This window comes from Stegostoma tigrinum, chromosome 7, assembly GCF_030684315.1.
Source record: "Stegostoma tigrinum isolate sSteTig4 chromosome 7, sSteTig4.hap1, whole genome shotgun sequence".
Classification (NCBI taxonomy): Eukaryota; Metazoa; Chordata; class Chondrichthyes; order Orectolobiformes; family Stegostomatidae; genus Stegostoma; species Stegostoma tigrinum.
Genome location: NC_081360.1, coordinates 11,341,751 through 11,630,108, shown reverse-complemented (window position 1 = coordinate 11,630,108; position 288,358 = coordinate 11,341,751). Strand labels below are relative to the sequence as shown.

Sequence of the window (288,358 nt, the reverse complement as noted above, 5' to 3'; positions counted from 1 at the left end):
ATTAATTTACATTTCCATATATTTATTTCTTTCAATTTGTTATGGCAAGTCGTAAATTTTAAGGCATTTTCCACTGGAATGCACAAGAGCAAAAATCCACACAGATACACTTGATATGGAACAATTGTACTATGATTCCCATTACAACTAAAGCTAACACTGGCCATTGGAACTGTTTTCCTGTGTGTTTCCTTCCAAGACACTCACCATCCTGACTTGGAAATGTTTTGCCGTTCCTTCGCTGTCGCTGGGTCGAAATTATGGAATTCCCTCCCTAAGTGCATTGGGGGTCCACACTTATACCACATGGGCTGCAGCAGTTCAAGACAGCAGCTCACCACCACCTCCTCAAAGCCCAGTCAGTGATGCCCACATCCTGTGAATGATCTGACAGAGATCATAGGGACCAATATCCCAGCCTGTGCTGCAAGAGCGATGCAATTTTTCTGTGGGCCAAGCTCTGTTGTTCGATTTGAAACTATAAGCTACATCACTCAAAGTCAAGAGTGCTTCACCCTGAATCAAGCCGTTTAAAAATAATTGAAGAATCACATTTGGTAATGGGGAAATGAACATTAGCCAGCAATTCCTCCACATGAAAATACCCAGAATTATTATCACACATTCCCATACATGGTTGGATTTCCTGCACATGAAGCCTAGAAAGAGCAACAGATATGGATATGGTGCCCAGTGGCTCTTAAAGGGCTGTGGGTTGCCTTTAAAGGGATGCTGTCATTTGTGGTAAATAATATGGCTGCCATAACAGGGATTAAATTAATCTTCCTTCCCAAGAGAAAATGCGGCAATATGGTTGCTTGAATTGTCCACTGTGACTCAATACATGGATAGTACTTTTGCTTATCAGTTGTTTGCTCAAATCTCAAGCTCAAAGCATGGGAAAAAAATGATATCACAAGACTTGAGGGAGTACTGCATGGTCAGAGGTACTATCCTGTGGTTGAGCCTTTAAACCAGAGCCGCATCAGGCATCTTGGGCAAATGAGAAAGATCCCACGCCACTATTTCAAAGAAGAAATGGTAGTTCTCCCTGGTGTCTAGGCCATGATTTATCCATCAACCAACACAAATTATTTGCTCGTTGCCACATTTCTATTTGTTGGGCTCCATCGTTGACCAATTGGCAGCCACATTTCCGACAATACAACCAGGCATCAGTCAGCACCTCATTGGCTGGATAGCTGGGATGTCCTGAGGTTGTGAAAAATGCTACTTGGAGGCAGGTCAGTCTTCATTGCCGCATTTTCTCTCAGGAAGGAAGGTTAATTTAATCCCCACTGATACTGCGGTTTAATTCTTCCACATCTTATATCCACAAATTTCACCGAAGGGAAGGTGAATTGTGAAAATTCTGCAGCTGTCACGAATGATCAGAGTCAGTGAATTATGAGCTTTTCTATTTCTGGACATGAAGCCGGAAACACCATGGAATTAGTGTTTGCCTTTGCCTGATGATACACCCAAATACAAAACGCCTGTTTACTTGTCTACTTGATATTGCATCAACAATGTGACGTCAATTGAATGGGTTAATGCAATGGAGCATGAGACCAACCCTTACAACACAGTTGCAGACATATGACCCAATTAGCAAGCAGGTTATGATAATTTGGCAAAAATTGATTGACTGATTCATTTACTGCTGTCACACATAACGGGAAACAGTGAAAAGCTTTGTTTTGCATGCTACACAGGCAAACTGTGCAACATAAAGTGCATCAGGGTAGCAGAACAGAGCACAGAATAGTGTATTGCAACCGCAGAGAAGGTGCAGAGACAGAGATCAGAATGACCATTTGATATGTCTGCTCAAAAGCCTGATAACAGCGGGGAAGAAGCTGTTTTTGAATCTAGTTGTATGTTTTCAAACTTTTGTATCTTCTGCCCAATGTAAAACGGTGGAAGAGAGTATAACTGGGATGGGAGGGGTCTTTAATTTTGTTGGTTGCTTTCCTGACACAGTGGGAAGTATAGATGGAATCAATGGATGGTTTGCGTGATGGACTGGGCTGTGCTCATGACTCACTGTATAGTCTCTCGTGGCCTTGGGAATAGCACTTGCCATATCATGCTGTGATGCATCCAGATAGGACATTTTCTATGATACATCTATAAAAGACGGTAAGAGTCCTTGTGGACATGCTGAATTTCCTTAGCCTCCTGAGGAAGCAGGGATGCTGTTGTGCTTTCTTGACCTTCGCGCCAACATGGGTGGAACAGACAGATTGTTGGTGATTGTCACTCCCAAGAAATGCTCTCGACCATCTCCACTTCAGCCCCATTGATGCAGACTGGAGGGTGCCCTTCACTCTGCTTCCTGAAGCCAATGACCAGCTCCTTCATTTTGTTGACATTGAAGGACAGTTTGTTGTCTTCACACCATGCTGTTAATCCTGTAACCTGTCTCATCATTGTTTGAGATCCAACGTACAACAGTGGTGTGGTCGGCAAACTTGTAAATGGATTTGGGGCAAAATTTGACCGCACAGTCGTGAATGTACAAAGAGTACAGTAGGGGGATGAATATGTTGCCTTGTAGGGCACTAGTGTGGCGGATTATGGTGGAGGAGGTGTTGTCGCTTATTCTTACTGATTGTGGCCAATGGGTCAGAAATTTGATGATCCAGTTGCAGAGTGTGGAGCCAGGACCTAGGTTTCATAGTTTAAAGATTAGTTTGTTTGGAATTATGGTGTTGAAGTCAATAAGTAGGAGGAGCCTGACATAGGTATCCTGATTATCTAGATGTTCCAGGGATGAATGTAGGGCCAGGGAGGTGGCGTCTGCTGTGGACCTGTAACGCCAGTAGACCAACTGTGAAGGATCGAGGCAATCTGGTGGGCTGGAGTTGATGTGAGCCATGGCTAACCTCTTGATGAACTTCTCCACTTCTGACCTTATGATGGAGAGAAGGTCATTGATGGAGGTCAGAATAACTAGGCGGTAGTCACACTGCATGATTTTTCTTTGGCACTGGGATGATGGTGGGTTTCTTGAAGCAGGTGGGGACTTCAGATTGTAGTTTAGGAGGGGTTAAATATATCTGCAAATACTCCCACTAGCTGGGCCTGTAACCCACATAGAAATGAACTATGAAACAATGAGAAGAGCCCAGTTAAGGTTTAGCAATCTAAGTTTTCTCCTTACTGTTTCTTTCACCCTGTCTAAAGATCTTTGCATGTAGTGATACATGGACAATGTAAGCCCTTTAGTCCAACAAAACAGTCAGTGTGTATGTCATCTCATTAACATTTGTTCAATCTCTACCCAGTTCCCTTTGATCCTTTTTCCTACACTAACCCATTCAATCGAGACTCGAATGCTGACACAATTTATACTCGAAACACTGGAAGTGAATTTTACACCCTCACCATTCTCTCTGCAAAGAAGCTGGGAGGATTCAATTGGGACGAAATTTTCTCCAATACAGAACAAAAATGTTTGGTTTCAGAGCTGCATCTGAGGGGTCTGGGGTACCCTAAGCAGCACTCCTGCCCCCCCAAGCACCATAGAGATTAATTTAGAACCTATCCTTCATAGGGACAATTAAGTAACATCTCTGCTTAATTTGGGCCAAGAATGGTAATGGAAGCCCTATTTTTTGTCATAGGACTCTGACTCCCACATCAGAAATGTGTCTGCACATAGTGTTGGTGTGGCTGCTGACATTTCAAGGTCAGTTAAATGCCATGCAGTGGTCTTAACTCCACTAACTACCCTGCTTTATGCCACAGAGAATCCAACTTAAAATCAGACCTGCTATGTCTTGCTACGTTTTGACCATGGGCTGCTTCAGTAACTGAGGAGTCACGAATGGTGCTGAACATTGTGCAATCATTGATAAACTTTCCCACTTCTGACCCTTTATAATGGAGAGATTGTTGATGAAGCAGCTGAAGATGGTTGGGCCTTGGACACTACCCTGAGGAGCTTCTGTAGAGATGTTCTGGAGATGAGATGACCGACCTCAAACAACCACAACCGACTTCCTATGTGTCAGGTGTGACCTCAACCAGTGGAGAGTTTGCCTCCTGATACCCATTGATTTCAGTTTTGCTAGGGCTCCTTGATGCCACATTCAGTCAAATGCAGCCTTGATGCGAAGGGCCGTCACTCTCACTGCACCTCTGGAATTCAGCTCTTTTGTCCATGTTTGAACCAAGGACATAATGAGGTCAGGAGCTGAGTGGTCCTGGTGGAACCCAAACTGTGTGTTACTGAGCAGGTTATTATTGAGCTGGTGTGGCTTGATAGCGCTTTGATGACACCTTCCATCACTTTGCAGATGATTGAGAGTACACTGATGGGACAGTAAGTGGCCGGGTTGGATTTGTCCTGCTTTTTTGTACAGGACATACCTGGGCAATTTGTCAGATAGATGCCAGTGTTATAGCTGTACTGAGGCAGCTAGACTGGGGATGAGCCGAGCCTGGGACAGTACTGTTGCTGAAATGTTGTCAAAGCACGTGAACTTTGCAGTATCCAGTGTCTACAACCATTTCTTGACATCATATAAATTGAATCAAATTGGCTGAAGACTGTTAATTGTGATGCTGGGGATCACTGGAGATGGATCATCCACTCAGCGCTTCTGGCTGAAGATTGCTGGGAAAGATTTCAGCCTTATCTTTTGCACTGATGTGCTCTGCTCGTCCAGCATTGAGGGTGGGGATATTTGTGCAGGCTACTTCTCTAGAGAGATGTTTAATTGTCCACAGCCGTTCACGACTGGATGTGGCAGGACTGCAGAGTTTAGGTCTGATCAGTTGGTTGTGGGATCGCTTAGCTCTGTCTATCACTTGCTGCTTTCACTGTTTGGCATGCAAGTAGTCCTGTTTGGTAGCTGTACCATGTTGACACCTCATTGTAAGGTATGCCTGGTGCTGCTGTTAGCATGCCCCATGCTCTCTCCATTGAAACAGGGTTGATCCCCTGGCTTGATGGCAATGGTTGAGGGGGATATGCCAGGCCATGAGGTTGTAGAACATGTTAGAGTACAATTCTGCTGCTATAAATACTTGTAAGGACATGGATTGTTATCAACATTTGTTATCATAGGCAAGAAACTAGTCGATAAATGTCACTGATAATTGTCAGCAAGATGAAACCTTTTCTTCCACTCATTGATGAATCCCCGAAATGAGCCCCTAAACTAATTAACACAGCTCACAACAAACATTTGCCGCTCAAATTTTTTGGCTTCTTTCATACTCCAGATGTTCCAGAAATCCCGGAGTTATGGATGGATGTGTGATTACTCAACAAATTATCAGCTGAAACCGATCCTTTTCTTAATACTTCACACAAATATATTGACAAGGAAAGAGGTGTAGTGAACATAATGAGGGATAACTATTTCAACACTGTCCCAGCATTGTGCCCTTGAATTAACTGCAACCATACCAACATGGCATTTTTCACTTGCCTCAGCCAATCACCATTCCAGCTTCTCTGACTGAGATAACCCCTCTGGGTTGCAAGAGTTGGCCTGCCTTCAGCTGGTGGGTAGGTCTAATTGAAATTTATTTCATGAAGGATTGCCACCGACAATGAAAACTGTCATTACATCCTGTCACTTTATAGGCAATAAAGTCCCTGAGGGGTATAGTTGCTGCTCCAGCCAATTTTCATAAAGTCCCATAAACAACAGTGCCATAAATGACTGGATAATCTGTTCCTGTAATGCTGAGCGGACATAAAATATGAAAACCAGAACGCTGAATTAACCCCTCTGCACTTCTTTCAAACAATGCCACAGATCCAGCCAAGACAAGGGAGTGGTGGTTTGTAGGGGAAATGGAGTGGTGGGGGCGGGGGTTGGTGCGGGGGGACAGGAGGAGGTGTAGGGTGATGGAGAAGGTGATTTGCTGAGCTGGTTGTTTCATGTCTCATAGTGCTGCTCTCCTTCAGTTGCACTTGAGTATTGGCTTTTGAGCTCAAGCCCTAGAGTCGGAGCTGGAAACCTGAAGTAGAAGTTAAGTGCTTTCATGTGGAATTATAGAATGTAGAGAGGTGCAAAAGGGAATATTTTATTGCTCTTCTCTGTAAAAATCAACTAACTGAAGTGCAGGTATTGTGTAATGTTATAACATAATAACAGAGTGTTTCTTCCTGACATGATGTGGAGCTGTACTGGATGTCTGCCAACATTATGGTAAAGATTGCTGTTGATAATCGAGGTCTCGGAGCAAAATACCTCTCGAAAGTTATTGAGGCGAGACATGAGTGTATGGTGAAAAATGATGCTGGAGGTTAAATGGTCGTATGAATCACTAGAGCTTTGCTCTCACATTTATTGATGTCACCCGACTCTCTAACCAAGCATCTAACACCTTGCACTAGGCATTCATCCACCAGTTACTTTTACGTGAGGTTGCATCTCTGTCACCTCATCCAGCTCCACATCTTTCAGAGCTCTGGGCTATGCACATCCCTGGTTTCCTACTCTCTGTCATTGACAGCCAGCTACCTAGGACCCATGCTCTGGGCTTCCCTCCTATAACTTTGCTCTGTCTCCATTCCCCTTTCCTCCTCCTTAAAATGCAATTCCTGGGGTAAATTTTAGATCTGAAAATCTCTGCGCGTCTGTGTAACATTTTAAATGACAATCCATCCTGTGCAAGGCTTTGGGATGTTTTATTGCATTAAAGGTGCTCTAGAATAGAAGTTGTTGTTACTATTTATTGAAAAGTTGGTGAGTAGGCCATTGAAATAGAGTCAAAGGCACAAGATGTTAAAAAGCCATTCATTGAAATCACAGGCGTCACAGTCAAGATGAACACTGTACAATACAATGGATCACAACACTGACAATTTATAGAAGGATAAAACAATTCTTGTTAAACTTTAACATTTTTTGACTCTTTCATTTTAATTTATGTGCGGAAAGATATTGAGAGTCTGTCTGCATGTTTGCTTTGTATTAGATATTAGCTGTGCGAATATTCTCACCGTAGTGTGTAATTTAAACTAGGTTTAATTTTAATATTTGTTGGCAAACATCAAAAAGGTGCTTATTAGATTGCAGATCCCCCATGTCACTCCTTACCTCATCCCAGCTGTTAACATGCTGAGGAGAGCTGGTAGCAACAAAATGAATGTTCTGCTGTCTAATAGAAAGCTTTTGCTTGTAAAAGTGAAGCAAAGGAAAAATGGATACCATGCCATGAAGTGTAAATGAAAATAACTTTAGATCTTGCAGAACTAAATTTTTGCCTTTGCTGTGGCAAGGACTGCAAAGTTGAGCCAAATGTTAAATGAAAAGGTCTACTCTACTAAAACCTGGCCTTACTGTTGCTATAGTAATGAAGCCTTTGTCACTCACTGCAAATGAGTTTTGCTCACACACTGAATTTGTGCCGTTTGTGTTCAAAGGATAGATTAAACCAATAAATTTAAAGACTTGAGAAGTTTGTATTGATCCGGTCCACAGATCTCATCCATAAAATGTAGAACATCATCCTATAACTCTAACTTAGTCATTTGCCAAACTCACTGAACTTTTATTTCACTCTTCTATATGTTTACTGCTTCCATAATATATCTTGCAGATTTATAAACTTGCTGTAATCAATTTAATGCCACATAAACCCACGCGAAGGTACAAGATAATTAAAGTCTTATGGGGAAATATTGGATACAGCCAGTAAATGGATGGGGATTAATCGTCCATCACTGTTAGCCTGACTGCTCATTCCAGGATACAAACTCCTCACATCTTATATCTCATCCTACATTCTCTTGGGATTAGCAAGCTGCAGATGGTGTGAACGTGCACCTCATACTTTCTTCCCTCCTGTAACCACGACTGTGGAGTAAGGAGTTAACTATCCTTCGGCTTCTGGATACATGTGTAAGGAGCTATACCACTATGACATCAGATGACAGGGACCTGGAACCTGGATCCATTAAGTTCCAGAAGGATGTCCTCACATCTCCCTTGTATATGGAGTCATACAGCACAGAAACAGACCCTTTGGTCCAATTTGTCCATGCCAACCAAATATCCTTCTAAACCGTTTCTATTTATACACCTGTCCAGATGCTTTCATAAAGCCAGGTGTTGTTCATTCTTGAGTACAGACCTGATCTTAACTACAATACTTGCAGTATTTATTCCACTTTTTTGAGGCTTCTCATCAAGTTTGTCTGCATTTCAGCTTCACCCTCCCAATCTTTGGCCCCCTGGTATAAAGAGAGTTGGCCACAGAATTGTACAACACAGAAACAGACCCTTCGATCCAACTCATCCATGACAATCAGACATTCGAAATTAATCTCGTCCCACATGCCAGCATTTGGCCCATTTCTCTCTAAACCTTCCTATTCATGTACCCATCCAGATGCCTATTAAATGTTGTAATTGTACCCGTCTCCACCATCTCCTCTGGCAGCTCATTCCATACACACACCGCCCTCTGCGTGAAAAAGTTGTTCCTTAGGTTTCTTTTAAATATTTCCCCTTTCACCTTAAACCTGTGCCCTTTAGTTTTAGTCTCCTTTAACCTAGGGAAAGACCTTGACTGTTCACCCTGTCCATGCCCCTCGTGATTTTATAAACCGTTCTAAGGCTACCCCTCAGCCCGAGCCGATTCAGCCTCTCCCTGTAGCTCAAACTCTCCAACCCCAGCAACATCCTTATGAATCTTATCTGTACCCTTTCAAGTTTAACAACATCTGTCCTATGGGAGGGAGACCAGAATTGAATGCAGTATTCCAAAAGTGGCCTCATCAACGTCCTGGTCAAGGTAATGTAGGTCTGTGCCTAGTACTGGCCCTGGCTAATGATGGGCATGAATACAGAGCAAGCTATGGATGGGGGTCCTGAAATCTAACTTTCTGCCTCTCCTGCAGTGAGGTTCCTGCCCAGGTGTCCCTGGCATAGGACATGCTTGGGCCTTCTGCGATCACTGGGCCCCAGAGGGCCTGGAGGGCATCATCTCCGTAAACAGCCAAGTTTGATTTAAATTTTCGGAGTCCTTTGATGATTTGATTTTATCTACAGCTCCCTTTTAATGGACTGTTCTTTGTTAATTTGGCTCGATGTAGGTTTATTGAATTGGGTTCAAGGAGATAGGCCATGATGCAAGAGTGGATTCAGGTGATGTATATGTGCTTCGTTTCCGTCTGTGAATAAATAAATATATTTTGAGTAAAGACTTGTTTATTTTTCAATTATCAACTGACTGTCAGAGTAAAATTGGTAGAAGAGAATGGTTGCCTAAAAACAAAGGCTTGAAACTAAGGAGGAAAGAAATATTGAAACAGAATTTTACAATCCTAGTGTCCACAGTGGAATAAGGTAATAGACAATAGACAACAGACAATAGGTGCAGGAGTAGGCCATTCGGCCCTTCGAGCCAGCACCACCATTCATTATGATCATGGCTGATCATCCACAATCAGTATCCTGTTCCTGCCTTATCCCCATAACCCTTGATACCACTGGTAGAAAATAGGCATAAATTTTCAGGGTGTAATTTCCTCTGACAGTCTCCAAGTCTGAAATGTATAACCTGTGGAGGAAGAAAGTAGACATACAGAGAAAGTTCATGACCCCACTGAGGAGAAAACAGGATTTGGCCTCGAATTTATCATTTCCGAACAAAAATAAAAACAGAAGCAAAGTATTTTGTGAGCTCAGTGCCCATCAGTTTGATACAAATGAAGATTTAGATTGCCTGTTAAGGTTCATAGATGAACTTTCCAAGAAAGATTTTTTTTATCAGATTCTTCCAAGACATGATCAGATTTTGATAGATTTGAAAAGATTGAGGATCATTCCCTGAAGGAAAAAAATCATAGGTTTTGACAGGCTATATGAAAAGTTGTTGAAATTCAATGCCGAGATCCCTGCAGTATTAGCATTTACATCAGTAGATTGTGTTAAGTTGTCAAGTATGGGCAGCCAACTGGTTCTCGTGTTTGTTTCTTGCAGCAAAACTCCTTGTTAGATCAGTTGTGCATTCCCTCAAACATTTCCTGGTGAAGCAATTATTTCCAGCAGCTTTTATGGAACCAACAGTGCTTTGCACAGTGTCACAAAGTAAATGACTGGCGCATTTTGAGATCTCTCAAATACAGGATATAGGTATCAGTAGGATGGAAGACCTATGGACTGGAAGATTGAGGATGAAAGCATTATTAGCAGATTTGGATATCACAGCAGAAGCTGGGTTGGAAAAAAAAATAATAGGTGAATGAACCACAGCAACGTCCATGGAATTATTAACACGTGCTTCAGATTTGGCTCAAAATACCATCATGTCATGACCTGCCAAACCAAAAGGCAGAGGTTCTGAAATGACACCGAGAATTCTGAGGCAGAAGAAAATGATGACGATCACTCGCAGAAAAGTATGCTAGCCAAATATTCTTCCGTGCTGTGTTAGGTTGCACCTTTACAGAGTGTGGAACAGTTTAAAAGGTGTTACCTATATTCACATAGTAGCAAGGATAGTTGCAAAGTTAACAGGTATGAAATTTCTACTTATTTTAGTAATTTTAGTAATTAAAAAGACATTGACATTATCAAAGGGAGAGGTGATTACATGCCAACAGAAGTGCGTAAAAGTGCAGAAGATTTGAAGTAAGCCACTTTATCAATACAAATGTCGTTTTCAGTAATATATCCACACTGTTCAATAAGCCTTCCATGGAAAACGTTTAAAAGACCTGGACAATGATGAGGAAATTATAACAGAAAGCCTCAAGATCTGCGGCTTACACAATCAGGGCAACAACAGTTCCTGAAATTCCTAATCAGTGTATCTGGTGTCAAGAGTCCAGGACAAAATGAATTAAAATCACATACCTCACTCAAATTTCTTGACAAAGATTTAAAATTCTGCTAAAAAGATGGAGTGGTTTTAAATAAAGAACATGCATAGTTACAGCAGATATTAGTGCAAATGCCTAAAGATATACAACAGAGACAAAAATATTTTTATTGTACAGTTTATGGACTTGGCAACCAGATTTAGCCTTTTTACAATTATGTACTGTGAGGACAGAAGGGTGATTATGGACAAAGACATAATGAATGGATAAGGACTGGATCTGAGGCAATGGCTAAGTTCCTGACTGGCAATGGAAGGGAATTTGCTAACGTTGAGACTAGATACATGTGAAACTGTGAACATTGTAGAAAAAAACACCGCTGCTGAAATGTTTCAGCAATGGACTCTGTGAAAGGAATCACACATTGATTGATGAGTGGCTGCAGAGAATCTTAACAAATCGACCAAACTGCAAATTGACAATTGCACTGGAAAGGGGTGTTCAGTAGGAATGTGTAGTTTATAATGCCTACCTCTGGTCTGTTTGAGAAATCAAGCTGTCTTCTGTGATGGATGATAGTCCTCTTCCTCTAGAAGATAGCACAATCAGCTTTTGCTGCACATTTGTGTGTTTTACATTAGGAGGGAGAAGGGCCTTTATCAAAGTTGACATTTTGGAGAAGTTCAGAAAACCCTATGGCATCATACAAAGTCATCCGAGGTAGACTTCCACTCAGGAGACTTGGTCTTACACATGAGGAATGAAAAGGTCATGGGTTGTGATGGTCAGATGGTAAAACTCACCATGGCATCAAACCATTAAGTTTCACTCCTCGTGAATAATTGGGATTAATTGCAAAATTTTCAGAAACTCAGCTGACGGGGAGATGATGACCTAGTGGTATTATCGCTGGACTATTAATCCAGAGACCCGGGTAATGTTCTGGGGACCTGGGTTCAAATCCTGCCAGGCAGATGGTGGAAAAATCCGGAATTAGGAGTCTAATGATGGCTTTAAATCCATTGTCGATTGTTGGAAAAAACCCCAATTGGTTCACTAATGTCCTTTAGGGAAGGAAATGTGTTAACCTTACCTGGTACTTAGAACATAGAACATAGAACATAGAACAGTACAGCACAGAACAGGCCCTTCAGCCCACAATGTTGTGCCGACCATTGATCCTCACGTATGCACCCTCAAATTTCTGTGACCATATACATGTCCAGCAGTCTCTTAAATGACCCCAATGACCTTGCTTCCACAACTGCTGCTGGCAACGCATTCCATGCTCTCACAACTCTCTGCGTAAAGAACCTGCCTCTGACATCCCCTCTATACTTTCCACCAACCAGCTTAAAACTATGACCCCTCGTGCTAGCCATTTCTGCCCTGGGAAATAGTCTCTGGCTATCAACTCTATCTATGCCTCTCATTATCTTGTATACCTCAATTAGGTCCCCTCTCCTCCTCCTTTTCTCCAATGAAAAGAGACCGAGCTCAGTCAACCTCTCTTCATAAGATAAGCCCTCCAGTCCAGGCAGCATCCTGGTAAACCTCCTCTGAACCCTCTCCAAAGCATCCACATCTTTCCATAATAGGGCGCCCAGAACTGGACGCAGAATTCCAAGTGCGGTCTAACCAAAGTTTTATAGAGCTGCAACAAGATCTCACGACTCTTAAACTCAATCCCCCTGTTAATGAAAGCCAAAACACCATATGCTTTCTTAACAACCCTGTCCACTTGGGTGGCCATTTTAAGGGATCTATGTATCTGCACACCAAGATCCCTCTGTTCCTCCACGCTGCCAAGAATCCTATCCTTAATCCTGTACTCAGCTTTCAAATTCAACCTTCCAAAATGCATCACCTCGCATTTATCCAGGTTGAACTCCATCTGCCACCTCTCAGCCCATCTCTGCATCCTGTCAATGTCCCGCTGCAGCCTACAACAGCCCTCTACACTGTCAACGACACCTCCGACCTTTGTGTCGTCTGCAAACTTGCTGACCCATCCTTCAATCCCCTCGTCCAAGTCATTAATAAAAATTACAAACAGTAGAGGCCCAAGGACAGAGCCCTGTGGAACTCCACTCATCACTGACTTCCAGGCAGAATATTTTCCTTCTACAACCACTCGCTGTCTTCTGTTGGCCAGCCAATTCTGTATCCAAGCAGCTAAGTTCCCCTGTATCCCATTCCTCCTGACCTTCTGAATGAGCCTACCATGGGGAACCTTATCAAATGCCTTACTGAAGTCCATATACACCACATCCACAGCTCGACCCTCATCAACTTTTCTAGTCACATCCTCAAAAAACTCGATAAGGTTTGTAAGGCATGACCTACCCCTCACAAAGCCTACATGTGACTCCAAACCCAAAGCAATGTGGTTGACTCTTAACTGTCCTCTGAGCAATGAGAGAATGCCAATAAATGTGCTGAATGGATTTTAAAAATGTTATTAGGAGGTGACACTCTACCTGAGGCATGCTTATGTTTTGTCATCATGGTGCGAGTGAACAGAATACAGATCGTGTGGTGGATTGTGGTAGGAGAATGATCATGAAATGCAGGTCTAGTGCATCCAAACACCAGTTGCATTGTGTAAGAACTTGGGGGACACAACATTCCAGGGGTAGGGGGTGTGCTCGTGAATTGTGGGACATGCAGGAAAAGAACTTGGTCGGTTTAAATGTTAAATGTAGAGCTGAATGAAGGTCAAGAAGTTAGGCTGATGGGTTAGCAGATTGGGTAAAAGAATGGAAATAAGAAAGTGCAGCTTTTTGCATTAGTGAACAAAAATGTACTGAAGAAAGAGTCTCACCTTGTGACAGAAACAGAGATCTTACAGTCGTAGTCCCAAAGACAACATAGTGGTTGAACAGATTAAAGAATGGAATGAGAGCTACAGAACAGTGTCAAGATAGAGACTCTGCTTATCATCTTCGTGACTGCAGCATTTGGATGCCTCCAAAAAAAAACTTGAGGGCAACAAAATACGAGAGGTAACACAAGAAGGCTGAGCTAATTGGAAGGAATTTGGAGTTTGTTCTGAAGTACCAGATTGGCATCATTCAGCCTTGTCACACAATGGATTTGTCCTGAAAACCCTTTGTAGGTGGGATTTAAAAGGCTCAGTGAGGCTAGTTGTTCAGGGATTTTCAATGTGCAACTGTGCGATTTAAATATTAGATGAAATTCTCTCATGGTATGAACAGAAGATTTGATTTCTTTAACTCTTTTGACCACATTTTTGGAACTGTGGATCAAATAACAAAGAAAAGCCATGTTTCTGCAAGGTGAAACTTTCACAAAGAAGTATTTCTGAAAGAGACAAGTTTTGAGAAAGGGAATCAATTGAAACTGAACTAATCAGTGGACGGACTGAATATTGCCTTGTAGATGTGTATTGTTAGTTTCCGATTTCATGAAAATAGGCTGTGTTCAATTAAAAGTGGATCCTGCAATGACTCTTTTTATAAATTCACTCAAGGAATATGGGCATCTCTGGTTGGACCAGCATTTATTGACCTCCCCTAGTTGGCCTTGAGAAGGTGGTGATGAGCTGTCTTCTTGAACTGTTGCAGTCCATGTGTTATAGGTAGGCCCACAATGCCCTTAGGGAGAGAATTCCAGGATTCTGACCCAGCAACAGTGAAGGAACGGCGACATACTTCAAGTCAGGATGGCAAGTAGCTTGGAGGGGAACTTACAGATGGTGGTATTCCCATGCACCTGCTGCCTTTGCCCTATGACATGGAAATGGTCATGAGCTTGGCAGGTGCTGTCTGAGGATCTTTGGTGAATTTCTGCAGTGCATCTTGTAGATAGTGCACACTGTAGTTACTGAGTGTCAGTGGTGGAAAGAATGGATGCTTGTGGATATAGTACCAATCGAATGGACTGCTTTGTCCTGGACACTGTGAGACAAGTAGGGAGTATTCTGTCACATTCCTGACTTGTGCCTTAGATATGGTGGACAGGATTTTATGAGTAGGAGGGGAGGTACTCCCTGTAGTACTCCTAGCCTCTGACCTGCTTTTGTGGCTGTTGTGTTTTTGTGGTGAGTCTAGTTGAGTTTCTGGTCAATGATAACCCCAAGATGTTGACTGTGGTGGCGGCGGCGGCGGGGGGGGGGGGGGGGGGGGGTGGGGGTTGGGATTCAGTGATGGTACTATCATTGAGTGCAAAGGAGTGGTGGTTAGATTGTCTCTTACTGGATATGGTCATTGCCTGGTATTTGTGTGCCAAAATGTTGCTTGCTACATTTCAGCCCAAGCCTGGATACATGGAGTTCTGAGAGAAGGTCACTGAACCCGAAATGTTAATTCTCGTTTCTCTCCACAGATGCTGCCAGACCTGCTGAGCCTTTCCTGCAATTTCTGTTTCTGTTCCTGGATATACGTCCTTGCACTGTGCCATTAAAATTCAATATAAGTGAGCCCATAGGGTCATTGTTCAAACATTGTTTATGAAAGGAACATGCATTTCTCCGATTATTATTACAAGCAATAGTACCACTGGTATCAGATAATGGGAACTGCAGATGCCGGAGAATCCGAGATAACAAAATGTGGAGCTGGATGAACACTGCAGGCCAAGCAGCATTTTAGGAACACAAAAGCTGACGCTTTGGGCCGAGACCCTTCATCAGAAAAGGGGGAGGGGGAGAGGGCTCTGAAATAAATCGGGAGAGAGGGGGAGGTGGATTGAAAATGGATAGAGGAGAAGATAGGTGGAGAGGAGACAGACAGGTTAAAGGGGCAGGGATGGAGTCAGTAAAGGTGAGTGTAGGTGGGGAGGTAGGGAGGGGATAGGTCAGTCCGGGGAGGACAGACAGGTCAAGGGGGTGGGATGAGGTAGGAAATGGAGGTACAGCTTTAGGTGGTAGGAGGGGATAGGTGAGAGGAAGAACAGGTTAGGGAGGCAGGGATGGGATGGTTTTGGGATGCAGTGAGTGGAAGAGATTTTGAAGCTTGTGAAATCCACATTGATACCATTGGGCTGCAGGGTTCCCAAGCGGAATATGAGTTGTTGTTCCTGCAACCTTAGGGTGGCCTTGTTGTGGCACTGTGGGAGGCCCGGGATGGACAAGTCATCTAAGGAATGGGAGGGGGAGTTGAAATGGTTCGCGACTGGGAGGTGCAGTTGTTTATTGCGAACCAAGCGTTGGTGTTCTGCAAAGCGGTCCCAAAGCCTCTGCTTGGTTTCCCCGATGTAGAGGCAGCCATGCTGCATGACTACATAAAATTGAAAAAAACTTGCACCCTTAGATGATGAAAATCTGCCTTTGAACTTTGTTAATGGAGCTCTTATCCTTCACTTAGTGATATAATCCTGTTTGGGAGGATCATGGCTCATAGCTCATCTCTCTTCAACTGGGCCGTGTTAGCTGCCACTTCAACCGCAGGGGGCGCACTCACCACCCAAGCAGTCTCACTGCCTGTGACTTCACAGCCTGTAGCAATCAATAGAACCATCTGTAATACTGAGCAATTTGAGGGTTATTTTAGCCAGCACAGCATCAATAAAATACGTCCTTTATAATTGCTTCCCTTGATGTACAGAACTTAAATGTGCACAGTTCTGGTTGCCCTTCAATAGAAAGAGCATTGTTAAAGTACAAAGAGTGTAGAAAAGATTTTCCAGGATGCTACCTGGACTGTAAGGTTTGAGTTCTCAGGTGAGGTCGGATAGGCTGCCACCTTTTCTGTCTGGAACATAGGAGACTGAGGGGTGACCTCATTGAGGTCTATAAAATCTTGAGAGGCATAGATAAGGTAGATAGCCAACAACGCTTCCCAGTTGTAGGAGGGTCTAAAACTAGAGGGCAAACGTTTAAGGTGAGAGGGGATAGATACAAAATGGTCCAGAGGGAGAATTTCTTTTCACTCAAAGGGTGGTGAGCATCTGGCACAGGATGCCAGAGGTAGCAGTGGAAGCGAGTACAATTTTATCAATTAAGAAATGCTTAGACGGGTACATGGATGGGATAGGTATGGAGGGATATGGGCCCAGTGCAGGCAAATGGGACTAGTTTAATTGTGAAAACTAGGCGGCTAAATTGCCCGTAGTGTCCAGGGGTGTGTGTGTGTGTGTGTTATAGGGGGATGGGTCTGGGTGGGATACGTTGAGAGGCGGTGTGGACTTGTTGGGCCAAAGGGCCTGTTTCCACACTGTAGGGAATTTAATCTAATCTAATATTTTTTGTTAAATTATTTATCCCCATTATGTACCAGTCTGGAGTATTTTAATCTGTGGTGTAAGTAATCCAGCAGTTGGACCCAGGGTTCAGTCAGTACAGTGCAATCAATGGATGTCTTCAGCTGTTGCCATGGAGATGACAAAAATGTCTGAAGGTTTTCCTTGACCTCAAGACTCTGAAGGGTGATGTGTTCATTCCCAGATTTCATCCAAACTGTTCAAACTCCGTGCAAATCATGCCAAAGTACATAAGTCAAAGAAACACCACTTTAAATTGGAGGCTAGAGTGGGCAGGGAGGGATACAACATTGAGGAGGATTTCATTAATGCCTATTTCTATTAAATTAGGTTTCCCCGGATTATTGACCTTTATTCATGTTGTATGATTGACACAGATTTTCTGTGAACGATGACAATGAGGACACAGTACAATTTCAAACCCTTGGAATTGTAGCCCAGCCGGAAGTTAATAGTTTGTTGGACTGTGTCAGCTATGGCTCAGTTGGTAGCACTCTGAGACACAGGTTATGTATTTCTTATGTCCCACTTCTGGAATTGAGCACAAAAATGAAGATTAACTGACTCCTCTGTGGATTACAGAGGGAGTGTTGCACTGTAGAAGCTGTTGAATGTTGAACCAATGCACCAATTGAACTCACAGGTGGACCTGAACAATTCCATGGTACAATTTCCATGTTCAATTCCTCAATCGATATCACATAACTAGAATATCACAGAGATGTGTGTGGGGATTTGCTGGGTTCAAATGGGTTGCTGCATTTCCTGTATTACAGCATTAAGTACACTGTAGAAACACTGTAAAGTGCCTTGGAATATCTCATGGTCAAGAAAGGAGCTACCTAAATGCAAGTCATTCCTTTTTCAAGTGTTGAGCATGGATGGACAGTGGAAACAAGGTGAAATAGGAGGTAAGGAGAAACAACAGGATAACTGGAAGAGTTATGTATATCTTTACTGTTTCAGACGCTAATCCTTTTGATCACAGAAAAGGAATTGATTAACACTTTTCATAAATTTGGCACCTCCTTCATCACAAGATCTTCAGGGTTTACGGTGAAATTCCTTGGTATCGTAAATATAAAATATCGGCTATCCAGCTATAAATTGTATTTGCTGTATCCACCACATCTTTTATACACGAGTGAGAGTGTCTCCTCTGGAAGATGATAAATCCTCTGCTATAACCATTTGATGTTCTCCAGTAATTGCATTGCATAAAACTGGATTTCTTTAACGTGGTTTCAAAAAAAATCATGTCGTAAAAACCACAACCCGTGAACTTGAACTTTAACACATTCCCCGTTGTTGTGCAGAAGATAATGGTTAGTAAAATGTCAATGCTCAGCTAAAACTGATGAATGCCAGACCAGTATGCCAAGCGAGCTTCTCCGGTGAAAGCCTCCAGTGGAACTTTGGAATTCTAATACTGTACATGAGCAGATCCTTTGACCATGAAATAAAGAGATAATCTGTAATTCTTCGACAACTGCGTCAATATTGCACATAATTCTTTAGATTTAATACAACCTTCTCACTGTATGTTAAGGTACAAAATAAGTAGTTTATTTTATCCTCCTGCAAATGGTTGTTTAAATATTAAATTACTGACTGCTGTAGAATAATTATTTCAAAATTAATATACCAATCGTACATTAGTAATCCTAATTTCTACTAATTGTTAGTTAATCAAGCTACAGTGATTAAAAAGCAAAAAAAAATCATTTTGATAACACCTATGCAGACTTCAGGGCTTCCCATAGCATTTTACAATTAATGAAGTGCTATTTGATGAAGTGTTGTCTCTATGGTGATGTAGAAAATGTTGCAGCCAACTCGTCACAGCAAGGCTTCCCACAAATAGTAATGACTGGATAATTATCTGTTATGCTGGTTGAAGGATAAACATTGGCCAGAAGCCCAAGCAAAATCTTCCAGTTTTCCTTCGGAATTCTACCATTGGATCTTTTGCGTTCATTGGATAAAATGGAAGAGCCTTCGTTTAATATCTTATTTGAGAAAAAAGGTATATTCACCTGTCCTCCACTGGGATGTTAGTCTAAATTTTACACCCAACTTTTCTAGAGCTTGGAACATGAATCTGTAACTTAAGGCAACAGTATTACCCATTGAATCATGGCTGACATCTATTAGTCATTGAATAAGTACAGACTGAGTAACCATTTTATTTTGGATCAATAAATTTCAATAAGCTTAGTAAGACCCTGAAAATTATTTTAATATATTGCACATCACCTGTTCTTCAGTGCAGTAAATGAAGATTGTAATGTACTAATTAAAGCTTGCGGTATGACACAATGTGTCCTAAGCATGGATATGGAGCAAGGCAACCAATCCTTTTCCTTTCAAAAGGTTAAATCGTACCAAAAGATGAGTACATTCACCAAGAGCACTAACATCACATTGCCAAATAAACACTGAGTTTGAGAAGAGGGAATAGAGAAAGACCTTGTTGTATCAACTGACATTCTGTATCGTTACTCTAATTGGGAAATGTCTACAAAAGAAATATTTCATGTGGTTGTATGTTCATATAGCTTTCATCTTTTGTGACGATAGATACAAGCCAATCAGAGGTTTGAAGAAGTTGGACAGTAATGGCTACTCTCGAGTGCATGACAGTCCTGACCCTGAACCTGAGCGTTCATCCTCTGTTGACAGTTCTATGGGGGACCGAGGGAAGTCTTCCTACTGCATATTTACAAGTGTGTTTTTTTTCAAATAATCCCATCAACTAACAGGCTTTTAGATGGGTTTTGAATACCGAAAGAAGGAGATCAGTGGAGGTCTCCCAGTGGTCTAACTAAAGTTTCATCTCAATAATCAATACCAGTAAGAATAGGCCATTAGGTCATTTATCTCATTGCCGTTTGTGGCAACTTGCTGGGCACAGGATGGCTCCTACATTACAACAGCAACTTCACTCACATGGTGCTGTTGGTCACAGATCTCCAGGTTTTGAAGCCACGGAGAGCTCCAACTACACCTTGGGGTGGCACGGTAGCTCAGTGCTTAGCACTGCTGCCTCACAACACAAGGGATCTGGCTTCAATTCCACCCTGGGGCCATCGTCTGTGCGGAGTTTGCACATTCTCCCCGTGTCTGTGTGGGTTTCCTCCGGGTGCTCTGATTTCCTCCCATAGTCCAAAGATGTGCAGGCTAGGTGGATTGGCCATGAGAAATTGTCCCATTGTGTCCAGGGATATGCTGGCTAGGTGGGTTAGCCCTGGAGAATACACTGTTAAAGGGATTGGGTGGGTCTCAGTGGGATGCTGTTTGGAGGTACAGGTTGGGCTGAATGGCCCGCTTCCACACTGTACTGTTGGGGTTCTATGATGCACCTGCACGCAGCAGACTCAACCATTGGTTCATGAGTCACTATATGGGGGTGTGGGAATGGACGCAAAGTATAATGTCAGCTGAGTGCCCACCACCAAGTCCCCTTCCACTATTGGCTTTTTCATGGCCCAGCTGCTCCCACTGCTCTGCAGTTAACTTTGGTATGGCCCATTGCACTCTGTCAGGCCAAGAATGTCATTCTACCTGAGGGGACAGAAATGTCATTTCCAGTAAAGGTCAAAGCCTTGGTGGACTTATTAGATTGGCGGGTTTAATGGTGCATGGAATAGGCCCTCAGTTGTCCCGGGAAGACATTATGACAATACCCTATATTATCATCTCACCATTGCTTAGAGAGATTGGAGAGTGTTAGTGCATCGTGCATACACTGCTGGGCCCCCACTCTGATGGTGCCTCCTTTCATTATTGCTGGTAAAAGAGGCACAGAGAGATACTCTTCAGAAAAAATAGAAGGAAGAAAGCTTTCCCACCACAATGGACATAAAACATGATGTGCCCAAGAGGATAGAAGCAGGAGCATTATGCCACACTCCTGGATTCAGGAACTACTTGAATGACTTAACCCGATCAGGAAATATGAGTGCACTGCAGACTGACCTACATCCTGCGTGTGCTTCAACTCATGTTCATCGATCCTCCCATCTATTAACTGCATCCTGTGCCCAGCTGGTGCTGCACAGTGAGTGCTGTGCCCTCTGCTGTAAACGCTGCACTTGTGTGCCCAGCTCCTTCGCTTTTATTCACTTGTGAATTATGAGTTACTGAGCTGAAAAGCATGTCTACAAGGGCCCACTTGGTGTGTGAGCATTAAGGTTGGAGTATGGCAAACACGGACCCCCACGCTCATGTCAGAAGCACTCAGCTCCTTTGAGGCTTTGACAGTCATCAGGTCCATGGACTCCTGCTGCATGCCAGAACCACCTCCTCTGCAACCTCAGGGACAGCTGTGAAATTTGTGAGGGGTTCTTGCAGTTCTCGGCCTCACCATTGTGTTCCATTCTCTCTATTGATTCGACAGGTGGGAACACAAGTCTGTGTTCGCCTGGCAGAGGCAGTGCATTTGCTGAAGATGAGTTTCATCTAGAGGCAGGAGATTGCGTGAGGGTGAGGGTGAGTGGGAGTAGAGGCTGGATTGATCAGGGTGGGCGGGTGCGCAGAAACAGAGGAGAACAAAGCAATAATGCAAAGCAAGTCCTTGCATGGATTCACGTTGGTTTGATGAAGCGAAATGAGATGAAGCACACGCAGGATGTAGGTCAGTCTGCAGTGCACTCATATTTCCTGATCGGGTTAAGTCATTCAAGTAGTTCCTGAATCCAGGAGTGTGGCATAATGCTCCTGCTTCTATCTTCTTGGGCACATCATGTTGTATGTCCATTGTGGTGGGAAAGTTTTCTTCCTTCTATTTTTTACTGAAGAGTATCTCTCTGTGCCTCTTTTACCAGCAATAATGAAAGGAGGCACCATGAGAGTGGGGGCCCAGTCTTTGGCCGTCCTGCCGTGTAATGCCTTCTCTTGCTTCCAACTCCTTCACATTCCTTCTTCGGCCTGTCCCTTTAAATAGGGAAGTCGGGATCACATCATGAGTGTCTTGATGAAACCGGCTGCAGCGTACTGGATGCCTAAACAAGCAGTGGAGTGATAACGCGGTGGCTGTGTTAAAATGTCACTGACAGACACGTTAAACTTACCTCAGGGCTCTCCAGGTACGCAGAAGCTACACTCCCAGTGTGTAAATCAATATTAGAGCCATAGGGTCTGTTCCCTCTTCAACTGACTATGGGCTGAGGGCGCAGTGCAGTCTCATCAGAGTTACAGGGTGAGGTCATAATAACTGGACTTGGTACCTTGAATAAAGAAGGCAGTGGGGTGAAGCAGAGGCAGCTTAAACCTGAAGAAATAAAGGTGAAGAATGCAAGTATAAAAATAAATGTGAAAAGTATCAGTATTCTAGTCAGAGCTGGAGTCATCTCCCTCTGATTTTCAGCTTGGCTCTCACTGCATTGCAGTTTGCAATCCTTCCACCAAATTTATGTGCACTGCCTTGAAAAACAGATTTGAAATATTTATTGCCACCTGAATGACAGTGGACAGTTTTTAAAATAACACTGGAGTTTCATTTTGTTTCCACCTTCCCTACAACATGCCCCTGCTCCTTTGCTACATGAAAAGTGCAGCCACTGGAAATTGATAAAACACTGACAATAACTTTTAACTTTCACCGTAAGAAACAAGGAGCAGGAGCAGGTCATTCGTTCCTTTGAGGTTGTTCCACCATTCAATGAGATCATGGATAATCTAACTCCATATAACTCTGTAAAACCATTGTCTCACAGCCCTTACCTCTGGTGAGGAATGAGCCATCAATCTCAAATTGGAAATTACCAATTGGTCAGCAAGCAGGTGCCATTTGCAGAATAGAGTGCCAAATTGCTACTACTAGTCTTTTCAAGAAGTGAATTTGGGCAGGGAGTAGCTCATCTCCACATTGTAACCCTGTCTGTGATACAACTTCTTTTATGCTCCCCATCCTGATTTTAATTATAGAGTCATAGAGTTGTACAGCATGGAAAACAGACCCTTTGGTCCAACACCAGCAACTTCATGATGACTAAATATTCCCTAAAATGACTTTGTCCCATTTGTGTGGATTCAGCCCATATCCCTCTAAACCTATTCATGTAGCCATCCAGATGCGCTTTAAGTGCTGTAATTGTACCAACCTCCACCATTTCCTCTGGCAGCTCATTCTGTACATGTGCCACTCTTTATGGGAAGACATTGTCCCTTAGGTCCCCATTAAATCTTTCCCCTCTCTCACCTTAAACCTATGCCCCTCTGGTTTTGGACTCCCCTACCCTGGCAAAAAGACCTTGGCTATACACCCTATCCATGCCCCTCATGATTTTATAAACCTCTATAAGGTCACACACTCAACCCCCAATACTCCAGGGAAAGTAGCTCCAGCCTATTCAGCCTTTCCCTGTAGCTCAAACTTTCCAACCCCGGGAATATCCTTGTAAATCTTTTTTGAATCATTTCAAGTTGCACAACATCTTTCTTCCAGGAGGGAGACCAGAATTGAACGTAGTATTCCAAAAGTAGCCTTTACAGAGTCAGGTCATGCCTGGGAGCCGCGTGGCAGGAGCTGAATGTGTGGGCCGTACCCTGCAGCGACGGCCGATCGAGCGTGGGCCAGAGTGAAGTCGGCAGCGAGAGGGGACCGGTGAGGCAGGAGCGGTCAGCAGCAAGAGGGGGCCGGTGAGGCAGGAGCGGTCGGCAGCGACGGGGCCAGTGAGGCAGGAGCGGTCAGCGGCGAGAGGGGGCCGGTGAGGCAGGAGCGGTTGGCAGCGAGAGCAGTATGATAAGATGGTGACGGTATCCTAACGATTGGAGCAGTGCCTACACCATTGTGGAGATGAGACTTGGGACTCTCAGATCTGGACATTTCTTTCTCGCCTATTTTTGGCTCTCTTAATTTTTAAAATTCTGGTTTTTGTAACCAAGTGGGTGTCGGTGAATGGTGACTTTGTGCCCTTTTCGCTGTACGTATGTATTCCTATATTTAGTACCTGACAAATAAATAGATCTAAAACAAGATCTAAAATCCTGGTAAATCTCTTCTGAACCCTCTCCAGGTTAATAATACCCTTCCTGTAACAGGGTGACCAGAACTTGACACAGTACTCCAGATGAGATCTTACTGATAATTCTTCATACTATCCACTGGATACATCCCTGGAACCATTCCAGTGAATTTCTTATATACCCTCTAGAACGCCTACACATTCTTCATAATTTGTGGGACACACAGTTTTACACATATTTCCAGTGTTTAGACCAGTATTTTATATTTTAGTGTGACCTCCTGTCTTTCACATTCCATGTCTTTATTTATAAAGCCCAAGATCCCATACATTTTAGCCCATAAGTGTACAATCTACTAGGTTCACTGTAGACATTCACCAAAGGTCCTTAGAAATCACCTTTCAAACCCAAGATCACCTTCATCTAGAAAGACAAGGGCAACAGAATCAAGGGAACATGAACATCCGCAAGTTCTTCCAAACCACTCGCTATTTTGATTTGGAATAATATCACCGTTCCTTCACTGTTGCTGGGTCAAAATCCTGGAATTCCCTCCATAAGGGCATTGTGGGTCTACCTACAGCACACAGAGTGTACTGGTTGAAGAAAGCAGGTCACCACCTTCTCTGGGGGCAGCTAGAGACAGGTAACAAATGCTGGCCCAGCCAGCGATGCCCATGCCTTGCAAGAGAATAAATAAAAATCAGTTTCTTGATGAACCTTTTTCTGCCACCTTCAAATATCTGTGCACAAGGACCCCTGGGTGTCTCTGTTCTCACCCTGGTACCTGTTAATATGTACTGTCTCATATTTTCATCCAATCAAAATGTATCACCTCACACTTTGCTGCATTGCAGTCGGTCTGCTCTGGGGTGTACCCATTCCAGCGACATGTGCACATTGTCTTGATGTCTATGACAATCCTCTTCATTGTCTGGTATGGTTGCAAGTTTCATGTGGTCATCACTTTGACACAGTGGACTGTAACGTGAAATGTAAGTCATTAGTACATTCTCAGAAAACGGCAGTAATCATAGTACTGAAGACTGGAAATTCCATGATGTATCTCCATCTACTCCAAAAAACAGCCATTCATCATAACTTCTTGTTTTCTATCCCTTAGCTAAATTCAAGCGTGTCAATTCTAGGAGTGCCACATGGAGAGTCAGATGCCTCCTGTGGAAGTAGTCTTGCCATTGTGATGTTTTGTGCCTTAACAGGCGATAAAGATTGGTGTCACTGAGTGACTGCATCTTACCACCATGTTGTAGACTCGTACCTACAGCTACGTCTTACAATGTGGGAAATTACCACATTAGTAGAGGCCGAGTGTTTGCTGTAGCCAATTGTTTTTTCACCAGTGGCTGATTTTCTCATTCACTGACTTCAATATGGTTTTGCAAAAGGGCATTCATCAGATTATGCACATTCCCACACCTCTACCAAACAGTGCAGATGAGAAGCTATCCCCTATGAGCTGACATCTCGTAATCTTTTTATAGCAACATTTCTTCATGTTTATTATATAGCCTTGCCTGTGACGTATAACAGCAAATGGATGCTTGAGAGTTTTAAATTTCAAAAATGCTGCATCATGGTTCACAGTCATAGTAAGTGTACCTATGAGAGACATGCTCATGATACTGTTTCAACTGAGAGGACAGGAATGCAACCAGCAATTGAGCCCTGCTATATGATGAGAACAAAAAATTGTGTTGATTCAAACGTCAACATGGTCAACTGTTTCTCTTTTATACCACAAGGGTCTAGGCCCGAAACGTCAGCTTTTGTGCTCCTGGGATGCTGCTTGGCCTGCTGTGTTCATCCAGCTCCACACTTCGTTATCATAAAAGAAACTTCACCAGTTTTACTTAATGAACTCAAAATAATCCATCTTTGATAACATAAAATTTATGCTTAAAACTGAAGGCAGAATCTAACAGACACATTTCAGGAATAATCCCAAATTTCAACTGCAATTTCCATTTAATCCCAAGCAGACACATTCGCACAACACAAAAGATAAGAGACTCTGCAGAGATAGTAGGAACTGCAGATGCTGGAGAATCTGAGATAACAAGGTGTAGAGCTGGATGAACACAACAGGCCAAGCAGTATCAGAGGAGCAGGAAGGCTGACGTTTCAGGCCTAGATCCTTCTTCAGAAAATGAAAGAATTTCTGAAGAAGGGTCTAGGGCCGAAACATCTGCCTTCCTGCTCCTCTGATGCTGCTTGGCCTGCTGTGTTCATTCAGCTCTACACCTTGTTATCTCAGACTCTGCAGAGATTATTTTCAAAAATGAGGGGCAAGATGGAAAAGAGCCCTGTTGTTCAAGGTGTGAAAACAAAGCGTAAAACTTGTTTAATTTTCATTGCTGGCCAGGTTTCTTATTGACGGAATCAAATTGCTCACAGCTGTAGATGTATGAATTCAATTCAGATTGAGATCATGCTGCGTCTGATTCTTTGGAAACTGGCCACGGTTCAGCTTTTCAGGTTATATAAGGCAGTCAGAAGTAAAAAATATTTACAAACTTTATCAGGTTTCCGAGCACCTCTGCTGAGAGGAGCAAGACAGGCAGACTTGCCAGCTTTGGGTTTTCTTCCTGACTAATAACCTAGGTCTGTGAAAACATAAATCAAGTCAAGAAAGGGTTGCCGGGCAACCGTTAGTACAGAAGCCACAGAGTATTTCCCAAAGCCAAGTTTGCCACCAATGAACCCCAACTCTTCTCTCCCTAAAAGCTTTGCTTGTCCTTCTTCTCCGAAGTCATTTGATTTTCTGTAAACAGTAGGTAAACCAAAGCACCCTTTAAGCTGTTGATTTAGTCTCCAAGGAACCACATGGTTGAAAACCTGTCTCAATCCAGAAAGTGTCCAGACTGCTCCATCCCTTCCAGTTTTCAAGTAAACCATAAATACACAAAAGAATGAGAGACAGCAACCAGCAGTAAGACAACCAAGTTGTCAAAAAATGTGCAACAAAAAACGATATCAGAGATAATGGGAACTGCAGATGCTGGAGAATTCCAAGATAATAAAATGTGAGGCTGGATGAACACAGCAGGCCAAGCAGCATCTCAGGAGCACAAAAGCTGACATTTCGGGCCCAGACCCTTCATCAGAGAGAAGGATGGGGAGAGGGAACTGGAATAAACAGGGAGAGAGGGGGAGGCGGACCGAAGATGGAGAGTAAAGAAGATAGGTGGAGAGAGTATAGGTGGGGAGGTAGGGAGGGGATAGGTCAGTCCAGGGAAGACGGACAGGTCAAGGAGGTGGGATGAGGTTAGTAGGTAGATGGGGGTGCGGCTTGGGGTGGGAGGAAGGGATGGGTGAGAGGAAGAACCGGTTAGGGAGGCAGAGACAGGTTGGACTGGTTTTGGGATGCAGTGGGTGGGGGGTAGAGCTGGGCTGGTTTAGGGATGCAGTAGGGGAAGGGGAGATTTTGAAACTGGTGAAGTCCACATTGATACCACTAGGCTGCAGGGTTCCCAGGTGGAATATGAGTTGCTGTTCCTGCAACCTTCGGGTGGCATCATTGTGGCAGTGCAGGAGGCCCATGATGGACATGTCATCTCGAGAATGGGAGGGGGAGTGGAAATGGTTTGCGACTGGGAGGTGCAGTTGTTTGTTGCGAACTGAGCGGAGGTGTTCTGCAAAGCGGTCTCCAAGCCTCCGCTTGGTTTCCCCAATGTAGAGGAAGCCGCACCGGGTACAGTGGATGCAGTATACCACATTGGCAGATGTGCAGGTGAACCTCTGCTTAATGTGGAATGTCATCTTGGGGCCTGGGATAGGGGTGAGGGAGGAGGTGTGGGGGCAAGTGTAGCATTTCCTGCGGTTGCAGGGGAAGGTGCCAGGTGTGGTGGGGTTGGAGGGCAGTGTGGAGCGAACAAGGGAGTCACGGAGAGAGTGGTCTCTCCGGAAAGCAGACAGGGGTGCGGATGGTAAAATGTCTTAGGTAGTGGGGTCGGATTGTAAATGGCGAAAGTGTCGGAGGATGATGTGTTGTATCCGGAGGTTGGTAGGGTGGTGTGTGAGAACGAGGGGGATCCTCTTAGGGCGGTTGTGGCGGGGGCGGGGTGAGAGGGATGTGTTGCGGGAAATACGGGAGACGCGGTCAAGGGCGTTCTCGATCACTGTGGGGGGAAAGTTGCGGTCCTTAAAGAACTTGGACATCTGGGATGTGCGGGAGTGGAATGTCTTATCGTGGGAGCAGATGCGGCGGAGGCGGAGGAATTGGGAATAGGGGATGGAATTTTTGCAGGAGGGTGGGTGGGAGGAGGTGTATTCTAGGTAGCTGTGGGAGTCGGTGGGCTTGAAATGGACATCAGTTACAAGCTGGTTGCCTGAGATGGAGACTGAGAGGTCCAGGAAGGTGAGGGATGTGCTGGAGATGGCCCAGGTGAACTGAAGGTTGGGGTGGAAGGTGTTGGTGAAGTGGATGAACTGTTCGAGCTCCTCTGGGGAGCAAGAGGCGGCGCCGATACAGTCATCAATGTACCGGAGGAAGAGGTGGGGTTTGGGGCCTGTGTATGTGCGGAAGAGGGACTGTTCCACGTAACCTACAAAGAGGCAGGCATAGCTGGGGCCCACGCGGGTGCCCATGGCCACCCCCTTAGTCTGTAGGAAGTGGGAGGAGTCAAAAGAGAAGTTGTTGAGGGTGAGGACGAGTTCAGCTAGGCGGATGAGAGTGTCGGTGGAGGGGGACTGGTCGGGTCTGCGGGACAGGAAGAAGCGGAGGGCCTTGAGACCATCTGCATGCGGAATGCAGGTGTATAGGGACTGGACGTCCATGGTGAATATGAGGTGTTGGGGGCCAGGGAATTGGAAGTCCTGGAGGAGGTGGAGGGCGTGGGTGGTGTCACGGATATAGGTGGGGAGTTCCTGGACCAAAGGGGAGAAAATGGAGTCCAGATAGGTGGAGATGAGTTCGGTGGGGCAGGAGCAGGCTGAGACGATGGGTCGACCAGGGCAGGCAGGTTTGTGGATTTTGGGAAGGAGATAGAAACGGGCCGTGCGGGGTTGGGGAACAATGAGGTTGGAGGCTGTGGGTGGGAGGTCCCCTGAGGTGATGAGGTCGTGAATGGTGTTGGAGATGATGGTTTGGTGCTCGGGTGTGGGGTCATGATCGAGGGGGCGGTAGGAGGTGGTGTCGGAGAGTTGGCGTCTGGCCTCGGCGATGTAGAGGTCAGTGTGCCATACTACCACTGCGCCACCCTTGTCTGCGGGTTTGATGGTGAGGTTGGGGTTGGAGCGGAAGGCTGCCCGTTCTGCGGGGGAGAGGTTGGAGTGGGTGAGAGGGGTGGAGAGGTTGAGGTTAATGTCTCGACGGCAGTTGGAGATGAAGAGGTCGAGGGAGGGTAGGACATTAACCGCCTCAACCTCTCCACCCCTCTCACCCACTCCAACCTCTCCCCCGCAGAACGGGCAGCCCTCCACTCCCTCCGCTCCAATCCCAACCTCACCATCAAACCCGCAGACAAGGGTGGTGCAGTGGTAGTATGGCGCACTGACCTCTACATCGCCGAGGCCAGACGCCAACTCTCCGACACCACCTCCTACCGCCCCCTCGATCATGACCCCACACCCGAGCACCAAACCATCATCTCCAACACCATTCACGACCTCATCACCTCAGGGGACCTCCCACCCACAGCCTCCAACCTCATTGTTCCCCAACCCCGCACGGCCCTCTTCTATCTCCTTCCCAAAATCCACAAACCTGCCTGCCCTGGTCGACCCATCGTCTCAGCCTGCTCCTGCCCCACCGAACTCATCTCCACCTATCTGGACTCCATTTTCTCCCCTTTGGTCCAGGAACTCCCCACCTATATCCGTGACACCACCCACGCCCTCCACCTCCTCCAGGACTTCCAATTCCCTGGCCCCCAACACCTTATATTCACCATGGACGTCCAGTCCCTATACACCTGCATTCCACATGCAGATGGCCTCAAGGCCCTCCGCTTCTTCCTGTCCCGCAGACCCGACCAGTCCCCCTCCACCGACACTCTCATCCGCCTAGCTGAACTCGTCCTCACCCTCAACAACTTCTCTTTTGACTCCTCCCACTTCCTACAGACTAAGGGGGTGGCCATGGGCACCCGCGTGGGCCCCAGCTATGCCTGCCTCTTTGTAGGTTACGTGGAACAGTCCCTCTTCCGCACCTACACAGGCCCCAAACCCCACCTCTTCCTCCGGTACATTGATGACTGTATCGGCGCCGCCTCTTGCTCCCCAGAGGAGCTCGAACAGTTCATCCACTTCACCAACACCTTCCACCCCAACCTTCAGTTCACCTGGGCCATCTCCAGCACATCCCTCACCTTCCTGGACCTCTCAGTCTCCATCTCAGGCAACCAGCTTGTAACTGATGTCCATTTCAAGCCCACCGACTCCCACAGCTACCTAGAATACACCTCCTCCCACCCACCCTCCTGCAAAAATTCCATCCGCTATTCCCAATTCCTCCGCCTCCGCCGCATCTGCTCCCACGATAAGACATTCCACTCCCGCACATCCCAGATGTCCAAGTTCTTTAAGGACCGCAACTTTCCCCCCACAGTGATCGAGAACGCCCTTGACCGCGTCTCCCGTATTTCCCGCAACACATCCCTCACACCCCGCCCCCGCCACAACCACCCTAAGAGGATCTCCCTCGTTCTCACACACCACCCTACCAACCTCCGGATACAACGCATCATCCTCCGACACTTTCGCCATTTACAATCCGACCCCACTACCGAAGACATTTTTCCATCCGCACCCCTGTCTGCTTTCCGGAGAGACCACTCTCTCCGTGACTCCCTTGTTCGCTCCACACTTCCCTCCAACCCCACCACACCTGGCACCTTCCCCTGCAACCGCAGGAAATGCTACACTTGCCCCCACACCTCCTCCCTCACCCCTATCCCAGCCCCCAAGATGACATTCCACATTAAGCAGAGGTTCACCTGCACATCTGCCAATGTGGTATACTGCATCCACTGTACCCGGTGCGGCTTCCTCTACATTGGGGAAACCAAGCGGAGGCTTGGAGACCGCTTTGCAGAACACCTCCGCTCAGTTCGCAACAAACAACTGCACCTCCCAGTCGCAAACCATTTCCACTCCCCCTCCCATTCTCTAGATGACATGTCCATCATGGGCCTCCTGCACTGCCACAATGATGCCACCCGAAGGTTGCAGGAACAGCAACTCATATTCCGCCTGGGAACCCTGCAGCCTAATGGTATCAATGTGGACTTCACCAGTTTCAAAATCTCCCCTTCCCCCACTGCATCCCTAAACCAGCCCAGTTCGTCCCCTCCCCCCACTGCACCACACAACCAGCCCAGCTCTTCCCCCCCACCCACTGCATCCCAAAACCAGTCCAACCTGTCTCTGCCTCCCTAACCGGTTCTTCCTCTCACCCATCCCTTCCTCCCACCCCAAGCCGCACCCCCATCTACCTACTAACCTCATCCCACCTCCTTGACCTGTCCGTCTTCCCTGGACTGACCTATCCCCTCCCTACCTCCCCACCTATACTCTCTCCACCTATCTTCTTTACTCTCCATCTTCGGTCCGCCTCCCCCTCTCTCCCTGTTTATTCCAGTTCCCTCTCCCCATCCCCCTCTCTGATGAAGGGTCCAGGCCCGAAACGTCAGCTTTTGTGCTCCTGAGATGCTGCTTGGCTTGCTGTGTTCATCCAGCCTCACATTTTATTATCTAACAAAAAACGATATGTGCCTCTTCAAATAGGTATATGGTCACCAGGTCTGGATAAGTTGCCAAACCTCCAAACTGTTACATTGCAGTTTGAAAAATCAATCCTGTCAAGCTCTGTTCACAACCCGCAACATCTACTTATTTACCACCAGAATCTCTTTTAAGGTTTACAAAGATGGACAAGAAAGGATAGGATAGAGGGAGTAACTGTCAGACCCAAGTGTACTGTCCAGTGGCTCACATAGGTGATACTGGAAACTTGGTGAAATACCTCATGTTTTCTGAATAAAGCAAAGGTAAATTCAACTGCTCGCAAAGGTATTTACTGACATCCAAGGATGAATCAAAGTGAGTAGTTGTAGCTAGCTTGTAGTTGTGTTGAAAAAGCTCAGGGTAGGCCCCTTCTCAGTGACGAGATTAACATGTTTGTGTTAGCCCGCCTGGAACCAGAACAGAGATCAGTAGTGGCGGTATATACTTGAAAGGAAAAGTTTTGCAAAGCTATAAAGGAAGGGGAGCCAGTCCTCGGAACATTATCAGTGGCACAATTTTAATTTGGGAACAAACAAGGGAGAATGTACCCTGACATTTCTGGAACTGACATTGTTTGTGCTGATTTAAATTCAAAAGTGGGCTTTTGACAACAAAATACCTAAGCTTGACACTAAATAGATGCCATTTATTTTCAGTGCAGGCAAGGCTGTAATTTGACAGCAGAACATGTCGAAGGACTAATGTGGATCTGTGAAACTTATGACAAATGTAAACCGACTTCAATGCAATCGTTAAGTAGCTCATTGGTTTCTCATCTGTGGCATAGTCTGTGACCATGGGTGGGAGATGACAGATGATTGTCTGATCCATTATCTTGTGCTTTCAGTACAACAATCTGCGCTATTATTAAGGGTGACATCTCCACAGTACTCAGCTGATACTCAAAGTGGGATCTTGGTAGTAATCTCCCCTCCCCCCACACCCTCCCCTGATTTGGAGGGGTGCCACCACTCCACCTGATCTCGAGATCATGAGTGAGGCACAATTTTGCTCAAAGATCTTGTCACTGTCTACCAGTTTTCCAGAGTTAGCAAATCTGTTTCTCTGGATAACATACTGCTGACATTTTAATTCATCCACACTTTCTGCCTTCATAAAATGTTGCAGGCCCTGTCCCTCTGCCAACTGTCCATACATTATCAGAAAATCTTCTGACAATGCAGTGCTCCAGCAGTGCCTCACTGGGAATGTCAGCCTGGAATACATGCTCAGATTCCGAAGGTGAGTGAGTCATCTACAATCTTTTGAGTTAGGGCTGAGAATTGACACAGCATAGGAAGCCATTCAGCCCACCATGGTCTATCTAAAAGATCTATTCAATTACTTATAATGGCTCCCCTTCCTTTATAGTTTTTGCAAAACTTTTCCTTTCAAGTATATACCGTCACTACCGATCTCTGTTCTGGTTCCAGGCGGGCTAACACAAACCTGTTAATCTCGTCACTGAGAAGGAATGAATTCTTCATTCATCGTGTACACTTCTTTACTCTTTATTCTACTTTATTCATCTATCCCTTCCGGTTTGTACAACAAGGTTAAATTAAAAAGAATCCTTACCCCTGTGGATACCATTCCTCCAGATCCAAACAAAGTTATGTTTTAAAAGGAGCCAATTTAAACAGACATTCTGGAATGAGTGAAAAGTGTGAGCTTATTAAATACTAACTGCAAGATGACATGCTAATATAGCACTCCTACAGATTGCAAAAAAGAGGTGAACCCAAAAGGATTAAAGATTTGTTTCTCTAAATACACGTACAGGCCAGTCTGTGAATTGTTCACGAAGAATGGATGGTTGAACATTGTTGTGGGGCTTACCAGTGGCGTTGATGTTGACAGTTGATTTTTTAAGGTTCTCGGTTTTGCAGGCTGACTCTTTGTCCTGGTTCCTTTTGTTAAACTACCTTCCAGCTCTAAGGTGATAGAGGGTCTTCCATTTGTTGTCCTGCAAGCTAGCTGGCTTCTAGCACTCAGTGTAGGAGAGGGTCTTTATCTGGAATACGGGAGTAACTAAGGATAGCTCATCAACTGTGACCTTCACAGCATGCTGCCGCTTAACCACAGCACGATACACCCACGAGTGTTCAGATCCACAAGTCCCCTTCAGAAGAGTTGAAAATTCCTTTTGAATACTGATCCTTGCGTATTCCTGGAGGGTAAAACAGATATGTCTGCTAGAGGTGGCTTTTTGCTGAGAGGGGAAAGACAGTCATACTCCTTACTACCACTTCTTGTCAGTTTCTTCCTGTTTGAAGTACACCTGACAATTTACAGGCATAGAGAGAGCATGTCAGATCTCACAACTTGCTCTGTCCAATTTTCTTATCAACCCTGGATGTTTGTCAACTATCTTAAACCTGTGTTAATATTTCGGGTCTAGTGACCCTTCTTCTGAATTAGCACTCAGAGGAAGGGAGGGTCTTTACCTGCAACAGAGGCGTAATCAGGGATAGCTCTTCAACAATGACCTTCACAGCATGCTGCTACTCAAGTTCAGGTGGGTACACACAGGCGTGTTCGGATCCACAAGTCCACTTCAGTAGAGTTGAAAAGTGCCTTCTGAACCCTGTCCTTATTCTTGGAGGGTAAACAGCCATGTCTGCAAGAGGTGCATTTCTGAGTGCTAGTTCTGTAAAAGGGTTACTGGACATGATGCATTAACTTCAGCAGCAAAAACAAAGTTGCTGGAAAAGATCAGCAGGTCTGGCAGCATCTGTGAAGGAGAAAACAGAGTTAACGTTTCGGGTCCTGTGACCCTTCCTCAGAACTGATGGTGGCTGGGAAAATGTCAGTTCATATTCAGAAAATAGAGAGATGGGTGGGGTAGGGAGTAGACAATAGGATAGAGCCCAAAGAGAGAGATAGACAATTAGACAGACAAAGGAGTTGGGAGGGTGACTAGTTATTAATGGGTACTGTTTGTGACTAACAACAGGGGGTATGAAATGGCAGGCTATATGGTAACAAGGCCTGGTGTGTGGGGTAGGCGGTTGGGCCATAGGAGAGTTTAGGCCCTAATATTATTGAAACATTAACTTTCTTTCTTTCCACAGATGCTGAAAGAGCTGCTGAGATTTTCCAGCAATTTCTGTTTTTGTTTCAGATTTTCAGCTTCCGCAGTTCTTTCTGTTTGTTAACTTAACTCTGTGATGTTTTGCTCATGACACTGCACGTTAACAACAGCCCTCAGACCTTTCTGCTTAAGGTTCTTTTTTTGAATAGCCTCTCGTTGTAGTGTATGGCTTGATGATTTGATAAAGAAAGGCTTTACTTACCATGTGCAGATCTACATTGTCAATTTTGTTGGATCATAGGACTGTTCGTCCTCAGATAACAAATATGTAAACATATATTTTAGTACATTAGAATCACATAGGCCTTGGGTTCCTCTTAGGAAATTGATAGGTGATGCCACTAAAGATTCCTTTGTTACTTGAGAGTTCGCTATCACCATTTTTCTGGTATCCAGCCAATGAGGTAGGTTAGATACTATATCCTGGCAAAGCCACATTTGTGATATAGAGTCAGGGAGTAATACAACATGGAAACAGGCCCTTTAGCCCAAACTGGTCCATGCTGACTACAGTGCCCACTCAGCTAGTTCCAGTTGACCACATTTGGTCTATATCCCTCTAAACCCTTCCATCCGTGTACCTATCCAAACGTTTTTTTAAATGTTGCTATTGTACCTGACTCAACTACTTTCTCTGGCAGCCCATTCCATACACGTTTCATTCTCTGCATGAAGAGGTTGCCCCTCAGGTCCTTCGATTGACACGTCAAGCGTGCACTGCAGATCAGCTGAGAATTGATAAGCTTGCATGAAGAGACTGACAGTGGACACGTTTCGGATGTATAAAATTCTGAGGGGCTTAGATAGTGTAGACAGGAAGAAACTTTTCCCCTCTAGTGGAGGGAGGCATAGATTTAAAGTAAGGGATTTAGAGGAAACATGAGCTAAAACATTTTCACCCAGAGGGTGGTGGAAATCTGGAACACACTGCTTGTAGGGGTGGTACCATCAGAAACCTCCACAACATTTAAAATGTATTTAGATATACTCTTGCGATGCCAAGCCACACAAGGCTATGGGCAGTATTGGAAAATGGTATTAGAACAGTTAAGTGCTTGCTTTTGACTGGTGTGGACAAGGTCAGCTAAAGGGCATTTTACTGTGCTGTAGACCTCTATGACTCTAAGTCCTGGTCACTCATTAGCACTGCACTCACCCACCTACACTGCCTCCAAGTTTGATGAAGTATTAATTTTAAACTTCTCAACCCTGTTTTCATATTCCTGCATAACCGAACTGTTCTCTATATCCAGCAGCTCCTCCAGCCTATAGCAATTCCCACTTTAATTCCACACTGTCCAATGCCCTAAACTTCCTGCCTGGTGAAACATCAATTCATTTGTACTCTTTTCAAATTAATATATTGCATTCACTGCTCACGATATGATCTTCCCTGCACTGGGGACAGCAAAAGCAAATTGGGTGATTGCTTTAGCAATACCTCTGTTCAGCCACAAGCTCAATCCTGAGCTCCCAGTTGCTTGTCATTTAAACCCTTTTCCCCCATCTCTCTCCTCAGCTTTCTATTTCAATGAAGCTGAACATAAAGTTTGAGGAATAGCACCTAACCTTCGATGAGGTCTTTACAGCTTTCTAACCTCAACGTTGAGTTCAACAATTTCAGGTCAGAACCATTGCCTGCTTTCCCAATCACCCATTCCTACAGCCATATTTGTTTTTGCTTTAAAAGGCCCATCACCACCCCATTTGTCATTTAACCTCTTTTGCCTTCCATACCACTCACACACCTTCCCTTTGCTTTTGCCTCTGAGCTGTTACAATCCTTGTCTCGCTGCTTATTTTAACCCTGTCAATTTGCACTTGCTTTCAGTATTGATAACAGGTCATTGACCTGACCCTCAGACCTGCTATTTGCTGCATTCCCTTGTTTCCATTTCGTATATGCAGCATCGGCAGTATTTTGCATCTACAATCCCCTGAGATGTCTGCATGCCCCCTCCATTCACTGCTCTGCCTCCAGCTGTCAAAGCATAAAGCTCTTAGATTCTCCTCCAAACCTCTGCACCTCCTCAAGTCTCTCTTCCTTTTCAAGATTCCTTCGACCATATGGTTTGGAGAGGCTGCAGAGGTTTATCAGGATGCTGCCTAGTCTAGAGGTTTTTCGGTATGAGGAGGGATCGAATAAGCTCAGATTGTTTTCACTGGAAAGTCGGAGGCTGAGGAGCAACCTGATAGAAGTCTACAAAATTATAAGAGGCATGGATAGAGTGGTTAGTCAGAGATTTTTTTTTCCCAGAGTAGAAAAGTCAACTACAAGTTTGCACAGTTTCAAGGTGAGAGGGGGATATTTTTCATACAGAGAGCGGTGGGTGCCTGGAACACTTAAATGGAGGAATAGCAAAGGCATATGGGCAATAAGTAGCTGGTCTAAACAGGGGTTAGGAATTGGCACAGTCTTGGTGGGCCGAAGGGCCTGTTCCTGTTCTTATGTTTCTGTTTACCTGTCCTAATATCACCACACATGACAAATCCCTGCTTCAGATTTTGTCTGATAACTCACCTGTGAACTACTTGGGATATCTGACTTTGTTAAAAATAAGAACTAAGGAATGAGAGTAAGCCACTTAGCCATTTGAGCCTGCCATGCCATTCAACATGATCATGGCTGATCTAATTTTAATCTCAACTCTACATTCCTGTATACCCCAGGTGATCTTTCATCCCCTTCGTAATTAAGAATCTATCTACATCTGCCGTAAAAATATTTAAAGGTTCTGCATCCACTGCCTTTTGAGGAATGGAATTCCAAACCCTCTGAGAGAAAAACAAGGTTCCCACTCTCATCTCCGTATTAAACAGATAACTCCTTATTTTAAAATTATAAAACCCTAATTCTGGATTCGCACACAGGGTGAAACATCCCTTCCATGTGCACCTGGGAAGGACATTTCCCTTTAAAAGTTGCTATATAAATGCAAGTGTTTGTTTTAGAATGTAGGTTGGATAGAATCCTGCATTTGCATGCGAGTCTAATTATCACAAAAGAAAACTTAACTACTGGAAATGATTGAACAAGATTCTTGTTAATGTGGTCGCAAGTTGCACTGTGTCTAAGCTGATACATAAAATCATCCAGGTGAGTGAATACATAAGCATTAGGTTTTTATGCTGATTTGGCATCTGAGTGAAGGTGACAGAATAAGCCCTGTGACATTGCTCATCGGTAGCTGGAAGAAGGCACTTGCATGGAATCTCAATGCTGTGAGAACCTGCAGTTCAGCAAATTGTTCTTTTGTTTTACTGATGAGATGATGTGCGAATTCAGGCATGGGTAAGGAGGAGAAAAGGTAGGGATCAGAAAGCTTGGGTGGAATGTTCTGAGCATGACAGACCTTTCCCGTGCTAAAATATTCACATTGTCTTTTAAAAGGGAAGGAGTCAGATTGTGACCAGACACAAAAATAAATGTACTCACCTCACCCTCAATTTTCTTGAGTGACCTTCCAACAGAGTATCCACCAGCGCTAGCTCAGCACCTTGGAGGTATCCTTGGAGGGAGCAGCACAAAACATTTGCCCAGAAAAGCAGACCGTTGTCAAACTTAAATTACTCACTGGTGAGGCCACTTTTGCAGTACTGTGTACAGTTCTGTCTGCCCTGCTATAGGTAGGATATTATTAAATTGGGGAGAGTTCAGAAACAATTTGCCAGGATGCTGCTGGGACTGGACGGTTTGCATTATAAGGCGAGGCTGGGACTTTTATCACTGGAGCGTAGGAGCATGAGGGGTGAGCTTATAACCACCACTTCTTTTGGCAGTTCATTCCACACACCAGCCACTCTCTGTGTAAAAAAGTTGCCCCTCATGTCCTTTTTAAATTTTTCTCCTCTCACCTCAAAAACATCTCCCCTGGTTTTGAAACTTTGGGAAAAGACCTTTTCTATTCACCTTATCTATGCCCATTATGATTTTATAAACCTCAATAAAGTCACCTCTCAACCTCCTACGCTACAGTGAAAAGAAATCCCAGCCTATTTTTATAACTCAAATCCTCCATTTCTGGCAACATCCTGGTAAATCTTTTCTGAACCCTGTCCAGTTTAATAAATTCCTTCCTATAACAGGTCGATCAAAACTGCACACGGTATTCCAGAAGAAGCCTCACCAATGTCCTGCTCAACCTCAACATGATGTTCCAACTCCGACACTCAAAGGTCTCAGCAATGAAGGTAAGTGCGCTAAATGCCTTCTTAACTACCCTGTCTATCTGTGATGCAAATTTCAAAGAATTATGCATCTGAATCCTTCAGGTCTCTCAGTTCTACCACACTACCTGGGCCCCATACGTTCTGCGCTCATTTGTCTTACCAAAATGCAATACCTCGTATTTATCCAAATTAAACACAAGTTCATTTAGGTTTGGAAGAAAGATATCTAAGACAGGAGGGGTCTTTTTTCAAATTAACCTTGTTACAACCAATTAAGGGAGTGGGTGAATGAAGAAGGGATGCCAGTTCATCCTTCATTACCCTGGGTGGCTCAGTGGTTAGAACTGCTGCCTCACCGTATGAGGGACCTGGGTTCGATTCCATCCTCAGGTGACTATTTTCCCTGTGTGTTTGTGTGGGCCCGGGAGCTCCAATTTCTTCTTACAGTCCAAAGATATGCAGGTTAGGTGGATTGGCTGTGCTAAATTGCCCATCATGTCCAGGGATGGGTGTGTTGGTGCATGGTAATTGCATGGTTAGAGGGCAAGCTTGTGGGTCCAGATGAGATGCTCTTTGGAGGCTTGGTGTCACTTGATGGGTCAGATGGCCTGCTTCCACACTGTAGGGATTCTACATGGGAGCTTAACAGTTTGGGGGTATCCTGTCTGGAAACAGAACCTCACCTGGGATCTGGTTGTAACAATACTACAAGGATCAATCGATAGAATGGTTGAATCCCTACAATGCAAAAAGAGGCCATTTGGCCCATCAAGTCTGCACTGACCTTCCAAGCAGCATCCCAACCAGACCTTGTGCTGCTGTTATTTATAATCTATACTAAAAACTTCAAATCAATTTTAAAAAATCAGATCAGGAAAAAAGAAAAAATCAAATTTAATTTAATGTCTGGTGGGAAGTCATTTTGGGTACATTATTGATTTTAAAAACTGCATGCAAATTAATCTTAAAAATTTACAAGAGTCTGACTTTAATTAGATATGGTTAAAATTGTTCCAACATATTAAATTAATCAGTCATCGAGCTAGTAAAACAACAAAATTGACAAGGCATGCAGATAGGAAAAGGCATAAAGGGGGAAAAATTAATCTCACCATGAGGTGCGTATCATCATTCATTCATCAAATCATTCATCAGCTCCTGTTGAAAGTTTTTTAATATAGAGGCATGAACAAATGAAGAACCAGTTTGTCCTATATCTAAGAGATCTTTTTTTCCCTCCGCGCATCCAGCAATTATACTGAGACAATGGGCAATTCCCACGGTTCACAATACCAGTTTTTTGACAAGATTCTTTAAAAATAGATTTTGTTGAGAATCATCAAAACCCCTTTCTTCAATAGTCTCTGTACACTTGTAAAATCTCCTTTATAAATGCAACAGTACCAGGGGAGATATCCCAAATGTTAACACTTCCAGCTACAGCCATAGGGAAGTATTTCATCGACAAAAATAGAAATTGCTGAGAAGCTCAGCAGGTCTGACAGAATCTGCAGAGAAAAATCAGAGTTAATATTTCATAATTGTTGAGCTACTTGAGGTAGTAGAAATCCTTGGCTACCATACCTTTTCCCCCAATTTAACTTCACATCTACTTTGAAAGTTAGTGGTCTTGTTGTTGTGCTATTTCATGAAATTCCCCAGAGTTCCTATAGCTTACTTTGTCATTCCTAAATGAGGCCCACAAATATTATACCATGAGCATACTTGGTTATGTCACGATGCTCTGATCAACAGTTCTTAATGTACAGGATGAAAAGCAAAGGCGAAACTTCCCAGTTCTGAGGTGATGCAATATTCATCGACATGAGCTCTGAGTGAATCCACTGGATCCTATTGCAAGGGAAATCACTAATCCAAAATAAGACAGTAAGATTAACATCAATGTTTTTCAACTTCTCAATAATCTTGAATGGCTGTATGATATTAAAAGCTGAAAAAACTCAACAGAGGCAGTGTGAGCATAAGTGCCTAATCCATTCCTGTGCTATTGAATGAAATGGACCAAGATCAGAAGAGCATCATTGACTAACTTCTGAGGTTAATTGGCAAACTGGAACTGATTGATTTGTGGAAGGGGATCTTAAAGACCCTTTGATACAATGTACTCAAAACACTGCATGACTATCAATTACAGTAACATCACAGAGATTATCAATGAACAGAGCAGGGTCATTTTTCTTTTGCAATATAAACATGACATTTAATGTGCAGACCTTAATGCACTTAGAATTCGGAGATGACTGCAGCACTTCCAACCTCACTAATATTCCGGAGTTGGTGGTGGAGAGGAGTGGGGGGGAGCGGTGTGCAAGAATTAAACTGGGAGAAGGATACAAAAAGCCTTGTTAAACCCACAACTGGGCTGTGTAGAGTTTTTGCTTCCTGAACTGCAGAAAGATACATTTCCCAGAAGGAGCAAACCGTGGTTCACAAGCTGATCCTTGCTTTGAAGCTAGGCTAGCCGGATATTCGTTAGGATTTAGAAGAAAGTCGGGTAATTGAATTGAAAGACTGAAATCTATAAAGGACTTTTCAAGGTTGATATTGGAACAATGGAACTCCTGGGAAAATAATCTAAGTCTAAGGATCACTGTCTCTGAATAAAGGGGGTTGTTATTTAGTGCTGAGATGAGGAGAAACTTCTTCATGACGAGGTTTGTGAATCTTCGAGGGCTGTGGAGGCTCAGTAATTGGGTATGTCCAAGGCCACAGTTGACATCTTTTTGAAAACAAAGTAATTTAAACAATATGGGGGTGGGAATGATTGTAACAACAACAACTTAGGTTTACATATCTCCTTTCACTTAATAAAGCGTTTCCCAGAAGCGTCAACAAATAAAACATGATGCAGTGCCACATACAGAGATATTAGGACGGCTGATGCTAAGCTTGTTCAAAGACATTGGTTTTAAAGTGAGGCTTAAACGAGAAAAGTGAAGTAGACAGATGGAGAGGCGACGAGGTGCTTGGGAGGAAAACACAATCAACAATGACAGAACAATTAAAATTGGGGATGCTCCAGAGTTAGATGAGAGCAGACGTCTTATTCTGAGTGCTGTAAGGTTGGTGGAGGTTAGAGAGATAGAGTGATCTGATATATGTCCTCATCAGGGTCCACTGAAAAATGTATTACTGAACTAACTATCATCACATTGCCATCCTATGGATACTGGCTGTGTGGAGATTGCCTGTTCCACTTTGTACAATAACACAGTGACTACACTTCAAAACTTCAGGGCGTCTTGAGGTCAATGTAAGTTGTTACAGAATAATTCAACAATGAGTAAAACAATGATTCTACTTTTCAAATATGGCATATATGGGATGCCATTTATTTATTTTCCTATCTAACTTTGATTTGAAACATGCTTCAATGAACTGTACTCCTGTCACACAGACATCTCTAAGTCTGCCTTAAAGGCTCCCCACAGCTTCCTGTCATGGCTGTGTTAGATAAAGAATTCTTTTGAACTCATTCATTGCTTAGCAAGCAGAAAAATCCCCCATCATAATGTCCTATCTAATGCCACACTTCCATGACCATTATTGTCAGAATGAAAGATCCACTCCACAGGATATCCATGATGCAAAAATATCATCTGATTATACAAGAACAATGCTGGCAGAGGAGATTGCAGCAACTACAGAGGCAACCTGTTCCCTAGCCTCTCGGAGAAGGCCTTTACTAGGGTCAAGATTAAAAGACTTTAGTTCAATTTCTGCGCTGGCTGATCAACAATGGACATAAACTTCTTTATCCATCAGCTACTAGAGAATTTGTAGGAAACAGGGCATATCTCTACGTGCTCCTCTTAGAGCTTTCACCAAAGCATTCAATACCATTAGCAGGGCAGAACCTCTACAAGTTTTGGGGGAAAATTGGCAGTCCTCCAAAGCTCTTCAGTCTCATCTGCTCCCTTCATGACAATGATGTTTAATTTAATCTCTTATAGTTTCAGGGTGAGGAATGGGGTGAAACAGGGTTGTGTCCTAGCCCTTACTCTGTTGTGATCTTCTCTGTGCTCCTTATGTTGCATTTCCAACAGTTACACAAGAAGAATGCCCACAAACTTGATCGGACAGCACGTTCCACACTTCATCCAGACTGCAAGTAAAGATAGAAATAGAGCTAGTCTCAGTCAGAGCACTCCTTGGTGGTAGTGATGCTGTGCAAGCTACTCACATGAAAATTCAGTGATGAAGACTGATGGATTGTTTCCCACATACCTATACCTCCCATGTACCTTGCTCCCCCGCACTACAAGCATCAAGACAAGTTTGGTGATAGGGTACGATGTCACATAGAATCAGGCTATTCGACCCTTCTAGTCCACACCACCCCTTTGAAGAGCATCCTACCAACACCCGTCCCTGAACCCCCGCCTCCCACCATCCCTGTAACGCTGCATTTCCCATCCACTTAGCCTGCACGTCCCTGGGCACTATGGGCAATTTATCATGGTCAATCCTCCCGACCTGCACACCTTTGTACCGCAGGAATAAACAAAGGAAACCCACGCAGACATGGGGAGAATGTGCACATTCCACACAGACAGTCACGCAAGGCTGGAATCGAAACCAGGTTTCTGATGCTGTGAGGCAGCAGTTCTAACCACTGAGCCATCACGCCACCCTTGAACATTCCAAATAACACCCTGGTGGATGCAGTTAACAGTTTCTGCTCCCTTGAGTCCACGGTGATGAACAATCCTTCTCTTGACATGGAATCTGGTGAACAACAAAGCTGAACAACCATAGATCAATTCCTGAATTGCAGAATAACATCAATCCAACAGTTGGGACCAAGCTGATGATTTGGAAGGCTTCAGTTCTCAGCAGTTTGCTGAATGGCTGTGAAACCTGGATGACTTTTTGAAATCAAGAGATGAAACTTAACAATTTTCATCTCCACTGCTGGTGGTACATTCTGGGTATCTTGCAGAAGCTCGAAATTGTGAATGTCCATACAGTGGGTATCCAAAGGCAAAGGCCACTGTATGTTGGTATCCTTCAAGCACAGGCAACTTTGCTGGCTCAGACATGTTTGCATTCCCAAGGATTTTCCGTACAGGGAGTAATCTGAGCTAGAAGAGCAAAAGGATGCTTCTAACTGTGACACAAGGGACTGAAATATTGGTTATCACTCCTGTCCTGGGATACACTAACAACAAGAGGAAACTGCAGCATCTGCGGGCTGGCATGTGCCACTGTGATGACCGGTGGCTAGGAAACTGGTGCCAACATTGAAAATAACAAGCTGCAACCACACTCTTGGTAAACACTTTGCCTGTGGCACTTGTGGCAGATCTTGCCTACTATGGCTCCCAGCAAATGTGCAAGGCTACACGTCCACTATCTCAGGCAGGATGCCAAATTCAACTTCGAGCTGTAACATTTTGACATCGACTGTGAAAACGTCAAGCACTGTATTTATAAAGATAATTGTCTATCGAATATTTCGTTTAAAAATTTAAAATTTAAAAATTTAAAAATTAAAAATTTAAAAATAAAATTCGATCAGGCTGGAACGGTGAATAGTTGTTAATGCAGACTATTAATGACTAACAATACATAGTGTGTAGTGGCAAGTTATGTGGTAACAAGGCCTGGTGTGTGGGTTAGGGGGCTGGAACTTGGGAGAGTTTAGGCCCTAAAATTATTGATCTCGATATTGAGTCCAGAGGGCTACAGTGTCTCCAAGTGGAAAATGAAAATTTTTTTCTGAAGAAGTCTGTTGACCAGAAGTGTCAGATTTCCTGGTCCTCTGATGCTGCTTGGCTTGCTGTGTTCATCCAACTTCACATCGTGTTACCTCAGATTCTCCAGCATCAGCAGTTCCTACTATCTCTGTTGTTCTTCCAGCTTGTGTTGACTTTTGCTGGGACATTTAAGTCAGTCAGGGACAGAGATGTTGACCAGGGAGCAGGGTGGTGTGTTAAAGTGGCAGGCAACAGGTAGTTCAGGGTCTTTTTTGCGAGTAGAGCGTAGCTGTTCTGCGAAACGGTCACCCAGTCTACACTTCATTTTCCCAATGTAGAGGAGACCACATTGTGAGCAGCAAATGCAGTAGACTAAATTCTTGGATGTGCAGGTGAAGTGTTGCTTCATGTCGCTGGTAAACACTTTGCCTGTGGCACTTGTGGCAGATCTTGCCTACTATGGCTCCCAGCAAATGTGCAAGGCTACACGTCCACTGTCTCAGGCAGGATGCCAAATTCAACTTCGAGCTGTAACATTTTGACATTGACTGTGAAAACGTCAAGCACTGTATTTATAAAGATAATTGTCTATCGAATATTTCGTTTAAAAATTTAAAATTCAAACCACAAAGTGCTTGACAGACTTTTTTTTTGTAATCACTGGTTCTTGTTTTGTACAATTTGCTCCAGTGAAACCTAAGGGACTATGTTTCTAAACAAATCTTCAGCTGCTACCTCACTTGCACCTGCATAAATCTGTGTCTGGCAGATTCTGAGCCTTCTAGCTCAGGGACTGTTTGTAATTATAAATGCATGAGAATGTTGCTATTTTATTCCTAACTATAACTAAGCAGAAAGCACTCCTCATTCCAGCTTCACATTTAGTGGCATTGCTTAACTTGTCATATGGTAAATTGAAACAGGAAACACATCCAAATTACTAGCACTTACGTTAGAGCTTAAATGTGAGGTTATAATTATAATTGGATAATATTATTGATGCCAAGAAGTGAAAATTTAAACTGGTGTTAAGACAAATTTTAATTTACTGCCCTTTAATGACTGCTTATTGAAATAACTCCACAGAGGCCGGTTTTCTGTCACCATGTCACCATCTATTTAGACCTGGAGAACCCTTGACACCGAGAGCCAGCTCTCAGAGTGAACAGAACCTCTGACACTCCTGTTCTTTCCTCAGCCGGGGCTCCCTGACTGGGCCAGATTAACGGCCCCAATCAGGGAACTCACATTCTGTGAGGTCCTTCTGGCTGACCTTGTTACAATCACTTCAAACTACAAATCATTTATTGGTGAGTTTACAGGGTGGCAATTGAAAATCTCTCACTCAATAACAACTTGCATTTGTAGAGTCCCTGTCACATTGTAACAGCTCCTTAGGCTCTTCACAGAAGAGTTATCAGAACACGGTTGTTGCTGAACCACACAGGGAGACTTTTAAAACAGAACATGGAATTATCCCAGGCTCTAAATGTCGTGCGCAATGGCAAGGCAGTCGGGAAAATATGATTAGATTGGAAAATGAGATTGTCAATGATAAAAAAACAGACTGACTATTTTGCATTAAGCTTTGATCTGTGGGCTGAGAATCTTGCTAGTGAGCAGTGAGGTGCCGCGTTTGCGAACATTTACCTCTCACTATTCCTATTCTTGCATCATACGTGTGCAGTTTGCTGCTCTCCCCATGCCGTAAAGAAAATTGACAGTGACAATTCCTGGCAATGGAAGTTAGAGCTGGTACTTGGCAGATCAAGCTTGTCATTTTCTCCTCTGGGCTGCCTCCTTTCTTTTTATATTTGCTCATGGGATGTGGGTTGTCGCTGGCTGGGCCAGCATTTATCGTCCATCCCTAGTTGCCCTTAAGGAGGCTGTGGTGAGCTGCCTTCTTGAACCGCTGCAGTCCACGTGCTGTAGGTTGACCCACTCCCGTTAGGGAGGAAAAATCATGGGCAACAGCCCCAACAACTCAGAGTATGCTCCTTGGGCACGACAACCTGCCTCCCTCCTGTCAGTGGAGGTTGGCATTGCACATGCGCCTGCCTCATCATGGCACACCTCCGACTCAGTTACAATATAGATTTCCACCTCAATTCTGCACTTTGGAGTACAGCACACCCTTTCTAATGCTGCTGTCAGGGCACTTTGCACTCATCACATGGTTTGGAGTAAGCAGCAGTGCAGCTTACTCACTTGGATGCTCACAGCCTTCTTTGCCAATGTATTGTCTTCTCTTTTTTTGTGCTTTGTCACCTCATTCACAGCAGCTCTGTCATGCCTTGCCTTTTAATATGGACACAAATCCAGGTGGTTTGACATGGTTGTCAGTAGTGATCAGTCAAAGGGAGTGGACGTGGCACTGTGCTACATCAATCTCACACCTATGCCATGTGCCAACAGCAAATGCAGCAAACACAGGAGGCTGATTTTCCTTGCTCAATGACCTCATTTGCTTGCTCAGAACAATGCTGGCCGCACCCTCAGCTGTTCTGCTCTCATCCTCTCTTTGCCTGACTCAGGTGAAGAATAGGTACAGTGCAGGCCATTCTTCCACCTCGGATCACATGGAGCAATAAATAGGCCCCTGGAAGATGACGTTCAGCATGATAAGGCAGCCTAGGGATTCTACAATCTATCCTTTCGATATGTCTGTGCCAGGCAGTAACAGCAGGGTTTGATCAGTCAGCCAGAATCAGCACCAAATGAAACTAGCTGGGCAGGATTTGATTAAAGCCCACTTTCAATATTTGTGAATTGAGTGAAGTAAATGCAGCTTTTTGAGCTTTTGTTGCCTTTGCCTTAACTGTCCAAAAATATCAACTTTTCAAACATGTGACGCACATTTAACAAGTTGTTGTTCTACAGGGAGAAACAATAACTCTGGCAGACAGAGTTTTAATGTAGTATGGCAGAGAAGACAGGTAGCCTGTGTTGTTTGATTCACGTAGCCGCAGTTACAATGAGAGTGGTGACAATGCAAAAGTAGCAATACACTTATAAATATGAGCTTGTGCTTCTGTTGAAGAGTCACCTGCGCCACACTTGGCCCCTGAGAAGCTGTTTTTTGTTCATTTCCCTTCCGCTGTCAGGTACTGTGAAGGGGTGCTTTCTTGGCTGTCAGAGATTGACCTGGTATACTGCTGGTGCCAGTGGCAGAAATCCCAGCAAGTAATTCCACTACTGCTGAACGCAGGGTGACACAAGATGTGCAGTAGAAAACATGGTGCATACATAACGAAATGAGCAGTGTAGAACTGCATGAGAGAACTCCTGGGACTCATAACGAGAAATATGGCCTGAAATTTTCTATAATTGACACCGGGCAGATTTTTGATGGAATTCAGATTCCCAAAAGCCTGGTCAAAAAGGTAGATCTTGGAGAGTCTCTAAAGAAAGCACTGAGTGGTAGAGAAGTTGCTGGTCAGCGTCCCAGACCATAGGGTTTTCACAGCTGAAGTCACAGCCACCAATGTTGAGGCAAAGGGCATTAGATCTGTTTCCACGTTGCCTCAAACCTAGACTGACTAGCACCACAAGAGTCACAAAGTTATCATGGCGTAGCAGGTCATTTGGCCCAATAACTCCATGCTGGTTCTCCACAGAGCAATCCAATCAATGCCATTTCCCCTCTCTATCCCTGTAGCCTGCTAAGTCTAGTGCCGTACAGGTCAGTACCACTTACAACAAAATCAGGCCCTTTCTTTCATCAATTTCTGCATCCTACCCTTTGATCAGTACCTTTATGACCCCTAATCATTATACCATCGGTGAATAGGAATTGCTTTATCTACTTTATCTAAACTGTCCCCAATCCCATACGCATCCATCAAATTTCCTTTCAATGTCTTTCGTTCCAAAATGAACAAAGAACACTATTTCTTACAATGCAGGATGAGAGAGTTGCAAGCTGGATGTTCATATTTACAGACAATGCATTGAGTGAGATGTTAGAACACCCTGAAGAAGGGAACGTCGTTCAAGCAGAGCTATCAAAGAGATAAGCGAATATCAGTGTATTTAACATTCCAACCATACTGTGAGACATTTAGGCTTGAATGACACTGCACCAAGTAGATGTCGATGAAGACTTTAATCTTAGCAACCAGGGTGCATTCACCAATATAACTACATTTTTGACATTTTATTCAGTACATTTTTCAAGTTATTTCTGAAGTAGATGTTTTCTTTCAATAAGTAAATATTTTATGATATTATTCTAGTTCACGTGGCATGGGCCAGTGTTGGAGGCAACGCAACTTGCAAAGCTGGGAAGGAAGTTGAAGGAAGCAAGGGAGGAGATATCAGGCACCCTAGAAGCAATTTTTGGTGAGATGCCAGAGGTCAGGAGAACTGCTAATGTTGTTTCATTATCAAAAAAGGAAGGGAGGAGCAGACCAAGAAATTACAGACCAATCAGTCTAACCTCACTGGTGGGGAGGTTATTTAGAAAGGATCCTGAGGGATAGAATATACCAGTACTTGGAGAGACATGGATTAATCAGGGCTAGTTGGCATGGACCTGTTCAGGGAAGGTCGGGTTTAACAAATTTGTTGAGGTGGTAAGCAGAAGTGTTGATGAGAGCAATGCATTTGATGATGTCTGCATGGAATTTAGCAAGGCTTTTGATGAGGTCCCACATGAAAGACTGGCCAAGAAAGTAAAAGCCCATGGGATCTAAAGCAAGGAGCACTTTTGATCCAAAACTGGCTGAGAGGCAGGAAGCAGAGATGACGGTAGAGAGATATACCCGCGATTGGAAATCTGTTTTGACTGGGGTTCCACAGGGCCCATTGCTGTGGTCCTTGCTGTTTGTGGTATGTGGTGTACATTAATGACCTAGTCTTAACCGAAGGGGTTGTGATCAAGAATTTTGCAGCTTACATGACAATTGGTCGACTGGTAATTAATGAGGACAGCTTCAGAATGCAGAAGGATAAAAACAGACCAGTCAGCTTGGCAGAATAGTGGCAAATCTGGAATTCAACCTGGAAAGTTGTGAGGGAATGGGCTTGGGAAGGCAAAGGATTACATTTTGAATGGTAGGACCTCAGAAATTACTGAAGATCAAAGGGACTTTGGTGAGAATATTCACAAATCACTGTAGATAGCAGGATAGGTGAATAAGGTGATGAAGAAGGCATTGGAGTACTGGCATTTATTATTGAAGCACAGAATACAAGAGCAAGGAGATTATGCTGTAACTGAATAAAGTGCCGCTAAGGCTTCAACTGGAAAACTGAATGCAGATCTGGTCACCACATTACGGGAAGGATGTGATTGCACTAGAGAGGAGACAGAGGCTCTGAACTATGTGGACAGATTGAATAGTCTGGAGTCATTTCCTTGAAACAGTGAAGTTGAGAGGGGACCTGATAGAGGTGTATAAGATGATGAGGTACATAGGGATATAGGTAGATGTGTTTTCCATTGGTAAAAGGGTCAATAACCAAGGAGCATAGATTTGAGATAAGAGGCAAACGGCTAAGAGGAGATTTGAGGAGAATGTTTACTTTCCTCAGAGGCTGCTGTGAATGTAAAACTATCTATCTGAAAGGGGAAACTCAGAAACTGTCACAATATTAAAACAGAATTTAGATATTCACTTGCATTGCAGAACCTCTAGGGCTATGATCCAAAAGCTGGAAGATGACATTGTATAGTCAGACTGAAAGAAATTCACCAAAATTTCTCAGGTAGCATCTTCCCAACCCATGAGGACTCCCATCCAGAAGTACAAGGGTAGCAGATATATAAGAAGAGCTGCAAATTCCCATCCAAAACCATTCACCATCCTGACTTGGAAATATATCGCCGTTCCCTTAGTGTCTTTGGGTCGAAATCCCCTCCATAACAGCACTGTGGATCTACCTATAGCGTGTGGATTTCAGTAGTTCAAGAAGGTAGCTCACCAGCAGCTTCTTAAGGGCAACTCGTCATGGGCTATAAGTACTGGCCAGCAGTGACATCACGTCCCACCAGTGAGTTAAAAAAACTTTATTGACTGGAGCGGACACAATGGGCTAAATGGTCTCCTTCTGTGCTCTAATCATCTATGACTCTATGGATTTAATGAAAGAAAGGCTACTTGGTCTTCTGAGTACACAAGACACTGTGTTACACAAAAAGCAAGACAAATCAAAACTGATTAATTCTTCCTCAGTTTACTTTCGAACATCAGTAAAATGATGGAAGGTGTTATCAACAGTGCCAGCAAACACATCTAGCAAGATGCCACCACCAGACGCATAGTCCCTTTCCCTCCGTTGTCCCTTTTCCGCAGGGACTGTTCCTTCTGGGACACCCTGGTTCATACTTCCTTCACTCCCAACACCCCCCAACAGGCCTATGGCACCTTCCCAAGTAACCGGTGAAGGTGTAACACCTGCCCATTTACCTCCTTCCTCTCCATCATCCAAGGGCCCAAACATACCTTCCAGATTTATGCAGGTGCAAGTGAGGTAGCAGCTGAAGATTTGTTTAGAAACATAGTCCCTTAGGTTTCACTGGAGCAAATTGTACAAAACAAGAACCAGTGATTACAAAAAAAAAGTCTGTCAAGCACTTTGTGGTTTGAATTTTAAATTTTTAAACGAAATATTCGATAGACAATTATCTTTATAAATACAGTGCTTGACGTTTTCACAGTCAATGTCAAAATGTTACAGCTCGAAGTTGAATTTGGCATCCTGCCTGAGACAGTGGACGTGTAGCCTTGCACATTTGCTGGGAGCCATAGTAGGCAAGATCTGCCACAAGTGCCACAGGCAAAGTGTTTACCAGCGACATGAAGCAACACTTCACCTGCACATCCAAGAATTTAGTCTACTGCATTTGCTGCTCACAATGTGGTCTCCTCTACATTGGGAAAATGAAGTGTAGACTGGGTGACCGTTTCGCAGAACAGCTACGCTCTACTCGCAAAAAAGACCCTGAACTACCTGTTGCCTGCCACTTTAACACACCACCCTGCTCCCTGGTCAACATCTCTGTCCCTGACTGACTTAAATGTCCCAGCAAAAGTCAACACAAGCTGGAAGAACAACAGAGATAGTAGGAACTGCTGATGCTGGAGAATCTGAGGTAACACGATGTGAAGTTGGATGAACACAGCAAGCCAAGCAGCATCAGAGGACCAGGAAATCTGACACTTCTGGTCAACAGACTTCTTCAGAAAAAAATTTTCATTTTCCACTTGGAGACACTGTAGCCCTCTGGACTCAATATCGAGATCAATAATTTTAGGGCCTAAACTCTCCCAAGTTCCAGCCCCCTAACCCACACACCAGGCCTTGTTACCACATAACTTGCCACTACACACTATGTATTGTTAGTCATTAATAGTCTGCATTAACAACTATTCACCGTTCCAGCCTGATCGTTATCAACTCCTTGTTTGTCCAACTGTTCTTCTCTCTCCTTAGGCTCCTTTTCTCTTCTTAGGCTCTTATCCTATCATTTGCTCCCTACCCCATCCCCCTCCATTTCTTCTGCATATAAAGTGACATTTTCCCAGCCACTGTCAGTTCTGAGGAAGGGTTGCCGGACTCGAAAGGTTAACTCTGCTTTTTCCCCCTCACAGATGCTTCCAGACCTGTTGAGCTTTTCCAGCAACATTTTTTTTGTGTGTGTGCGCGTGCTATCAAGCAGCGCCAGTTCAGCAATAAGCTGTTCTCTGACACCCAGTTTGGGTTCTGCCAGGGCCACTAGGCTTCTCACCTCATTCCAGCCTTGGTCCAAACATGGGCAAAAGGGCTGAATTCCAGAGGTGAGGTGAGAGTGACTAACCTTGACACCAAGATTCCATTTGACCTGGTATTACATCAAGGAATCCTTGCAAAACTGCAGTCAATGAGAATCAGTAGGAAGACTTTACATTAGCTGGAGTCGTACCAAGCTCTAAACAAGATCCAGTTCCAGATCATTCCCACAGGAGTTCCCAGAACAGTGGCCATACCCCAACTATTTTCAGTAGCATCATCAATGACCATCATGAGGTCAGAAATGGGGATGCTTGCTGAGCATTCCAAGTCCCAAGGCTACATGCCCTCGACAATATTTTCGCCGTGCTTTGAGATGGTGAATACTATTTGTGCTGCACAAGGGCCAGATGATGGCCATCTCCCAAAAAAAGCTAACCATCTCCCATTGACATTCAATGGTGTTACCTTCACTGAATTCCCCCAGCATCAACAGCTTGGGAGGGATTATGTTTGACCAGAAACTGAACTGAACCAGCCATATAAATATGGTGGCTTCTAGAGCAGGTCAGATGCTAGGATAGCTGCAGTAACTAACTCACCTCCTGATTCCCAACAGCAGTTTACCATCGACAAGTCACAGATCAGGAGTGTGATAGAATACTCCCCGTTTGCCTGAATGAATGTAGCTACAGCAATACTCAAAAAGCTCAACACCATCCAGGAAAAAATAGCTCATTTGATTGCCTCCACACCCATTATCTTCACCATTCACTCTCTCCACCATTGAAGCTCAGTGACTGTCAGGTGTACCATCTACAAGAAACACCACAGTCATTCGATAAGGCTCTTTCCACAGCACCTGCCAATACTGTGACCTCTGCCATAGAGAAGGACAAGGGCAGCACATATATGGGGACACCACGACTACCTGCAAGCTCCCCTTCAAACCACACATGATCCTGAACTGGAAAAGCATTCCTGAGTGTGTCACTGTGTCAAATTTCTGGCACTTACCCCAAGATAGTGAGGTGGGAGAACCTGCAAAAGGTGGATTGCACCAGTTGAAGAAGGCAACTCACCACCATCTTCTCAAGGGTAATTAGGGATGAGTGTCAAAAAGTAGCCTTGTTATTGCTCATGACAACCGTATTTCAATGAAGAATGGTAAGAAAAGTGAACACTTCAAAACTATAACAGTTGGCGGGCAACATCATTACTCCTTCCGGCCTAACGGAAGGGCTGTCAGACTGCAACCCTGGACTGTCAATCATACGCAAACCCCACCCCCGGCCTGTCAATCACTGTCAGTCCCCGCCCCTCACCGTGTAGTCAAATACATTCAAACCCGCCCCCAGGCTGTCAATCACAGTCAGGCCCCACGCCCATCGCCAGGCCGTCTCTCACACTCAGGCCACACGACGTACCAAGCTGTCAATCACAAAGAAAACGTGCCCCCCCGAGAATGTCAATCATTTTCAGGGCCCCGCCCCCGGGGTGAGTCCAATCCCTGGCCCCTCCCCCGGGTTTTGAGGTTTTGGCGCGAGTCGAGTGGGTCTGGGAGCCGTTGGTGTCGGTTGGACGGAGCGGGATGTCGGAGGCAGATTGCCCGCAGGAGTGGGCTCAGACGGCGGGAGCCCTGGCCGCACTCGAGGGGCTGCTGCTGTGCTCGGCCTGGTAAACAGCCCGAGCTCACACTCTCTGGGGCGAGGGGTCGGGGAAAGGGAATGAGGCTCAGAGAGGGGCGGAGAATGTGTTCTGTGGGGAAGAGGTGTTTGGGGGTAACGGTTTGAGGGGAGGTGTGGGAGGGTAGTGGTCTGTGGGTAGGGGGTGGGGGTAATGGGCCGGGGGAAGGGTGTGGCGGGGGGGTAATGGGCCGGGGGTAGGTTGTGGCGAAGGGGGCAATGGGCCGGGGGTAGGGTTTGGCGGGGCGGGGCGGGGCGGTAGTGGCCCGTGGGGCCGGGGGTAGGGTGTGGCGGGGTGGGTAGTGGCCGGTGGGGCTGGGAGTAGGGTGTGGTGGGGGGGTAAGGGCCGGGCGGTAGGGTGTGGTGGGGGGGTAAGGGCCGGGCGGTAGGGTGTGGTGGGGCGGGGGGGTTAGTGGCCTGTGGGGTCGGGGGTAGGGTGTGGTGGGGGTGGTAATGGCCTGGCGGTAGGGTGTGGTGGGGCGGGGGGGGGCAGTGGCCTGTGGGGCCGGGGGGTAGGGTGTGGCGGGGCAGGGGTGGGTGGGGCGGGGGGGGCAGGGGTGGGTGGGGCGGGGGGGGCAGGGGCCTGTGGGGCTGGGGGGTAGGGGGGGGCAGGGGTGGGTGGGGCGGGGGGGGCAGTGGCCTGTGGGGCTGGGGGGTAGGGTGTGGCGGGGCAGGGGTGGGTGTGGCGGGGGGGTTGGGTAATGGCCAGTGGGCCGGGGGGTAGGGTTTGGCGGGGGGGGTAGTGGCCCGTGGGGCCGGGGGGTAGGGTTTGGCGGGGGGGGTAGTGGCCCGTGGGGCCGGGGGGTAGGGTTTGGCGGGGGGGGTAGTGGCCCGTGGGGCCGGGGGTAGGGTGTGGCGGGGTGGGTAGTGGCCGGTGGGGCTGGGAGTAGGGTGTGGTGGGGGGGTAAGGGCCGGGCGGTAGGCTGTGGTGGGGCGGGGGGGTTAGTGGCCTGTGGGGTCGGGGGTAGGGTGTGGTGGGGGTGGTAATGGCCTGGCGGTAGGGTGTGGTGGGGCGGGGGGGGGTAGTGGCCTGTGGGGCCGGGGGTAGGGTGTGGTGGGGCGGGGGGGGGGTAGTGGCCGGTGGGGCGGGGGGGGGGTAGTGGCCTGTGGGGCCGGGGGTAGGGTGTGGCGGGGGGTGATGGCCAAAGGGCCGGGGGTAGGGTGTGGCGTGGCGGTGTTGGGTAATGGCCCGGGGGCAGGGGTGGGCAGCGGCCCGGGGGCCGGAGGTGGGGCGGGGGCAGGGTGTGGCGGGACGGGGGTGGCCCATGGGGCCGGAAGTAGGGTGTGCCGGGGCAGGGGGGTAATGGCCCGGCGGTGGGGGCAGTGGCCGGCGGGGCGGGGGTGGGTGTGACGGTGCGGGGGCAGGGTAAGGCGGGGCGGGGGTGGCCCGTGGGGCCGGGAGTAGTGTGTGGCGGGGGGGTATTGGCCTGGCGGTAGGGTGTGGTGGGGCGGGGGGGGGCAGTGGCCTGTGGGGCCGGGGGGTAGGGTGTGGCGAAGCAAGGGGTGGCTGTGGCGGGGGGGGGGGTTGGGTAATGGCCAGTGGGCCGGGGTTAGGGTGTGGCGGGGCGGGGGTGGGTAATGGCCCGTGGGCCAAGGGCAGGGTGTGGCGGGGGGAGGTAATGGGCCGTGGGCCGAGGGCAGGGTGTGGCGGGGGGAGGTAATGGCCTGGAGATAGGGTGTGGCGGGGCGGGTAATGGGCTTGGGGTATGGTGTGGCAGGGGGTGGGGTAATGGGCTTGGGGTATGGTGTGGTAGGGGGTGGGGTAATGGGCTTGGGGTATGGTGTGGCCGGGGGTATGGTGTGGCCGGGGGTATGGTGTGGCCGGGGGTGGGGTGGTGTGGCGGGGGGTGGGGTAGTGGGCCGGGTGGTGTGGCGGGGGGTGGGGTAGCGGGCCGGGGGTATGGTGTGGCGGGGGGTGGGGTGGCGGGCCGGGGGTATGGTGTGGCGGGGGGTGGGGTGGCGGGCCGGGGGTATGGTGTGGCGGCGGGTGGGGTGGCGGGCCTGGGGTATGGTGTGGCGGGGGGTGGGGTGGCGGGCCGGGGGTATGGTGTGGCGGGGGGTGGGGTGGCGGGCCGGGGGTATGGTGTGGCGGGGGGTGGGGTGGCGGGCCGGGGGTATGGTGTGGCCGGGGGTATGGTGTGGCGGGGGGGTGGGGTGGTGTGGCGGGTGGCGGGGGGTGGGGTAGTGGGCCGGGTGGTGTGGCGGGGGGTGGGGTGGCGGGCCGGGGGTATGGTGTGGCGGGGGGTGGGGTGGCGGGCCGGGGGTATGGTGTGGCGGGGGGTGGGGTGGCGGGCCGGGGGTATGGTGTGGCGGGGGGTGGGGTGGCGGGCCGGGGGTATGGTGTGGCGGGGGGTGGGGTGGCGGGCCGGTGGTATGGTGTGGCCGGTGGTATGGTGTGGCCGGGGGTATGGTGTGGCCGGGGGTATGGTGTGGCGGGGGGGTGGGGTGGTGTGGCGGGTGGCGGGGGGTGGGGTGGCGGGCCGGGGGTATGGTGTGGCGGGGGGTGGGGTGGCGGGCCGGGGGTATGGTGTGGCCGGGGGTATGGTGTGGCGGGGGGGTGGGGTGGTGTGGCGGGTGGCGGGGGGTGGGGTAGTGGGCCGGGTGGGGTGGCGGGCCGGGGGTATGGTGTGGCGGGGGGTGGGGTGGCGGGCCGGGGGTATGGTGTGGCGGGGGGTGGGGTGGCGGGCCGGGGGTATGGTGTGGCGGGGGGTGGGGTGGCGGGCCTGGGGTATGGTGTGGCGGGCCGGGGGTATGGTGTGGCGGGGGGTGGGGTGGCGGGCCGGGGGTATGGTGTGGCGGGGGGTGGGGTGGCGGGCCGGGGGTATGGTGTGGCGGGGGGGTGGGGTGGTGTGGCGGGTGGCGGGGGGTGGGGTAGTGGGCCGGGTGGGGTGGCGGGCCGGGGGTATGGTGTGGCGGGGGGTGGGGTGGCGGGCCGGGGGTATGGTGTGGCGTGGGGTGGGGTGGCGGGCCTGGGGTATGGTGTGGCGGGCCGGGGGTATGGTGTGGCGGGGGGTGGGGTGGCGGGCCGGGGGTATGGTGTGGCGGGGGGTGGGGTGGCGGGCCGGGGGTATGGGGTGGCGGGGGGTGGGGTGGCGGGCCGGGGGTATGGTGTGGCCGGGGGTATGGTGTGGCGGGGGGGTGGGGTGGTGTGGCGGGTGGCGGGGGGTGGGGTAGTGGGCCGGGTGGTGTGGCGGGGGGTGGGGTGGCGGGCCGGGGGTATGGTGTGGCGGGGGGTGGTGTGGCGGGGGGTGGGGTAGTGGGCCGGGTGGTGTGGCGGGGGGTGGGGTGGCGGGCCGGGGGTATGGTGTGGCGGGGGGTGGGGTGGCGGGCCGGGGGTATGGTGTGGCGGGGGGTGGGGTGGCGGGCCTGGGGTATGGTGTGGCGGGCCGGGGGTATGGTGTGGCGGGGGGTGGGGTGGCGGGCCGGGGGTATGGTGTGGCGGGGGGTGGGGTGGCGGGCCGGGGGTATGGTGTGGCCGGGGGTATGGTGTGGCGGGGGGGTGGGGTGGTGTGGCGGGTGGCGGGGGGTGGGGTAGTGGGCCGGGTGGGGTGGCGGGCCGGGGGTATGGTGTGGCGGGGGGTGGGGTGGCGGGCCGGGGGTATGGTGTGGCGGGGGGTGGGGTGGCGGGCCTGGGGTATGGTGTGGCGGGCCGGGGGTATGGTGTGGCGGGGGGTGGGGTGGCGGGCCGGGGGTATGGTGTGGCGGGGGGTGGGGTGGCGGGCCGGGGGTATGGTGTGGCGGGGGGTGGGGTGGCGGGCCGGGGGTATGGTGTGGCGGGGGGTGGGGTGGCGGGCCGGGGGTATGGTGTGGCGGGGGGTGGGGTGGCGGGCCGGGGGTATGGTGTGGCGGGGGGTGGGGTGGCGGGCCGGGTGGTGTGGCGGGGGGTGGGGTGGCGGGCCGGGGGTATGGTGTGGCGGGGGGTGGGGTGGCGGGCCGGGGGTAGGGTGTGGCGGGGGGTTGGGTGGCGGGCCGGGGGTAGGGTGTGGCGGGGGGTTGGGTGGCGGGCCGGGGGTAGGGTGTGGCGGGGGGTTGGGTAATGGGCCGGGGGTAGGGTGTGGCGGGGGGTTGGGTAATGGGCCGGGGGTAGGGTGTGGCGGGGGGTTGGGTAATGGGCCGGGGGTTGGGTAATGGGCCGGGGGTAGGGTGTCGCGGGGGGTTGGGTAATGGGCCGGGGGTAGGGTGTGGCGGGGGGTTGGGTAATGGGCCGGGGGTAGGGTGTGGCGGGGGGTTGGGTAATGGGCCGGGGGTAGGGTGTGGCGGGGGGTTGGGTAATGGGCCGGGGGTTGGGTAATGGGCCGGGGGTAGGGTGTGGCGGGGGGTTGGGTAATGGGCCGGGGGTAGGGTGTGGCGGGGGGTGGGCAATGGGCCGGGGGTAGGGTGTGGCGGGGGGTGGGTAATGGGCCGTGGGTAGGGTGTGGCGGGGTGTGGGTAATGGGCCGGGGGTAGGGTGTGGCGGGGGGTGGGTAATGGGCCGGGGTTAGGGTGTGGCGGAGGCGGGGTAATGGGCCGGGGGTAGGGTGTGGCGGGGGGGGGGGTAATGGGCCGGGGGTAGGGTGTGGCGGGGGGGGGTGGGTAATGGGCCGGGGGTAGGTTGTGGCTGGGGGTAATGGCCCGTGCGCTGGGCTAGGGTGTGGCGGGGGGTGGTAATGGGCCGGGGGTAGGGTGTGGCGGGGGGTGGGCAATGGGCCGGGGGTAGGGTGTGGCGGGGGGTGGGCTATGGGCCGGGGGTAGGGTGTGGCGGGGTGTGGGTAATGGGCCGGGGGTAGGGTGTGGCGGGGGGTGGGTAATGGTCCGTGGGCCAGGGGTTGGGGTGCTGGGGCAGGGTCAAAGGTGAATTGAGCCGACACTGCCCAGGCAGTTATCAGGGTGAGGGTGCATGATGTTGGGTGCGAAATATGTAGGGGAAGTGTCTGAGGTGGGGTGAGGTTGGCAAGGAACACAAACAAAAGTTGTTGGAAAAGCTCAGTGGGTCTGGCAGCATCTGTGAAGAAGAAAAAAAAAAATCAGAGTTAACGTTTCAGGTCCGATGACCCTTCCTCAGAACTGAGGTTCTGAAACGTCTTATCCTTCTTCTCCTTCACACGTGTCGCCAGACCCGCTGAACTTTTGCAGCGACTTCTGATTGTGTTCCTGATGTGCAGCATCCACAGTTCTTTTGGTATTTATGAGATTGATGAGGGCCGGAGCTATGGGGAGGGGATGAAAGGTGATGAGTTTTGGTTGGGCTGAGGGTATGACTTCATGGTGGGCTTTCAGCGGTGTGATGGTTTGGGGATTTTTATGGATGCTGTGAGCGATTAGAAAGGGTAATGGCCCGATGCAGTGTGGATTTGGATGGAGTAGGGATGTGAGGCCGGAGGATGTGGCTTTGGGATGCATTGGTCTGATCTTAACAGATTGGACCACTCTTTGTCAGTACAGGCTTGGCCCGTGCTGCAGCCGCCTTAGAGCACCCAGTCAGCAGCGGGCTGATTCGTTGGTGGACAAGTGGATGCTGCTCAGTGACATTGGAGTCTAGCCATTTTGTTTGCAAAGTTCCCTGATCCAGTCCAAATTGTCATTGCTTCGGTGTTCCTGACTCAAGATCTTGAAACTCACTCTCTAGTTGCGTGGGGGTACTTACAGTGAACAGTGGTTCCAGAAAGCAGCTCCCCACCACCTTCTCAAGACCGCTAAAGATGAGCAACAAACACTGGCCTGGACTGCGAAGCCCACATCCCGCAAATGAAAAAGCAAAACTAGGGATAATGTGTTGATGTGAATTGAGGATTACATACAGGGCTGAAAAAAAAGAATTGGACCATTTTCAGGATGGCATGTGGTAACTGGTGGAATATCATAAAAGCTCAATGCAATATATCTAAGTTTACTGCCAATACAAAGTTGACAAAATAAACTTTGAAGAGTATGAGGGAAGGTGGAAAGGGATATATTGAAGTTAAATGAGTGGGCAAGAAGGTAGCAGATGCAGTGAAAAGCTATCCAATTTGGTAGACTGAATGGAAAAGCAGAATAATTTTTAAAAGATAGGCTAGTGAGTACAGATTCAGAAGAATTGGGCATTCGGGTTTAAGTCTGAGTTAAAATGCAACAAGAGATTAGGAAGTGTGTTGCAATGTGGTGGTAAGGAAGATTTGCTGCAACCCTTGGAAGTTTTGGTAATGCTGCGGACCTTGTGTATGGTGCATAATTTTGGTTTCCATACCAAAGGGGTAATAGGTATTTTTACTAACCAACTCGTTCAGACATCTGGTCTCCTGGGGGGTCACTGTACCACAAGAGCCATCCCAGAGAGGAACATACTTGCTGAAATGAGCTGGAGTGAAGGTTCATTCCATTGATACCTCGGGTGAGAGAGCTGAACATGAGCAAAATGAGTTTGTATTCTGTTGAGATTAGAAGAATGAGAGGTGATGTAATTTGAAACATTAATCATTCTTTGAGGGAATGACTGGGCACATCTGAGAGACTGTCCCCTGACTACTTAGTCCTGATTTCAGGTCAGAGAGGTAAGGAGTTAAACATTTTGAACAGAGTTGATGAGAAAGTTCTTTACTCAGAGGACTGTGAAATTTTAAATTAACCTATTCAAGAGGGCTGTTGATGGTTAGTGATCGAGTACATTCATGGTGGACTTGGGATTTTTGGGTACTAGGAAAACCAAGAGATAAGGGAACAGGATGTTAATATGAAATGATGTAAGGGTTAAACCATGGTTAAGGAAGGCTGAGGAGACTTGAAAGTCTGTATAGTCTATTCCTGTACCTGTTCCTTTTGTTGTGTTATCACACATTGAACAACCCAGGTAATCTGGTCATTACTTGCTATGTTTGGTATCTTGCTGAGCTTACTGCAGGTTCCCTGTTCAGTTGAGTTTCTTTTTCCTGAGTGGATAACTAAACAGAAAAGCATAATTCATTTTAAATTTTTTTTATATAAGCTTCCTGTGGTGTCTTCTGCTTTCAATAGCTGTTTGAGCTCCTGGACATGGAGAGCAACAGATATATTTAGTATTACACAGTACATGTCTTGATCATTCAGGAATGTTTTTCTGTTTCAGTTGCAAACTGCTGCAGGAGCCTGTCTGCCTTGGAGGATGTGAGCATGTATTTTGCCGGTAAGAGTACAGTGTAGGATGGATTGTCAAAATCTGACTACTGGCAATTAAAATTACTGCCAAGAATGCTGTTGTCTTATTCATGTTATTGTAATACCATGTATGGGAGCTGCCATTCATGATAAATTTTCAGTGAACTAAGGGATCCCACAACTAACTAATCAGGGCAATGCTCTGCAACCACCAAATATTGGTGGATGATTTATTAATTGTTAAGAAAGTTCAGTGACTGCCCCCCATGTTGAGTGATGGCAGAGCCAAGCATGTGAGTGCAGAAGACAAAGGTGAAGCATTTGGAACTGTCCTTTGCCAGAAGTGCTGAGACAATGATCCTTCTCTGCCCTGCAGCAGGACTTAAAATAATAAGGAATGACCGGTGAATGTGCCCCCAAAATTCAATCATTGGTCCTTCAGTCAGAGAAAAGTTCCATTCTCGCTCAAATCAATTTCACATGTTTGATTCTCTAATCACTGGCCGGTTGTTGTATTTACTGCTGATAGTTTTACTCAGTGAGCCTAATCGACAACTAAGACAGGATAGAAGTGGCCTATGATTGGATGAACAGTGAGCAAGTTGGTGGAGAATCTTTTGGGCTGGGCAGCTGGGGTGATGATTTTTACCAGGGCTTGGAGCTGTTTTTGCAAAAGAGGCTGCAAAAGGCACAGATTGCATTTGCTGTTATGGGCTTCAGGGGGGTGGGTAGGGAGTTTCCTTTGTGAAAGGGGTCCAAAGGTAGGAAGATGGAATCTTCAAAGGTGAGAGCAGTTTGAATTTATACACAACAGTTTGAATTCAATCTGTTAACAAAGGAATACACTGATACCTCGGTGACAGAAAAGCCAGAAATCACTGACCACGTTAAATTTAAATCCGAGATTGCTATGGGATGTCACTAAGAGACAGGTTAAAATCTTCTGGGTTTGCACATGTGCATTTGAAACATGTTGGCTTTGACTTCACCACTCTGTGGAATGTGTGAAAGCCTTTGTGACTTAAAATGCATCAGTTATTTTGTTAGTGAGACTGAGGTTGACATAAAAATGGGTGCAGGAGTAGGCCATTTAGCCCTTTGAGTTTGAACAACCATTCAGTATGATCGTGCAGTGTCAGTAACCCATTCCCATTTTCCCTCCATATCCTTTGATTCCTTTAGCTGTGAGAGCCATGTCTAACTTCCTTTTAGATATATCTAATGTGCTGGCCCTGACAGCTTCCTGTGAGAGAGAATTCCACAGGTTCACAACTCTGAGTGAAAAAATTCTTTTTCATCTCAGTCCTGCGTGGGTTACCCCCATTCTTAGACTGTGGCCCCCTAGTTCTGGACTCCCCCAACATCATGAATATACTTCCTGGATTTAGCTTGCCCAATCTCATCAGGATTTTAACCCCTGGGCTCCCCAAAACATTCTTGTAAATTCCAGTGAGTCCAAGCCCAGTTGATCCAGTCATTCTTCACATCTCAGTCCTGCCATCCCGAGAATCAGTCTGGTAAACCTTTCCTGGATTCCCTCGATAGCAAAAATGTCCTTTCTCAGTCTAGGTGACCAAAACTACGCACAATAGTCAAGGTGTGACCTCACTAAGGTCCTGTATAACTGCAGTAAGGCATCCTTACTTTGATACTCAAATCCTCTCTCTATGAAGGTCAGCATGCCATTAGCTTTCCTCATCACCTGCTGGACCTTCATGCCACCCATCAGTGACTGTTCCAGCATGACACTCAAGTCTCATTGCTCCTCACCTTTTCCTAAACTGCTCCCATTCAGATAATAATCTGCCTTCCTGTTTTTGTGACCAAAGTGGATCACCTCACGTTTATCCACATTAAATTGTATTTGCCCACTCAGCCATTCTGTCCAATCATCCTGCAGTCTCTTAGCATCCTCCTCACAGCACACACTGCCACCCAGTTTAATGTCATCTGCAAATTTGGAGAAATCGCATTCAATTCCTTTGTCCAAATCATTAATGTGTATTGTGAAGACAAAGTTAATCCATGTGTGGCACTAAAGAGCACTGTTAAAAATTGAAATTGGTGGCGATAAGGTGGAAAATTCTCTGCCAGTCTTCACCTAATTCCGTTCATTTCCTGTGATATCAGGAATCACTGAAGGCACTGAACACTGAAAAGGTTATTGGCCCTGATAGCATTCTGCCAGAGTATTGGACATTTGTGCACCAGAACTAGCTGCATCCTTAGCCAGGCTTTTCCAGCACAGCTGTAATACTGGCATCTAACTGAGTGGAAAATTGTCCAGGTATGTTCTGTCCACAAAAGCAGAATAAATCCAGTTGGGACAATTAACACCCCATGATCATCAATGAAAGTTTGGAAGATTTATCTTCTGCTTTATTCTTTCATGGAATTTGGGTATTGTTGATGAGGCTAACATTTGTTGGCTAACCCTGATTGCCTTTGAACTCAGTAGTTTGCAAGGGCTGTTTCAGAGGGTTGTTAAAAGTTATATTTGCAGTGGGTCTGATTGGGTAAGGATGGCAGATTTCTTTCCCTTAAGGGCATTAATGAACCAGTTGAGGTTTTATGACAAATTATAATGTCATGGTCAGAACAGAAACAGAAAATTACGGGAGAAGCTCAATGGGTCCAGCAGCATCTGTGCAGAGAAAGCAAAGTTAATGTTTTGAGCCCAATGACCCTTCTTCAGAACTGATTGTAGGAAGGATAATGTTAGTATAAATGCTGAAGTTGGGGAGGGTGAAAGAATAAATGATAGGTGGAGATGGAGCCCGGAATGAGTGAGAGGGAGAGCAATTAGAGCGACACAGTGATTAGCACTGCCGCTTCTCAGCGGCAGGAACCTGGGTTCAATTCCAGCCTTCAGTTGACTGTCTGTGTGGAGTATGCCCATTCATCCCGTGTCTGCGTGGGTTTCCTCTGAATGCTCTGGTTTCCTTCCAAAATCCAAAGACGTGCAAGTTAGGTGGATTGGCCGTGGTAAATGAGGGATTGTGGGGATGGGGTGGGCAGTGTGGAGTTGGATGGGATGCTCGTAGAGAGATTAATTTGGCTTCATGGCCTCTGTGCACTGTAGGGATTTTGATTTTATGAATTATGCAGCCAAAAGAAAGGATAAAGACCAGCCTTGGAGAAACCTCAGCTCCTAATGGGGACAATTATTAGCTGAAAGTGGGTTGGCCCAGGTGATGATAGGACCTGGTGTCTGAGAATTGAAAACACATGCAACAGAAAGTTCAGAGTCTGTTCAGCAGACAGAACATAAGCGTTGTGCAAACGGTTGCCCCATCTGTAATTAGTATCCTCAATCTAGAAGAGACCACATTGTGAGTAGCGAATACAATAGACTAGATTAAGTGAGGTGCGGATAAATTGCAACTTCGCTTGGAATTTGTCTGAAGCCTTGGATAGCAAGTAGAGAGGAAACATACCGACAGTTGTTAAACCTTCTGTGATTGTATGGGAAAGTGATATAGGGGTGTGGTTAGATTGTATCTTATTGGACATGGTCCATTGCCTGGCATTTGTGGATTGAGTGTTCACACTACATAAGTCCCAGTTCTTGACACTTTCTAATGAGAGAGAATCTAGCCACCTCCCCTTTGCAATCAATGTCAATAATGTGAAACCTCCACTATCGACATTTTATTAATTGCCATTGACCAGAAAATGAACTGAATCAGCCACATGAATATGATGGCTGCATTATCAGATCAGAAGCTTGAAACTTTGAGGTGTCCGACTCACCTTCTGACTCCCCATAGCTGTCCTCCATCTATAAGGTGCAAGTCGGGTGAATGATGAAATACACTCAAAATACTGAAGGCAAAGCAACCTGCTGGATTAGCATCCCATACACCACCAACATTCATTCCTGCACTACAGATGCACAATATCCGCAGTGTGCCATCTGCAAGATACGTTGCAGCAAGGCAGTAAGGTTCCTTAGGCAGCACCACTCAAACCCATAAACTTTACCACGCAGAGGGACAAAAGCGAAAGATGCATGAGAACAACACCCCTTGAAAATTCTTATTGAAGTCACACACCATCCTGACCAGAATTGTATCACCGTCCTTCCCTGTTGCAAGGTCAAGATTCTAGATCTCCCTTCCTATCAATGTGGTGGGTGTCCCTACATCACATGAACTACAACTGTTCCAGAAAGTGGCTGACCAATGCTTGGTAGGGCCAATTAGGATGAGTAAGAAATACTGGCCTAGCTGATAATACCATCAAATGAATGAACAAATAAATAAATTTTTAAAACAAAATCATCTGCCATGTATCTGTCTGTCTAGTCTAGCTTGTAGCCAGTATGCTACTTTGGGACTACAAGGAATAAAATAATCGTGTATTAACAAAGTACAGGTTTATACCAAATCAGTAGCCTTCAACCTTTTATTGGAAAATTCAAGCTATTTTGATTCAGTTGTGACCTTTTGTCCGCATTTGTGCATGTTTAAGTGGCAAAGTAATGTTCGTGGGAACACCTTTCACTGAGCAAGTGAGAGCTATGAATCTTGAGCAGTAACCTGTACAGCCAAAGGGAAGAGGAGGTTACTAACAGGTCATTTTTGATTTCTGAAGGCCTACATCACTTCACCATTGAAAAATTATGGAGGAAACTTATCACCACCTCCAACCACTACAGAAATTTATGGACTAACTGTTCAGCAAATCTCTGTTAAAAATCTTGAAGTAAACTTGAGTAGTGCTAAAAAATGTGCTGGATCAGTTAGCTTCTTCAAAGGGCATATGATGTTTCGACTTGAAACCCGTGTCCAGAGTAGATGAAGAAAAAGGGATCAACAGCCGACAGTCATCTTGTGCTCCTTCGTCCCAAGACCTCTATAGTCAATTAAGCACTTAATTTCTGCAATCACTGCACAATATATGTATTGAAATTTATCAGTGACTTTTGAGGAACTGTCTGAGATGTAGCCATTTATTGATTTTTGTTTCAGCAGTGGAGAAGAGCCAGAATGGGCCTAAGCCCAGGAATAGTGGAATTGCCGAACAGCTCTATCTTGAGACATCTTGTGAAGGGATGTGTCATTGATTGGCTGAAGTCTTCTCTGATAGTCACAGTGTTTATAGCTGAATCTTAATGTAACCATGATTCAAAAGACCCAATTGGAACCAACCAGTTGGTTCTTGATTTTATTTGTTTGTTCTTGGGATATCAGAAACACTGACAAAATGGTGCTTATTATTGCATTAAGGGTCAGTCATGAAATGTGAGACTGGAATCAAGTTGTACGCTCTTGATGTTTTTATCTCGTGTACCAGAGAGAAGAAAATAAAGTATGTTTCACTCCTACTTGCTCATCTGTCTTGTATAAATGAAAACAGTTGATTCTAAGCCTGAGTAAAAGACACTCTTATAGTCTGTTGGGAATGTTATGCTCTTTGCATTTCTCTATTTCCTGTGATGTTAAGGGGACAAAGATGACTTTTTATTTGCAGGACCCTGTGCTGAAGTTGCCACTGAACTGTCAATCCAAGATACTTTAAGCATATAAACTCAAAAATTCAACTCAAGATTCTAATGTGACAACCTGAATGTTGAAAACATACCGTCCTTCACTCGGTTCACTGCTTTTGAAGTGAAATGCTGGTTAAATGTGGCACAGTGATTTGCAATGTGACATAAACTACTTCAAGGTGTTTTTCTCAATCAAAGAATGGGGTGTAGTAATGAGTTTGTTTTGGTGCAATGTCCAACACTCTCTGCCTCAATCAAGAAATGAGCTGATTGTGAGTTTCACTGCGCTTGCACAAATCATAGTACAAAGAAAATTTGTCAATGTCTGCCAGCTCCCAGTTTTTTTAATGATTGTATGTGAAACCTTTTGAAGTGTTTCTGAGATGTGATAAGATGCTTCATAAATGCAAGTCTGTCTTAACATTATTGTAATTGAACATAATTCTTGATAGAAGTGAGGCAGATTCCTGCCTCCATAGGCAAATACCCAACTTGAGATGATTTATTAAGCCCTCAATCAGTTCTTCAGCAACAGTGGGAGGGCAGTTTGGAATCCTCATTAATATAAATGAGAGTTTATTTTCTTCTCTCTCTCATCTATCTCTTTTATTTACCGTCCTCTTTTTCTATCTTCTTAAAGTACTATGCCTGTCTATTTCATTCCAGTGTGAACTATACTTAATGTAAGGATAATTCTTCTGTTCTCCCATGTTTGACCTGCTGAGTGTTTCCAATTTTTTTTTTAGTTTTTAGAAGATTTTTAGCATCTTTATTTCACTACTTAACCACCTGATTTTCCATTGGCTGGGTGGTTGTTGGGGAGAGCAGCAAAGAGGTCAGATTGCTGCCACATGGAGGAGGGGGAAGATTTTGGATGACACCTCAGCCAGTATGATACTGGGGCATCATCACAAATCTTTGCCATTTTTTGTGTGTCATGATGAATTGAGAGAGAGGATTAATGAACCTAGTGATCTGTTTGAAAATTGAGTATGAATCGTTGTGAACGTCTGCTCTTATTTACAGAGTTTGTATTGCTGATTCCCTTGGGAAGAGTTGTCCAGTGTGTCACACACCAACCTGGGTGAAAGACCTGCAGCCAAACAGACAGCTGCACAATATTGTCAACCTGTGCAACCAGCTTCGAGTTCACCTGAATGTCAGAGGCTCTCAAGGTAAGGCTGGAACTTGACTGTGGTGTTTGCAGGTGTCGCTCTGATACTGATTTATGTTCAGCTCCAACAGAAATAACTGCTACTTTTTAAAGATTATTTATGCTTGTGTTGACTGAATTTCTCAGAATGATTTTGTTTCATCATAAGAGAATAGATATATGAAATCCCACCCGGCCAGCATCATCAGTAAACCGATGGAAGGTGCCATCAACAGTGCTATGAAGCAGTACCTGCTCAGCAATAACCTGCTCATTTTACATTCTGCTAGGGAGAGTCACCTCCTGACCTTATTTATTTTTGTTCAAACATGGACAAAAGAGCTGAATTTCAGAGGTGAGGTGAGAGTGACTGCCCTTGACATCAAGGCCACATTTGACCAAATGTATCATTAAGGATCCCTAGCAAAATTGGAGTCATTCAGAATCAGGGAAAACTCTCTGGAGTGGAGTTATATCTGCCACAAAGGGACATATTTGGCTGATTGAAAATCAGTCATCTCATATCCATGACATCTCTGCAGGTGTTCTTCAAGGTTGTGTGTTAGGCCCACCACCTTCAGCTGCTTCATCGATGACCGTTCCTTTGTCGCAAGGTCAGACGTGGGGATGTTTGCCAATGATTGCACAGTGTTCAGTCCCATTCTTGACTGTTCCGATATTAAAGCAGCTCGTACCCAAATGCAGCCAGACCTGGACAATAACCAGGCTTGAACTGATGACTGGCAAGTGACACTTGTACTGCGCAAATTGTAGCTCCAACAACACCTGATGCTTGACACCGTCCAGCTCAAAGCAGCCCACAGGATTGACAGCACATCTGCAAACATTCACTCCCTTCCTCGACTGACACACAGTAACAGTAGTGTGTACCTTCTACAAAATGGCAGGAATTTGCCAAAGATCCTTAGACAGCACCTTCTAAACCCATGACAATGGCCATCTAGAAGGGCAAGGACAGCAGGTACTGGGGAACCCACCCTGCAAGTTCCCTTCTAAGCCTCACACCATCTTAACTTGAAAATATATTGACGTTCCTTCAGTATCATTGGTTCAAAATCCTGGGAATGCATCCCTCAGGTCCTTCCTGTGGATAGGAATGTTTCAAGAAGTCAGATCACCATAACCACCTTGAGGCCACCTAGGGATGGATAATGTGCTGGGCTTACCCTTGGGCACTGCCTTAAAATTAGAGGGGGTAAATTTAAAATGGAAATGAGACGACATTTCTTCAGCCAGAGAGGGGTGGGCTTGTGGAATTCATTGGCACGGAGTGCAGGGGAGGCCGGGACGTTCGATGCCTTCAAGGCAGAGATCGACAAATTCTTGATCTCACAAGGAATCAAGGGTTGTGGGGAGAATGCAGGGAAGTGGAGTTGAAATGTCCATCAGCCATGATTTCAATGGCGGAGTGGACTTGATGGGCCAAATGGCCTTGCTTCCACTCCTATGTCTTATGGAAAACAGGGAATTTTCAGGCTTCTTATACATTGCTTCCATATTATTTAAAGACATACTGAATGTATTTGTGATACTGATAGTGTAAACTGCTCAGTTGTTCAATTTGATTCGTCTCTTAATATCCATCTGCCTAAGTAGTGATTGGCACGAGACTCTCTCAGAATAATTTGAACCATTTTGTTCTACATGTGTGTTGCAGCCTTGAAATGTTGCCTGTTCTTGACACGGGAGTTGGTGGGGGCCAAATTTCTTAATTGTGGGTAGCAGATGAATTGTTGTATTGCAGTTGACTTATGAATTTGTTGCATTAGAACACCCCAGACTTTGTTAAAATGGAGATTGTGTTTACTCTGTGGCATTTTTAAAAAATATTTTGCTGGTCTTGGGTCTCATGTTGGAGAGTGATGGATGGCTGACTCTTGAAAGCTAATTGCAATGAGCGGAGGTGTTGTGTGAATTGATTTGAACCACAGCAGCAGTTGTTTTCATTTCACTGAATTTCGCATATAACGAAATGCCCTGAGTCTGTATCGCAGTTATGAGATATACCTGTATCTCGGCAAACGTTTCCAGGGTCAGTAACTAAATATAATGACGTGTCGTCGGTGAAGATACATGATTGTATTGTTAGGAGTGTTTGTAAAGCCAAAGGCTTTGTAAAAGTCTTTATAAAAAAAAAGCCAGGAATTATGGAGGTGGGCCCAAAGTGGATATCATATTAAGCATGCTACTTCATTTAAAATCAAGCTTCTAGCTTGTCTCCTTCCTTCTGACTAAATTGAATGGCAGACAGGAATAGAACACTTGCTGTAGGAGGCCAGAGTTGGGTTCTGTGGGCATAGTCTCTGACAATCTGAGAGAATGGAGGTGATCGAGATGGGTGCAGATAAGGCAGAACCTACAGAGGATTCAGTGGTCATCAGGTCAGGGTAGGCTGGCGCAGTGGAGGTCCATGGATTCCCTGCGGAGCTGAGGAGAATTCCTGCTTCTGGTCCACAAGGAATTTAGACTAGTTTACATTTTTGAAATTTACTGAAGCTCAGCTGCCATTTTGGATCTTCCTCTACCGTTACATCTGTGCGCTGATAGGACATTACCCAACTGAAACACTGCAAAGATTATATCAGAGAGCAACCTCAGGCCAATTTTAAGACCCCATCATTGTCTCGCTTTCTGCTGGCAAGAGTTATTAAGATTCTGTTCCCTGTTGCTGTGTCAAATATCCTATGGCAGAGTTATCAAGAATTCGTATCACAGTGACTTCTGCACTTCCTGCAGATGGTTTCTCTTTCTTGCTGCGTCTTGTCTTCTGATGGAGACTAAAAAAAATCGGCTGTAACAGTTGTGATTGGTGGATTATATCATTGTGCGTTTTCCCCACAACAATGTGCCATCATTGCTGTAGAAAGCTGAAGCTCAAATCTGTTTATTGGAAGGAAGATTATTTAAGTTTATCATTGCAGAATTATTTAAAGTTGATTTGTAGCAGAGCCTCTAAATAGTGGTTGTTCTTCATTTGATTTTATTAGCTTTCAACTTGGAGAAATTGTTGGACACTGAACATTGATTTGTTTTTAACGTTTCAAGCATGTCAACCAGAAACTACAGACCTCTTCTAATAATGTAGATACACCTCAGGGAATATACTTCCCAAATAATTTTACTTCTCTGTGTGAAAATAGCATCTGATTTCTGTTACCTTTTCTGAAATCAGCAACTTTGTGGAATGTAAGAAGTTAACTATTAATTGTGTAGAATATTGTTACAATCTCTTTAGAGAACTGTAGCTTTTTAAAAGAGATGAATTTCCCAATAATCCATGTAAAGAACCAAAATGGGGATTTCACATACAAGCTAATATTAACATTGATGAAACATTATTTAACAGCCAACTAATACACTAAATTAAAACACTCAGAAATGTGCCCAAAATATTCCATTACTGTGTGTCACATATCTGGCAGATATATAGCCTTAATAGTCACTATTTTCTATCCAGCAGAGATTCACTTCTCCACCCACCCCATGCCAGGTTGAAACTTCTAATATCCCTTCAGTAGTCTTTCCACTTCACATGAATTTTCACGAATATGATTATCATCAGTTATACATACTTCATTAAATCCCCAATCCTTAAATCCTTGAGCTCTGTCTGTTCTGTTTCCTTCCTGTTAAATAGAGGCCGAATTCTTGTAGGCATCCTGCTTTGTCATAAATAAAAGACCAGTTACCCTGCTTCCAGCCTTTTGGTGTCTCAAACGGCAGCTGTGTCAAAAAGAAGAAAGGTGCTAAACTGTCACCCCCATCTCAGTGGGTGTCTCTTTGAGATTTCTGCCTCTTTGACAATCAAATCACATAGGCATTTTTCTGAATTGCGCTGTTTTATACAGACATGTCAAAATTTCAGCATTCATGACAACTTAGGAACAAGAATAGACCATTCAGCCCCTTGAGTGGTTATATCATTGTCAATTCGTACCTAAACGTCAGTTGCCTGTTTTGCTCAGATGACCGTAACTATTCATATCTAATAAAAACAATCAATTTCAGCTTTGAAAATTTCAATTAACCTGACAAACACAAACTTTTGGGAAATGAGTTTCTGACCTCAACCGTCCTTTTATGATGAAACATTTATTGATTTCACTTCTAACTGGACGCTCACTAGTTTTAAGATTGTGCTCTCCTTGTGGACTGGGTACAGAATATCTCCTTCTGTTAAATCCATTTTTTAAAATCATTGTACATGTATCCAATTAGAACACCTGTCAGCTTTGTAAACTGTAACAGAAAAGAAATGCATCAATGCACCCCATCCTTGTAACTTAACACTGCAGCTATGATACCATACTCGTGATGCACTGCTGTGCTCCTTCCTCGGCCATTATATCTTTGCGGAGATTCAGTGCCCAAAGCTGAATGCAGTCTTTCACTTGCAGTTGCGCAAGAATCTGTACAGCTGAAGCATCACTTGCTCATTCAAAAATCCAATATTCTGTTAGTCTTGTTGATTACCTTTTGTGGACCACTTTCTAATGTTCTTGTGTACATAGACTGTTAAATTCCTTTGACTCAAACAGCTCACAGTTTCTCACCATTTTAAAAAGAAATTTGATTTCTTCATTTTGGATTCAAAGGAAATTACCTCCACTCTTGCCCTATAATGAACAGCATCTATGTCAGTTTTTTGCACTCACTCAATCTTTGTTATTTACTGTGCCTCCCACTTCAGTATCATCTGCAAATTTGGATACATGACTTTCTATTCAACCATCCAAGGAACTGCATTGTATTGTGTACATTTCAGTCAAATTTTTAGGTTTGCTTGTAGAATGCTTTTGATTAAACTGCATGTTTGTTTTTTGATTCCTTCCTAGCTTCCTGCACTTGATTGTTAGGCACTTGTATCTTGGAGCACTCCCACTTCCCCAATGGGTTCAACGGCCTTGATGTTTAGGCTTTGAGCAATATCTAGGTCTACAATCTGTCTACAATTTTTGTTAATCTCCTGGAGCTACACTTTAATTTGCAAAAATTCTGTCATGGCTGTCTCTTTGTCCTTCAGTTTACACATCTGTAGACTTTTTATCAAATTTCCTTTATGCAAAGGAAGGACGTGAATAACTAATATACATTTATTTATAAAAGAAATCTTGGCAATTTCCTAAGATGAAAACATTGCAATCCAATTCTAGAATAATTTTACATGTATACATTTTAAAAAAAAGCTTCTAAACTTTGCAGGATTCTTTGAATGCTTTTCTGGAGAATTCAAACTCTGGCTGCCTCTCAATTTCATGCAGCACAGCTCCCTAGAAGCTAAAGCTGTCGCTGATGTTCCCTGTATTTTTGAAAAGCTATTTACATTTAAAAATAATTGGCTGGCATACATATAACAGTACACTTCATAGTTTCCACTCGTTTGAAAGTTGCTGTCACCCCTCTGTGAGACATTAATAAGCAAACTAAAATTGCATTGAACCAAATTTGGTGGATTTTAACTGTCAGCGAATTGATTCCTCTGTAAGGAGAGGTGCTCAAATGCCACCATTCCACTGTGATGTGGAACAAGCAAGACTGGTACAGTAAGATTACCAGCAGGAGAAGATTGCAGAGTCCTTTCCCAACTACTAACTTCCAAAATAAGTTGGCAAGGTGGTATCAGGAGGGACTCGGAGAATGGATCTGGGGCTTGGTTGAGTGAGCCGTGCAGAGGAATGGATGGAGAATGCAAGGGCGTTCTTGCCTTGTCAGGAGAATTTTTGGATTTGGTTGAAAAGCTTATTCTGTCTTCAGATCAACTGTAGTCCTGTGCCTGTGTGGATTGAAGGCTGTCACTCCCTGTCTGGTTGCCAGTTATTTGGCAATTTACTGGGTAAAAGGATACAATTTTGAGGTTTTCTTGCCAACTTTAGACAGGTATCTCAGCTATGTGGAAAATCTGCAGGTTGTCATCAAAAATGATCAATGCTTAAAATGACAAGTAAGCCTACTGGTTTTAAACTGCTATAGCTGCCTGGTTATGACCAGATGGGTAGGGTTAAAAGAAACTCCTTTATACTCTGCATATAGGAAAACATAAATTGTTTCACCTTTTTATTTTGGATGGGCAGAAGTTTCTTTCTTGAGAAGGCAGAAGCGTATTACCTTTGTTCCCATTTCAAACATTGTTCTTTACCTATTGCCTTCATCCCTCTTTCTGGCATTTGTCTTCAGACCAAACCAAACTATTCAGGACACATGCGTCGCATTTTACCACGACATTCCAAGTCTGAGTTCACTTCTTGTGTAGCTCATTTGCTGATGAAACTCACATTCATGACTTTATTACGTTCAGACCTAAGTGGTTCAATGCTCTGCTGGCTGGCCTTTCATATTCTGCTGCGTGTAAATTTGAGCTAATCCAAAACGGTACACGTTCTTGCTCACAATAGGTCTGTTCACCCCTTCATTGGTTCCCGGTCATATATCATCTTGATTTTAAAACTTGTTTCTCTCATGGCATTTCTCGTTCCAACGTCTAACTACTTCCAGCCCCACAATTGTCAAAGATGTTGGAATTCATCCAGTTCTGGCCTCTTGACCATCCCTAATTATAATTGCTTCATTGTTGGTGGGCATACCTTCATTTTTAAAATTCTCAGACTCTCTACTGTTAGAAACAAATCAGGAGAGCTGACTGGATTCCTCTCTACACTGCACTCCTCAGTTGGTTACAACAGAGTTCAAATTTAAAAGGATGTGCTATCACTTGGTGTAAGAAAACTAGCCAGCCTAGTTCCTTAAGTTAACAAGCAAAGAGTTAGTTTTATTCTGAAGACTCATTCATGCAATGTTCAAGAACTTATAGAGAAAAAGTTTCAAATGTGCATGTGTAACCAACCACCCACTAATGTAAAATACACAGTCAAGGGCTCCTGGGCACGAAAAAGAAAGAGTTAAACTTTGCAGAGTATCAGATTTTAAAACATGGCCAAGTAACAAGTAAAGTCAGGAAAGAAAATCAATTGCTACTTGCTTAGAGAGTTCTTTACTAGCTTACTTTACGTTGGCTGCTGGAGCTTTTTTTATTTAAGCAGTCACTCTTGTCTTGGCTAGGGTGATTTTCTAGGGGACCATAGAGTTGGTCCCTTAAAACCTTTTTGGTTGCAGTTGTGAAAATGTCTGGTACATTGTCAAATCAGCATCTCTGCTTTGATGAGAGTTAATTTGAACAACGAGCAGGATGGATAAAACTGTTTCACTTTTGTCCTGTGCGGTCTTTCTGTCTGACTGTTAAAAAATCCAGCAGCCTTTTCACACCCTGAGAGCTGGGTCATATGACCTTTCTGACAGCTTTGTAGAAACTACGTTCCAAAAATCATTTCATGTTCTTCAAAAATGCAACAGTTGAGTAACTGTCAACTGGTGTCCTTTGTTCTGAAAAGTGGTCAGTGGTTCTGTGGGTCCTTGTGTGGCTGATGAGCCTGATCCCAGAACCACATCTGTTTCCTGAAAGTGGAATTGGGCCTTGGTCTTGCGATCATTGGCATTCTTTTCTTGTTTCATTTCCATACTTAGTGTTGCTGTTGGGTGTTCTCCAAGAATTGTGTTCCTTCATTCAGGAACTTTCTTCAAGTCAGATCCTTCTGAATGAGGGTTTCCCACACATTGATATCTACGTTGCATTTCTTCAGAGAAGTGACCTGGGTAAAGGTGACTTTCTTTAGAACTTGGAATCAGAGCTCAGGCATCCTAAGCATGTGACTAGCCCAGTGGAGATGGTTTTACATGATTATGGCCTTGACACTGGTGCTGTTAGCTGCTTCAAGGATGCTGATGTTAGTACACCTGTCTTCCCAGCTGACACACAGAATCCAACCCAAACAACTGAGATGGTACTTCGCCATGGCTTTAAGGTGTAGTCTATACATAGTCTAAATTTTGGAGCCATATAGAAGGGTTAGAAGGATGACTGCCTTATACACCAAGATCTTGTTATCAGTGTGGATGTCACGGTCATTGAAGACTGTCATCCTTAGGTAACCAAAGGCAGCACTGGCAGATTGAATGCACCTATTGACTCTCCACATTGATGTCAGCATGAGATGAGAAATTGGGGAAAGGATCCACATTTTGAAGGGCTTCTTCATTTGTAATGGAAGGGTGGTCCAGAATTTGATCTGGGATAGGCTGGTAAAAGATTTGAGTCCTTTAGTTTGAGACTGAGACCAATTTTATGGTATAGTTCCATGAAAACATTCAGTCAGTCGGGAAGATCCTCTTCGAGGAGAACAGGGAGCGTAAACTGCATACTGAAGTCCCGCAAGTGAGGTTGGTGTCGTGTTTTGTTGTTTTGTAAATTTCACTTGAATGATGTTGAAACATTTTCCGTCCATCCTGCAGACAATGCCCACACCGATGAGAACCTTCTTGACAAGAAGAATAAAGGTGATGATGAAGGTGGAGGAAAGGGTGTTGGCAATGACACATCCCTGCTTGACCTCTGCCTTGACCTCAAAAGGTTGGACCATTGCTGACGACTTTTCGTGGAGGAAATGTTGGTTGTTGATAAATTTCACTTGACTGCTGGCCTTTGACAGGATCTTTCATAGTGTTACCAAACTGATTAAGTCAAAAGCCTTGGTCAGATCGATGAAGGCCATGTATAGTGGTTGGTATTGTTCCTGCCGTTTCTCTTAGAGTTGCCAAGCCCTGAAGATCGCATCCATAGTTCCAGCTTTCTTGGCAGCCAGTATGGCTTTCCAGAATGATTTTTTTCAGAGACAGAGAGAAGGCACCTAATGAAATTTTGGGTATTGTTTTTGGTGATGGAGAACAGGGAGTTCCTCATTAGTTCCCACACTTCGTCTCATTTCTTGAAGTTGGTATTGTTGGCAATATCCCTGAGATCAGCAGGGATTTGTACTTTGTTCCAAATTTTCAGGAGCGGTTGATTGCAATCATGGGTAATCAGTGCTCCTCCAAGTTTGAAAATCTTCACTGGAGTCCTGTCTAAACCTGCGACTTTTCCATTCTTAGATAACAAGATGTAGAGCTGGATGAAGACAACAGGCCAAGCAACATCAGAGGAGCAGGAAGGCTGATGTTTCGGGCCTAGTCCCTTCCTCAGAAGCAACTTTTCCATCCTTCATGTGTCTTACACTGGCTTCACCATCTGCCACATCAGGTGGGAGCCCAAGGCCATCTTTCATGGGGATTTCCACAAATGTGATTTGTCAACAATTGAATCACAGTTTAGGAGTTCTTTAAAGTGTCCTGTCCATCAGAAGCTAATGTATTCTGCATCCTCGTTCTGCATTGGTTTGAGACCAAGTGTGTTGAGTTCGTATGTTGCCTTGTGGCAGTTAAGAAAACTTGGGTGTTACGTTTGTCAGCAAGGAGTTGTAGCTTCTCGGCTTTCTAAACCCGCCTTTGCTGTTTAATGAGTTTTCGTCTTTGCTGCTGATGTTGTTTCACCAGGCACGGAGACTGTTCCTCCTCTTGTCGACTGGGTCTTGGATAATGTAGACATTCGTGGCAGACTAGTTTGTTTCCTGGTCTTGGAGCCTATGGCTTCTTCACAGCATGAGGGGATGGCTGTCTTCAGCTCTTTCCTCCACTCTATTCAAATTAATTCTTTGGAGATTTTGGTGAAGACATTGTTGGAGGTTTGATGGTCCACTCAACTTTAAGGTTTTTCTGAGCTGTATCTTCATCTTTAGCTGCTTCTGATAGCATCTGAAAGAGATTGAGGAGTTGATGAGCTGGCAGTCTGTCCAACAGTCATTTGCACTTATCATTCATTTTGTAATTGGGACATCTGTCCGGTCTTGAGATTGAACAATGATGTACTTGCTCATATGCTGGTGCTTTGATCATGTGTGCCTCCAATAAGTCTTGAACTTGTCTTTTTGGAAGAACAGGCTGTTGGTGATGATGGCTAACTGGTATTCTGAAAAATGAAAAAGTACAGCACAGGAACAGGCCCTTCGGCCCTCCAAGCCCATGCCCACCATCATGCCCTAATTAATCTAAAAACAAGCCTGTCGTTTTTCAATCCATAGCCTTCTATTCCCTCCCTGTTCATGTACCCATCTAGGTACCTCTTAAATGTCTCCAATGTGTCTGCTTCCACCACCACCTCTTCCAGTAGTGCATTCCAGGCTGCTACCAGTCTCTGCGTGAAAAACTTTGATCTCACAAATTTTCTTCCTCTGACCTTGAAGCTGGGCACTTTGTTATTGAAACTTCAACCCTGGGAAAATGCCTCTGACCATTCACCCTATCTATGCCTCTCATAATTTTGTAAATGTCTATCAGATCTCCTCTCAACTACCATCTTTCCAGTGAAAACAATCCTAGGCTTTTTAACCTTTCCTCATAGTCAATGCCCTGGACATCAGACCTGGTGAGCCTTCCCTGTACTGTCTTAAGCTTCTGTACTCTTCTGGTATTGTGATGACTAAAACTGGACACTGTTCCAAATGTGGCCTAACAAAGTTTTTATATAGCTGCAATATGTTTTGCCAACTATTGTACTCCACACCATGGGCAATGAAGGCAAGCATGCCATTCTGCATGCCTTCTTAATCACCTTGGCAACCTGTGTTGCCTCTTTCAGGGAACTATGGACCTGCGTGCCCAGATCCGTCTGAATGTTAGTGTGCTGCCATTTATAAAATAATTCACAGCTAAATTTGATCCTCTAAAATACATCACTTCGCATTTCTCTGGATTAAACTCCATCTGCCATTTCTGTGACCAAGTTGCCAATCTGTCAATATCCTGTTGCATGCTTTCTCAATTGTTGGCATTAACAGCAACTCCACCAATCTTCATGTCATCAGCAAACTTGCATAACAGACCAGATCATTTATACAAACTACAAACAGCCAAGGAATTAAGACTGACTCCTGTGGAACACCACTCGTTATTGATCTCCATTCTGAGAAACATCCTTCCATCACTACCCTCTATTTTCTGTAACCAAGCCAATTTTCTATCCATCTCGCCAGGCAACCCCGAATCCCTTGTGATTTTAGTTTTTGTACCAACCTGCCATGTCGGATTTTATCAAATGCCTTACCGAAGTGCATATAAACTACATCCACAGCCCTTCCGTCATCAATTTTTCTAATTATCTCTTCAAAACATTCAGTTAGGTTGGTGAGACATGACCATCACCTGACGAACCACGCTGCCTTGTCACTGACTAGTCTGTTTTCCTCCAAATGTGCATGTACCTTGGTCCTCGGTTTCTTGTCCAAGAGCTTCCTCACGACAGATGTCAAGCACACTGGTCTATAGTTTCCTAAATTATCCCTGCATCCTTTCTTAAGCAAGGGAACAACGTTTGCCAATCTCCAGTCCTCTGGAATTTCACTTGGTCAACGAGGATGTAAAGATATTTGCCAATGCTCCAACTATTTCATCCCTTGCCTCTCTGAGAAACTTGGGATAAATTCCATCTGGTTCTGGGGACTAGTCCATCTTAATGCAATTTAGGATTCCCAAACCTTTGTCTTTCAAGATGTTGACATTTTCTAGAGTATTCACAAACTCATCCCTGACCTCAACATCAACCGCAACTTTCCCCCCACAGTGGTCGAGAACGCCCTTGACCACGTTTCCCGCAACACATCCCTCACACACACACACACACCACCACCACCCCCCCCCCCCCCGCCACAACCGCCCAAAGAGGATCCCCCTCGTTCTCTCACACCACCCCACCAATCTCCGGATACAACGCATCATCCTCCGACACTTCCGCCATCTACAATCCGACCCCACCACCCAAGACATTTTTCCATCCCCACCCCTGTCTGCTTTCCGGAGAGACCACTCTCTCCGTGACTCCCTTGTTCGCTCCACACTGCCCTCCAACCCCACCGCAACCGCAGGAAATGCTACACTTGCCCCCACACCTCCTCCCTCACCCCTATCCCAGGCTCCAAGATGACATTCCACATTAAGCAGAGGTTCACCTGCACATCTGCCAATGTGGTATACTGCATCCACTGTACCCGGTGTGGCTTCCTCTACATTGGGGAAACCAAGCGGAGGCTTGGGGACTGCTTTGCAGAACACCTCCACTCGGTTCGCAATAAACAACTGCACCTCCCAGTTGCAAACCATTTCCACTCCCCCTCCCATTCTTTAGATGACATCTTCATCGTGGGCCTCCTGCAGTGCCACAATGATGCCACCCGAAGGTTGCAGGAACAGCATCTCGTATTCCGCTTGGGAACCCTGCAGCCCAATGGTATCAATGTAGACTTCATCAGCTTCAAAATCTCCCCTTCCCCCACCGCATCCCAAAACCAGCCCACTTTGTCCCCTCCCCCCACTGCACCACACAACCAGCCCAGCTCTTCCCCTCCACCCACTGCATCCCAAAACCAGTCCAACCTGTCTCTGCCTCCCTAAGCTGTTCTTTCTCTCACCCATCCCTTCCTCCCACCCCAAGCCGCACCTCCATCTCCTACCTACTAACCTCATCCCACCTCCTTGACCTGTCCATCTTCCCTGGACTGACCTATCCCCTCCCTACCTCCCCACCTATACTGTCCTCTCCACCTATCTTCTTTTCTCTCCATCTTCGGTCCGCCTCCCCCTCTCTCCCTATTTATTCCAGAACCCTCACCCCATCCCCCTCTCTGATGAAGGGCCTAGGCCCGAAACATCAGCTTTTGTGCTCCTAAGATGCTGCTGCGCCTGCTGTGTTCATCCAGCCTCACATTTTATTATCAGTCATGTCCTTCTCCTTTGGTGAAAAATTCTGCACATTTGGTGAGCAGAATCCCTGTTGGAGTCGCAATTCCTGACTTCTTCCTTTCTGATGGTTTCTTCCCAAAGTTAGGTGTCATTTCCAGCCCTGATGTTTGATGTCCCCAACAATGACGATTTTATCTTCCTTGGGGATATTGGTGAGTATGGTGTCCACTGTAGAGTAGAAGCCTCCTTTGGATTTATCTATGGTAGCTATGAAATAGATGTAGACACGACTGCTGCCTGCTTGTTTTTGGCAAGTTGTAGATGGAGAGCCATGTGATTGATCTAATTCCAGCCCGGAAGGAATCCTCTGGTTGCAGAATCTTCCTACTGCTGCAGCCTTCACTTGCCCTCAGAGCCATTGATATCACACATATAAGTTCTGTTTGGTTCACTATTGAGGATTTGTTTTGGATTGTGCTTTGCTTCTTTCCTCCCCTTTGCCCTGCTATCATGGGTGGCCCTTCCAGGAGCTGAGAACTCCTAAAAGCAACATTGTCGGGATTTTTAGAACACTGGAACCTCTCCATAGCAGCATGATGGCAATCCATGGAAAGATATTCCAATTATGCCGCTTGTTAAGACTAAATTCAAGACGCTCCTAACTCTGGCCATCTACCATAATTTTGCCAGATGTGGCTGCTTTACTGTTTTGCTTTAATAGGTTCCTGTGACATGCTTGTGGCTTTTTTATTACATTAACGGGACTATATACATCTGCTATTTTGTCATTTCTAGTGTTGATCCCAACTGATAAGAGGGAATGACGCTAATCAATGTGCAGTAATACAACTTAATGTATAAAGTTCCATGAAATTTCCAGGGTTAGTTACACAGGGTACAAATTCTAATCGATTTATGGTTTGAATTTAGCAACTCTACTTTAAAGTGTGTTCAGCCCTTGCAGTTTTGTAATGATACTTTGAAAATAATAGAATAAAAGAAGGAAACTAAAAACTGAATAATTTTAATTTTGTGGTGATGATTTGAATATTTTTGGAAGGATATGCATATTAATGAAAGGATGTGATGCAGGTACCATTTAACCTGGTGATTTTGATTAGGTGAATATTTCAGAATAACAGGAGCCAGTCAATTTTGTTTACTACTCTCAATATATTTTTCATCACTTCAAAACGCCAGCTAAAGTAATTTATTAAAGCATTCCTTTTAACATATAGAAAGTAATTTACAGTTCTACAACATAACTATTGTACTCAACAAGCTTGTCCCTTCTTTATCCATTCAAATATTGCTTACCAACTAGCGAGTTTTGAGAAGATTTGTAGCTCAGGTTGAGGTTCTGGATGTGAGTTTGCTCACTGAGCTGGAAGGTTAGTTTTCAGACGTTTCATCACCATTCTAGGTAACATCATCAGTGAGCCTCCGATGAAGCTTCGTCAGAGGCTCACTGATGATGTTACCTAGAATGGTGACGAAACGTCTGAAAACTAACCTTCCAGCTCAGCGAGCAAACTCACATCCATTGCTTACTACCATTTTGGACCACACTCTCCAATCCCTTCCGTAATTAAGGACTATTAGGTTACGTGGAACAGTCCCTCTTCCGCACCTACACTGGCCCCAAACCCCACCTTTTCCTCCGTTACATTGATGACTGTATCGGCGCAACCTCTTGCTCCCCAGAGGAGCTCGAACAGTTCATCCACTTCGCCAACACCTTCCACCCCAACTTCAAGTTCACCTGGGCCATGTCCAACACATCCCTCACTTTCCTGGACACCTCTGTCTCCATCTCAGGCAACCAGCTAGAAACTGATGTCCAGTTCAAGCCCACCGACTCCCACAGCTACCTAGAATACACCCCCTCCCACCCACCCCCCTGCAAAAATTCCATCCCCTATTCCCAATTCCTTCGCCTCCGCCGCATCTGCTCCCAGAATGAGGCATTCCACTCCAGCACATCCCAGATGTCCGCGTTCTTTAAGGACCGCAACCCCCCACCCGCCCCGCAGTGGTCGAGACGCCCTTGACCGTGTCTCCCGCATTTCCTGCAACACGTCCCTCACACCCCACCCCCGCAATAACCGCCCTAAGAGAATCCCCCTTGTCCTCACATACCACCCCACCAGCCTCCGGATACAACGTATCATCCTCTGACACTTCTGTCATCTACAATCCGACCCCACCACCCAGGACATTTTTCCATCCCCACCTTTGTCTGCCTTCCGGAGAGACCACTCTCTCCGTGACTCCCTTGTCCGCTCTGGACTCCTCTCCAACCCCACCACTCCCAGCACCTTCCCCTGCAACCGCAGGAAGTGCTACACTCGCCCCCCCCATCCCAGGCCCCAAGATGGCTTTCCATATTAAGCAGATGTTCACCTGCACATCTGCCTATGTAGCATACTATATCCACTGTACCCAGTGTGCTTCCCTCTACATTGGGGAAACCAAGCGGAAGCTTGGGGACCACTTTGCAGAATACCTCCGCTTGGTTCGCAATAAGCAACTGGCACCTCTCAGTCGCAAACCGTTTTAACTCCCCCTCCCATTCTTTAGATGACATGTCCAACATGGGCCTCCTGCAGTGGTACAATGATGCCACCCGAAGGTTGCAGGAACAGCAACTCATATTCCGCTTGGGAACCCTGCAGCCCAATGATATCAATGTGGACTTCACAAGCTTCAAAATTTCCCCCTCCCCCACTGCATCCCAAAACCAGCCCAGCTTGTACCCGCCTCCCTAACTTGTTCTTCCTCTCACTTATCCCCTCCTGCCACCTCAAGCCGCACCTCCATTTCCCACCTACCAACCTCATCCCGCCTCCTTGACCTGTCCGTCCTCTCCTGACTGACCTATCCCCTTCCCACCTATACTCTCCTCTCCACTTATCATCTCCTCTATCCATGTTCGGTCCGCCTCCCCGTCTCCCCCTATTTATTTCAGAAGCCTCTCCCCATCCCCCTCTCTGATGAAGGGTCTAGGCCCGAAACGTCAGCTTTTGCGCCCCGAGATGCTGCTTGGCCTGCTGTGTTCATCCAGCTACACACTTTGCTATTAAGGACTAACCTGTTTTCGGATAATGTACAATGTTTGCTTCGGTAACCTAATTTACGTTGTGTTTCTTTAGTGTGTTTGGAGGTGTGAATCATTCCAGATTTATTGATGTTAAATAATTAGCTTTGTTAACATTAAAACACAATAGGTAGACAAATCCATACAACCTTCATGAGAGTAGTCAAACTCAAAACGCAAAATAACCAGTTCTACTTCACCACATTGAGAAATGATTTTTTTAATTCCAGTTGCGCACCCAGTATTTCCACACACTGTATGATCCAGGCAGAAACATCCACTATACTTTTTTAAAAGAATGGCCTTGAAGCAGGCTTGTGCTTTCATAAGGAATGGTAGGTCGAATTCTCAAGGCTGCCCCTATTTCAGCCCGGCCATTCAAGTAGTCTTTAATATCCAGCATGTGTTCTTCTGGTCAGTCTTGTGGATTGTGACGTCACACTTATTGAATGGGTCGGTTTTATTTCCATCTGGCTGGTTTGCAAAACAAACTTCTGGTACTTCCTTCTTCTCTCTACATCTCTTTAGCTTCAAACAAGTTGATGCTACAACATCTGATTTGAAGCAACTTCTCACGGACTTTCGAGATCACACAGCTGACTTTAACCTCTAGACAGTACATTTTCAGTAACCAGCTTGCCTAGCCTGCTTCCTTGAGTAGTTTGTTTAACAGTTCCTTTATCAAATTACTATTTTGATCTAAACCCAACAAGCCATTAGTTCAGATCTGTAGCGAATTCTTTATTGTATCTTTAAAATAGTCTTTTATTTTGTGTTAAAAATTCTAAAATTCTTTACTTGACTTTCTCCTATTTATTATGCTTCAGACGACAATTCTACAATGCTTCATTATTTTGCTCTAAAATCTAAATCTTTCTCTTGTGTCCATTGCTGTTTGCTTTGCCAAAAAAAATTGCAGCAGTTTTGCTTAGACCTCCACAGTCTTGCAAACGTCAACTTAATCCTGTCAAAATTTATTTCCAAAACGCAGAAACCAAACCCTTCCCATAAGGAGGGTAATAGTATGGTTCTTTGTTTTATTTTAATGTAGCAAGTGTTCAGAATAGTTTCTGCACATCCAGGATTAAATATGATTCCCCACTTTAGCTGGTCTGTTTCCATTTATTTTCTAATCAGATATTTTCCATTATATAATGCAGTGAAGCATGTAAGTTTTAAGAAGCTGAATTTAAATTCTTGAATTCAATTTTAATAGCAATGTTATTCATTTTGCAGGCAGCAAGACTAACTGAACTAAATATTTGTAGGAGACAAAGTGGATGCTCAATTATATTTTGTTGTTTACTTTTTTGGCTTTGTCACTGCAATGTTTTTGTTTCTTGCTGCCAGTTAGATTAGTTGTGTTTTGTTCAAACGTGGTTCTTCAATGGTACATGAATGAACACTGAGTGGCAAAGCGTGAGAGGGCAATGGTATGATGCTGCGAGATGTTATGAGGGGGTTTTGGTTGAATTATTTGTTTATATGTAAGGGACAATCATAAGGAATCTTTATTATGGCTGTGCATCAGTGTAGCATTGAGAAAATTAATAATTATTTCTGTGTACTGCACAGCTAAATGGATTGCTCTTTCCAAGGAATGGCATTTAATGTGTTCATTCTGTAACAGAATGGTAAGCATGATGCATTTATCCACTCAACTACCGATGATCAGAGCAATTTTTCTTCATGTGGCTACATGCCTTTTGACACCTGATTTGAATACTTTACTATTTTAATTGCTGCAGAGAAAGAAGCTGTTGTGGCACGATGGCAGTGTCCCTCCCTTTGAGCCAAGTGGCTTGAGTTCATGTCCCACCTGCTCCACAAGAGTATAATAACATCTCTGAACAGATTGATTAGAAATTGCCTAATTACGAGAGAGGAGTTGGGTTAGTAATGTTGAATTCTGTACCTCAGTAAGCAGTGGAGGCAGGGTCAATGGACATTTTCAAGTCTGAAGTTGGTAAATTCTTGACTAATGGATTTGCTTTTATTGGGAGAACGTGGGAAAGCGAAGTTAAGGCCACAATCAGATCAGACATAATCTTATTGAACAGCGGGGCAGGTTCAAGGGGCTGAATGGCTCCTGCTCCTAATTTCTGTTCGTAAATAGGTTTCTCCTTATGCTACTACAGGAATTGTACTGTCAAGAAGAGAATTAAATGGTGGAGTTATTTAATCACTTTCTAAATATGAAACAGTTACGGAACTGTGACATTCTGAACCAAAGTTTTGGGCTGAGGAGGCGAATGATATGTATTTTGAGTAATGGATGGCTCAGGCAAGATTTGGCCAACACTGCAGTTGGACTGGTAAATTTAAATGGCTGGGAATGACTTTCAGCCAGCAATGTACAGTAGAGCTCTCCTTGAATGGCCATTCTCTCTTTTGAGTTTTTTCCTTTGCATGCTGGCGTTCTCTACATTCACAGCATAGCCCTGCAGCATGAGCAGGATCAGCGCCTCTCTTGGAATTTAGCAGTATGATGTGATGCTATAATCAAATTCCTGCCATCAAATATTCAGCAGCATAGTTTTATTATAAGGGTTCGTGATCTCAAGATAACCTGAAACACTTTATAAAGCTCTTTTGAAAGGTGCTGTCACATGTCTTTTTTGGCAGATTAAGAATTAACAAGAACAAGGTTTCACAAAGAATAATGAGGTAATGACCAGATAATCTGTTTTACTAATATTAATTTGATTAAGGGATAAATATTGGCTAGGACACCAATTCTGTGGAACCTGGCGCCTAAATTTAACTTCTCATTTAAAAGACTGGACTAAGAATTCAATCTTACTGATTTTTGGGTTCAACAGCCAATGCTGCTGCCTCCTCAGCAAGCGTGTGACGTATGCTTGGCTGACTGCATGTTTAGCAGAGGAATTGTATGTGAGAGTGATTAGCGCATGTTTTGGCTCGCCTGCGCAATGTAAAAGCAGCTTGTACTCCTTAAAGAGGAGGAGCTTTCAGGCTGCAGGAGTTGCTGGAATTGTCTCCCAAAGTAATTGATTGATAGGACAGAGAGGGTTGCTTGGTTCTTTGATGTGACTGTAGAAACCTTAATTCAAGAGATGAAAAGGCGGGGAAAGAGGTCATGTTTCTGCAGGGATCCAGGTAAGCCTTGAAGCACAGACTGAAAGGCAAGGGAGCAAGTAGCTGTGGAGTTCAAGGAGTGTTGACCCTGGGTGCATTGCAGCAAAGAGGTCAATGGCATCTTAGGAGTTATTAAGCTTAGTTAGTGCGTTATCAGTTACCATTTCTTTCTTACTTACACCACAACCTTCTTACACTGTTCATTGTGTCAATTATCCATCAGTGATGCCTAGTAATCAGGATTTGGGCCAAATATTCACAAATTCCACCTTTTTCACATGTACCTACCAGTGATGCAAGCTCACACCCACTTCTGTCAGATTTCACACGAATCCAGTTAAGACATGCACTCAACTCAGACACATTGCAACACACATGTTGAAACTCTTCCCTCTTGCAGGACAAGGTAACTAAGGAATCCACGGAAGCCATACATCATCTGAGTTCTTAGGAAGAGACAATGCTGCGAGTTATTTGGTCAGCAGTGACTAAAATGGTTGGAAGCAGCAGTGCTAAAATTATCCAGAATGAAGCTATATTCCTCCTTATGCACCTTCTCAAATCTTATTTTGTCCTTCTGTAGCAATCACTCAAATTGTAAGCTACAGATTAACCCCAACACTCTACTTTAGCTTTAATAGGCCCAAGAACTTCCCAGTCACTGACCAGCCCCTCCATGAAAAGAGTAATGTCAAATGAAGAAATACTGTCACTTGCAACAACCAATTCCTATACCAGCATTGTGTAAGCTTTAGAGGATGGTACAGTAGCAGAATCAGAACATGGTGAATTACTAGACCCAGGTTGGTTGCAATCCAGCTGAGGGAAAGGCAGTGAAAGTGTCAACTTTCCCCCTCAAGGGTGAGGTTGCATGCAGGCTCTGCTGCAGAGCATTCAGATGAGGTGGCATTTAAGTGAATGCTGATGGTCGTGCATGACAGAGACACTTGGTACATTGGCAGGCAGGCCACCAAGCCAGTTAGCACTCTAAAGGACTATTGGATCAAAATCTTGGAACACCCTTCCGAACAGCAGTGTTGGATGTGCTTGTATCAAATGGGCTTCAGTGTTTCAAAATGGTAGTTCAGTAGGTATCTTCTTCGTACAGCGGGAATGGGGCATCCCTTGTCACTGAGGAACACATTGCACTGGGTGTTATCTCAGAAAATAGTTTGTCCAAGTAGCAGTTATGTTCAAGAAAAATAATTATTCACATCTTGTCAAAATGCTGGTTTATAGCCGAAGTCACTTTACAGACAGCCTGTTGGCTGAGGTATCTTTCTGGATCAGTTATGGCTGTATGAAATTATTTTTCTGAAGATAGTTTCAATTTTGAATTCTCCTTTAAGAATGTTTCTATGTGTGGTGATGAGGCCTTCCAGTAAATTTTCAACACTGATTAATGGAATTTCGAAGTTAAAAAGAGGCAAACTAAAGGTTTTTGTGCTGGCAAGTTATCTGACTGTTTAACTCCAATAATTTTGTTACATCCACAAACTGAGTCATGTAAGCGCTCTCTGAAAGTGTTGTAGACTCAGTGACTCCAGTCAAGCAGCTTACATGCTTTGCAGTGCAACAGTTTTCCCAGCTGCAGTTACTATCCTTTCAGGCAATGTTATCATAAGCCTAAACAAAAAATACTCAAGAACTATAGGTTCTGGAACTCTGAAACAAAAACAGAAATTGATGGAACAACTTGGCAAGCTTGGCAGCATCTGGGAAAGAGAAACATGGGTAATGTTTTGGGTCCAGAGACCCTTCTTCAGAACTTTTTAATCAAACCTACTGACAAAGGTGGTGATGCTATTGTCTGGCCCCTACATTGCAGAGACTGACGCTGTTTCCTATATCCCCCAGACCACGACCCCATCGTGGTCCACAACAGTCACTAGTCTCATTTCATTGGATTGTCTCCCCCAATTGCCTGTAAGCTCGTAGTCCCCCAACTCGGCAGAGTCTGCTTCTACCTCCTTCCCAAAATCTACAAACAGGGCTGCCCTGGTAGACGTTTCAGGCATAGACCCTTCTTCAGAAATTTCTGAAGAAGGGCCTAGGCCCGAAATGTCAGCCTTCCTGCTCCTCTGATGCTGCTTGGCCTGCTGTGTTCTTCCAGATCTACACCTTGTTATCTCAGATTCTCTGGCATCTGCAGTTCCTACTATCTCTGCTCTGGTAGACCATTGTTTCTGCCTGCTCATACTACAGATAACTCAACTTTTAAAATGTTGAATGAATTTTTTTTTGCTCTCCCCTTGACCAGTCCCATCCAAATCTCACTGCAATTTTTCTGATGTTTTATGTCAGTTTCAGAATTACCAATTCGCAGGCTCCAGCGCCACTCCTTTACTATGTACATGCAATCACTTCCGTTCCTCATCAGGATGGTCTCATGACTATCTATTGCTTCCTGGAAAAAAGGCCTGAACTGTTCCCATCCCTCCTGCATTTGGCCATGCTCATCCTCACTTTGAACAACTTCTCCTTTAACTCAGAACAAAAACAAAGTTGCTGTAAAAGCTCAGCAGATCAGGCAGCATCTGTGGAGGAGAAAACAGAGTTAATGTTTCAGGTCCAGCGACTCTTCCTCAGAAATGGACCTGAAACATTAACTCTGTTTTCTCCTCCACATATGCTGCCAGACCTGCTGTGCTTTTACAGCAACTTTGTTTTTGTTCTTGATTTACAGCATCCACAGTTCTTTTCGTTTCTCCTTCAACTCCTCCTACTTTTGCCAGGTCAGAGGGGTGGCCATGAGCATGGACTCCAGTTATGCTTGTCTCTTGGTGGGTGTGGGGAACATTCCTTGTTCCAGTCCTACTCCGGCTGCCACCCACAACTTTTTTCCTCTGGTACATCAGTGATGTCATTGGTGCTGCTCTCCTGTCAGTTGACATTCAAAAAGTTCATTAATTTCACTTCCAGTTTCTGCTCTGCTCTCACTTTCACCTGGTCCATCTCTGACTCCTCCCTTCCCTTCTTTGACATCTGTTCCATTTCAGGGGATAGGCTGACTGCCAACATCCACTATAAACCCACTGACTCTCTCACTTGACTATACATCCTTTCACCCTGCTTCCTGTAAAGACTCCATTCCATTCTCCCAGTTCCTCCTGTCTCCATCACATCTGTTCCAATGATGCCAGCTTCGACAAGGACACCTCCGAAATGTCCAACAGGCCCTTAGCTATGTCTAACTCGTCTGTCCTCACCCACTCTTTTATCTCCCACTATTGCGATAGGGACCCTATACTTACCATCTCACCAACATCCATGTCCAAAGGAGCACCAGTCGCCATTTCCACCACCTCTGGCATTTTCCACCATCAGACACACGTTCCTCTCCCTTTGCGTACCGACCTTTAGTAGGGACTGTTCCCTCTGGGATGTGTTGGTCCATTCCTTTTCCAGTCCCACATCTCTGCCCATGCCACCTTCCCATGCAATTGCAAAAGTTGTAAGCCTACCATTCATTTCCTTCCTTGCTCCCTATCCAAGGCCCCAGCTGCACCTTTTCTTCTGAAGAGAAGGATCTCTGGACCTGAAACACGAACTGCTTCTCTCTTCATTGATGTTGCCAGACCTGCTGAGTTGTTCCTGCAATTTCTGCTTGTGTTATCATAAGGTTATTTTTGTTGCCTTGGTGATGATTTTGAATGAAGTTACTATTCCATGTATCCTCTCAATGCTGTACTGAGATCAGGCGTAATTTGTCAAGTTTGCACAGAGAGTCTGCAATTTTAATTTTGTAAAGACTTTGATCTATTAATGAGCAGTAATAAATGTATTTATAGGTGATAAATACAAAGTTTACTGAGCATTTTTCTTGTGTTTCTCCTGCTGCTCTTGGATTTGATGCCCTCAAGCATCTAATTGGCAGAGATGACGGACACTGGGCACCAATTTAGTTTATGCAGTCAGATCTCCTTTGAATGAATTAAAATCTTGCCTACTGCTTCACCTGAAGAGAGATTTTTTTCCCAACACTTGATGGTCTTTTTCACCTTGTTCTGTAACTTTTAAAACAAAAGCATTCAAAATGCTGGAAAGGGCAGTGATGGAGAAATTTTAGAAGTAAAGGAAAAATAGCTTTTTTTGTTTTGCACAGCTGAACAATTCCAGTAGCTATGAGCTCTGGGAATATTGCAAATCTTTCTAATGTTGCAGGGGCCTGAAGCGGCTGGGGTGCTGCTTTGTCAAGAAAACAAATTTGAGCTATAAAATGCTTTCTTTCCACAAAATAAAATAAAGCTAGCCTAGCATACATTACTCAAGGGAAGCTCTAGCATAGCAGTGTGAATCAGGATAATTCAGATTGTCACATAGTCACTGAACAACAGAACGGAATTAATGGTACAGCCGCAAAACAGTTTATCATTTTAGTTTTAACAAGACTGTTGGAGAACTTGGCTTCTATCATTTTCATTTGATTCGATTACTTTTGCTGCTTTCGAACTAGCAAGAATTGCGCACTATGAGATTGGATCATTTGCCAGAGCCTGATTGCAGGCTAGAGTTTGATTTTTTTTTTTTCGCAGTGCATTCTCTTTCACACAATGCTCACCTGCCTTTCTGCAGAGATGAACATGCAGCAATTTCCTACGATTGATTGTATTGTAGCTGCCAAATATATATGCGTACAATTCCACAGTTGTTCAGCACAAGCTTAACTGCCAAGCTGCACAGTAAGTATTCACACCCCTTCACAGAGTTGCAAAAAATAATTAGTGTACCATTATTGATAACCTGGTTATCAAGGAAATTGCTATTGTTGTGCTCTTTTTCTTCTTCCCTGGTGTTCCTGCTGCTTCTGCGCAGCTTTTTGGTGAAGATAGCAAATTATGATGGTTTGAACAAGCTCATTTCAAGTTTGAACAATTGATGTACTCGTTAAACTCCAGTTTGACAGTCACTTACTTTTTGGTCCCCTGCCGTTGTAGATTCTCAGATGAAGATTAAAAACTATGACACCGACTTCTCTGCAATCTACTTGATTTTAGTGTTTTAATCTGGGTTTTGACCGTGTAGCTGAACATGCCACTTGTCTTAATATTGTATCTGATACTGGCTCTTTGGAGTTTAATCTCAGAAGTTCGGGAAGCAATTTGTGGAATTATTGCAATTACCCTTTTGCTGAGAAGGTAAGATGAAGCCTCATCTTTTGTCTCATGGCTATATAGAATTCTGGGATAACTCTGAAGACCAGAGAGCTCCCTCTGATCTCCTAACCAATGCTTATCCCTCAAACCAGTATTGCTAAATAAAAAGGGGTAATTATCTTTGAAAGCATTTGTGCAATTCGGCAACTATGTTTCCCTACTTTATAACAGTTGACTACACCTCAAATTTATTTTAAGGAAAGTGGTTATGACATCCTGAGGTTGTGAAAAATGCTGCAGAAATGCAAGTTTTTTTGTTACTTACTATGCAAATTATTGCATTTTTCTAATTAAATTTTCAAGAGATGGCTATCGCAGAACTAATTGGTCAGTAGAGGAGTTAGAAGTTTCGATGGGGTTTCCTGCATTGTGACACCACCATTGATCGGAGCCTAGTAAGACCCTTGGTCTAGAAATTGGATGTGATTGTGATGGACCAGACCAAACCCTGTCAAAATATATTCAGGAGATAATCTAGACGCCCAGTTTTTCTTATTTTAAAGGTAAATGTAAGTGTATGGTATGGTGTACCAGATGCAATTCGATTGGTCAAACTAGTCAACGTTAAGCAGAACATACTTTATTTTTACACTACTATTAAAATACAGAAAAAATAAAAGAATTGGCTTAATTGTAACTATCAAAATGCTCAACAAAATAATAGATATATTAGCTGTTACTAATTAATTGTTCCAAAATAGTAACGTTGCATAACACCCTTGGCAGAAGGCAAAATTCAGTAAAATAGCTTGTCTGACAGGCAATTATCCAGTCCAGCTGGAAAAACATCAAGTGAAAACTCCGAGAGAGAGAGAGAGAGAGAGAGAGAGAGAGATAGATAGAGACTAAAACTCGTTCTGTGGGACCTCACCCATTCAGGCTGCTTCAATTGTTCCAATTTTTAAAAAAAAATTCCTAAAGCCTCACAAGCTGCTTACTTCATAGGATTCAAATAGATAGCGTTTTCTCTTCTGTCTTAAAACCTCTCCAAAAAAAAACAAAATATACCTCTTAAAGCAATAGTACCATCACAGTGATTTATCTGGCACCTTGGGATATTTGACTGTTAATGTACCAGATAAATGCACGTTGCTGTTATGTTTGAACATGCTGTGTACATTTAATGTTGACTCAGATATAACAATTCACAACTTTTTCAAGACCCATGACAGCTTTGGGCACAAGTGCACAATACCCTCAGGCAGATGACTCTGCCTTCAAAACATAAAATTGGAAAGAAATACATTGAATTGAAATTTTGTTAACAATAGCCTGGCTTGAGTTTCTTTCACAGTGGGTGCTTTAAAGAAGGCTGTTAAAAGCCGTGTTTACCATTTTGAAGGTTAAGGGATTTCAAGTTTTTTAGAAGACACCTCCGCAATAGTCCACAACAAGAAGACACAACGTGGCCCGACACATTAGTCACCCTACTGTACATCAGAGACGTATCAACACTGCATGGGCCCTGAGGTAATAGGGTAACCCACAAACCAGTAACCAGCCTGTGAGTGCTGCTGACGAATGTAAAAGATCCCATACCCACAACCAATAAAATTAACATAATATACAAAATACCATGCAAAGACTGAGAAACATTACATAGGTCAAACTGGAAGAAAACTGACAATAAGCTTACAGAAACACTAGCTAGCCACCAAGAGGTATGGCCAATTCTCATTGGTCTCAATAAACACAGACAAAGTAGGACACAAATTTGCCTTGGTCAACAGATCCATTGTAGCACAAACCAAGCCGACATTCCAGGGAATTCCTGGAGACCAGGCATTCCAACTGGAAGTCCATCAACAAACACATTGAACTGGACCCGATTATTCAAACCACTGAAAAACAGGACCGGAAGTAATACCATCCACCCCAGCAAACAGGCATATAAATAACAAGCGGGACAGAACACCAACGTTTCACCGGAGGCACACTGTTACCTAGCAGGGTGACGAAACATCTGCAATCAAACACGTACTTGAGCAAGTTTACAACCTCAAGTTAAGGGATTATTTGATTAACATTTTTGATATATTAAGAGGATCAAATTGGCAGGGCAAGTTGAAACTAATTCCACAAGTTGAGAAGTCTAGGACAAGTGACTGTACTGAAATAATTAGAGCCCAACTTTTCAGGAGTGAAGTTAAGAAATGTTTATACTCGCAAAGGGCTGTTGAAGTTTGAAACTCAAGTGGCAATTGATGTCAGATCATTAAGAGTTAGATTAATTGTTCATTTTACATTTAAGGTTTATATTTTCTTGTGAACCATAGGTACTAGGGGATTTGGGGCAATAATAAATATACCTACAGATTATCCATGATCTTGGATAGTGGGATCAGCTTAAGTGGCAATGACCTACTCCTTTTCCCAGAATTGTTGATAAACATGTGCAAAGAAAGCCTTTTTGTTTTTGCTTTCAATTGAGTACGAACAACAGCTTGCTGATGTCCACTGATATTTGCAATCTCAAAGCACAACTGTGAAGAAGGAGAGAGATAGCTGGAAACTACAGAACAGTTAACCTGACAGTTGTTGGGAAAATGTTGGAAAATTTTGAGGATTTGCTGACAGTGCACTTAGAAAGTCATTGTATGACCAGTCAAAATCAGCATGGTTTCACAAAAGTGCAAAGTTTGGCAAATGTTTGAGATCTTTTGAGGATGATTTTTGAGGTACAAATGTCAACAACTGTCAGGTTAACTGGTCTGTAGCTTCCAGCTTTCTCTCTCTCCTTTCTTTCTTTCCTAGAATAGCAATGTTACATTTATAAACTTCCAATCTGCTGGAACTGTTCATGGATCTGGGGAATTTTAGAAAATCATGATCAGTGTTGTAAAATAACACCAAGTATTTGTATTTTTCTGTATTGAGCTAGACGTACGATCAATCAGATACCCTTATCCTGGTCTAAGCTAGTGTTGAACCTATAAATTGCATGGTGGTACAGTGGTTAGCGCTGCTGCCTCACAGTGCCGGAGATCCAGGTTCACTTCCAGCCTCATTGACTGTGTGGAGTTTGCACGTTCTTCTCATGTCTGGGGGTTTCCTCTGGGTGCTCCAGTTTCCTCCCACAGTCCAAAGATGTGCAGGTTAGGTGGATTGGCAATGCCAAAGTTTGTCCATATGTACAGGGATGTGCAGGCTAGGTGAGTTAGCCATGGTAAAAACCTCATGTGGGGTTATGAAGAGGTGGTGGGGGTCTGGGTGGTATGCTGTTTGGAAGATTGGTGCAGTCCCCATTGCTGAATGGTCTCTTTCTGCATAATAGGGATTCTGTGATTCTAGGATGTAACTTATTAGTGGTGGGTAAAGGTGAACCCAATGTATCTATGTATTCCCAAAGGGCATTCAAAAAAAATGCCACAGCAAATGTTAATAAACAAGATACATTCAAGAGTAATTAATAAACATGGATATTGGAGTGATTAACAGGATGCAAAGAGCAGGTATGCATGGATCATTTTCAAGTTGGAGGACGGATCAGTTCTGAGACTTCAACCATCTGTGTTCTGTGTTAATAACTTTGGCAAAAAGACGAAGAATAATATCTCTAAGCTTGCTGACGATGAAAAGCTGAGTAGGAATAGTGTGGAGGACGTAAGGATGCTGTAAAAAGATAGGAAGACTACGTGAGTAGCCAACAAGATGGCAATTGGGATATAATGTGTGAGGTTATTCACATTGTAAAAATTGAAAACTGAATATTTTTCAAAAGCAGTGAAACACGTACATGTGGATGCCCAGGACTTGGGTCCACCCTTGCAAGGAACACAAAGTTAGAAATTGATTAGTAAGGTAAATTACATTTTGGCCTTTTATTATAAGGTGACAAGTACAGGAAGAAAGGTGTCTTGCTAAAATAATATTGGCCTTTGGTGAGACCGTACCTGCAGAACCATGTGCAGTTTTGGCCACCATATCAAATGAAGCGTATTCCTGTCTTGGCAGTACAGAAATGGTTTATACAGTTTCATCTCTAGATGAATTCCTGGGATAGGAAGGTTGACCTGTGAACAGTATTTTCATTTTATGTTTGCTCGATTTTAGAGGGATGACAGCTGATCACCTCAACAAAACACATGAGAACCTGAAATGGGTTGATGGGGAAGTTAGAAATTGTTTTCTCTGGCATAGAAATCTGGAACAAGGACCACACTGTCTCAGGATAAGGGGTTGATTGCTTAGGGCTAAGATGAAAAATTTCTTAAATCAAGAGGATGTGAATCTTTGGAATTGTCTACCCTAAAGAAGCTTAATGCACCATCATTGACTGTGTTCAAGGCTGTGAGAATCCCTGAGGGAATCAAGGGATGTAGGGAATGGGTAAAGTTGAAGTAGGAGATCAGGCAAGATTTTATTAACTGGCAAGGCAGGCTTGAGGGGCAGACAGAAGAGAGTCTATTCTTGTTCATATTTCTTATGTTTTTGTAGCACCTTTCACAACCTGGTCATTCGAGAGTGCTTTACAACCAAAGAAATGTTTTTGAGATATGCTCACAGATATAGGAATGCGGATTGAAGGGAAAGAGAGTGATTCCATACTGCAGTGGTTTTCTCTGGCCTTTAATTCAGATCTGGGGTGAATGGCCTAGATAATAGTGAGTTTTGAGAAGATTTGTAGCTCAGGTTGAGTTTCTGGATGTGAGTTTGCTCACTGAGCTGGAAGGTTAGTTCTCAGACGTTTCGTCACCTTTCTAGGTAACGTCATCAGTGAGCCTCCGATGAAGCGCTCGTGTTATGACCCGCTTTCTATTTATCTGTATAAGGGGGACATAACACCAGCGCTTCATCGGAGGCTCACTGATGATGTTACCTAGAATGGTGACGAAACGTCTGAAAACTAACCTTCCAGCTGAGCGAGCAAACTCACATCCGGCCTAGATAATGTTACACATTTTCATGTAATATGAAAAAATTACTTATCTCAGTCATATAATTGAGAAGCCTAGAAGTGGTTTGGTGCCTAGAATTTGAATAATTGGAAATTTTGACCCTGGGCACTGCAAAGGGGGAGTGTGAGATGGAGGCCTGTAAAAATGGCTTTGATTTTTATTTTCCCCCCAAATTTGTTCCTGATAAAGTGGATTGTGCAAGGCAAAAAGCAGGAAACATGGAGTTTTATAGACAAACATTAAGGAAGGTTGATCATCTATCTTGCTTCTAAAGTACTGAATATTTATGTAAAAATACATGAAAAATATTTTTGTTGATCATTGTATAATTTCTATTACTTGGTTCATTTAGGTGCTAAATGCAATCCAACTGGATCAGAAATCGGACCTGAAGATGTAACTGATAAAAAATGGCAAATGAGAACATGGTTCAGCCCACGCAGTAGAAAAATGAGGTGTGTGCTAGAAATGAATGCTACTAGGAAGAATCGGAATGTGGCTCCCAGTTCTGGATGTAATGGGCCATCGCTTTCAGTGTTCGAATTCACATCATCACCTTCCCCTCCACTCAACTCTCCAAAGAAGAAAACGTCGATTAACTCAAAACAGGCAGTAAGGAAAAGATTGGCTGATGCCAATAAAGATTGGGGTTTTGGAAAGAGAAGAAGCAAGAAAATGACGAGAGAAAATGACAGTCCTGGAAATATAGATTGTGATCGAGTTGTCTCGTTTTGTAGCCAGCCAGTGGCCGTCAGCAGTCAGGGACAAACAGTTGCAGGTGAGGCAGCTGAACAGTCACTCGCATTTCCACTGGATAACAATGTGATGGGCTCCAGTGTAGAATCTTTGACCGAGAATGTGATTGAGAGTTCTTCTGGAGCATGCTCTACTGCATCAGTTTACAGTTGCAAAGATATTTTTCTTGGACAAACTTTCAGTCAGGAAGGACGCACTTTTTCTCTTGTCACTGTCCCACCCATAGAAACAAATGCTAAAAGATCAAGGAAGTCATCAGAATCATGCAACCAAACTCTTGCCAAAAAGAGCAGAAGAGAAGTGCAAAATTGTTGCATTGAAGAGTCATCTGCAAGTCATGATGCAATTGTATGTGAGCCAGCTAAGTTAGGCGCACATCAGGAATTTTCAGCTACTTCAGTACATCAAGCTGAGTTAAGCGAGAGCATTGATGAGACACAAGCGCTTTCTTCAACAGAAAATAGCTGTGGTACACCACCTAGCGGATGCAATACTCAAAGAAAGCAATGTGCAACACCAAAATCTCCTCAAACACCACTAACTACATTTAGGAACAAGTTGCCTAGAAGTTGTGCAACGACTCCAATCTCGCCTCTTACTCCCACAATGAAAAGAAATCACAAGGGTGAGACTCCCCTCCACATTGCTGCCATAAAGGTACAGTACAGCAATAAAAGCTGACAGATAACAAAAGCCTTTTCTCCAAGATTGCATTAGAGTTGTAGAGGTCTGCCCTTTGGCCCATTGAATCTGCACCAGTCAAAAATAATTACCTAACTATTACTAACCCCATTTTCCAGCATGTGGCCCATAGCCTTGTACATTTGCAATGTCAAGACACACATCTAAATGCTTCTTAAATGTTCTGTGTGTTTCTGATTCAACCACCCTTATGAGCAGCGAGTTCAAGATTCTCAGGTGAAAAAAACAATTTCTCTCATTTCCCTCTAAAGTTCCTGCCTTAAATCTGTGCATCCTAGCCATTGATCTCTCCACCAAAGTAAAAAGCTGCTTTTCTATTCTGTCTGTCCCCTCATAATTCCATATATGTCAAGCATTTTCCCTGTCAATCTCATCTGGTCCAAGTAAAACAATCTTAGTCTATCCAATTTCTCTTCAGAACTAAAAGTCTCCAGCCTGGGCAACATTCCTCTTACGTCTCTTCTGCGTCCTCTGTCCAGTGCTATCACATCGCTCTGATAATGTGGAATGTAGAACTGCACACAGTACTGTAGCTGTGGCCTAACCAATGTTTCATACAGTTCCAGCATCACCTCCCTGCTCTGAACTTTATGCCATATTCTTAACCTCCTTAAATGTCTGCCGTGAACTTCTGTCCTTGTTCTCATTCTTGAATACTATATGCACTTCCATGCAACTCCTGTTTCTGCTTTGAGAGCCTTGGATGCTGTCAGGCATTGGTTGGTTCAAAGAGCCTAATTCTGAGCTGATTACGGCATAATCAGAGAGGAATGGAGCATAGAAAACCTGGAAAGAGAATGCTCATACTACCTGGGAAAGTAAGAAGGAAGGTAAATAGATATCAAAGTGTGGAACTGGATGAACACAGCAGGCCAAGCAGCATCTCAGGAGCACAAAAGCTGACGTTTCGGGCCTAGACCCTCCTTCAGAGAGGGGGATGGGGAGAGGGAACTGGAATAAATAGAGGGGGGGGAGGCGGACCACAGATGGAGAGAAAACAAGATAGGTAGAGAGGAGAGAATAGGTGGGGGGGGGGGGAGAATAGGTCAGTCCAGGGAAGATGGACAGGTCAAGGAGGTGTGGTGAGGTTAGTAGGTAGGAAATGGAGGTGCAGCTTGAGGTGGGAGAAAGGGATGGGTAAGAGGAAGAACAGGTTAGAGAAGCGGAGACAGGCTGGGCTGGTTTTGGCATGCAGTGGGGGGGGTGGGGACGAGCTGGGCTGGTTTTGGGATGCAGTGAGGGAAGGGCCTCCTGCAGTGCAACAAAGATGCCACCCGAAGGTTGCAAGAACAGCAACTCATATTCCGCTTGGGAACCCTGCAGCCAAATGGTATCAACGTGGACTTCACACCATTTGGCTGCAAGGTTCCCAAGCGGAATATGAGTTGCTGTTCTTGCAACCTTCGGGTGGCATCTTTGTTGCACTGCAGGAGGCCCTTCCCTCACTGCATCCCAAAACCAGCCCAGCTCGTCCCCACCCCCCCACTGCATGCCAAAACCAGCCCAGCCTGTCTCTGCTTCCCTAACCTGTTCTTCCTCTCACCCATCCCTTCCTCCCACCTCAAGCCACACCTCCATTTCCTACCTACCACCTCATTCCGCCTCCTTGTCCTGTCCATCTTCCCTGGACTGACCTATCCCCTCCCTACCTCCCCACCTATACTCTCCTCTCTACCTATCTTGTTTTCTCTCCATCTTCGGTCTGCCTCCCCCTCTCTCCCTATTTATTCCAGTTCTCACTCCCCATCCCCCTCTCTGATGAAGGGTCTAGGCCCGAAACGTCAGCTTTTGTGCTCCTGAGATGCTGCTTGGCCTGCTGTGTTCATCCAGCCCCACACTTTGTTATCTTGGATTCTCCAGCATTTGCAGTTCCCATTATCACAGGTAAATAGATGTGGTGTGTACAATGCTATGTAGCAGACGAAAATTTCCTTTACTTGGTTAGTCTCTAATACATCCAGTTCCTATGATAGTCCATTGACTTGAAGTATCTGTTAGTCTACAAAGGTGGGCAAGCATTTGTGGAGACAATTTCCATTTTTACTTTTAATTGCCATCATTTGCTGTGTTGTGCTATTCTTAATCAACGCCTACTCGGCCATTGGACAGTACCTATCATTAGTATTTTATTCAATTTCTGTGCCTTTGTAATTTAAATTTAACAGCAGTAATCTACTTACAGATGGCGTTTTGGAGGATGACTGGAAGAAATTTGGGTATTTTGATATCCGCTGTGAGTGTGTAGTAGAGATGTAGTATAATTTGAAATGGAACATTACGCTTTAAGTCACTGTGGTTTGTCGCTGTCTTTGGGGCATGTGCTAAATCAGCTTTCACTTTGAAATTGTAATATTAGAAGAAAAGGTAAAATACTCTTACCTGTATTTCAGCAGCACTTGCCCAGACCTCCCAATATGCTTTACAGCAGATTTAAGGACCTTTCAAGTAAAATCACTGTTCCAATGTAAAAACAAGATAAGCACAGCAAGATCCCACAATCAATAAAGAAACAGAATTTCAGATGTTGCCTGAGGAATAGATATTGGCCAGGATATTGCTGAGAATTTCCTGCTTTGCAAAGTAGTGTCTTGGGATGTTTCACTTCCATATGAGTAGCCAAACGGGGGGTCTCTAACGCCACATCTGAAGGTTGGTACCTTCACTATGACATCGGAGTGAAGTAGGTGCACTTTGCAATTTGTTTGAGGTTTACAGCAGACTTTCTGACAACTGGGGTTAGCTTAGGTGGCTTCCCAAATATCTCCCAGTAATACCATCTCATTTTGAGCCCAGTGACAGACAAACAGGAGCTCTAACTTCTGTTTTAATGAAATGTCAGAAATTCCTGAACAATGTATGCAGAGGAATGACATTTATTGGAGAAATGGTTGGAAAAAATGGCCCTGACAGTTACTTTGGGAAGCTGTGTGAATTTTCTTTGAGACACGGTCAGTTTGCCACAAGTTCCTTGAGACCCTTTGAATTTTGAGGAGTAATGCCAGTCATTTAAACTCCCTGTCTAACAAAGTATTTTTTAAAATTCGTATATAATTACTTATTTGAGGGATGTGCTTGTCACTGGCAAGACCAGCATTTATTGCCCGTCTCTAATGCCTGAAGTGGTGGTGAGCTGTCAGCTTGAATAGCTGCAGTCTGTGTCGTCAAGGTGGACCCACAGTGATGTTAGATAGGGCCTTTCAGAATTTCCACCTGGCAGTGATGCCAAAGTGGCAATTGGCATATGTGATGGAGGGAGTTGATGTTTAAGGTTTTGGATAGAATGCCAGTCAAATGCATTGCTTTATTCTGGATGGTGTTGAACTCTTTGATATTGTTGAAATGCACTCATCAGGCAAGTATTCCATAACATTTCCAACTTGTGTCCTGTAGATGGTGCAAAGGCTTTGAGAATTTGGGAGGTGAGTTATCCATCATAGAATACCAGACTGCAACTTGTTTCTGTGACTGCAATATATACACTGCAGTTCTAAGTAGTTTCTGGCCATTGACAAATTCCATGTATATTGATGTGACATATTCGCTGATGATTTTGTCAGTGAAGATCAGGGAAGGGTAGTTAGAGATTCTTGCTCGCGATGTCATTGCCTGGTTCTTGAGGGATAATGTTGCTTGTCATTTTAAGTACAGTGTACCTGCTTAAGTATTGTCTGGGTGCTTCATGAGAGTGCACATTGGGTAAAACTTGGCAGATGGCATTTAATGTAGGAAAATATGAGATCATATTTTATGATTGCAAGTCTCAAAAGGCAGATTATCTAAATGAAGGGAGACTCCAAAAAAGCCTGCCACAGAGGGATCTGTGTGCATGAGAATCAAAATATTAGCATGTTGGTGCAGCATAAAGTGAGAAAGTAAATGGAATTTTCAACTTTTAAAATCTGACTTTTAAAAGAAATGAAAAGTCTTGTAACAACTGTGTAGGGTCTTGGTGAGACCGCCTCTAGAGTACTGTGTGTAGTTTTGGTCACTAGTTAAGAAAGGGTATACTGGCATTGGAGGAAATTCAGAAGAGATTTACTCACCTGATTCCTGTGATGAAAGATCAAAAGAACTGCGGATGCTGTAAATCGGGAACAAAAACAAAGTTACTGGAAAAGCTCAGCAGGTCTGGCAGCATCTGTGGAGGGGAAAAAACAGAGTTAACGTTTCAGGTCCAATGACCCTTCCTCAGAACTGATGGTGGCTGGGAAAATGTCGGTTTATATGCAGAAAACAGGGAGGTGTGTGGGGTAGGGAGTAGACGATAGGATAGAGCCCAAAGAGAGAGAAAGACAGTTGGATAGATAAAGGAGTTGCTAACCATCAGGCTGAGAGGGTGAATAGTTGTTAATAGGGACTGTTAGTGACTAACAACAGGGGGTGTGTAGTGGCAGGCTATGTGGTAACAAGGCCTCGTGTGTGGGGTGGGGGGGCTGGGACGTGGGAGAGTTTAGGCCCTGAAATTATTGCCTTCTATATTGAGTCCGGAGAGCAGTAGGGTCCCCAAGCGGAAAATGAGGTGTTGTTCCTCCAGCTTGCGCTGGGCTTCACTGGAACACCATAGCCAGCTAGAGACAGATGTTGGCCAGGGAGCAAAGTGGTGCATTGAACAGGCAGGCATCAGGTAGTTCAGGGTCTTTTTTGCGAGCAGAATGTAGATGTTCTGCGAAGCGGTTGCCAGGTCTATGTTCATTTCCGCAATATAGAGGCGAACACATTGTGAGCAGCGAATGCAGTAGACTAGATTCTTGGAAGTGCAAGTGAAATGTTGCTTCACCTGGAAGGTATGTTTGGGCCCTTGGATACTGGGGCGGGAGGAGGTAAATGGGCAGGTGTTGCACCTTCGCTGTTTACAGGGGGAGGTGCTGGGGGTGAAGGATGTATGGACCAGGGTGTCCTGGAGGGAACGGTCCCTGTGGAAGGCGGACAAGGAAGGGGAGGGGAATGTGTGTCTGGTGGTGGCATCTTGCTGGAGGTGGCAGAAATGGCGCCTAATGATCTTCTGGATGTGGATGCTGGTGGGATGGTAGGTGAGGATAAGGGGAACCCTATTGCTGTTGTGGGAGGGAAGAGAAGGGGTGAGGGCAGAAGAGCGGGAGATGGGTCGGACCCGATTGAGGGCCCTGTCGACGACAAAGCTGGGGAATCCTTGGTTGAGGAAGAATGTGGAAATTTCGGAGGCTCCATTGTCAAAGTTGGCCTCATCTGAACATATGCGACAGAGATGGAGGAACTGAGAGACTGGCATGTATAGTCCAAATAGCTGTGGGAGTCAGTGGGTTTGTAATGGAGATTAGTGGCTCTACAAACAATCCATTACAAACCCACTGACTCCCACAGCTACCTGGACTATACATCTACGTTCTCCTGTAACTGGTGAAGGTGCAATACCTGAGCATTTACATCCTCCCTCCCCAGTATCCAAGGGCCCAAACATACTTTTCATGTGAAGCAACACTTCACCTGCACTTCCAAGAATCTAGTCTATTGCGTTCGCTGCTCACAACGTGGTCTCCTCTACGTTGCGGAAATGAACACAGACTTGGCAACCGCTTCGCAGAACATCTATGTTCTGCTCGCAAAAAAGACCCTGAACTACCTGTTGCCTACCACTTCAGTGCACCCCGGCTTGCTACAGTGTTCCAGTGAAGCCCGGCGCAAGCTGGAGGAACAATTGTCCGCTTGGGGACCCTACAGCCCTCCGGACTCAATATTGAATTAAATAATTTCAGGGCCTAAACACTCCCACGTCCCAGCCCCCCACCCCACACACAAGGCCTTGTTACCACATAGCCTGCCACTACACACCCCCTGTTGTTAGTCACTAACAGTCCCTATTAACAACTATTGATCCTCTCAGCCTGATGGTTAGCAACTCCTTCGTCTGTCCAACTGTCTTTCTCTCTCTTTGGGCTCTATCCTATCGTCTACTCCCTATCCCACCCACCTCCCTATTTTCTGCATATGAACTGACATTTTCCCAGTCGCCATCAGTTCTGAGGAAGGGTCACAGGACCCGAAACATTGACCCTGTTTTCTCCTCCACAGATGCTGCCAGACCTGCTGAGCTTTTCCAGCAACTTTGTTTTTGTTCCTGGGATGAAAGAGTTGTCTTATCAAGCATGGCTAACCAGGTTAGGGCATTAATCATTAAAGTTTAGAGGGATGATGATTAGAATGAGGTATAATGCCAGATTTGTTAAGTTTCTCCAGTGTTTTGTGTTCGTTTTAATTTTTTATTTGAGCCCTTCCTCATAGTTAGCATTTTAGTGCTCGTGCATGGTGAAGTATTAGAAGTGTATTTGTCAATGACAGAACACGTGCAAAACCTGCACTGTTACATGCCACCTCTGTAATGAATGTCATGCCCCACTGTTTGACACCTGCAATACTTGTGGCTTTCTGTATGGCGGCCCTGCATGGATCTTTTATTCATATTTTGTAGTTTGCTTTGTCCATTTTGGATATTGTAAATCCAATTTTTGGTATGCAGTTGGAAAATCATTCATCCTGTAGACATCTAAATACTGCAAGTCAAGATGAGGTCTTGACTTGAAGTCTTTGTGCATTGAATGTATTTGACCCCTGTGGTCTGGCAAAGGCCTGCCAGATTAGGGAGGTGCAATCTGTGAACCTTTGCTGATCTGATTGTTCTATTGTGTTATAGGGTGATATTGTTGCAGTGGAGCAGCTTTTGGAGAATGGAGCAAATCCAAACATCAAAGATAATGCAGGATGGACACCATTGGTATGTGTCTGTGCATATGCACAGAAGATGCTTTTGTATTCATGTATCTGATTTCAAATCATGAAGTGATTCAATCAACTTGTTAAATGAAAAGTATAGGTAGCCAGTCAGATTTGACTAATATCTTTTCTCATAAGGTGTCTTAAGTTTGGATGCCTTTGAATGACCAATCAGCTGTTCTAATGGACATTGTATTTTACTGCAAGGCACGGCAATTATTGTATTTCTGCCTCAATGTCCATCTCGGGTGAGAACAGCAACAGTAGCAAGTTTCCCTGCATTGGAATTCCAGTTACAGAGCTTCAAAGCTTTTTTTTAAAATGTGTGAAACTGAGGTTTTTCATTTCGCTCATTAAAACTGCTTCCACTCCCAACTAGGAACTCAGCCCTGACCCTCTAATTTCCTGCAAACAGCATCTATCCATATCAGTGTTCAGGTCCTAGACACTGTTGAAGCTGTGGTGAAAAGTGAGCAATGTGCAGGAATGCAACCCTAACAAGTGCTGAAACTTGTGGATGTTAAGTGGCTGTTACTTGATCAAAGAGTTGCAGAGGATGACATATCATGACTAAGATAACTGGCCTAGTAGCCATATTAGGCAGATGGGTCATTTGTTAGGATTCCATGACTTCTCCCAATATTTTGTAGTTCTGAATTTTATCAGCACTTGAAAAATGAACCTTGTACTGTAATAAATTAACATTGGTGTTTTTTGCATAGGTTAAACAGTAGCTATAGTATTTCACAACTTACCTTTTTGGCTTTTGGAAACCATTTACAATCACAATCGACAGCTTCAAACTGCAGCCATTTATAGAACATGTCAAAGAATGGATTTCAATTGTACAAATAATTGCAGTTGAACCCATGCTGTTAAATGACAAAAGGCATTACTCAGCTGATTTCTTCAGGATTCCTGAAGCTATGTTATCGTGCCAATCAGATATTTGTACCCTAATTTATCATCTGTAGAGGATTTATTTATGTCATACAGCATAGTTGGTTTAGAGTCATATGTACAGCTGTGCCCAGGCATGTTACTGGGGAGATCAGTCAGCATTCTTGTTCTTTTAACGGTGCAGTTGAATGGCCTGTTGTGTTTGGAGATTTAAATTGGAATTAGCAGTAGACGACATGTTGGGTGAGATTAAGTGATCATGAAATTTTGTGACCCTTTATTGCCAAGTTCAAGTTTTGGAATTTCACCACCATTGTGCAATTTGAACAGTCTTCCTCAAAAGCCTGGATCAGTACTTCTGATGTGAAGTGCTTAAATAAATGAAGACTTTATATGTAAAGAAACTTACTGTATAATTCCAAGAAAATTTTTGGTTTAATTTCTGTCACAGTTATTTAAACTGCTTCAGAAATCGTTCATGTAAGCATCATTGATATTGTTAATTAGAAATTGTGTGGATGTCATAAAAAAAATGCTTATTTTGCACTGTATTATTTAAGAAAAGCCGAACTCCTTTAGATGCAGGTGTTGGGAATTTAAAAGAACTAGTGGTTTATCATCAAGGCTCAGCTTGGTTTCATATTTTATCCCACTCCCAATGGCTAAAACTGTATGGAAGTTAGTTTGGTGTTTGTTGTAATCTAATCATTTAGACCATTTGGCCCATTGTGTCCGCTCCACCATTCACTGAAACTGTGGCTGATCTGATGATCCTCAATTCTGCTTTCCTGCTTTATCCCCGTGACCCTTGATACCCTTGCTGAATAAAAATGTCTGTTTCAGCCTTGAGTATATTTAACAATGCAGCTTCAACAGCTTTCTGTGGTAAAGAATGCAACAGATTCACTAAACTCTCAGAGGAAAGGAAAAGTCCTCCTTATCTTTGTCTTAAGTGGGCGACTGCTTACTCTAAGATTATGCCCTGTAGTCCTAAACTTTTCCACAAGGGGCAACCTCTCTGCCTACCCTGTCAAGTGATAAAAATCTTATTTCAGTTAAATTGTCTCCTTTATACACAAATAAGTGCAAGCCAAACTTACTTAACCTCTCATAAGAAAATTCTTCCCTACCCAGGACCACTCTAGTGAACCTTCCGTGGACTGCCTCCAAAGTCATTATTTCTTTCCTCATAAGGTGGCCAAAACTGTTCAGTCTTCCAGGTGAGCTCTCCATAGCTAAGGAAAGATGGAACTTATTGAGAGCCCTCAGAGGAGGAAGCTATATTTCTTCAATAAATGCCATTTAAATCCTTGAAAAAATTCCATTTGAAACGCCACCACATTAGATATTGTACTGGTGGATCAATGCAGAGTTTTTTTTGAAAACTTAATTTAAATATTTCTTTAGAGATAATGCAAACTGCAGATGCTGGAGAATCAAAGATAACCAAGTGTGGGGCTGGATGAACACAGCAGGCTAAGCAGCATCTTAGGAGCTCCTAAGATGCTGCTCGGCCTGCGGTGTTCATGCAGCCCCACACTTGGTTATCTTAAATATTTGTTTTCCTCCTTTTAGGAATCTGGAAGGTCAAAAATATTGTTCTTACCAATTGTTCTTCCAGATGCAGAGAAAAAATGAGCTCTGGCAGACCTGTGCCATTGCCTGTGTAAATTATTTAAAGTTATATGGAATATGTAGCATAAAAATGGACCATTCAGGACATCTAAACAATGCAGGTATTAATACACCACCTGAGCCTCGACCCATTCATTTTCCTCTAATCTTTCTTAGCGTATCTTCCTATTTCTTTCTCTGTCATACCTGTCTCACTTTCCTTGCAATGATTTGATCATATCTGGAGTAATATGTACAATTTTGGTCCCCTTACTTGAGGAAAGATGTAATTGCATTGGAGGCAGTTCAGAGAAGATTGACCAGATCCATTCCAGGTATGAGGGGTTTGTTTTCTGATCAGCGATTGACCAGTTTAGGCCTCTGTTCTGTAGAGTTTAGAAGGCTGAGAGGAGATGTGATCGAGGTATTTAAGCTGCAAAAATGGATTGACAGGTGTAGAGACGATGTTTCCTTTTGTGAGGCAATCTAGATCAAGAAGTCATAGTTTTAGGGCAGTGGATAGCAGATTTAAAACCGAGATGAGGAGAAATTACTTCGTTCAAAGAGTTGAGGATCTGTGGAATTTACTAATCCACAGTGCAATGGCTGTTAGGGCATTGAGTAATTTATTAACGATTTGAAAAGTTATGGGGTGCCATTAGGAAAGTGGAGTTGAGGCTGTGATCAGATCAGCCACGACTGTATTGAATTGTAGCGCAGGTGTAAGGGGGCGAGTTGCCTACTCCTGCTCCTACTCCTTATATTCTTGTGAATCCACGGTTTTCTTGTATGGCTTGAGGTTGGCACTATAATCATAGACATGCACAATCTTCAGACTAATTGTTGGCTATCTTTTTGTAGCATGAAGCATGCAACCATGGGCATGTGGAAATTGTAGAGCGGCTGCTGAAATTTGGCGTGTTATTAAACACACCAGGGTACCAGAATGATTCTCCCTTGCACGATGCTGTCAGAAATGGACACGTGGATGTTGTAAAGCTGCTAATCTTACACCATGCATCTCAGGATGTGATGTAAGTAATCATTACTTGTTCCAATTTATCAACCACACCATATCTAGTTGTTACAGCCAAAGAAAATATTTCACACTGATTAAATAATGCAGTTGAAGGAAACTGGAAACCTGTAATCAGGAATATTCCTCAAAATCAACTGAGAAAGGCCAGTTGCAAAGGAAATTGGCCTAAAGATTAAATCTCATTCTTCTCAGTGACTGTGATTAACTTGTAACCTCGCAATAATATTCTAACTCCAGAATATTTATATTCTAAAAGATGCATCCCTATGCAAAATGACTGAAGAACAAAGCTGGTAGACATTTCAATGTTTGAAGATCCTATTTTGTTTGAGCTTTGCTGATGTCCTTATAAATTTGCAGAGCAGTTTTCAGCAGAGTTTCGACGTTGAATTAAAATGTCAAATTGTCTCTCTAATGTCTATTAGTTTATATAATGCTTTCAGACGTAACTTTCACTTTCCAGTCACACAAAAACTAAATTGTCACATTACCCTTGCCCTGGTGAGGAAATTTGCGCTCACTTATCCTAATTACATTATCACTAGCAGCTAGAACAAACGTGGAGGGTAGTAGTTCGTTATTTCAACATCTGTGACGTCAGCTTCTGTGATGAATTTAAGAATTTGATGGTTCCCGGTTTATCGGTTTATGTTTTGTCACATGAATTTCTGGTCTAGTTGAACAAAAGTATGTGTGTTTGCTATGTGATGGAAGCAACTATGCCTGGCTAAATATTGGGTTACACCTTGTCGCTTTCCGTGGATTTTAACCTCACTGGAAATACTAAACCATCTTTCAGATCTGTTTCCTACATAGTTTCAGCCTGTAATTCTCAAACCCATACCAGTTTCTGTCTCCAGCTTCTCCCAAAGATAAATAATGGATCTGTTTCCAGGTGGTCCACTGTTTCAACTTCCAATCCCGACAGTATCCTTTTTGACAACTCCCTGGCTAAATCTTGTAATGTCCTCTGCTATTTCAACAATTTAGGTACTTTGGCCCCAGCCCTCTGCTCTTCAAGTAGTTACTTCAATTTCTTCTACATCTCGAGCACTGTGTGACCTGAAAGGATTTGAATAAATTGAACCATTTGGCTGAACATGTCATGCCAATTACCTTGTGAATCTTAGTTAATTTCAGCTACACAGTGTTGCTAGTGAAACAACTGAACTTTCTTTTGCAGGCTTTGTCCAACATGGCTTCTTTCAATTGAACAACAGTTCTCAGTCTGGTCTCATGCCCAGGGTGATGACTGTTCGTGTCACCCACTGCTCTTGTTCTAATTTTATACTTCCAGATCTCTCATTACGTGTAGGTGATGCCAACCCCTCCCTTCACTTGTTATGTTGTGCTCCATTTTTGGCAGTGGACTTGCCACAGATATTCATTACAAGCTGAAAGATATTCCCAACTGCCAGATGAATTCTCACTATAACTTTTTGGTTTTATCTACATTCTTGTATCCCAGTTTTTCTAATCTGTTATTTCTGTACTGATGTTATGTTTTGGCACATTAACTTCTATAATGTTCTTTTTCAGTCAGCTGGGACTCCTAGATTGCAGTTGAGAGAGTGGTAGACATAGATTCAGCTTTGGCCTTCAGAAGGGAATTTGTTAAATAGTTGAAGGAGAAGAAAGTTGCATGAAATGGGTGGTGTGGAGGAGGCAGGGGCAAGTGTTTGAAATGCACTGGCGAAGTAAGGCTATCTGGATTGATGTTCAAAAGAGCAGGTATGGAACTGGTTGGTCAAATGGTGTGCTTTTGTGCTGTGCTGGTGTGTCCTGTTGGATGAGCTCCAAAATGCAACGAACATTCCTTTCCCTATCCAGTTCTGGAAAAGTCTTCTGTTTGCTTGCTTTTCTATCAGTGCAGCTTCCACATGCTTGTTCTTGATACTTACCTATACAGCCTTAGGTCCATTTGCCTTTTTCTACAACTTTACTAGGTTTTCAATCCTCCCTTCTATGTGTTAGGGAATAATTCATGTGTTACTTCCTTCAATCTTGGATGAATCTGAATCCAAAGATTTCAGCACTGACTGTAGGCTGGCACATGATGCATCAGTGCAGTAGAGAACTTCACTGATGCAATTGCTGTCTTTTGCAATGATGAGCTAAAAATCCGTCTGTTCTGTCAGGGGGACAAAATAAAACTAATGACTCAGGTAGCCAGAACTGCAGATGCTGGAGTCAGAGATAACAGTGTGGAGCTGGAGGAACACGGTAGGCCAGGCAGCATCAGAGGAGCAGGAAAGTTGACATTTCGGGTCCCTGACAAAATGTCAGTTTTCCTGCTGCTCTGATGCTGCTAGGCCTGTTGTGTTCCTCAAGCTCCACACAGTGTTATCTCTAAATCTCATGACTCTGCTGAATTAAAAGCAGAAATGATAGGTATTTATTTTTCAACTGATATTGTTTAAATAGATCACCCAGTGATTATCTCAATGATGTCTGCAGGTCCCAACTCTGTGTAAATTGGTTGCTAGGTTTCCTAGAGTATAATTTACTTATAATATGATTTGACTGCACTTCAAAAATACTTAATTGGCTACAAAGCTCTTTAAGCTGGAGGCTGTTGAAAGATACCACATCAATGTAATTTCTTTCTTTTTAGTGAGGTGTATCCATGTTGTCGAAGCTGAATATCTTCTTTACATCAGCTGCCCTTTCTTCTCTCTGGAATCTGTCCTCAAACCCTTGTACAGTTCAAAATGAAACTCGCTTCAATTTATGAATAGCCTTTTGTCTCCTAGGCCCTCTGAAGCTAATCATTTGAGTAGCTTGATTATCTCCAGATTTCTTACAGGGCTAGCAGAGGTACAGAGTTAGTCTGTTAATGTCCAAGGAAGGAGAGTTGTACTGGTGTTGCCATGTGAGCACAACATCAGAAAGTAAATTTGGCAAGCATCTGCCCTCAAAATTATAACCTGCTGTCTTAGTAACATTTTTTGTTTTACTTTTTATTTTAGATTTTCAACATTTGCAACATAATCTTCATGTAATCTTTTCATTGACTAGTTTGTTCCTTTTGTACTCTTGTATTGATATAATGAAATGGAATTTGTGATGTCATGTTTCATGTTTTAATTAATCTACTTTACTTTTAATCTCACTTCATCTTCCACTTTTGGTTTTTTAAGTTATCCACTGTGTTCTTGTTAGTAGCATTAGTAATTTGTAATGCTTTTACAGGGTGGAGAAAGAGGATTAAACCACTTTGTCTCCATTTGCCTCATTGATATTCAATAATTAGCTCCTCACAGACATAGTTTTGTCAGGGTAAAACTGATTTGGTTCTTTTCTCAGGCCGTGTATGAATTTTTTCTGAGTAGATTCCAGATTGTTTCACTGGATAATTAGATAAAAAGGTAAATGTTACATTTTTACAAGACTGTAATGAGATGAGTTTGATTTGTTCTGAGGATGTAAGTACCTGCTGAAAATCAGTTATCAGCACCAGCCTTTTGTCTTTGAAGCTTGCTTTGATTGACAGTTATACCTTTAGAGACAGCGTACAAGAACTGCTGATAACTGCAACAGCTTATTAATTTAATCAGTTAGTGTTATGTTGCTTAAGTGGTTACTTTTACACCCTAAAAAAAATTGTGTGGCAAATAATTTCAACTGAAAAACTACAAGGAAATGAGCTGTAAGGATTCTGATCTGAAGAGTTTTGTAATATTGCCAAGAATGAAGGATTGCTTTTGCTCATTGATGCATGTTTTGCTTCAGTATAACTTTATTCATGATAAACGCACTATAATTTTTAGCCTGAGCTACTTTGTCTGTCAGGCTGATTTGTTTCAGCTCATTCGAGAGATCCAGAAGACACAGTGAGTGGGTTAAATGATTTCTTCTGCCAGTAACTCCAATAATGTAAAGGTTTGTTGTTCAATCTGCAACATATCATCTAATACATCAGACATAAGATTATCTTTTGGTTCAAGAAAATCGCAGGTTTACCCCTGACAGTTTGCATCAAAAAGTTGTACTGACTAAAGACCTAAATCATAGCAGCAAGTTTGGTAAATATAGAATGCTGCAATCTGAGGCTTTACGTTCCCAAGTCCATTGTACTGACTTGTAGCACTGAGTAGATGATATTGTGGTTCAGCCAGGATTCACAGTTCAATGATCTGAATGCAGATCTGGTTTGGGAAGTAATTTTTTTTTTAAAAAGCCATCAACAAATGAATTGGTTATTGTGGAGAAAATAATTCTGATTTAAAGATAGACAAAACCAAAGAGAAAATGGTGTAATGCACTAGCTAGGAAAGGAACTGTTGAAAAGTGAGTGCACGGGTGGATCAGTTACAGTCACCATTGTAAAATATATATATGGTATTTCAGTTGTGTTCCTTTCACCTTTCTCCTCTTTGTTATAACAGATTTTTTATATGTAAGCCTGCTTTGAAATGAAAAGGCACAAATGTGAAATTAAATGAAATAACGTAATCCATATTTTTAGGAAGTAGATCATGTTTTAATGTAACATTATTTTATACAAAATTTGACAGTGCCACTAGATGGATTGTCTGTAATTAGAATTTGTCTGGGTGGCAGGTGAAAGAAATCTCCATGTTATTTTTTTGCATAAGTAGAAAAAAACCTCCTAGTTGTGTAGATTTTGCTTGGGTGAATTTGTAAGTTTCAATTAAAATCTCCAGCATTATTGTGAAAGTCACTTGTGATTGATAATCCAACAAAGGGTGACCACATGACTTGAGAACGTTCCGATAATAGGTAAACGAGACGAGAAAAAAATTGTTAATTGGCAAGATCTTAACTGCCTTTTACTCCTTCTTCCTATTTGCACTAACTAATCCAAATGAACACTTCATCCACTCATTAAAATCCAAGTTTAGTGTTTGAAATCTGTGAAGTTGTTTCAGTCGTTTCAAAACTAGATAATTTTGGACCTAATTCTGTTGGAGTGTAAATATCTATTGGAATTTGGTCAGTGGCCTTGATAGTGGAGAGACACATTTTTTTTAAAATTGAGAAACAGGGTAAAAGCTCAGCAAGCTATTTAAGATAAATTTCAAGGTAAATCAAGATGTTGTGCTCAGTTTTTAAGATTCAGGAGTAACTCTACAGACCGTGACAACTTTATCTTTCTGGGAAGAGTGCACTCAGAATCAGCATCCCCTTGAGGAGTGTCCTTGCAATCGGTGTCATGGAGAAAGCAGTCTGGGAAGAGTGTCCTGTTTATTGGGAAGAAACAGATTGACATCACAGGAAAATTGGAGTGGTCTTACCTTACTACATGAGCAGAAGTTTTAAAAGAGGGAGCTGATTGGTAAGTAATAGGTAAGGTCAGGTAAATACTTCTAACTTTTATAGCTTACAGTTTGCATGGTTTGTTTGTAGCTTGCAGTTTCTAAGGGCTGTGTTCTGTAGTAACAAGGAAAAGGAAAGGAGTGCCGTAGAGAGATTTGTATTATTTTAAATTAGTTATCTTCTAAAAGGTTTAAGATTAGATTAGATTAGATTCCCTACAGTGTGGAAACAGGATTAAGTTAAAGAATTAGGAGAGCTCAAAGCCATGGTCTGCTCCATCTGTTCTATGACATTTCTAGTGGAATCTACTACCACAGAAAGTGGTTGAGGCCAAAATGTCATCTTTTCAAGTAGGAAGGCGATGTAGCTCTTGCGGCTTAGCTATAGCTCTTGTGGTTAAAGGGATCAAGGGCTATGGGGAGAGAGTGGGATTAAGGTATTGGCTTGATCATAATGAATACTAAAGTTGGCGTGAGGGCCGAATGGCCCACCCCTGCTCCTGCCTTCTGTTTCTATGGTATTAGGTAGGAAGCCCATCACATAGACCCAGGCTTAAAGATAGATGCCAGTCAACTTCAGAGGAAGTTGGCAGTCACCCACGTATTGAAAATGGAGGTCAGTTATAGGTGAGGTGACATCAGAGAGCTGGGCACATTTCCCTGAATGACATTTGTGAACCAGTTAATTTTTCAAGGATTTTGTCTTTTTTCCTGTGACAGGTCACAAATGATTAATGTGTTTTCATGACAGCCAGCCCATTTTTATCTACTAAAGCTCCCTATTGTCAGCTTTTTATTCTCCCTGGCTCAACATTATCCATTCATTTGTCTGCCTAACTGCTGTTCTCTCTCTCTCTCTGGACTCAATGTCCAGCTCTCGCAGACTCCTTTCACCTCACCGTCGCTCCATGACCACCTGTCTTCAGCTGCCATCAATTCTGGAGAAGGGTCACTGGACCTGAAATGTTAACTCTGCTTTCTGTCTACTGATGCTACAAGACCTACTGCGTTTCTCCAGCCATTTATGTTTTTGTCCCCAGAACATTAGCCTGGGGCTTTGGATTTCTAATCTACTGACATTACCATTATGCCACCAGTTCCTGATGTAGAACAAAGGGAACTAAATTGGTTATTGCATTTTGAAGCCGTGTTGACTTAAGTAAAATTAATTCGAACTGCAATGGATATAGACTGTTTAACTGCAGTGCAGGTTGAGAGGCATTTGAAGGTAAATGATTATAGGAAAGTAAACAAAGATAAGATTAACAGAATATTCTTTGTGATGATAGATGTCTAAAGTAATTGACGATTCTTTTGCTTTATTCTTTCTCTTCAACTTTTTCACACTATAGCTCTATTGGTTATAATCTTTAATTTAAAATTATACTAGTCATTGTTTCTCAGAGAACCAAGCAACCAGTTTTCTTGTTTACGATTTCTCTTGGATTATTAATTGATTCTGTCATTCTGCAAGTTACTCATTAATGTTGGTTGGAAAATATCTGTGGATCTTGGGGCTAGATTCTGAAATGTGTCTGGAATCACTCATCATTGCTTTTGTTTATTTTGATTACAGGCCTTTTACTTTATATACATTTTACAGTAGGAAATATTCTTTCTCCTGGCTTCATTATTGTTACCAAAAAAATTTCAAACTTAAAATGTAGAAATTCTTGATTGAAGTCAATAGTAGAGACTGTCAGCTCATATTTTACTATAATATTTTTTATTTTAAATGATTTTAATACTATTTCTTTTGGTACCGAGCTTTTGTTTCAATCTGATATCTGTCTTAGAAATGAGTAATTTAACCCAACTGGTTTGACAATATGCTTTGTCTCCTTATGGAATCTGGCCTGTATGTGACTCTAGTCCACCACCAATATCGTTTACCCTGAATTATCCCCTAAAATAGCTGAGCAAATCACTCAGCTGTATTGGACCTCCATGCAACCCATACTGCAGTGTTTGAAGAAATAGGCCGATCACAACCTTCTCAACAGCGAGAAGTGCCTTTGGTCGTGATACTCATTTCTGCAAATTAATAAATAAAGTTGTGGGGACAAAAGAGGGAGTCCTCCATGTAAAGGCAGTGACTTCCTTGACTACTTTTCTTTCTTCTGATCAGAGTGCATTGTATGGATATGTTCGGGTCATTTAATTAGTCACATAACTAATTAAAAGTAGCAGTTATATAAGTTTGGCATCGGAAGATTATTTTAAAGGACTTGCTGAAAATCTCATCACCAGCATTTTGATGAAAATATATGTCTTAAGTAGCTTTGTTGTGTTTGCACATTTTCAGAATAAATAAGTTCAATTAGAGGAAAAACAAAGTTGCTGGAAAAGCCCAGCAGGTCTGGCAGCAGTGACCCTTCCTCAAAGCAAAAAACAGAGTTAACGTTTCAGTCCAGTTTTGAGGAAGGGTCACTGCTGCCAGACCTGCTGGGCTTTTCCAGCAACTTTGTTTTTGCTCCTGATTTACAGCATCTGCAGTCCTTTTGGTTATTATTACGTTCATTTAGAGTCCTGGTTCTAAATGTCAGCATTGTCTGGTAGAGTCATGTTGAAGCTAGTTAGTTAAACCTTTATTTATAGACAAGACTATTTCAAAAACCTGTTTTAAGATTCCTCTTAAGCCTATGCATGGACACAGGTTACTGTGAAGGAGTCATCTTCTCTGCCTCTGTCCTTGCATGTGACGTGGTGCCACTCAGGTTAAACCACCATCAACTGTCTCTCTAATGAGACAGCATTTTCTGATGGGACTATTGATGACTCTACCTTTTGCCTTTAATAAATTTGAATTTGAAGATTGTTCAACGAAACTGAGTGAGCTAATGTTGCTAGGCAAATGTATTTTTATCTATAATTGATCATGTGAAAGAGATTTGTTACAATCGAGGTTACTTAAATTATCTCTTTTTCCTGAATTATTATTATTTTGCTCTTTGCCCTTTGGTAGGCTATACATCTCTCACTGAAATGTGGTTTATGGCTGCATATACATATTCAGACTTCTGGAAGTCTGTGGTGTCTTCCTTTTCCTAATCCACTCCATTTATTTGGAAAAATCAGCTCTTCATTTTTATTTCAATCAGCCTGTCCATGCGTGGTGTGATAAAGCTCTGGAGCGAGTGGGGCTGGAACCTGGATCCTTTGGCCCAGATTTAGGGACATTACAATGGCATCACAACTCTTTAATTTTTAGTTTCCAAATTTTAGCTTTTTGTTGTGTGGGTACGTTGAGTTTACACAGTGCTGCAAGAAGCCATTGTTTCACATCTAGGTTTCAGGATGATCCCTTCACAGAATCCATTCCTGAATCTGCGATGCACCACCTTCAGGTGCATCGTGTGACCTGTACTAGTTGTGTTTCTCCTTTTACACTTTGCTGCAAGTGTCATTCTACTCCTTTGTAGGTTAAGCATGCTTGTGACAGGTTGATGTCTTCAAGGCCTAAGCCTCGTATCGCTGGTCTTAGTTTTGGGCCTTATTCGCCTCTTACCAGTTGACATTGTTTCACTTTGTGCTCAACAGTGAAACATTGTTTATATCCAAATGTGCTGTTACACACAACTGAACTTTATCTTTCCATAACCAATTAATTTGTATTTTTTCACTTAATTGGAGAACACGGGTGATTGATTGATTAATTTCCATGAAAAGTCCGTTACGGGAAATGCACCAAAGGTGCAGGAGACAAGGGAAAAACCAATCCTTTTTGTTTTATATTCAGAACTGTTCTTACACACAGATAATAAAGTGTAGAGCTGGATGAACACAGCAAGCGAAGCAGCATCAGAGGAGCAGGAAAGCTGCCGTTTTGGGCCTTGACCCCAAAGCAGATAAATTCAGCCTCTGCCAGCTGCAGTGTTCTATTTCTTTCTATATTTGCAGAATAAACTGATTGTCACTGATGACGTATCTAAAAATGCAAAATTTAATTGACATTACTGAAACACAAAACAGACGCAGTGATTGGATACAGGTTTAAAACAGAAACGAAGTACGGGAAATTCTCAGCAGGCCTAGTAGTATCACTGGAGAGAGAAACAGTTAATGTTTCAAGTCATATACAATTGTTCTTCAGAACTGCAATGCATGGAACTTCAGATTCTGCCATAACTTTGTTTTTATTTCCAATTTCTAGCTGCTTTGGACCCCACTGTTTATGTTGTTATCAACTTGTCTCAGTTGAGAAACTATTAGTTTTGATAAGAAAAACGAGGAGAGGCAACATAAAAAACAAATTACAATTCTAAAGTGGATACAAAAGTAGAGATTTATAAATAGGAGTATCAGAAGCAAAACAAGAAAATTAGGTAATTAGGCATTAGAGAGTTAGGAATCAAAAACTGGCCCATCCTCTACCCGAGCATTGTGTCCAGTTTTGGGCACTACTCTTTAGGAAGGACGTGACAGAGGGTACAGAAAGGATTCATGTGATGACAAATTTCAGTTACATGTTTTAAAGATGATGGAGCTTTCTATCTGGAGGAGGAGAAGGTTGAGAGGAGTTTTGACAGAAGCTTTCAAAATCTTGAGATTTGGATAAAATAAATGGAGAGAAATTGTTTTCATCTATGGAAGGAGCCACAATGAGAGGTGATTGATGTAAAAGAACAAAGGAGGCAACTTGAGACAAGGGAAAGCATTTTTTTTTACACAGAGTGGTTAGGATTTGGGATACACTTCCTCAATGTGGTAGAGGCATATTCAGTCTTGGCTTTCAAAAGAGGTGATTAGTTGTCTTAAAACAAAAACTTGCAGAGCTACAGGGAACAGCGGTGAATGGAGCAAGGTTGTAATTCTTGCAGAAAGTCAGAATAGTCCTGATGAGCCACATGACACTGCCATCTGTAACCATTCAATGATTTTATGGTGGCATCCTTAACTGGCCCCTGTCCTGCCTCATGCCCTCAGGTTTGGGTGCTAGTGCTGTTAGGGTTGCTTTATACTAGAAAGACAGAAAGATGAGAACCTGAGCAGGGAGAACGAGGAAGGAGAAACAGGGATAGAAGCAAACAGTAGAAAGGTAAGCAGCAAAAGAGGAAGATGGAAAACAAAAGGGCAAAACATCAGTGAGGCCATAGTTCAAAATAAAGCTCAGGTGACTAGCAGCCTTAAAAGGACAAGTTATATTATGATACATTTACAATTACAGAGACAAAGCTGCAGGCTTATCAAGGGTGGGGATTGAACGTTCAAGGGTATTCATTAAGATAGACAAAAGCAAAAGTGGATGGGCAAGCTCTGTAAAAAGAATGAAACCAATGCAAGTGTGAGGGAGGATATTGGCATAGAAAACTATGATGTGGAATCTGTACAGGTGGAGATGAGAAAAAACAAAGGATAGAAATCAAAACTGGAGGTTGTCTACAGGTCACTAAACTGTAGTGGAAACTGTAAGGATAGTTAAACAAGAAATCAGATATATGTTTTAAGGGTACAACTGTAATAATGGCTGATTTTAATTCATATATCAACTGACAAACTGAACTGTCATTGGTGTTGTGTAGGAGGATTTCCTAGAATGTGTACATGATTATTTTTAGACCAATGTGTTGAGGAATCATTCACAGAACAGACTATTCTAAACTTGGTTCTGTTCTGTGAGAAAGATGCCTTGTACAACAGTCTTGCTGAATGATTAAATTATTTATTAAGATGAACAACGTTGTAGTCAAAAGTGATACTAGCGTTCTGAATCTAAATATAAGGATCAATGTGAGTCTCAGGCACAAATTCCCAAAGATGGATTGGGGTACCTTATTAAAGCGCTTGATGGATAGGCAGTGGTTCATATTTAAAGAGTGTGCGTTAATTGCAAAAATTATTTATTCTGGTCTGTTGCAAAAATAAGAGGGAAAGATGACTTGCAAAAGGAATTTGGATTCAAAGCGGTGACATAAAAATTGTCAGAAAAAGCAGTAAACCTGAGGATTGGGAGCATTTTCAAATTAAACAAATGAGGGAATAAAGTTAGATCAGTAGTAAACATTTAGTAATAGAAACAAGTTACAAACACACAGAGTGAGAGAGACATGTGCGGAAGGGTGAGTTGTTGTTCTCCCCAACAGAAGCTGCCTATTCTTTGTTTTAAAAAAAAAAGTTATTTTTCCTGCAACCTTTGCTGTGAGCTCTGACTTTTGAATTGGTAAATCAGAGACAACTTTCAAGTGAACCAGCCGCCCTGTATTACTCACAAACCAGTGGAATCTTCCAGAGAAATACAAGTGAGCATCAAAGGCCCGGCCAGCTGAAGTAGGACAATCTCAACATCATCAAATCTGGAAACAAAGACCATTGAACTGACTTTGCAGATTTTCCATATATCATCAAATAATCTTTTTCCCTATTTATCTGAGTGTAAAGAAATAGGTTTTATAACACGATAAAACTTTTGCTAGTGTTATATGTCATTGGTTTATATCTGTTTGCTAGTGGGTATAGCCAAATTAATTATGATGTGATAATTCTTGTTTAGTACAGAAACCTGGTGTGTGCTTTCTATTAACTTTGGTTTGAAAGCCAGGTGAATTCGGGTACTGTGTATGCCTTTTAAAAAGAATAATATTTGGTATGTCTCTGAGAATAGCAGGCTTTGATTTACAGTGCGCAGTCAAATATGTTGTAGTATGTCCCTTAATTCAGAAGCTGGGAAAATTATGGGGAACAAAGAAATGATAGAAAAATTGGACATACACTTTAGCTCACACTACGTAGAAGAAGGCACAAATAACTGCAGAAATGTTAAGTAACAGAGCACCTAGTGAGAGTGTAGATTTAAAGGAAATCACAATTAGTGAGAAAATGTTGTTAATATAATTAAGCCTGACAAATCGTCAGCACCTGATAACGTACACCCCAAAGTACTAAAGGAAGTGGCCTTAGAAGTATTGGGTGCATTGGTGGTCATATTCCAAAATTCTGTCGAGTATGGTGCAGATTGGAGGGTAGTAAATGTCACCCCACTACTAAAAAAGGGAGCGAGCACAAAAATTACAGACCAGATAACCTATCATGGAAAATAGGAGGAATGTATGGAGTCTATTATGAAAGATCTCATAAAAGAACTTTGGAAAAACATTAACTGGATTCAGAGGTTTATGAAAGGCAAATCATGCTTAACAAATCCGCTGAACTTTTTTTCGAGGACGTAACCAGTAGAATAGATAAGGGAGGACCAGTAGATAGGACGTATTTTGGGTTTTCAGAAGACTTTTTTAACAAGGTACGTCAGGACGTTAATGTGCAAAGTTCAAGGACATTGGATTGGGGGGTAATATCTTGGCATGGAACAAGAATTGTTTGACAGACCGGAAACAGAATGGGATTATCTGGGTGTTTTTGTTTGGAGTGGCAAGCAGTGACCAGAGGTGTACTGCAAGGATCAGTGCTTGGATCCCAGCGGTTCATGATATATGTGAATGATCTGGATGAGGGTATCAAATGCAACACTTCCAAGTTTGCTGATGACTCAAAACTGGATGCAGGAGGCTTCAGGCTGATGTAGGCAGGTTGAGTGAGTGGACAAACACATGGCATATGCAGTACAGCGTGGCTAAAGGTGAAGTTATACATTTTGGTGTGAAAAGCAAAAGGGAAGTGTAATGTGTAAATGGTGATATATTGGGAAATATGGATGTACTAAGGGATCTGGATGTCCTTGTGACCAAGACAATTAAACAGTTAGGTGTAGGAAGCAGTCAGGAAGGTAAATGGTGTATTGGGTTTCTTCACGAGGATCGGAATTCAGAAGTAGGGATGTCCTCCTACAGTTATGCAGGACCTTGGTAAGACTGCACCTGAAGTATTGCCTGCAGATTTGGCCTTTGTACCTAAGGAAGGATATACTGGCCATAGAGGGACTGCAAGAGAGGCTCACTGTGTTGTTACCAGGGATGGCAGGACAGTTTAGAAGGATGACGGGGGATCTCATAGAAACGTATACAAATTAACAGGACTGGATGAATTAGATGGAAGGAATATGATTTCCCTGATTGAGGTATCTAGTAAAAGAGATCACAATCTCAGGATGCAGGATAGACCCTTTCTTCCCTCAAAGGGTCATGAACCTGTGGAATTTGAGAGTCAGAGAGCAAGAGATACTTTTTTTGGAATTTAAAGGCATCAAGCTCCATGAGGAGCAAGCAGGATTATGCTATTGAGATAAAGGATCAGGCATTAACTTAACTGAATGACAGAACAGGTTTGAAGGCAGAATGGTCTCCAACACAAGTCCTCCTCCTGGACACCACCCCCAGGCCTCCTACCCTCCCTCGACCTCTTCATCTACAACTGCCGTCGAGACATTGACCACCTCAACCTCTCCACCCCTGTCACCCACTCCAACCTCTCCCCTGCAGAATGGGCAGCCCTCCGCCCCCTCCACTCCAACCCCAACCTCGACCTCACCATCAAACTCACAGACAAGGGAGGCGCAGTTGTAGTATGGCGCACTGACCTCTACATCACTGAGGCCAAACGCCAACTCTCTGATACCACCACCTACCACCCCCAGATCACAACCCCACTCCTGAGCACCAAACCATCATCTCCCAAACCGTTCATCACCTCAGCAACTCCCCCCCCCCCCCCCCCCCCCCACCACACAGTGGTCGAGAACGCCCTTGACCATGTGTCCTACATTTCCTGCAACACATCCCTCACACCCCACCCCTGCAATAACCGCCCAAAGAGAATCCTCCTCATCCTCACATACCACCCCACCAGCCTCCAGACACAACACATCATCCTCCAACACTTCCGCCATCTACAATCGGCCCTACCACCCTTGTCTGCCTTCCAGAGAGACCACTCTCTCTGCGACTCCCTTGTCTGCTCCACACTCCCCTCCAACACCACCACACCCGCCACCTTCCCCTGCAACCGCACACCTACTCCCTCACCCCCATCCCACGCCCCAAGATGATTTTCCATATCAAGCAAATGTTCACCTGCGCATCTGCCAATGTAGTACACTGCATCCACTGTACCCGTTTGGCTTCCTCCTTATTGGGGAAACCCAGCGGAGGCTTGGGGACTGCTTTGCAGAACAGCTCCGCTCAGTTCACAATAAACAATTGCACCTCCCAGTCGTGAACCATTTTAACTCCTCCTCTCATTCCTTAGACGACATGACCACCCTGGGCCTCCTGCAGTCCCACAATGACGCCACCCGAAGGTTGCAGGAACAGCAACTCATATTCCGCTTGGAACTCTGCAGCCCAATGCTATCAATGTGGACTTCACAAGTTTCAAAATCTCCCCCTTCCCCACTGCATCCCAAAACCAGCCCAGCTCGTCACCGCCTCCCTAACCTGTTCTCCCTCTCGGCTATCCCCTCCTCCCACCTCAAGCTACACCTCCATTTCCTACCTACTAACCTCATCCTGCCCCCCTGACCTGTCCGTCCTCCCCGGACTGACCTATCCCCTCCCTACCTGCTCACCTGTACTCTCCTCTCCACCTATCTTCTCCTCTATCCATCTTCGATCTGCTTCCCCCTCTATCCCTATTTATTTTAGACCTCCCATCCCCCTTTTCTGATGAAGGGTCTGGGCCCGAAACGCCAGCTTTTGTGCTCCTAAGATGCTGCTTGGCCTGCTGCGTTCAGCCAGCTTCACACTTTGTTACTTCTTTCTCTGTTTCTGAGTCCGAATTTTGAGTTCAAGCCACATTTGAGATTTGAGCATTAAAATCTAAAACTTAATCCCTTAGTACTGGCACTGAAGTGTTATCAGAGGTCTCATCTTTTTGATAAAGTGATGTTGCACTGAGACTTCACTCAGATGTTAAAGGTCTCATGGCACTGTTTCAGAGAAGAGCAAAGAGTTATTCCTGGTGGTCTTGCCAAAATTTATCCCGTAAACAGCTTAATTCAAGAAATTTAATTATTCATTCATTTAATTGCTATTTGAAGGGACTTTGTATGTGTATGGCTGCCACATCTCTCCCTGAAGGGGCTATAATCAAAATGTTTAATTGGCTGTGACAAGTTTTGAAAAGTACTTAAGTTGTGGACGAAAATGTAAGTGGAAGCTCATTCATTCATTCTTTTCTTCTGTTAAATCTTGTTTGCTGATTCTGAGTTTTGCAAACCAAAAGGTGACTTCATTCAGCTGCTTGTTTTTGGTGTTGCATGATTTGAAATTTGAACTCTGCATTATTTTGACTCCTATTTACCGATATTGAAATCTTATAAAAATTGTAAGAATTTTCTGTGCAATCTATCAATCACTTTTGAATTCATTTCCAAAATATTATCTATGTGTTTTTAAAATGTGCCAGTTCAAGCAATTAGCTTAATAATGGTGTGCTCATTTCTAGCTCATGCAGCAAAGCCATTAGGGACTTTGCATTCTCATAACTTGCAATATTGTATTCTGCACAAAATCATTAAGTAGTTCATGCAGATTTTGGGTAAGAACATACTAACATTGAAGCAGGAATTCTGTCCTGCATATAGTTTAGGTAACGTAGGGTCCAGTGAATTATCCTAGCACGAGACATTTAATTAGCACTCAGTCAAATTGATGGTGGGAATCTAAATCTAGATACACTTCTGGTAGAATCATAGTCTTTTTACTTTAGCATTATTTTAGTTATGAGAGTATTTTTGGTTGGGGAAAAAAAATTCCAAGGTTCTCAATGTGCTTAGAAACACATTAACCTAGAAATTGAGTTGCAAACCCTTGTTTGCAGGCATAAAGTTGCTGAATAAGATCTGAAATAGTGTCCAAGATGAGTATGTGGCACTTTTGATAGAAGGTATGTGCAGGACGGTGTGCATGCAAATATTTTGTGTACTAGCAAGATGTAATGGAAGGATAAATTGGATGAGTGGGACTTTGTCCAATTGGCAGGACGTGATGAATGGAGTCCTGCAGGGGTCTGTGCTGGCCCCTCAACTTTTTATAATTTACATCACTAACTTAGTTGATGGGAATTTGCTGATGACAGTTTGGAAAGTATGTTGTGAAGGAGACAAGTTTGTAGATGGATATATATGTATATATAGGTTGAATGAATGGGTAAGAAACTGGAGTATCAAGTGGGGAAAATGTGAGGTTGTTCATGTTGGCAGGAAGACCAAAAAGCAAAATATTACTTAAACAGAGAATGAATTACGATGGACAGAGGGATTTACGGATTCTAAAATGGTACTGTGCAGGCATAGTACATAATCAAGAAAGTAAAGGGATGCTCAGCAAATTTATAAGGGGAACTGAATATTAAGAATGTTATGCTTCAGTTATTCAGGACATTAGTGAGACCTTGTCTGAAATACTTTGTGTGGTTTTGGCCACCTTATTTAAGATGGTGAACACCTTCCATGTTCGTACCTATCCCCACAACCCCGGGTTCTGTCCTGAAATGGGTTGCTTTCTGCATACCCACTCCATTTTCAGTTATCACCTATCTACCTTCTCTTCCTCCCTAACCCAGTAACTGCAATTCCTTTGCTTATTTATCCTTTCTTCTACCATTCTGGGCTATGATTCCACCCATCCGTTCACTCCTTTCTCTCCCACCCTGTCGTCAGCATAAATATCATCTCTCGTAGATACTGAAGAAGGGGGTTGCTGGACTTGAAATTTAAATCTTGAATCTTTTTACTGTTCACAGATGCTTCCTGATCTGTTGAGTTTCTCCAGCTATTTCTGTTTTTGTTTTCTAGCATCTGCAGTTCTGTTTTACTTGCTAGATTTAAACCTGGAAGGAGTGAGCTGTCTTAGGGACAAAAGTTGAACAGGCTTTTGAGTTTGGAACTCTGCCACATAAGGCAATGGAAGTGGGGTCATTGAGTATTTTTAAGGCAGAGGTAGACAGATCCTTGTTAAGCAGGGAAAGTTATTTCCCTGCTGATACTTGTGTATCAGTACACAAACAGGTCAGCCATGGTTCATGGTTTTATTGAATGGTGCAGCTGCCTGCCAGTCAGGCAAAATCAGGAGCACTGGTAGAGCAACACGTGTGGAAACAGCTGGAGTGGTGCCTCTGCGAATGTACTGATCTATTGATGAATAATTTATTGAACTGCGGTGGAAGCCTGGGAATCTACGATAAACAGTGGTTATCTAACCCACACACGCAGCCACCTGAGCTTCCAGGCCAGCAGTCTGTGCTGTGAGTGAAGTTTTGAGATTCATTGTGAGAGGCTCCATCTCACACGTTTCATTGGTGATCTGACACAGCTGATCCAATCTGCATTGGAAAGAATGGAGCTCCATCCTCAATGCAAAGCACCCTCCCCAGTCAAGATGGTTGTTAGTAAATCTAATCTGCCTTGAATTAGCATTGAGTTTCATCATTCATCGTTGTTTTGGTTCAGTACGAGTACTTTGGGTGTTGATGGGCAGTTTCCTGCTTGCTTGAGCATTTAATTTCTAAAAAGAAATTCTCTGCCCCCTTCCTGTGCTGTAATTCAGATTTTGCTTTTTAGTTTGTAGCTTTTTTTTCCTGAAGATGCAATGTGTCTCCTGTTCAGAGCTTCAACCATCAGCTCTCAATCTTCAAAGTTAGGTCTATAGTTAAAATGTGAAGAGGAGAGCAGCAGGCCAGAGTGCTTTTTATATTTTCTCATAAATCATCGATCTGTTTTGAAGTACTAGCTGCATGTTGTCTCAAATGAACAAGAGAAAAGCATCGTGTAGCTATGCGAAATGTCAGATCTTCTGACCTCTTTCCCATAAAACTGTGTATAGTCAAGGACATTTGAGCAGCAAGTGATGCTGAAGAATGTACTTTGAAGTTTCTAGAGTATGATGTTGTCTTGCTTCTACCTTGACTTACAGCATGCCTATTAGGACTGGAACTTTTTAACTTGATCGTGTCACTGGCAACCAAGGAAATTACTTACATTTGCCCACCAATAATCTTTGACATGTTCCAAATGTGCGCAAGAAAGAGGAACAACTTGCTGAGAAAGTATCCAAGAAACTGGATGTTTGGAGTTCCCATAGCATTTTGTAAGTCATATTAACAAGTATTATCTCTGAAACCATCTGGATAACTGTAACCGCTGGGCCCTTTGAGAGATAATATATTTCCATTGTGTTTTTCTCAAAATTAGCCATCAGCAGAATTTCAGATTCATTCCACTAAGTGACAAACTGAAATTTTTAAAGGGTCTGAGAAGTGAGCTAAAAGGCTATGGAGTAGGTTGGATGATCTGGAGAAAACATCAGCACTGGCTTGGTGCAGACAATTTTGTACTGAGCTTGCCCACGCTCACCCCTATAATGTCGACTGCCAATTACTCACTGTACACCTTCTACATAAAGGTTGACAGTTGGACAAAATACTAAATGGCAAGGTGAGGAGAAGAGGTGAGAAAATGAATTAATTTGGGGGAGAAACATTGCTGCATAGCTTTAGTCATCCTGCATTTAAAAATAATGTAAACCCTCCATAACTGATGTTGCTAATGCAGTTTTAAGATCTCAGGAAACACAGAACACAAGATTGAGATGAATCACAATCCCAATAAGAGTTGTAGCTGTTATTAAACTTGATTCTCAGGCTACTGTACACTGCATGATCCTGAGGTGCAGATGTAATGTTTCAGTCACATTAAAAGTTTTTAACGGATGCCATTTCTTCCAAAGCACTTTGTCACCAGTAAAGGAATATTTAATCGATTCATTTTCAGCCTTACAGGAAATGATTTCTCTAAACTGTCATCAGTGAGGCTGTCAGCCTTTCATGGTGCATATTGAACCAGTCTAATAATCACCATAAGTCCTGAAGAGGTTTGGGAAATTAGCTTTTGAAGCATTTGATCTGTGACAAAAGCAAAGACGTAAATGCTGGAAATCTGAATTAAAAGCAGAAAATTTGTGGGTCTTACGGCATCCATGGAAAGAGTAAATAAATTAACATTTTTAGTCACTGAACTTTCAGTGGAGAGTAGAATTGACCAGTGTATAGGACTAATATTGCACTAATCACCAATCATTAATTTCCCAACAGCTAGTTAAATTGACTTCCAAGACCCTTGGAGCCAAGGCACTTAGCTCTGCAATTTAGCTATTGATCAGCCATGGTCTCATTGAATGACAGAACAGACTAAAGTTGATGGTAGGTATTTTCTAAACAACCTGTAGAGAGATGTTGTTTTCCACCTCTAGGTGGGACTTGAAAGCAAGTCTCTTGGCTCAAAGGCAGGGACACTACTACCATAGTATTACAAGACTCATCATGCCTGTTCCTAGAAATTTAACTAACCTTTTTGGATGTGCTGTGACATGCCTCTGGAGCAGGTGGTTCTTAAACCTAGGCTCTCTGGCTCAGGCCAGATGGTGCATAGTTTCCAAGATCAGATTTTTTTCCCCAGACCAGTATGGCAAAAGGCTACGGACATTAGTGAACTGGGTGAGTTTATCCCAGCAGTTTTGTGGTCATCATTAGGCTCTTAATTCCAAATTTTTATATTAATTTAAAATTTTACTATCTGTCATGGTGATCCGTTGGTCCTAAACAGGTCCCCAAAACAGTAACTAGGTATTTTGATTAATAGTCTAGCAATTATCATTGGCAACCATTCAGAGTATGATTGTACCCATAGGAAATTCCATGTCACTGATCATGGGTTCTGTGGGTCCGATAGTTGATGACCTTGATCCCAGAACTGCAAGTGTTTCCATGAAGTGGAATCAGTCCTGTTCTTGAGATTATTGGCTTTCCTTTCTCTGGTTCCCTTTTGCGATGGATGTTCTTGAACAAGTGAGTCCCTTCATGCAGGAGTTTCCTCCAAGTTGGTTTCTTCTGAACATGTCTTCTGAGGAAGGGTCACCAGACTTGACTTTTTTTTTCACATTCTACCAAACCTGCTGAACTTTTCCCGCAACTTCTGTTTCTGTTTTTTTTGGTTTTTATTAAGTGTCTCCCATGCATTGACATCTATTTTGCACTTCTAGAGGGCAGCCTTTAGGGAATCTTTGAGACAATTCTTTGTCTTTCTCTCATTCAGATACCTCCCCTGAGCTAGGCAAAGTGATTTTCTTTGGCACATTAGCCATTCTAAACACATGGTTTTGGATGATCATGGCCTCAATGCTGATGCTGTTAGCTGCTTCAAGGATGCTGATGTTAGAATAGAACTATTGCATTATTATCAGAACCGGCTATATCGCCCCACTGCAGCAGCCTTCTTCCGCCATCGTAGCCATTGATATCACACGACTATCTTCTCCCTGGATCACTGTCGAGAGGACTTTGTCTTGGATTGCATTTTGTCCAGTTCCCCCTGCCTCTGACCTTACAGTCATAGATGGCATTGCCATCATCAATGGAACACCTAAGCTTTTCCACAGCAGTGAGGTGTCAGTTCATGGAAGGGGTTCTAGAAATAATGACACTTGGCTTATCCCACTCCTGTTCCTAGGTTTTTTAGGTTTTTTTAAATCACCTTGACCAAAGAAATTACAATATATGCCTCTTAATTTGGTGAGACTTGAACCTGGGCCTCCTAGCTCAGAGGTAGAGTCATGACCACTGTGTCACACAAGTCCTCCCATTTCTGTACCTAAGTTTTATTTATTCAACCTATTTTTCTAATCAAATTGCTCAGAGATGTTATAACACATCTCTGGAGCAGGTGGGACTTGAACACAAGTGTCTCGGTCCAAGGGCAGGGACACTACCATAAGAGGGCCTTACTCCTGCTCCAGTTTCTCCTTGGGCAAGTTTTCACACCTACTGATGGAAGAAAATTGAACTACTAAACATAGAGCTGAAACCTGCTGATCTAGTAGAATTTGTATTAATGATTCAGATCCCTAAAACTTCATAACTACAATCCTCGTATGCTATTGTTCCTAGTTATATGATTGGAACTTGTTTAAACACAGGGTGGAGGGAGAGTATATTCACTACTTCCCTTTTGTCTTTCAACTGTATTTCTTTCAGATATCAGTTCAAAGGTAATTGATTGACTACTTTGATTCTCAGAGTTTTAACATCTTCCCCTGCTTGTTAAAGCATGGAGGACTCTGTAAAGGAGTAAGTTGCTTATAACTATTGAATCATTGGAAAAATTGCTGATGGTGATGTTTTGCTTTATGAAATTGGCCTCCAGTTGATCCAACTGTAACAGATGCTGTGAGAGTTAAAAAGTTTCATTTGGTTTTCTTTAAATCTCATTCCCTTGGGAAAGAATTGAAAATCAAGATTGAAAATCAAATGAAATGTTGTAGACCAGTGGACCTATTAATTGGCCGCATGGTTTGGCAACACAAGGCATTAATCTCACAACAAATTCTCTCGTAATTTCAAACCACACACTATCGGCCAAATTTCATACTCTGCCTCACGTGCCCAAGTGGCTGAGTAGTTTGGAATTCTCTTGCTTGCTCATGTTAGCATTGGCCTGAATCCTAAGCAGTATTTCTTTTAGTTATTTTATCCACTCTTTTAAAAATTGAGAATACTGTTATTTAAGATGAGTTTCCTCGTTCAATCTAATTTAGCACCTTTCTATCTCTGGTCAGTGTGTGTTCAAAATGAAATTGTGTTGGCACCATGTTTGCAATGCTAAACTATGTGTCCTGCATTGACCTGCTTTGGGGATGTTGTATTTCACAAATAATTTAGGGTCACACATTATCAGCACAGCCAAAGGCTTTTATATTGCAACTTCACACATGAAAGAGGCTCCAGTGTGCCAGAAGAAAGTAATTTTCTTTTAATTTAAAGTGGTTTGAGGTAATAGCTTGATAAAAAGTAATTAATATGTATATATTTTTAATCCTGCTCGTGTTGGAATGTCAAGTTGACTGTACATTTGAGCATAATAGAAATTCTGATGTAGCTGCAACTAGATCAAGAGAAGCCAGTTTATGCTTGCAATGTTGGCACTAAAATTCAAATGCGTAGATACGCATCTTTCATTTTTGGGGGAAGCTTAAACTTGGTTTATATTGCTTTTTATAGAATCTTGGTTTATGGACAGAAAAGTCGGTGAATCTGTTGCATGTTGATGTTGAGCTTGTACAAGACATTATGGGCTCATAGTGCCAAAGACCCTGGTTTGATCCCACCCTCAGGCCACTGTCTGTGTGGAGTTTGCACGTTCTCCATGTATCAGTGTAGGTTTTCTGTGGGTGCTGTAGTCCAAAGAAGTGCCAGTTAGGTGGATTGGCCATGCTAAATTGCCCATCATGTCCAGGCGAGGTGGATTAGGGGAAATGTAGGTTACAAGAATAGGGTAAGGGTGTGGGTCTGGGTGAGGTGCTTTTCGACGGATTGGTTTGGATTCATGCGCTGAATGGCCTGCCTCCATACTGTAGTGATTCTATGATTAGTTTTTAGTTGAAGTGATCTGTGTAGTTTTGAGCACTCATTATCAGAAATAAATAAAATGAAAGTAAGTATCTGAACTTATGTCCTCAAGATATCTCAAAATGTTTCAAAATTAATGAGCTACTGTTAAAATGTATTCATTGATGTACTGTAGGCACATTTAATTTTGATACAGCATATTGCAAAATAAAACATATAAATAATCAAATAATCTGTTCTAATCATATTGGTTGGGGAATGTATTATCTAGATGGGGCAAATTACTGCTCTTCCATGACTCGTGCAGCGCTCCCTCAGTTATCTACAAGATCCTGTGATGAACTTCCATTGATTTACCTGAGTAGGTAGTCAGGACCTCAGTTGAAAGTCACCATAATACCAAGAAGGAGCCATTTGTCCCATTATGCCCGTATCAGCTCTTTGAAAATACAAACCAATTTGCTCCACTTTCCATTTTCAAACTCCTATAAAATTTTCCCCTTAAAGTACTTGTCCAAATCCCATTTTGAAAGTGACTAATGAATCTGCTTCTACCATTCTATAAGGCAGACCAGGCACAGGAATTATAATATTTTTCTCAGTCATTTATATCTTAATGTGTTAATTCGCTCATGTTTTGTCTTAAATGACTAGTTACTAGTTATTTTAACACCATCTTGGAAAAATAAATGACCTTTTTAATTTGTGACTGCGTGCTTGCTTGTGTCAGCAGTTTCTTTGGTCATCCAGTGTTGTGATCTCTGCAGAGACCAATCTAGCCTTTAAAAACAATATTTGAATTGCCATCGACTGACAAAGGACCACGCAATGACATTTCAAGTTTTAAGACTTTTTATGTAACCAACAAACCAAGTTTAATGTAAACTAAAAACTATTCTGTGAGAAATATACACTGTAAATTACAGAAAAGAAACTCTGAATTTAAAGTAGCTAAAATCCTCCCCTACATTTATACTTTGTGCTGTCTTAAAACATCTCATTCTTCCAGAATCAGTTCAAAGGTGTTCTTTGTTTGCAATGACCGGCTTCATTTTCCCTTTTGCAGTCACGTAACTTCTAATCCCAAAGCTGGCCTTTGTTGTGAAGGTTTCCCTGGAAATACTTTCCATTCAGCCAAAGTAATAACTCCTCAAGGCTCATTTAAATTCTTTTGATTTGGGCTGTTCAATCTGAACACAAGTTTCCACCCTTATTATGTGGGCGAGACAGTAAGGGTCAGCATTTTGTCTGCTTCAGGTACCTTCATTGCCTAGTTTCTGCCCCTCATGGATACGGACTGACCTATCTCTCACTTCGAGGCATTACTGAGAAGCCCTGCAACCTGATATTAAAATTGCTTGCTATAGGCCCTTCTCTAGCCCAAAGCGCGTTGTCGTAAACAGGTAGCAACTAAGTAACTATCCCTTGTGTGCAATTCCATTCCATCATGGGACTACACAGTTCAAAGTATAATTCTTTGTTAAAACCTAACATCCTTGATACCTTCCTCTGATACTTGGGGACTAACAGTCTATTTGTATTCAGCATAACTGCGCTTAACATGTCTACAAGTGTTAACAACTAGCTCCACCTTCCCTTCCCACAAAGACAACCTGGTTAACCCAGAACCTTTCACAACAAAGCCAAATAGGCTTCTTGTTGGGCAGAATAGGGAACAGACCATGTAACCCATTTCATTAATCCATTTTACCTGAAGAGCTTTCCAAGACACAACAATCTTTATGCTACTGTAATTTTGTACATTTAGTAACAACTTAGGAAACCATAAGGAGATAATAAAATATGCTGTGTTATAATGATAGCAGCAAAAATGAGCTATGAAATTTTGACTTTGATCATCCAATCTTAATACCTGGGACCCTTCATGCCCTAAAGTGGTTTCTTTAAAAAAAAAGAGTAAAAATACCAACTTAGGATGGCATTGGAGATCACCTGTCCACAGATTGAACCAAGTCATCAAACCATTCTGAAATAATGTTGTTAAAATGACAAACTACATCCATAACTCCAGTTTGATTTATACAATTCCAGAAGTTTCGCACATTGGGTTGAACACCTTGCCAGTTACCCAGCTTGGGAACACAAAAAAAACGAAACCACACACAAGAATACACAAGCTGTGTTTCAGACAACAGCTTTGGGGCATAACAGAGAATAATGGGGGATTCATAACAGGAGAATTGGGAGATTTGTTCACTTTCTCCCTTTCGTTCTCTCAGCCTGTCTGAAAACACTGCCGAGTGAAAAATGAATGAGAGAAACATCCATTCATGAGAACTCAAAGATTTCTACAAATTTCATTGCTGCAGAGGTTACAAGTATCAGTTAAACGGCAGTGGCCTCAGTTTAAACTTAATATCTCAAAACCTATAAAACAATATATTTTGAGTTTCTGTTTTGTACCCTGTGCTCCCCCACTTTTAAACTTTTTACCTGTTTATGTGTGCATTGAAGCTTGCTTTCAATATCTTTATCTTGATTGGAAGAAATAAAATATTCCTTTCTTCACTCCAGAGTATCTTATAATTGACTCATAGAACTTGGAAGCAGACCCTTCGGCCCAACTCATCCATGGTGACCAGATATCCTAAATTAATCTAGTCCCATTTTCTAGCGTTTGGCCTATGTACCTCTAAACGCCTCCTATTCATGTACCCATCCATAAATGGCTTTTAAGTGTTGTAATTGTACCAGCCTCCATCACTTCCCCTGGCAGCTGTGTCCATACACAAATCACCCTCTGCGTGAAAATGTTGCCCCTCCGGTTCCTTTTAAATCTTTTTCCCCCCTCACCTTAAACTGTGCCCTCTAGTTTTGGCCTTCCCTACCCTGGGCAAAGGATCTTGGCTATTCACCTTATCCATGCCCCTCATGATTTTATAAACCTCTATAATGTCACCCTCAGCCTTCGACACTATAAGAAAAATAGCCCCAGCCTGTCTCTATAGCTCAAATCCTCTAATTCTTTCACTTTAGAACTGGCAAACTGCATTTACTGTCTGAAGAATGGTCCTGACCTGAAATGTCAAGCTTAACTGCTCCTCTGATGCTGCTTGGCCTGCTGTGTTCATCCAGCTTCACACCATGTTATCTGCATTTAATTAGTGTGTAATTATGATTGCATGTTTGAAATTCTTGTGGCTAACAGAGGCTGCAAAAATGAGGGGAGCCAATTCACCCTCCCCACCTGGTTGTGTCTAATATTACCCCTTGCTGATTGTGCTTTTAATCTGGTAAATTCTATGTGACATTGAAGTTTTCTCCAACTAAATCTATCCTTAGCAATAATACGTGCCACAAGATGGTCATTCTGTCAAACTTCTCTATGAGAAAGAAGCAGAAATGGAAATTTGAGGTCATGAAGTTGACAAAAGGTCATAGTGGATGAAATGCAGGAAAGTTCCAGTGGGCAGTCTTTTAAATTTAAAGCATCTTTAACTATGCGTGGTATTGCAAAATGAACAGCATAGAGCATGCCCCAGCTTTTTTAACATCTTTCAGGAGTTTAGATGTCTTCATAAATGGCTGAGTTTTCAAATTTGTAATTTCTTTCTTAATCTAAATCTCTTATGCATAATTCTTTTGTGGTGCTTCAAGCCACTGTGTAGCCATTGTTTGAGATGGCATGTTCGCTTGGCTTATACAAGCTCAGGTGGTTATCAGTGTGAGAAAAGATAATTAAGAGGGATCTTGTCTTGCTTAATGAACACATGCATTTGTCAGTCACTTTCTTCTAACTCTGCAAGTTATTTTTGACATTTTAAATTATGGCCACCTTGAATGGTAGCTTGCGTTGGGAACTCTCACTCCCCATTATAACACTGGTTAACCCAAATTTACAAAACACACGCTTCTAACAAGTATTACACGCTCCTGTCCTTTTGCTGCTCCGACATGGCACATTAAGCAAACAGACAAGACCAATAGAATGTCTCGCTAGTAAATTAAAATAAAATCTGCTTGGTGAATTTAATGACTATTGGGTATACCCTTAATGGAGGATAAACTCTTAATTTTAAAATAATTTCTGCATCGAAATATGCATGACTTTTGGGAATGCAAATAGCTAGCTGCATCAATGTAGACTATAATGAGATTAAAATAGACCATTTCAGTAATCTCACAGTCATGGATATATGAACATATGAATTAGGAGCAGAAGTAGGCTATTTGACCGTTTAAGCTTACTCCACCATTCATAAGATCACGTTTGGTCTGTCTGAACTCCCAACTCCATTTTCCAATCTACTCCCCAGGACGTTGATTCCCTTGCCTTACTAGAATCTATTTACCATAATTTTAAAAACATTCAATGACCTCCACTGCCTTCTCAGGCAGAGAGTTTTAAAATTGAGAGAGAAATTTTTTTTTTCGAAAATGGATCCCCTACTTCTGGACATGCCCACAAGAGTAAACATCCTTATCACCACCTGGTCAAGACCATTAAGGGTCTCTTAAAAGTCTGCTATTAGACCATAAGACATAGGAGCACAATTAAGCCATTCGACCAATCAAGTCTGCACCACTGTTTGATCATGACAGGTGTGTTTCTCAACCCCATTCTCTTACCTTCTCCCCTTAACCCTTGATCCCCTTACTCATCAAGAACCTATCTATTCTGTCTTAAAGACACTCGCTGACCTGGCCTCCACAGTTTTCTGTGGCAGTGAGTTCCACAGATTCACCACCCTCTGGCTGAAGAAATTCCCTCTTTATTCCCATCCTAAATGGCCATCTCTGCATTATGAGGCTGTGCCCTTGAGTCCTAGTGTCTCCTACTAGTGGAAACATCTCCATGTCCACATTATCCAGGCCCCTCAGTATTTTGTGAATTTCAATCAGACCCTCCGTCGTCCTCCTAACTCCATTGAGTACAGGACCAGGGTCTCTATTCAAAAGAAGTTGAGGACATAGTGAAAAAGAAAAAGGAGGCATACGTAAAGTTTAGGAAACTGAAGATAGGTAGAGCTGTTAAAGAATATAAAGAAAGGAGGAAAGAACTTAATCAAGGAATTAGGTGGGCGAAAAGGGGCCATGAAATCTCTTTGTCAAACTGTATTAAGAAAATCCATAGGCATTTTATGCATATGTAGGGAGCAAGAGTAGCTCGGGGAATGGTAGGCCCACTCTAGGACAAAGGAGGGAACTTATGCATGCAGCTGGACGAAGTGGGTGAGGTCCTTGACAAACACGTTACGCCAGTGTTCATAAAAGGGAAGGACATAGTGCGTGGTGAGTCTGAGGTAGAATGTTATTCTAGGGCATTTCAATATGAAAAAGGTGTTGGGTGTTTTGAAAACCATTATGGTAGGTAAGTCCGTAGGACCTCATGAGATCTATGCCAGAATGCAAAGGAAGTAGGTGAAGTAATTGTTGAGGTCTTGTACAAAAATTTTGTATCCTCTTTAGTCACAGGAGAAGTCTGAAGGGACTTAAGAATAGCCAAGCGTGATCCTTTGTATAAGAAGGGCACCAAGGATAATCTGGGAAATTGTAGGCAGGTGAGCCTTATGTCAATGGTAGGGAAATTATTGGAGAAGATTCTTAGGGGTTAGATTTAGACTCATTTGGAAAAATATGGACTTAATAGCAATAGACAACGTGGCTTTGTGCTGGGTGGGTAGTGTCTGTCAAGCCTGGAGTTTTAAGATGGATACAGAACTGGCTTAGCCAGAGAAGGCAGCGTAGCAGTGGAAGGGTGCTTTTCAGATTAGATATCTTTGACCAGCGGTGTTCCTCATTTATCAATGCTGGAATCCCTACATTTGTAATGTGTATATATAAATGATTTGGAGGAGGATGTAGGTTGGGGGAAGCTGCATATAGTGAAGAAACGTGGCAGAGGATACAACAAGATATGGATAGCTGGAGACTTGGGTCGCGAAATGGCAGATGGAGATTCATCTGGACAAATGTGAGCTGAAGCATTTTGGGAGATCAAATGCAAAAGAGAAGTATACAGTAAATAGCAGAGCCATTAGAAGTATTAACATTTATGGGGCTCCAACATACAGGTCCACAGTTCCCTGAAAGTGGCAATACAAGTTGATAAGGTAGTCAAGAGGCCTATGGCGTGCTTGCCTTCATCAGTCAAGGCATAGACTAAAAATTTGCAAGTTATATTGCAGTTGTATAGAACTTTAGTTAGGCCACATTTGGAATATTGTGTACAGTTCTGATCACAATGCTATCAGAAGGATGTGGAGGCTTTGGAGACGTTATGAAAACCAGGATCATTTACCAGCAAGTTGCCTGGTTTGGAGGGTGTTAGTTATGAGGAGAGATTGGACGAACTTGGATTGTTTTCACTTGAACATCCAAGGATGAGGGGTGATCTGATAGAAGTTTACCAAATTATGAGAGGCATAGATGAATAGAGTGTCAGCGTCTTTTCTCAGGGTAGAAATGTCAATTACTATGGGACATAGGTTTAAGATAAATGAGGGTGAGTTTAAAGGAGGCGTGAGAGGCAGGTTATTTTCAGAGTGTGCTAACTCTCTGGAATGCACTGTCAGAGGACATGGTGGAAACAGATACAATAGCAACATTTAAACAGCATCTTGACAGATACAGTTGATTTTGATATGACGTGATAGTTCCAATCTCATGTTATAACAAGATCTCGCAATTGACGCACCATTTAAACTAATGGGGTTGGAATCACGATGTAGCTAGTACAGGTAAGGAAAGTTTGTATTCCACAAATAACAGTCTAAATTCTCCATTTGTGTTGAAGCCAATTCACGTTGAAGAAACACATGTGATAGCAGAACCAACTATATATAAACAGGCAGGGAACAGGGGGTATGGACAGTGGAGAGGCAAGAGGTTTTTCATTTAGAAAGGCAACATGTATCAGCACAATCTTGGTGGGCCAAAAGGCCTGTTTCTGTGCTGTGCTGTTCTTTGTTCTTTTTTCAGACTACATCTGTATTAATCTGAGGTATTTCACAAGTGGAGTGGAAAACAAATGCAGTATTCACTGGGATTAGTAGTGAAGGGCCAAAACACCTAGGCAGAGGAGGTGATAGATAGACAGTGTCAGTGGGAAAGAGAATGCAAGACAATGAGAAAACAAGCGGAAAGAGAAGGACCAGCTTAGCAATGGGAAGGTAGGAAAAATGTGCTTGAAGGGATGGAATTTGAGAAACAGGTTCAATAAGGAAAACTGTTTCATTGTGCTCAGTAAGAAGTTGCTGAGAAAAGTAGCTGAGGAACATAAAATCTGGTAAGCACGAGCAAAATGTAAAGGGCAGTTGCAGAATTTATATTGATGAGTCTTGAAATTCAGCAGCAAATATGCCTAATTAAAACTTCAAGGTCATTTTGATCTGGACCTATAACCAAAGAATCAACATGTATCTACACAGTCTGAAAAATACTAAAAGTCAGACTTTGTTATGGTAATTCACTTCATTTATACGTGAACCAGTATGATTCAGATTCTTTGTAGAGTGACCTAGTGACAAGGGATGCTGTTAAATGAAATGTTAAAACGTTGACGTATTAATGGTACTTCAGAATGTTGCATTCATTTTTTTCAAATTGGAAACAGCCCGTGCGAGGTCATGCAGTGTAAAGAGGTATTACATTATATTTGGCAACAGTTTTTATTACGTAATAGATGGGCAGCATTTCAGCATAGTGTGTTGCCTGCCTGCAACACACAAATGACTAGAAAGAACACATGTTTGGAAAGGGTGTTTGTCTGATTTTCAAATCCCTTAAACCAGCTAGAAATTCATGGAAAATACCATGATTCTTCACAGTTCCTGTCAACAGTTTCCGTTAAGTCCCTAAGTGCACATTTATATTGCAAATTGCCCATATTGTACTTGTCAAACTTTGGTTGCACAATGGAACTGCAAGTGTGCTCAAATTTCCATTCTAATGCAGACATAGGAAATTACAATAGAAAATACAAAATAAAGACTGTCAAATGTGAACAGAATTAAATGTGTCAACCTTGGTTATGCCTCCTCCACCTTGTTGAAATAGAGTTTTCTATTAAGTTTCTTGGCTTTATTTCAAACCTGTCCTTTTCTTGTTGTGCAACCCATTTTGATGAGACCATGTGCTTTGTTTCACTTACCAAGCCACCTTCTTTGCCTGCTTTCTTTTTGTGAGGGTGTTGAATTTGTGGAATTCTTTATATCAGTGATGTGGAGATAAACCCCCCAAATATGGAGGCTGAGCACAACCTTGTTTGCCAATATTTCTGCTTTATAAAGCTGTGATTAACAAGAAAACACTTGCTGTTATTAGGTTTAAGAGTCTGTAGAGAAGGACTGGAATTTATGATGGTTTCCACGTTTCTAGTTGGTTTATCTCAACAAAGCAGTCAACTGCTTTTGATGGGGTGAGTACCTTCTGCTGCAAGCAGCAGGAGTCTCATTATTGTCCGACACTGTGATCAGTGTTATGGAGATGCACTTCTTCCTGCATGTTAAATAAAGCCAAGTAATTAAGAAATCAAGTGAGAATTGGTATAAATCTTCCTTAATTGTCTTCGATGGTTTTCAATATTTCCAGGCACAAACTGAATCAACAAGGAGCTGCAAAGAGTTGCTGAGGTTTGTGACATCTGTCTGCACAGAGAACTGCATTAACTGTGCTCTGTGTAAACAGAGTCAAAACAAACAAAAGAAAGGCGACCAAAACAGAACATAAATCACTACCACAATCTTCAAATTGAAAGATGTTTGCAAGGTTCAAAGTGTTGCTTCCCTAAGACAGAATTATGATGTACGAGAAAGTAGAGGGTTATGAGGGGCAGACAGGAAAGTGGACTTAAGACCACAAAAGACCAATCCTAGTCTAGAACAGCTGCAACGCCTTTCTTCCGAAGGAACATGAACTAATTTTAATGATGACGGTGTTAGAAATCACTCAAATTCTTTTCTTTTAACCCTCAATTTCATTACTTGTTAAAAATCTATCTTAACCTTGAATTTTTTTAATGACCCAACCTCAACATCACTCTGGTGTAGAGAATTCAATAAATTCATTACCCTCAAAAGAAATTCTTCCCTATCTCTGTCATGAATGCATAACCCCCTTAGTCTGAGGTTTCGCCCTTTGGTTCTAGATATTCTCACAAGTGAAACCAATCTTTCCACATTTGCACGGTCAAGTTCACTAAGAATCTAGTGTTAAATGGCTAGCACGAGGGGTCATAGTGTTAAGCTGGTTGGTGGAAAGTATAGAGGGGATGTCAGAGGCAGGTTCTTTACGCAGAGAGTTGTGAGAGCATGGAATGCGTTGCCAGCAGCAGTTGTGGAAGCAAGGTCATTGGGGTCATTTAAGAGACTGCTGGACATGTATATGGTCACAGAAATTTGAGGGTGCATACATGAGGATCAGTGGTCGGCACAACATTGTGGGCTGAAGGGCCTGTTCTGTGCTGTACTGTTCTATGTTCTATGTTCTAAATAAGGTCACCTCTCTTTCTTTGCTGATGAGCCCAGGCCCAATCTGTTCAATTGCCCCTCGTGAGATATTGTCTGCATACCTAGTAACGGTCTTCTCTGGACTGCCTGTAATGCCATTATATCTCTCCTTAGACAAGGTGCCCAAAACAGTTCAGTTTTCCAGCTGTGATCTGACTACAGCCTTGTACAGTTGTAGCAAAACCTCCCTATTTTTACACTCTATTCCCTTGGAAATAAAAACCAACATTCCCTTTGCCTTCCCTATTGCCCACAGTTTTTGGATGTTGCTTTTTGTGGTTTATGGATGAGGATTCCTTGGCACGAGTAAGGAATTCTGGGTGACAAGAGATATTGAGGCTTTGACCAGAAAAGAGGAGGAGGTATGGCTCAGGTACAGGTAGCTGGGATTAAGGGAATCCCTCGAGGTATATAAGAGTTAAAGGAATTTGCTGAATAAGGAAATGAGGAGGGCAAAAAGGGGCCACAAGATAGCTTTGGCTAAGAAAATTAGGGTGAATCCAAAGAGATTCTTTAAGTATATTAAAGGAAAAAGAATAACAGGAGAGAGAATAGGACCCGTCAAGGACCAAAGTGGACATGTGTGTGGAACTGCAGGAGATGGGCAAGGTCCTCAATGAAAATTTCTGCTCTGTTAGCGAGTTTTGAGAAGATTTGTAGCTCAGGTTGAGGTTCTGGATGTGAGTTTGCTCGCTGAGCTGGAAGGTTAGTTCTCAGACGTTTCGTCACCATTCTAGGTAACATCATCAGTGACCTTCCGATGAAGCGCTGGTGTTTTGTCCCCCTTTGTATTTATCTGTTTAGGTTTCCTTGGGTTGGTGATGTCATTTCCTGTTCTTTTTCTCAGAGGATGGTAGATTGATTTGGAGCCAATGTGTTCATTGATTTGGAGCCAATGAACACATTGGCTCCAAATCAATCTACCATCCTCTGAGAAAAAGAACAGGAAATGACATCACCAACACAGGAAATGACACCGCCAACCCAAGGAAACCTAAACAGATAAATAGAAAGCGGAACATAACACCAGTGCTTTGTCGGAGGCTCACTGTTGATGTTACCTAGAATGGTGACTGATTGTCTGGGAACAAACCTTCCAGCTCAGTGAACCAGCTTACATCCGGAACAAAATAAAGACCCACTCTTTTGTGGACCAAGAGGAGGAGAGCGTGACTCTGTTGGAGTTGGAAGGAAGACGTCGGGTTGGCTGTGCACCCTTGCAACCGGTGGATCTTAATGCTGGCTTCGGCCTAACGCTGGTTCAGGGGAGCAGCCAACCTGCAATGATGGCTGCGGCAAGTGCTCGTGCCCCAGGTCAGGGGGTCCGGAACACTATCCGCGTTTCTGTGAAGAAGGTGGATGAAGGTACACCTGTGGACAGCACCTTCGTGAAGAGGGTCCTGTTGGACTGTTGTGGGTTCGCTGCTGCGGACATTGACTGCCTGCAGGATTTCCCCAGAGGAGGTTTTTAACGATGTAACCTTCAGGAGTGCCAAGCTTTGCGAGCGCTTCCTGGAGGTTTTGAAGGAGAAAGGAGGGGAGGGCCCCCTCTCTGTATTGACCACTGTCCCGCAGTTCGTGATGCCAGCGCAGAGGAGCCGTATGGTGACTGTACACATGTACAACCCACATGTGCCAGCAGTTGATGTTGTGACCTTCCTTGGAAGGTACGTGAAGGTGGAAGGGGACCTAACCGACATCGTGGACCCCTTTTGGCATCTGGACCAGTAAGAGGCAGGTCAAGGTGACGCTGAGGATGGGTGCAGACGGGAACATTGTACACCCACCATCCAGCTTCGCGATCGGCGGGAGCAAGGGCTATCTGACCTACGCAGGGCAACCTAAAGTCTGCCATGCCTATGGTAGGTCAGGTCACGTGGCAGCTGACTGCAAAGCCACCATCTGCAGGAACTGCAGGGAGGAGGGACACCTTGCAAAGGATTGCCCACAAGAAAAAAGCTGCAACCTTTGCAGGGAAGCAGGCCACCTCTATAGGGCATGCCCACGACGTGGGACCACCTATGCCCAGGTCGCCGGCAGGGGCAATGCGGGGCCAGCCCCCCCGGAGGAGAGGAAGGCACCAGGGCCCTGCAAGGACTCCACTAATGTGCAGGAGGGCCCAACCCCGCAGGATGGGCCCGAGGCCAGCAAAGCGCCCCTGCAGGCTCCGCTCCTCCCCCCCCACCCCCGACAACCCGGAGTCGATGGAGGAGGTGTCAGGCGACTCAGGGGAGTGGACGACGGTCTGGAAAGCGAGGAGGAAGGCGCATTGGTGGGCCCAGGAACCACAACCATCAGGCGGGAAGAGGCAGCTACAGGGGGGCTATAAGAGCTCCTTTGATGAGGGAGATTCGGAGGGGGCCTGCCCAAAGCAGAAGCTAAAGATCTCAATGGAGAAGGAAAGCAGCACCCCACTTCCAGGCAACGGGAGGCGTCCTGAGGCTCCCTCCGACACCCAGTCACGTGCTGCTGGGGCCCTGGAGGGCCCCCTGAAACTTCCAGGCGGGACGATGGAAACAGCGCGTCCCCAGCCTGACCCAGAGCCGGACTCTCCTGCCTCCGTACCCCCGACGGGGGGATGCCACCCGGAAGGTAGCACGGATGGTTTCCTGAGCCTGGATAGCGTCCAGCAGTTAGCCCAGGCAATGGGCATGAAGGGACAGATGGAGGGGCTGGACCTTGGACTTGGGGAGGGTACTGCGGTCACTGCCCACAATGGGGGTACGAGTTGCGAGCATTAATGTGCGCATTGTCAAGTCCACCGCAAAATGTGTGTCCACATTGGCCTACCTGACCACCGTCAAGGCGGACCTCCTGTTTCTGCAGGAGCGCGGGATACCGCACCTCGGCAGGTACGGGAAATGGTCCGGCGCCTGGACCTGTGGGCCTTCAATCTGGTCGGGGGGGGAAACGACTGTCGCTGCTCGGGCCTGGTTATTCTGCTGCGGGGGTGCAACTTCACCATCTCAAGTTCAGGAGGTGTTGTGGGGGGGGGGCACCTCCTAGTGGCTGATGTCATCTACAGGAACGCTCCCCTGAGGCTGATCAACGTGTACGCCCCAGCGGTATGGAGTGAGTGGTTGGCCCTCCTGCAGCGGCTTCCACCCCTGCTGGCTACGCCCAGGCCGGTCATCCTAGGCGGAGACTTCAACTGCATCATCGATGCAGATGGAAGATCCGGCATGGGGACAGCGGGTGGGGGGAGTCAACTGGACGTCATGTCCAGATTCCTGATGGGCACGGTGAAGGACGCCAAGCTGCTCGACGTCTTCAGCACCCCTGCAGACGGAGCACAGCGGAGGTACACCTGGTCGCGGCCAGACAGGTCTATTCGCTCAAGGATAGACTTCCTGTTTGTGTCACGGGCTTTCTCGGTCAGGTCCACCGGCGTCGAGCCGGTGCTCTTCTCTGACCACTGCCTCCTGCTGGCCGACTGCCACTTACAGGACGACCAGCCGGCCACAAGGGGACGTGGAAGCTCAACGTGACTCTGTTGACCCCAGAGAACGTCGAGGAGCTTAAGATGGAGTACGCCGGTTGGAGAAGCGTGAAACTCCTCTTTGAGTCTCCAGGCGACTGGTGGAAGACAGTGAAGGAGAACATCAAGAGGTTCTTTGTCCTCAAGGGTGTCCGGAAGGCAAGAGAGAGGGGGGGAAAGCTGTCGCGACTCCAGAAAAGGGTGCAGAACCTGCTCCTTCTGCAGTTGATGGGGGTCGACGTCACGGAGGACCTCCACGCGGTGAGGGGCCAGCAAGCCTCGTTCTTTGCCGCGGAGGCCTCCAGGATAATCTTCCGGTCCAGGGTCCGCTCCGTGGAGCAGGACGAGACGTGCTCGCGTTTCTTCTTTCAGAAGGTGCACAAAGAGAGCTCTGTGCTTAGCCGGTTGAAGGAGGACGACGGCTCAGTGATGTCGTCTTGGCCCGACATTTTGAGGATCAGCAGATCCTTCTATGCCGGACTGTATGACACGAAGCCCACGGACAGCACGGCCTCAGAGTTGTTCCTGTCGTCTATCACGGAGGTCTTAGACGACAGCACGAGGGAGTGGCTGGACCGGCCGATATCCCTGGACGAGCTGACCAGAGCCCTCAAGTCCTTGGAGAAGAATAAGACTCCCGGGAGCGACGGCTTACCGGTCGAGCTGTATTCCGCTCTGTGGGACCTGGTCGGCCAGGACCTGCTGGAGGTGTACGATAATGCGCTTCGGGCAGGGGAAATGTGCAAGTCCATGAGGAAGGGCATCATCACCCTCATTTACAAGAGGAAGGGGAAGAGGGAAGAAATTAAGAATTGGCATCCCATTTCACTATTGAACGTGGACTACAAAATCCTGGCCAAGGTCATAGCCAACCGGGTCCGGTCTGTCCTGGAGTCGGTGATTCACCCTGACCAAACCTGTGCTGTGCCGGGCAGGAAGATCGCTGAGAGCCTCGCGCTCATCAGGGATACGATCGCCTACGTGCAGGACAGGCGGGTGGACACCTGCCTTGTTAGCCTGGACCAGGAGAAGGCCTTTGACAGGGTGTCTCATGCTTACATGAGGGACGTCTTCTCCAAATTGGGGTTTGGGGAGGGCATCCGCAATTGGATTCGGCTGCTCTACACCAACATCGTTAGCGCAGTCTCGATCAACGGGTGGGAATTGGACAGTTTTCCCGTCAGATCTGGAGTCAGGCAGGGCTGCCCGCTCTCTCCTGCCTTGTTCGTGTGCTGTGTGGAGCCCTTCGCCGCATCCATCAGGAAGGACGTGAGCCTGAAGGGCGTGACTATCCCAGGCAGCGGAGGCCTTCAGGTCAAGACCTCCCTGTACATGGACGACGTCGCCGTCTTCTGCACCGATCGTCGGTCGGTGAGTAGGCTGTTCGACATCTGCGGCCAGTTTGAACTGGCCTCGGGTGCCAAAGTCAATAGGGTAAGAGCGAGGTCATGTACTTCGGGAACTGGGACGACCGCTTCTTCATCCCCTTCACCGTCAGGACAGACTACCTGAAGGTGCTGGGTGTTTGGTTCGGTGGAGCTGGGGCGTGCACTAAGACTTGGGAGAAGCGTATCACCAAACTGAAGCAGAAGCTGGGCAGGTGGACGCTCCGGTCCCCCTCCATTGCGGGTAAGAACCTGGTTGTCAGGTGCGAGAGGCTTTCGGTACTGTTGTGTGTGGCGCAGGCCTGGCCTATTCCCTGGACCTGCGCCGCTGCGGTCACCCGGGCCATCTTCCACTTCATTTGGAGGTCGAGGATGGACTGGATCCGCAGGGACACCATGTACAAAGACCTGGAAAATGGGGGAAAGGGCGTACCGAACGCCACCCTCGCCCTGACGGCTACCTTTGTGTGCGGCTGCATCAAGCTGTGCGTAGATCCTCAGTACGCAAACACCAAGTGTCACTACTTACTGAGGTTCTACCTGTCCACGGTGTTGCGAAGGATGGGCCTGACCTCGTTGCTGCAGAACGCTCCGAGTAGTTGGACCGTCCCGTACCACCTGTCCTTCGTGGAGAAATTTTTGAAAGGCAACTCCTTTGACCACAAGGCCGTCAGGCAGTGGTCAGCACATAGTATCCTCGAGATCCTTCGGGAAAAGGAGAGGGTGGATCCCGTCGAGTGGTTCCCTACGCAGACTGCCAAAGTTGTTTGGCAGAATGCCTCATCGCCAGAACTTTCAAACAAGCGCAAGGACATTGCTTGGCTGGCGGTGAGAGGGGCTCTGCTAGTGAGATCCTTTATGCATGCCAGAATCTCTTTGCCACCGCACGCTGCCCTCGAGGTGGCTGCGGGGGGGGGACGAAACTGTCGATCACCTCCCTCTGGAGTGTGCCTATGCGCAGGAAGTCTGGAGGCGGATGCAGTGGTATTTGTCAAATTTCGTCCCGAGCAGCCAGTGGGACTCTGTGCCCTATGGGCTGTTTCCCGGGACGCACACCGAGACCAACATCAACTGCGCCTGGAGGACCACCAATGCGGTGAAAGACGCTCTTTGGTCTGCCCGCAACTTGCTGGTCTGCCAGCTGAAAGAACTGACCCCGACCGAGTGTTGCAGACTGGCGCACTCCAAGGTCCAGGACTACGTGCTGAGGGACGTGCTAAAGCTTGGGGCAGCCACTGCCAAGGCGCAGTGGGGAAAGACCACCATATGAAACCCCTCGTCCAAAATGGAATAAAGGGCCCTATCTGGTAACTGGGCCCAGGTGGCGCCTTCCCCAACTGGTCAGGGGGCCAACGGGGACTGTGCGGGGTGACGACTGCCGGGGTGTTTTCTTTGCTTTGTTTTTTTCTTCTTTGTTTTTTTTTCCTTTAGTTGGTGTACGTACCCCCTGGGTTACCCAGAGTGGCTTGCATGACTGGGTAGGTGTGTAAATATGTTTTATTTTTTGTACGTCTTATGAATAAAGTATATTTTTTCAAATTTTAAAAAAAAAGTGATGAAACGTCTGAAAACGAACCTTCCAGCTCAGCGAGCAAACTCGCATCCATTTCTGCTCTGTGTTTACAGTGGAGAAAGACATGAAGACTTGGGGAAGTTAGTGGCGATATCTTAGACAGCGCATTTCTAGGAGGTTTTGGAAGTATTAGAATGTATGAAGGTAAATAAATCTTGTGGTCCTGACCAGATATATCAAAGAATCCTGTAAGAGGCTAGAGACGAAATTGTGGGGACCTTGGCTAATATATTTACATCGTCATTAGCCATGGGTGAGGTCCCGGAAGTTTGAAGGATAGCGCTTATTCAAGAAGGGCTGCAAAGGGAAACCTGGGAGCTATAGACCAGTAGCATGAAATCTGTAGTCGGTAAGTTATTTGAGAAGATTGAGCGATAAGATATACATGCATTTGGAAAGACAGGGTTTGATCAGGAATTAGTCAGCATGGCTTCATGTGTAAGAGATCATACCTTGTAATTTTGTTAGAGTTCTTCAATAAAGTGAACAAAAAGGTTGATGATGGCAGGGTAATAGACATAGTTCATAGATTTCAGTAAGGCGTTTGATAAGTCTTCCATGGTAGGCTGCACTGGAAGGTGAGATTGCATGGAATCCAGGGAGAGATGGCAAAGTGGATACAAAATTGATCAAAGTTTTGGCAAAGATCTGTAGCTCAAGTTGTGGATGAGTTTGTTGACTTGCTTACTGAGCTGGCTTGTTCTTCTTCAGACATTTTGTTACCATGCTAAGTGACATCATCAGTAGAGCCTCCGATGAAGCGATGTCAATCTACTCCATGTGGAATTTATGATGAAACATCTGAAGGAAAACAAACCAGCTTGGTGAGCAAGTCAACAACCCCTCAAAATTGATCAGCTGGGGAAGTGGTCCAAGAAATGACAAATGGAATTTAAGGTAAATAAGAGTGAGGTGTTATGACCATAAGACATAGGAGTGGAAGTAAGGCCATTCGGCCCATCGCGTTCACTCCGCCATTTAAATCATGGCTGATGGGCATTTCAACTCCACGTCTCTGCACTGTTCCCGTAGCCCTTGATTCCTTGCGAGATCAAGAATTTATCGATCTCTGCCTTGAAGGCATTCAACTTCCCGGTCTCCACTGCATTCCGTGGCAATGAATTCCACAGACCTACCGCTCTCTGGCTGAAGAAATGTCTCCTCGTTTCCGTTTTAAATTTACCCCCTCTAATTCTAAGCCTGTGCCCATGGGTCCTGGTCTCCCCGCCTAACAGAAACAACTTCCCAGCGTCCACCCTTTCTAAGCCATACATTATCTTCTAAGTTTCTATTAGATCTCCCCGCAACCTTCTAAACGCTAATGAGTACAAACTCAGGATCCTTAGCCGTTCATCATACGTTAAACTTACCATTCCAGGGATCATCTCTGTGAATCTCTGCTGGACACGCTTCAGTGCTAGTATGTCCTTCCTGAGGTGTGGGGCCCAAAATTGGACACAGTATTCTAACTGGGGCCTAACTAGAGCTTTATCAAGTCTCAGACGCATATTGCTGCTTTTGTATTCCAACCCTCTTGAGATAAGCGACAACATTACATTCGCTTTCTTAATCACAGACTCTTGCTGCAAGTTAACTTAGAGAATCTTGGACCAACACTCCCAAATCCCTTTCTATTTCTGCTTTATGAATTTTCTCACCGTTGAGAAAATAGTCCATGCCTGTATTCTTTTTTCTAAAGTGCAAAACCTCGCATTTGCTCGCGTTGAATTTCATCAGCCATTTCCTGGACCACACTCCTAAACTGTCTAAATCTTTCTGCAGCCGCTCCACCTCCTCAGTACTACCAGCCTGTCCACCTATCTTCGTATCATCGGCAAACTTCGCCAGAATGCCCCCAGTCCCTTCATCCAGATTATTAATATATAAGGTGAACAGCTGCAGCCCCAACACTGAACCCTGCGGGACACCACTCGTCACCAGTTGCCATTCTGAAAAAGAGCCTTTTATCCCAACTCTCTGCCTTCTGTCAGACAGCCAATCCTTAATCCAAGCCAGTAGCTCACCTCGAACACCATGGGCCCTCACCTTACTCAGCAGCCTCCCGTGAGGTACCTTTTCAAAGGCCTTTTGGAAGTCTAGATAGATAACATAGGTGTCATCATGTTGATAACACAGTGATGGTGTTGCATTTAGGAAAGTCAAATCAAGGTAGGAATTTCGTGGTGAAAGGTAGGGCCTTAAGGAGTGTAATGGAAGAGGGGACCTTGGAGTTCAGGCCCACAGTTCTCTGAAAGTGGAGTCACAGGTAGACAAGGCAGTGAAGAAAGCTTTTGGCACATTGGCATTCATCAGCCAGGGTGATGAGTTTAGAAGTTGGGAAGTTAAGTTGCAGTTGTGTAGGACATTGGTGAGGCCGCAGTTGAAGTATCGTATTCAATTTTAGTCACCTTGCTGTAGAAAGGATGTTATTAAATTTGAAAGACTGCAGAAGAAATTTACAAGGATGTTGCCAGGATTCGAGGAACTGAGTTACAGGGAGAGGTAGGACAAGCTGGGACTCTCTTCATTAGAGCCTAGGAGATAGAGGGGGGATCTTTATATAAGTGTATAAGATCATGAAAGGCATGGATAGGGTGAATACACTCAAGTTTTTTTCCCACATTTGGGGTACGGGACTGGAGGACATCAGTTTAAGGTAGGAGGGGAAAGAATGCATGTGAAGCTGAGGGGCAACTTTTTTTGCATAGAGAGTGGTACCCATATGGAATGAGCTGCCAACAGAATTGGTTGAGATGGGTACATTCCCAACATTTAAAAGATATTCGGATGAATACATGGATAGGAAAGGTTTAGAAGGATTTGGGCCATGTGCGCTGAAATGGGGTTAGTGTGGCATGGACGGGTTTAGGCCGAAGGGCCTGTACCCACGCTGTAGGACTCTGGCTCCCAAGTCCCTTTTTGTTCTGTAGCTTTCTGCAGTATTTCTCCATTCCAATAGTATTTAGTCCCTCTATTCCCCCTGCCAAAGTACGTAATCTCTCATTTCCCTCCATTACTAACCATCTGTCAACCACCTGCTTGCTTAACTTGTCTGACCCTTTGCACATTCTGTCGTCCTCACCATTTACCTTCTCATCTTTTTACGTGTCATCTGCAAAATTGCCAGTAGGGCGTTCACTTTCCGCATTCAAGTCATTAATGTATATTGTAAACGGTTGTGACCTCAGTACAGATTCTTATGGCAAACCACCAGTTACAGGTAGCCCACCTAAAAATATTCTTTTTCCTAACTCTCCGTCCTTGATTGGTTAACCAATCCTCTGTACATGCTCATATACTACCTCCGGTGAATAGAACATACCCATCATTTCCATTGACTGTTTCTGAAGATCTGCGACAAAGGAAAAATCCCTGTAGCACTCAGAATGGTGGAAGACCACATCACCTTTAAGAAGGGAGACAAAATTGACTGTGGGATGTACTGAAGAGTCTCCTTGTACTGTTATCATTAGGAAGATCATCGCCCAAATCTTCACGAGGAACCCTCTTGCAGTCTGAGGAAATCCATTCTGAAAACCAATACGGAATCCAACCAAACTATGGAACCACGGACATGATTTTCACTGCTTGGCAACTCCAAACGAAATGCCAGGAACAACACCCAATCTACATGGCCTTCATTGATCTGACCATGCGCTATGGATGAACCTGTCAAAGGCCAGCTGTCCAGTGAAGTTCAGCAGCATCCTCGATCTCCTCCTTGACAAGATGTCAAAGACAGTCCTCTCTGCTGATGATATGACAAAATTCTTTGAGGTCCTAACAGGGGTCAAGCAGGGATGTTACATCACGCAACCTTTTCTCTTATCTTCATCACCAGTATTTTATTACTGTTAAGAACAAGCTTCCCACTGTTTTGGACAGTGTCTGCAGGATGGACAAAACTCCTCCACGTCGACAAATTGATACCCAAGAAGAAGATCACACCGACCTCACTTGTGGAACTTCATATGGATTAGAACATCATCTGTTACTGTCTTGGAAGAAAATCCATTATACTAAGTGTAGAAGGGTGCATTTTGTAAGTTCTTATGTGAACTGTTGCATGGACTAAGCATATCCTACTGCACTTGACATTGCAGGAAATATGGGCTTTGATACTGTAAGATTGTGAGTAATGTAAATGGGTTGTATGTTAATACCTAACCACTCTTCCAAACAATTCAACATTAGATTGAACGCAACAGCTGTAGCATTTCTGTGCATGGATATTGTATCTAAAAGGCTTTCTTCCATAAGTTTTTTCACATGGAACTTTGTTGAAATACAGCCTTTGCAGTCAGCATCTATTTCCTCCCAATTTTTTTTCTCCAAATACTTCATTCAGGCAAACATAAAAGCTACTTGAGATTTGATTCAGAGTTGAGTGTCTCAGTCAGTAAATGAGATCTGGAAAGTATTAGGCAGGCTCACGTGGGATTGTATTGCTCGTAGAATATTAACAGCCAGCAGAATGTTAGAATGCAGTTACTGAAATGGGCTCGCAGACAAGAGCAAAATTAGGGTAGCTAAAGTGATCAAGTTAGTAAAGTATGTTGTGTCATCAGCTAAAGTCTGTGAATGTTTCATTGCTCCAAAGGTAGAGGATAGCTTCATATACTCTTATCTGAATTCATCTTGTTATAATTGAGCATATATTGATTTTTCTTGTCAATAAGACTGTTGGTATAGAACGTTGGAAGATGTTTTGCTTTAATGTCAGTATTAAGTGTTCCATTTTGCACTTCTAGCAGTAGATGCCTTAAACCAAACCTCAGGCAAGCATTCCTGCCGGCCCTATATGTTTTTCTGCCAGTAGTCTACATTCTGGACAGCCGGCCTTTGATAATTCTGCAATGTGTTATGCTGTAACCTTGCACCAAGGACTCTACCTTTTCCAAGTTTCTTTCGGACTGAACTTGATTGGAAATTGGTTAGACACATTTGTAATGCAAGCTCATCCAGTTGCTGTATTTAAAGCTAGAATGTGGGCTGTAATTAAAAAGTATAACTCCATCTTGCAGTGTAAAGGGTTGATGTGAATATGTAAATAAAGGTAGTCTGCATCATCATTGGGAAGTGATGCAACATCACATGACTTCTCTCTAGTAACCTCAAGATAGTGAAGAAGTCTTACCAGTGCATACTTCTTTAGAACATAGTAAAATACTGATAGAAACACAGAAAATAGGTGTAGGCATAGGCCATTTGGCCCTTTGAGCATACCACACCATTCAATATGATCATGACTGATCATGCAATATCAGTATCCCACTCCCACTTTCTCTCCATACGCCTTGGTCTCTTTAGCTGCAAGGTCCACGCTCATCTCCCTCTTGAATATATCTAACAAACTGGCCCTGACAGCTTTCTGTCACAGAGAATTCCACAGGTTGACAACTCTGAGTGAAGAAATTCTTCTTGATCTCAGCATTGAATGGTTTACCCCTTCTTAGACTCTGACCCCCAGTAATGTTTACCAGCATCAAATTGTTGATGTGATTTTTGCCAACACCTCTCTTCAATCCAACCAAAATAGAATAGCAGGTACCTTTTGAAAATGTGTAAAAATGATTACTTTGTAAAATATGCAACTGGAATTCCTTGGTTACAAAGAATGCCTTTAAATATTAGAACTTTAAATCAGTTTTTGATAGGATTGCTATTTGCATGATCTATTTAATTAATGTCGTTTGATATTCCATGTTCCGTCATAACTGTATTTAGCTGTATTTCTTATAACAACATGCAAATTGGATATTTGAATTGGGCACAGGTTTCCCAGAAGGCACCTGAAGCTATATCTTGATTAACTTGTGGTCCTTGTTAGAATGGCTCTCCCACTTGTGAATATTGTGGAGGATTGATTGGCTTTTAGGCTTTGTACTCCACTCACACAAAAGGGTGATGAAAAATGCGCATATGCAGTGAGTGTAGTGTAAATGATCAAACACAGATAATACTGCAGTGATTTCAGAACTGAAATCTCATCCCTAGCTTTATTTGGTAGTGAGTTTGCCTTTCATAGTTGGGTTTTTGCATTCCGTAAGTATTTCTCGTGGTTTCTCCATTATATTAGTTATTATCTCTTAATAAGTACTAATGAGTGGCATTTGTGTAGTATTTTACAGCACAGAAATGGAATATTATATCTGACATATCCATGCTGATATTTATTTTCCTCTAGAGTCTCTCCAAATGCTACTTAATATTTGCTTACCTTTGTTATTTTGTGTCATGTACATATCTAACTTCTCCTTAACTGCATTTGTGATATTAACTTCAAATATTCTATATGATAGTGAATTGCATATTTTCATCACTTTTGAGTAAAGATGTTTCTCCAGTTACTTATTAGATCTCTACCTTATGATTTGGCTGCTGGCTATATCCTCCCCTGAATGTGCATGCACAACATTGCCTGTTCTATCAAGCTTCTTCATAAATTTAAGACCTCTGTTAGGTCACCTCTTGATCGTCTGTCCAATGTAAAGAAACTCTGCCAGTTCACCTGTTTGTTCTGTTTGAGTGATTTTCCATCTGTAAAGATTATTTTTTACAGCCATTTGTCACTTTTCTCATGGGAATGAGTTGGAATGTATCTCCAGTCTGTATGTGAAAATGTTTTTGCAGCTAAGGCATGTGGAAAGTTAGTGCTGGATAAAAAGGCATACTGTCACAAATTTTCTTTGTGCACAGAAAGTAATACAGTTGTATTAAATGACCTGATAAAATGTATACATTAGCCTGAATATAAAATAGTGTAGAAAATCGCCGATTAAAGTGATTTAAACGTGCTCTGAAAATGATTCTGGTTCTGAAAGTTGAATGTCAATTACAGATTCTCTGGTGGATGGCCCTTTAAGTGCTTTTAACAGCTTACTTTTAAATACACTGACCATCATTTATTTCTTAGAGGGGTCCTCAAGATTTGTGGGAAAGCATATCCACTTGTTACTGACTTAATTTCAGCCAGCCCCAGCAGGCAGTGCAGTCTTGCAGTGTTGAGCATAACATTTTCCAGAAACCTGGTTCAGAAGTAGGTCAGTAAAGCTATGGGCTAGCATTGTAGAAAATCTATCATTTAATCATCTGTGGTTTTGGAGTAGTCTAGTCTCCAAACTTCATTTCTCACTGGGAAAAAGGACTGATATTATGACTTACCACAAAAAATCTCTCCATATGCCATGCGCCTACAACATCAGGTAAATAGAACAACAAAAATATGCTTCCTATTGTCTCTAAAATGGCATGAGAATTGAATTCATTATGCAGAACTTTCTTCCACTTTTGGGGCAACGTTTATGATTTTTGTTGGCTGATCAATGTCATTGCTACAAAATAGTATAAACAACAAGGAGGCGATCCCAGACATGTGTTTCCTCCATGGACTTTAATGATTTTCAGTGGCTTTCAGTATATCTTTAACTGCATGTTGTTTCTCATTTTTTTAGCCATTTTTGTCACTGCCTATTGTAACAAAACCAAGAGAGTTCATCTCTTTGTGAGTTTATTTTTGCTGATCAAGTTGAGGAAGCCAAGTGTTGTAGAGTGGAACAGCCCAAGGTCTTGTATCCCAACTTCAGTGTATTAAATTACTGTACAATTTAGACATAATTCAGAATCCTCACTTGGTTGTCCCAAAAATGACTGAACTTGTGTTAAATATTCACGATTGAGAACACCAGGATTCTATTTATCAAACAAATGTCCTGAGCTATTTCCCTTTTCTGGTTCCCATTGCAGATATTACAACTACTTTTTAGTGCAATTGACTAACTTTGGTCATTTTAGTTCTATATATTTGAACTCTTGAATCTATCCAACCTTACTTTACTCATCAGAATCTTATGGTGCATAAACAAGAGTTATTTATGGTATTCGCCAATACCTCTCCTCATTGAATACGTTTTTACATTCCCCCTTTTTAAGCGGTTACTTGTTTAATGTTTCGAAGTACATTATTTTCGTTCTCTGATGCAATGCCAGTTCAGGGAGTGAATTTCATGCTCACCCACTTCTTTGCAATCAACATAGTCTAAGTTCCCTTTTGTTTTTGCAATCCCAAATTAATGTTCTTTTCATTACTGTTTCACTGACCTTTAGAAACAGTCTCTTGCTATATAACATAAAAAGAACAAGGAAGAGTAAAGTACAATACAGTACAGGAACAGGCTATTTGGCCCTCCAAGCTTGCATCGATAAACCTTAATAGTTATGCTATACAGCAGAGCTTAATTTTTAATATCAGTATCTAGGTCTTTTCAGTTTGAGGTGAAAAGGAGACACTCAGCACTTTAACTTTCTGTTCGTAGATGTAAGCCATTATAACTGCTGACCTCTTAATTAATCTAATTAGCACATTTTCAAATTCTTTTATGATCCTTCTATTAAAGGCATATTTAAAATGATATCCAATTGTCGATTGATTAACATCTTGGAAAGGTTTCACACTTCTTGCTTGTTTTTCTTTTCTATGCTGCTAGCTGGAAAACTAAAATTCTGTTTTTTTATGGTTTAGCCTATTAGTGTGGCTGTTTTTCTTGATTCTTATCTGCATACACAAAGGTTCCTCTGTCTACTCCATTTAAAATATTCTTTAAATTGCTTTTCTGTTCCCTTTTTATAAATAACCTTTTCTAAATTAAACTACATTTGCATCTCTCTCTCTCACACTCACTCTCACTCACACTCACACTCACACTCACACTCACACTCACACTCTCACACTCTCACACTCTCACTCTCACTCTCACTCTCACTCTCACTTACTCACTCTCTCACTCTCTCTTGCATTTGCCCAGTATTCTATCTGTTTGTTTTCAGTGTCACTTAATTCTGCATGCCATTATCTTTGTCATCAGGTCCTTATTGCATACTTTTGGAAATCCGTATAAATCATTTTCACTCATTCTTTGTGCTATCTGTTATATTTTCAAATAATTTGTTTGTTTATGAATGGTCTGTCTTTTAGAAATCCTGCTGCTGTGGCAAGGAAATGGAGTTGAGGATTATCAGATCAGCCATGGTCTCATTAATGGTGGAGCAGTCTCATTGGGCTGAATGGTCTGTCTATTCCTGCTATGATGTCTTATGCAGACTGGTGCTGATTCAGTTCATGATTTTATTGAATGGTGGAGCAATCTCAGGAAAGTGCATATAAGGGAACAGTGCATCTATTTCTTACGTTTTCTTAGTGTTTCATACTTCCATTACATATACTGAACAGTAACGGAGCTGAATTTTACCAGAAATTAGCAGAATGTCAATTTTATTGAATGTCTTAGTTTCTTGCAATAAGCTCTCGCAATTTTTCTGATGTTATCTTTTCAAATTCACTTCATTTCTATCTACTATGTTGCTTTAGCACACTCTCCGTATACCCAGCGCCAACATCACCTTTAAAACACAGCCCTGCACCAAGTCAAGTGCTAGCAGATTGCAGTTACCTTATGCAGACAGATCTTGTCAATTGTCTCAGAGATGACAGACAAAGAAAATTGACACCGTGCTTTGCTGATGGGAGCTCAGCCATCCTATGGATGGGAAGTGTGCACAGAGCATGCCCTTAGGTATTTGTGACTATTGTCCAAGGTGGATCACCCGAGCATCGGGCGATAAGATGAGATTGCCAGGTCTGATTTTCATACTGGGAATTATCATCTAATTTCTATCCAGAGGTGAGGGAGTGGGAAACTGAAGAATAATGAGGCAAGATGATTTAATAACCAGGTTGTGAATACCTGCAAATAGGTCTCTTGCCAATCACTGGCTGGAATCTTGTCTTGCTGTTGAACACTTGGGTGGAAAATGGTGCGTTTTGCCCTCAGCATCCTTACTGCTGATCATCAGCAGTAAGGATGCAGAGGGCAAAACGCACCATTTTCCACCCAAGTGTTCAACAGCAAGACAAGATTCTAGCCAGTGATTGGCAAGAGACCTATTTGCAGGTATTCACAACCTGGTTATTAAATCATCTTGCCTCATTATTCTTCAGTTTCCCACTCCCTCACCTCTGGATAGAAATTAGATGATAATTCCCAGTATGAAAATCAGACCTGGCAATCTCATCTTATCGCCCGATGCTCGGGTGATCCACCTTGGACAATAGTCACAAATACCTAAGGGCATGCTCTGTGCACACTTCCCATCCATAGGACGGCTGACCTCCCATCAGCAAAGCACGGTGTCAATTTGTAGATTTTCCCAACTTTCTTGCCTTTGCCATGTTGTTCGGTGGCTAGGAAGATTCTGCCCGTCATTTAAAACTAGAAAGTATTCAGGTTTGTAAAAGACCTTTTAACACACTCGGGTTATCCCAATGATTTTCACAAGAAATGAAGGATTTCTGTGATCAACTGAGCTCATTTTCTCACGTTACCTTATGTTAATTGAAGACAGGAGATGTATAACCACCTAGAGTTTTATGATTTTAGTATCTGCAGAACTTTGGGAAATTGTAGACATAATTTCTTAGGTTTCTGTGTAGAACTTTGAGTGTCAGGTGCTTTATTTTAGAGAATGGTTTAGGAATTGGCTGAAGCATGAAATTGTCACTTGAGTTATTGATGGGTTGAGGATGCAAATGCTGAAGCTGTCTGTTTCCTGTATTTGTGAAGGATGCTTATGTTCACCTGATGGGATAGCTGGAGACTTGGATTAATAATTTACTTGAAAAGTCTATGAAGTACTGATGGGGTATGACAGACACAAAATAAATGTACATCAATCTTAAGCGGATGTTCACCTGCACATCTGCCAATGTAGTATACTGTATCCACTGTACCTGGTGTGGCTTTCTCTACATTGGGGAAACCATGCAGAGGCTAGGGGACAGCTTTGCAGAATATCTCTGCTCGGCTCGCAATAAACAACTGCACCTCCCAGTCACGAACCATTTTAACTCCCCCTCCCATTCCTTAGACGACATGTCCATCATGGGCCTCCTGCAGTGCCACAGTGATGCCACCCAAAGGTTGCAGGAACAGCAACTCATATTCCGCTTGGGAACCCTGCAGCCCAATGGTATCAATGTGAACTTCACAAGCTTCCAAATCTCCCCCTCCCCCACTGCATCCCAAAACCAGCCCAGTTCGTTCCCTTCCCCCACTGCATCCCAAAACCAGCCCAGCTCGCCCCCGCCTCCCTAACCTGTTCTTCCTCTCACCTATCCCCTCCTCCCAGCTCAAGCCGTACCTCCATTTCCCACCTACCAACCTCATCCTGCCTCCTTGACCTGTCCATCCTCCCCAGACTGACCTATCCCCTCCCCACCTATACTCTCCTCTCCTCTATCCATCTTCGGTCCGCCTCCCCCAACTCCCTATTTATTCCAGAACCCTCTCCCCATCCCCCTCTCTGATGAAGGGTCTAGGCCCAAAACGTCAGCTTTTGTGCTCCTGAGATGCTACTTGGCCTGCTGTGTTCATCCAGCTTCACACTTTATCGTACATTGATCTTCATTGCATCACTGTCAGAATTCATTGATCTTAACAAAACTGTAACTGTTAAAACAAAAAGTTTTAAAGAGGAGAGACAGCGAGCAAGTTAGGCAAAGGCGATCCAATGGATGCGTTCAGTTTGGATTTCCAGAATGCCTTCGGCAAACAGGACACAGGAGCACACAGGAGGCTGCTAAATAATGTACGAACCCATAGTGTTGGGGCAAAGTACTGGCATGGATGGTAAGATTAGATGACTGACAGAAGGCAGAGAGTTGATATAAAAAGGTCTTTTTCAGGATGGCAGCTGATGACTAGTGGAGTTTCACAGGGGTCACTTAGGGCAATAACAATTCTCAGACACATTAATGATCAGAACAAAGAAACTGAGAGCATTGTTGATCAGTTTGCAGATGCCACAAAGATAGGTGGAGGGACAGTGGTATTGAGGAAGTGGCTGCCAAGGACTTGAACAGACTAGGAGAGTGGATAAAGAAGTGGCACATGGAATATGATGCGTTCTCTATTGAAATAATTTCATTCTTGTGCACAACATTGCTGTTCTACCATTGTACCCATTTGTAGGTAGCTGTTTTACTTTTTTTAAGCTTTATGAAATCAGTAACTTTTAGTTGCTAGAGATAAGCCTGCACAGCCAAAAAAGCAATCTTACACTTTAGTTTGACCTTCAGGCCTATGTTGCAGCAGCAAATCATTCAATAGCATTATTTTCTGAAGCTGCTCTGAATTATTGTAACTCGTGCAAATGATGTTGATTTGGTCTTTCCCTTCCTAAGGAAAAATGTACGCTTCACATGGGTCCTTTTAAACTAATTACCAATCAGGTCTATTGTAAGTAGCCATTTATAGATATTCCTTGGTTTTCTACCCTATTATGCAACACGGCACATTTATCAAAAGGTAATCATTGCCTTCCAGTACAAACTCGTACTGCATTAGGGACCAGGTAGTGATGACTGAATTCTATTGAGGTCATTGGTTCCCAGGTAAATGGAGTATTCAGTGCATTTTTTTTAAAACTCACTTTAGTTCAGAGCTTGCTGTAGGAATAACAAATGCTCAGCCATCTGTCTCCACACATAATAACATGGCTTACCATTTAAAAAATGAATGTTAATAAAGTATTCAGAATTATTACACTCAAAAGGTGTTTGTTCGATCAAGTACTTTCTTAGAAAAAACAATCAACCCAGTAACCTCGAGACTTCGCACTTCTTCGCAGTTCAGAATTCCATGTGGGTTTTGTTCTTAAAAACAGGCAAAAAGAAAATATGCAGCCGGTGGCTCAGTATCTAACAGTGTGAAATTTAGGGAGGGGTGAGTGTGAGGTAGCTGCACATGATACGTGTAACCTGGTTCTTGTCCTTTTCAGAAGCCGATCGACCAGTATATGTGTGTTCACATTTACAGCCATCAGAATTTTCCACTGCAGCAGCTCAGTGATTTCTGTGTTAGTTTGACAGAATAAACAGACTCTGGGCAGCTGACTACAAATGTTAATCACTATTGCTGGCCTGGGGGGAAAAGTGCAAGCAGCCACATCACAAGCAGAGAGCAGTTAATGTTTTTTCTATGTGCTTCGAGTGAGTGCATTGATGATGTGTACTGAGTTGCTAGACAGTAGTAAATGAGCTGCAATTCCCGTGATGCCTTGCTGTGATTTAAACAATTACATTTAATCTGAGTAGAAGGCATGAAGCACTTGGTAATTTGCCAAATCTCTGTTCATTAGCAGTTGAGGGGCTTTCAGCTATGTGAAACAGTGTTAAATTAATTATTGTAATCATACCAGCAAACCGCATGAGTCATTTAATAAGTTTTAACTGTTACAATAAATTTGAGTGAAAGGCGTATGTTGGAATTTGAAGCCATGGCATATTAGTAATCTAAACAATGAAGCGTGGCAGCTGTGTGAAACTCATTAAGAAACTTAGCAGAACTTAGTTTGTGTCAAAGTGTTGCCATGAGTTCTACCTCCAATATGTATTCAGGCAAATCTGAGGTTTTTCAGAGTGTTCATAACAGATTTGGTGAAGCTTTGGTGCTTGTTTGCAAGCAGATTCCCTTAGTTTTCACAGAACTTAATTTGGACAAGTTCGGCCCTATACATATTAAGTTTTGTTGATAGTTTGCTTGATTTTAAGTTTATTAAAATACTTAATTTTCAAACTAGACCAATTAAAACCACTACTGGCACACCTGACACTTTTATCTCATAATAAAAGTGTAGGTGGTTAAGTCTGACCTGTAATTCCCACTTGTAACTTCCAACACATTCATTGCTTTGAAATCATTGTAGGTTACCTAAATGGCCTCTGGCTATTCTTGCCGTACCCTGAAGCATTGCTTGTTTTCCTCTTATTTCCACGGTGAATGGCAAGTGCCTTTCTGCAGTCTTCCTACTTGTACTCCATACAAGTTCATGCTTCAGTTATAAAAAGTGAGAATTCACTGGCATCTGCATTTGGAACTGTTCAGGCATTTTATATCACGAATTTAGTTCAAACACGCATTCCTTTCTATTTCATTCCCTTTTCCTCAGCCTGAACACCTATTTGCTTTCTTCTCAAATCAATATCCAAATCAGAAAGATGCCCTGGTGGTTTAATGCTGTCATCTGAAATTATCATTTTGAAACTATATAGCATAGATATGGATCCAAGATTCTGATCCACAGTATAGTTAGCAAACTCCTCTTGTTTCTGAGTCAGTCAGCAGTGAGTTCAAGTCCCACCCCACTGTGGCACTGAGAGATTATAATCTAGGTTGATAGACCTGTGCAGTGTTGGCGGAGCTTTACACTGTTAGAGGTGCCGTTTTTCAGAGGCAGGGTTACTGTTCAAGCCAGGTCCAACAATGTAGTGGGATTCAGGTCTGATGGGTGAGGGGCTTGAATCAGGTGTAATGGTGAGGTCACAGTCAGGTCTGGAGGTAGCGGCAGGGGCTGGATTTGTGGTCGGGTCGGGTTGGGTCAAGTCAGGTCAGGTTAGGTGGCTGTGATGATGACATGGCAGGGGTGGTGGTTGGGTGCTGAGTCTGGTCCCAGATCTCCATGGTGGGAGGTGTCACGTCACAGTGTGGGATGCGTAAGTGGCCCGGGTGATGTGGTAGAGATGAGTGAGGTAAGTGATGTGTCTCTTTAGATTGTGTGTTTAATAGTCTAACTTTTCCAGACTAACTATTTTACTTAATTTCATTGGAACCATCCAATGTCTCTGCTTTTTATGGATGCATTTGGATGATCCCAGATATACCCTTTGGATTCTGCTACACTTCAAATACCGCAAGGTCTCCAAGTGTAATTTCAGTCTATACTGGCATGATGACTGATTGACCATCAGTAAATCTGCCCCAGTACCTTCTTATTACTGTATGACACTGGAAGGTCATTATGTGTCTCTTTCCTGTTCCATTTGCTGTAAGTGTAGGTGTCTCTTAATTCTTAACTTACCATTGAACAGGGGTTTTTTTTAACATATCTACACTCCTGTTCTGGGATATGCAGGAATAAAAAGGACATTAGTTCTGCTCCCTAGTGCCAATGCAGGCACGATGAGCCAGATGACCTCATTTTGCCCTGTATAACAATTCTGTGACTGGCTCCATACTGATCATCACCTCTCTGAGGTTTTTGACTTCCAGTTCAGGCTGTCTTGAATTTCATCTGGTCATCTGTTACATGTTTCCTTAGCCAGATACATTGTGGAGTGACAACAAGCTTTCTGTTTAAGCGCCACAACTTTCTTTTAAGACAAATGCTGATTCCACCGTGAAAATGCCTAGTTCTAATGGCATACTTTCTTTTAAAAAACATTTTAACTTTGCACACATTAAGTTCAAATAAGTATATATCATGTTGTCTAATTGCAGGAGGGGAATTTCTTTGATACACCATTCCCCTTTCTGCACCTTCCATAATGTAATCTGTCAATACCCATTTAAACTGGCTCTTCAAAGTGCGGAAAGAGTTTCTCTGTCATTCGTGTATAATCTCTTGTGTATTATAGCCATCTTTGTATTCTGCCTTGAGTTAATTTGCAGGCTTTGGTTTCTAAATCAAATGCTTCACTTTGGGTATATTCTACCCAAAGTTTTTTGAGCTTTCAGAAGCTTGGATGTCATAAAATTCAGATTGCAGCAATGTTTATGACCCAGGTCAGGAAACATGGAGCTGGTCTTCGAGTCGCTGCCTTCCATATCCATGAGGACAATGTTCCATATTTATAGTATGGCTCACTTTTCCTTTCCTCTACAATTTGAATGCCACTAAGAAGCTCTGGCGGTAGCTTACGGAACAGACAGAGCAAAGCCATCAACAGATTTCTTTACAGTGTATTTGTTCTCTCCTGATCTCCTTCCAGTTCCATGCTAGAACTGATGATTTGCCTTCTTGAAGGATTCAGGTGGTTCAGTGCTGCAGGCGATAACCATTTTCTGCCAAGAGACTGGCTCAGCAAAGTATTCTGACTTCAAGATGGAGCACCCATAGGGAACCGTGCTGCTGAGCAGACCACTTGTATCGTGTTCAGTTCACAAATGTAGAAATGTACAGGAGAAAGTAGAGCTATCCCTTTCAATTTGTTTTAAAGCTCAGGATTTGAATTTCATGAATAGATTTGAAAAATACTGACAACTCCATAGCTAATCAACATAGAATTCAGTCAGGAAGAAATATTGGAATGAGGTAACTTGTATTAAATAAAATGTGTTGTTCATATGGATTAGCAATAGAATCACAAAAACTGGATATTTAACACCATTGTGCTTCAGATTACAGTATTTAAAAAGCAAAACTCTTGAATTTGCTTTCTCAAAATTGTTTTCTTTGTGTCTCCCAAGTAGGCATCACTGAGAATGAGGGATTGTATAATTTTTTTTTAAAGAGTGGTTGGTTCTGGATGTGAGTTTGCTCACTGAGCTGGAAGGTTAGTTTTCAGATGTTTCGTCACCATTCTAGGTAACATCATCAGTGAGCCTCCGACGAAGCGCTGGTGTTATGTCCCGCTTTCTATTTATCTGGTTGGGTTTCCTTGGGTTGGTGATGTCATTTCCTGTTCTTTTTCTCAGGGGATAGTAGATTGGCTCCAAATCAATGTGTTTGTCGATGGAGTTCCGGTTGGAATGCCATGCTTCTAGGAATTCTCGTGCATGTCTCTGTTTGGCTTGTCATAGGATGGATGTGTTGTCCCAATCAAAGTGGTGTCCTTCCTTATCCACCACACACTGCAGCACCAAGGAACTACGCAGAGCAGAGGAAAATCACCTATACAGCGTATTCAAAAAGAATGGGTACCCTACGAACACAGTCTGCCGATTTCTCAGCAACAAACCCAAACAAACAGACAAAACGGGCTCAGAAACCATAACCACTCTCCCCTATGTCAAAGACATTTCCGAAATGACTGCCAGACTACTCGGACCCCTTGGCATCAGGGTAGCCCACAAACCCACCAACACACTAAAACAGCAGCTAATGAACTTAAAAGACTCTATACAGACAACAAATAAAACGAACGTCATCTACAAAATACCTTGCAAGAACCGTGACAAACACTACATTGGACAAACTGGCAGGAAGCTAGCCACCAGGATACACGAACATCAACTAGCCACAAAATGACATGACCCACTATCACTCGTATCCTTACATACAGATAAGGAAGGACACCACTTTAATTGGGACAACACATTCATCCTAGGACAAGCCAAACAGAGACATGCACGAGAATTCCTAGAAGTATGGCATTCCAACCGGAACTCCATCGACAAACACATTGATTTGGAGCCAATCTACTATCCCCTGAGAAAAAGAACAGGAAATGACATCACCAACCCAAGGAAACCCAACCAGATAAATAGAAAGCGGGACATAACACCAGCGCTTCGTCGGAGGCTCACTGATGATGTTACCTAGTTTTCAGACGTTTCGTCACCATTCTAACCTTCCACCTCAGCGAGCAAACTCACATCCAGAACCTCAACCTGAGCTACAAATCTTCTCAAAACTCGCTAGAGTGGTTGGTATTTATAGCAAAATCATAAGCATGTTCTTCCACTAGAAATAACGAGGAGGGATCTTCAACTTGGTTCCATGATAACAATTCGCAAAGTTTGATTTGCCACTTCCCTCAGCACAGGTTTCATATTTACCTGCACAGCATGCTGCTGATCGACAAAGCATTTTGTATATGAAATGTTTTAGGACATTCTGACAGAAGGTATATTGTGTTCTATATTGTCAGAAGTAATGACCTAGCAAGGCCCTGTAAAAGTTTCTTAAGGCATTACCTGAAGAAGAGTGTGGAGTTCTCAGTGACTTGTGACCCTAATGACAGAATGACTGTCCCCTAATCCAGCATACTCTACTTCCCTCCGCACGTTCCTCCCAATCCAAGGCAGAGTCAGAGACAACGAGGTGTAGAACTGGATGAACACAACAGGCCAAGCATCATCATAAGAGCAGGAAAGCTGATGTTTCGGGCCTAGGCTCTTCAGAAATGGGCTGAAGTAAGCATGGAGGCGGAGGCGGCGGAAAAACTGCTCAATGTCCAAACGTGACCAGTAAGGCAGAGTCACATCAGTTCCCTGCATTTTGAGTTTGCCACTTCCCTCAGCACAGGTTTCATATTTACCAACACAGCATGCTGCTGATCGACAAAGCATTTTGTATATGAAATGTTTTAGGACATTCTGACAGAAGGTACATTTCATTTTACGGAAAGCACTAGAAGAAACCACCACCATATTTATTCCTGACAGTCAGCTCTGTCTGAAACCAGCACAAATGATGAACTTTGGAATCTTAACTTTGTATTCGTGAACAGATCCAGATACCAAAGCTAACTGAAGCACAAATACCCAGTTGCTTGTAGTTTCATTTTTGAAGCACCTGAACTGTATGCAATTTTTCAGTTGCAAGGTGCCTTTCCACCCTATTTCTGTATCACAACTGATTGAAGATTTGCAGTGAAATATTAGTGTATTTAAGATATATTAGTAGTCATAATTAAGAAAAACCTTCTGTTTAACCTTGTTCACTGGACTGTAGTCAATTTATAGCTGCAGTGCAAACGTGCATCAGTGAAGGCTACTGTTAATTAGACCATTAGCGCTTTTCCGTCTCAGATGAGTGGAGGTCAAATTCACAGATCCCTAGTGAGCCCTTAAAAAGTCACACTGCGCATTTAGTCATAGATGTGAATAGCAGTGGTATTGTTTAATGCCATCAAGGGTATTGGCTGTGACAGGACTCTGGGATTAGGAACTCTGGACAATGTGGTTTGTGTATGGATTAATATAAAATGTGTAATCTTAATCAGTTTTAGCAGGGAAGTAATTTGATGAGTGGATAGTTTTGAGAAAATTTGCAAGCCACAGCAGGAGCAGTGTTGGAATGCTTCAGCAGGTAACCTTGATCAAAGCTAACACTCATTAAAGCAAGTTCCATTATAAAATAATAAAATGTGAGGCTGGATGAACACAGCAGGCCAAGAGCATCTCAGGAGCATAAAAGCTGACGTTTCGGGCCTAGACCCTTCATCACTAGCTTTTGTGCTCCTGAGATGCTGCTTGGCCTGCTGTGTTCATCTAGCCTCACATTTTATTGTCTTGGATTCTCCAGCATCTGCAATTCCAATTATCTCTGATTCCATTACCAACCCTGAAATAAACAACTGAGGCTAAAAGTAACTTTCCTACTCTGTCAGCAGAGCTCATCCAGTTGAGTTGATGTCAGAGATAGAGCACAGGACGCAGCATTAATTTGTGCGTGGAGCCAGAAGACATAGGTAGGGGTCTAAATACTTTATGTTGATGTTCACTACTGAGAGAGATGATATGATAGTAGAAATCAGGGAGAAGGCCTGTGATACAATTAAAGAAAATAGCATGGACAGAGAGACATTGAGTGGTCTGGCAGGTTTAAAATTAGATAAATCTTCAAAAGTCAAATGAAAAATATCCCAGATTGTTGAGTGTGGCAAGGGAGAATATAGCAGGGGCACTTTCAAAAATTTCCAATTCCTCACTGGCCACAGGAGAGGTACTGGAGGACAGGCAGTGTGGTGCCATTATTCAAGAAATGAGCAAGGGATAAACCAGAAAACTACAGGCCAATTAGTCTAACCTCTGTGTTGGGCAAACAATTGGAAGCAATTCTGAAGGACAGAATTTGTCTACATTTAGAGTGGCAGGGAATAATCAAGAATAGTCACCATGGTTTTGTTAAGGCAAAGACGTGCCTGATCAACTTGATAGGATTTTTCAAAGAGGTAATCAGTTGTGAAGATGAGAGCACTGCTTTTCACGTCATCTATTTGGACTCCATGACACCTTGGTAAGGTCCTGCATGAGCGACTGATAGCAAATATAAGAGCCCATGGGATCTAAGGAAATTTCCTAAGTTGAATCCACAATTGGCTAAGTGATAGGAAGCAGAGAGTAATGTTTGAATGGTGTTTTTCTGGCTAGAAGCCTGTTTACAGTGGGGTCCCACAAGGATCAGTATTGGGTTCTGAATTGATTGTAGCTTATATAAGTAAGTTAGATGTGGATTTTGGAGGATTGATCAGTAAGTTCACCAATGATACAAAATTGGTTGGTTAGTAAATAGCCTTAGATAGCCTTAAACTACAGGAGATTTAGACAGACTGGTCAGATGGGCTGGTTGGTAGCAAATAGAATTCAACCTGGATAAATGTTAGGTGATGCCCTTGGGCAGGACGAACAAGGCAAACAAATGCATGATGAATGGTAGGAGCCTGAGAAGTACCACGGACCAGAGAGACCTTTGATTTGAATGAACAACAGTCCCTTAAGGTATCAGGACATGGTGGATAAAGTAGGTAAGAAGGCATATGGTATACTTGTCTTTATTAGTCAAGGCATAGAGATAAAGGACAGGAAGGTAATGCTGAAACTGTATATAATGTTGGTTAGACCACAGCTGGAGTTTTCATAGATTCCCTACAGTGTGGAAAAAGGCCCTTTGGCCCAACAAGTCCACACCAAACCTCAGAGCATCCCACCCAGACCCAACCCCCATAACCCACCTAATCTACACCTCCCTGAGCACTATGGGCAATTTAGCATGGTCATCCACCTAACCTGCACATAAATGGACTTTGGGAGCAAACCGGAGCACCCAGACGAAACCCATGCAGACACTAGGAGGCTGGAATTGAACCCGGGTCCCTGGTGCTATGAGACAGCAGTGCTAACCACTGTACCATTCCTATTGTGGCAATTCTGGAATCCACCTTATAGGCGGAATGTAATAGAGTTCGACTAAATGTAGAAGAGATGTACCAGGATGTTGCCTGGATGAGAAAATCTCAGTTATGAAGAGAGTTTGGACAGACTGGGTTGTTTTCATGCAAACAGAGTAGTTGGAGGGGTCATGATTGAGATGTATAAAATGATAGAGTAGACAGGAAGAGTCTTCCTGTCGATGTTCACTAATCTCTCCAGAGGCATAGCTTTAGAGTAAAGGGCATAAATTTCAGAAGAGATGTGAGGAAAAACCTTTTCACCTGGAAGGTGGCAGTAATCTGGAACTCACTGCCTGTAAGGGCGTTGGAGGCAGAAGATCTCTAATTTTAAGAAATATTTGGATGTATGCTTGCGGTATTCGGGGATAGAAGGCCTGGGACTAAGTGCTGGAAAATGGAATGAGAATAGCTAATTGAATTAGAAGAGTTAAACTTCCCCCTGCCACTCCCTGGGTGATATGTCCATCCTGGGCCTCCTCCAGTGTCACAATGATGACACCCGCAAACTGGAGAGGAGCCCCTCATGTTCCACCTTGGGAGCCTACAGCCCAATGGCTAAAATGTGGATTTTACCAGTTTTAAAATCTCCCCACCCCCAGCCTCATCCTATGACCAACCCTCCCTCTCATCCCCACCTCCTTGACTTGACACAACCTGTCCATCTTCTCTCCCTCCTATCTGCTCCTCCCACCTCACTGACCAATCCCCACCACTCCCTATCTGCACTCACCTATCACCTTTCCAAACACAGCCCTCCTCTCTCTATTTGTTTCTGAGCACCCTTCCCCCTCCCCATTTCTGAAGAAGGGTCCAGACCCAAACCGTCAACTTTCCTGCTTCTGTGTTGCCTGGCCTGCTGTGTTCCTCCAGCTCCACATTGTGTTAACGCTGACTCCAGCATCTGCAGTTCTTACTGTGTCCAAGTTAAATGGTCGTTTTGACTGGCATGGATGCAATGTGCCAAAGGACCACCTCCTGTGCTGTAGATCTCTTTGACTCTTATCATATGGTGTAATATTAAGCCATTCAGGTGTGATAGTTTGGAAGTTATTATGACAGAGTTTGTAAAAATTGTGAGATTGAATTCAATGAATGAGATACTTTAAGGGAAAGCACTGGACAAGGGTGAGCCTTAAAATTGCTGGATTGGTATAAAAGGCTACTTTCCTGCCACATGAATGGAAGTAATAGGTGATGAGCAACTATCCCTGCAGTCCATTTGGTGTGCACACACCCAAAATACTGTTACAGAACGAGTTCCAGCTATACTAAAGGAATGGTAATATATTCCAAGTCAGGGCTCAGAGGCACACTTGCAGGTGGTGATGATCCCATCCATCTGTTGCTCTTGCCCTTCTAGATGGAAGTCATTGTGGGTTTGGAAGGTGCTGTCTAAGGAACCATGTTAGATTTCTGCATTGGATTTTGTAGATAGAACACACTTGCTATTGAGCATCAGTGGTGAAAATAGTGAATATTTGTTGGTCTGGGGCCAATTGAGCAAGTTGCTTTCCTAGAATTGTGTCAAGCTTTTGAATCTTTTTGGACCTGATTTTAAGTGGAGGAGTATTCCATCACACTTCTGACTTGTGCTTCGTAGATAAGCTTTGGAGAGTCAGGAACTGGATTACTTGTTGCAGAATTCCTAGCCTCTGACATGTTATGTTGGACATCTTATTTATATTGCTAGTCCTAATCCCCAGGATTTTGATAATGGAGGATTCAGCAATGGCAGGGGATTCTCCTTGTTGGGAATGCTCATTGACTGGCACTTCTTTGGCTTGACATTTACTTTCCATTGGATGTTGTCCAGGTTTTCCTGCATTTGGGGCATAGACTGCTTCAGTACCTGAGAGAGTTATAAATGCTGCAGAATATTCTGTCATTATTATAAAGCATCCACATGTTTGACCTTATGATGGAGGAAAGTTCATTGATGAAACAGCTCAAGACATTTGGACCAAAGATACTACCTTGAGGAACATCTGCACAGGTGCCCTAGTGCTCAGTTGACTGACATTCAAGGACCACAACATCATCTTTTCTGTCAGGCATGACTCCAACTAATGGGACATATTCCCCTGATTCCCATTGATTGCAGTTTTTCTAAGGCTTCTTGAAGCTACATTCAATCAAATATGCCCTTTGGGCAGGCAATGGCCTAGTGATATTACTGCTGGACTCTTAATGTAATGACACCCAGGTAATGTTCTGGGAACCTAGGTTCAAATCCCACCGCAGCAGGTGGTGAATTGTGAATCCAATAAAAATCTGGAATTAAGGTCTAATAATGACCATAAATCTGTTGCTGGTTATTGGAAAATCCCATCTGGTTCACTATTGTCCTTGAGGATGGCAGTTTCATAGAACATAGAACAGTACAGCACAGAACAGGCCCTTCAGCCCACAATGTTGTGCCGACCATTGATCCTCATGTATGCACCCTCAAATTTCTGTGACCATATACATGTACAGCAGTCTCTTAAATGACCCCAATGACCTTGCTTCCACAACTGCTGCTGGCAACGCATTCCATGCTCTCACAACTCTCTGCGTAAAGAACCTGCCTCTGACATCCCCTCTATACTTTCCACCAACCAGCTTAAAACTATGACCCCTCGTGCTAGCCATTTCTGCCCTGGGAAATAGTCTCTGGCTATCAACTCTATCTATGCCTCTCATTATCTTGTATACCTCAATTAGGTCCCCTCTCCTCCTCCTTTTCTCCAATGAAAAGAGACCGAGCTCAGTCAACCTCTCTTCGTAAGATAAGCCCCCCAGTCCAGGCAGCATCCTGGTAAACCTCCTCTGAACTCTCTCCAAAGCATCCACATCTTTCCTATAATAGGGCGCCCAGAACTGGACGCAGTATTCCAAGTGCGGTCTAACCAAAGTTTTATAGAGCTGCAACAAGATCTCACGACTCTTAAACTCAATCCCCCTGTTAATGAAAGCCAAAACACCATATGCTTTCTTAACAACCCTGTCCACTTGAGTGGCCATTTTAAGGGATCTATGTATCTGCACACCAAGATCCCTCTGTTCCTCCACGCTGCCAAGAATCCTATCGTTAATCCTGTACTCAGCTTTCAAATTCGACCTTCCAAAATGCATCACCTCGCATTTATCCAGGTTGAACTCCATCTGCCACCTCTCAGCCCATCTCTGCATCCTGTCAATGTCCCGCTGCAGCCTACAACAGCCCTCTACACTGTCAACGACACCTCCGACCTTTGTGTCGTATGCAAACTTGCTGACCCATCCTTCAATCCCCTCATCGAGGTCATTGATAAAAATTACAAACAGTAGAGGCCCAAGGACAGAGCCCTGTGGAACCCCACTCACCACTGACTTCCAGGCAGAATATTTTCCTTCTACTATCACTCGCTGTCTTCTGTTGGCCAGCCAATTCTGTATCCAAGCAGCTAAGTTCCCCTGTATCCCATTCCTCCTGACCTTCTGAATGAGCCTACCATGGGGAACCTGATCAAATGCCTTACTGAAATCCATATACACCACATCCACAGCTTGACCCTCATCAACTTTTCTAGTCACATCCTCAAAAAACTCTAAGGTTTGTAAGGCATGACCTACCCCTCACAAAGCCGTGTTGACTGTATTTGATCAAGCCATGCTCTTCCAGATGGTCATAAATCTTATCCCTCAGAATCCTTTCTAACACCTTGCAGACGACAGACGTGAGACTTACTGGTCTATAATTTCCGGGGATTTCCCTACTTCCTTTCTTGAAGAGAGGAATTACATTTGCCTCTCTCCAGTCCTCGGGTACGACTCCAGTGGAGAGCGAGGATGCAAAGATCTTCGCAAGTGGCGAAGCAATTGCATTTCTCGCTTCCCAAAGCAGCCGAGGACAAATCTGGTCCGGGCCTGGCGACTTGTCAATCTTAATTTTTGACAAAATTTTCAGCACATGCAGTGACTGAGGGAAATGGGACGCAGTGACTGAGGGAAATGGGACGCAGTGACTGAGGGAAATGGGACGCAGTGACTGAGGGAAATGGGACGCAGTGACTGAGGGAAATGGGACGCAGTGACTGAGGGAAATGGGACGCAGTGACTGAGTGTAATGCGATGCAGTAACTAAGGAAAGGACATGCAGTGACTATGGGAAATGGGATGCACTGACTGAGTGAGATGGGGTGCTCCGACTGAGTGAAATGTGATGCAGTGACTGAGTGAAATGTGGTGCAGTGACTGAGTGAAATGTGGTGCAGTGACTGAGGGTAATGAGGTGCAGTGACTGAGGGTAATGAGGTGCAGTGACTGAGGGTAATGAGGTGCAGTGACTGAGGGTAATGAGACGCAGTGACTGAGTGAAATGCGATGCAATGACTGTGGCAAATGTGTTGCAGTGACTGAGGGAAATGTGTTGCAGTGACTGTGGCAAATGTGTTGCAGTGACTGTGGCAAATGTGTTGCAGTGACTGTGGCAAATGTGTTGCAGTGACTGAGGGAAATGTGTTGCAGTGACTGTGGCAAATGTGTTGCAGTGACTGTGGCAAATGTGTTGCAGTGACTGAGGGATATTGGATGCAGTGCCTGAGTGAAATGGGATGCAGTGCCTGAGTGAAATGGGATGCAGTGCCTGAGTGAAATGGGGTGTGGGGACTGAGGGTAATGCGATGCAGTGACTGAGTGAAATGCGATGCACTGACTGAGTGAGATGGGGTGCCGGGACTGTGGGGAGTAGGGTGTGGTGACTGATGGAAATTGATTCACTGTCTCAGTTGAACAGGATTCACTGTCTCCGTTAAATGGGATGTAGTGACTGAGTGAAATGGGATGCAGTGACTGAGTGAAATGGGATGCAGTGACTGAGTGAAATGGGATGCAGTGACTGAGTGAAATGGGATGCAGTGACTGAGTGAAATGGGATGCAGTGACTGAGTGAAATGGGATGCAGTCACTGTGTAAAATGAGATGCAGTCACTGAGGGAAATGAGATGCAGTCACTGAGGGAAATGAGATGCAGTCACTGAGGGAAATGAGATGCAGTGACTGAGGGTAATGTGATGCAGTGACTGAGTGAAATGCGATGCTGTGACTGAGGAAGGGACATGGAGTGACTGAGTGAATTGGGGTGCTGAGACTGACGGCAATGGGATGCACTGCCTCAGTTCAATGAGATGCACTGTCTCAGTTCAATGAGATGCAGTGACTGACTCAAATGGGATGCAGTGACTGACTCAAATGCGATGCAGTGACTGACTCAAATGCGATGCAGTGACTGACTCAAATGCGATGCAGTGACTGAGGGGAATATTGCGCGGTGACTGATGGAAATCGATTCGCTGTCTCCATTAAATGGGATGCAGTGACTGAGAGAAATGGGATGCAGTGACTGAGGGACATGGGATGCAGTGACTGCGTGAAATGGGATGCAGTGACTGCGTGAAATGGGATGCAGTGACTGCGTGAAATGGGATGCAGTGACTGAGGGACATGGGATGCAGTGACTGAGGGACATGGGATGCAGTGACTGCGTGAAATGGGATGCAGTGACTGCGTGAAATGGGATGCAGTGACTGCGTGAAATGGGATATAGTGACTGCGTGAAATGGGATATAGTGACTGCGTGAAATGGGATGCAGTGACTGCGTGAAATGGGATGCAGTGACTGAGGGAAATGGGATATAGTGACTGAGAGAAATGGGATGCAGTCACTGAGGGAAATGAAATGCAGGGACTGAGGGTAATGAGACGCAGTGACTGAAGGAAACGCGACGCAGTGACTGAGTGAAATGGGATGCAGTGACTGAGGGACATGGGATGCAGTGACTGAGGGACATGGGATGCAGTGACTGAGGGACATGGGATGCAGTGACTGAGGGACATGGGATGCAGTGACTGCGTGAAATGGGATGCAGTGACTGACGGACATGGGATGCAGTGACTGAGGGACATGGGATGCAGTGACAGAGGGACTGGGAAGGAGTTTCTGAGTTAATAGGGAATCAGTGCCCGATTGGGCATGGGGTGCAATGACTGAGGGAAATGGGATACAGTGCCTGACCGAAAAGGGACGCACTGACTGAGTGAAATGGGATGCAGTGACTGAGGGACATGGGATGCAGTGACTGAGGGACATGGGATGCAGTGACACACGGACATGGGATGCAGTGACACACGGACATGGGATGCAGTGACACACGGACATGGATGCACTGACTGAGCGAATTATGATGCAGTGACTGCGTGAAATGCGATGCAGTCACTGAGTGAAATGCGATGCAGTCACTGAGTGAAATGCGATGCAGTCACTGAGTGAAATGCGATGCAGTCACTGAGTGAAATGCGATGCAGTCACTGAGTGAAATGCGATGCAGTCACTGAGTGAAATGCGATGCAGTCACTGAGTGAAATGCGATGCAGTCACTGAGTGATGCGATGCAGTCACTGAGTGAAATGCGATGCAGTCACTGAGTGAAATGGGATGCAGTGAATGATGGAAATTGGATGTAGTGAAAGAGTGACATGAGCTGCAGTGTCTGATGGAAATGTGATGCAGTGTCTGATGGAAATGTGATGCAGTGTCTGATGGAAATGTGATGCAGTGTCTGATGGAAATGTGATGCAGTGTCTGATGGAAATGTGATGCAGTGACTGAGGGAAATGGGATGCAGTGACTGAGGGAAATGGATGAATGGGCCCCGCAGCCCTGCCCTGCTCACAGGGACTGCCCCTGCAGCCCTGACCCGCTCACAGCGACTTGCACCCCGCAGCCCTGACCCGCTCACAGGGACTGGGCCCCGCAGCCGTGTCCCACTCACAGGGACTGGCCCCAGCAGTCCTGACCCGCTCGCAGCGTACTGCCCCCCCACAGCCGTGTCCCGCTCACAGCATACTGCCCCCCGCAGCCCTGTCCCGCTCACAGGGACTGGCCCCCAGCAGTCCTGACCCACTCACAGGGACTGGGCCCCGCACCCCTGTCCCACTCGCAGGGACTGGGCCCCGCAGCCCTGCCCTGCTCACAGGGACTGTCCCCGCAGCCCTTACCCGTTGACAGGTGCTGGCCCCCGCAGCCCTGACCCGCTCACAGCGACATGCCCCCCCGACAGTCCTGTCCCGCTCACAGCGTACTACCCCCCGCAGCCCTGATCCGCTCACAGTGGACAGCCCCCCGCAGCCCTGACCCGCTCACAGGGACTGGGCCCCGCAGCCCTGACCCGCTCACAGGGACTGGGCCCCGCTGCCCTGTCCCGCTCACAGGGACTGGGCCCCGCTGCCCTGTCCCGCTCACAGGGACTGGGCCCCGCTGCCCTGTCCCGCTCACAGGGACTGGGCCCCGCTGCCCTGTCCCGCTCACAGGGACTGGGCCCCGCTGCCCTGTCCCGCTCACAGGGACTGGGCCCCGCTGCCCTGTCCCGCTCACAGGGACTGGGCCCCGCTGCCCTGTCCCGCTCACAGGGACTGGGCCCCGCTGCCCTGTCCCGCTCACAGGGACTGGGCCCCGCTGCCCTGTCCCGCTCACAGGGACTGGGCCCCGCTGCCCTGTCCCGCTCACAGGGACTGGGCCCCGCTGCCCTGTCCCGCTCAGAGGGACTGGCCCCCGCAGCCCGGACCCGCTCGCAGCGTACTGCCCCTGGCAGCCGTGTCCCGCTCGCAGCGGACTGGGCCCCGCAGCCCTGATCTGCTCACAGCGGACTGGGCCCCGCAGCCCTGATCTGCTCACAGCGGACTGGGCCCCGCAGCCCTGATCTGCTCACAAGGACTGGGCCCCGCAGCCCTGTCCCGCTCACAGTGTACTGCCCCCAGCAGCCCTCACCTGCTCACAGGGACTGCCCCCCGTAGCTATGGCCCACTAACAAGGACTGGCCCTCAGCAGTCCTGTCCCGCTCACAGCGTACTGCCCCCGGCAGCCGTGTCCCGCTCACAGGGACTAGCCACCGCAGACGTTTCCCGCTCACAGGGTCTGGCCCCCGCAGCCCTGACCCGCTCACAGGGACTGGGCCCCGCAGCCCTGACCCGCTCACAGGGTCTGGGCCCTGCAGCCCTGTCCCACTCACAGCGTACTGCCCCCCGCAGCCGTGTCCCGCTCACAGGGACTGGCCCGCGCTGCCCTGTCCCGCTCACACCGACTTGCCACCCGCAGTCCTGTCCCGCTCACAGCGTACTGCCCCCTGCAGCCGTGTCCCGCTCACAGGTACTGGCCCCCACAGCCCTGATCATTCTCACAGGGACTGGGCCCCGCAGCCCTGTCCCGCTCACTGCGTACTGCCCCCGGCAGCCCTGACCCGCTCACAGGTACTGCCCCCCGCAGCCGTGTCCCGATAACAGGGACTGGGCCCCGCAGCCCTGACCCATGAACAGGGACTGGCCCCCGACAGCCGTGTCCCGCTCACAGCGTACTGCCCCCGACAGCCGTGTCCCGCTCACAGCGGACTGGGCCCCGCAGCCCTGTCCCGCTCACAGCGTACTGCCCCCGGCAGCCCTGACCCGCTCACAGGGACTGGGCCCCGCAGCCCTGACCCGCTCACAGGGACTGGGCCCCGCAGCCCTGACCCGCTCACAGGGACTGGGCCCCGCAGCCCTGACCCGCTCACAGGGACTGGGCCCCGCAGCCCTGACCCGCTCACAGGGACTGGGCCCCGCAGCCCTGACCCGCTCACAGGGACTGGGCCCCGCAGCCCTGACCCGCTCACAGGGACTGGGCCCCGCAGCCCTGACCCGCTCACAGGGACTGGGCCCCGCAGCCCTGACCCGCTCACAGGGACTGGGCCCCGCAGCCCTGACCCGCTCACAGGGACTGGGCCCCGCAGCCCTGACCCGCTCACAGGGACTGGGCCCCGCAGCCCTGACCCGCTCACAGGGACTGGGCCCCGCAGCCCTGACCCGCTCACAGGGACTGGGCCCCGCAGCCCTGACCCGCTCACAGGGACTGGGCCCCGCAGCCCTGACCCGCTCACAGGGACTGGGCCCCGCAGCCCTGACCCGCTCACAGGGACTGGGCCCCGCAGCCCTGACCCGCTCACAGGGACTGGGCCCCGCAGCCCTGACCCGCTCACAGGGACTGGGCCCCGCAGCCCTGACCCGCTCACAGGGACTGGGCCCCGCAGCCCTGACCCGCTCACAGGGACTGGGCCCCGCAGCCCTGACCCGCTCACAGGGACTGGGCCCCGCAGCCCTGACCCGCTCACAGGGACTGGGCCCCGCAGCCCTGACCCGCTCACAGGGACTGGGCCCCGCAGCCCTGACCCGCTCACAGGGACTGGGCCCCGCAGCCCTGACCCGCTCACAGGGACTGGGCCCCGCAGCCCTGACCCGCTCACAGGGACTGGGCCCCGCAGCCCTGACCCGCTCACAGGGACTGGGCCCCGCAGCCCTGACCCGCTCACAGGGACTGGGCCCCGCAGCCCTGTCCCGCTCACAGGGACTGGGCCCCGCAGCCCTGTCCCGCTGAAGGGGATGGGCCCCGCAGCCCTGTCCCGCTGAAGGGGATGGGCCCCGCAGCCCTGTCCCGCTCACAGGGACTGGGCCCCGCAGCCCTGTCCCGCTGAAGGGGATGGGCCCCGCAGCCCTGTCCCGCTGAAGGGGATGGGCCCCGCAGCCCTGTCCCGCTCACAGGGACTGGGCCCCGCAGCCCTGTCCCGCTCACAGGGACTGGCCCCCCTCAGCCCTGTCCCGCTCACAGGGACTGGCCCCCCTCAGCCCTGTCCCGCTCACAGGGACTGGGCCCCTCAGCCCTGTCCCGCTCACAGGGACTGGGCCCCGCAGCCCTGTCCCGCTCACAGGGACTGGCCCCCCTCAGCCCTGTCCCGCTCACAGGGACTGGGCCCCTCAGCCCTGTCCCGCTCACAGGGACTGGGCCCCTCAGCCCTGTCCCGCTCACAGGGACTGGGCCCCGCAGCCCTGTCCCGCTCACAGGGACTGGGCCCCTCAGCCCTGTCCCGCTCACAGGGACTGGGCCCCTCAGCCCTGTCCCGCTCACAGGGACTGGCCCCCCTCAGCCCTGTCCCGCTCACAGGGACTGGGCCCCGCAGCCCTGTCCCGCTGAAGGGGATGGGCCCCGCAGCCCTGTCCCGCTGAAGGGGATGGGCCCCGCAGCCCTGTCCCGCTGAAGGGGATGGGCCCCGCAGCCCTGTCCCGCTGAAGGGGATGGGCCCCGCAGCCCTGTCCCGCTCACAGGGACTGGCCCCCCTCAGCCCTGTCCCGCTCACAGGGACTGGGCCCCGCAGCCCTGTCCCGCTCACAGGGACTGGGCCCCGCAGCCCTGTCCCGCTGAAGGGGATGGGCCCCGCAGCCCTGTCCCGCTGAAGGGGATGGGCCCCGCAGCCCTGTCCCGCTCACAGGGACTGGGCCCCGCAGCCCTGTCCCGCTCACAGGGACTGGGCCCCGCAGCCCTGTCCCGCTCACAGGGACTGGGCCCCGCAGCCCTGTCCCGCTCACAGGGACTGGGCCCCGCAGCCCTGTCCCGCTCACAGGGACTGGCCCCCCTCAGCCCTGTCCCGCTCACAGGGACTGGGCCCCGCAGCCCTGTCCCGCTGAAGGGGATGGGCCCCGCAGCCCTGTCCCGCTGAAGGGGATGGGCCCCGCAGCCCTGTCCCGCTGAAGGGGATGGGCCCCGCAGCCCTGTCCCGCTGAAGGGGATGGGCCCCGCAGCCCTGTCCCGCTGAAGGGGATGGGCCCCGCAGCCCTGTCCCGCTCACAGGGACTGGGCCCCGCAGCCCTGTCCCGCTCACAGGGACTGGCCCCCCTCAGCCCTGTCCCGCTCACAGGGACTGGGCCCCGCAGCCCTGTCCCGCTCACAGGGACTGGGCCCCGCAGCCCTGTCCCGCTCACAGGGACTGGCCCCCCTCAGCCCTGTCCCGCTCACAGGGACTGGGCCCCGCAGCCCTGACCCGCTCACAGGGACTGGGCCCCTCAGCCCTGTCCCGCTGAAGGGGATGGGCCCCGCAGCCCTGTCCCGCTGAAGGGGATGGGCCCCGCAGCCCTGTCCCGCTCACAGGGACTGGGCCCCGCAGCCCTGTCCCGCTCACAGGGACTGGCCCCCCTCAGCCCTGTCCCGCTCACAGGGACTGGGCCCCGCAGCCCTGTCCCGCTGAAGGGGATGGGCCCCGCAGCCCTGTCCCGCTGAAGGGGATGGGCCCCGCAGCCCTGTCCCGCTGAAGGGGATGGGCCCCGCAGCCCTGTCCCGCTGAAGGGGATGGGCCCCGCAGCCCTGTCCCGCTGAAGGGGATGGGCCCCGCAGCCCTGTCCCGCTGAAGGGGATGGGCCCCGCAGCCCTGTCCCGCTCACAGGGACTGGGCCCCGCAGCCCTGTCCCGCTCACAGGGACTGGCCCCCCTCAGCCCTGTCCCGCTCACAGGGACTGGGCCCCGCAGCCCTGTCCCGCTCACAGGGACTGGGCCCCGCAGCCCTGTCCCGCTCACAGGGACTGGCCCCCCTCAGCCCTGTCCCGCTCACAGGGACTGGGCCCCGCAGCCCTGACCCGCTCACAGGGACTGGGCCCCTCAGCCCTGTCCCGCTGAAGGGGATGGGCCCCGCAGCCCTGTCCCGCTGAAGGGGATGGGCCCCGCAGCCCTGTCCCGCTCACAGGGACTGGGCCCCGCAGCCCTGTCCCGCTCACAGGGACTGGCCCCCCTCAGCCCTGTCCCGCTCACAGGGACTGGGCCCCGCAGCCCTGTCCCGCTCACAGGGACTGGGCCCCGCAGCCCTGTCCCGCTCACAGGGACTGGCCCCCCTCAGCCCTGTCCCGCTCACAGGGACTGGGCCCCGCAGCCCTGACCCGCTCACAGGGACTGGGCCCCGCAGCCCTGTCCCGCTGAAGGGGATGGGCCCCGCAGCCCTGTCCCGCTGAAGGGGATGGGCCCCGCAGCCCTGTCCCGCTCACAGGGACTGGGCCCCTCAGCCCTGTCCCGCTCACAGGGACTGGGCCCCGCAGCCCTGACCCGCTCACAGGGACTGGGCCCCTCAGCCCTGTCCCGCTGAAGGGGATGGGCCCCGCAGCCCTGTCCCGCTGAAGGGGATGGGCCCCGCAGCCCTGTCCCGCTCACAGGGACTGGCCCCCCTCAGCCCTGTCCCGCTCACAGGGACTGGGCCCCTCAGCCCTGTCCCGCTCACAGGGACTGGGCCCCTCAGCCCTGTCCCGCTCACAGGGACTGGGCCCCGCAGCCCTGACCCGCTCACAGGGACTGGGCCCCTCAGCCCTGTCCCGCTGAAGGGGATGGGCCCCACAGCCCTGTCCCGCTGAAGGGGATGGGCCCCGCAGCCCTGACCCGCTCACAGGGACTGGGCCCCGCAGCCCTGACCCGCTCACAGGGACTGGGCCCCGCAGCCCTGACCCGCTCACAGGGTATTGCCCCCCTCAGCCCTGACCCGCTCACAGGGACTGGCCCCCAGCAGCCCTGACCCGCTCACAGGGACTGGCCCCCAGCAGTCCTGACCCGCTCACAGCGACCTGCCTGCTCTGGCCTACCTGTGACTCCAGACCCACAGCAACATGACTGACTCTTATTAGGGCTGAGTAATAAATGTTGACCTAGCCAGTGACACCCACATTCCTTGAGTGAATAAAGAAAAATAAAAATTAATGTCACCTACAGTCATTAGCACCTAATTGCTGTAGTTCTGCTCTTTTGTTCACATCTGAACAGGCCTGTACTGAGCTCTGATGAATGGTCTAGGTCCAAAACGTCAGCTTTTGTGCTCCTGAGATGCTGCTGGGCCTGCTGTGTTCATCCAGCCTCATATTTTATTATCTTGGATTCTCCAGATCTGCAGTTCCCATTATCACTGTACTGAGGTCAGGATGTGATTGTCCACAGCAAAAGCCACACTGTCTGTGAGCAGGTTATTGCTAAGTAAGTGTGCTTTATACTGCTGTTGACGACCCATTCCATCTGATGACCAATAGTAATCGAAGAGAACAGTAATTGGCCTGTTTGGATTTGCCCTGCTTTTTATGTACAAGACGTACCCGAGCAATTTTCCACATTACTGGGTAGTTGCCAGCGTTGTAGCTATACTTGAACAGCTTGGTTCAGGGTGTGGCAAATTCTGGAACATGTCTCACTACCATTACTGAATGTTGTCAGGGCCCATAACATTTTCCAGTACAGCCAGTGCCTTCAGCTGTTTATTGATGTCATATGGTGTGATGTCGCAGGCCTGCGTACCTGCCTGAGGTGATTGTAGTATACAGTATATAGACCTGCACGATGAGTGGAACTGCATTTTTTGGCTGCGATGGAGAGAATCTATGTGTATTGTTTAGAACTGCAATTATAGCTTGACCTTTTGATAACCTTCCACTGTCAAAACAAACAACGCATGGAGCAAGATTAGATTAAAAATAAGTCTCAGAATGGAACCAGTCCGGAGTGACAAGAATGTTAGTGTGCTGACTCCCTGTCACCCGATGATATTGGATATCTCTTTTGAGGTTCTCTGTGTTGAGCTATCTAAACCCACTTGTGGGGAATGGATGGATCCAAATTTAAGTCGAGTTGTTATTGGGTGAATTTTTTTTTTGCCGTATGATTCCCTCAGTGGCTGACAATTTTTAGAAAGATATTTGAACTTGGGCCCAACTAGTCCACTGGCTGTTTACATTCTATGTAACCTTAACCACGCCTTTGCATTCAGTCCTATTTGCACATCCTTCTAATCCTTTCTATTTTTATCTAGCCTCCTTTTCAAGCCTCCAGGATATTTGCTTCAACTACATACCACATTGCACAATGTGACCACTCTGACTAAAATTTCTTTTGAATTTCTGATGCAATTAATTAGTCACTACCCTGTATTTTATGACCCTTGGTTCTGTTCTCCCAAGATGTAAGTATCTTCTCCAAACCTTTTACTGTTCTCTCAAAATATACTATATTCGTGAAATTTGTACAAGTACATTAACAGCTCAAATTTAACATTGTATCAAAGTGCAGAGAAGATAGTGAGGCACCAAACGAAACTGTACTTAACATCACAGGTTGCATTTACACTGTGAATTTTAATTTTATGGCAATCATTGTATAACTGTTTAACTCGATGTTTTACATGTTTGCAGTCCCTTAGTACACAATGGTAGTGGGACTTTTGAGTCAAGGTGACATGCTTTGACACTTTGCAGGTGTGACCAAAGCCTTGATGTATCCGTCAGCGCATCATGCTGGATACTGTTGTCAGCGTACCACATATTATTCTACATACGGAAATATCTACTTTTGGGCAGATCAAAGTGAATTGTTCATCAGGTTATGGTCCACAAGCAGTAATTCAAGTTCACCACTTTGTGCGGCCATGGCACAGCCTATGGAGCACTGACCTCAGTGTTATGTAGCCACTCAGGATGAGTCTCAACAAAAAAAAAGCATTGCAGTTCTTCCAGGCATGCACAAAGGGGTATTACAGAAGAAGGTGGACGTTGGTCCTGTCCGCACCGCAGCCTCCTTGACGAAAAGTGCAGGGGTATTGAGACTCCAGGCAGTGCAGAAAAAACTGGCATGTGGCTATTTTTAATAAAAGCCAAGCTACATCTTGGGACATGTCTGAAAGTTCAGGTGATGCCGTGGCTGTCATATGACTGCCACAGATTATTCAGGAAACCATAAGACATTGAAGTGGAGGTAAGGCCATTCTGCCCATCAAGTCCACTCCGCCATTTAAATCATGGCTGATGGGCATTTCAACACCACTTCCCTGCACTCTCCCCGTAGCCCTTGATTCCTTTTGAGATCAAGAATATGTCGATCTCTGCCTTGAAGGCATCCAACGTCCCGGCCTCCACTGCACTCTGCAGCAATGAATTCCACAAGCCCCCCACACTCTGGCTGAAGAACTGTCGTCTTATTTCAGTTTTAAATTTACCCCCTCTAATTTTAAGGCTGTGCCCACGGGCCCTAGTCTCGAACCATCAATGACAAATGACTGCTCTTTCAAATGCTTTAAAGAAAAGTGTTGAACTTGACTCGGAATTTTGTTCATCCTACTATTAGCTTTGTTTTGTAATTAATCAAGTTGAAGGTGCCTGCGTTCATCCATTGATTAACACTGAAGTTCAGCAGTTAAATTGCATCAGGCTTCAAACAGTTGATCAAGTTACTTGCACCCATTAATAGTGAATGTGGTTTGGGGAGAAAATAGTTACTTGGGAATCTTTCCTTATTGTTAAATATGTATTATTATTTGTATAATATTGAAAGATTATTAAAACCTACATAATAGCAAATACTTATTCAAAATGGCATTAATCTATTTTTATGCCAAACTGATTGTATTTTTTAGATTTTGATAATCCTAGAGTTTTAACCTATTGTGGTATTTGTTTGTTTATGCTGGACATACATTTTTCTGATAAACTTTCAAATGCTTTTGTAAATTCTCGTTGGGATCAATGTTTCACAATGTGAATAAACCCTGAGCAGATGGAGAAAAGCTGAAATAACATTGTGATCTTGGGTATGAATTTTTGTAAGTGAGATTTTTGATAGTCACTCGTAGTGTGTATACAATTGATTAACTTTTCCTCGGACATATGGAATCTGATCATCGCTTGTCTTAAGTAATAGAGTGACATTCACAATTTACCAATCTAACACCACTGTGTCCAAATCTACGGAACCCTTGAAAATTATCAACACATTTGCAATTACCCTACCTGTCCTTTTTATGAAAAATGTACTATCTAAAATATGAATTTAGAATGTCTGGATATACATCTAGAACTTGCAAAGAAGAGGATAGTGGCTGCAGTGAGGAGAATGCTACATGTGTAAATAACACAAGCTGCTCTGGTAGAGTCAGTAAGACTAGAATACTTTGAGATAGGCCTCAGCACCTAGTTTTTGGGTGTAACGAAGCCACTGGATTTAAGCACAATCTGGGAATGAGAATTTAACTGGAGCAATAGCCTTTGTCTTTTTTTAAAACCTATCTGTTCAAAGTTTCTGAGACATAAACCCACTGCACTGCTTTACCATCACAAATGAAGGGTTTCTACAGGAACAGGCTACATTGCTGCAACCCACAAGTTCTTGAAGGAGAATCAAGAACCTGCTACCACTGAATTCAGGTTAAAAATAATAGTCATCTTTACCTGATCCAGGAAGAAACCCTAATGCCAGCAGCTTCTGGCAAAGTGACTTCAACTACCTCTTAACATTTGGACAATCTGTGAATAATTCAGTTTTTTTCCGGAATTTAATTGTTTGTTTGGCCAATGTACCTTTAAGATGACACCCCACAAAGATTTTATATTTTGCCCAAACTTGGAGATTGTGTGTATGATAATAAAATGTGAGGCTGGATGAACACACCAGGCCCAGCAGCATCTCAGGAGCTCAAAAGCTGACGTTTCGGGCCTAGATCCTTCATCAGAGTGTGTATGGATTATTTTTCAAGGAGCGTAGTTGTATAAATTTTCACAATTTAATTCTTTTGTAATATATTTTGTACTTTGCTTGGGTAAGTATTTTTGTTTACTATAGTAATTTCTTTGCTACACAAACAGCTTTACTGAATTGTTTCTGATACTGTCTGTGTATATAATTGGCAACATCACCTGTGTTTTGAACTTGAACTTTGTTATGACCATTGGGGGAGGCAGACAAGGATCAGAGTCAGTACTCCCCTCCCAACTATGTCATAACTCTTAGAGTGTTGCCTGTCTTAAGCCCCATTATTTCCTTTTATTTCCTTGTTATATATGTTAATTTCAATGTGTTGTTGCTTTTAACTATTTTTATCTGTGTTTTCATAGGGATTCAAGTTTGCCAATTATTAACACCTCGCGGAAGAAATATTTGAGTATGCTTTGTAACTTTAGAGTGCAGAGGAAAAATCGAAAAGGCAATACTTGTATAATTACATTGATAAATCAAAACAATATCTCATTCTTTTGAATCATATTTTGCAATGAGAAATTTAGAATGAAGCAACCAAAGTGGGGCGTTCAGTGAGATTATTGGTGATCTGTAAAATCTATGGAAATTGAAATTGTTTCATTGATACTCTACAAAGTGATAAGCTGCACATTTCTATGCTTTCTGTGCTCAGGTGCCTGAGTCTTTTTTAGGTCTCGTTCGATATGTTTTTGAATGAGGTATTATCTAAAGTTTTCAAATGTGGGTTCTGCCAAAACTATGAACAGCTGAATCCTGGCTGATCACATTTCATAGTGTTTTATATGTCTGTCACATGCCGAATTGCTGAAATGTTTATCTTTAAATTATCTCCTCAGCAATATCTTTGGGTTGCGGCCTGTTGATTATGCAAGTTCTGAAGAAATGATAGCAGCCTTACACCAGCCCCCCAAAACTGAGGATCCAGTTGCTGAACAGTGCTTTGCTGTAAGTATTCAATGATAGGATGTGATCCTTCTGGTGTTTATAGATGTTAGTATCCAATAACTACCTATTCATTATTGTTAATTGTTTTTAAATGATGAAAACATAGTTTATTACTGCAATATTCTATAAAATAAATATTTTAATGGATTCTTAAATGAAAATCTTAGACAACGTCAGTACTGAAAGGAGCTAATTTAGTTTCTACAGTCGATTGATGTGCAGTTCTATATACACTGGTAGGCTTTTATTGCATCATCCAACCATGAATGCAGGTAGTAGCTGCACATTATTCAAGCATGTCAGGTGCTACAGATTAACTCAGTCGCTCTTTAAGTAGCCATGTGCCTTCAGTAGAGATCCCTGGATAATGAAGAGGAAAGGATGGGCATCATGCTGTCTATTTTCTTTCTAGGTGTGTGGATTGATTTATTGAAGCACTCAGCACCTTTTAATATTCATTGACTGAAAATATAAAGGGGCACCAAATGGCACATTGCTGCAGCTTACAGGAGGCATTGGTTGGTGGGCAAGGCCTGGAACACATGCCTTAAGGTTTGGCAGAGAGTTACATTTTAAGGAAGATTTTAACATTCTGGGATACACTCCTAGCACAGGAAAGTAGAATTGGGCATAAAAGCTCTCTGTCTGCTGGCACAGATGCAATAGGTTGTTCACACATTTTCTGTGTATTTTCTGTTTCTGTTTGTCATTTATTTCCCTGGCTATATTTTTCCCTACTCCTTGGCCCAGATTTTGCAGCCAAGCTAGAACCAGATATCACCATGTAAACAAGAGTCAAAACCTGGGCTGAAAACAGCATTACGCTATGGAATTTGAGAGTTCTGACTCAAAGTATTAACTCTGCTTCTCTCTCCACAGTTACTGCCAGTCCTGAGTTTCTTCAGCACTTCCTATTTGTGTTTCAGCATCTGCAGTTTTTTGTTTTTGTTACATTGTGGAATTACCCACACAGCTTTTGGAAGTAACTACGTTTCTAGCTTTTTCATCCAGTTTGTTTAAAGCACGGATGGCAATACTACTGACACGACAGCCAAAGGAGTAGTACTTTTGTAGTCAAATTCTGTAATGTTTATAGTCTTAGAGGTACTTGTCACTCATTCAGTGACTGTTTTGCACTGTGAAGGGTTAAGTTAATCCAAGCATTTTATTATTCTTTAGTAACAGAGGAGGTACCATGGAACGTTGGTTGCAAGTTCACTGTACTCGATACCATGGTGTGTTCACCTGTTTAATAGTGATGAGTAGATTCTTAATTGTTGAGCATGTCTTGGTACAGATGTTAACCTTAATCATGACAAACTTTTATTTCCATGTCCTCCTATCAAATAGGTGACTTCAAACCAGAGAAGAGATGGACCTATTGTATTACTGGGAGGTGATCTCCTTGGAGCCAAAAAGAAAAAGCTTGACAAATTAGTAAAGCTGTTGAAAGCTGGGAACTGCACTGAATTTAATACCTCGGGTATGTTTCATTACATGGGCATGTCAAATGTTACCACTCATTGTTTAATTGTGCAATACTGTGTTTGGATGGAAATGTCACTGGTTTCTGTAGTTTTATGAAAGGAGTTTGGAAATTCAGCATAAAATTGGTTTGTTATTGATGTGTTACATCAATAAATTATTTGAGTTCCACAAGCATGTAATATAAGAAACAAGATGAACATTGTTTACATTCTTTGCTATTGCAGTGCTGCAAAATGAGCTTTCATGGAAGGTTCACAAGTGAACCATAGATTCATAATTGCATAAAGTGCTGCCAAGGAAGGTGTTAATTTGTATTTCCAGAGAGAAGCACCTTATAAATAGGAAAACAGTAGCAAGTTACATATGGAAAAGAAAAATGAACAGAAGAGAATAAAAGGGCTTGAAGAGAGGGGACAAGGCCAGGTCAGGTTCAGGCATATGACATGAGAATGATGGATGGGATACAACCATGCACTAAACCTCTTGGTACTGAAAGGCCTAGAAGTTTAGTGCAAATAAGCCTTATATCTTTTGATAAAATTCATTGTCTTCAGATCACCCAAAGCCATGTGTTTTCTTGGAGAGGTGAGAGCAGAGATTAAAAATCCCAACTAAGGTAATGCTCTGGTTACATTTCTCTGATCCTACCCATGCAGCTGAACAAAACTAGTCTCAGAGCTCTCTCCAATCACTGTGATCCTAAGTTACCCCACCTTTTGCAAGAGATGATCTGCAACCCAGCCAAAAAAGCCCAGACCTTGTGTGGTAGAAAGAAGGTTCTTTGCTTGGTTATAAGTTAAAATGTACTATAAGTCTTCTGGATTTATGGAAATGGTAGTTGATGCTACTTTTCAAAAAAAAAATGTTTGCTCAGGATCGATCAGACAGATCAAGATTGTGTGCCTTGGTTTTATGAGAGGCACCAAGGTGAGAAGCATGATTGAACATGGCTGCAGCATGACCAGTTAAGCTGGTTGACAAATTGTTCTCAGTCATTCAGATTAGCAAAGGATTCTGCATTAGTGCTGCAGTGATTAATGGAGAAAGTGAACTAGAACCATTGGTATGTTTGAATATTGAATTGTGGAAATAGTGATTGGCAGAAAAGAATCAGCTGAAAGATTTTGTGTTCATATTATTAGAAGTCAACTTTTTAAAAGAGTGTGCTATTTTTCACATATGAAAGATCAAATTCAGGTTCAAAATATGACTATGTTAGGAAAGAGAGGAGAGTTAAGTGCAGCATGGGCCACTAAAAGATGAAAGTAAGGATTGGCAGGCATTAAATGATTACTTTGCATCAGTATTTATAGGTGAGGCAAAACAATCATGCTGGATGTCCCAAGGAAACTAATACTGAATCATGAATGGATAAAATTAACTGGAATTGACTTAAATCAGTTGGACAAGTGAATGCAGATTCCATCCTTGCATCTTATTTACCTTTATTTCAATATTACAGTGCAGTCAGCAGAATATAGTCAAACTAGGCATGAGCTCTTCAAACAGTACCCCAAAGCCTTAATAGCCTCAAACATGCCTATATATTCAAATATCCTGTTTATTTTCATTTGCTCTGTGATTGGCTAGAAGTTTGTACATTGCCTAATATGCTGCAGCATCTTTTTTATTCCTGTTTGTGCTCACCTCAGCAATTTCACCCACACCCACTTTTGGCCTGTGGTAAATTCATTTTTCAAGCTGCTAATTTAATAGTTTGCTGAGGTGATCAGAGCCTTCGGTTTCTGCTAATTTAATTGTGCACGTGGTATCATCTGCACCAACCGTCCTTTCTGCTCAATTTCAACTTAACTCCTTCCCTGCTGTTTCTCAATATTCTTACAAATATTTTTCTTGTTTCTTGTCTCAGAATATTCTCACCCTTCAACCAAGCTCCCTTTACTGTCCATGTAATTTGTGGCCCCTTGCCCATCCTCTATATCTCTGATCTTTTCCTGTACAATGCATCAGGCTGTCGTCACTTATCCCAACGGAAGTGCCATTTCTAAGGTTATATGTATTAAAATGTCATTATTCAACCTTCCTGGTTTCCAAACTCCTTCGTCATGACTTCAGGCTTGTGACATAAGCATGATATGTTTCAAGGAGGTTTTAATTCTGTAGATTATGAAATTTCAGTGACAGTGGGACATGTAATACCTGCTACGTAGAATGACTTGCGTAACATCTTCCAGTGGCATCAGCATTTACAGTCTCACTGCATTGTTGTGGTGGATGGGAAGTCGGACTTGCATCCAATTTTTATAATTATTCTCACAAGCCACATGCAAGATATCATCTGAATGAAAGGGTAGTGCTTATTGTCCCACCAATTTGTTGTTACACAATGTTCGCCTTTACCTTTACAAAGGTAATGTTAATATTAACAGCGCTATTAGTATTAGAACAAAAGCAAGCAAAAGAAAAAAGTAGAGTAAGAACTGAATGTTGTGTTTCAGGCACTGTATGGAAAGGGAAAGCCAAAAGAGATAAAGTAACTAAACAAAAAGAAAAAAATACATGTAAAACATTACAAATGGATGACATGCCAGGGGTGCACCTTGTAAGATTCATCTAAGTGGCTCACAGTTGTGGCCAGAGGAAATATTATTTTTTTAAACTGAGTTACTTCGTATTTCACCTAATACACGAGGACCAAATATTCAATTTGCTTTGATTTACTTTTTCAAGCCCATTTTTGGGACTTATTGGCTACCATGATGGCCATGTCTTGTTTGCTGTCTTTTTGTATTGGCGAATTGCCAATTCCTGAATGGTTTGTTTTAATTAATCTATAATTTGTTTTGCATCTTCCCAGTTACACACCCATAACCACCACCCACCCCGCATCCGTGTATGTCCAATATTATTTGATCACCTAGTGAAAAAGTGACTCGTCGGGCAGGGTGGTTATCCTGGAGGTAGTTCATGAACAGTGCTTATCTTTTCTGTTGCCCTTACTACCATGAATTCTTGCATCACGCAGAAATGTTTACAATCAGACTGTAGTTCTAAGCTGTAATCAAGAATGATGTCTGCTTTCATGTTAGTCCCTGCAGACCAGGTCCTGAATAAACAAGTGACAAATGAAATTCATTGTCCCTCTGAATAATTGAAGAATTAAGAGCATTACGTACAAGGTCGAGTACAATTCATGACCTGTCTCTTCTAATTGAGGACAGTTATTAAGAACTGCAAAGGGACTAATTGTTCTCTATTCATGTAGTGACATGACCAGGCTTTTATGCCATCATTGATGCTTGAAGCAGGGAAGGAAATTCCATGTTGTCACTGCACAATGATTTTGAAGGTAGAAATATACAGCTTCAGCTCTCTTACTTCTATTAACTTGGATTTCAATGAAAAAATTGTCAGATGTGAAATTCCTTGCCGCCTGTAGTTGTTAACTAATACAGCAAAGGTCACAAACAGAATATGTTTGTATTAAAATCAGGCTTTTAAGATTAAAGTTTTAGTCAAAATATAGCTCAACTTTTATGCGACCAATATTTTGGAGAGGTAAGAATCCAGCCATTTCCATTGACTCAGTGTGGCAGAGCTGCCTGATCAGAGACTGTTCCCATTAGCTCCAGCTCCAAAGAATCCAGAAGTACGTGCACAGTCACCAGGAGCTGAACACCTTCCTTTTAATGATTTGCCTTTCTATGATTCTGTCAATGAATAGGTTTTTGCCAAGGTGTGTTTGACTTCAGTTGGTACGTACGTAAGATTTAATGACTAAAAATTGGAAGCTACACTAAGGCAATTCCAATGGTGTTGCTAATGCTAACTGGTTCATCTGTCTCTTTTGAGCAAGATCTTAATATCTGAATTCCTCAGTCTTCTGCCACTACTCCCATATCCAAGGAGGAGGATTTAAAGATTGTGAACTTGCCACCAATATCGCTCTTCTCATTTCTGCAGTAATGCTGGATGCATCCTATTTAAGCTCATGACTTTTTTTCTTTCGAGCACACAGCAGTCGTTCTGAGTCCCTCTTTATTTTTAAGCTGTGCAGCTATTCCATCCTTCTTATTGTGCAGAATCTTCTTTTCGATAAAAGAAGATCTCCTTTTTGACCCAGTGCTTACACCCTTTCAAGAACAAGTCTTTTAATGTGTTGGGAAGAGGGTCAGGTAGAATGTCAAGATAACACTCAAGGGACAAGAGTTCAAATCCGTCTTTGGCATTTGGTTGAATTTGAATTCAATTAATAAGCCTAGAATTAAAACTAACCTAATGATGGCCACAGGCCGCTTCAATTGTCATGAAAACCCTCAAGCTCACTGAAACTGTCTGGAATTCTGCCATCCTTCTGGCCTACGTATGACTATAGACCCACAGCAATGCTATTGACTTTTAGGTGCCTTCTGAAAAGGCCTAGTAAGCTCTCTGCTATGTAAAACCCGTGAGCCTGGTTGCACCTACTCATCCTTCTTTTATCGAACAATGAAGGAGCTCAAAGCTGTTTACCAACTGCTTCTGAAGTAGACATTCCTTCACCTTGGCAGCACATCTCTGCAAACAAAACAGCGCAGAACAAATCCCTTTTAAAGACACAGGACTGTCACACTAACCTGAGAGCAGGCTATTCTAAACCTGACATTGTGCAATGACATGACCACATTAAAGAAGGCATCCCTAGGTAGCAATAATCCTAACATGATTGCGTTTTACATACAGCTTGAGGGAGAGTCCCAGCACTAATATTTTAAACTAAAATGAAGGCATGAAAGCAGAGTCAGCCAAAGAGAACTAGTCAGTTAGGCTAAGAGATAGGTCAGTTGAGATGCATTGGCAGAAATATTTAAGGAGATATTTCAGAATATACAAACACTATTGAGAAACAGAAGTCCTGAATGGGGGACCCATCACTTGTGGTGAACACAAAATATTAACAGTAAATAATAGCTAAGTAATTAATAAGGAGGGACAAAAAGTAATGAGAGAGCTGGTTCGAAATATAAAAGCAGATGAGTTCCTGTAGATTTTGTATAAAAATGATTTTTTTTATTCAAGTGAACATTGATTCCACAGGAAGTGATGTGGGGAACTAATAATGGACAATAATATCATGGCAGATGTATTGAACAGATAATTTTGCATGAGTCGTCACTAGAGGATACAAGTAACATCGTAGAAATGGCTGTAAAACAGGAAGTGACAGGAAGAGAGAATGTATATAACTTGGAAGAGCAGATGAACTGCATTTAGATTTCAAGCTGGAGTTTGATATGGTTCTACATAAAAGGTTTGTACGGAATTTAAAAGTTCATGATGTTTTGGCTTGGAAAGAAGATTGACTAGTTCACGTAAAATGTAGACATGAATATTTCATGTACTGATTGGCAAGATGTGCTATAGGGATTAACGATGAGTCCTTAACTTTTTACATTTTATAAATTACTTAGATGAAGGAACTGAAGATATGATTGTTAAATTTGATGATGACAGTAGGTAAGAAAGTTGGGATGAGGGCGTAAGGCTACAACAGGAAATAGGTTAACTGAGTGGGTAAAAATCTCCATTCACAATCACCACAATGCCTGTAGTGTGTACTATCTACAAGATGCCCTGCAAATAACTACTGAGGATCCTTTAGCACACTTTCCAAATGTGTAACCTCAATCACCTATGAGACTAAAGGCTGCAGATTCAGAAGAACACGACAACCTGCAGTCTCCCTTCAAGTCACACATCATTCTGGCTTGGAATTATATTGCTGTCCCTTCACTGCTACTGTGTTAAAATCCTGGAATTCCCTTCATATTGTGTGTACATCCACCATGAGGATTGCAGTTTTTCTCTGGTGTTTTAAGCGTGGGCAATGATTGCAGGCCGAGCCCAGTGACACCTGTATCCTGTTATATCCCGACTCTTTCACATTCTGTTTGCAGAAGGTTTATGTAATTGGTAAATTAATTTCAGTCTGGCTAGATTTGACAGGAAATGTAAGGAGTACCATGAATTCTTTGGAAAATAACAATTTAAATGTGGTAGAGGATTATAGTCATAAAGTCATACAGTACGGCAATAAATCCTTCGGTCCAAATTGACCATGATGACCAAGTTTCGCAAACTAAAATAGTCCCACTTGCCTCTGTTCGGCCTATATCCCTCCAAACTTTTCCTATCATAAGACATAGGAGTGGAAGTAAGGCCATTTGGTCCATCGAGTCCACTCCGCCATTTAATCATGTACCTATTCAAATATTATTTAAACATTATAAACTGCCTCTTCCTCTGGCAGATCACTCCACACATGATTTACACTGAGTGAAAAAGTATCTCGTCAGGTTCGCTTTAAATCTGTCTCCTGTCAGCTTAAAAATATACCTCCTAGTTCTGAACTCCCCCACCCTAGGAAAAAGACCTTTTCTAAACAGATCTTAAGATACAGTTGCACAAATTGCAACGTAGTGAGGCAACTTAAGATAGTCATTTGAAAATAAACACGGTTATGGTTTAATATTCAAAAGAAGAAATGATACCTTAAACTTAGAATTTTTGTTTAGACTATATGCAGAATACTGTGCTCAGTTCTGGAGAGGCAATGGCCTAGCGGTATTATTGCTGGACTGTTAATCTGGGGACCCAGGTTTGGAGTTGAATTCAATAAAAATCTGAAATCAAGAGTCTAACAATGACCATGAAACCATTGCTGATTGTCAGAAAAACACAACTGCATCACTAATGCCCTTTAGGGAAGGAAACTGTCATCCTTGCCTGGCCTCCATGTCATTCCAGACCCATAGCAGTGTGGTTGATGCTTAGCTGCCCTCTGGATAATTAGCAGTGGGTAATAACTGTTGGCCTAGCCAGTGATGCCCATATCCCATGAATAAATAAATTTTAAAAATGTGTACCACAAGAATAAATATGCTGTGCAACGTGTAAGTTCGAGAGTGAGATTTGCAAGCTGTCAGCAGAACTGAGATTGTTCTTAAGGATTGAGCAGGCTGACGCACTTTCCTCTATAAAGGAGGAAGCAGAAGCCAGAACTGTGGAGGCCTTCCTGATTGTATAAAATTTATAGAAGGTTATGTTGATTGGGCTATGTGTAGTAGGGTTGGGGAGGCTCATATGGAACATAAAAACCAACATGGAGCAATTGTGTTGGCTGACTGCTTCTTCATTTTGCATGCTCTGTAATACAAGAATTATTTACTGAGTAAAACTTAATTGAAGGAACCTGTTATCCCCATGATTTATCTTTAAAATTAATGGTTGGTTATTTGTTAAGATTTGATGGAATCTGTCAAGAAATTTCCTTTCATATTAATATTTTATGTTTGTTCAAGGTGACTGTGATTAAATTTATATTAGATTGCACATTTGCTACTAAGTTTTGCTATAATAAAGTTTAGAAAAGTGAATCATGATGTTAAATCTCCATGCTGTTAAGCATGAAACATTTTCATGTACTGGGAGAGCAAATCCATTCCAATTTTGCTTCCATCTGAAAGGACAGAATTATCAGCCTTTTCCCACCTTTCCAAAATTTCCAAAACTTGACTGTTGATTTTCTTTGAATTAGTCATGTGTTAAATTCAAAATGCTCATAAAATACCCATCCAGAATTAAGGTAAATTATTTAATGGATGTTTTTCTTCTTTCCTGAAAGACTGCAATTGCCATTGGTCATGCTTTCAAATTATAAAACAAATCATCAAGATTTCAATGAAATGGGCTCCTGTGTCATTATGATTTTGTGCCACAGTGGTGGCACTCTCCACTGAGTTAGAAGGTTGTTGGCTTAAATCCCACTCCAGAAACCTTTTAGCAACTGATCAGTCTGCAAAACCATGATCTTGTTTGCCAGAATGGATTGAACTAGCATTCTTAGCGCAGTTCGTTTAGCTGACTGATTGTAGTCCACAATAAAACAGCACTGCTCCTTTTCTGATAAAGGGTTCTAACCCAAAACGTCAGCTTTCCTGCTCCTTTGCTGCCTGGGTCCAGCTCCACACTTTTTTATCTCTGACTCCAGCGTCTGCTCCTTTAACAGTTTTGTCCCCCCCACTCAGTGGACTAGGGACCACGTTTAAGGTTTTGAGCAAAAGTTGCAGATTGATGTGAAGAAAATCTTTCCCTTAAGCACTGAGTGATTATGACCTGGAGCCCATTGCCTTCCAGTGTTAGAAATGGAGACAGTGAATGATTTTTGAAAGAAAATTGAATGGGCACTTAAGGGAGATAAATAAGCAAGGCCACCACAACCGATTGGGAATGGGACAGATTGGATTGCTCTGCAGAAAATCACTGTAGACCAAATGGGCTCCTGTGCCATTATGATTTTGTGCCACAGTGGTGACACTCACCACTGAGTTAGAAGGTTGTTGGCTTCAGTCCCACTCCAGAAACCTGAGCATTAAATCTATGCTATTGGGGGTGTCCTATACAGTTGGAGCTGCTATCTTTCAGAAACAACATGAAGAAAAGTTGACTATTATTTATAGAATATATTAGATGCTAAATATTTGGAAAATTTAACATATAGATTTACACGAGTTATTAAAAAAAGGCCATGCTGATAAATATTTTATGCCTCCATCTCTTGGTTTAATCCTGCACTGAATTGAAATCTTGAGGCTATGTCTGATATTCAGATTCCTGTTACTGAAAGATTATTCATCCAAATGTTTTGCTAATCTATAGGACTGAAGAAAGTCTTAATACATGGTAATGCACAAATGTGCTACAATAGAGCTAATGGTCTGTAACTTGGTGTTCAAGGAAAGAACTATCAAATCATGTGCAGCTGATACAGGTTGTACACAGCAATAGGAGAAGTTGAAATTTTTTTTAGTGGCTTTTTTTATTCTCTTAAGCCCAAAACTTACTTAGTTATAATGCCAATAGAGACCAATAATTTTTTTAAAAAGTGGAATTTTGAATACATTGAACTTCGGTAAGACTCTAAGCTTGGCCTCAACTGGAGTTCTGAATACCACACTGTAGCATGAATGTGAAGGCATTGGAGAGTGTGCAGAAGACATTTACAAGAATGATCCTAGGAATGAGGAACTTCAATTATGAAGACAGACTCAAGAAGCTGGGACTGTACTCCTAAGACTATATAACATAGGAGTAAAAATCAGGCTGTTCTGCCATTTAATCATGGCTGATAAGTTTCTCAACCCCATTCTACCGCTTTCTCCTTGTACCCTTGATCTCCTTGACAATCAAGAACCTATTTCTATCTCTGTCTTAAATATACTTAATGATCTGACCTCCACAGCTTTCTGTGGCAGTGAATTCCATAGATTTACCACTTCCTGGCTGAAGAAGTTTCTCCTCCTCCTCCGTTCTAAAAGGTCTTCTCTTTATTCTTAGGCTGTGACCTTCAGGTGTTAGTCTCTTCTACCAATGGAAACATCTTCCCAACATCCAATCTGCCCAGGCCATTCAGTATTCTGAAAGTTTCAGTTAGATCCCTCTATTGTCCTTCTAAATTCCATTGAATAAAGACCTAGAATCCTCAGAACGTTCCTTGTTGTGTTAAGCTTGTCATTCCTGAGACCGTTCTCATGATTATCCTCTGAACCTGCTCCGGGGCCAGTACATCTTCCCTGAGACGTGGGGCCAAAACCGTGCACAATACTCCAAATGTGACCTGACCAGAGCCTTATGGAGCCTCAGAGGTACATTATTGCTTGTATATTCAAGTCCTCTCAAATAAATGCCAAAGTTGCAATTGCCTTCCTAACTACTGACGTAAGCTGCAAGTTTATCTTGACAGAATCCTGGACTAGAACTCCCATGTCTGTTTGCACCTCAGACTTCTGAATTTTATCCCCATTTAGAAAATAGTCCATGTTTCTGTTCTTATTAAAGCATATGACTCACACTTTCCCATGTTATATTCCATCTATCACTTCTTTGCCCACTCTCCTAACCTGTCCAAATCCTTTTGCAGCCCCTCCACATCCTGAATCTAGCTGTCCCTCTACCTGTCTTTGTACTGCCTGCAAACTTAGCCAGAATGCCCTCAGTTCCTTCATCTGGACTATTATTGTTTAAAGTGAAAAGTTGTCCCAACACTGACCCTTGTGGAACACCAGGCTGCCATCCTGAGAAAAACCCTTTTATCTCCACTCTCCGCTTTCTGCCAGATGGCCAATCTTCTACCCATGCTAGCGCCTTGCCTCTAACACCATGGGTCTTACTCAGCAGCCTCCTGTGCAGCACCTTGTCAAAGGCCTTCTTGAAGTCCAGACAGATAACATCCATTGCTCTCCGTGGTCTCACCTGCTCGTTACTTCCTCAAAGAATTCTAACAGATTTGTCAGGCGTGACCTCTGGTTGGTGAAGCTGTGCTGACTTTGCCCTATTTTATTATGCACTTGCAAATATTCAGAAATCTGATCCTTCACAATGGACTCAAATCTTATCCACGGCCAAGTTTAGGCTAATCAACCTGTAATTTTCAGTCTTTTGCCTTATTCCCTTTTTAAACAGGGATACCTCATTAGCGATTTTCCAGTCTTCTAAGACCCTCCCTGACTCTAGCAATTCCTGAAAGATCGCCACTAATGCCTCCACTATCTCTTCAGCTATATCTTTCAGAACGCTGGGGTGTAGTTCATATGGTCCTAGTGATTTATCCACCTTCAGGCCATTCAGTTCTTCAAGCACCTTCTCCTTGGTAATGGCCTCCATACTCAGCTCTGCCCCCAGACTTTCTAATTTTTGGGATATTACTTGTGTCTTCCACTGTGAAGACTGACGCAAAGTAATTATTCAGTTCCTCAGCTGTTCCTTTGTTCCCCACTACTATCTTTCCAGAGTCATTTTCCACTGGTCCAATGCCCGCTCTTGCCTCTCTTTTGCCCTTTATTTATCTAAAGAAACTCCTGTGGTCGTCCTCCTCTCCTTGGAGAAGGAAAAGCAAGAGGGAGATCTGATCAACGTGTTTGAAATTGTGAGAGGGCTGAACAGAGCAGGTAGAAAATGTTCCCACGTGTGAAAATATGAAGAACAAGAGGGCTCTGATTTGAAGTAATTAATAAAGAAGCAAAATAATGAGAGAAAAATCTTTTTTGCCCAGAGTAGTGAGGGTCTGGTATACACTGCCTCAAAGCGTGGTGGAGACAGGTTCATTTGAGGCTTTCAAAAAAGGATGAGATAATTATTTGAAAAGGAACAATGTGCACGGTTAAGGGTTAAAGACAAGAGAATGGCACAAAAGCGATATGTTCATTGTAGAGCCAGATGATATGATGGGCAGAGTGGCCTCCATCTGTGCTATGACGGTTCTGTGAATTCCCCAATGACTGACTCGAAGGATCAAACAACAAGATTTCATATTTCAAGATTTTTAGTGTAACTAAGTAAAATCTACCTTCACGAAACGTGTATTAATTGGCTGCCAAGTCAACTGCAGAATAGAAATTCCAAAACCTTAACTTCCTAACACAGTCAAAAAAACTTCACTCAGTTTTTTGTTACACCTCATTCTCTGCAGCACTAGTCTTCATCGGGATAAATCCAAACGAGCTTCCATGTGTTCGCTTTTCCCCGTTACAACCAGCATCCATCAAAAATCTTAATCTTCTGACAGTTCCCAAAATGATTTTCAGCAGAATGGTCCACTGAAAGAATTCCTTCTCTTAGCAACACCAGGATGAATTTTCCAGTATCCTTAAACTTCCATCTGTGCCTGTTTCTTGAACCAGAGATTGAGCTCCCAATTGCATTTTGTCTGCTACCTAACACTTAGTAACCACTTATCTATGCTGTTCACAACAGCTGATCCTTGCCTTTCTCTCTCTCTCTCTCTCCCCCCCTCCTTTTTTTCCTCATTCTCGCTCTCTTGCTTCATCTTTGTCTATCTCTTTTTCTGTCTCTGGATACACTATCTCCATCTAGGATGTCCAAATACAACTGACACAGTTGTCTGTTCACGTGTGAAAACAGGCACTTGGCTTCCAGTAGGGCTCCCTGTTCTCATGGCAACCAGGTCATCTGGCAGGATTCAAGACTCCATGTCGACTTTAAAGGAGAGAGTTTGAAACATTACCATCTTGTAAAACCTCACATATGTATTGAATTTTAATATATTTTGGTAGGTTATTTTGTTGCCCACATTAGGATTTGGCACTTGCTACACTGATTTGTCTTCTGCTTCTTTGCTATTGCTTGAACACTTTGTGGCCAAGTTATTTAACTATGGGAGGTGCTGCAACTGAGCCTGATATGACCTCATCTATTGTCCATAGAACGTTACAGCACAGTACAGGCCCTTCGGCCCTCGATGTTGTGCCGACCTGTCATACCGATCACAAGCCCATCTAACCTACGCTATTCCACGTACGTCTATATGCTTATCCAATGACGCCTTAAATGTACTTCTGTCCTTTCCAACTTAGGTCACTGAATTGTATTTCTCTCCCTCTTCCTTCAGCATCAACAACACTAGTGGTTGTCTTAAAATATTGCACATGCTGAACATCAGAAATAAAACATAAAAAAAGAGAAAAGCCTCCCGGTAGGCAGCATCTGTGGAAAGAAATGAAGTTAATGTTTCAGGTCAAATGATCTTTCATCAGAACCCAGATGTGGTACTCAACTGCAGTCAAAAAGCATCAGTTTTATCCCCAGATTGAGATTAAACCGAGAGCATTTCATTTGTGTGAATAGGTTTATGTCCAGGTTAGCCATCAGGAACAGTTGCTATAAATCTTTAATGACAAATGATTTATTTTTTTAATTTAAATTTGATGTAATTTTCACTTGATTTAAATATGTGCCCATTATTTCAGATTTTGAGGTTTGTTAGATTTTTGAATTCACTTTTCATAAAATCGATTTCTGAAACAACTTGTATTTTATACAACTCTTACTGTAATAAACCACCCCAAGGTATTTTTCAAGAGTGTATTGAGCCACAAAAGTAAGCTATAGGATCAATGACTAAAAGATTGGTCAAAGAGAGTATGCAAGGAGCATCCTGCAGGAAATAGAGACAGATTTAAGGAGGGAATTGCAGAGCTCAGGGCTGAGGCAGTTAATGGTGCAGCTGCCCTTGACTAAGGCAAGAGTATTGTGAAAGATGCAGAGACTCTCTCATCAGGTGCTGCTGGAAGAAATTGAACATTAGAGGATATTGTGCCTTCTGCCAGACACGGTTATGTCGACTAGAAGTTATTCTCCAGTTCACATTTCACAGGTCTCATGCTGAGCTGCTGCTTCTCCCGATTTCCTGAAACAATACAGACTTTTGTTTCATACAAAGAAGTAATTCCTGCTGTCTGTTCAGATCATCTTTTCTTGAGTTTAGGGGTACCAGTAAGAGACTTCATGATGGTATTGGCAGAAAGGGATGAGATGAAATGTATGCAGAGAAAAATTAATGTGGAAATATATATTTAAAACACTAGACAGTTTGAAGTTTAGAAGGAAAATCATTAAAAATAGAAAACAATTTGAGATTTGCTATGTCAAAACCATGTTGAGCATACAGAAGCATTTAAGATATTTCAAAGAGATTATCAACAAGTAAACTCCTAACCATGAGAAAATATATTACAAGCCTTGACGTTATAAATAACCTTGCTTTCTACTCTGTAGCTTATCTCAAATTTTTACAAATCGTTAGTAAGGCAACAGTTAATACTATATCCATTTCTGTGCATCTTAATTTAGGAAGGATCTCAAGGTCACGAAGGTGGGATACTTTTAAAACAAAAACCCTTGTGACTCTCTTCACTTAACAGAGAAAGCTTATGAGTAAACCTGATTGAAATGTCAAAATATGTTGTCCTTAGAGAAGACAACTTGAAGGAAAAATATTTCCACCAATGGAAGCACAAACCAGACGAGTCTTCAAGGAACTGAAACAAGTATTTAAGAAAAAAAATGCATTGGAAAAATGGTGGAACAAAACACAAAGCTACTTCAGAGAGCCAGCAATAGTGCAATGGATCTCTTGGCCTTCAGTACTGTAGAATTTTATGATATATTCTTGATGTTGTTATGCGAATTAATCTTGCAAGCATCTTGTAAATGCTTTTTGAGGTGTTTCAGCATCATTATTGTATTGTTAGTCTCAGTGCCTTTAGGTCAGCTGATACTCAATTACACTTTGTCATTCCTTCTGTCAAATCTCTGGTAAAATTACTTTTTAACTCCCATTTGCATGAAATACATGGATTCCTGCAGGGCCCAATCCCAAAGTATTTGTTTTGTGAACTGATTTTGTATCATTGCCGAAATGTATACTATAATCTCAGGAAAAATGAGAGAACCAGTGCACAAGAGGCATTAAAAGGAAGTGTTCCTGAGGTTTTCCTGCAGAGTTAAGACAGATCACAGTCTCAGCTTCTACAGGAATTTCCAGAGGGGCTGGGCTCTGTCTGCAGCAGCTGGCTTATGTTGCTGCTGTAGGCAACAGAGGCACCCCAGGAAAGTGAAGGACTGGGGTTGGGGGGGGCGATTGTGATTGAGCAGGGGTGTTCTCTTTTGGGATTCCTTGTTCAAACCATGGACCTTGTAAATAGGAAGCTGTACCAGTGATGATATGATTAATTGGTTGTATGAAAATGGAAAGACATTGAAGAGAGAAGCAGCATTTGGACTTGTGCTAAACCTGGATGTATGTAGTATAATTGACGGTACTTGGAAAGAACTGAGAGTCTAATGACCTCTAATTCCTAAAGTAGAGTGACCGATCTCGAAGATAAATTATACACCAATAATGATTGTATTTTATCAGAGGATCAACAGTGCTGCGTTGGCTGAGATTTTTAGTTGCATATGTTTTTAGCTGCATGTGTCTCGTATTGCAGTCATTACTTGATGGGTCCTCTGAGTGCTGCTGTTTTATCAGCTATCAGTCTTAATATTCGCAGGTGATTGCAGAAAATTCTGCAGCACACCACTATTTAATTAGGTAAATATGATGAAAGGTAGTTTTTAAGATCCTTTGTCCTTGATGTGATTCAGCTTGGTTGTCATGGCTGCTTCACTTTATCTTTTATGAATGGACAAATCCTATTATCTGAACTATCAGAGCTTGACCTGCAAACTGTGAAGTTCACAGGAAAAGGAAGATAATGATATATTATGTTATAATTTTTTTGTACGTATTTTTAACCAAGTGTTTTAATTTCCTATTTGCTTTTAGTGACGCACGTTATTGTTCCCAATGATCACGCTCTCTCTACCATGAAGTCTTTGATGGGGATTGTCTCTGGCTGCTGGCTTGTGAAGTTTGAATGTAAGTAGAACATTATATTAAAATAATTGTAGTCTATTTGACATCAATGTTGAGCTGTTAAATGGAATAGCAAGACCAGAGATTACACAGAGACTCCCGGATGTTGAGATGTTTGGATATTTGGTTTGATTTGAAAAGTGCGAGTGGTAAAAACATCTGCACTCTAAAAATGTTATCTATTCTTGTCAGTCTGATTTTAGCATCAATGTGCTGCCCATTATGTACTGTGAAATAACCCATTCTGAGCTTATAACTTTTACTCAGCACTACCTGCTATGTTTGAGACAGTTCCTTTACTGAGCAGAGGAAAAAGAAGTGACGTTTTGTGAAATTCAACTTGCTTGCCATTTTCGTTTCTCTAACCTGACTTCTGCTGGATGCAGTTCTGTGCTTGCCAGCAGCCCTTCAACGCTTTGCTCAAATTGGTCATACTTCATCTGTAACACAAGGCAGGCTGTTTGGCTATGAAAGCTAACATGGCTATAGTTCTTTGCAATATCAATGCTAGAAAGACCCTTTCCTGACTCTTTATTTTCAGGGGGTGGTTATGAGAAAGCGATCAATGTTGATAGTCCTGACTGACTTCCTTTTTGAAACCCTCTAGTGGTATGGGGGCGAGCTTTGGAGCCCCAGAAGCTGCATTTGCTGAGATGTACCAACTCAGCAGAGATTAGGATTTGGAGCTACATTTTTCTTCTGTGCAGTCTGAAGATGTATTGACTTCAGTTTAAAAAAATTCAAAAACTACCACAGAAAGTTTTTAATACTTGGGCTTCAGGGTACACATTAATATTCAAGTTGCTTCTTGGGGACCTATGTAAAATAAATTATTGAGGTGAGAATGTCTAGGTTTTGTGCTCTCTGCTCAATGATTCTCAGTGTAGGATGAAGTTGGATACTTGTCAGAAACAGGGATTGCAATGCACAATTAACCACAATGAGGTGGATGATTCTGATGTAGGTAGCTGGTCAACTTTATGCTGCAATTTTATTTGAATAGTCTTCAATCCTTTGGAAAGCTGTTATCAAAACAGTAGGCAGTGTTATTAAAGTTATTGAACTCTGCGTTATTTCCTGAAGGCTGTAAGGTGCCATTTGCGATTATCCTCCATGTTGTCGTTGCATGGGTTTGGTCTCAGCAGAGCTGACTTATTTTCTGCCATCATTAACACTTACCTGGCATCTCAATCTTTCATTTGCTACCATCAGCACTTACTTTGTCCTTTGCTCTGGGCACTCTGACCATCTGTTCCACTCAGTCCTCCAACTTCTTTGTAAACAGCATAAAAAAAAAATTTACAACCTGAAGGAGCATCAGTGGATTTGAAACATTAACTCTGCTTCTCTCTCCACCAATACTGCCTGCCCTGCTTCCAGACACTCGGCACTTTGTTTTCATATCATTCAAAGCCAACTTGCACCCCTTAAAGGAGAGATGAATTGTTCTTGGAACAGATGCTGAGGGTCATGTTTGAGGAGCATTTAACCTGGGGAAGAGGAATGAATGAGTGATGATGGAATAAAAATTGCCTCCCAGTTAGTCAGGCACTGCACTCAGAGATCTTATTGGAGTTGGTGGAAGGGAAGAGAAATGTCCTGTACTTGTCAGGGAAAACAGGACCCTGCTGTCACACTGTCAAAAAGCAGCGGTAACACACAGCAATGGAGATTGCTGACAGGAGTTGAGCGACAGGACTTGGAAACTGCCACAAGATGTTTGTTGATCTCACAGGAGTGGTCATTGTCAGAAAATGCATCTACGCATGTTATATTGCTCAAGTCACCAAAATCCCATCACTGTTCATCAACAAACTCTTCTCACTTAGACCTTATATTTAGTAATCATACGCTTCACTATGTTCTCTCTGCAATTAGCACTATTGCAGGCCTCACATTCACATCTCTCATTTCCTATGCACTGCTCGCTATTCAATAATGACAGCAATACTTCCAAAACAGATTGCCTGACTCTCATTGCAGTTTCCTCTTTCTTAACAGTGCAAGTTGCACATAACCTGAGGTACAAGACAACGGCGTAGTAGTAACATCTCTGAACTAACAATGTTGAAGCAAAAACTAATGGCGTGGACATTTATCTAAGTTGCATCATGGCTGCTAGTGGAATAGAAATTGAATTAACAAAATCTGGAATTGAAAGCCAGTCTCAGTAATGGAGACTTAAAGCTGTCATTGTTGTAACGCCCATCTGATTCGTTCATGTACTTTAGAGAATGAATTCTGCTGTACTCGCCTGCTCTAGCTCAAACATGACTGTATCCATAGTAATGTGGTTGACTCTTAACTGGCCAGCAAGTCCTGTCCTTGCCAATGACAGATCCCATGAAAAAATCCAATCAAAAAGAAGAAAAAGGCAACTGCTCCTAAAAGGAGAGAAACTTCATATTTAAACCATCATGAAGGAGACTGCGTTGACTGTCATTGCTGAGACCAGGGCCAGCAGCAGGACTGAAGCCATTGCAGTGACAGAATTCTCACAATATTCCCAGTCTTGCTCTTCATTATCCCACTTGACTCATATCATACGCACTTCTAATGTGCATGCTCCTTGTGCGTTTACACTGTCAAGTACTCAAAAAGAGCAGCTTGGCCATGAGTGAAAGAACACCAAGAAGAGAGTAATGAGAAGTATTGTCTATTAATTCCACATTTGCAGCCTCAAGTTCAGACACTGGCAGTACATCTAACTTAGATGCTATATTAGAGTGTGATTTGCGCATGGTGAGCTACTGTAACATGAGTAAACTGCAGTCAGTAGCTGCCAGCTTACAGGAGGTTAAGGCTGCACACAAGTTTCACTGCAGAGGCTTCCGATGAGGATTTTTATTGACGGATATTAAACAAAGTGCTTAGTGTTTAAGGAAGCCTGTGGTAAAACCGGCGGTCAGTGTTAAGGAATGTGTGGGAGTCCAGCAATAACTTGACACAGGATTTTACACAGAACCTGGGCCTCATCCTTTCAGACATGAAAGTACTAGCAAATTTTGCACACCGGTGGACCCCAAACATGGTGCGCACTCGGGTGACTAATGCCACAGCTTCAGCCAACCAGTGTCTCAATGACACCAATGAGAGCTTAGACTGCTGGCGTCATGGCTATGTATTGCCGGGTGCCAAGGAGGTCACAAGAGTCTTGGAAAGCCTTCCAACAAATTGCTAAGATTGTTGTAATGCCTCTTCATGGGACTCAAAGTAGTTATGTGAATCATGAAGAACACAGCAGGCCAGACAGCATCAAAGGAACTTGAAAGTTGACATTTTGGATCAGGACCCTTGAACTTTCCTGTTCCTCTGCTGCCTGGCCTCCTGTGTTCCTCCAGTTCCACACAGTCTTGCCTCTGACTCCAACATCTGCAGTCTTTGCAATCTCTCTGCGAATCATGAGCCTTGTTATGTTCTCTGAGGATAAAGTGACCATGGTTGGGAAATAATTTTCCTAGGGCCAACAACAGTTCATAGTGAAGAGCAGAGTGGGAAAGGAGATTAAGTATCCCTTCAAGTAAAGAACAACATGAGGACATTTGTGTAAAAGTATCTCAGCTCAAAATGTTTTAAAAATATATCTTTATGGAAGATGGAATAACAAGGATTAGAAAAGACTGGTAGCATAGTTTATAGGGCCCGAGTCAGTGGTTATATCATCGGTAAGAACTTGCAGTAGCAAATGATTGGAACTTGGAACTTGCAACAAAAGCAATGTTGTGATTTTGTGAAACTTCAACGTTTCCCAATCAAATAGGCAGGGATAGTCTGGAAGATGAGCTTATAAAATACTTTTATGACAATTATCCTAGAGCAAACAGTTTTCTTGTTCGCCAAGCAACTTGGGCTAATGCTGTTTAAGATCGAATCTCGTGCAGCAAGTCAAGGTTAATTAGTAACATTATAGCAAAAGATCCATTTGAAAATAGAAAGTCTTGACAATGTTCTTAGAATAGTATAGTATAATTGGAACAAGTCACCATGGTTTAATGAAAGGGAAATCCTGTTTCACAAGTTTATTACAGCTTTCTGGCGAACCAGTAAACGTAATATACTTGGATTTCCAAAATCCATTTGATGAGATGCCACATGAATAATTAATACACACAATAAGGGCTTGTCTATTTGGAGGTATTGACATGGATAAAGGCTTGCTTTACAGTCAGGAAGCAGATAGGGTTTGGTGAAGCATTTTCAAACTGGCTGGCTGTGACTGAAAGTGCATGAATTAATGCTGGAGTCTCAGAAATGTACAATCTATGCGAACAACTTAGACACAGAAACCATGATATATGAAAGCTTGCCGACAATACAAAGCTAGGTAGGAATTCATGGTGTGTGGAGGACATAAAGAAGCTGCAAAGTGATAGAGACATGGCAAATGAGTGGGCGATAATTCAGAATTATGTGCATTTGGAATATGTTGTGGGCAAGCATGTAATTATTTACAATGGTCGTAAGAATAGAAAACCAGAATAATATTATAAAAACCTGTGGATGTTGATTTCACAGAGCGTTGATTGTACTTATAAAGAGAAAAACATGTCAGCATGCAGATAGAGGAAACAATTAGGATAGCGACAAACATTGGCCTTTAATGCAAGGGAATCGGAGTACAAGAATAAAAAAGTTTTGCTACAATTCTACAGAGTTTTCATGAGACTGTGCCTATAATATTCTGTGTAATTTTGGCCTCTGTACTTGTGGAACAGTTGTGTTGGAGATAATGCAATGAATGTCCAGCTCACTAAAGACTGAAAGTTTACAGGTCTGAAATGGGAAAAAGCTGATTTTAATAACATTAGACAAGATCTAGCCAAAATGAACTGAGAGTAGCTATTTGAAGAAAAATCCACGTGTCAGCAATTAGAGACATTCAAAAGAGTGATAGTGAGAGTACAGGGCCAACACATTCCCATAAAGGTGAAGGGTGAAACCAGCAAGTCCAGAGGACCCCAAATGTCAAAGGATATACCAAAAGAAGCATATTATGGTTCTGAAGGCTCAAAACAGTGGATGGCTTAGAAGAGTATAAAAAATGTTGCAGAAAGGATCATTTAAAAAAGATTTTTTTTAAACGAGAGTGAAGACTGAGCATGAAAAAAGCACTGGTAGATAACATTAGGAAAATGTAAAGATATTTTGTAAGTCTAATTGAGCAAGAGAATGGCCAAGGAAGAGTAAGGCCCCATGAGGGAACAAAGTAGCAGTCTATGTGTGGCACTGGAAGATATTGGCTTCTATAGCTTTCAAATAAGTACTATGCTTCTGTGCTCACTGTAGAGATGCCAATGTGGGTATGTCACTGTGTGACATGCTTGAATGAGCAAGCATTGAAAGAGAAGGAATTGGTTGTTTTAGCAGCCTTTAAAATGGATAATTTGGAGTGAGATAGATTCTTGATCTGTAGGAGAATCCAAGATTATGGGAAAAACGCAGAAAAGTGGAAATGAGGAATGTCAGTTAATCCATGGCCCTATTAAATTGTGGTGCAGGCTCGAGGAGCCACGTGGCCTATTCCTGATCCCACTTCTTGTGGTCTTATGATAGAAGCATTCGACATTATATGGGGACCTGACAGGTTAGATAGTAATATTACTTCCCCTGGCTAGTAATATAAACCAAGGGATCACAGTTTCAAGTTTAGGGGTTGTAATCATTTAGGATAAGGATTCAGTCAAGGTGTTGTGAATCTTCAGAATATTCTACTCCTGAGAGTTGTGGAGACACTATCATTAAGTATATTTAATATTAAGATACATACTTTTGGTGTCTGAGGGAATCAAGGATTATAGAGAGTTGGTGAGAATGTGGAGTTGAAACCCAAGGTCATCCATGACTGTATGGCGTCTTACTGTTCCTATTTTTTGTCATCCACTGTTCATAACAGCACAATTAGTGAAATGTTGTAAACATCTCTGGCTCCAGACCTGAAGAATGTAGGCACATATATATTTGGTACAGATATTGTCCACGTAGCTACTAGATTTCGGTTCTCCATTTCAATTAAGTTTAAGCTTTACTTGTCGCAATGGGAATTGAACCTTTGTCCAGATCATTGGCATGGAGATCTGAATTAACAGTCCATTGACACTATCACTGCACCATAATCTTCACCTTGGGTTTGGTGCAACATGTGCTAGTGAGAAAGAGGCAAGTGCAAGAGCCAGTGCGTTTTCTTTTTCCTTTACGGAATGTGGCTGTCGCTATCTAGACCAAAATTTATTGACCATCCCGAATGGCCCTGGAGAAGATGGTGGTGAAATGCTTCCTTGATTCACTGCAGTCCTTGCTGCTGCAGAAGGTGACAGAAGAACATGGGGGAATGTTCTTTTGGAACATGAAAGCGTAAGAGCTAGGAGTAGGTAAATAAACCCCTCAAGCCTGCTCCGCCATTTGATACCATTTTGGCCAATTTCATTTCTGCCTCATTCTTTCCCTGTTCTGCTTTCGTGTCCACTTTTTAGCCCATTACAAAATAAATTTCTATCTCCTCCTCGAATTTACTCAATGTCCCAGCATCCACATATTCTCAACTGTTTGGAAGGAGTAATTTCTCTTAATCTCTATTTTAAACCCTAAAACTATATTCACTCATTCCAGATTGACCTACATTAGGAAACATCCTTCCTGCATCTACTTTGTCAATTCACTTGAACATCTTGTGTAACTCAATTAGATCTCGTATCACTTTTCTAAACTCCAATGTGTATTGGCCTAAAACTGCTCAATCTATCTTTACAAGACAAAGTGAACCTCTGAACTGCCTCCAATACAATTAATAAAATGTGAGGCTGGACGAACACAGCAGGCCAAGCAGCATCTCAGGAGCACATGAGATCCTGAGATGCTGCTTGGCCTGCTGTGTTCATCCAGCCTCACGTTTTATTATCTTGGAATTCTCCAGCATCTGCAGTTCCCATTATCTCCAATACAATTAAATGCCTTTCAAGTAAGCGACTAAAATTTGTACGCAATATTCCAGGTGCAACCTCACTAATACCATCTAAATCTCATATGTGGTTCTTCACTGGGGCTCAGTTAAGAGAATTGTGTCCAGTGGAATAGTCTCCCATTGAAAGCCATCTTTTTTCCATCCCTTTCTCCCTCTTCCAGCAGCTTTTCTTGCTTGGCATGCCTTCCATCATCTCCAAGCTATTCAACATTCTGAACTGGTTTGTTGAGAAGCCTTGAAGTCAGTGCAAAGTACTTCAGCGCCTATCACGGCATTCTTTGTACACCTTTACACAATTCTAGACAGCGTCAGATATTTGTGGAAACTGCAAAATATTTGATGATCCATAGAAATAACCCTGATGGCAAAGCCTTTCTCAAGTTGAAGGTGCGTTCAGATTGGTATGCGTAAGTGAGATCATTGACTGGAGTATTGGGACAAAACAGTGGGCACCACTGATGTCACATTGGTCTATTGATATCCTGAACTACATGCTCTGGATCCTTTCAGAGGGTATTCAGTGCATGAGCAAACAGCTGTATGGCACACAATGCAATTCACCCCAGAAGTACAAGTGTGCACTGCCAGTGCATTTTTAAAGCTGTAGGGTCTTTCAGTGTCCCATATAACCAATGCTAACAAGCCTAATTTCCCACCCTCCATGTTTAGTGGTCCAGGATTATTGTTTTGCCGTGGGGCCATGTGATTAAGAATTGGTGTCTGGAGTGACCGGGAAGAGAAGTGATGAATTGTGAAAATGAATTGCTAGGCTGTGCTACTGAAGTATTTCATATTCAGCCCATGTGTATACACTTGTGACAAACTGCAGATGACTATGTTCCTTTCATACTTTGTACTGCTCTATTACTTTTCATTGTTTCCCTTTGAGACTATTTTAATGCACAAGTACACAATTGGCTGTTGATAAACAAATGTACATGTGGCAGTTGAGGAAAAATATCGGGTTTAAAGTCGTAGCATTTTTCTTTTCCCTTTTAATTGTCCCATGAAATTGATTACATTCTATATAACCTGAAATCAGAGTCTTTAGTCTGAGAATGTAGATACATAATGCTTCTGGGTTGAACTAGATCACATGGACAAATGGAGACAAATGAAGGATACCAGTGACTGTTGTGTATTTCCTATGTTTCTCAGCTTTGGCTGTCTCATTTTGTCTTACTGTTTTCATTCCATACGTGACAAGTTTTTCTTTTAAACAAGCTTCCTTGATCATTGGTTCATGCTTATGTTGTTTTGATCTGAGTGTGGTTCGTCCCACCTGACCTCGGCCCTATTTTAGTGTTTAGTCAGTTCCAAACTGTTAGCAGAATACCTGGCTTAATTCTTCAGACCTTTGCCTTAATTTCTCCCAGTCCCTTTCTCTTTTGTCACCCATGACACAGTGGTAGACCTCACCTGCAAAATTAGAGGGTTTTGAGTGCAAGTTCCTTGAGAGGACAGATAAACAAGGCTGATAGTCAAGCAAGAGCATTATATTGTCTCGTAGATAAGATGTTAAACTGAGTTTCCATCAACCCTCTGAGATGGTGCAAAATATCCGACAAAACTGATTGAAGGAGAAATGAAACGTTCAGCCCAGTATCCTGGCCAATAATTATCATTCGATTATCCAAATTACATCGTCATTATTTCATTGCTGTTTTTGGAATTTTGGTATGTGCTGATTGGCTGCAAAACTACATTTACAGGATCATACTTGACATGTACCGCTACAAAACCAAAATACTGGTGATGCTGGAAATCAAATAAAAATGAAAAAGCTCTAGAAAAAATTTAACATGTCAAGTAACTTCTGTAGAGAGAAATAAAGTTAATGTTTCAGTTCAAGTTGACTTCTCCTTAGAACTGAAGGCAGTAAAAAATGTAATGGAATAGGTGGGGTAGGGCAGGAAGAATGAAGAGTCTCCTGTGATAGTTGGAAAGCAGGGGAACTTGTAGGACAAAATATTTCATGGTGCTACATTTCTTACTGTCGTGAATTTTAATAAAAGATCCTTTTGACCTGAAACATCACCTGTTTCTCACTACTGATGCTGGCTAATTTGAATATTTCCAACATTTTTTAATTTCAAACAATACTGTGTTGACTATAAGAGATAATGGGAACTGCAGATGCTCTCTGATGAAGGGTCTAGGCCCGAAACGTCAGCTTTTGTGCTCCTGAGATGCTGCTTGGCCTGCTGTGTTCATCCAGCCTCACATTTTATTATTATTGTGTTGACTATAAAATGTGTTGAGAATATCCTGGTGTTATAGAAGAAAAGTTTGTTCCGGTACGCTATAGATTATATAACGCTTGTTAGTTTTCTTGACCTGGCCATGGTACTCATAGATTAGAAATTCACGATTAACCCTGTTGATGGCTAAGAAGTTGACGTGAACATCTCATTTTGGTGTGGAGCTCATTGGACTTTCTCTATACATGAGAACATTTTCGTGATGCACAGCCCTGCAGTGCCTTGAAAAAGAGAAAATCATGAGCATCAGTATGAAAGGGATCTTACGTAGACCTCATGCTATGATAGTGTAAGATGTGTAATCAGTGCATGAACATTGAAATAGGCAGCCTTAATTACGGCAACTATAGAGAAAAGTTATGACGTGGTCCAGATTTTCTAAGATATGTTATTCCAGTTTATGTAGCCCAGTCTTTATTTCATGATCAAAGAGGTTTCAGTTCCAAGAGGATGTTTTATTTTGTAAATTGTAAATTCCATTTGCTGACATTTGTACACTAACTCCTGATTCCATTCACCACCTGTTGATCTCAGTTATGTCTATGGAATTTAACTGTCATTTGGGTGTTTCATTAAGCACTGGCTTTACAACGATGTAGTAGCTCTGGATATATTTACTGGTCCTTTCTGCAGTTGTGTGATATAATCTTGACCATGCACTTAACTCGGTAAGGAACATTAGAGATGATAAAGGGAGCAGTTTCTTGTCTTGCTTCCACACAACTGCTTTTCTCACTGCCTGATGGTATGGATTTGTTGTGCAGTTTTCGAAGCCTTGTCTAGAGAAAGCCTGAATAAAAGCTATTGGCAAATTACTGAATCATCATAGCCCAGCCAAATCTTGCCTCTATTTGACACCAACACGGACTTGCAATTGCAATTCCTTTATACCTCTGTTGATCATTTTTATTTTAACCCGAGACTGTTGAAACAAAGTGTTGCGCCTCTTGGACCTCTCAGCAAAAATCTATCTCGGTAAAGAGGAAAGATCCCAAGAGAGGGATCAAACAGCCATGGCTACCTAAGGAAGTTGAGGAGAGTATTAAGTCAAAAGTAAAAGCATATATGGAGACCAAAATCAGTGATAGCATTGAAGACTGGGATAAATTCAGAATTCAGCAAAGGAGGACCAAAAAGATGATAAAGACAGAAAATAAATTGCGAGGGCAAACTAGTAAGGAATATAAAACCTCATAATAAGATTTTCTTTAAATGTTTCAAAAAAAACGGAGAGGTCAAAGTGAACATAGGCCTCTTAGAGAATGAATCTGGGGAGACAATTATGGAGAACAAAGACATCACAGAGGAGTTAAACAGAGATTTTACATCAGTCTTTATGGTGGAAGATATGCCAAACATCTCATTAATAGTAGAGGATATAGAGGATGAATTAAGTAACTTTACCATCACTAACGCAGTAGTAGCAGACAAACTAATGAGGCTAAAGGCAGCTATGTCTCTCTGGCCCCGATGGCTTGCATCCTAGGATCCCAAACAAGGTAGCTACAGAGATAGTGGATGCATTAATGGTAATTTTCCAAAAAAATCCTGAGATTCTGATGAAGTGCCAGAGGATTAGAAAACAGCAAATTTGACACCCCTATTCAAAAATGAGGGGAGGCAAAATGTGGGTAACTAGAGGCCGATTAGTCTAGCATCTATTGTTGGAAAAGTATTGGAATTAATTATTAAGGAAGTAATATACGAACATTTGGAAATTCATGATCTAATCAAGCAAAGTCAACATGTCTTCATGAAAGAGAAATTGTGTCTAACTAACTTATTAGAGTTCTTTGAGGATGTCTCAACTAGGGTGGATAAAGGGGAACCAGTAGATGTGTTATATTTTGACTTCCCAGAAAGCACTTGATGCAATTTCACAAATGTTTAAGACATGAGAAAAGCCCATGATTTTTGGAGATGGTTTTTTGGCACGGGTAAAGAATTGGCTAATTGAGGGAAACAGCATGTGGGTAAGAAGGGTGGCCAGTGGACTTCCGCAGGGATCAGTGCTGGGACTGCAACTATTTACAGTTACTGATTTGGTGGAAGGAAGTGAATGTACTGTATTCAAATTTGCAGGCACAAATGGAAAGGCAGGTTGTGAAAGTAATACAAATGGTTTATGAAGGATATTGGTAGGCTCAATAAATAACAAAAAAGTTGGAAACTGGAGTATAATGTGGGCAAATGCAAAGTTGTTCATTTTGGAAGAGACAACAAATGAACAGAATATTACTAAAATGGTGAAAAACTGCAGAAAGCTACAACGCGAAGGTAGTTGTATATGAAACACAAAGCAAGCACACATGTACAGCAGGTAATCAGGAAGACTAATGGAATGTTGGCTGTTATTTCAGGAGGGTTACAGCTAAAGAGTAGGAGTGTCTTATTTCAACTGTACAAGGTGCTGGTGAGACCATATCTGGAGTACTGTGAATAGTTTGATCCCCTTATTTAAGGAAAGATATCATTTCATTGAAGACAGTTCAGAGAAGGTTCACTAGGGCGATTCACTAGTATGGAGGGATTATCTTACAAGCAAAGGCTAAACAGGTTGGGACTCTAGTCATTGCTGTTTAAAGGAATGAGCGGTAATCTTATTGAAAAATATAGGATTCTTAAGTGGCTTGACAGATTAAATGCTGAGAGAATGTTTTCCCTCATGGGAGAGTCTAGGACCAGAGGGCATAGTCTCAGAATAAAAGGGGACCAAGTTAAGACTGAGATGAGGAGAAATTCCTTTTCCAAGGATTGATTATCTTTGGAACATCTTGCCACAAAGAGCTGTTGGGACAGAGTCCTTATGTATATTTCAGGCTGAGATAGATTTTTGATTAGTAGAGGAATCGAGGATTATGGGGAAAGGGCAAGAAAGTGGTTATGCAGGAAGTTAGATTAACGATGATCCTATTGAATGGTGGAACTGGCCTGAGCGGCCAAATAGCCTATTTCGGTTCCTATTTCTTACGGTCTTGTACATCACAACTAAGATGAGTTAACTGAGCACAGTCTAGGAGTCAGACTTGTGAATCCTGTCAGTGTGATATAGTCACAGCCTTAAGCCATTGAAGATCCACATTTATCACTTTTTCAACTGTGTATATCCCTTTTGCATAATATACCTAAACTGCAATCCGTATCCAGCTGTTAACTTTTTTGTCCCTCTTCTTGCAGAAATCTATTTTGTTGGCTCTGATTATGTCTGGCCAAATAGAGGGCACTTCTATGCTGCATGTTCATAATTATGAGAAAATGGATCCAGGCTGACTGAATCCCTTTCATTTAAGATGCTTACCAACTTTCAGCTATTTTTATCTATTCTTTCTTAAGTTGGATTCAAAGCTATATCCCATGGCTAAAAGGATAATATTATAGCTAACAGCTTCAGGGTTCTGCAAATTTCTAAATTCTCAATTTTGTTGTTATTTTCCCTCTTGAAAGTTCTTTACTCAAGCAAAATCAAGGCCATTAAACTCAGAGGTTCAAAGCACCTGGAATTTTTTGCATACATGCAGTCCATTTGTATCTAAACCGGAAAACCAATTAAGAACTTTATGGCTAGGTTTTGCATGCCTTAATAGCTTCATCATTCTAATTGGATATGACTTCAACAAAATAAATATAATGGTTCAAATGCTAATTTAGAAATGCTTCCACTGAAGACTTACTACATGTCGCTCTCCTGAAATGGAATTTTGGTGTATAGTTTGGCTTACAGCTATCTGGGTAAATTGCAAGACATTCAAATAGAGCTGTGGCAATCTGAGTTTGATTTTATCAAATTAAAGGAGTCGGGGAGGAAATAGTCACTGGTTTGTACAGCCTGTACATCATCTGACAGCGTCTATTCTCTTATCCATTGTTTGGCCATTCAAAATTATAAAAATTATCTGTTTCAAAACACTAGTCACAGACAAACTGAAAACAGAAACTTTGTGTTCCTGCTTGATCATCGAGTTTGGAAGTTGTTTAAAGTAGCATATTTTATTCCCAAACCGAAAGAGTAATATTATCCTTTAATTTGGCATTTTTGATAATGGTATCTATCAATAATTTTGACGAAAATCTGCCCACTATATACTAAATAAAAAGTCATATTGATTGCATGCAGTTACTGAGCAAGAGGGTGACTTGCCACATGAGCAAATTAAGCACACTCTGAGCCACCAAATGGAGGAAGAGATTACAGTACTTTTCAAACTAGTACAAATACTCTTGAATGACAAAATTATTTTGACTCATTTAAATGAATGGTGCGATATTACAGTCAAATTAATTAAATCAACTGAATTAATTAATTTGCCTATAGGCAATGGCCATTTCCTGTTTGAAGCCCTAACAAAACTGGCAGCTAACTCAGTCATCAGTAACTGTTGCATCTGAGTGACTAAGGAGTTACCCTGTTGCATGCCCAGTTTTACTCACTATCCTATTGCCAGGTAACATTTTTATAAACTTTGGGGGCAAAACCTACTCAGCAGATGAATTGTGTACCATGCTCCACTAAAATTCTGGCTCAGTAGCTTCAGGATGATACTTGACCAAGTTGTGTTGTTTCTGCTTATTGTTCTTATGCAAAAAGGAAACTTGGTATGATAGGATATGCACCATTGATCATTCCACCCATTAGCCTACAGAGTCAAGGGGTAACAAAGTGTGGAGCTGGATGAACACAGCAGGCCAAGCAGCATCTTAGGAGCACAAAAGATGACGTTTCGGCCCTAGACCCTTCATCAGAAAAAAGCTTTTCTGATGAAGGGCCTAGGCCCAAAACGTCAGCTTTTGTGCTCCTAAGATGCTGCTTGGCCTGCTGTGTACATCCAGCTCCACACTTTGTTATCTCGGATTCTCCAGCATCAGCAGTTCTCATTATCTCAGTCTACAGAGTCAATGTCAGTAGCTTCTACCAGAGAACATCCTGATCCTTGGATAACAAGGTGTAGATCTAGATGAACACAGCAGGCCAAGTAGTTTCAGAGGAGCAGGAAGGCTGATGTTTCGGGTTTTCTGAAGAAGGATCTAGGCCCGAAACGTCAGTCTTTCTGCTCCTAAGATGCTGCTTGGCCTGCTGTGTTCATCCAGCTGTACGCCTTGTTATCTCAGTCAATGTAACCGGTTTATTTTAATTGATTTCTGAGTTCACACCATTGTTTTTGTGGCCTAGTTTCTTATATGTTGATGTTTGGAGCAAGGGGACAGATGAAATTTGACCATTGTTTGTTAGAGAAGTGCACAAGACAAAGTCATAATTTTATTATTTATTGCATTCAAGTCCATTTCACTCTCGAGGAATTGAAGAAGTGCCACGTCATGCACGGGATTAGGAGATGAGGTTAGCTATTCAGTAATTAAGAAAGGACGAGATGAAATCAATCCAAAATGTTTTTTAGAGACCTGAATAAAACCTAATTGGATAAATATTAAATATGGTCACTCTGACCATTTTTGGATGCCTACCAAATACCTAGAAATGAATACTTCCATCCGAAAATATCACAAGAGAGTTTGGAGCTGCACAGTGCCATGTTATGTGCTGCCCTTTAGGCCTTCCTTTTGGAAGTGGACTTCCGTGTTGGTTGCCATTCTGAGATCAGTTATCCAACTTTGTTCCTAATGGATAGTTTTTGCATTCAGATAAATCTGGAAATGCTGTTGTCTGTAGAAGTTGTGATAAGAGCAACGGTTCTGACCTTTAGGTCATTAACCTGAAGAATGAATTCTGCTTCTGTTGTTGCAGATGCTGTCTGACGTGAATATTGCCAGTATATTCTGGTTTTAGTCCACATTGCAGCATCTATCATAATTTGAATTGATACGCATAGTTCATTTCACTTGACTCAGCTGTGTGAGCTATAGATTCAAAACTATCCACCTTTGCACTGTAACAAATAAAAACAAATTGCTGGAGAAACTCGGCAGTATGGCAGCATCTGTGGAGAGAAAACAAAGTTCACATTTTGACTCCCATTACCCTGCCCTGCTTTAAAAACTATTCAAATTATTTCAGCTGGTGTTGGCATTTTTCTGTTGGAATGAAAAATAAAACGAATAAAAGTTAAGTGGAAATAATGAAAAAGGAAGAGTTGGGGTCTTAATTCATACAAGTTGCTGACTTTGGGATATTGGAACTGCTTTGGATTTAAAGCAGCAATTTTAATTTACTGGCCAATTTTTTAACTAAATTTAAAATGAAATTAGTCCAAATAGTGGAGATACTAAGAACGACAGGTGCTGGAGTTAGAGTCGATACAGTGTGGAACTGGAGGAACACAGCAGGTCAGACAGCATCAGAGGAGCAGGAGAGTTGACGTTTTGGGCCGAGACCCTTCAGCAGGGCTGGGGAGGGGTGAAGGGAGCTGGGAAATAAATAGAAGAAAGAGAAGGTAGGATGGATGGCGATAGGTGGATGCAGGTAGGGATAGTTGGGCTTTGTCATTGGGAACAGTTGGGAGGATAAGTGGGAAAGGAGTTGGACAAGTAAGGCCAGGTCAAGGAGGCAGGGATGAGGGACGATTGGACATGGAATGAAGCCAGGGTGGGAAGATTTTAAAACTGGTGAATTCTATGTTTAGGCCATTAGGCAGTAGGCTGCCAAAGCCGAATATGAGGTATTGTCCCTCCAGTTTTCTTGTAGTGCCATTGTGACACTGGAGGAGGTCCAGGATGGACATGTTACCGTGTAAGGGGAAGTTAAAATGGTTGGCAACTGGAAGATTTGTTGATTTTTAGCACAAATACTCCACAAATCTGCCACTGAGTATATGTTTGGTCTCGCCAATGTCAAGGAGGCCACATCGGGAGCAGCAGATAGAGTGGACCAGGTTGGAGGATGTACAAGTGAACCCCTGTCAGATATGGAAAGTTTGTGTTGGGCCTCAGATGGAGGTGAAAGGGGAGGGGAGTCATGTGTAGCACCTCCTGCAGTTGCAGAGAAAGGTGCTGGTGTGGTCGAGTTGGTGGGGAATGTGGAGTGGATGAGGGAGTCGCGGAGTGAATGGTCCCTACAAAAGGCAGTTGGGGTGGTGGGATCAGGTTGTGGGTGGCGGAAATGGCAGAGGATGATGCGGAGGTTGGTGGGGTGGTACATGAAGACCAGGAAGACTCCTACTTTATTTTTGTTGGGGGAAAGGGGTTTGAGGGCAGAAGTGCGGGAAATGCAAGCAATGTGGTTGAGGGCATTTTTGATCAATGGAGGAGGGAAGTTACAGTCCTTGAAGTAGGAGGACCTCCAGAATTTTTGTGAATGGAATGCGGAGCAGGTGTGTTGGAGGCAGAGAAATTCGGAGTAAGGAATTGCATTCTTGCAGGAGGATGAGTGAGAGAACATGTAGTCTTAGCTGCAGGAGTTGGTGAGTTTGAAATAGATGTTGGTGCAGAGACACTTTTATCGGATATGGAGACAGAAGTCTAGGAATGGGGGAGGGTGGTATCGGAGATGGTCCAGCTGAATTGGAGTTTGGGGTGAAAGGTGTCAGTAAAGTTGGTGAACAGTTCAAGCTCCTTGTGAGGGCATGAAAGAGCGCCAATACAGTCATCAACGTAGTGGGGGAAGAGGTGAGAGATGGTACTGGTATACCGGTATAAACAGCAAAAGAGGGACTGTTCCACGTAGCCTACAAAGAAGCAGGCATAACTCGGATCCGTACAGGTGCCTGTCGCCATCCCTTTGGTAGGAAGTGGGAGGAGCTAAATGAAAAGTTGTTGAGGATAAGGACAAGTTCTGTTAAGTGAATGAGGGTGTTGGTGGGGGGACACTGGTTGGGCCTATGGGAGAGGAAGAAGCAGAGGATTTTTGCTTATCATATGAGGAACGTTTGAGGACTATGAGACTATACTCATTAGAGTTTAGAAGGATGAAGGGGGATCTAATTGATACTTTCAGAATACTGAATGTCTTGGACAAAGTGGATGTTGGGAAGATACTTCCATTGGAGAGTCTAGGACCCGAGGGCATAGTCTTAGAGTAAAGGGAACCCCTTTTAGAACAGAAATAAGGAGAAACTTCTTCAACCAGAGAGTAGTGAATCTATGGAATTCGCTGCCAGAGAAGGCTGTGGAGGCCACGTCATCAAGTACATTTAAGACTGAGATAGTTGGGTTTTGATTATCAAGGGAATCAAGGGTTACGGGGAGAAAGCATGAGAATGGTATTGAGGAACTTATCAGCCATGATTGAATGGCAGAGCAGACTTGATGGGCCGAATAGTCTCATTTCTGCTGCTCTGTCTTATAATCTTTAGGCCATCTGAGTGGGGGATACACGTGTACAGGGATCGGGTGTCCATGGTGTAGATGAGGTTTTAGGAGCTGGGGAATTGAAAGGGCTGGAGAAAGTGGAGGGTATGGGTAGTGTCCTGAACGTAGGTGGGGAAAAATAGAGTCAAGGTATGCAGAGATAGTTCAGTGGCACAGGAGCAGACAAAGACAATGGACGGACCATGGCAGTCAGGTTTGTGGATTTTGGGAAGGAGATACAACCAGGCAGTGCCGGATTGAGGAACGATGAGTTTAGAAGCTGTGGGTAGGAGGTCTCCTGAGGTGATAAGGTTTTGAATGGTCCGAGAGATGATGGTCTGGTGATTGAGGGTGGGGCCATAATCAAGGAGGTGGTGGGAGGTGTCAGATTTGGCACCTGGCCTCCCCCCCACCTCCATCTGAAGCCCTAGATACAATCTGTCCATCTCCTTCTCCACCTATCCACCCCACCCACCTCACTGACCAATCCCCACCACTTCCTACCTACCTTGCCCAGCCACACCCCTCCTTTGTCTATTTATTTCCCAGCTCCCTCACCCTCCCCAGTCCTGGTGAAGGATCTAGGCCTGAAACATCGATCTCCTGCTCCTCTGATAATGCCTGACCTGTTGTATTCCTCCAGTTCCACACTGTATCGACTCAGTCCAGATAGCAGTGGAGTAGTGTCAATCACATTAACGAAGGGCCATGCATTCCATTCTTGAGCAACTTTTGTCATTAAGGTGAGTTTTTTGCGCTCTCAATTTTTAAAATAGTCTTCTCTGTTTTCAGGCTCATGGTGTTTATAGGCATGATATGGAAAAGTATGTGTTCTTAAAACACAGCAGTTTGGAACTTTTATCTGATGGTTTGTTTGCTTGCCATTCTTCATCCAAATCTTGTACTATATTATTTCTTAGAATTCTGACTTCTAGAATACCAGTTTACATCTCAGTCAACCTAGGAGTTGATTAACGGCCCTGACAATCACCTTTGATTGGATACCTATCAATTTACCCTTTATCTTTAATTCTTGAGGCAAGTTGATGCTAACTTTGAGTCATTTTCTCAACCTATGAGTAACAGCATCTTGAGTCTCATTGAATCCTTTCTGCCTTGCTGTACTTTGTGTCACCTGCCCTACCTAAATACTCTGGTTGTACTCCTTGTCTCACTTCCTATGACTTCTGTGCCTATTCTGTGCAAGTCCCATTCACCCATCAGACCATTTTGATTTCTGGCTCATGATGCCACCAATTGAAGTTCCCCTGTCTTTTGTTTAAATTCATTTGTAACCCTGCCTGTCTCTAATTCTGTAGGTACATCCACGTTTACACCCCTCTCCCAACCGCTGTTTCTGACTTAGGTTTTGTTTGTGCTCCAACTAATTCTCTTCAACCTGCACTCATCTTGTCAAGAGTCCTTCAACAGAACTTTTCAAATCTGACCTCTACTACCTTGAAAGACAATGGCAGCACCACCACCAGTAGGTTCCCCTTGAAGCCAAACACTATTGCCACCCATCATGTCTGTGTCACTTGAAAAACAAATCACCCAGCCCAGTCTCACTTTCAAACAGTTGGTTAACAGCCCTGAGGTTATGGCAGTTGAGAGTCAAACACAGGCAACTTTTACCCTGCCATTGGCATTGTGTCTTCAGTTCCTTGGCTCCAAGTTCTGAAATTCCAATCTCAAAGCCCTCTTACCATCATTTTGAGATGCCTTCCCTTGTGAAGGGCTTATGCAACTGTGAGCGCATATACTGGCAACGACACTAGCAAATTACTAGTATAATAAATGGTCCGTGTTGGGAATTGCCATTGATAACACATCCATTTAATGTGATTATGTGGAAGTGTTGGATCCCATCTGTTCCTGTCCGTGAGTTATTAGATAACTGTTCAGATTCATTATGAATAAATATTTTGAGTAAATAGTAGGTGCTCTCCTAAATGAATATATGTTTGTGAAGAGAGATAATAGGAACTGCAGATGCTGGAGAATCCGAGATAACAAGGTGTAGAGCTGGATGAACACAGCAGGCCAAGCAGCATCACAGGAGCCTAGGCCTGAAACGTCAGCCTTCTTGCTCCTATGATGCTGCGTGGCCTGCTGTGTTCATCAGCTCTACACCTGCTTACATGTTTGTGAAGTATTTGTTCCCTTTGTCTGCAGAGATATCACAGGGATATTGGAAATAATAAAAGAGCAGATACACAGTATTTTACCCAGCCCAGCTTGGTTGAGGGTTGGAATGATTGGATTGGGGATCAAAATACATATTTTTTCACATTCACCATTATAACAGCAAGCTGGAAAATGATCTGAAGGGATGCAGTTGACAAAATTGCGAGGGACATGATTTGTGGACTGAGAGGTCAGTGACTAATGGGCATATATTTAAAGTAATTAGTGAGAAAAATTAGAAGGGAGATGAGGAAATGATGAAGCAGAAACCCTCATTTTAAAAGTTGCCTGTGTTTGACTCTCAAGTGCTATAACCTCAGGGTTGTTAACCAACTGTTTGAAAGTGAGATTGGGCTGGGTGATTTGTTTTTCAAGTGACACAAGTGGTTGTTGGGACTGCACCCAAACAGATAAATGGAGGCTATTCTATCACACTCTTGATGTGTGCCTCATAATTGGTGGATGGGACTTGGCGAGTTAAGAGGTGAGTTACTCACCTGAGACTTTGACTTGCTTTTGTTGTGACAGAATTCATACACCCGCCCAGTCAAATTTGTCATGCTCCCACGATGTTGATGGTGCAGATTGAATGGTAATGACATTAAATGTTGGCTAAGATTGTCTGTCATTCATACAGGCAGTGTTGATGCCACTTGCAGCCTAAGTCTTAATGTTGCCCAGGAAACTGACTGAGAAATTGTGAGTTGTACTGAACACTATACAGGGGCCTTGCAAGGAGTGAAACCGGTTAGTTCCAATCTAGTTCCATGTGAGTGCAAAACTCCTAACTGCCACCATGTTCTGTCTGAGTGGGCACAGATATCTGTATTGGAAGTGGATGCAAATCTTAAGAATGCATAGTTTCAGGTTGAGGCCAAGCCGCCTCTAGAGCTTGTTCATCCATTCAATTAGATCATTGCTGATTAGTATCTTCATTTAATTTACTCACAGAACTCCCTTAAACTGAACAAAAATCTAATAATCTCCATATTGAAACCTTCATTTGACCTACCCTCAAAAGCTTTTTGGAAGACAATTTTAGATTTACACTATCTTTGTTTGAAGAATTGCTTCCTAACTTCACCTCTCAAAGATTACCTGTCATTTTAAAGTTATTTGCTACATTATTCTAGACTTTTCTCCTCATCAGCTCTGTATCTACCCTATTAGTTCCTTTAAACACATTAAGTACCTCAGGCTCATTAATATTGTAATCATCTGTATGCAACAAAATATCAGCCTAATTATTGTAACCTTTCTTTATAATTACACTTCTTTTAGACCCTGTATAATTCTAGGGATCTACACTTCACTTACACAAGCCAGATATCCTTACTGAGGTGCAGTGCTCAGAATCCAGTTGCTCAGTTGTCCAGATGGGGTCAAAACAAAGCTTTGTACAACCTGTATCTTCACCGTTACTTTGTAATCCAGCCCTCTTGAGACAAAGGCTAGTACTATAATATTGGTAAATAATGTTTTGCACTGACAACTGACCTTTAGAGGTTACAGTATTTGGGCCCCTAAATCCTAAATCTTAACATGTCATTTACGGTTTCTAGATTTTCACCATTTACTTTGATTTATCTGCCTGGGCTACAAAATGGATAACCTCGTTTTTACAACACTGGAGTCTATGCGATACTTTCCGTTAATTTGCGCTCTTTTACTGGAATCATCATACTAACAGACACAAACCATTTTAGCTCGAGACTTGATGGTGCCAACCTGTTTCAATGTATGGTGATTCATCAGAATGATCATCTGACATCTCTGCAGCAGCCATCTTTATAAGCTTGCTTCTCTTCTTAGCAAAGGTTTGAGGATTGCTTTCCCCACACTGGTTATGCTTCCTTCTCTTGTGTATGTTGACTTCTGTAATATTTATATCAAGCACACTGCCCTTGATCTTTCAGCTGGTCCTTCTGAAATTACATCTTAATTTTCTCCATTGTCTTGAGCTTGGAAGGCTTGAACTGTCTCTCAACATAGAAAAAGCCTCATCAGTTCTTCCATCAATATTCTCCAGCTAATGATTAACATTCCTAACCACTGCCCATCAGTAGTTTTTGTAAGAGTAAGTCTCTCTTCTCGCAGCAGATGTGCTGTTATTGGGGGGCGGGATCTCTTGTTCCTCAGACAATCCTACCTCCAATGAGTTTGTCAATCTCAAAAAACAAAACAACTGTGGATGCTGTAAATGGGGAACAAAAATAGAAGTTGCAGGCAAAGCTCAGCGGGTCTGGTAGCATCTGTAAAGAAAAAGAATCAGGGATAACATTTTCGGGCAAGTCACCCTTGCTCAGAACTGATGGTGGCTTGGACAATGTTGGTTTATATGCAGAAAATAGGGAGGGGAGGGTATAGGGAGTAAACAGTAGGTGGGGATAGAGCCCAAAGAGAGAGAAGAGCAGGTGAATAGACAAAGGAGTTGATAACAATTTAGCTAGAAGGGTGAAAAGCTGTTAATGGGGACTGTTAGTGACTAACAATAAGTAGTGTTTATTAGCAGGGGACTAGGATGTGGGACAGTTTAGGCCCTAAAATTATTGAACTCGATATTGAATCCAGAAGGCTGCAGGGTCCCCAAAAGGAAAACTGAAGTATTGTTCTTCCAGTTTGCGCTGAGTTTCCCTGGGACACTACAACAAGCCTGAGAGAGAGAGAGAGATGTTGGCCAGGGAGCAGGGTGGTGTGTTAAAGTGGCAGGCACCTGGAAGCTCGGGGTCTTTTTTTTGCAAGCAGAAGGTGGATATTCTGCGAAGCAAACACTCGGTTTACGCTTTGTCCTCCCAATGTAGAGGAGACCACACTAGATTCTGAGAAGTGCAGAAAAATGTTGCTTTACCTGGAAGGTATGTTTGGGCCCTTGGATACCAGGGAGGGAGGAGGTAAAGGGCAGGGCAGATGTTCCACCTTCACTGATTGCAGGGAAAGGTGGCTTAGGGCTGTGGGGTATGTTGGGAGTGAAGGAACAGTGGACCAGGGTATTCCAGAGGGAACGGTCCCTGTGGAAGATGGATAAGGGAGGAGAGGCGAATATTTGCCAAGTGGTGGCATCTTGCTAGAGGTGGTGGAAATGCCATCTGATCTTCCGGATGTGGATGCTGGTGGGTTGGTAGATAAGGATAAGGGGAACCCTATTGCCGTTGTGGGAGGGAAGAGACTGTGTGTGTGTGTGTGTGTGTGTGCGCGAAAGTGCAGGAGATGGGTCAGACCCAGTTGAGGGCCCTGTCAATGATGATGTTGGGGAATCTTTGGTTGAGAAAGAAAGTAGATGTTTTGAAGTTGTAAGCTACATGGGCTCCATATATGCCTGTCCCTTAGTGGGGTACGTGGAATCCTATTCCGGCCCCTGCCCACAACTTTTTCTCGGGTACATCAATGATGTCATCGATGTTGCTTCTGTCTTGTCCAGAATTGGAAAAATTAATCGATTTTGCTTCCAATTTCCACCCTGCCTCACTTTCACCTGGCCTATCTCTGACTTCTCCCTTCCCTTCCTCGACATCTCTGTTTCCATTTCTGGGGGTGAACTGGCTACTAACATGCATTATAAATCCACTGACTCCCACAGCTACCTGGACCATACATCCTCACACCGCAATTCCTGTAAATACACGATTCTCTCAGTTCCTCTGTCTCTGTCGATTGTGTTTAGATGAGGCCAACTTTGACAAGGGACCCCCTGAAATATCCACCTTTTTCTTCAGCTGAGGATTCCCCCACGCTGTTGTCGACAGGGCCCTCAAGCGGGTCCAACCTATCGCTCTCGCTTCCACCCTCATCCCCCCCCTCTTCCCTCCTGCAACAGCGATAGTGTTCACCTTGACCTCACTTACCAACTCAGCAGCATCCACATCCAGAAGATCATCAGATGCCATTTCTGCCACCTCCAGCGAGATGCCACCAACCAGACACGTATGCCCCTCCCCTGTCCTGTCCACCTTCCAAATGGGCAGCTCCCTCCAGGACACCCTGGTCCTCTCTTCCTTCACTCTCAGCACCCCTACAACCCTATGACACCTTCCCCTGTAACTGGTGAAGGTGCAACACCTGCCCATTTACCTCCTCCCTCCCCAGTATCCAAGGACCCAAACATACCTTCCAGGTGAAGCAGCACTCCACCCACACTTCCCAAAATCTAGTTTACTGCATTCGCTTCTCACAATCTGGTCTCCTCTACATTGGGGAAATGAACCATAGACTGGGTGACTGCTTTGCAAAAAAGACCCTGAGCTTCCAGTTGCCTGCCACTTTAACGCACCACCTTGTTATCTGGCCAGCGTCTCTGTCTCAGGCTTGCTGCAGTGTCCCAGCAAAGCTCAACACAAACTGGATGAACGACACTTCATTTTCCGCTTGTTGACCCTGTCGCCCTTCGACCTCAACATCAAGTTCAATAATCTTAGGACCTAAGCTCTCCCATGTCTGAGCCCCCTACCCCACATACAAGGCCCTGATATCACATAGCTTGCTATTGCACACTACTTATTGTTAGTCACTAACAGTTCCCATTAACAGCTATTCATCCTCCTGGCCAGATCATTATCAACTCCTTTGTCTATCCAACTGCTTTCCTCTCTCTTTGAGCTCTATCCCCACCTATTGTTTACTCCCTCCACCTTCCCCTCCCTATCTTCTGCAAATAAACTGACGTTTTATGGCTGCCGTCAGTTCTGAGGAAGCGTTACTGGACCCAAAACGTTAGCTTTGATTTTTTTCTTCAGATGCTGCCAGACCTGCTGAGCTTTTCCAGCACCTTCTGAGATCATCTTTCAGTTGTTCAAATTAGCATGATTCAACTAGAAATCTCTGTATAGTCACACTCTGGACATTCTCACCTTCTTCCTAAGCTCTGTTAAATCTGTAACATTCATTGGAAGAGGGTTAAAAGTGACCCTTCAGGTTATCCAACATTTCACAATGACCTACTTCTCTGGAAAGGTTTAGGGTCTAATGCAGCTTGCAGCGTGCTTTCCATAGCACTGACAACCAAGTTGATACTCTTCAAATTTCTTGTTTAACTCTGTCAATCTGTAGTTAATAATTCTGCCATTACAGTTAGGAGTATTTTCTAATTCATGTTCAAGTCTCCCTTAATCCTCCAAGGATAGAGAGAAAGGATGAGAGAGTGTGGATAGAGATAATGGGAACTGCAGATGCTGGAGAATCCAAGATAATAAAGTGTGAAGCTGGATGAACGCAGCAGGCCCAGCAGCATCTCAGGAGCACAAAAGCTGACTTTTCGGGACTAGACCCTTCATCAGAGAGGGGGATGGGGTGAGGGTTCTGGAATAAATAGGGAGAGAAGGGGAGGCGGACCGAAGATGGAGAGAAAAGAAGATAGGTGGAGAGGAGAGTATAGGTGGGCAGGTAGGGAGGGGATAGGTTAGTCCAGGGAAGACTGACAGGTCAAGGAGGTGGGATGAGGTTAGTAGGTAGGAAATGGAGGTGTGGCTTGAGGTGGGAGGAAGGGATATGGGTGAGAGAAAGAACAGGTTAGGGATGCAGAGACAGGCTGGGCTGGTTTTGGGATGCGGTGGGGGAACGGGAGATTTTGAAGCTGGTGAAGTCCACATTGATACCATTGGGCTGCAGGGTTCCCAAGCGGAATATGAGTTGCTGTTCCTGCAACCTTCGGGTGGCATCATTGTGGCACTGCAGGAGGCCCAAGATGGACATGTCATCTAAAGAATGGGAGGGGGAGTTAAAATGGTTCGTGACTGGGAGGTGCAGTTGTTTACTGCGAACCGAGCGGAGGTGTCCTGCAAAGCGTTCCCCAAGCCTCTGCTTGGTTTCCCCAATGTAGAGGAAGCCACAATGGGTACAGTATACCACATTGGCAGATGTGCAGGTGAACCTCTGCTTAATATGGAAAGTCATGATCTTGGGGGTGAGGGAGGAGGTGTACGGGCAAGTGTAGCACTTCCTGCGGTTGCAGGGGAAGGTGCCGGGTGTGGTGGGGTTGGAGGGCAGTGTGGAGCGAACAAGGGAGTCACGGAGAGAGTGGTCTCTCCAGAAGGCAGACAAGGGTGGGGATGGAAAAATGTCTTGGGTGGTGGGGTCGGATTGTAGATGGTGGAAGTGTCGGAGGATGATGCGTTGTATCCGGAGGTTGGCGGGGTGGTGTGTGAGAACGAGGGGGGATCCTCTTTGGGCAGTTGTGGCGGGGGCGGGGTATGAGGGATGTGTTGTAGGAAATGCGGGAGACGCGGTCAAGGGCGTTCTCGTCCACTGTGGGGGGAGACCTAGAATACACCTCCTCCCACTCACCCTCCTGCAAAAATTCCATCCCCTATTCCCAATTCCTCCGCTTCCGCCGCATCTGCTCCCAGGATGAGGCATTCCACTACCGCACATCCCAGATGTCCAATTTCTTCAAGGACTGCAACTTTCCCCCCACAGTGGTCGAGAATGTCCTTGACCGCGTCTCCTGCATTTCCCGCAACAGAGTTGATGGCTCAAAGAGTCTCCGTCAGGACTGTTCTACCCTAGTATTCTGTCATGATATGCTTCAAAAGACTGATCAGGTGTTCCAAAGCAGTTGTTTTCGTGTGAGGCCATGTTATCGTGCTCCCTTAGTGAATAGAGTGCTGATCAGGCATTGTGGTACACAAGTATAAATCTTGCTCCACCTTCCCAAACCCTGATAATATAACGATTGTCTGACTTTGTACCCAAAAATAGAAGGTTCACTGCCACTCTTGGAAAAACTGTTGGATATCCTTCTGATCTTAGTTTCGTTGAGTGAAGAACTTGTAGGTTTGGACTGAAATCAGTCCAACTATTTTGTGGCACCATATGTTAATGTGACAAGAATGGCAGTGATGGATTATTTATTGCAGTCTTTCTTGCTGGCCACAGTACGCAGAGAATTAAAATTGATTTCTGCCTGCTGTTTCTCAGGCTGTAGAGAAGACACATCCCAACCTGGCTATGCGTCAGGGCAAGAACTTAGTGGCGATAGTTTGATTGCTGTCATTGTCCTTGGTTGGAGACAGAGGGCTTGTAACTGATGGGTGTATTCCATTCAATTAAAGTATCATACATGAATAATTTAAGTAATAGTTTGATTGATAGCCATATTGCTGTTCAAGATATGGTTCAAATTTGAGGAATGATTATTTTTAGATGCCTTGGTGGGCATCTGTGTAGCTAAAAATCTACAGGTCCTAAGTTTATACATGTTCAGATGCCAATGGTCATTTTAGGCACAGGTACAAAATTTCAGCTGACACAAATACTGAGGAAGTGCTGCGCTGTCAGAGGTGCCATCTTTCAGATGAGACTTTAAACCAAAGTCCCTGATCTCTCTCAAGTCGAAGTGGCTTTATGTCAAAGAAGCAAAGGATGTTTCCCAGTCCCCTGACCAATATTTATCATTCATCTAAATTCGTTAAACAAAGTTACCCGGTCATTGTCACGTTGTGGTTTAATTGATAGGGGAGCTGGTAGTGGTAATGTCACTGGACGAGCACCTGGTGTATTGTGTGCACTTCTGGTCACCACATTACAGGAAGGACATCATTGCTCTGGAGGGAATGCAAAAGTAATTTACTAGAATGTTACTACCTGTATGTAAGTTTGCTGCTGCATTTCCTGCATTAAAACTGCATGTAAGAGTAATTCACTGGTTATAAAGCTGTTTGGAATACAAAATATTGTATAAATCTACATGAGGCCTTTACGGTGTCAAGTAAAAGAAACAATTTGTGGGATCCATCATGTGTTCGTAGTTAATGGTTTGTTCTTGACATTTTCATAAAAGTTCATAATTATTGTTAAGTACACTACTTGCGCCACGTATTTTCATTGTATCTGTTTGATGTTCACAAAGTGTATGCAGTGATTATAAATCTTGAGCCAGGTTCTGATTGACCTGCTGAGTGCTTCCAGGATTCGCTGTCTTTATTTAATTGGCAGTGTACCAGAGTAGCGTTAAGGATACGTTGTAATCATTACGACGATCTGAATGGGTGATGAATATCAATTCAATATTAACTTTCAAAAATTGAACTAATATTCAAAAAGAGAAATTTGTGGGACTGAAGGGGTAGACTGTGGAGAGTAGAAGTAATTGAATCTATTACAAAAAGCAGACACGGACATCATATATGACTGGCTTCTTCATTGGGGTATAATTCTATGACTTGTGACTGAATTTTTAATGTTTGATTTCACAGTCATGATCACCTGGGTCATGTGATGCATCCAGTAAAACTGGAGAACATGGATGAGGGCTTCTTTTCAACCCAAGTCTCATAATGTCCACCATATAATGAGCAGATGAAGGCATACATTACACTGATTTGTAAGGGGATGCGATGTCTGTTGAAAAGAGTGACAAGCAATCTCTGGTGTTAAAACTCAATAGTTCGTGACAGCCAGCATTTCATTGGTAAACGCATTATTAATAATGCATCAATGCATTACATTACCATCCAACGCAAACGGGTCAAACTGGACTCTTTCCATGCGCATTCATGCAGCAAATTATTCTCACCCATGCTTTGATTAATTTCATTGTTGACATGGCTATTTTTCAAAAAAAGCTTTAGTGTGTAGCAGCTGTGAAGAGGTCTAAAAATCCTGCTCAGCTCTCTGGGAGATGAAAGCAATTCATGTTTCTTTTACTGGAGGAAATCCGGTTTTAACCTGAATTCATTATTTTTAACAAACTTCAGGTAGACAGTGCTCTTTAGTTTTGAGCCAGTTTGCTCAAATTACATCAAGACATATTCTAAATGAACATCAGTTTGTTCCCGCTCACTGATATGGTTATAATTTTACAAAGACCTACATTTGTTTATATTTGTTGAATATATAACTTTTCTCTGCTGCAACTCGCTAAGAATATTAGACTTCTGGTCATTTTCAGTGGCCTAGTTTAACAGCTTATCCCCTATCTGTTGTCACCATTGCTTGAAGTTCTCCCCAGGATATGCTTCAATTGTTAACCATGTTTTGTCAATTTATTCTAGCCTCAGTACCTGAGTTTTTTATTTCAGTTGTGAGATGAAGGTGTTGTTGGCTAGGCCAGCCTTTATTGCCAGCTGGAAATAAAGAGTCAAGCACATTGCTGTGGGTCTGGAGTCACTTGTAGTCCAGACCAGGCAAGGATGGCATTTTCATTCCCAGTGAACCAGATGGGATTTTCCTGATAATTGAGAACAAATTATGGTCATCATTAGATCATTAATTCCAAGTTTTTATTGAATTCAAATTTCACCATCTGCCGTGATGGGATTCAAACCCAGGACCCTAGAACATTATCTGGGTCTCTGGAGTAACAATCCAGTAATAATACCACTAGGCCATCACCATCCCTTTTTTTTCAACATTGTACAATTACTGTCCATAAATAAAATAATATATTACCTACGGGACTCTGAGAAAAGGTGGGGAAAACGTCAAGTATTGTCCATGGCCCCAGCTTGTGATGTTAACCATAGGGGTTAACTGTAGGAAGTCAACTTGCATGGTATGAAGATAAATGACGTGTTGTTATTGCCAGTTCAGCGACCTCTATTTTGCAGTGTGTCTTGCTGCAGGGCTTGGCTCTCAACCAAGCTTTTCCAACTTACACTCTGCTGATTGATGCCTTATCTAACTATGATGTATTCAAGTTTGCATATTTTAAGACAAGTAATGGCAAATAGCAACTACTGCAGGTAGAACTTTAGGATAAATGCTTGTATGTTTTTTGGGATTAAAGGGTCAGAAGGTCATTGCACATAGTGCTTACATAGTGGTTAAATCAGGACATGGGCTTGCTTTGGTGTGTCACTTTCTTTGTAATTATTTTTATATCAACCTGCTTGTGCATATTATGATACACCTCTGTGGCATGTGGGACTTGAACCTGGACATTCTGGCCCAGAGGTGGGAACACTATCACTGAGCTGCAAGACTGAAAGTACATCATTGTACTAAATACTGAGGCAAAGTGGTTCCATGTGTTGTAAATGCTTGTTAACAGCAATACTTTTCTTCTCGATTATCAAGGGGTGATAGCTTGCCTGGAGAAGAATGATAGAGTAGCTGAAGAAGACTATGAGATAAATGTTGTAAATGGTCCCAAGCGTGGACGACGCAACCAGGAGCAACAGGTAAGACAAATTAGTTTTTCTCTAATATGAATATTACAGCATAACTAAATGACCAATTATTATACTTTTTTAATCTCACATCTTGATGTGTTTGAAATTTTGATTCTTCTAAAGTTGATGTTTGAGAACTGTTCTTAAAAATAAATCTGAATTCTGCTTGCTGTGAAAAATGACGAGGTGCCATGAGACCAAGGTATGTTTGCATGTGTGCCCTGGCACATTGCTGCAAGCTTTTCTACCTCCAGCATTGGCATTTCAGATGAATATCTCAGTCATTGCCCGTTTCCAGTCTGGAGTTACGCTGTCAATTTCACGTTGCAACGATTTGTGTTGTGCAATGACATAAAAATGGCAGCCAGACTTGGACAACAGATTTCCATTGAACTGCCATGCCCACCAAAAATGTGAGGTATGATTCCACCTCCAGTTACAAGCACTGTCATTCCAGGCCACTGCTGTGTTGTGCTTCACTGCTGCCCAGTTATCCATTGGACATTCAAGGAACTTTTAGAAATATCTTTAGAATCACCTTAAGATAACACTTGTACAGTGAAAAATGCAATCAAAGCACTGAGTTTCATTTCTGCAGGAACAATTTAAAAGAAGAGTTATGTTGAACTTGTACAGAACCTATATTAGACCACGCCGTATATTATGTACATTTCTGGATTTCGATTATAAAAGGAATTTAGAGAAGAAAGTGCAGTAAAAAAAATTGCAAAAAGTGCAATAAAAGATTCTGTAATGGTTTGACACAGTAGATGCAGATAAAATGTTCCACTTGTGAGTGAGGTCAGGAAAACTTCTTTACCCAAACATTGGCTACAAGTTGGAACTTGCCACAACAAAGCTTGGCTGAAGTGATTAACATAGATGCATTTGAGAGAGTTTAAAGCATGTATTAAACTAAATAAACACTTTAGAGGAAAAAGAAATAGAAGGATGAAATTAGGTTTGGTTAGAAAAGGCTTGTAGATGTATAAGCACCAGCAGAGACCATTTACGTTGAATGGCCTATTTCTGTGCTGTAAATTTTATTCATTTCAGTATGAGATTCTGAATGTGATGTTGGCTAAATAGACTGAATAGCTGTCCTCTGCATTCAGATTTGTTCAGCGTACTGGCATAACCTGTTTTATTGTATGCAGATTGCTTATAGCCTTTAGTGTAATACAGCATTTCATTGAGTTCAAAATTATTACAGCTGAACCTCATTGTATTTTTCAAGTTGTTTTCTGCCCATATATGTGTAAAATTTTGATGTTACTGAAGTAAAAGCATCTGACAATCTGTAATCCAATATGTTATCTTTGTGTCAGTAATAACTCTTGCTGCAGATTGTTACTATGTACAGTGTAGTACTTGCAGTACATGCATTTAACAAAAATCATTGTCCATGCTATCACATATTTCTAATTGTGTGTTTTCATTTTCTTGTCTTTATTTTTCTGGCTGCTAGCTGCCAAAACTATTTGATGGCTGCCACTTCTATTTCATGGGCCCATTCAAAAGCTGCAAGAAAGAAGATCTCGTTCATTTGGCCAAGGTTGGTGGGGGGCAGGTCCTTGCCCGGCAGCCGAAACCAGACAGTGACGTGACTCAGAGCATCAACACTGTGGCCTACCACGCATCCCCTGGCTCAGATCAGTCATTCTGTACACAGTATATCATCCATGACAAGGACAGTAACTATAAGCCTGAAAGAGTGAGGTTAGGCAAAGTGTGGACTACCAATTCTATGTGGCTGATCAACTGTATTAAATCATTTGAACTGCTATTGATAACTGAACACTAATGAAATTATCTGTATATGCAGATGAATTTTATAAAATGAAGCTCAAAATGATGTGCTATTGATACAAAATTATGAAAAAAATTGCTTGAAAATGTAAACGCAGCTCAGAAAATGCAAATAATATTAAAATTATGGGTCAAAGTTTGGTTAAACTAATCACCGTAAAAATTGCTTTATAATGACCTTTCTCTGCTAGCTTCACTTGTACTGTGTCACATTAAGTGTTCATTACCCTAAATTAAGCTCATTCAATAAAAAGATTTATTTTATATCTTGCTCTACACGTTTTTCACACTCAATTTGTTTTAACATGCAAAGAATAATGAAATACATCTGTTTAACTTGAATCCAGACGTGATGTGTGCCAGCTTTCATAGGTATATGTTAATCCTTTGATTATTAATGTGCTGGTTATCAAATCATGTATTTTTGTAATGAAGGGCTGTCCCGGTGTTAAATCTGTCCACCGCTCTGGTTGCTGCCAAATCAGTGAAATGAAAATAAACGGATGAAATACTCCAGTAAAATTTGTGAAACTGTTCTTGATTTACTTAAGTCTATAATTTTAGGATAATTAGGATCACCTTTGCAACCCACGTCCATCAGTCTGGAGAACTATACAGGAAAACCGCTGCCATTTTTTTTGTTGTTGTACCTTACTCTATAATTATCAACAACAATGTCAGCTAAGCTTAAATGAGTCAGTCAGGGCAATGAAAAGCCAGCTGAACCTTTAGAAATTTTGAATTCAGGCAATGCCATTGAATCAAAAGCTGTAGAAGAAAGACATTTGACACTGTCATATCAGCGCCAACTCTTTGGAGAAGCTGCTGTATTAGTCCCATGCTTTTGCCCTCTCCCCATAGACCTACAAATTTATCCTTTTCAAGGATTTGCCTAACTTTGTACTCCACCCTTTTGGCAGCACATTTCACAACATCATTGAATACAGTCTATAAATATAAAGCTCCAGTCCAACATTTTAGTATTTTGCCAGTTATCTTAAATGTGCTCTCAGCCTCATGAACACTTGCTGTGTGATAAGCGTTCATTTCCTGTTCCTTTTAAATCTGTTCACTTTCATTCTTGATGCTTTTGAGGGCGAACAGTTTTTTTTAATATCTATTGTCTGGACTCCTTGCGATCTTGAAAACTACTGTCAGGTCTCCTTTTAGCCGCCTTCTCTCCAAGGAAAACAGTTCCCATTTATGTCTTCACAACTGAAATTTCTCATCCCTGGAACCATTCTTTTACAGCTCCTGCACCTCCACCAATGTATTCACATCCTGCTTATCACATGGCACCCAGAACTGAAAACAGCATGCCAGCTGAGGCCTTAACTATTGGTTTATACAATTTCAGCAATACCTCCTTGCTGATGCCACACTCTGCCCCTGTTATTGAAACACAAAATACTATATGCGTTATGAACTGTTCTATCCTGCTCCATGATATGTATCTAGTCTCTGCTCTTGCACACACGAAGAGTTGTACACTTTCTTTCATTCTATCTATGTTCATTGTACAAAATTGTATCACCTCATGTTCTCTGAATTGAATTTCATCTGACACCTATCTACCCTCTTCACCAGCATGTTAATGTCCTCTGAAAGTTTGACACTGTCCTCACAATGCTTCCAAGTTGTGTAATGTGCATGAAGATTGAAATTGCTCACCAAGGTCTAGATCATAAATATGTGTCAGGAGAAGATAGATCATGGGTGTGTGTCATGTTCCAATGCTGAGGCCAGAGGAATTCTACCACAAACCTTTGTCCAGTCTCTCCCAAAAGTCCATTAATCATCAATCTTCCAGTCAATTTTGGGATCCATTTTGCTACTGTCTTTAACTTTGCACTCAAGTCTGTTGTGGGGCATGTAAGAAATGCCTTTTGGAAGTCCACGAATAGAATGTAATAAAATCCCTGCAGTGTGGAAGCAGGCCATTTAGACCCTATGAAGAGCATCCCACCTGGACAGATTTCTCTACCACATTCCTAGACTCAAAGGGCAATTTAGTATGGCCAATCAAGCTGACCTACATATCTAAGGACTGTGCGATAAAACTGGAGCACCCAGAGAAAACCCATGCAGATATGGGAGAACATACAAACTCCACACAGACAGTTGTCAAGACTGGAATCAAGTCAGAGGCAGCAGTGCTAACCACCAAGCCACCGTACTCTAATATGACAATGATATAAAAACAACAATATCAAGCCTCATCAAAAATTTCAACATAGTCAAATATGATTTTTCTAAAGTCCATTCTGACCCTTCCTAATTAAATCACTTATAACAATTAGTTCTGCCCTAGATCATTGTTTCTGAAGTTTCACTACCACCGAAGTTATGTCAGATCTGTAATTGCTGGGCATATCCTTATGCCTTTTTTGAACAGGGTTGTAATACAAACAAATTTCAGAAATCTGATATTGTCCTTGAGTCTAAGGAAAACTCAATAATGGCCACGGCCTCCATTCTTATTTCCTTTAGTATTAGTAAATGTATCTCACCCAGCTCTAATACTTTATCAACTTTAAGGACAGTTTCTCCAATACCACCTCCTTATCATTTTGAACTCTTCTTGAAACAGAATTCCTTCTTGTGCATATGGCAAGGATAACAGCTTGTTCATAAGGATTTATGCAAAGTATTCATTTAATGACTTAGCTATGCTCCTATCTACATGTGTAAATCTCATTTATAGTCCCTAATCAACCCTCCTTTACCTTAGGCTGTCCACCAGACTGAGGGTAATTCTCTTCCACAATGGAGTAGTGAAATGACTAAGCAATCTAGTGATGGATTCGCATCCCCAGCCACAATTGAGGCGAGTAGGCGGGGTGCTTGGGATTTTGCACTTCTTCCCCTGAAGCATTTTCTCTGCCCTCTGGTAACTATTTGCAGTGACAGAGCTTGGAGTAAATGTCTGTGTAAGGCTTCTTCTTTCATCTTTATTTTAGTGTTTATCTGTTGTGATGCGATCACAGAGCAAACCATCAAATTTATATTATAACTGAGCTTGGGACCGGTATTTTTTCAATTTGGAATTACAAGCCACTTTGACTCCTTTACAGAATTTGCAATTATAGAATTTGAGTCGTACAGCTCAGAAACAGACCCTTTGGTCCAACTCATCCATGCAGACCAAATTTTACAAATGAAACTAGTCGCATTTGCCTGTGTTTGGCCCATATTCTTCTAAACCTTTCCTATTCGTGTATCTGTCTAAATGTCTTTTAAATGTTGTAACTGTACTTACACCGACCACTGTCTCTGGGAGTTCATTCCGTATACACAGGTTGCCAGCCGGGTCCCTTTAAAATCTGTCCCTTCTCATCTTAAAACCTATGCCCTCTAGTTTTGAACTCCCCTAACCTGAGAAAAAGACCTTTACAGTTCATCTTATCTATGTCTCTCACAATTTGATAAGCTTTTATCAAGTCATCCTCAACTTTCTACACTTCAGGGATAAAAAGACCTTGCATTTCCAACCGATTTTTTACAACTCAAACCCTCCAGTCCTGGCAACATACTTTCAAATCTTAAAGATTCAAGCCACAAGATCCAACAGGTTTGACCAAACAGCAAATAAATTTTAATGCACAATGTAGGAGGGCGAATAGAGCTTATATTACACATACAACCTAATTCTAGCACACAGCTAATGTGGTGAATTTGAGGTAATGGAAAGTGATCAAACACCCATTAAATTGCAAATGAGTATTTCTCAGCAATTTCCTCCACATGTTAAGAATACGGTGGGCCATTAAATCTCTTTAGACTTTCCTAGGGAAGACAATTCTTCACTTCTATCAGTTTAGCCTTGAAGGTCCCTCTGAAAAGCTATGCTGTCATTGACTGCCTCATGATTGCTCCCCTTCAGTTTGATCACCCTCCCTTCCTGGATGTATGCTTGCTTGGACTGTGAAACTACACTGTAATACTTGTTCATAAGCTCTTCATTAAAAGCCTCACAAAGCCGGTCATGCCCTAGGTGCTCAGTTATGTTTCAATTTTATTAAGTTTCATTTAACAAATGCTACCTGTGACCCCCATTTTCTCAACTGTACTAAAATGTAAATGCTTGTAGACTTCTTCCATGCCTTCCCATAACACAGTGAGCGAACTTCCCACTTTCTCAGCTCCCCTGGACTAATCCTGACTCCCAACTCTGACACCTGGTTTCCTCTTATTTTCGAAAACTTCTTTCTGTTCTCAACTCCTCCCTGAATCCCTTCCTTAGAATTTGTATAGTTCAGCTACCTTCTCAGCAGAATAGCAAACTGCGATGTTTATGAAATGCGCATATCACTCCCTCTTAACATGCTCACTACTTGTAGCCTTTGAATTCCTCACCTGTGATGTTAAACTAGTGAAAACCTTGCAACAAACCTCTCCCTTACTGCTGGGCAAATGTGAATAGCAATAAAATCAAAATGATCAAATATAAACCCCTTAGAACTGAGAACTAAATTACGTTCTCTCAGAATGCTGGATATGAATTTCATCACAGGCTACAGAAGACTTTAGACCCCCTTTTAAGTTAGCTGCCAGTCTCTTTTCATAATCCCACTTTCATTTCCTTTTTTTACCTTGCTTCAGAACCTTCTATATCCAAACATGATCTTGATTGTATATTCCACCTGACACTTGTCATAAGCACACCTTTGCGTTTTTAGCTTAATTTCTTTCTTCCTTTTCATCCAGGGAGATGTGGATTTACTTGTCATATTCTTTCAAGGGAATATGCTTTGATTGTGCCTAAACCCCCTTCGAAGGTAGCCCAGTGTTCAGCTACATTTTTCCTGTCAACCTTTAATACCAGTCTATCCAACCAGTTCAGGTCCTGCCCCATTGAGGTCCTCAAAACCCTAGCCGCCAGCCAGTTAATTACTCATGTTCTGGATTGTTCATTGTTCTTTTCCACTGCCATCCTAAACCTTATAATGTGATGATTACTTCCCTTAAATGTTTCTGAGTGATAACTTGATCCTCTTGACCAAGCTGTCTCCTAAGAACCAGGTCTAGCAGTGCCTCCTTTCTCATTCTCCGGACACACTTGACTGTAGATAATTCTGAATAATCTGGAAAACTTGTCCCTTTCTGCCCTTTTCACTAGCATTATCCCAGTCTACATTCCAGTAATTCAAATCTCATATTATCACTACTGTAGAAGGCTTGCTGTAAGTTCCTTGCAAATGTAATTCTCTTAGCTGGTGGCCCCCAGTCTGCAGCAATCAATATAACTGCACATTTTCGGTTCATTAGCTCTTGCTGAACCAATTCTGTCCTTTAAACTTCTCGGACATCCTGTTTCTCCACTACTGCAACACTACCACACTCCCTCCTTTTCTTCTTTCCCTATTGTTCCTGCACACCTTGTATCCAGGAATATTTAGCATGCACTCCTACCTTATCTTGGCCCAGGTCTCTCTATTATCCACAATGTCAAAATTCCACATGGCAATCTGTGTCTGCAACTCACCAATCTTATTTAATGTACTCCTTTCATTCACACACACACACACACACACACACACACTCGCTGAAAGCCCTTAGTTTAGGATATTTTAATTAGTCTGACTTACTCCAAGGCCACCTATAAATTTACTATTCTCTATTTTTCTGCAGTATTGATTTCAGTCTCTCCCAATACTTTGTACACCCTGGTATTTCTCGCTGACATTCTCTCCTGGGTGCCGCAACTTACCAATTTTGTTTCATACCTCCCCAAAGGCACTATAAGGAAGATAGTCCTGGCTCTGTTCAGATCCAATCCATCCAGCTTCCACAGGTCCTAGGTTCCGCAAAGACAGTCCCAGTAACCCCTTGAATTTAAAGCCCTCCCTCCTATGCATGATCTTTTCAGTCACACATTTCTCTGTCTTATCTTCCTATTTCTGTTGTCCCATAAACATGGCACTGGGATAGTCCAGAGACAGCCATAGAGATGCCCTTGTAAATTTCTACCCAGCTCCCAAAATTGTAATTGTAAGACCTGCATCTGCTCTATGACATCTTTGACCCTGGCACCAGAATGGCAACATGCCATGTTGCAATTTACAGATGTGGAAAAGACTGTCTGTTCCCTTATAACAAACTCCTTCACACTCCTGCTTTCTCACTTTTCCTTCCCTTTTGTCACACTCCTTCAAAGGAACCATTGCTGTCGTTAGTATCACAACAAAAAAAAGACAATTAGTGAGTACAACCACCTCAGACAATTTCTATGTGCTACCTTTGTGTTTTGTTTAGACTGCCTGGTGGTCATCGATTCCTTATTTTCTTGCATGCCCCTATCCCTGCAGTGTAACCACTTCCCTTATCATGCTATCTACATAGTCCTCTGCTTCACAAATGCATCGCAGTGACTCCAGATACCACTCTCACCCCAAAGCCCAAACCTCAAGTTCCTGCACATGTGCTCCTCTGGGTCACGCAACTGGTCCACAGCTTCCCATAGGTCACAGGAGGGGTTAACCATGTGGCCAAGTTGCCCTGCCAGACCTTAAACTTGCTTTGGATCTTCCTTGTAAACTGGAGATCAGGGAGCAGCAAATGGAATTACTCACCCTACCAATCATTCCCTTCGCTCGCCAACCTATTAATTAGAAATATAAACATTAGAGTGAGAACCAATTCTAAGGATGTTGACAACATTAATACAAGCAAAAGAGCACTTACACCTCGCCCTCACTTAGTTCCCTCAACTGACCCAGCTCCCAGCAGTCCATTCAAGCCACACTTGTGGCAAAATCACACGCAGAGGCTACATTTCTACTCTCTAAAACCAAGGGGTAATTTCATCCCCAGGTACAGAGAGCAAAAAAAGTTAGAACTAACTTAGGTTCCATACTGGATATCTTGTTTACCCCAGGTAAGGTCCCTGGCTCCTGAACTTAAATAGTAACCTTCAGTTACACCTTAACAGTTAAATGTTAAATGCAAACAAACGTAGGTTTTTAGGAAGAGATTAAAATTCCCCTCCTCACTGAAGTGCCAACATTCCATTCAATAGGCATTAACCATGTGATGAGCTGACTCCCTGCCTGCCTCAGCATCCCCATTGAGGTGAGTGTTTCTGAGCTGCTGGAGGGTGCCAGGTGATGGTGCTTTCTCAGGTTGTGGGACTTGCCCAGGGACTTCCTGCTTCGTTGGCACCCACTTGAAGGGACTGCAGAGGATGAAAGATGTGAATTCCGACTGGCCCAAGCGAAAAGGGCTCAAAGTCATCATCGTGCAATTTCAGTAATGGGTGAAAGTGAGTGTCACGTGCCACATGTTGGTGTGATAACTAGCTCTGTTGCCAGGATCTGGAGACACCCCACTTTGCCAACTCTAATAGCCACCCGCTCCACCTCTCCGGCCTGCACACTTCCACATTGATCAGGGTGGTTCCTGCGTGGATGTTCGCTGCCCTTCCCTAGCATCCTATATCTTTTTATCTCTGAAGCAGAGTGTTTTGTGTGGATAGAATGGCAGGATTTGTAGCAAGTGACTGTGAGCGATGTGTATGATGAACATGACTGGCAGTAGTGGCTGTTTGGATGGAGAAATACACCCCACCAAATTTGCAACCCTGCTTGCTTGGCCAAGCCCAGAAGTAAAGCTGAAACATGGAAGGTATTTGGTCAGGGGGGTATGTCAATGTTGAAGAATGGTTATGCTATTAAAAGTCAGACCTGCTTTCTCGTTACAGTGTCCCTCTGAGATGCTGTATCGATTTGCAATGCTTCAGTGTTAATTTATTTTATTGCATGGTGTGCAACGTTTTGCAACACTTAAATCTTGCTCCTAATTAATGTGGTTGTGCCTGAATGTTTTGCCTTTTCCCCTGCAGGGTACCAGATAAACTATTTCAAAAGATTGAAAATTTGTTGACACTTTCTCTTCATCATTCCTGAAGCACTGGGCACTTTATTGCCCTTCTCTCCTGAATGAAAGCTGTCATCATTAAGAGGTAAACCCAGATGATGATTTTTCATGCATAGCTTGACTTTGGTTATTCAAATGATGGAAGCTGTAGTCTATAGGTCAGGTTCTCACCTCTGAGTGAGTAATCAAGGGTGCTGCATTGTCTTAGATGCTGTCTCTTAGATACAATGTCAAGCCAACACTATGTATAGTGTTGTGAATGTTCTAAATGTTGATCACACTCTCTTGAAGGTTAATGAGAATTCTCTCTGTAGCCCTGGTCATTAACAATCGCTCATTAAAGAGTATGATTGCCCACCGAAGATATTCTGTGTCATTGGTCATGGGTTCTGTGGGTCCTCCCATGGTTGGTGACCCCGATCCTGGAGCCACATCTCCGATCACACACGAGGCAAGTGTTTCTGGGAAGTGAAATCGGTCCTTGACCTTGAGATCACTGACATTCCTTTCTCCGGTTCTTTTCTCAGATTTCCTCTTGCCGACAGTGTTCTCAAAGGACTGTTTCCCTTTGTACAGGGAGTTTCCTCCATGTCAGTTTCTTCTGAACGAGGGTCCCCCATGCCATGACATTGATGTTGTGTTTTCTGAGGCAGTCTTAGGTGCCCATTTATCCTGGGAAAGAAGGGTGGCACTACTGCTTCACAGCAACTTGGACCCAGGTTCGATTCCAGCCTTGGGTGATTCTCTGTGTGGAGTTTGCATATTCTCCCTGTGTGTCCATGGGTTTCCTCAGGGTGCTCCAGCTTCTTCCACAATCTAAACACATGCACATAAGGTGGATTAAGGGGGTTAGCCATGGGAAATGTTGAGTTACAGGTATAGCGTAGAAGGGTGAGTCTAGGTAGGATCGTCTTCAGAGGGTCAGTGTGGATTTGATGGGCTGAATGGCCTGCTTCCACACTGTGGGGAAACTATGATACAAATCTTACGCTAATTTTCGAAGCAATCCCAATGGAAGAAGATTAGCCTGAAGCTTTGGCTCTGAATCTCTCCCCACAAGGATGCAGCCTGACCTGTTGACTATCTCCAGCTCTTTTGGATTCTGTTTCAAATCATTTGCCAAGCAAATAGGAGGCTGGGAGATGTTATTCTCCATATATGGATAAAACATTTATAGATTTTTGTTTGAAATTTGCTTGGTGAGATGGAATGCACAGTTTACCGATGCAAACATGCAATCCAGAGCGGTCAGGATCAGCTAAGTAAGTTCTGCATGAAATTTACCTTGACGTGTCATACCCCCACATCACAACCAATTTTCTTCCTTTGTGACTAGGAACTTTATGGAGCACAGGATTGAAATGTGTAAAGTTACATGTCTGTTCGTCTCCAGGCTCCTTGTTACTGGTATATTGACCAACCTTTTCTTGGCTTCTTGGGAATTACCAGAAATAGTTATAACCTTTGCATAACTTAAAATTTTCAGCTTAGAATCCCTATTTTGTGGAATCAGGCTATTCAGCCCATCAAGCCCACACCAACACCAACCCACTCCATAGCTCTGCATTTTGTATGGCTCGTCCACCCAGCCTGCACATGCCTAGACGCTACAGGCAATTTAGCATAGACAATCCATCCAACCCACTCATCTTTGGACTGTGGGAAGCAAACCATAGGGAAAATGTGCAAACTTGAGGCAGATAGTCACCGGAGGTTGGAATTGAACCTGGATCCCTGGTGCTAGGAAGCAGCAGTGCTAATTACTGAACCACCATGCTGTCTATAAGGTTGAGTCTTTTTTTCTTTCCTCCAGTTAACATTCAAATTGAGCCAAAAGACAGAAATGGTTGTGTGTGGTTTTTACAGAAATAGCAAATGCTGATTTAGTTCACTGCAGGATCTCACATTTTGATTCATTCCTGCCTTACATTGCAGCTGCGAATTGTTCAACACAACACTTGCATGGACCACTGGATATCAGTGGTTATGATTTAAAGAATGTCTTCTTTGAATGTTTTCCAGAAGGAGTTGGATATAGTTCTGAGGGCTAAAGGGAACAGAGGGGTTAGGAAAAACACAGGAACAGAGTTCAGATTTGATTGGTCAATCATGATCGTGTTAACTGATCAAGCAGGCTTGATGGGCTAAATGGCTTACTCTTGTGCCTATTTTCTGTGTTTCTAAGAAAAAGGTCAAATCAACTAAAACTCAAAGTTGGCAGCTGCTGAAGGTGGATTGATGTAGCAGGGCTTGCAGTGTTTAACATTCTCTGTGTCCAGGTATCTGGGAAGATGGCACAATAGGTGTGTGTGTTCAGTCTCCATTTATCTACAATTTACAGGCATGCCTTCAGATATCTTGATCAGAAACTTTGAAATTTCCTCCCAGAAGAAGAAGTGTCTCAAGAAAATTAGAATTACCAGGAAAATGGTTTGGAGCTAATGGTTGGAGCTTTGGGCACACAGGTCCCCATGTCCTGATAAACTTCATTTTAGCATTTTAAAGGAAGTAACTAGTTAGATAGTCGATTCATTGGCTTTAGTTTTCCAAAGCTTCTCAGGTTCAAGGGAGCTCCATTAGATTGTAAAATAATGAATGTAACTCCTTTATCCAAAAAGAGAGCAGAGATGTTTAATTTCATGAGAGGCCATTGAGGTCTACAGCATGGAAAAACATCATTGAGCCTGTGCCAGAAATATCTCAAAACAAGTTGCAAATATAGAGTTTTACACATGATAATGGGAACTGAAGATGCTGGAGAATCCAAGATAACGAAGTGTGAAGCTGGATGAACACAGTCGGCCAAGCAGCATCTCAGGAGCACAAAAGCTGACGTTTCGGGCCTAGACCCTCTCTGATGAAGGGTCTAGGCCCGAAACGTCAGCTTTTGTGCTCCTGCGATGCTGCTTGGCCTGCTATGTTCATCCAGCTCCACACTTCGTTATCTAGAGTTTTACACGCCCACTTAAATGGTGAAAGTTGAGGTGCAAGGTTCAGGCAAAGATACTACTACAGTGTAGTCAGTAATTGTGGCACATCTTACCAGTACAGAGTTCACATTAGATTTCCAATTTGAGTCAAATTGGAACCTACCAATTTGAGCGTTGCCTTGTAAGATTGTGAGTGGAGCTTAATGGGAAGAATCACAGTTAAACTGCTATCTTCTCCAATCCTATTCGTGAGTCAGACTGTCTGACCAGTTTTCAGTGGTTACCTGGAGGCATACAGACCAGCCTCATTTGAGTATCAAATGATCACACCTATCCCATAGGACAGGCTTGGTTCCAAAGACCCATCACTCATCCCATGGCATCCTGGAGCCATTTTGACCTTATTGCTCTATTCCCATATTGCTCAAGGAGGATAGTCATTGGGTAACTGACTCCAATCCTCTTCCATATTAAAAGTTGAGATTAAACCAGTCAGGTTGCAACCTTGATGCCACATTTGATCTTGAGACAAGCTTTTGGTTTCATTTTCACACCATCACTTAAGGCAGCCTTCTTCCACCCCTGTAACATCACCTGACATCAACCCCAGCCCCCTCAGCTCATCCGCAGCTGAAAACCATCATTCAGTAGTCGGGAAATGTGAGAATCTATTGTGAAGAATGTGCTGAATAGACCCTTGCATAATGGAGAACTGATTGAGCAGAGTTAGCATGGGATTGTGGATTGAAAATCATGTTTTGACAAGCAAAGCTTTTTGAGGATGATACTAACTGAATTGGGGAGGCAATTAGCCTAGTGGTATTATCACTAGGCTGTTTAATCAAAGAGTCAAGTAATGTCCTGCAGATCCAGGTTCAAATGGTAGAATTTGAATATAAAAAAATCTGGAATTAAAAGTATAATAATGATCATGGATCCATTGTTGATTGTCAGGAAAAACCCATCTCGTCCACTTATATCCTTTATGGATGTGCAGAGTAGTCCTTAAATGGTAAGAGGCTGGGAAGTGTAGATGTACAGAGAGACATGGGAGTCCTTGTCAGTAAGCTGCTGCAGGCTCATGTGCAGATGGAGCAAGCTGTTAAGAACTATGCATGGAATGTTGGTCTTCATTGTGAGAGCATTTCTATGAGCTGATGATGCAACACGATTTGTAGACGCTGTGAGGGAAAAGGCATTAGGCGGATGATCAGAGATGATCATATTGACTGGAGAATCAGGCCTGATGGGCTGAATGGCCCACATTTGCACCTTTGGTGCTATCTTACTTTTAGATTGGACTTTCCATACCTGAATGATTGCATGCATTCTACCTCTGTAAACATGCACTCACCCAAGACACTGCTGCTCATGTCTTGATCTACTACACCCTATGCTTTCTGATGTACATTAAAGCCCTCATCCTTATTTTCAAAATTCCCTCATGCCCTCACTCGTCCTGTCTCTGTAATTTCCAGCACCACAACTCCCCAAGATAAGAGCGTAAGACGTAGAAAGAGGACATTCAGCCCTTTGGGTTTGCTTAGCCTTTCAATATGATCAGATAATCTGATCCAATAACCCCCAAGTCCACTTGCTTGCCTTTCCCCTATAACCCTTGATTCCTTCACTGATGAAAAATCCATCTATCTCAGCCTTGAACATACATAATGACCCAGCCTCCACATCACTCTGTGCTAAAGAATTCCATGGATTCACTACCCTCTGAGAGAAGAAATATGTTCTCATTTCTGACTTAAACGTGCAACCCATTATTCTAGATTATGTTCCCTGGTCCTAGACTCTTCCATAAGAGGAAACAACCTCTCTACTTGTCAAGTCCCCTAAGAAACCTGCCTCTCACTCTTCTAAACTCTAATGGACCTACTCGATTCTCTCCATAAGACAGTCCCTCCACACATGACATCAGTTCAGTGGATTTTCTCTGGGCTGCCTTTAATGCCAGTATATCTTTTCATAGGCAACGGGCCCAAAACTGTTCACAGTATTCCAACTGACTACTGCCTTGTATAGTTTTAGTAAAACGACCCCAGTATTATACCCTATTTCCTTTGAAGTAAAGATTAACATTTCATTTGCTTTCCCTGTTACCTGTTGAACTTGGATGAAGAATAACTACAAAATGATTGCTCTGTATATTCCATATTTATTATAATGCACCTACTAAGGCTTTGCCCAATCTCTTAACCTGTCTATATCACTCTGCAGATTATCTAAATTATAAATAATTGCGAACTAGCACTGGTCCCCGTGGCACTGCATGAGTTATAGTTTGCCGTCCTGAAAAAGTCCTTGTTACCCCATCACTCTGCCTTTTATTAGTTAACAGTTTTCTATTCATGTTAATAGTCTACCTCCAGCTTAGTGTGCTCTTATTTTATTGAATGACCTAATGTTTGGTACATTATCCAATGCCTTCTGAAAATCCTAAATGTAACATCTACTACTGCCCCTTTATCAATCCTGCTTGATACCATCCCAAAGAATTCTCTCAATTTGTCAGGCACGAGTTCCAATTCTTGAAGCCATTCCTATTCTGCTTGATCATATTTCTAAATGCTCTGCTATTTATAATAGCATCTAAAATTTTTCGAATCACAGACATCCAGCCAACTGCCCTTTAGTTACATTTTTTTTGTCTCTTTCCTTTTTTAATTAAGGGTATTACACCAGCAGTTTTCTAATCCTCTGGGGCTTTTACAGAATCTAAGGGTTCCTGAAAGGTTACTACTGGTGCATCTTTAGCTACTTCCTTTAATGTGCCAAGATGCATCGCATCGGCTTTTATGTGTTCCTTGAATACCTGCCTCCCATTGATTTAATCAGCTATCCCAGAAACTCACTCGAATAATGCAGCCAGTCTGTACATTCATCTGAAACAGAAACCTTTTTAATGGGCTGAACATATTTGGGATGGTCTAGGAGCCACTGAAGAGCCCAAGTGAAGTAAATTGCTTCCAAGCTGTATTATTCTTTGGGATGAAATTCAGGAAATCTGTCTGATCTGAGTGCACTATCTTAAATTGTTTAAAGTGCAAAAACAAAAGTTTCTTATGCTGTAGCATTCATTGAATCATCTGTGTGAATCAATGCATTATATGTTTGGTAATGTAACAAGCGATTGGTGAGTTTTATTTATGCATAATTGGTGCATTCAGTATTCAAAAGAACACTGAAACACTTTCGTCTATTGAATCAATGAAACAAACACCAATTTGAATCTCACCAATTTGAATCTATAGCTTTCATCTCTTAAGCAGACTGCCATTGTGTTAAAAGATAATAGGTACATTTAACATGTCATCAAAATAAAAAGAATTATTTCCCAGATCCAGCCACTTTCATAACTATACTCACTAATTTTGATTTCTTCCCAAAATGGAGCAATACTAATCAATACTAAGCAGTATTAAATGCTGCAAAGCAATATTTAACAGTACTAAGCAGTGAGAACATAGGAACAAGAGTAAGCCATTTGGCCCCTCAAGCCTGTTCCACCATTCAGTGAGATCATGGCTGATCTGTGGCCTAACTCCATATCCCTGCCTTTGGCCCATGTCCCTTAATACTTTTGTTTAACAAAAACCTTGTCTCAGATTTAAAATTAGCAACTGATCCAGCATCCTCTATCATTTGTGGAAAACAGTTCCAAGCATCTGCCACCCTTTCTGCGTAGAAGCTCTTCCTAACATCGCTCCTGAATGGTCTGGCCCTAACTTTTAGATTCTGCCCCCTAGTTCTAGAATCCCCAATGAGTAAAAATAATTTATCTTTATCCACCATGTCTTTTCCTGTTAATGTTGAAAAAACTTCAATCAGATCACCACTTTACCTTTCTAAAGAAAATAGGCTTAGTTTAAGATAGCACTCCTCATAATTAAATGCCTGGAGTACAGGCTTCTTACTAGTAAACATATGTAGCTCTGCCTCCAAGGCCAGTATATCCTTCCCAAGGTGTGGTGCCCAGATCTGCTCTCTATACCCCAAAGAAGTGGGGTCTTACTAGGGTTTTATACAGCTGCAGCATAACTTTTCGATTAGATTCCCTACCCTGTGGAAACAGGCCCTTCGGCCCAACAAGTCCACACCGCCCCTTGAAGCATCCCACCCAGACCTATCCCCCTATAACCCACACACCCCTGAACACTACGAGCAATTTTAGCATGGCCAATCCACCTAACCTGCACATCTTTGGACTGTGGGAGGAAACCGGAGCACCCGGAGGAAACCCATGCAGACATGGGGAGAACGTGCAAACTCCACACAGACAGTCGCCCGAGGCAGGAATTGAACCCGGGTCCCTGCTGCTCTGAGGCTGCAGTGCTAACCACTGAGCCACTGTGCCGCCCCCAACTTCTGCGGCTTGTTCCATTCCTGTGGGTATAAAGGCCGGTATTTCATTAGCTTTCTTGATTATTTTCTGCACCTGGTCATGGCATTTTAAAAATCTATAAACCTGAGCCCGAACGTCTCTTTGAGCATCTTCATACCATCTAGAAAGTACCTTGATCTATCCTTTATTGGTCAAAAATGGATAACCTCACACTTGCCCACAGTGTACTCCATCCTGCACAGTTTGCCCAGAGTCGATCAATATGCGTCTGTAATTTTATGCATTAGGAGGGTTGGCCATGCTAAGTAGCTTATGTGTCCAGGGATGTGGATTAGCCATGGGAAACACAGGGTCACAGGGCTAGAGTGGGGGGTATGCGGTTGGGTCTGGATGGGATGGTCTTTGGAAAATCACTATGACTCGATGGGCTGAATGGCCTGCTTCCACACTGTAGGGATTCTATGATATGCTGTCTACCAGAATGCTATCAGAATTTGCATCATCAGCAAATTTGGATGCACAGGTAGTTCTCCTACAATGCGATAGTTGTGTTCTTGTGTGACCTCGCGCTAAATGAAATTGCACTGGAGGAATTCACCATGAAAATTGTGTTATAGGGAAATCGCTATAGAAAATCACTATACATGCTCATCAGAAAGTTTGCATTGTCCAGACAGCGCCCACTATTCATCAATTGTGTTACGGCCAATTCGCATTAACAAAACAAAACTACCTGTATGACTTTCTACGCCATTGTGCGAGTCATTAATAAATGATGTGATTAATTGACACCCTAACACAGATCCTTGTGAGACAACACTTGTTATGCCCTGCTGATTTGAGTATCTACCTATTCCCCCTATTTTCTATCTCCTACCACTCAACCAATTTCTCAGCCATATCAGTGATCTGTTCTCAATTCCATGGGGTCAGTAGTAAGTGGGGTTAATACTAAGCCTTGCTAAAATCTAAAACAGTAACAAGGTCCTTGGAATTTCCTTTATCCATATATCTTTGATTGCTCCACAGCAGGTGCTGATGGGTTTTTGAAAATGAGGTATTCCTGACCCTACTCTGAGTAAAACTGAACCTGATTAGTCTGATCTTAGCCCACTTCTCCCTCGCAGAACCACAAAAGGCTTGCTTATTCTTGGAATGCAGGCGTTGCCAGCAAGACCAGAATTCATTGCCCCGTCCGTAACTGCTCTTGAACATTTCGGAACGCAGTTACAATTCAGCCAGATTGCTGTGGGTCTGGGGTCCACATGTAGTCCAGACCAAGTAAGGACAGCAAAATGTCCCTTCCTGATGAATCAGGCAGGTTTTGCAACAATTGTAGAATCCCTACCATGTGTAAGCAGGCCATTCAGCCTGTCGAGTCCACACTGATGCTCTGAAGAGCATCTCATCCATCCCCTTGCACACTATCTCCAATACCCTGCATTTTCCATGGCTAACCGACGCAGCCTGCTCATCCCTGGGCACTACAGGACGATTTAGCATTGCCAATCCACCTAACCTGCGCAACTTTGGGCTGTGATAGGAAACATGAGCACCTGGAGGAAACCCACCCAGGCATGCAGCGAATGTGCAAACTCTGCACAGATAGTTGCCTGAGGGTAGAATCAAACCAGGATCCCCTGGAGCTGTGAGGCAGCAGTGCTAACCAAAGAGCCACCAATAACAGTTGTGTGCCTTTGAGATTATCAGTATAGTTCAGATTAAGTAATTGCATTTATATTCTATCAGCTGTCATGATGGAATTTGAACTCATTTCCTTAGCACATCAGCATGGGGTATCTGGATTACTGGCGTGTTAATTCATTGATGTCTAAAAGACGTTATATCTTTAAAGCAGTTGGACAACATGTGATCTCCACCGGACTGTCTAATCATTTAGTTCGATCATGCATTCAATTAAACTGCCAGAAGGATAACCAGTAGTCAGACAGTCTGCTAGTCAATATGCTTAGTTATCCAGCAATGTATGTTCAACAAAAACAGAAATTTCTGGGGAAACTCAACAAGTCTTGCAGCATCTGTGGGAAGAAAGCAGAGATAACCTTTTAAGTCCAGCAACTGTTCGTCTGAAACTGATAGTAGCTGAAAATAAGGGATATTTATGGTGATGATGTTGTTGGAGTTTTTTTTGCGGGGGCAAGTGTATAGGGGAAGAGGTAAATGGATAGGTAGCGATGGAATCCACAGACAGAGAGAGAGAGAGAGAGAGAGAGAGGTGAAAGGGCCAGGTGAACAGCAAGATTATGGATGGTAGGCCAGCATGGAAGAAAAGCTGAATAAGCAATAATGATGAGCTAAGAGTGAGAAATTGGCTTGGCTGTGCTGAATGCAATCCATATAATGTGAGAATGGGTATAGAAGTGCATGGGGGTGGGTGATTGTGGTAAAAACAACCCATGTCATAACAGGACCAGGTGTGGGTAAAAAACATAGAAGGATGGCATCCAGCTCTAAAGTTATTTATCTCAATGTTGAGTCCTGGAGGCTGCAGGATCCCCAAGCAGAAAATGGGATGTTGTTCTTTGAGCTTGCACTGAGGCTCGCTGGAATACTGCAGCAGGCCTGCTACAGAAATGTTGGTAACTTGGTGGTGAGCTTAAATGGCAGGCAACTGGAAGTTCAGGGTCATTTTTGCAGACACAGCACAGATGTTCTGCAAAGCGGTCACCTGGCCTCTGTTTTGTTTCTCCTGTGTGGAGGAGACCACATTGTGAGCAGCGTATACAGGAAACTAGATTGAGTGAAGCACAGGTAAGTAACTGCTGCACCTGGAAGGTGGGTCTGGAGCCTTGGATGGTGAGGAGGGAGGAAGTAAATAGTCAGATATTAAGCCTTCTGCAATTCCATGAGAAGATGCCAGGGGAGCATGACAAGACGTTTGGGAATGGAGGAGGAGTGTCCCAGACGGAATGGCCTCTATAGAATGCTGACAAGGGATGGGAGGATGTTTGCAATGCAATGGAGTTCTAAGTAAACATATGGTTCACCCTGTATCTCTAAGCCAGAGATGTAATGTTCGTGCACATAGTTAGTTGTTGATAAACTTCCCGATATCTGTCTTGACACAAACCCAACTCTCTTTGGTATACATTGCATAGGATAACATACAGAAAACTGCAAATACATCAGAGTGCCATTACAGCTGGCTACAATAAGAACATAAAAAATAAAAGCAGGAGTAGACCATCTGGCTCCTCAGGCCTGTTCTGCCATTCAATAAGATCATGGCTGATCTTTTTCATGACTCAGCTCCACTTACCTGCCTGGTCACCATAACCCTTAATTCCTTTACTGTTCAAGAATCTCAAAACATTCAGCGATCTTCCCCTGCACGTTTAAGAGGCCATCCTCCTCTATTTCCACCACCTCCCATAGGCTGGAAGAATGTTAGAAGCAGGTTCAAGAGCAATGTTCAACAGAAAATAGGATACGCGGGTGACGAGAAAAAATTACACGCTGTAGGCAAAGAAACAAGGGAGCGAGATTAATCAGTTAGGTCTACAGAAGAGTTGGCCCAATCACACTGGGCTAAATAGCCTCCTGTACTATTTTGATTTTATGATTCTATTAATTTCATTTGAGTCGGTGAGCCTACCACCATTCTGCTATCTGGGGAAGGGTAAAATGCCCTTGATAAATCAGAAGTATTCTTCATTCACTTTCTTACATAAATATGAATCTCCTTCTTGCTCTACATTTAATCCCTATCACTGCCATGAATTTTAATGCTTCAATCAATGTGTATTTGGGAGGAATGTTTTGATCATTGAGTTTTAATGTGATTATAATGTGCTTGGGAATCCAGAAGCTGTAGGAAAGTCCTGCACAAAAACAAAAACAAAGCTGCTGGAAAAGCTCAGCAGGTCTGAAAGCATCCGTGAAGGAGAAAACAGAGTTAACGTTTCGGGTCTGGTGTTCTGAGGAGGGGTCACTGCTCTCGAAACGTTAGCTCTGTTTTCTCCTTCACAGATGCTGCCAGACCTGCTGAGCTTTTCCAGCAACTTTGTTTTCGTTTTTGTTCCTGATTTACAGCATCTGTGGTTCTATTGGTTTTTATTTGGGAAAATCCTGCAGTTGCCTGCAAGCACATTCTGGGATCTGGGAATCATCAGAAGCTTGCAAAGGGAGCAGGTCCAACACTGTGCAGCAAGACTGGGGAGTCTTTCTATCATAATGGTTGTGGTCAAGGCAGAGTTTAGTGTTGTTGGCGATTTCTGTAACTTTTGTAATTTCGTTTCCTTTTCCTTCGATACATTGCATGCTGCTCACAAAGCTCATCTGTCCAAGCAAGCTGCTCCCATATCTACAAACTGCTGATTCTCTTCAATGTCCTTGAGTATGTTTTTCCTTTCCAAATTTATGTCTATCTTTCCTACAACTCCTTACTTCAATTTCCTACTCCTACTATCTCCTACTATCTACCCAGTGCTAACTGTAGTATCAAATGTCATTGTCCATCAGTCCTTTCCTTCATTGATTTCAGCTTTTGAAATTTTCCTCCAAAGTCCATCCTCCATTGTCCAGCTCGGAAGAACTACTCTGACTTGATTTTACTCATACGTATCCAATCGTAGTCGGAGCTTCTCTAGTAATGGATTGTATTGATAGATTTGCCTTGAGTTCCTCAAAAATCTAGCTTCTACCCAAATGCCTCACTATTCATCAATATGTTTCTACTTACTGCTATGATATCCCGATATGGGATCGGCCTCAGCTCATTAATGGAACCCAGCTCCATCATCTCTCTCTGATCCCATTGTTTCTGTGGTGTCACAATACTTGCCTGACATCCAGCTTGGAATGAGTGGCCATTTCTGCCTGTTAGATATTGGGAAGATCGAAGCAATTGTCTTCAACTTCAGCCCAAACTCCATACATTCACCTGCCATCAATTCCACCACTGTCTGTTTTGAGCTGAACCAAAACTGTCCTTAACCTCAAAATTCTACTTGCCTTTGTCAGAAAGTCATTTGTTCAAGCCCTAGCACCTAAACTTTGAATACATAATCCAAGATGACTCTCCGGTGCAATTTCAAGAGAATTTGAATGATCTGACTGCTTACGGTATCATTCCTTCTATTATTCTCTGTCACCAAAATGTATGGCTTCACATTTTATGATCTACATTGAAACAGGCACCTATTTATCGATTCCACTAATCCACAGTGATTTTGCAGTTTCCTCCTCACAGTTTGTAGCATCAGCAGCTTCATTGCCATTCTCCTCATGCCTACACTTAAATTATTTATATTAGTGCACAGTAAAGGTGATTGCAGCATGGATCCATGGCAGATTTTTACTCGTATCTTGCTAATCCAAAGAAAAACTCAAATTTCCTCCTTGTTTGCCCTTTGAGCTATTTTACCTTTTCGGTCACATTGCTTTAATAAACGTGCATTTGTTTTAATCTTTTCAATCTCTTCTATTGCATCTTATCAACTTCCTTGTGGAATTACGCACATATAGCATCTACCTAACTGCTGTAGCTGTCATACAATAACTCCCTAAACTGGCTCTTTTCACATCTTCCATGCTAATGGTTTGCTTGTCTTCTGGTGATTTAACCTGAGGGATACCCTCAGGTGAGGGAAGAAGTTCAGATGGGGAGTTCTCCATGGTAACCTCAGTCAGTGCAGGGATTGAGTCCATAATGTTGACATTAGTCCACATTGCAAACCTGCCATCCAACCAACTGAGCTGGTCATTGACTTCAGGAAGCAAGATGGAGGCCATGCCCCTATCTGCTTCAATAGTACTAATGGTTGAGAGTGTCGAGATCTTAGGAGTGATAATCACCAACAATCTGTGCTGGTCCACCCACGTTGATGCAACAGTCAAGAAAGCGTAACAGCGTGTCTACTACTTCAGGGGGCTAAGGAAATTTGGCATGTCTGTAAAAACTCTTATGAATTTTTATAGATGCACCATAGAAAGCATCCTAATCTGATGCATCACTGCTTGGTACGGCAACTGCTCTGCCCAGGACTGTAAGAAACTGCTGAGAGTTGTGAACACAGCCCAGCCCATCATGCAAGAGAACCTTCCATCAATTGATCCCATTGACTTCCTGCTGCCTCAGAAAGGCTGCCAACATAATCAAAGACCTGTCCCAACCTGCTTATAATCTCTTCCAACCTCTTCTATTCGGCAGAAGATACAAAAACACAAACACACATACCAACTCTCTCAAGAACAGGTTCTTCTCTGCCGTTATAAGACATCCGAATGGGCCTGTCAAATCTTAAACTTAATGTCGATCTCACCGTGTATCGTCTCCACAGCCGCAACATTGTATTCCTCACTCTGTTCTGTTACCCAAATGTGCTTTGTATGGTATGATCTGCCTGTGCTGCATGCAAAACAAAACTTTTCACTGTACCTAGGTACACATGATAATAATGAATCAAATGAAAAATTAAACTAACTCACCCCTTATGCATGGTAGCATGACTTATTTTGTACATTCAAAATACGAAACAATTTACTCATGTGAGACTCCCTGCAAGCATTAAACCACCACGATTAAAGCTTTGATCTGTTTGATTTGTAGGTGGACCATCAAGAGCTTTATGATATCGAGATTTTTAAAAAATACATTATAATACAGGTTTTAACCACATCTTTCATGACCCCTGTCCAGTTTCAGCCTTACAAAGGTGGCCATCTGTACTGAATTGTATTGAATTGAATTAGCTTATTTGTCACATGTACTCAAATGAGTACAATGAACAGTTAATAAGTCACCACTCACAGCGCCATCTTTGGTAGGGTGCCTAGGTATAGCTTCTTCAATCACAAGATTCGTTACATTGTAACAATGTCACTGGCACAACATCGTCTCAAGTACAGTGTGCCTAGTTACGATCTTTAGTTACAGAAATAAAGCAAAAAATGTTACATTACAGGTATACATAGTATAACCATAGGTCAGAAAACTAAGAAAGTAAAAAGACAAAGTGTCGCTCCTGGACTGAATGGAACATCATGGAGAGAGCGAAGTTCAGGAATCCAACTGCTAAGTGTGTCTAGGAGCCTGCGAATCAGTGGCTAGGTGTTTCCAAAAGCAAGGGCAGGACTAGAGGGCCAACAGGCGAAATAGACAGATGAAGAGCTAGCTCTGCCAGAGCAAGAGAATCTGAATGACAGCCCATCTGTGCTGTACCTGATTGGAGATGCTGATGGTGTAAAGGCACATCAGCTATGAAGTAATCACTGCAGTGTCAGCGGCTTTCACACTGGGTGAAAGCCATACAGATGAGGGCGTATGATAATGGGGATTTCCAACTATATGGGTCTTCAGTCCGTCAGCATTCAATTGACTGTTGTGACACTCTCCTTCAAAATTTGTAGCAAATAATACTCTCTGCCTGTCACATTACAAGCAGACAAATCAATTATTGGAGAACACTGGTATCTAAAAATAATTAATAAAATGGATGAATCATGGCCTGAGCTTGCATTCTCCAAAACTATGTATTTTAGCAAGACACTTGACATTTGTGAGGACTTTCTGTCTGCTGTGAGTGAGTCTTTCAGTTCATGGACAATGGATTGCTGTTTAAACATTTTAATGTGCAACAGTTAATCAGTCTGCTGTCAGTGAAGCTATTACCTTTCTGACATAAAATCAGTTCAGATTCTCAGAGGCTTTTTGTTTTGCTGTCTGCACATATTCCCATGTGTGTTGAGCCAGTAAGGTAGCACAACTGCAGCAGCTGAGCTTATACTGTTCAAGGTTGTAGGTCATCAGGTGATTCAGAATTTCTTGTGCTTCATGTCTTTACATACAGCAACATAGCACAGAAGGTGCCCATTTGGACTGTGGGCTCGAGCCAGCTTTTTGACAGAGCTCTACAATGAGTTACTACTGCTGCCTCACAGCACCAGGGACCCGGGTTTGGGTCTTAGGCAACACTCTTAGGCAACTGTCTGTGTGGAGTTTGCTCTTTCCCCCTGTGTCTGCGTGGGTTTCCTCCGGGTGCTCTGGTTTCCTTCCACAGACCAAAGATGTGCAGGCTTGGTGGATTGGCCATACTAAATTACCCATAATATTCAGGGATGCGCAGGTTAGGTGGATGAGGCTCAGGAAATGCAGGATCATAGGGTAAGTGGGCTGGGTCTGAGTCGGATGCTCTTCAGAGGGGCAGTGTGGACTTGATAGGCCAAATGGTCTGCCTCCACACTGTAGGGATTCTATGAGTTGCACTCCCCTTCTCCATAATGCTCTCTTTTTTTTTCCTAACCAAATGCTTATCCTCCTGCAAATTACTACTGGATCTGCTTGTGCCATCCTTTCTGGGAGCATCTGATGATAATAAGCACTCTACATGTGTGAGTACATATAGTGTCGGCCAGAGTACTGTTTATGCATTGGCAGAATTATCACTAAACCTTTTCTCCTTCAGCAGACGTGAGTGTCACTGGTAAAGCCAGCATTTGTTGCCCATCCCTTAAACCGAGTGATTCGCCAGGGCCATCTCAGACGGCAGTTAAGGATCAACCACATTGTTGTGGGTCTGGAGTCACATGGGCCAGATCTGGTCAAAACAACAGATTTCTATTAGGTGGCTTTTTGCCAACATTCATTGATAGCTCCGCTGTTTCATCATTTCAAACTTCTGAATTGAACATAAATTCCACCAAAAGCTTTTGTGGGATTTCAACCCATGCCCACAGAGCCTCAGAATTACAAGTCCACTCTCGTTACTACTTGGCCAGCATCTTAACTTGCCTGGGCTGCCAAAAGAATGGAAAACACAGTCTAGTTGGAAGGAATTGCTACAAACCAAAGCAAAAACTACTCATGAACAGACCTGGAGAATTGTTACATACAGTGTTACTTCTCCAGCAAATTTCACGAAGTGGAGAAGAGTGACATAACAGAAATTATGTGCATTAAAGCAATCCAGTGACTTACAGCAGTGGCATCTCCAGACTCAGTTGACAGGGAACTACCCAGGATCATTTCCTGGAAATTGTTGCAAATTGAATTAGCTTTATTGTCACGTGTACTCTCATGAGTACTGTGAGAAGTTTACAAGGCATCACTTACAGTACCCTCTTTGGTACAAATGTACCTAGACACTGATTCTTCAGTACAAACACTTAGGAAAATAAAGAAATAAAAAGTCAGTGTATACAAGTTTTTGAAAAATGTGGGAAGAAGAGAACACCCACTTTATGGTCAATGTTAGGATTAAGGTTAGACTACCCACTTTGCAAATAGCAATATAGATATCCCAATTTATTTGAGAGGTCTCGCATTTCTTCATGCCACTTTTTTAAAATTCATTTTGTGGGATGTGGGCATTGCTGGCTGGCCAGCATTTATTGCCCATCCCTCGTTGCCCTTGAGAAGGTAGTGGTGAGCTGCCTCCTTGAACTGCTGCAGTCCACCTGCTGTGGGTTGGCTTACGATGCCAGCAGGGAGGGAATTCCAGGATTTTGACCTGGCGACAATGTGTATACAGCAATATATTTCCAAGCCAGGATGGTGAGTGGTATGAAGGTGAACTTGCAGTTGGTGGTGCTCCCATGAATCTGATGCCTTTGTCCTTCTAGATGGAGTTGGTCGTGGGTTTAGAGGCTGCAGTCTGAGGATCTTTAGTGAATTTCTGCAGTGCGTCTTGTAGCTAGGACACACTGCTGCTACTGAGTGTCGGTGGTGGATGCTTGTGGATGTGGTGCCAGTCAAGCAGGTTGCTTTGTCCTGGATGGTGTCAAGCATCTTGAGTTTTGTTGGAGCTGCACCATCCAGGCAAGTGGGGAGTATTCCACCACACTCCTGGCTTTGTCTTATAGATGGTAGACAGGCTTTTGTAATATCAGGATATCCGAAAGCTGTTCAGAACCAAGGAAGTACTTACAATGTGTGGTACACAAGGAGGAATCTCACCAAGATCAGTGTGATAATGACTGGCAATGTGAGAAATGACACAGCAAAGTGCCAAGAATATTTTCCCTTGTTTTCTCTGAATGTATCCACAGTGTATACCTGGAATGATGTGCTTTTAACATCTCAATCAAAAGGTAGCACCTCCAACGATGCAGCACTCTCTCAGAATGGTACCAGCACACTATGCATTCTCCATGTCTTCTATCAATCAATGTGTACTTCTATTAGAGTCAGAATCAACTTGCCAAGCGGTACAAACCATGTTTGGTTTATATGTCAGTAATTCTTGCAATATGCTGATGGTTGCAAACCAAAGCTTCGAATAAGTCTGTGATTTTTTTTCGGCAATACTCAAATTGCCTTTACATTAGAATGGCTGTTTTTCTTTTGCTGAGGTAGCAGACTATGCTGCATGCACATGATGTTAGCAAAAATCTGACCTCTGAGAATGTGTTTTTATTAGCAGAAATGAAGAAACGGGAGCTAATCACAATGTATGCCTCTGCTGTGCTGATTCTTTAACTGTTTTGAAATTAACAAGCCATTTAACCATTATAATCTGCAGGGGGTCATTGATGCAGCTATATACCCCGAGTACTCGTTCATAACTATAACTAAACAGCGACTGAGAGCAGTTTGTTTAATGAGGAGGCTCGACAAAGGAGGGAGAATGAGCCTGTATTTATTGAATGTCTATTACAATCTCAAGACATCATAAAGCATTTTATAGGCAATGAAGTTCTTTTCTTGGAGTTTATTTAGGGTTGTATTTCATTCTGAATCACCTTGGATTCACTTTATTCTGCTTCTTTTTCCTCTCCTTCATGAAAACACTCTGTTTTGGCCTCAACCACACTGTGCGGCAGAGAATTCCACAGTGTGGCTTACAGAGTGCATGAAACATTTCTGAAGAAGGGTCTAGGCCCGAAACGTTAGCTTTCCTGCTCCTCTGATGCTGCTTGGCCTGCTGTGTTCATCCAACCCTATACCTTGCTATCTCAGATTCTCCAGCATTGGCAGGTCCTACTATCTCTGTAACAGTTTTCTCTGAGCATTCATGTTTCTTAGTTGTTAAAAAAAAATCAGGCATGGAGACAAAGGTCCGTCTGACTGGCAGTCAGCCAACTGGAGCTTTTTCATTTTCCAACTGGTGTGGGGAACACAGAAGCACAGAAAACAGGAACAAGAGTAGGCCATTCAGCCCATCCAATCCAATCCTTTGCTCCCACTTTTCCTCATATCCTTTGACCCCTTTAGCCCTAAGAACTCCTTCTTGAGTGTTTCGGCCTCAAGCACTTTCTGTGGCGGAGAATTCCACTGGCTCACCAATCTCTGGGTGAAGACATTTCTCCTGATCTCAGACCTTAAAAGGCCTACCCCCATACTTTTAGACTGTGACCCCTGTTTCGGGACTCCCCAGTCATCGGTAACATGCCTGTCACATTAGAATTTCATACATTTCTAACAGTCTCCCTCCTGTTAGACTCCAGAGAATATAGTACTAGACCATTCCAGTATGTCTAGATTAGTACTATCCAATCCAATCTCATTTCATGCCTCAGTCCTGCCATCCTAGGAATCAATTCTTGGTTGCATTCCCTGTGCAACCATAAAGTTGAGAACCTGTGTCAATGGGATGGTTCGGGCGACAATGGAGGGGTCAAGTGACCAAAGAAGGGAGCCCGGGAGGACAGGGCATGTGATCAAAATCTCAAGGCCACATGTCTAGTAGCTAATTCAAAGTGACGGGCTTCCTGTGTGGGATTACCAGCATACCTATTCCCTTCCGAAAGGGAGCGCTTGTGTATCGACCTCAAAGAGGCTGACGAGCAGCGATTATGGTGAAGACATTAGAAATCACCGAGCCCAGCAACGTGAGGGAGGCAAATTGCAGCGGACAGCTAACGGTGAAAGGATAGCGTGAAACGTCCGGAGTTAATGCTGCGTCCGCTCGTGTTAAGTCAACCCCCCAGTGCCGCTGGGCCGAGCGCATTCTCCCCGCTCCTTTACTTCATCGTTTAGACAGAAATAACGAAAGATAAAAACAACTAGACAGGGGAAAGAGCCTGGAGGAAGTTGGTGATAATTCTCTTAATGAAATTCATTGTTAACAGGGACATGATTCTACGTGAGTTCAAGCACAATCAGAGAACAGGCAGCCCTTTCGAAAAGATTTAGGACGTTTTCAGTGGAGATGAGGGGGTCGCACTGACTGTGGGAAAAAGCAGGATTTTGTCGGGAGTCTGTGTGATGGTTGAGCAGCGCTTCCCTGTAAGGATCTTAAAAGAATCCCACAGACATTTTAGCTTTGGCAGAGCCAGCGCACCCCCGTACATTCAATCTGAGGATCTCCGGGAATCTCTGTATTTGCAGGGCCTGCCTCGAAATCTCTGTATTTGCTCGGCAGTTCCCAGGAATGTCTTGAGTGTTGCAGGGGACGGTCCTTGAGAGTGTCTCGGTTACTTATGGGAGCACATGCCCCACACACCCACCCACCAAATCCTCTGCTTACAGTCTAAAATTGATAGCTGCCAGTTTTCTGTAAATGACATTGGGTTCACAGTTGGATCATCGTGTCTGCGTCCAGGTAACAGTATGGACTGACCACAAGGGTCGCGCCCTGCTCTGTGTCATTCCTTTAGCCAGGGCCTGGAGATTTCATGCCATCGGTGCTGTCGGAGAGAGCCCATTTTGAGTGTCTTTTAGGTTACCCGTAATGCCTCTAAATGCGGAAATGCTACACTCAACTGTTTGTGCCTCCTCTGCGTTCCTCCTTTAAACTCCGTGACACTGTAAAACACTTTTCGGTTTGCTTGCTTTCAACGATACAGTGACGAAAGAGCAAATGCTCACAAGCCGACAGCCTATCCACCTTCGAGGCGTGCATTAACGGGGCAGATCAGCGCAGCTTTTAGTCCTGCCGTTGCATGCGTTTTCTCGGACGGGCGAGGGTTTTTGTTTGTGCCCATCTCGAAAGTTGTGCCGAGGTGAGCAGGAATCGAGCATCGCGACAAGAGCGGGGTCAGGCAGGCAGATTTCACTCCCCCGAAGGGCATGAATGAACCATTTGGGTTTTTAGAGCATCCCATTGAATTTGTTGAGCGTTGCTGCGCACGGCAATTATCCAACAAAAATTTGACACCATGCCACACGAGGAGATGTGAGGATAGTTTGCTGCAGGTGGTATGGCCTGATCGGTCGTAGCAAAGGAGAGCGAGAGAGGTTTGTGAAAGGTTTTTTTTCTTTATTCATTCATGGGATGAGGGCGTCACTGGCCAGGCAGCATTTTATTGCCCCAACCCTAATTACCCAGAGGGCAGCCAAGAGTCAACCACATTGCTGTGGGCCTGGTGTCACATGTAGGCCAGACCAGGTAAAGACGGCAGAGATAACAAAGTGTGGGGCTGAATGAACACAGCAGGCCAAGCAGCATCTCAGGAGCACAAAAGCTAACGTTTTGGGCCTAGACCCTTCATCAGAAAAGGGGGATGGGGAGACGGTTCTGAAATAAATAGGGAGAGGGGGAGGCGGACCGAAGATGGATAGAAGAGAAGATAGGTGGAGAGGAGAGTATAGGTGGGGAGGTAGGGAGGGGATGGGTCAGTCCAGGGAGAATGGACAGGTCAAGGAGGCGGGATGAGGTTAGTAGGTAGGAAATGGGGGTGTGGCTTGAGGCAGGAGGAAGGGATGGGTGACAGGAAGAACAGATTAGGAAGGCAGAGACAGGCTGGGCTGGTTTTGGGATGCAGTGGGGGTGAGGGGAGATTTTGAAGCTGGTGAATCCCACCTTAATACCATTGGGCTGCAGGGACAGCAGTTTCCTTCCCTAAGGATCATTAGTGAACCAGATGGGTTTTTCCAATCATTGACAATGGATTCATGGGTCATCATTAGACTTTTAATTCCAGATACTTGTTGAATTCAAATTCCACCATCTGCCTTTGAGGGATTCGAACCCAGGCCCCCAGAACAATGACGGGAAGTTAGGGACAGAATTGGATAAACACAGTTATCTCCGGGATGAGAATAATGAAATGGAACAATTGCTGGAGAAAGTATGCAGCAAGAGTCCCTACAGTTCGGAAACAGGCCATTCAGCCCAACAAGCCTGCACCAACCCTCCAAAAGCATCCAACCCAGGCCCATCCCCATAACCCTGGATTCACCATGGCTAATCCACCAAATCTACATATCCCTGAACACTTTGGGCAATTTAGCATGGCCAACTCACTTAACCTGCACATCTTCGGACTGTGGGAGGAAACTAGAGCACCTGGAAGAAGCCCACCCAGACACGGGGGGAATGTGCAAACAACACACAGACTGTCACTCAAAGGTGGAATCAATCCCAGGTCCCTGGCGCTGTGAGGCAGCAGCGCTAACCGCTGAGCCACCGTGCTGCCCTAACTCAAGCGAAGGATTTGGCTGCTCTGGGAATTGGAGATTGCACAGATGGTGCAAAATGTTTCCATGCGGTGGGTCTGGAATGCACTGCCTGGAAATGCAGTGGGCTAGGTTCCATTCAAGAGGGCACCTGATGATTATTTAAAGAAAATTGTGTGCAGGACTACGGGGAAATGCACAGTGGGTCAGTGCAGGCATGATGGGTCAAATGGCCTCCTTTTGCATCCCAACAATTCTGTGACTCCAAGACCGCCTTCCTCGATGGAAGTCTAAATAAGGAGAGATGTGTGTTGCACAGCTGACGACATCATTCCAAAGTCCAGATGAACCCAACAGAGCCTGGGCAACAAAGAAAATCCAAAATATTGCTGCACCTTGCTGAGTCCCGAAGAACCAGAGCCCCACATGGAAGGACCAGGCACAGGTAAAGTTGCTAGATACGAAAATGTGAATTAGGAGTTGGAGTAGGCTACTTGTCTCATCAAGCCCATTATGTCATTCAATAAGATCATTGCTCCAAATCCTTACTTATTCCTGATAACCTTTTATCACCACTCCCTTGTTTACCAAGAACCTGTCTGCCTCTGCCCTTAAAAACATTCAAAGACTCCACTTCCATCATTTTGTGATGAAAGCATCAACAGGGGCATTCTGGACTTATGGAGGTCACTGAGACTGAGTCCTGACATTGGAGTGGAGAGTTGTTTGGATTATCTTGATAAGCTGGAGCTCTTCTTGAAAAGGAATGATTGAGAGAAAGCCTCGATTTAGCTAAAGGAAACATCTCTGTCAGACCCACATCACGCCTTGGGAGGGAACCCAAACCTGCAGTCTTCATTCTCAGAGGTGACCATGCACTGGAATTAAGAATCTAATGATGACCATGAATCCATTGTCAATTGTTGGAAAAAAACACATCTGATTCACTACTGTCCTTTAGGGAAGGAAATTGCCATCCTTACCTGGTCTGGCCTACATGTGACGCCAGACCCACAGCGATGTGGTTGGCTCCGAACTGCCCTCTGGGCAATAAATGCTGCCCAGCCAGCAATGCGTTCATGCCATGAATGATTAAAAAAAAACTGAACATAAGCCGAATATCAGGATTTGGTTCTCAGCAGAGAACATAGAAACAGGGTGAAGAGGATGTGGTGGTAAAAGATGATTAGGGATAAGCGAGAATTTGGAACGTCGATCTTATTGAAGACCACATGGCCTACTCCAGCTCCTAATACTCATTTTCATATCAAGCAACATGGGGAGGCAATGACCTAGTGGTATTATTGCTAGACTATTAATCCAGAGACCCAGATAACCTTGTGGGCTCAAATCCCACCATGGCAGACGATGGAATTTGAATTCAATAAAAATCTGGAATTAAGTGTCAAATGGTGACTGTGAATCCACTGTTAAATGTTGGAAAAACTCATCTGGCTTACTAATGTCCTTTCAGGAAGGAAACTGCCATCCTTACCCCAGACCCACAGCAATGTGGTTGACTCTTAACTGCCTGCTGGGCAATTAGGGATGGGCAATAAATGCTGCCTGGCCAATGATACCCTCATGCCCTGCGAATGAATAAAGGAAAAACATCCCACCCAGACCCAGGCCCACCCCCACCCTATCCCAGGTATACCACATTTCCCATGGCTAAGCCACCTCACCTGCACATCCGCTGGACACCATGGGGCAATTTAGTATGGCCAGTCCAACTAACTGTTTGTATTGGGGGAGGGAACTGGAGCAGCTGGAGGAAACCCACACAGACCCAGGGAGAATGTGCAAACCGAGAGGATACCTGAAGGAAAGGTTGAGGCTGGACTGATGGATTCATTCAAGATGCAGATCAGCTTTGAAATGGATGGATAGGTATGATGGTGTTCTTGAAATTAGTTTCCATCCACACAAACCCACTTTGTGACTGCGCCATTCCACAGTTTCAGAAGCAGGCCTCAGAGACGATGTGCAGAACAGTGTGCAGGTTTAACAGCCCCATTGCAGAGCAGCAGACAAGATTTCGACAGAAATATGTCAGGATGAAATGCTGGCTCCTCCAGAAAAGGCTTTCTTTTAAAAGAAGGACACACAGCTCACAGTCATTACATGACTGAAAACACATTCTACCCACCTACTGACTGCAACAATAAGGGCCCATTTCCATTAATATGTGTAATTGCACAGCCTATGTATGCGATTAGCACTTAGCATAATATAAATGTGCTATAATGATCCCATTTTGATCCTCATGAATGTTAATCCACCAGCTGTTCTTTTCAAAAACAGTTTAATATACTCAATCAGCGGCCCGTTCGCTGGAGGGCTGTTAGAAACCAACTTATCATTGTGAAATACAAACACTCTACAACATCCTGCCCTACAGTCCTGAAGGTATAAGAGGCCCACAGAGCGACGTCGCAGGGTTAATTTTGGGCAATAGCCCGGACTGAGCCTATTTTACAGCTATCCCTCCCACCCCTCCAATTTCACATCAACATCAAATGGTTGCTTATTCATTTCGCATTCAACTCCTCGTTGTCAAAACTTGTTATTTGCTTTGTTGTTCCTCAACCTCAACCTCTCCCCTACGCCTCTTCTCCACAATTTCTCATCTTCAATAATATCCCATAACATTGGCCCAATGGTTAGTAAGCAGAAGGGAGGCCTCTAACGGGTCACTGCAAGTGGAGATAAGCCTCGGATTTTCTCCAGATTCAAATTCATTTGCAGATTTTTGAGAATCCCAATTTGCGAGATTTAATGGAGAACTCAAAATGATGTCCAGCCACAGAAAGCGGCCACATCTGTAGATATTAAATGCAACATTCTCAAAATAGGAAAATAGTCAGGAATGGCTAACTGCGGAAGAAGAATGTGATATGTTTCATCTGAAGTAAGCAAGATTTGCCATTCTATGGCGTTTTCACAACTCTAGGATCTCGCAACCAAAAAAGTATTTAGGAAGCATGGCTGAACTGGAGTGTAGCTAGCAAAAATAACACACAGCAAATTCCTATCAACAGCAATATGATAAATAACCAGATAAGCATATTTGGTCATCAATTTTTGTATCGTTGGAGTTTTGGCTCTTTTGAACAGTTAGATGACAAATGAGAATCTGTAGGATGGTTACGTTTTGGGACTTTGTCTTTTTAATTTAAGACAGCATGGAGGCTTAAGGAAGTCATGGCCTGTGGCATCACAACAGGCTCGGGCAAAGTCCAAGTGAGTGTTAGTAGTAGGAGATTTGGTAGTCGGGGCCACAGGCAGGCCGTTCTGTGGCCGTGATTGAGACTCCAGGATGGTGCAATGCTGCCCCGGTGCTGGGCTTGAGGACATCTCTGAGCGGTTGCAAGAAATGCTTAAGGGGATCGATGAGCACCCAGAGGCCGTGGTACATAATGGTACCAATGACACAGGTAGGAAAAAGGGATGAGGCCCTGAAGAGTGATTACTTGGAGTTAGGCAGAAGATTGAAATGCAGGACCTCAAGTGTAGTAATTTCTGGACTACTTCCGGCACCACAAGCTAGCAAGAGTAGGACTAGGAGGGTTTGGGAGATGAATGAGTGGCTTGAGAGCCAGTGCAACGGGGCAGGGATTCAGATCCTTAGATCATTGGGATCTCTACTGGGGTAGAGGCGACCCTGTTCAAGAAGGATATGTTGCACATGAACTGGAGGGGGACCAATATCCTGGCAGGGAGATTTGTTAGAGCTATTCAGCAGTGGGTTGAGGGAGTAAATTACTCTGGCAGGAGGTGGGATCCAAAGCATTAGGGATACGAAAGAGAAGGTTGAGGACAGTACAGAAGTTAATGAGAGCAAATTAAACAGTGAACACAGTGTTGGTAATCCCAGTACTAGACTGGGCAGGCAAGAGCATGGCAGGAAACAAAGGAAGCCTGGGTTAAACTGCACTTATTTTGATGCAAGAGGCCTGACAGGTAGGGAAAGTGTCAGGTTTTGTAAATGGGCTCTATTTCGAACAAGCAGTTTGCAGACAGCAATTTCGACCGAGCAACAATGTGGGAAATGACCAGGCAATCTGTTCTATCAGGGAAAAATATTGGCCAGACTTCCTTGTCCTTTTCCAAAATGGAACCATGGGATTCATCATATCTACCTGAGGGAGAGGCATCGAATGTTGCACCTGAAACCTGTCAAGAAGTATCTCCGAGAGAATAGGAACTGCAGATGCTGGAGAATCTGAGATAACAAGGTGTAGAGCTGGATGAACACAGCAGTCCAAGCAGCATCAGAGGAGCAGGAAGGCTGATGTTTCGGGCCTGGACCCTTCTTCAGAAATCTCTGAAGAAATCTCAGAAACCATTTCTGAAGAAGGGTCTAGGCTCGAAACGTCAGCCTTCCTGGTCCTCTGATGCTGCTTGGCCTGCTGTGTTCATTCAGCTCTATTCCAAGAAGTATCTCTAGCCATGCCATCTTCCATCAGGAATACACTGGAGAGAGACCTGAACACTGACTTTGAGAAATGATTGCTAGCACTGAGCCATTCAGCCTCAGAGTTGCATTCTGTTACTCACTCACCTTTGTTGTTGCAATGATTGTGCACACTTATTACAGCATTCAAACAATAATCATAACACTCCTGGCCTTCTCTGTGTGGAGTCAGGTCACTCATTTGTTTCCCATTTGGTTCCCAAGCATCATCTGTTTGGCTATTAGCATTTGTCGGCTTCGCTTTTCCCATGAGTAATTATGAGGGCCGACTGGACTGAAAACAGAAGAATTCTGGGGAGAAAGAAGTGGGCCAGGCAGCAATCATGGAGCGAGAGAGAGCAAGCTAATGTTTCAAGTCCAGATGAAGAGTCATGAAAAGTTAGCTTGCTCTGTCCCCATGCATGCATGCCTTAACTGTTGTGATTTCCAGCATTGTTTGTTTTCAGTACAGACTCCAGCATCTGCAGTAATTTCCTCCTATAAGGGGTAACTGTGCTTCAGGAACATCGTGGTTATTGCAAGCAGTTCAACAGAATGGCAGAATTCTAACTTTCTGGGATTTTCTACCTTTTATTCCGTTTATTGGTTTATTTCTGCACGACCAGCCTACAGGGATCTATGAAGCTTTTCAATGGGGTGGAATTAAGAAGGGGCTGTACAGTCAGGTGCTGTCAGAACTGTGCAGACGAGGAATTTCTGGATTACAACTTCCTCAGATTCTAGTACCAAGGTTAATCAGAAAGCTAAAAGGAAAAGCCATTCAGCAAGGCTGTGCATCCAAATACCCAGCTTTTTTTGGAGATGGTAGGAACTGCAGATGCTGGAGAATCTGAGATAACAAGGTGTAGAGCTGGATGAACACAGCAGGCCAAGCAGCATCAGAGGAGCTTGAAAGCTGACATTTCGGGCCAGCTCTACAACTTGTTAACCCAGCTTTTTTTGATTTATTATTGGCACATGAAAAGTTTTGTTTTGCGCGCAGTACAGGCAAATCACACCATGCAAAGTGCATTGGGGGAATAGAACAGAGGAAGGAGTACAACGTTACAAGCTGCAGGGAATGTGCACAAAGAGTGAGGTCAACGTTAAATTTAAAATTTGAGTGGTTTGTTCAGAAAACTGACAGCAGAGGGGAAGAAACTGTTCTTGAATTTGTTGGTGCTTGTGTTTAAATTTTTGTCTCGTCTGCCCGACAGGAGAGGTTGGAAGAGATTATAATAACCGGGGTGAGTGGCGTCTTTGACTATATTGAATGCATCCAGATCTGCCTGCTACCTTCAGAATCTCAAGCTCCTTTGTGGCTGGCGGGATCTTGCTGTGCACCATTCAGCTGCCCCTGCATTCACCTGCGCAATAATGCTACCCCACACTTTGGAAGTGGTTGACTTGGCTTTGGGAGGCTCCGAGTACTCACATGGCATGACTCCGACTTTCTCGGAATGTCATCCTTGGTCACCATCCAGGAAATAAACTTCTACAAATGGACATGGAACTGTCCTCTGAAAGATAGCACAGGTTTAACGTGATCATCTGAAAGTGTCAAAGACAGGATAGGCAATGAAAGATGGCATCTGAGAGGGATCTGCCAAATGGACCTGTGCGTGCCATTTCTTAGATACCTGTGTGTACCTCGTCCCTGAACTCTATCAAAACACATGACAGAGCACAAAAGGAATGATCAGAAACTCCCTTTGACTGTCTGCACCAGCTCTCAGGCTGTTAAAAGACACCTTGATTGCAATTAGTTGTATTAATGTCTTGCTGCATTGAAACTTTCTTAAAAAAAATCACAGATGTGTAGGTGAGAGCAGCAGAACATTGACGTGAATGCTGAAGCCTGTGCATGCAGATTAAATTGTTGTGAATATCTTGAGGTGTGTAATAAATCTGAGGTTATCCTGGATCAGGTCTCTGGAGCTTTCTGAGAGCAGAGGGAAAGGGAGTCCATCTGGGACCATAGCAAGTCCCAATATACACCATGTCCAGAGGTCTGTCCATTGCATTCGAAGGCAAAACACAGCGGGTCTCTGCATGTATCTTAGCAACCTTGACTGTCGCTAAGAGACACTGTGCTGTGTTGTGCTTGAATGTGAGGAAGACGTTTGCTGAAGACTTGGAAAATTAATGTACGAATGTGTACAAACATTTATATTCTACTGTAAATGAACAATCCAAAATCCAACCTGCTACATTCTAACTCACACTAAGTCCCTTTCTCTCTATCACCCTGTGTTCATTAACCTACAGAAGCTCTTTATGCATTAGGTCCGTAAATTTAGACATCTTGTATTCAAATTGTCTATCTCTCCATATTCCTGCAACATCGTCCAACCCCACAGCTGTCCAAGATAGCTGCACTTTACAAATTCTGGCCTTCATGATTCTACTGTTGGAGGTTGCGGTTTCTGCTATCTAGGCGTACGTTCAGGAATTTCATCCCTAATCATCTCTGCCTCCCTATTTTTCTCTCTTTTAAGGAGCACCTTAAAATCGAACACCGCTATCAGTAGGGCAGCACAGTGGCTCAGTGGTTAATACTGGTACCTCACAGCACCAGGGCCTGGGTTCAATTCTACCCTCAAGCAACTGTCTGAGTGGAGTTTGCACATTCTGTGTCTGTTTCCTCTGGGTGTTCCGGTTTTCTCCCACAGTCCAAAGATGTGTAAGTTAAATGGATTGGCTGTGGGGAATGCAGGGTTACAAGGATTGGGTGGGTCTGGGTGGGATGCTTTTCAGAGGTTCAGTATGGACTTGATGGGGCAAATGACCTATTTCCACACTGTAAGGGCTCTATGAACATTTCAGTCACCTATCCTAAGACCTCCTTACAAAATTTTGTCAAATTCTGTTTGCAAACTGTCCTGTATGAACCTTGGGATATTTTACTGTATTTGAGGCACTACATAAATGCAAATTGCTGATCTTGACAGGACTACACAAGGACTACTGATAAAATATACTTTATGTAAGGCTAAAATAATCCCCAGAAACCTCTTGGACTGAATTACCTTTCTGTTATTCTTCAGGTTTTAAATGCACTACTGACCTAAAGTGTCATTTAAAAATAGAATCAAATAGAAGGGCTCCTTAACCATTATTGACTCATCAACATGTCTATATTGAGGCTCCGATGTGTTCTAATGCCCACAATAGTTTTATCTGCAGCCAAGTTGTTATGACTTGGCATTTTGCAGATTTCCCCACACTTCATTAACACTATAGCACTCATCATGGGGACACAAACAATTCTGTGGCTTCTCAAGCTCACAGAATGTAGGATGTCTGAGAGGATAGGCTGAAGTCTGGCCCTATTACTTTGCATTTGCAAGAATTTCCAGCCCCAGGCCTCCTATCCCCCACTCCCCTCAACTACCACCGCCCTCCAATCAAGCTTACAGGGAAATCTCTTTTCATTAAGATCTGGTATTCAGGGCAGGAGAAAATCTACGTTCCCTTTACCTTCTAATTGCAACCTTTGCACATTTTAGTGTAATATCTCCAAGGGAGACCTGCCCTATGTTTTCTGTTCCTTTTGATGCATTTTCACAGGTAGATGAAGATCACACCTAAAAATGTAATTGGGTTCAATTTTTGATGAGTTTTACAGGCGTGAGCTCATCATTTTTTACGTTCCAGCCATTTACGTGGATTTATTGTAGTTAACACAGTGTGAAGCTGGATGAACATAGCAGGCCCAGCAGCATCTTAGGAGCACAAAAGCTGACGTTTCGGGCCTAGACCCTTCATCAGAGAGGGGGATGGGGAGAGGGTTCTGGAATAAATAGGGAGAGAGGGGGAGGCGGACCAAAGATGGAGAGAAAAAAAGATAGGTGAAGAGGAGAGTATTGGTGGGGAAGTAGGGAGGGGATGGGTCAGTCTGGGGAGGATGGACAGGTCAAGGGGGCAGATAGGTTGGTAGATAGGAAGTGGAGGTGCGGCTTGAGGTGGGAGGAGGCCATAGGTGAGAAGAAGAACAGGTTAGGGAGGTGAGGACGAGCTGGGCTGGTTTTGGGATGCAGTGGGGGGAGGGGAGATTTTGAAGCTGGTGAAATCCACATTGGTACCATTGGGCTGCAGGGTTCCCAAGCAGAATATGAGTTGCTGTTCCTGCAACCTTTGGGTGGCATCATTGTGGCACTGCAGGAGGGCCAGGATGGACATGTCGTCTAAGGAAAGGGAGGGGGAGTTGAAATGGTTCACGACTGTTAAGTGCAGTTGTTTATTGCGAACCGAGCGGCGATGTTCTGCAAAGCGGTCCCCAAGCCTCCATTTGGTTTCCTCAATGTAGCGGAAGCCACACCGTGTACAGCAGATGCAGTATATCACATTGGCGGATGTGCAGGTGAATCCTCATTTTGAATGTGGGTCTACTTGAATGAGAGGGTTCTGGGGAAAATGGCTCACAACCCAGACACAGTTTTGGGCGCCACTTCCTGGCCACTTTCTTGGAGGAATTTCCACACTTGTATTTTGTTGTCCTATTTTACTGCAGGGGTCTTGAAGGAGAGATACTTCCGCTTTAAAAACCTGTAACAGGCCTTTGAGTGTGAACCATGGCACCAAAGCTGTTTTAACCCATTCGCCTCTGCGCCCACCCGCTCCCGAGTTTCCAGCTCCCCTATCTTCTCTTGTATTCGCTACCGGTGGTATTTCCCTCTCTTTGATTCGTCAGGCGTCCTCAACTCAGGTTTTGTCTAAGTGCAAGTCACGCATTAACATGCGCCGTTCTCAAAGTAACTTGCCACGCCAGAAATTGACTAGGGTCCCCGGTGTGGGCACAATCTTTATCAGTCCATTGGGGGGTGCTGGGTGCCCTGCGTGGTACCTGATGTTCGCCCCCAGACGTTGCAGACAGGGGGAGATTGGAGCTGCACTTTGTGAACACAGATCAGCAGTTGCTGCTGCACAGGGTGGCACTATGTGGGACTTCCTCTTCTCCCAGGAGCCCAGCAGTGGAGGCGACGATACCAGACTGTGCCAGACTGATCTGTGGTTGCCATCTCAGTCACTGCGGCCTCAGCGATCTAGCGGGGCACCCAGCGCTGTAAGAAGGAGGCCAATAGCCTTCCCCTCACCCCAGTGCCACTATCTTCTCACGCTCACTCTCTCTCAGATACAACCCCCATTTACTTACATCCACCCCGGTCTCATGCTCTCCTAGCTCCCATTATCCTGCAACATCTTCCCTCACTCAGTCTCACCACCTCCCCCAACAATTCTCAACACCACTAACCCTGTGTGCCCTCTGCGTTGCCGACTCACTCATTCAGCGGCACCGACAGCTATTCCACCCACATTCCATCTCCCACGATACCCACCTCTGCCTCATTCCAGGAGCAAAGCAGTCCCCTAGTAAGGCAGAAGGAGGCAAATGCTTCCTGACTCCCAGCCCCTCACCCCTTATGAGGAGAGAACCTGGATTTTGACCACCAGGAACAGGGGCTGGACTGGTACCAGAAACTGCCCCTGATTTATGTTCCAGGATCCCCTGAGCAAAGGCTATCTCCAGTGACTGGACTGAGGCCTGCTGACAATTATGAAGAGCTTCCTGTCTTTGTGACCATGCTAAACAGCACAGCAAGGTAGCAGTACAGTGATCATGGTATCTCTTGAGGGGGCAAAGTGCGATAAGCCAGGACAAGGCAAGGTACTGTGAGCATCCAGATAGGCTCAGAATGAGCGTGCACTCGGACAGAGAGTGAGGAGCCCTGAGGTGCAGCATGGTCCAGACACCGAGCTGGGTGTGTGTCCCTGAGCGCACAGTGTCCTTGACAGCGAGGGTTCCCACTGTAGCCCACGGTGCAGCACTGAGGCGCCAAATAGTCCTGTGAGTGCTTCAGGAATGTGCCGTGAGGAGTTCTGGTGCATATTGGATGCCAATGTTTGTGGATGTGGGTGCGTGCAGCCAGTTCCCATGGCATGTGCCCTGAAATATTGGTGCCATCCTGGAGCAAGTGGCAGGCTCAACCCACTAGGCTCCGGTTTCCACATCGAGTTTTTTCCCAACATCTAGCTTGTTGGGCAAGATCACAACCAGAATGAGGTGAGTCAGGCCATCAAAAAGCACATGAATCACTGTAAATTGGCAACTGGCAAGGGTTTCACACATCTATCGTGGAAATGTAAAAGAGGGGGCGCGATTTCTCATGGTGCCGTGCTGTGCCTCATTGGATTTCTTGCCACACATCGCACTATAGACCACCCCCCCACCCCTCAGATCCCTATAAGATTCCACCCCTTTTTTTTCTCACATCGCATTGCCCAACATGACCTTTATCTTGTGAGGCTAATGTTCATCACTGAGCGAGAAGAGAGTCGGCTCTAATTCCACTCAGGACACTGGAACAGAATCTCAGCTGTTGTTTCAGTGCTAAGGAAATGTCATGCTGTCTTCCTGATGAAGTGTGAAACTGAGACTTTTCAGGTGGATGGAATAGATTACAAAGAACTGCTTTGAAGAAGAGCTGGAGAATTCTCCCATTTTACCTGATTACTGTTGCAGTGCTGTTTGTTGGGCTGTACTGTTCATATTTTGTGTGTTGTATTTTCCTGCATTTGTAGCAATTACACTTGAGAATTATTTAATTGACAGTATAGAGCTTTGGGTTATTCTGAGATTGTGAAAGATGTGACAGGCATATAAATGAATTCATCCATACATCTCCCTGCTCATGATTCGTGCTTCAGTTTGTCCACTGCCTTTTATAAATGTCATCTATGCCCCTGCCCTCATCTGCAATGTTCTCCCTTTCATGTGCAAACAATCGCCTTTGGCTTTTAATGGACTAATTCTTTGGAGCTGTGGGACAGATTGCAATGGAGCTGGAGGTTGAATGCACATGCACGATCATCTTACTGATGTTCATTCCGGAACTGACAGGAATTCATGTGTAAAGGATGCAAGAAAAGGTCGACTGCAGATGTCTGTGACAAAATCTACCTCTTATACCTGACTGTGTACAACTCTAGTCCCCATACATTGAAACAGGATATAAAGGCACCGAGGAAGGAGGAAAGAAAATTTACAAATGATTCCAGAACTGACAAATTCTATTTATCAGAAAGGATTGAACAGCCCCCAAGCTCCCCACTCTAGAGGTGAGGAGGGTGTAAGGTTTTCAGATCAAGCTGTCTAAAATTATGATGGGTGTTTGTTCCCAGTGCTGCAGAATGATTGGGGTAGAGTGCTACCTCGAATCCTCAGTTCACCCCTCTGTGTAAGACCCCATTTGGTTAACAGTGGTAGAGGATGAACCAATAGTGAGTCTTCATAAGAAGAGGCTCTTGTTTTAATAAGACATAGTTTATTGCATGAGAGCAATGCATACAAGTTACATTGGCTAGTTAGGCACAATAACTAAGGATATTAGGAGACACTGTTGACCCATCAGTCTTCATTAAGATCTTGGCCTTGATTTCTTTTTTCTCCACTCAAGATTGTGACATCATCAAATTGGGTAGCACTTAATACAGTCTTCATCATGAACTCTTTTGGAAGCATTTTATACAACATGTCCATCCAAGATTTTATTTCCACCATCGTTAACATTTGTACGTTCAGGCATATTTACCATGACTTAATCGCTCTAATGTCATGAATGTAGGCAGTTGGGGGTTTCACAAAATGAATTCTGCTCAGACCTGGAAGATTGGTAGGTTTTTGATTAGAGGACTGGTGACCTTAATTGTCTTGATTAGTCTGTTGATCATTTCTCTGCTGGAGGACCATATACTCCTGGATTTCTTTCATGGTGGAATGTCATTCATACTGAACCCAATAATTAATCTATTACTTTATTTGGAAGAGCCTTTCTCTTCTGAAATGCTTTCACAGTGGAAGTCGGGGTGCCATGCTGAATCAGGTAGTTGCCCCATAGGAATACCTGGAAGACCCCACTTTTACGAATGTCCATTTTGGTCAAAGACTGTTCTGTGAAAATGAGTATTTTGTCGGCAGCATATACTAAATTTCTCAGTCAGATAGGTTCCTCTCAAACATATTCAGGACCTCTGGATGTTTATCTGGCTCCCATGGGGTTGTACAAAGTTCATTTTCATTTTGTGCTGGTAAATCTTCACTCTCAAATTGCTGATGTATCTCTGTTGGACCTGCTTATTTTGTGCTTTATTTTGATTTGTTGAGTAGTTTGGGTTTGACCTCTGTGACTGTCTTTGTGGCAAACTGCATGTTTTCATATCCTCAGTCACGTTACCAGAGGAATGCTATCAACTTAGCATTACGTCTATCACTAGTATTGATAATTCTTCCTGTAAGGTGAAGAATTAAAATGTTCCTCCATGAACTTGTGTCATCTCATTATTTGACATTAACTTTGAATCTGCTGTCTTAACTTATTCATGCTACTGTTTTGCTGCCTGAACAACTTCAGTTAAATGTTCCTCAACTGGTTTGTATTGCTCATTCTTTGTTCTCAGCATTTTTCATCTGGAAAGCTTTGCAGATTTGTGTCTTCTGATCTGCCTTCAGTGATGATTCACTGTTTTGCAGGAATAGTAATCCTGTGTGACTGCAGGCTTCACAATAATTTATAAGATCTTCAATCTCCCTTCAAATCTTTGGCCTCCCCACCACTGACTGAGCCCTGTTGGAGCCTAAGTGCCTCTGGTGTAGCTTTTCCAAAACATCTTCCTAAACAGCAACATTACTTCCTTTGTTTTGCAAGTTTTTAAAGTAATCAGTGTCGAAATTCTATATTTGTTTCTTCCGGAAAGCTTCTATTTCTGTATTAAAGATGGCACTTATTTTAACATTTTAAATCTGTATTATAGCAATGGTGTATCTCTGTGTTGCTTATTGGGAGGTCTTTCCACTGTTTTGCTGACAAAACGTGGTCTTTCATGACTTAAAACACAAAGTGCTGCATACTTGATAAATCTTCCTGCCATAATCACAGTTTAACTTGTTGATTCTTGTCAGAATTTTAAGCCGTTTACCTTCTTCTCTCAGACTCTGCATCCTTTGTATTTTAAATTGCTCTTTAGTCGCACTAAATCTGTTCTACAATCTTCCTGAAGCTGCGGCCTGGGTATGAATTGATCTCTGCCTGTTGACTTTGCTACTGTAGCCGTGCCTCGTGGTGCCTCTTCCCCACGCCCGAGGTAGTCTTTGTGTGAAGGACGTGTTGGTAATTTTGTAAACAGCAGAATGGGAAGACACGCGTTCGCAGCTTAAACACGGATCAGTTCTATCTCTTGTGCTGTGACTTCTATGAAAAGGGTTGTTTCATTTTCAATCAAAACCCCGAAGTTGTGAATTAGAAAGGCTTAAGAGGTGACAGTTTCACCCCACACGCCCAGACTTCGGTGAAATGCAAGTGTCTAGCGTGTGTGACGTGGTAGCCGATGTTTGGATGTGAAAGGAGGACACCAGGGAATGACTTGCTGTAGATCTATCCCTCTAATTTAATGTGAAACGGAGGGATAGAGAGGGTCAATAGAGCTGCTGTGAATTCTGCTGACACCATGTCTGCGTGTCTTGGGTTGATAAAGGCTAAAGGAAGGAAGGGGACCCAGGTTGTTTTACTGGTTTGAGAGGGCAGGACATTCTCACTTGTCAACAATAGTCAGGGCAGATATGCTGACGGTGGGTAAACAGTTAGTCTCCGGCTCCCAGCAAAGTGATCGCGAAGTCAAGTTTTGCAAACAGTTATATTTTGAACTCCCCATCTAATTCTCAGGTAGAATGAAGCTGGGCATGTAAGAGGACAGCCAACTGTCATTTATACCCAGATTCAAAGCCCACACATGTATGAACAAGGAGCAGGCCCTTCAGCCCATTCGTGATCAGTGGTTAGCACCGCTACCCCATGGTACTAGGACCCCGAGTTCGATCCCAATCTCAGGGGACTGCCTGTGTGCAGTTTGCACATTCTCCTTGTGTCTGTGTGGGTTTCCTCCCACAGTCCAAAGATGTGCAGGTTAGGTGGATTGGCCGTGCTAAATTCCCTTGTAGTGTGCTGGGTGGATTAACTGCAGGATCACAGCGATAGGGTAGTAGGGTGGATCTAGATGGGATGCTCTTTGCAGGGTCGGTGCAGACTTGATAGGCCAAATAGCCTGCTGTAGGAATTCTATGAAACCTACTGCACTCTTTAATAAGATCTGATTGTAATGTCACCTTTATGCCTACTCGAGGTGACCTTTCACACTCCGCTTAACGACAATCTGCCCAATCCACCTTAAAAATATTCAAGTGCTTTGGTTCCACCGCCTTTTCCGGAAGGCACTTCTGAAGACTGTTGACCCTCTGGGAGAAAAGCACTCAACACATCTCAGTGATTCGCATTGCCGTGGAGTTGGGCTCTGATGGGATAATAATCCACTGAAGTCATTGTCGGATCAGTCTGAACGTTTTCTTAAAATATCACCGTACTTTGAGGATATGAGCAATTTGCAAAAATTACGGGGTGCTAGTAATGGTGTTGTGGTGAGGGATCTAGACTAGCAATCCAGAATCTCAGGTCAGAGTTCTGGAGGCACAGGTTCAAATCCCGCCATGGCAGATGGTGAAATTTGAATTCTATAAAAATCTAGAATAAAAGGTTAGCCTAAGGATGACCATGTAACTACTGTCCATTGTCACAGTAAGCCATTTGGTTCACTGAAGGCGTTCTTCCAATCCTTACCTGCTCTGGTCAACATGTGAGTCCAGAGCTAATGTGGTTGATTCTTCACTGCCCTCTGGACAATAAATGCTGGATTTATTTGTGATGAACACATCCCGTGAAGAAAACAAATGAAAATGGCCACTCCGTAAGATTGTAGAGAGATGAGGTTGAATGTTTCTAAATACAACACACAGAATGTGAGGGAACTTGAAAGGGAAAATTTTTAATCCCTTGATCTCTTAAAGAACAAATGAGACTTAGTTTCTTTGTTTAAGAAATCATTCATACAAGCATGGGAGGTGTACCCATCAAAGATGGCATTAATTCCCCAATGTTCTACAAAACGATAGTTTTATACTACTTTTACACGTAATAGTTTTCCAATAAAAAGGTTACATTTATCTCATTATCCGTCATCTCATTAGTCTTCAGTATGATCTACAGTCCAAATGAGTACTCATGAATATATTATCCAACAATATTCAAATCTATACATGATTATAATATCCAATCAAATCAATACATCTTCGCATCTACTACTGTGAGTGCACACTTTGTGATTATCAAAAACTCGCTAATGTCCTTTTTTTGAAATTCCTGAGGGCTAAAGCCAGGCTGAAAGATTCACTTAGCTTTGAGGAAAGGGTAGAATCTCTAATTCAACCCTCACAGTGAAATCCTGCTCTTGAATTAGGAATTGCTTGGGGAAGATAACAAACCCTTGGGCATTAAGAATTATCTTGGATAATGGGAACTGCAGATGCTGGAGATTCCAAGATAATAAAATGTGAGGCTGGATGAACACAGCAGGCCAAGCAGCATCTCAGGAGCACAAAAGTGCTCCTGAGATGCTGCTTGGCCTGCTGTGTTCATCCAGCCTCACAAGAATTATCTTGGACTGGCTCTGGAGAATGAGGTGTCCACTCAAGAGACCTTGTATAACTGTACATTTGAATTTCTGGCCACTTTAAAATTTAAGTGAGGGATCATTTCTCTACCTATTATTTCTGCCACTGAATATTGTTTGGACAATGTTGCTTCTAGTTCATTTATTACGGCAAAAGTCTTAGAACCTGACATTTGTCATGGGCTCCTTCCAATCGGTCATTGGAAATTTGAATTCCAGAAGTTATTTTGTCTATAAAGATCATAACATAATGAAAGACAAACATGAAAACACAGTACTGGCAGAGTTAGTAAGGGGATATTTATACTTTGCAAGATTAACTAGAGTAAAATTGCTCACAGCCTGGCTTTTTTGAGCCAAATCTTTGTTTCCTGCTGTTTTTAAATTATGGTGGAAAAGGCCCAAGGAGCTAAGTGGCCTATTCATGTCTCCAGCCTTCTGTTGAAGTCGACAAAGAGATATATTAACACATGGGTTTTACTTTGTACTTATGCTTTAGTCTAGTCAACAATAAATGTAGTTGATGGAACATGTCAACTGCTCACACTGTTGAAATCTTAACCCCATTGTCAAAGAGAATGTTTGCCAGGCATTCTCTACTCCTTCAGATGTTGATAGCTTTATTTCCACACAAATAAAATGCCACTAAAAATGGTTTGCCAAATGATGGGTTATATTAGGTAGTGTGGGGCAGCATGTGGTACTTGGAGGTAGTGTGGAGGCAAGCAAGACTCAACACAAAATTTCCAGATGCAATTGATTTTTATTGTTGAGGGTGACAAAACCAGATGGGGGGGTCAAGGTACAGCTTAGCCATGATTGCATTGAATAATGGAATGGACCCCACATGGCTGAATGGCCTTCTTCTTTTCCAAGATTTTTAAAAGAAATATTTGAAGGAACAACTAACTCAGTGTAAAAGGAAGAAACTGAAAAGCAAGCCTAAATAAATGTGGGAAATGTTAGGAAATATTGGAAAACAAAAGAAAAAAATACGATGTCAGGACGGGAGAGGAAACAATACATAATCATTCTCTAGTGTGATCGAGTAGGAATTTTATTATAACATAATTAGGAATATTATAGAACAGGATCTATTGTAAGACTGGCTGATTTCTGGCCCTCAGACTGCGTGGAGTGAATTCAGAAGTGGCTGGCTCTGGGGGAAAGGAAACGTCAATCGCGTTGAAAGTTTGAACATGTTCAAACTACCCATTGCAGTGGAAATCTAAAACTGTTTTTTGTACTGAGAGAGAGAGAGAAAGAATAGCTGTGCTGTTGTGATTATAGGCCCTCCTATACTTGAAATCCCCCACTATAGGGAAAGGACCATTGCTGTTCACCTTATCTATACTCCTCATGATTTTATAAACCTTTGTAAGGTCACCCCTCAACCTCCAATGCTCCAGTCAAAGAAGTCCCAGCCTACCCTTATAACTCAAACCCTCCATCCCCAGCAATATTCTGGTAAATCTCTTCTGAATGTCTCCAGTTTAATAGTATCCTTCCAGTAATTATCTACTATCCATCCCTCTTTCTTTACTACTTTCCATCTACTTGCACTTCTTTCTCTTTAATGCATAATTATTCTTTTATCTATCAGTTCTTAGGATGTGGACATTGGTGCCCATCTTAGTTATCCTTTTAAAAGCAGGATGTCAGCTGCCATCTTGAATTGCTGCAGGCCATGGGCTGCAGGTACAGCCACATTGCTGTTAGAATGGGAATTCCAGGAGTTTAACCCAGTAACAGTGAAGGAACAGCAATAATATATTTCCAAGTCAGGATGGTGAGTGGCTTGGAGGGGAACTTTCAGGTAGTGGTATCACCTCGTCTTTCAAGGTGGGAGTGGTCCTGGGTTGTGAAGGTACAATGCAGTTACACAGTGATTAGCTCTGCTGCCTCATAGCATCAGAAATGGTAGCTGCGCACCTACATGCTGAATTGCAGCAACTCACCAAGGCCCGTTTGACAGCACAGAATCCCTGCAGTGCAGATAGAGACCATATGGTCCAGTGAGTGTGCAATGACCCTGGGAAGAGCATTCCACCCAGGCTTACCACCCCATCCCTCTGTTTATCATGGCCACTCCACCGCACGTGCACCTGCACGTGCACAGTCAGAGGAAACCCACAATGTGCAAATTCCACACAGACAGTCACCCAAGGCTGGAATTGAACCTGAGTCTATATCACTCTGAGGTAGCAGTGCTAACCACTCCGCCACCGTGTCACCTCTCACTGCAAGTGGGGACGGACTGTTTCAGTTTCTGAGGAGGTGTGAATGGTACTGAACACTGTGCAATCATCAATGAACACTCACACTTTCGATCTTATGTTGGAGAAAAGGTTATCGATGAAGGAGCTGAAAATGGTTGGGTCTAATGGCATGGGTGCTTCCAACAGCGTGTTTTACTTAATGTGGATGTTCCTATGTTATTTTCTGGAACATAATAAACTGAGCGTGGATACTGTGAGATTGAAGAACTCAATAGACATATTACAACTGAATCTTTTGGGCAAACATTGCATTCCTCAGACGCACACATGCCTGACATATAATAAGCTATTATGCTACAGCAGAGCAACATGCTTCCAGCAGTATGCCATTCTTCAAGTGATCCCCTATTAGGATGGAGTCTGGGGCTTTTATACCTCAAGTAACATTCTATATAACGCAGTGATGAATAGGTGTAGTGTTATACCGTCTGTGAGACAAAGCACAACATCCTTATTCATCCAAAGATAAAAACATATCCCAAACAGATATACATGGTTTTACATAGGCACATTTTATCCATTCCATAATTATACAAACAGATTAAACACAGTGTACAAAACTAACATTTTAAACTTGAATATAATGCCTTGGAAGTTTGACAACTCATCCTGATCTGAACATTGTTTCTCCATCAGGAGAGATATGTGTTTTTCTTTTCATTTGTCAACTTGGTTATCTTACTGCTTGTTGTAGTCACTCTGCATAATTGCACAATTATTATCATCACAGTATTCTTCCTTACTGTCTCTGCGCATGTTTGATGTGCTGTACATTGGTTTGAACTAGTTTCTGTTTTTTCAAAATATGATGCCACGAGCAGAATCTAAGCTGGCAATCATACTTTAGAAACCTTTGTTGATATCGGAGTGTTTATAGTTGTAATTCAAAGTTGTACTGCGTGTCTAGTGCTCAGCTTTGGTAGTTCTCTACCTGTTCGCTCATTGTGTATCTCTTTCGCTCTCTTCTATCTTTAAAGAAGGATATCCCGTGTCACTGAATGTTGAGACAATCGGTTTCTGGGTAGTGTTGTTCACACTTACCTTTTGAGCATGAGTTGTGATCGGGATTGTAATTATTTCTCCATCAGCGTTCAATAAAACTGCAGCAATGCAGAATGGAAATCTTGTATTGTTTCTCGACACTTACTGCTTATTGATTTGAAAGAACACGCTATGCATGCTATGAGATCATTAGAACAAGGGTGTGCTATGGGTCACTGAGTGCACATGACTGGAGATATTTTACCAGTAGATTGCAGTCAGTTGTCAGACACAATCAGTTTGGGAGGCTGTACCCATAAATTGAAAATAGTGCTCATCATGTCAATGATGGCCATGCTTGATGAGTTGTTAAATATCCAATATTGGAAAGCAATGCTCACTCTAAGCTGCACAGCTTCTCGACATGTGGACAATGTTGAGGTCTGGTTCTGGATGTCACTGCCATGCATGTACGTTGGAGGTCTGGACAGCAGCAGGAAAAGTTAAAGGGAATGCAGCTGTGAAGCTTTGTGAAGTTATCTGTCTTTCCCATGCCACAGATGAGCCTGTTGTTACCTTCGTCCAAGGAGTGGATGGAACATTATGAGGATATAGAAGCTCCATCTGCTGCTGGAGTCAATCCTTTTGAAAGGCCTCATGTACATTCTTGAATTGTTCCTGATTCATCCCTGATCAGGACAGAGTCATGTGACACTGCCTTGTGTATTCAATATCGTGTGACCCTAGTGTAACATAGACATGATATTTTACTGTAATGCTTCATTATCAGGACTTATTTGTATTTAATACTGACCAGTCATCATAAATCAAGCTCATCTCTGTGTGGTAAATATCTCAGGTGTTACTTTAACACTGTCACACCATCCCTAGATAATGATCTTTTTTAACTTCTGCAGTTGCCCACCTTCAGTATATGGGTTTGTTCACACTGACTCCAGCCAAAGAGTAACAAATCATCCTTGAGAACATCTTCAGTTTCACAGTATGGAGCATCAAGACTTTGATCTTTGTGTGGGTTCATTCATCAGACACAATCATCCTGGTATTGGCCTTCTATCTCATTTCTCCATGTACTTGGATAAATCAAAGCTGCTAATGTAGCAGTGTATTTGTTTGTGGTTTACAGGAGATCATTTCTTGAGGCCTATGATCTGTTTTAACAGTAAATTTCTTGCCAAGTTTGTACATGTGAAACTGCTTGATGCTGAATATGGAAGCATTTCATGCTGTATTTTGGCTTGCACAGTGCTTTCAAACCAAAGGCTTTAGGCAGAAGACACATTAATGACCCTCTATTATGATGCACTCCCTTTGAGAACCGCATTTTACCTGGGGTTCACACTATTGCTAGAGCCAGGATTTTACTGATAGATTCTGTTTGAGAATACTGAAGATGTATTCATGGCTATTTTTCCATGCATTGAGGATGTCCTGCTGGAGTAAATCTCTCAATGAGATAACTTGTCTGTGAGTTTGGAAATACATGGAGAGAGGAAATTTTAAAACCCATGGCAATGTCACAGATTCTGTTTATCCTTTGGGGCTGAGATTTATTTAATCTCCTCGATATTCCTGAGATCAGGACAACATCCATGTATGGAATTAATGAATCCAAAGATGTTTATCTGGCTGAGGGGGACCTGTTAAATACCTGAGGCTGTTAAATACCAGTCCTTGTCATTGTGCTGCTGTCATCAGTCAGTGACTATATCTCTCTTTGTCTCATCTATGAATGGGAGATTGTCAGCTATCCAATCACAGCCAGGTATATCTCTGTAATCCTATCCAAATGCTGCTGGAATTGAAATGAGAATTGGCCAAGGAGTGGTAGATGGAGTTTAATTTAGATAAATGTGAGGTGCTGCACTTTGGAAAGGCAAATCAGGGCAGAACTTATATACTTAATGGTAGGACTGTAATGAGGACTGTTGCTGCACAAAGAGACCTTAGAATGCAGGCTCATAATTCCTTAACTGTTAAGTCACAGGTAAACAGGATAGTGAAGAAAGCATTTGGTACACTTGCCTTTATTGGACAGTGCATTGACTACAGCAGTTGGGAGGTCATGTTGCGGCTGCACAGCACATTGGGTGGGCCACTTTTGGAATGCTGTGTTCCGTTCTAGTCTCCTTGCTATAGGAAGTATGTTGTGAAACTTGAAAGGGTTCAGAAAAGAGTTACAAGGATGTTGCCAGGATTGGAGGGTTGGAGCTACAGGGAGAGGCTGAATAGGCTGGGGCTATGTTCCCTGGAGTGTCAGAGGCTGAGGGGTGACCTTACAGGGGTTTATAAAATCATGAGGGGCATGGATAGGGTAAATAGACAAGGTCTTTTCCCCGGTGTTGGGGAGTCCAAAACTAGAGGGCAGAGGTTTAAGGTAACAGAGGAAAGAACTAAAAGGGACCTAAGGTGCAACTTTTTGATCTAGAAGCTGGTGCACGTGTGGAATGAGCTGCCAGAGGAAGTGGTGGAGGTTGGTACAATCATTAAAAGGTATCTGGATGGGTACATGAATAAGAAGGGTTTAGAGAGATATGGGCCAAATTCTGGCAAAGGGGACTAGATTTGTTTAGGATATCTGGTCGGCAGGGATGAGTTTAAATGAAGGGACTGTTTCCGCGCTGCACATCTCTCTGACTCTATGGTCGGCATGGACGAATTGGACCAAAGGGTTTGCTTTTGAGCTGTACATCTCTATGTCGCTATGATTCTATGGCTAACTGAAAGCCCAAATCCTAACTGTCGTAAACAGTACCCTCCAAATTAAATCCTAAATGTTGCTATCTTTGCGATACTTCTGCTTGATGGGTGGACCAGGTACCCATTCTTTGCATTGAGCTTTGAAAAGAATCTTACTCCAAAAAAATTAAGGGTTTCATTCACCCAGTGTGGGTATATTTTGCATGGGCACCCTTTTGAGAAAGGTTGAGGTGCCTTGGCATGCTCTTACCATGCCACCTTTCTTTAAGAATCACGATGAAGCTACAATCATATATCCACCTTCTGATTGCACCATTTCGTTCCATCCTGTTTGGTTCCGCTCAAAGCTACTTCTGAACACGCTCCTGGATGCTCTGCCTTGGATGATCAATAAATAGGGTTGCATTTATTTAAGATGCAATGTTACATCCCACAGGCACTTCACATCATTGATTGATTCAGTTCGGTAACATGTGATCCGTTCTACCATGGTTGGTGTGCTTTGTGTTGTGATAATAATAGAAATGTCAGTACTGATAGGCGTGTCACAGCCTGATCATTGGTATTTACCAGGTAGGTGATTTTGGGAAAACGAGATGAGCTGGTGTATTGGCACGGCAGTGAGATCCTGTGATTTTGGTGATCCACGTGAGATGGTCTCTTGTAGGCTGTATCCCTGAGTGCCACTTGCTGAGGTACATGTTTTTCAGGGTGTAGGGTGGTAACACGTTGACACTGTCTTCAGTGTCGATTTTATTTTTTGGCTTTTTCAGGGCATATATTAATGCTTGTAAAAGTTTCTGATTAATTTATACCATCGACATGACACGTGAAGTTGACAATGTGAAAAGTTTGGGGCCATCTTCTGAAATTGGCCATTTGCGTGTTTGGCCCTGAATCTCTCTGATGTGTTTATGCACCTTATTTACACTTGCCTTGCTGCCGGTGTTGTGATGTTGTACCATCTTGTCGGTTACTTGTATTTTTTTTGTCCTGTAATCTGGCTTGACCATATGCTTCAGAGCAAAAGCTAGACCAACTTTGGGTAGTGTCAAAAACCACATCTGTTAGAGCCTTCATTTGTTTGCTGTGCTTTGCTCACTGTGGCAGTTTCATTGCCTGCACCTAAAGTGTGTCATTGTAGTTACCCTGCCTCTATTAGAAAACAAAATAGATCCCAAGGTCACTACTTTATAATGAAAATATTGAATTCCATCTTCTGGACTAGAATCATAGAATCCCTACAGTGTGGAAACAGGGCATTCAGCCCATCAAGTCCACAACGACCTTCCAACGAAGACCCCACCCAGACCCACCCCACCCCAACCCCATCCCTGTAACACTGCACTTCCCATAGCCAATCCACCTAGTCTGCACATCTTTGGACTGTGGGAGGAATCGAGAGCAACCCCACACAGACATGGAGCAGGGAAGGGAGTGGAGAACGTGCAAACTCCGCACGGACAGTCACCTGAAAGTGAAGTTGAACTCACGTCCCCTGGTGCTATGAGGCAGCTGTGCTAACCATGCCACCCAAGCATAGCTTGTGTTTGAGTGTGCCTGCATCTTATGACTATTCAAGAAAACTAACTCTTAGCATGAATAAGTTATTCAAGACAGACTGATTAGTTCCAATACAAGTCAACATTTCATAATTGCTCTTTCTACTCCATAGACTGAGATTTGCCACCTACTTAGCAGTGTTACTGGGTGATGGGGCAATTGGTTGGCATGGGAAGAGAAGTTAGCATGTGGAACCGTTGGATGATTTGCTTTGTGTTAAAATTCTGCCACTTCAATTGCCTTTGCTTCTATCCTTCCTCTCATCTATCAATTTTCTGCCTGAAAGAGGGAAGAGATTTCGGGAATGTGGCCCACCTGCATCTTTGGCGCCTTGCCGAAATGGCCATTTATCATGATGTGAACCCATCAAACACGCCTCTTTCGAACTGTCAGACACCAGTTATGCAGACCCTTTAGTCCATCAGGCCTGGGCTCTGGGACTCACTCCCTGAACCTCTCCACCTCTCCCTACCCATTTAAGGTGCCCCTTAAAACCAAACTCCTCCGATCCTAATTTTGATCTGAGTTGCTCAGTGATAAATGCAGTCTGGTAATGTTCATAGAATCAACCATAGAATCCTTACAGTGTGGAAACAGGCCCTTCGGGCCAACAAGTCCACACTGAACCTCAGAGCATCCTATCCAGACCCAAGATAATGAAATGCGAGGCTGGATGAACACAGCAGGCCCAGCAGCATCTCAGGAGCACAAAAGCTGACGTTTTGGGCCTGGACCCTTCATCAGAGAGGGGGATGGGGTGAGGGTTCTGGAATAAGTAGGGAGAGAGGGGGAGGCGGACCGAAGATGGAGAGAAAAGAAGATAGGTGGAGAGGAGAGTATGGGTGGGGAGTTAGGGAGGGGATAGGTCAGTCCAGGGAAGACGGACAGGTCAAGGAGGTGGGATGAGGTTAGTAGGTAGGAGATGGAGGTGCGGCTTGGGGTGGGAGGAAGGGATGGGTGAGAGGAAGAACAGGTTAGGGAGGCAGAGACAGGTTGGACTGGTTTTGGGATGCAGTGGGTGGAGGGGAAGAGCTGGGCTGGTTGTGTGGTGCAGTGGGGGGAGGGGACGAAGTGGGCTGGTTTTGGGATGCGGTGGGGGAACGGGAGATTTTGAAGCTGGTGAAGTCCACATTGATACCATTGGGCTGCAGGGTTCCCAAGCGGAATATGAGTTGCTGTTCCTGCAACCTTCGGGTGGCATCATTGTGGCACTGCAGGAAGCCCATGATGGACATGTCATCTAAAGAATGGGAGGGGGAGTGGAAATGGTTTGTGACTGAGAGGTGCAGTTGTTTATTGCGAACCGAGCGGAGGAGTTCTGCAAAGCGGTCCCCAAGCCTCCGCTTGGTTTCCCCAATGTGGAGGAAGCCACACTGGGTACAGTGGATGCAGTATACCACATTGGCAGATGTGCAGGTGAACCTCTGCAGCCCAATGGTATCAATGTGGACTTCACCAGCTTCAAAATCTCCCCTTCCCCCACCGCATCCCAAAACCAGCCCAGCTCTTCCCCTCCACCCACTGCATCCCAAAACCAGTCCAACCTGTCTCTGCCTCCCTAACCTGTTCTTCCTCTCACCCATCCCTTCCTCCCACCCCAAGCCGCACCTCCATCTCTTACCTACTAGCCTCATCCCACCTCCTTGACCTGTCCGCCTTCCCTGGACTGACCTATCCCCTCCCTACCTCCCCACCTATACTCTCCTCTCCACCTATCTTCTTTTCTCTCCATCTTCGGTCCGCCTCCCCCTCTCTCCCTATTTATTCCAGAACCCTCACCCCATCCCCCTTTCTGATGAAGGGTCCAGGCCCGAAACGTCAGCTTTTGTGCTCCTGAGATGCTGCTGGGCCTGCTGTGTTCATCCAGCCTCACATTTCATTATCTTGGATTCTCCAGCATCTGCAGTTCCCATTATCACTATCCAGACCCATCCTGCATAACCCCCTTCGTCTGTACATCCCTGAACACTATGGGCAATTTAGCATGGCCAATCTACCTAACCTGCACATCTCTGGACTGTGGGAGGAAACTGG

The 288,358-nt window shown here is 43.7% G+C and overlaps 1 protein-coding gene and 1 long non-coding RNA gene across 4 annotated transcripts; one reads left to right on the top strand and one right to left on the bottom strand.

The window, feature by feature from the left end:
* Positions 1 to 22,106: 22,106 nt before the first annotated feature.
* Positions 22,107 to 33,730, bottom strand: LOC125453774 (uncharacterized). The gene is made up of 3 exons (XR_007247850.2): positions 33,575 to 33,730; positions 24,825 to 24,970; positions 22,107 to 22,248 (listed from the first exon to the last, which is right to left on the bottom strand). It is a non-coding gene; the product is annotated as an uncharacterized LOC125453774 (long non-coding RNA).
* Positions 33,731 to 53,844: 20,114 nt separating this feature from the next.
* On the top strand, positions 53,845 to 233,841 carry bard1 (BRCA1 associated RING domain 1). 3 transcript variants are annotated; one of them, XM_048534695.2, is made up of 12 exons: positions 53,845 to 53,929; positions 61,178 to 61,234; positions 67,727 to 67,875; positions 97,134 to 98,194; positions 100,422 to 100,472; positions 104,907 to 104,987; positions 108,362 to 108,534; positions 184,941 to 185,049; positions 186,400 to 186,532; positions 201,665 to 201,757; positions 231,407 to 231,510; positions 232,970 to 233,841. In XM_048534695.2, exons 1-12 carry the CDS (start codon positions 53,898 to 53,900, stop codon positions 233,303 to 233,305), a joined length of 2,379 nt encoding a protein of 792 aa, XP_048390652.1. In that variant the 5' UTR covers positions 53,845 to 53,897; the 3' UTR covers positions 233,306 to 233,841. The 3 variants fall into 3 exon arrangements, with proteins under 3 accessions (XP_048390652.1, XP_048390650.2, XP_048390651.2); XM_048534693.2 differs by lacking the exon at positions 53,845 to 53,929 and adding an exon at positions 53,944 to 54,109; XM_048534694.2 differs by lacking the exons at positions 53,845 to 53,929; positions 100,422 to 100,472 and adding an exon at positions 53,945 to 54,109.
* The last annotated feature ends 54,517 nt before the right edge of the window (positions 233,842 to 288,358 follow it).

Excerpts from the sequence above, each read along its gene's own strand:
- bard1 (XM_048534693.2), top strand. The coding sequence starts at position 54,024 with ATGTCGGAGGCAGATTGCCCGCAGGAGTGGGCTCAGACGGCGGGAGCC. Across the intron at positions 185,050-186,399 it reads TTGCTGAACAGTGCTTTGCT|GTGACTTCAAACCAGAGAAG; the intron begins GTAAGTATTCAA and ends CCTATCAAATAG. Across the intron at positions 231,511-232,969 it reads GACGCAACCAGGAGCAACAG|CTGCCAAAACTATTTGATGG; the intron begins GTAAGACAAATT and ends TCTGGCTGCTAG.